A 288,358-nucleotide genomic window follows, 5' to 3' on the forward strand; every position below is an offset into this window, starting at 1 on the left:
GCGATCCTGCATGTGGATCTGAAGCCAGGTTCTCTGGGGGTCATATTCGGGGTGTCAGACCTGCCGGTGTTGCAGACGGTAGCGGGGGCAGATGTTTTATCCTTTGCCTCGTTGATCGCTCGCAGGCAGGTTCTGTTGGAGTGGAGGTCAGCTTCTTCACCCTCTGCTTCGGTGTAGTTGGGGGATCTAATGGTGTCCATACATCTTGAGTACGTGAAATTTGCTCTAAGGGGGGGGGGGGGGGGGGGGGGGGGGGTGGGGATGAGGAGTTCCACAAGAGATGGGGTTTGTTTGTACAGGTTTTATTTGGGAGTGTAAGTTTTTGTTTTGTTTTGTTTTGTAAAATGTTAAAATGCAAAAGATTTGACTAAAAATACTTTGTTTTAAAAGTTGCTCATTCGGATCAACCCACCTCTCTCTCCCCTGCCGCAACACCCAGCAGTCAACTTTCAACAGTGGAAAATAGCTTGGGGGTGCGTAACAAACACCAGAAAATCACACCAACACAAAGCACACCAGAAGAGAGAAAAAGCTCCCCTGCCGCTTCTCCAGCGCTGGCAGCAAGTCATCTTACATTGTCTCTTTCCTTACTCCAAGCCACAAAAGCAAAGAGGCGGCAGTAAACAAACACACATCCTTTATACATTAAACATTCAATGGTACAATAGAGTTACCAGCAATCTGCAAAAGCATTTCTTCAACACTTTCATCAAATTGTTAATTCGGATCAATCTGTCTCTTTCCCCAACTCACAGCTCCCAGCAGTAGACGCTCAACAGTCGGAAGTCGCTCAGGGATTGCGTAACGAACACTGGAAAGTCACACCAATGCAAAGTACAACAGAAGAGAGAAAGAGAGCACCCCTCTCTTTCTCCAGCACTTGGAGAAAGTCATTTGATACCATCCCGTTCCTTATTCCAGGCCACAAAAGCAATGGGGCAGGAGTAAACAAACACACATCCTCCAGGCATTAAACCTTAAACAGTCAATAGTACAATAAAGTCACCAGCAATATGCCAAAGCATTTCTTCAACACCTTCATTAAGTTGCTCAGTCGAATCGGTCTGCCTCTCTCTCCCCCTCCCACAGCTCCCAGCAGTATACTCTCAACAGTGGAAAGTCACGGCAGAAAGTCACATCGCTGCACATCTTTCCAGAAGAAAGAAAGCATCCCTCCCCTTCTCCAGCATTGGTAGCAAGTCATCTTACATCCTTCCTTTCCTTACTCCAGGCCACAGAAGCAAAAGAGGTGGCAACAAGCAAACACATGCCGTCCAGGCATTAAACATTGAATAGTCAACAGTACAATAAAGCCACCAGCAATCTGCAAAAACATTTCTTCAATGCCTCCATCAAGTCGCTCATTCAAATCTATCTGCCTCCTTCTCTCCCTCTTGCAGCCTCCAGCAGTAGAATAAGTCACAAATGCAGAACACACAAAGAGGGAGAAAGAGCTCCCTCTCCCATTCTCCGACACTGGCAGCAGGTCATCTTACATCCTCCCTTTCCTTATGCCAGGCCACAAAGTAAAGGGGCGGCAGCAAACAGACACACAGCCTCCAGGCTACAGCTGCATTTGGATCAATCTGCCTCTCTCTACTCCTCCTGCAGATCCCAGCAGTAGACTCTCAGCAGCGGAAGCCACATTGGAAAGTCACAGTGACACAGAACACGTCAGAAGGGAGAAAGAGCACCCCTTCTTACTCTCCAGCACTGGCATCAGGTCATCTTACATCCTCCCTTTCCTTACTCCAGGCCACGGAACATAAGAGGCAGCAGCAAACAAACACATGGCTTTCAGACATTTGCAGATACCAGCAGGAGCAATCAGTAAACACATCCTGCAGCACCACTTGAGAGCTGTGAAATGCTCTCACAACTAGCAAGGCCAATTACTTATTAGCAATAGCCTTCGGCTGTGAAGCTAGAGGCTGCTCACAGTCAAAGGAAGTTAACTGCCGTTCAGCAGAGAACCAAGAACAGGGCTTGTCCTGGAAGTGTTTGGTCGGACAAACAGACAGCAACTGTAGTTGCTCCTGTTATGAATATCCACAATATTTAGAGATGGCTTGAAGGCCTCACAGGCGAGAAGACCCTCGACTCACATCAACCCTGGATGACCCCTGACCTGGAATGCTTCAGCTCCCCGAAAAAGCCCAAACCCCCCTGAGCACCCTCCCTCCCACCAGCACTGGATACTCACCTCCTCCTCAGATCACCTCAGCAGCCATTGTGCCAGCTTATATTTTTTAAAACAACGCCTGCGTGATTTCTCATTGGGAGTTGGTTACTTCCCAGGAGGCTTGACTTCGACTTCAATCTTGCTAATGAGATGGAAATTAGTGCTAATTGGAGTCAATGATATGCACGCCATATTTGGGCATGATCCGGCCCTTGCCATGAGGAGTGCCTGTTAGATGGCAAACTGATTCGCGCCTGGGGCAAATCTCGATTTTGGCCTTTCCTGCTATTTAATCGATGTGCCCAGGTCCCACCGGGTGCAATGCGTTGGTTAAATCGTCTGCATAGGGGCTGGTTTAGCTCACTGGGCTAAATCGCTGGCTTTTAAAGCAGACCAAGCAGGCCAGCAGCACGGTTCGATTCCCGTACCAGCCTCCTCGGACAGGCGCCGGAATGTGGCGACTAGGGGCTTTTCACTGTAACTTCATTGAAGCCTACTCGTGACAATAAGCGATTTTCATTTTCATTTTTTTCATTGGGTCAGCTGTGCAGCGCATTCCCCCACCGTGCATTCTTGCTAGAGGTAGGCTGTTAGATGGCAAATTGATTCGCGCCTGGGGCAAATCTCGATTTTGGCCTTTCCTGCTATTTAATCGATGTGCCCAGGTCCCACCGGGTGCAATGCGTTGGTTAAATCGTGTGCATTGGGTCAGCTGTGCAGCGCATTCCCCCACCGTGCATTCTTGCTAGAGGTAGGCTCCAAGTGGCAGCAGCTATTCCATCACAGGCAGGCAAACCTGGGGAGCCAATTAAAGACTCACAGAGGGCCAAGGCACAGATGCTGTTGGTATTTTTCTGGCGTCACATCAACCTCTGTTGAGTTGGCAGTCTGCAGTGATTGGTGGGAGGACCATCAGTCCCTCATTTCAGTGGCTCCATTATTAAGCCGCCATTATCCAAAGACCCCAGTCTGGGCCATGACCATCCACGTGGGGGGTTTGAAAAGTACAGGTAATGAAACGTTTAATGTGTAGGCTGGTTCTCTGGTTTAAAACAAAATCCTGCTAAAATTAAAACAGTGCCGGGCAGCGTGGTGGCGCAGTAGGGTAGCATTGCTGCCTCACGGCGCCGAGGTCCCAGGTTCAATCCCGGCTCTGGGTCACTGTCCGTGTGGAGTTGGCACATTCTCTCTGTGTTTGCATGGGTTTCGCCCCCACAACTCAAAGATGTGCAGGGTAGGTGGATTGGCCACGCTAAATTGCCCCTTAATTAGAAAAGATGAATTGGATACTCGAAATTTAAAAAAAAGAAAAAAACGACAGTGCTAAAATGCCTCCTTCCAGTAACTAAGGTAATATACTTTTATGAACCCCCTTGGGCTGGTGCGCGGTCAATTCCAGCCCCACTTGGCCCAGTGTTGCAACACAATTGAAATTAATCAATAATTCTTAGAAAACTACCCAAAGTCTTTGGCCCTTGACTACCCAATAACTATAGTCACCAGGTTTGGAAATGTAAACACATTAATTTTATTAATAACAATAACAATGACGAATATGCAGCAAATACAGTTGGTTAGCTATTACCTAATTCCCAACACATCCTCTTTAACTCACCCCCCAACCTCTATACACCTTCCGCTAGAATGGCTCCTTGTACAATGGTCAGTTTGCTCATCCTCCCTGTAGTCCTTGCTCTCATCCACACAGGGAGCACGAATAATGAACCTGTTGGACAAGAACGAGGCCTGAGATTCCTGCAACGCTACCTCCTAGAACCCTCTACCTGCCTCACTCATAGTCACACCCTCCTGTCCCTGACCACTGGCCGAATTCAAGGTAGTTAATATAAAGAGTCTGACTGCCTCCTGAAAAACAGCATTCAGGTAACTCTCCCCTTCCCTGATGTGTCACAGTGTCTGCAACTCCAGATCTAAGCCAAAGTTCCTCAAGCAACCAACACTTGCTACAGGATGTATTCACTAGGAACCACAATGGGGTCCATCAGCTCCCACATCATGCAGGTACAACACATCACCTGGCCCTGCAACTCTATGTTTTTGAAATTTCTGACTGGTCTTTTGGTTTTTAATCTATAAAATATTTCTCTTATTTACCTTTAATCTGAAAGCAACTTAGAATAGGTAATACAATTTTGCAGTTACTTAGCGGCCAATGAACTTATCGTTTTCCTGTGATGTCACTTTGTGTGTTATTCTACTCTCTTCATGGCTTAACTAGCCTGGTCCGCCTCTCTCTGCGCTCTTTCTCGATCTGAAGCTGTTCTCCCTCCCCCATTGTTTTAACTCGCCTGGTCCACCTCTCTCTCAAAGAACAAAGAACAAAGAAAAGTACAGCACAGGAACAGGCCCTTCGGCCCTCCAAGCCTGTGCCGACCATGCTGCCCGTCTAAACCAAACTCTTCTATACTTCCGGGGTCCGTATCCCTCTATTCCCATTCTATTCATGTATTTGTCAAGATGCCCCTTAAATGTCACTATCGTCCCTGCTTCCACCGTCTCCTCCGGCAGTGAGTTCCAGGCACCCACTACCCTCTGTGTAAAAAAACTTGCCTCGTACATCTTCTCTAAACCTTGTCCCTCGCACCTTAAACCTATGCCCCCTAGTAATTGACCCCCCTACCCTGGGAAAAAGCCTCTGACTATCCACTCTGTCTATGCCCCTCATAATTTTGTGGACCTCTATCAGGTCGCCCCTCAACCTTCAATGTTCCAGTGAGAACAAACCAAGATTTATTCAACCGCTCCACATAGCTAATGCCCTCCATACCAGGCAACATCCTGGTAAATCTCTTCTGCACCCTCTCTAAAGCCTCCACATCCTTCTGGTAGTGTGGCGACCAGAATTGAACACTACACTCCAAGTGTGGCCTAACTAATGTTCTATACAGCTGCAACATGACTTGCCAGTTTTTATACTCAATGCCCCGGCCAATGAAGGCAAGCATGCCTTATGCCTTCTTGACTACCTTCTCCACCTGCCCCTTTCAGTGGCCTATGGACCGGTACACCTCGATCTCTCTGACTGTCAATACTCTTGAGGGTTCTACCATTCACTGTATATTCCCTACCTACATTAGACGTTCAAAAATGCATTACCTCACATTTGTCCGATTAAACTCCATCTGCCATCTCTCCGCACAAGTCTCCAAACGATCTAAATCCTGCTGTATCCTCTGACAGTCCTCATCACTATCCGCAATGCCACCAACCTTTGTGCCGTACGCAAACATACCAATCAGACCAGTTCCATTTTCCTCCAAATCATTTATATATACTACAAACAGCAAAGGTCCCAGCACTGATCCCTACGGAACACCACTAGTCACAGCCCTCCAATCAGAAAAGCACCCTTCCATTGCTACTCTCTACCTTCTGTGACCTAGCCAGTTCTGTATCCGATTTGCCAGCTCACCCCTGATCCCGTGTGACTTCACCTTTTGTACCAGTCTGCCATGAGGGACCTTGTCAAAGGCCTTACTGAAGTCCATTCAAAGGCCTCTCTGTGCTCTTTCTTGATTTGAAGCTGCTCCCCCTCCCCCATTGTTTTAACGCGCCGGGTCCGCCTCTCTCTGCTCTCTTTCTCGATTTGAAACTGTTCTCCCTTCTGCATTGTCTTAACTCGCCAGGTCCACCTCCCTCTGTGTTGTTTCTCCCTCTAAGTTTTGGCACATTAGATTGCCTTGTTCCTCATGTTACGTTAACCCTGGGGCTCTAGCACACACAGAGATGAGCAGCATTCCTTTCCATAGATGTGACATCTGGAGCCCTGTGGGCAGTGAGAACTTGTGAGTTTCATCATGTGTCTCTGAACTCCATTCACTGACTTGAGTTTTTGGTTACTCAGGGTGAATGAATAGAATCTGTTTTGCCATTGATGAATGGTATCAATTGTTAGCATGACTCCCCTTCAAAGATGGGATTGCAGGGTTGATGCAGCTGTGCCCAATTCACTAGAACCTCCACTCACCAAGACTGCATTCCTGTCTTCCACTATGTAGCTTTTCAAATTTGACTTGAGGCTATTGAGTTGTGCCTATCCCTTTAAAAGCACAAAATAGAAATCTGGCTTGCTGTTACATCCTGGGCAACAGGTTCTGAGTCTTGTATATTTGAACTGCACCGTGCCCACTGTGCCTGCACAAACAAGTCAGTATGTGTTCCAAGAAGGAACCGCAGAGTCCCGCTTAGTGTTCTCCTACACGCAATACCCCTCCTAGACAGAACCAATCTTACTATCGATTTTGGAAGACACCATTTTACCTGAGCGTTGAGATGGTGCTTCACCAGTATTACAGGACGGAGTTTGGTGCTCCTTTGCACCCTGTCCGTGTGCCTCCAATTTACCTGAAGCTTCACAATGTCCTGGGATAGGTCCCACCTGTTATTCCCCAGGCTCCCCGACTAATACTGGATCATTGTGGTGGTTGTAATTGACACACTCCCAACTCAGCCCATCATGAGGTGTCCATGCCTCACGTGGATTTGTACCCACTCCATCTAGAAGTTATGTGCACCGTCACTTTCAGGGGTTCCCCGCCCATACCATGAGAGCTTCATGTAGCCCCCCTCTGTGTTATGTATTCCTATCCACAGACTGCAGATGCCCCCTGTGACACCACCATGGTAATGAGTCTGCCACACCCAGGGACATCGACTGTAAGTGACAGCCCTGCACACCAAGCTGTGCATTTTTCCTGTGGAGCACAAACCCCTTATTCCTCCTTGCATCTGAGGTACACCATGATTCCAATGATTTCTCCTGCTGGATGCCCGCTGCTCTTCTGTAATATCTCTGATCTCTGTCTTTAGATTGTGACGTCCACATAGCGCCTGGACTGCCTGTCATCTGTGACTCCTTTCCATTTCACAGCCAGAATGTCTGCACTCCCTGACTGCCATCCTATGAACTTAACATAGTTACTGTTTCCAAAGAGGACTATGGTCAACAGTGATCTTCACAAAGCATTGTAGCCTCGGTGCTATGTCTTTTCGTCCGACGTCATTTCGTCCAACGACACTTCGTCCACGTCTTTTCGTCCAACGTCTTTTTGTCCGCCCGTCTTTTGGTCCAACGTCATTTCGTCCGGTGATTTTTTTCGTCAAAGATTTTTTGTGACTTTTTACGTGTTTTTGCTGGATGATTTTTTTTGTCAAAGACGTTTTGTAACTTGCCTTTTAGTAACTTGCTTAGTAGCACTCCACTCCACTTTAACTTTTGTACATGGAAATCTTCTCTAATGCACATAATATACAATAAAGGATCTTTATTACCGGCCTCTTTCCTTTAACGAGCCTCGTTAAAGGATAGTTATTATCGTTCTCTCCCCTTTAACGAGCCTCGTTAAAGGATAGATATTATCTGTCTCTTTCCTAATCCCGAATTCGCCCATCCCGAAATGGCAAAGTTCATTGTGTCAACGAAGAGTAAATGGAAGGTGGCTGATGGAAATAACTATATCTACGATTTTCATTCGAGCAGTGCAAACCTAGGAAAAGAATACTGGAGATGTGAGAAAAGAAGGCTATGTTCAGTGCGGATTCACACGGTCACGGAAAACAATGAGCCTAAAATTATTTATTTCTCTAATGAGCACCTTCATCCAGCTGATGTCGATTCGTTAAATGCTAGAAAAGCAGTTGCAGAAATAAAGCATGAAGCAGTGGAAAACATAGCAGCAAGTTCGCGTAGCATACTAGCGGCCAAGTTTACGCAGCTATCAGAAAATACCTGCTCTCAACTCCCAAGGCTGCCCGTCGTCTCAAGGACTATTCAAAGGTGCCGACAAAAAAATTCTGGATTTCCCGCTAATCCAGCGGCTAGACACGGTTTTGAAATACCTGACAAATATTGCAAGCTTGACAATGGCCAGCAGTTTCTGAGGTTCGATTCGGGCGTAGAGGATCAACAGCGCTTACTAGTATTCGCATCAGAAAGTGCTCTTCAGGATTTAGCATCATATCGTCATTGGGCATGTGATGGAACATTCAAGATTGTGCCACAACAGTGGTTTCAACTGTTCTGCATTCATGTACAAGTTAAAGGTAGCAGTCTACCACGGGTCTTTGCATTACTACCGAATAAAAGGAAGCAGACATACGAATTATTCTTTGACCAATTGAAAATTATGCAACCTGATGCAAATTCGATTGATATCATGGCAGATTTCGAAGCTGCAGTTCACAAGGCAATTAATTCATCATTCCTTAATGCATCTGTCGTGGCATGTTTGTTTCATTTGAGCCAATCTGTTTTTTGAAAAATTACCGATTTAGGCCTCAAAGAAAAATACAACACAGACTCTGAATTCTGTCTTAAAATTCGATGTTTTTCAGCATTAGCTTTCCTCCCCGTTGAAGATGTCGAAGAGGCTTATGAAGATTTGATAGACGATGAAGAAATACCTGCTGAATTCATCGTTTACTTCGACTTGACTTACATAGGCATTGTGAGAGGACGTGGTGCCAGACGAAGGAGAGAAACACCTACGTTCCCGACAGCTGTATGGAATGTTAATCAGCGTGTTCTACAAGATCTACCGAGAACAAATAATGCTGCTGAGGGGTTTCATTCTGCGATAAAGCGTTCGGCGGGTGGAGCTCATTTGAATATCTGGAGGTTAATCAAAACTCTGAAGGAAGAGGAAGGGTTAATAATAGGCAAAAAGGCTCAAATTCTTCGGGGGGATCAGGCGACTTCATGTACGCGATATAAGAAAATAACTGAACGCCTCAAAAGATTGGTCGTTGAATATGATCCCACAGCGAAAATTGATTTCTTGAGGAATGTTGCTCACAATTTACATCAATTTTAAATAATTTCGGGAATTCATCAGTAGTAAACTTTTAGATCTTTTTAACTGTATTTTTAGATTTTTTAACTTTTTAACTGCATTTTTAAGCTTGCATTTTACTTGAATTTCATCAATTACTTGCATTTTAGCAATTAAATTCACTTGCTGTCTTGTGCCTGCTTTCTATCAATTAAATGATTTTATACGGAGTTGATTTGCAATTGGTTAATTGGACGAAGTGACGTTGGACCAAAAGACGGGCGGACAAAAAGACGTTGGACCAAAAGACGTGGACGAAGTGTCGTTGGACGAAATGACGTCGGACGAAAAGACGCGACACGTGTAGCCTCAACCTCTAATGTGCCACACGGACAGATGCCACCCCATCATCTGTAGTCTGTGTGGACCCACTTTCAGTATTGCATGTGCTATCTGTTAGACCAGCTGGTTTGTCTGCATTTCATGCAGCCTTGTTGGGTTCCAGTTTCCTTCCCCTTGGTCTACCCACTGCTTACATTGATTGTGCTCTTCCTCCTTGCCCCTCTGCCTGCTACCATGAGTGCCTGCCCATTCTACCCCCCCCCCCTCATTCCTTGTACAGCCCACCTTTCACATTGTCCCCCCAGTGTTTGCCCTTCTCCATTGCCCCTCCTGAACAGCCCTCCTTCCAGATTACCCCCTTGTCTTCGGCATCTCAACCCACCCCCACCCTCCCGGCCCCACCTCATACCCCATCCCCAGTCAAACTCCGGATCTTTGTTGCAGAGGCTGCATGAGTCCCACAGCAGAGTGCTGTCCAGAGGCACCAGGGGAAAGGGGACCCCAATACTCCCCAATCCCAGGCACCATACTGATCGGACTCAGTGACACAGGAGGGTCCATGGGTCCAGCAGCATGGTGCTGTTCATAAAGTCCAGCTCGTCATGGCGATGGAGGGCAGGAACTGGTCTTCTCCGGCAGATTGGTGTACAGCGCATCATGAGCAGTGCAGCACGATTGCAGAAAGACTTTGGTGCATTCACCTCCAAGTCTCTGGTGAGTCGAGGGCCATCTTGTGCACACAACTCTATCAATCGGATTTTAGACCAACATAATTTCACGCTGGTGGGACACAAGATTTGAAGGCCTGGTGGGATGCAGGCCAGCAGCTGTTTTCGTGAACATTGTCATGAGAATGTCGCTTTAAGAAATGTTTGGCTGCTCATATTACTGCAGTGATGTCAGAGTGTGGGTGGAGCTGGGCTGTCTGTCAGCTTTTTACTTTCGTTTTAGGCTGTTTGCTGCAGGGTGTGTTTTAGTTTCGTTTTCAGTGTTGGAGCTGAAAAAACAGAGCAGGTGTCCTGTTGATCTCTTGATCATTTGGTGAATTCAGAATTAGAAATGTTCTCAGTAGTGAATGTAAACCTGATGTGCTTCTGTTCAAAGGTGTTTCTTTTGTCTTCTGGATGTTGTTTGGGAAGTTATTAAGGATTACTTGGTGTTGTATTCTTTGGGGGTTGTATTTGAATTAATGGTTGCTAAGATGTTCACTGTATGTTTTAAAAAGGTTAACTTGAGTTCATAGAATAAACATTGTTTTGCTTTAAAAAATACTTTTCCATTTCTGCTGTACCACACCTGTAGAGTGGGCCGTGTGCTCCCCATACCTCAATCTATTAAAAATTGTGGGTCAGGTGAACTCCATGATACACTTCTCTAAACCCTGGCCCATAACAACATTCATGAAATGCAAATTAATTCAAATAGTGTTGACGCCACCAGCCAGCGGACGACCGACCCGCCATCATTGAGAGAATTACAACATGGTTTTACCCTGACGGGTTTCCGCCTTTTTGCCTCCTGCTCGATTCTCCACACCCGGCCTCCACCAAACCCATTGTGGGAGGGATGGGAGAATGCCATCTGGGAAAACCAACAATCCTTGGTACATCGAAAATACACCTTGACCATGCATATTACCTTTATTCCAGTCTGCCTTGGAATTAATGTAATCTAATATTATTGCCCTATTGTTCTGATATTTCTCTCTGAAATTCAGATTTCCATCTCCATCTCATCTCCATTATTTGATATACCAAGAATTCTATCATTTCCCCACCCATTCCCTTCTCCCTCCCTCTGATCTTCAAAGCCACTGCCAATCCTGATGTCAGCATTTTGGAAAAAGTTGATCTGGTCCACCCATTATCAATATTGTGGCGACAACATCCTGATAACATTTTGTAAAAAATTGGACTAAAAGTAGAAAATCCACCAGGTCCATATTGTGGGGAATAGCATTTCTTAACAGAAGAGGAGGGGTCTGGGGGAAAAATGACCACCTCCATATTAAATCATGCAATGGTTGGTGCCACGTTGTAAAATAAAACCACAATGACACAGTAAATGATTTTATCTGCATCTGTCGTCAAATAATCTCCTTATCTTCTCATCTGTCTTTGCGGTAGCCCCAAGTGGCCCCATATGCTCGTTTTATTCTGATGATATGATTAGTGGAATTGAGAACTGTCACAGATGATATCATGAGCCTGGAAAACATTCCATTATTTTGTATTGATCTGAATCATTAATAAGAAATTCCTTCACATAAAAAAACTTTCTTTGCCAGATGAGTATATTGCAACAATTCTTCACCAATGTCTCTATTTCCTTCTCCTTTGAATTCTAAGCCACTTACACTTCCCATTTTTAATTGCATCACAGTTTACCCAGGAGTTTCCACTTTACAATAAATTGCGCTCTCTTCCTCATTGTTACCTTAGCATTAGTTTTACAGAATAATTGTCAAAATGGGAGGTCTTGCGGCACAGTGGTAGTGCCCCTATCTCTGAACTAGAAGCTCTGGGATCAAGTCCAACACCAGGATTTGTTGGTCATAGAAGGAGCGTTCATAACGCAGTTCAACGGGCTGTTAATCAGCTCGGGAATCCTTCTACACTTCCTCACTATTCCCCAAAGGGAAAACAGTGTGTGTGTGTGTGTGTGTGTGTGTGTGTGTGAAGACACACTAAAAGAAAATAGCCAAACTGGAGAACTATATTTTAATGGGGAACTTCAATAATTTAAAGGAGAGGAAAAATCCGAGAGTAGGTATCTTAGAAGAATAAAATAATCAAATTAACGGATTTTTTTGGCGTTCAAGTAAAAAGTAAGCAATTCGCCCTCCCTTGAACTTTATGGCCTTGCACTTTAGGGCTGGAGATGTGATCAAGTGATGGTCACACACCGGTTTTCCCCAAATCGTCCAATTAGTGACCCGAGGGCAGGATCACCATCCAATTGAGGATGGAGGGTGGGCTTTCAATGTTTTGGAGGCAATAGAAGCTCCTCCAGGACTGAGAAAGTAGCAGTTTGCAGTTCAGGTCGGAGACAGAAAGGCAACTTTCATTTTGAGGCACCATTTCTCCATATTTTTGCACTTTTAAAGTACAACATGTCTCCAGCAGTCCACCCACTTTTATGAAAGGGACACCCCTCACAGGAGAGCCTATGGCCACAGCTAAGCACCCGGCAAGTGTGGAGGGCAACAAATCCTGTCAGGAGACCACCCCTCCCCGCCCACCCCACCACTTTACGAGCTGTGCCGAGGGAGCAGCAAGCCGAATCCCCGATATCTCTAGAGGCCTAGAGATTGACTGGAACATTTTAGACTGCATCTGATAACAGTTCTTAATCTGCCTTTAACTAACTCAACTGCCGACTCGCTACATTTGCTGTAGGCCTTTTAATTCTTGATATTTAGGGGAAACAATGGGGACGATTTTGAGCCCGCATGAGTCATGCATGGACGCAGGCGGAATATCCCACGGGAATCAAGAAACATGATTCTCTCCGGAGAGATCACGTTTCCCAATTTTCCTCACCCCTTGTTGGCGATGTCATGAGGTGCATGTTTATTTAAATATCATCAACGAACACCCACCACACGATCCCCTCTGCGCTAATTGGTTGATTGACCCTATAATACATCCCCTCCGTGCTACATAGTCATACCTGGCCAATGTGACGTCACGTCGGCAAGGTTTACAACAGGTTTGGCCAAATGAGAGTCAGGCAAGGGGATCGCTCCAGGGGTGCAGAGGTAAGTACAGTCTTGGAGGGGGAGGGGGAGGGGGAGTGACATGACATGCCTGGGCAGTGCCTACCTGGTATTGCCAGCTTGTGCCATGGGGCAGTGCCGGGGCGGGCCTTAGTGGAAGGCCCATTGGGAGGGGGTACATATATTTGTGGTGGAGGTGGGCGATGGTGAGCAGGCATGTGGCAATGCTGGCGAGGATTTTCTGGGGTGGGGGAATGCTGGCCAGGATTGTAAGGTGGGGGGGAGAGAATGTCGGCGAGGATTGTTGGTGAGGCTGGAGAGCCCTCAATACCTCCATGATGAGGAACGGGGGGCCATTACGTTTCAAGGCTGATCTCTGTGGAGTCAGTTGGCTTCTTTTTTTTTCAAATGCATTTTATTCCAAATGTGTAAAACAAAGAGCAACATATACAAAAACACACTCCCCAAATTCACAATATACATTTTGTACAATTTGTCCCCTTTTTATCTCCCCCGTGATGAACAGTTCCTCAAACATCGTCATGGACCCCCCCCCCCCCCCCCACCATGTCTCGAAGCCCCCCGCTGACCTCAACTCAAATTGAATCTTTTCCAAAAGGAGAGAATCCCCCAGCTTGGCCGTCACCCCTGGCGGCGTATCCGACCTCCAATTTAGCAAGATCCTTCACCGGGCAATTAGAGAGGCAAAGGCCACAACATCGACCCCCTTCCCCTCCAACAGTCCCGGCACTTCTGATACCTCAAAGATCAACCACCATTGGTCCCGGGCTGATCTCCACCCCACAATTTTAGATAACATCCCAAACACTGCTTTTCGTGACCCCAGAACATATGCGCATGATTCACCAGCCCCCCCCCCCCCCCCCCCCCCCCCACACACTTCTCACACCATCGACCACAGCCTGGAAGAACTCATTCATCCTCGCCCGAGTAATATGTACCCTGCGCACCACCTTGAACTGAATCAAGCTCATTCTTGGGCAGGAGGGGGTTGAATTCAGTCTAGGCATCACGTCGTACCGCAGTCCCCAGCGTATTTCGCCCCCACCTCCTCATCTCATTTGTTCTTGACCCTCACCCTCCTGCTCCCCCAACCACTTGTATCTATCCCCTATCTTACCGTCTCCCAACTCATCTGGGACCAGCAGTTGCTCCAATAAGGTGTACTCCAGCAACCTGGGAAACGTCCTCCACTCTTTTTGTGCAAAGTCACTCACCTGCATATATGTAAATTCACTCCCTCTCAGCAACTCAAACCAGACTTGCAAACTGCCCTTCCATAAACAAGTCCCTCACCCTCACCAGCCCCGTCTCCCTCCACTTCCCGTACATCCCATCTAGCCCCATGGGCTTAAACCTCTAGTTCCCGTTCAGTGGTGTCAATACCGACATCCCCTCCAATTTAAAATGTCTCCGCAGCTGATTCCACACCCTGACTGTCGGCTGTACCACCGGGCTCCCCTTATACTTCCGGGGAGCTAGTGGAAGCGGAGCTGTCACCACAGCCCTCAGACTGGATCCCCTACAGAATTCCTCCTCCATCTTGACCCACTCTGCCCCCCCCCCCCAATCATTCCCTCGACGTCCCCACATTCGCCGCCCAATAAGAGTGCAGCAGGTTTGGGAGTGCCAATCCACCTTTCTGTCTCTGTAGCAGGGCCATCTTCAACCTCACTACCTTCCCTGCCCATATAAACTCCAAAATCACTGTCTCCAATATCCGGAGAAGGCCTTGGGGAGAAAGATCCGGAGGGTCTGGAAAACAAACAGAAACCTTGGCAGCACATTCATCTTTACCACCTGCACCCTCCCTGCCCGTATCAGGTAGGTGTATCTCTTAAAATCCCCTAATCTCCTCCACCAACGTAATCAAATTCCACCTGTGCATCTTAGCCCATTCCCACGTCACCCGAATCCCCAAATAACTGAACTTTCCTGAGCTACCTTAAAGGGCAACACCCCCAATTGGCCCCCGCCCCGCCACATTCACCGGAAGTACCTCACTCTTCCAATATTTAACTTGGGCCCAGAGAAGGCCGCAACCTCTCCAATATTTCCATAATCCTGCCCATACTCTCCAGCAGGTCTCACACAAACAACAACAGGTCTTCCAGGTACAATGACACCCGCTTCCTGCTCCCCCTCACACTCCCCTGCCACTCCACTGACCCCCCAAGGGCCTTCGCCAAGGGCTCTGTTGCCAGCGTGAATAACAATGGTGACAGTGGACACCCCTGTCTCATTCCCCTGGGCAGTCGAAAATTCCATGAACTCATTGTGGTTAACGTATTGTATTAAGCATTCACCACTGTATTACACTGTATCACGCTATTGTCCATGTGGGCTCCACCTATGGACCATTGTATGATATTACATCGAATGTATCATGTTGGTGCCCTTGTGGGCTCCGCCCCTGGCTCCGCCCCCTTGAGGGGAGGTATATAGAGCAGCTGTCCTGTAGGCGGCTCTCAGTGCAGAGCAGTCGCAGGCAGGCACGGTTCTAGTCGATTAAAGCCACTGTTCACTTTAACTCTCTGTCCTGCGTCAATTGATGGCCGCATCAATTTAATCGACTAAACACCACAATGGAATCGGCCCTCAAACCTTTTTTTTTATAAATGTTTTTTATTGAGTTTTCATATTTTATATATGACAAATTACAAATTATTAGAGAGAAAAAAAGAAAACACAAAAATTTAACATGAATATTTACAGGTAAGCATGTTCATAACAACAATTGTGGCCGCCCCCTTTAGCCAGCATACATATTTTACATTCCCCAATATGGCCGAGGCACATGTTTATAGGCATTTATTTATAGTTTGGTTTTGGGCCTTGGCTTGCCATCAAACCCCCATAACGAGCCCGTAACCCCCCCCCCCCCCCCCCCCCGGCTACTTTCCCCCGATTCACGTCCATTTCCCCCTGATTCTTGGCCACCCGTCTATTCTTCCTCTTGTACGTTGGCCACAAACAGGTCCCGGAACAATTGCATGAATGGCTCCCACGTTCTGTGGAAGCCGTCGTCTGACCCTCGGATGGCGAATTTGATTTTCTCCATTTGGAGAGATTCCAAGAGGTCGGACAGCCAGTCTGCAGCTCTGGGCGGTGTTGCTGACCGCCAGCCAAACAGGATTCTACGGCGGGCGATCAGGGAGGCAAAGGCAAGGGCGTCCGCCCTCCTCCCCAGGAATAGATCTGGCTGGTCTGAAACCCCGAAGACCGCCACTATCGGGCATGGCTCCACCCTCACCCCCACCACTTTGAACATAGCCTCGAAGAAGGCTGTCCAGTACTCCACAAGTCTGGGGCAAGACCAGAACATGTGGGCGTGGTTGGCCGGGCCTCTTTGGCACCGCTCACATCTGTCCTCCACCTCCGGGAAGAACCTACTCATACGGTTTCTCGTTAAGTGGGCTCTATGTACCACTTTTAGTTGCGTCAGGCTGAGCCTTGCGCACGTGGAGGTGGAGTTGACCCTATGCAGTGCTTCGCTCCAGAGTCCCCACCCTATCTCCATCCCCAGGTCGTCCTCCCATTTCCTTCTTGTTGCGTCCAGTACGGTGTCGTCCCTATCTACCAGTCGGTCATACATGTCACTACAGTTCCCTTTCTCTAGGATACTTGCGTCCAGTAGGTTTTCCAGTTGTGTCTGTCGTGGCGGTTGTGGGTACGTCCTTGTCTCCTTTCGTAGGAAGTTTTTGAGCTGCAGGTACCGTAGCTCGTTCCCCCCCAGCTAGCTGAAATTTCTCTGTCAGTTCGTCCAGTGTTGCGATCCTGTCGTCCGACTGTCAGTGTCCCCCCGTCCTGCCTCCACCTTTTGAAGGTGGCGTCAGTCAGTGCTGGTTTGAACCTATGGTTGTTGCAGATGGGAGCCTTGTCCGACATTTTGTACAGGCCAAATTGCTGCCGCAGTTGGTTCCAGGATTGGAGGGTGGCTGTCACCACTGGGCTGCTGGAGTGTTTTTTGGGTGGGGATGGGAGTGCTGCCGTGGCGAGGGCCCGGAGGGAGGTCCCCATGCAGGAGGCCTCCTCCGCACGCACCCACTCGGCTTCTGGCTCCTGGATCCATCCCCTTACTCGCTCGGCTGTTGCCGCCCAGTGGTAGAATTGTAGATTCGGGAGGGCTAGCCCCCCCCTGGATTTTGTTTTTTGTAGGACCTTCTTTGGGATCCTAGCATTTTTACCCCCCCATAGAACGGCATGATAAGTTTGTCCAGCGCTTTGAAAAAGGCCTTGGGGATGTAGATCGGGATGGATCTAAACAGGAAGAGGAACCTGGGCAGTACGTTCATTTTGATCGTCTGGACTCTCCCCGCGAGGGAGAGCGGGAGTGTGTTCCATCTTTGCAGGTCCTTTTTAACTTCCTCCGTCAGGCTGGTGAGGTTCCATTTGTGGATCCCTTTCCAGTCATGGGCTATTTGGATCCCCAGGTAGCGGAATTTATGTCGGGCTTGTTTGAACGGCAGCCCCTTTAGTGCTGCCCCCCCGCGATGATTCCGTCCATGCTGCTTTGTGGGTCCGAGATATAGAGGAGCAGATCATCCGCATAGAGTGAGACTCTGTGCTCCCTGCCTCCCCTTCGGATCCCCCTCCAATTTTTGGCTGCCCTGAGCGCGATTGCTAGCGGTTCGATTGCTAGTGCGAACAGCAGCGGGGACAGTGGGCATCCTTGTCTGGCGCCCCAGTGCAGCTGGAAGTATTGGGAGTTGGTATTGTTGGTCCGTACACTCGCCATGAGGCGTTGTGTAGGAGCTTTACCCACGCGGTGAACCCTGTTCCAAGCCCGAACCGCTCCAGTACCTCTATGAGGTATTTCCATTCGACTCTGTCGAAGGCCTTTTCTGCGTCCAGGGAGACGACCACCTCTTGTGTTCTCTCCCCGGAGGGGGTCATTATCACGTTCAGCAGGCGCCTGATGTTCGCGGTAAGCTGTCTACCTTTGACGAAGCCCGTCTGGTCCTCTGTGACCACCTCAGGTACACAGTCTTCTAGCCTTTTGGCTAGGATTTTGGCCAGTATTTTGGCGTCTGCGTTCAGCAGAGATATGGGTCTGTATGATCCACATTCTGTTGGATCTTTGTCTTTCTTAGGTATCAGCGAGATTGAGGCCTGTGCTAACGTGGGTGGCAGTGTGCCCCTAGCTAGCGAGTCTGTGAACATCTCCCGCAGGTGCGGGGCTAGCGCTGTCGCAAATTTTTTGTAGAAGTCCGCCGGGAATCCGTCCGGTCCCGGCGCCTTCCCCGTCTGCATGGAGCTAATGCTCTCCATGATCTCTCCCAGTGCTAGTGGTGCTTCCAGATCCCGTTTTCTGCCCTCTCCCACGACTGGTATGTCCAGTCCATCAAGAAACCGGTTCATCCCAGCTTTCCCCGTTGGGGGCTCTGAGGTATACAGCTCTTGGTAGAAGGCCTTGAAGGTTTTGTTAATCTTCTCTGGTTCTGTTTCCCACATGCCTCTGGTACCTCTGATTTGCGCAATTTCTCTGCTGGCTGCCTGCTTTCTCAGCTGGTGTGCCAACAGGCGGCTGGCTTTGTCTCCGTGTTCGTACAGGGCCCCGCGTGCCTGGCGGAGTTGGTGCATTGCTTTCCTGGTGGAGAGCAGGTCAAAGTTCCTTTGTAATTCTTTTCTCTCCGCCAGGAGCTCTACGGTCGGGGCCTCGGAGTATTTACGGTCTACCTCCAGTATGGAGTCGACCAGCTTCTGCCTAGCCACCCATTCCTCCCTATCTCTTTGCGCTTTGAAGGCAATGATTTCCCCTCTTAGTACGGCCTTAAGCGCTTCCCAGAACGTGGAGGATGAGACCTCCCCGTTTTGGTTGTTCTCCGTGTATTCCGCTATGGCCCGCGCTATCCTTTCGCTAAAGGCCTTGTCAGCTAGTAAGGCACCGTCCAACCTCCATGTGGGGCGCTGGGCCCTTCCCGTCTCCAGCCACACGTCCATGTAGTGTGGGGCGTGGTCTGATATCACAATTGCGGAGTATTCCACCTTGTCTATCCCTGGAAGCACCGTTTTCCCCACCACAAAGAAGTCAATTCTGGTGTACACGTTGTGTACTGGGGAGAAGAAGGAGAATTCTTTCTCCCCCGGGTGGGCGAATCTCCAGGGGTCCACAGCTCCCATCTGCTCCATATAGTGACTGAGTTCCCTTGCCATGTTTGAGGTTTTCCCTGTTTTGGGGTTTGATCTGTCCGTCTTTGGATCCTGTACACAGTTGAAGTCCCCCCCCCATGATTAGTCGGTGCGTCGCTATGTCCGGGATTTCTGCCATGGTCTTTTGGATGAAGCTCGTGTCGTCCCAGTTGGGATCGGCCCTCAAACCTGACCGACTGGAACTCAACCCACAGGCCACGGAAGCCAAAGGGATTTTTTTCGCACTGGATCCGCTGTTTCGAGGCCTATCCTGCCGCCTCCTCCTCGCCTTCCGACGATCAGAGGCTGAGCCTCCTCCACGCCCGGGTGAGCCATCGAATCTCTGTACAACTCGAAGGAAGCCTCCACATACGCGGACGCCCTCGTGATGCTGAAGCGCCTATACGTACGGCCGGTGAATGAGGTGTACGCGCAGCATCTCCTCACCACTCACCGCCAACGCCCCGGGGAATCGCTGGAGGAGTACCTACGCGACTTCAAAGTCCTCTCGCCAAGTAGCAACTACCAAGCCGTTATGGCCTCTCAACATATGGAACTCGCCGTCCGGGACGCCTACGTGGCTGGAGTCAGGTCCAACTACGTGAGACAGCGCCTGCTCGTGAAAAGTGCCCTCGACCTAGAAGAACCGGTAAAACTAGCCACCTCCCTAGAAGTAGCGTTCCAAAGCCTCAACGCGTTCCCGTCTGATCACGCGACCCCCTCGTGGACCCCTGACCAGAGAGTGCCCCAGGCCTGTGCCGTGCGGCTGCCCGCCCAACCCGGGGGGGGGGGGGCTACCCTGCTATTTCTGCGGCCAGCACCAGCACCCCAGGCAGCGCTGCCCGCTCAGAACGCGAACTGCAGCGACTGCGGCAAAAAGGGACACTTTGCCAAAGTTTGCCTGGCCAGGTCCAAATCCTCCAAGTCGCCGGCCCGATTCTCAGACTCACAGGCCCGCAGACCCAGCAGTGTGGCTGCGTGCCTGCCGGCTCTGCCCCCTTCGGACGCATCATCCGCCTTGTGTTGTCCGTGGGGGCAGCCATCTTCAAGCCTGCACAACATGTGCGACTCACGGGGGCAGCCATCTTGGTCACCGTCTCCCACGTGGCCCGCCACGTGCAACTCATGGGGGCCTCAATCTTGGATGCCATCTTCCTCGCTGCCCGACACGTGCGACAGACGGGGGCCACCATCTTGGCTGACATCTGCAATGCCGCCCAACACGTGCGACTGACGGGGGCAGCCATCTTGGGACCACCCCATCACTTCCGACTACGCTGGCTACCCGCAACTCGGCGCAGTCACCCTTGACCAGTCACGACCAAAAGACCTCCGGAGCTCCATGATGACCGTCCGGTTCAATGGACATTAAACGCCTTGCCTGTTTGACTCCGGGTGCACGGAGAGCTTCATTCACCCAGACACGGTAAGGCGCTGCTCGCTCCAAATCTTCCCTGCACTTCAAACAATCGCTTCTGGATCGCACTCCGTGCAGATCCGGGGGTACACTGCCGCAAACCTTGCAATACAGGGCGCCGAGTACGTCAATTTTAAACTATATGTACTCCCCAACCTCTGCGCTCTTCTCCTGTTGGGACTGGACTTCCAGTGTAACCTCAAGAGCCTAACCCTGAATTTCAGCAGGCCCCTACCCCGACTCACCTTATGTAGCCTCGTGACCCTGAAGGTCGACTCTCCCCCACTCTTCGCAAATCTCACCGCCGACTGTAAGCCAGTCGCCACCAGAAGCAGGCGGTACAGTATCCAGGACAGGACTTTTATCAGGTTTGGGTTCCAGCGACTCTTGCGGGAAGGGATCATCGAGGCCAGCAATAGCCCCTGGAGAGCTCAGGTGGTAGTTGTCAGGACCGGGGAAAAGAACCGGATGGTTGTAGACTACAGCCAGACCATAAACCGGTACACGCACCTCGATGCGTACCCCCTTCCCCGGATAGCGGACATGGTTAATCAGATCGCACACTACCGGGTGTTCTCCACGTTGAATCTGAAGTCCGCATACCACCAGCTCCCAATCCGCCTGGAGAACCGCCACTACACGGCCTTTGAGGCAGACGGTCCCCCACCCTTCCACCTCCTCTAACCTAAAGGGTTGAGTGAATATCAGGTAAGCTCTTCCTTTCTTTTTCTTGTTTTATCTAGAGGGGATGGCTCCCAGTAAACCCGTCACAAACCCCACATCATCCCAATTCAGCGTGTATATATTGACTAGCACCACCAGCATCCCCTCTAGCACCCCACTCACTATCACATATCTTCCCCCCCCCCCCCCCCCCCCCCCCCCCCCGGTTTCACACTTCCTTGGCCCTCACAGACCCCGTCTTTTTGTTCAACAAAATGGCCATCCTCCGCGACTTTGAGTCAAACCCTAAGTGAAATACTTGTCCCACCCATCCCTTCCTCAACCTAACCTGATCCTTCACCCAGAGGTGCGTCTCCGTAAAAAGATCACCTTGCCTTCAAACTTTTCAGGTGTACAAAAACCTGAGACCTCTTAATCGGCCTGTTTAACCCACGGACGTTTCACTTTACAATTCATACCGGTGGCTTACGCCTCTACTCCCCTCTACCGTCCATCATCATCCCCTTCTTGTTCTTCCTCCTCTAATACCACCCTAAACCGGGCCCATCCAAGGTGGCCCCTCCCTCTCTGCCCATGATCACGCTCCCCTCTCCCAAACCTGGACCAGTTACCTTCTTGAAGTAATATTGATTTTCCTCGAGTTTTTTTCATATTCCTTTTTTAAGCTCTATTTTTTTTTCTTTCTTGATTGATCATTATTAATTGCCAGATTTACACCATTCTTTATTTTGAATTCTCTTTCCTGTAGTTTTACGTTGTCTGTAACTCATTTGAATAGCAAGGCTAATTTTTCACTCAAACTCTTGCCTATAAGAGTATGTATTGCTCCTATACTAGGCAAAATCCGTTTTTTGGATACTTGTTACTGTTCATCTGTAGTTTTACCCACTAAGAATTGTGACCAGTTTGCCGTGGTCAGTCTTTGCCTTCTCTCTTTAAAATTTAGCCCTGCCCTACTCTAGAAATTTAGCAACTGTTAAGCTTCTCCTTTATAAACTGAATATTGTATGTAATTATATCATGATCATTATTAGATAAATGTTTCCTGATTGTTAGATTATTAACTATATCTGATATGGTGTGCACTGCTGTTCAACTTAGATTTTTGATCAAATCCAGATCATGGTGAAAATTCATTTGATTCTTCAGATTCCAGTGGCTATCAGAATCCAGGATGAATCCTTATTGTGCTGATCAGTTAGCACAGGGTGTGACAGGATAAGAACAGCTACGATACCTCCTCATGTGCCAGTTCCAAACCTTCACACAAGTTAGCAGAAACAATGTTTCACACATCCCACCTCCCAGCAATGGAACTCTTCCAGAAACAGTTCATTGAATAATACAAACTTGCAACACGGAAGAAAGATATTTGGCCTGTGGCACTCCCACTGAAAATGATTTATGTAATCAGCTTCACCACCTTTTCAGGTTGAGCATTCCAGATGCTGACACGTTTCTGAGTGAAGATATTTTTGCTCATCCGCCCTCTAAAGGATGAGAGGGTGGTAAAAGCGGATTGTCTCCCATCCTATGCTACTGTGCTGCAGACGGCACGGTAGCCTAGTGGTTAGCACAGTTGCTTCACAGCTCCAGGGTCCCAGGTTCGATTGCCGGCTTGGTTCACTGTCTGTGCGGAGTCCTGTGTGTGTGTGGGTTTCCTCCGGGTGCTCTGGTTTCCTCCCACAGTCCAAAGATGTGCAGGGTTAGGTGGATTGGCCATGCTAAATTGCCCTTGGGTTAGGTGGGGATGCTGGATTGCGGGGATAGGGTGGAGGTGTGAGCTTAAGTGGGGTGCTCTTTCCAAGAGCTGGTGCAGACTCGATGGGTCCTTCTGCACTGTAAATTCTATGATCTATGATCTAAATCTTTTGGCAATGATTTTAAGTCTGGTGGGTGGGATTCTCTGAAAATGGGGCTATGTCCCCACGCCGGCGGGATAACCGGAGCCAACGGCTCCGGCGTCAACAGCCCCCGAAGGTGAAGAATTCTCACCTTTCTAGAGGGCTAGGTGGCCGCTGGAGGGGTTGGCACCGCTCCAGCCAACAGCAAAGGGCTGGCCCTATTTTGCGCATGTGCGGAATGGCCGGCGTGATCTCGCGCATGTGCGGACCAGCCGGCGTATTTCCACACATGCATGGGGGTTCTCTTCTCCGCGCCGACCCCCGGGCAATATGGCGGAGCACTACAGGGATCCGGCGCAGAGGAAAGAACTCTCCCCATGGGACAAGCCTGCCCGCAGATCGGTAGGCCTCGATCGCGGGCCAGGCCACCGTGGGGGCCACCCCCAGGATCGGATCTCCCTGTGCCCCCTTGAGGACCGCCCCCGCACACTCACCTGCCAGGTCCCGCCGTGCGTGAGGTGAGTAATCCACACCGGCGGGACTGGCCAAAACTGGACGGCCACTCGGCCCAGTACTGGCAAATGGGATTAGGTAGGCAGGTCAGGTATCTTTCATGCGTTGGTACAGACACGATGGGCCAAAGTGCCTCTTCTGCATTGTATTATTCTGTGATTGTGTCAGCCCACCTTTAAAGATTTGTGTGTATGCACACCAAGGTCTCTCTACTCATCTACCTTTTCTGACATTGAACCCCATCTGCCTTGCTTCTGCCTATTTTTGATCCCATTTATAACATCCTCAAGCCTATGACTATGATCATTACTATGATCAATTTTTGTCAAGTTTTGTGTCAACTTCAAATTTTATATTGCTGCTGCCTTCTGGAATTCTTTTCTTTGCACATGGAATAAAGTAAAGATTTAACTATCACTTGCCTAACTAGGATTGGCATAATGGGAGGCTACACGGCAATCCAGTTCCAAGTCTTTTTCAACCCTCAGCCTCGATTGAAGGAAAATCCAAGAGCAGTTTTGCCCTTGTAACAGTCAGTTTCACCTTTTATCCTACCTAATAAAATTGCTTCCTGTTTCAACTGCCCTGTTAAATAACTAAATGACATAGGTGAAAACAAGAGTAATAACATTTTTTCCACTATCCCCATGAGCAAATTTTGATTTTCACAATTGGAATACGGTAGATAAGAACATAAGAACTAGGAGCAGAAGTAGACCGTCCGGCCCTTCGAGCCTGCTCCGCCATTCTATAAGATCATGGTTAATCTATTCGTGGTCTCAGAACCACTTACTCGCATTCTCGCCATATCCCGTAATTCCTTTATTTTTCAAAAAAACATCTACCCTATCTTTAAATATATTCAATGAAGTAGCGTCTACTACTCCTTTCGGTAGGGAATTCCATACTTTAACCACCCTCTGAGTGAAGACGTTCCTCCTTGATTCAGTCCTAAATCTGCCCCCCCTAATCTTGAGGCTATGCCCTTTTGTCCTACTTTCACCTACCAGTGGAAACATCCTTTCTACTTCTATCTTATCCATTCCCTTCAAAATTTTATATGTTTCTATTAGATCCCCCCTCAACCTTCTGAATTCCAGTGAATATAATCCCAATCTACTCAGCCTCTCCTCATACGATAACCCCCTCAACTCCGGAATCAGCCTAGTGAACCTCCTCTGCACCCCCTTTAGTGCTAGCACATCCTTTCTCAAGTGTGGAGACCAAAACTGCACACAGTACAGATGTTGGCATGTAAGCCAAACTGTGAAACCTCAAAAAATCCCTCAAAGAAATGGGGGTTGATTTAGATACCGAATATAAAACTGAATCCCTGGGATGGGTTCAGAGGTCACCATCTTTGCCTTTCACCATGTGGGATCTGCTCTATGTGGGTGTGTTTTATACTCACATGTATCGTAACAACATGGCCCATATTGCGTTCTTGATAACTTGCACCCAGTTATGAGGTACCCGTAAATAAAACATCCATTTATGTGGTGAAAAAATTGAAGCTGACTACTCACGTGAGTTATGTATAGCATTGCATGGCCGAATATATGCAAAATCATGGTTTTTGGGCCAATACAATGTGGTCTTATATGCCACATCAATTTAACCATGACAATGAATGTGACCATAATCTTTTATGGATAAATATCAAATGTAGGGCAAGTAGTCATTGTCAATCTGATCACAGAGGCTGAGGTTGTCCCTCGGCTACGTAGGTAGTAAATTATGTTACATGCAATGCATGTAGAAATATGTTCTCTTGCCATGGGATGTCAGGCCACACAAATCTCTTGCATGAAATAATGTGAACAGTTGCAACTAATTTTTCAATGAGTGAAACAATTACATCTAACATTTATTTAGTGTCACTAAAATAAGGAAGAAATCTGCACCAAAATTCTAAATTTCATGTAAAGGTGTATTTGTTCTTGCTAGTAGTCTGTGAGCAACAAGAATTTACAGAAATAGGGAAAGTCCATTAAACACCACAAAAGATTTAACAGCATAAGGAAACCAGGCATTGTTGACTAATACAAGAAAAACCACCGATGATCATCCGAAACTTGAATTATTTCACAATTTAGTCACAATGTATCATTTTTTCTCCAGACACCCCAAACTGTCAAAAAGATTCTACACAAAACTAATTCAGAAAGTTATTTATTGTATAAGGTACGCATATCTCGTACATTCCAACATTTTATATATAACTGGAAGAAATAAAGCCATCAGCAAAATCTACGTCTGAGCATTTGTAACACAACTGGGACACTATTTTAAATAGAGATGATTACACTACTTTGGTTACGTGCCTCAAAAACGACCTGAAATTTAAACTTAGCCAGTAGAGCTAGATCTGATATTTAAAGTTCACATTCATACTGATCGAAAGTACTCTGAATTTGCACATTATGTTGAAGTGTTGCTCGTTCTGGGTTAGTGTGCTTAACACTCGATTTGGCTCTGTTTCGTTACTTAGCTTTGGAGTCGCCAGGTATCGTTAAGATACCGCCACAAGTTTCAAGGTCAAGTTCAAAGCAATAAAACCATATACCAATTAGTAAGTTCAAACAAATGAGTTTATTATAATACAATTATAAACTACTCATGCACACGCTAAGATGACTAAACTATTCCAACCACTAAATAGACCAATACTTATCTGAATAAGGAACTGCCGGATCAGGGGACAAGGGCCTCTTGCTCTGCACTGGGTCCGCAGACTTCAGGTTGGTACGGGTTAAAAGGGGTCAGGAGTGTCTATCTCTGGTAGAGATCGTTGTGAGACACTTACTTGCTGGCGGCTGCTGTCCGAACCTCTCATCTCTCTCGGTCAAGGTCTTCTTCGGTAAAGACTGGTCGAGAGGGCTGGTCAAGAGAGGAGGGCTGATCAAGAAGAACAAACTGAGTTTGGGACCTGTCTTTTATAGGTCCCAGGGCTTCGCGCCCTTTTGGGCGGAACCTCTATCTGCTGGGGATCGATTGGGTCTCTTCCCAATCAATTTGTTTGAATCCCCCCAATACTGAGGCTGTCCCTCGGCTACTGGGCGGGCCTTCAGGTGCTTTGTCTTCGAACCCCGCTGGTGCCGGGGTGTCTGGTTTCCCATACACTGTTGCAATCATTTCCCTATTTGTGTCCATTGTCTCTGGGATCGTTCCATTACTATGCTAACTGTCCCGGAGATTGCCTCATTAGTATGTGGAATGTTCGTTTCGGTGCTGTCTGCTCTCTTAGCAGACAGAATACATAGTGGCTTGGTGCAGCCTGCTTGTGCTGCAAACTTTGTCCATTTTACCCTGCAAGCTTTGCGTTCCTCCATTTTGTATTGAGGGAATGGCCAACTTCGATGGCTACAGAAGTTCATTTCTGAAGGAGATATGGAACAAATAATATTTATAAAATAGTTTATATTCAGATAGTACTTACTGGAGGAAGCCATTTATTAGATCTTAAATTAACCATTTCCCTTAAAAATACATATTTGTTAATTGAAAGTAGCACATAATCTAAAATACCAGCATTTTGTATTTTAGAAGAGATGTTAAACAGAGGCCCCATCTGCTTTCTGAGGGGAACTTAAAGGATGTAATCTGCCAAGGGTGAAGTGGGCTCAGGTATGTGCAGGGGTTTAAAGCCCCCAAAATAATAATAATGATCTTTATTAGAACATAGAACATAGAACATAGAACACTACAGCGCAGTACGGGCCCTTCGGCCCTCGATGTTGCGCCGACCTGTGAAACCATCTGAAGCCTATCTGACCTACACTATTCCATTTTCATCCATATGTCTATCCAGTGACCACTTAAATGCCCTTAAAGTTGGCGAGTCTACTACTATTGCAGGCAGGGCGTTCCACACCCCTACTACTCTCTGAGTAAAGAAACTGCCTCTGACATCTGTCCTATATCTCTCACCCCTCAATTTAAAGCTATGTCCCCTCGTGTTGGTCATCACCATCCGAGGAAAAAGACTCTCACTGTCCACCCTATCTAACCCTCTGACTATCTTATATGTCTCTATTAAGTCACCTCTCAGCCTTCTCCTCTCTAACGAAAACAACCTCAATTCCCTGAGCCTTTCCTCGTAAGACCTTCCCTCCATACCAGGCAACATCCTAGTAAATCTCCTCTGAACCCTTTCCAAAGCTTCCACATCCTTCCTATAATGTGGTGACCAGAACTGCACGCAGTACTCCAGGTGTGGCCGCACCAGAGTTATGTACAGCTGCAGCATGACCTTGTGGTTCCGAAACTCAATCCCCCTGCTTATAAAGGCTAGCACACCATATGCCTTCTTAACAGCCCTATTAACCTGGGTGGCAACTTTCAGGGATTTATGTACCTGGATGCCGAGATCTCTCTGTTCATCTACACTACCAAGAATCTTGCCATTAGCCCAGTACTCTGCATTCCTGTTACTCCTTCCAAAGTGAACCACCTCACACTTTTCCGCATTAAACTCCATCTGCCACCTCTCAGCCCAGCTCTGCAGCTTATCTATGTCCCTCTGTATCCTATAACATCCTTCAGCACTATCCACAACTCCACCGACCTTCGTGTCATCTGCAAATTTACTAACCCATCCTTCTACACCCTCTTCCAGGTCATTTATAAAAATGACAAACAGCAGTGGCCCCAAAACAGATCCTTGCGGTACACCACTAGTAACTGAACTCCAGGATGAACATTTGCCATCAACCACCACCCTCTGTCTTCTTTCAGCTAGCCAATTACTGATCCAAACCGCTAAATCACCTTCAATTCCATACTTCCTTATTTTCTGCAATAGCCTACCGTGGGGAACCTTATCAAACGCCTTACTGAAATCCATGTACACCACATCAACAGCTTTACCCTGATCCACCTGTTTGGTCACCTTCTCAAAAAACTCAATAAGGTTTGTGAGACATGACCTACCCTTCACAAAACCGTGTTGAGTATCGCTAATCAACTTGTTCTTTTCAAGATGATTATAAACCCTATCTCTTATAACCTTTTCCAACATTTTACCCACAACCGAAGTAAGGCTCACAGGTCTATAATTACCAGGGTTGTCTCTACTCCCCTTCTTGAACAAGGGGACAACATTTGCTATCCTCCAGTCTTCCGGCACTATTCCTGTCGACAAAGACGACATAAAGATCAAGGACAAAGGCTCCGCAATCTCCTCCCTGGCTTCCCAGAGAATCCTAGGATAAATCCCATCTGGCCCAGGGGACTTATCTATTTTGACATTTTCTAAAATTGCTAACACCTCCTCCTTTTGAACCTCAATTCCATCTAGCCTGGTCGACTGAACCTGAGTGTTCTCCTCGACAACATTGTCTTTCTCCAGTGTAAACACTGACGAAAAATATCCATTTAATGCTTCCCCTATCTCCTCTGATTCCACACACAACTTTCCACTACTATCCTTGATTGGCCCTAATCTTACTCGAGTCATTCTTTTGTTCCTGATATACCTATAGAAAGCCTTAGGGTTTTCCTTGATCCTATCCGCCAACAACTTTTCGTGTCCTCTCCTCGCTCTTCTTAACTCTCCCTTTAGGTCCTTCCTGGCTAACTTGTAACTCTCAAGTGCCCTAACTGAGCCTTCATGTCTCATCCTAACATAAGCCTTCTTCTTCCTCTTGACAAGTGCTTCAACTTCCTTAGTAAACCACGGCTCCCTTGCTCGACAACTTCCTCCCTGCCTGACAGGTACATACTTTCAAGGACACGCAGTAGCTGTTCCTTGAAAAAGCTCCACATTTCGATTGTACCCATCCCCTGCAGTTTCCTTCCCCATCCTATACCTCCTAAATCTTGCCGAATAGCATCATAATTGCCTTTCCCCCAGCTATAATTCTTGCCTTGCGGTATATACCTATCCCTGCCCATTGCTAAAGTAAACATAACCGAGTTGTAATCACTATCACCAAAGTGCTCACCTACATCTAAATCTAACACCTGGCCGGGTTCATTACCCAGTACCAAATCCAATGTGGCCTCGCCCCTTGTTGGCCTGTCTACATACTGTGTCAGAAAACCCTCCTGCACACACTGCACAAAAACTGACCCATCTATAGTACTCGAACTATAGTATTTCCAGTCAATATTTGGAAAGTTAAAGTCCCCCATAACAACTACCCTGTTACTCTCGCTCCTGTCAAGAATCATCTTTGCAATCCTTTCCTCTACATCTCTGGGACTATTCGGAGGTCTATAGACAACTCCCAACAGGGTGACCTCTCCTCTACTGTTCCTAACCTCGGCCCATACTGCCTCAGTAGACGAGTCCTCAAGCGTCCTTTCTACCGCCGTAATACTTTCCTTGATTAACAATGCCACACCCCCCCCTCTTTTACCATCTTCTCTGTTCTTACAGAAACATCTAAATCCTGGAACCTGCAACAACCATTCCTGTCCCTGCTCTACCCATGTCTCCGAAATCGCCACAACATTGAGATCCCAGGTACCAACCCATGCTGCAAGCTCACCCGCCTTATTCCGGATGCTCCTGGCGTTGAAGTAGACACACTTCAAACCAGCGTCCTGCTTGCCGGTGCCCTCTTTCGAACTTTTAACCCTATCCCTGACCTCACTACTCTCAACATCCTGTACACTGGGACTACAATTTAGGTTCCCATCCCCCTGCTGAATTAGTTTAAACCCCCCCGAAGAGCACTAGCAAATCTCCCTCCCAGGATATTGGTACCCCTCTGGTTCAGGTGAAGACCATCCTGTTTGTAGAGGTTCCACCTACCCCAGAATGAGCCCCAATTATCCAGGAAACCAAAACCCTCCCTCCTGCACCATCCCTGTAGCCACGTGTTCAACTCCTCTCTCTCCTTATTTCTCACTTCGCTAGCACGTGGCACGGGTAACAACCCAGAGATAACAACTCTGTTTGTTCTAGCTCTCAGCTTCCACCCGAGCTCCCTGAATTTCTGTCTCAAATCCCCATCTCTCTTCCTACCTATGTCGTTGGTACCTATGTGGACCACGACTTGGGGCTGCTCCCCCTCCCCCTTAAGGATCCCAAAAACACGATCAGAGACATCACGAACCCTGGCACCTGGGAGGCAACACACCAACCGTGAGTCTCTTTCGTTCCCACAGAACCTCCTGTCTGTTCCTCTAACTATGGAGTCCCCAATGACAAGTGCTCTGTTCCTCTTCTCCCTTCCCTTCTGAGCAACAGGGACAGACTCTGTGCCAGAGACCTGTGCCCTATTGCTTACCCCTGGTAAGTCGTCCCCCGCAACAGTATCCAAAACGGTATACTTGTTATAGAGGGGAACGACCACAGGGGATCCCTGCACTGCCTGCCGGTTCCCTCTCCCTCCCCTGACGGTAACCCATCTACTTTCTTCTTTTACCTGAGGTGTGACTACCTCCCTATAACTCCTCTCAATAACCTCCTCCGCCTCCCGAATGATCCGAAGTTCATCCAGCTCCAGCTCCAGGTCCCTAATGCGGCTCTCGAGGAGCTGGAGTTGGGTGCACTTCCCGCAGATGTAGTCAGAAGGGACACTAGAGGTGACCCTTTCATCCCACATTCTGCAGGAGGAACATTCAACTGCCCTAGCCTCCATTCCCACTGAACTAACTTCCCAACTACTGAAAAATAAAAAAATAAAAAACTTGTTAGTTTAGCAATCCAACGGACAGAGCTTTTTTTTGGTTAGAGGAGGAGGATGGGTGGGAGACACTACATAAGTAGTGTTTCGGGTAAAGCTGTCACTCGAGTACAGCCCCTTCACAAACCACCTTCAACTTACGCTGACCGCACTGCACGTATGCAAATCTCCCCGGAACAGCCAATCAGAAGCTCTGCTCTGCTGCCCTCTGCTGGATGCTCACCTTCCGTCGAACTCCTCGGGTCACTGATGCAGGTGCACCTTCAACTTACGCTGACCGCACTGCACGTATGCAAATCTCCCCGGAACAGCCAATCAGAAGCTCTGCTCTGCTGCCCTCTGCTGGATTGTTACCAGTAGGCTTACATTAACACTGGAATGAAGTTACTGTGAAAAGCCCCTAGTCGCCACACTCCGGCACCTGTTCTGTTCACTGAGGGAGAATTCAGAATGTCAAAACTACCTACATAGAACATACAGTGCAAAAGGAGGCCATTCGGCCGATAGAGTCTGCACCAATCCACTTAAGCCCTCACTTCCACCCTATCCCAATAACCCAATAGCCCCTCCTAACCTTTTTGGACACTAAGGGCAATTTAGCACTAAGGGTCAATCCACCTAACCTGCACATCTTTGGACTGTGGGAGGAAACCGGAGCACCTGGAGGAAACCCACGCAGACACGGGGGGAACGTGCAGACTCCGTACAGACAGTGACTCAAGCCGGGAATCAAACCTGGGACCCTGGAGCTGTGAAGCAACAGAATTAACCACTGTGCTATTGTTTATGGGGATCCCGACATGTTCCCATTCTCTTCCTCATTTGGTAGCAAACAGGAAATTATATTCCAGCAAGGCCCTCCAATATGATGGCGGTGGTGCCCTGCCTTAACTTGGGCACCACAGAGAAGAATAGAATTGCAGGCCGAAGAAGCTTCAGACCACTTGTCATCGTCCTAGCAGAAGAAAGAGGAGCTGGATGAAGAGGATGAGGAGCCCAGGTGGTTGCAGCTGTACACCTGGATGTCCAGAGAATTCTGCATCGGCTTCATAGAGGAACAGTTTAGATAGTAAACAAACCTAAAGCTACATGGAGCTATAATCCTAAACACTGTAAGACCCTCATACCCCTGTACAAATCATTCCCATTGACATCAATTGTTCCACCACAAGTAGACAGTTGGCAAGTACTCCACTCTGGCTGTGCCATTCTGAATAAGCCTTTTGTTCATCGGGGAATTGGAATGCAGCAAAGGAAAGGGTAAGATACAATAAAAACTTCCCTCCTTTATTATTTCACAAGTGAAACAACATTTACAGAGTTACGAAGACACAATTGAATCCCTTGAGCAACTATGAAGACTTTCTTTTCCACTTCGTGTCATTTCTACGGACAGGGTGTTTGCTCCTTTTCTCAGACAAATAAGGTATCTGTGGTATGTATCTTCTTGGTTTTTGAGCCCATGAAAGCTGTGCCAAATACAGCCCATCTGCACTTATGGAGGGGCAGGCAGTCATCAGGCCAGGAAGCAGCATGTGCAACTCTAGCTTAGGTTGGGACAGTGGGTGAGTGGGTGAAAGGGATGAAAGATGGGAGTGCATGGAGGAGAGTCCCCACTTCCATTTATCCTTTCTCCCTCCCTCTCATGGCCTACCCTCAGATCGCTGCTAGCAGAGAGCTGAAGAGCATTTTACTGCTAGTGTGGCATTGAGTGCCACAGTCAGGTTTCCCTAGATCCTGTGTAAGGTCAGAAATGGAGTGCATCGTTCTGCATCAGCATGCTCTCAGGGGTCGACATATGTCTTATTCTCCATGTAGCTGGCCACTCTTTCCATGCGGGCGTATATTAGTGCAAATGCCCAAAACAACTTGTCACTGACTGATTCTCAACGTTCAGTATCTGGTTCCAGCTGAGCAAAGCTTGGAATATCCCGACCCTCTGACAGAAACTCTCTATTCCTGTTCCTGCTGCTGCTCACATGTGGTATGCCCCACCAATATGTGTGTCTGTGCTGGTGGAGGGCATGTGACAATGTACCCTCGGGGAGCTCACTCACCTCCAAGGTCTCCTCAGACTTGTCTTTCAGCTGCTCCTATGTCACCAGTGAAGGAACTGTGGGAGATCAAAGACTTGAATCAGTGCTGATGTTGGAAAAGGGTACAAACTCAGCAGAGTGTAGATTATGACAGTTCAGTTAATGATGAGATAAATTCAGCAGGCGGATTGGTTAACTTAACCATATTAAAAGAAAAAGAATAACTTTTTGGAATAACTTTGAGAGAGAATAGGACCCCTCAAGGACCAAAGTGGACACATATGTGTGGAACTGCAGGAGATGGTGAGGTTCTCAATGAATATTTCTCCTCTGTTTACCGTGGAGAAAGACATGGAGACTTGGGAACCTGGGAAGGTTAGTGGCGATACATTGGGGACAGTTTGCATTACAGTAGAGGTGGAGATGGACATATTAAAATGTATGAAGGTGGATAAATCTCCTGGCCCTGACCAGGTATATCCAAGAACACCGCGTGAGGCTAGAGACAAAATTGTGGGAGCCCTGGCTAAGATACTTGCATCACTGTTAGTCACGGATGAGGTACCAGAAAACGGGAGGGTAGCAAATGTTGTGCACTTATTCACGAAGTGCTGCAAACTAAAACCTGGGAATTATAGACCAGTAAGCGACATCTGTGGTGGGTAAGTTACTAGAGAGGATTCTTTTTTTTTTAAATAATTTTTATTAAGATTTTCACAAAATATAAACAACAAAACAATATTAACAAAACAACCGTGGTAAAAATATAAGAACAACACCCACCCAACTTCAAAAGCAACTGCAAACAAAAGAAAAAAACACCCAAAAAACACCCAAACATCAAAAGGGAAAGAGATAACACCCGCCACATCCCACAAACCCATGTACACAGTTCTCCCTCCCAGAGAACCAAACTCCCCCCCCCCCACCAAGTTGCTGCTGCTGCCGGCCTATTTCCCTACCGTTCCGCCAGGAAGTCCAGGAAAGGCTGCCACCGCCTAAAGAACCCTTGTACTGATCCCCTCAGGGCAAATTTCACCTTCTCCAATTTAATGAACCCCGCCATATCATTGATCCAGGCCTCCACGCTTGGGGGCCTCGCATCCTTCCATTGAAGCAAGATCCTCCACCGGGCTACGAGGGACGCAAAGGCCAGAACACCGGCCTCTTTCGCCTCCTGCACTCCCGGCTCCACTGCAACCCCAAAAATTGCGAGTCCCCAGCCTGGCTTGACCCTGGATCCCACGACCCTCGACACCGTCCAAAACTCCCCCAGTGCTGGGCACGCCCAAAATATATGGGCGTGATTCGCTGGGCTCCCTGAGCACCTAGCACACCTGTCTTCGCCCCCGAAAAACCCACTCATCCTCGTCCCAGTCATGTGGGCCCTATGCAGCACCTTGAACTGTATAAGGCTAAGCCTCGCACAGGAAGAGGAGGAATTCACTCTCTCCAGGGCATCCACCCACGTCCCCTCCTCAATCTCCTCGCCCAGCTCATCTTCCCATTTCCCTTTCAGTTCCTCCACTGAGGCCTCATCTACCTCCTGCATTACCCGGTATGTGTCCGAAATCCTCCCTCCTCCAACACACCCCCCCGAGAGCACCCTGTCCCATACCCCACGTGGGGGCAGCAAGGGGAACCCCTCCACCTGCCGCCTGGCAAACGCCCTAACCTGCATGTACCGAAACATGTTCCCGGGGGGAGCCCAAACTTCCCCTCTAACTCCCCCAAGCTCACGAACCTCCCCTCACAAACAGGTCCCTCAACCTCCTAACCCCTACCCTGTGCCTGCCCAGAAATCCGGCATCAATGCTCCCTGGGACAAACCGATGGTTCCCCCGTATCGGGGCCTCCATCGAGCCCCCCACTTCTCCCCTATGCCGTCTCCATTGCCCCCAAATTTTGAGGGTAGCCGCCACCACCGGGCTCGTGGTATACCTCGTTGGAGGGAGCGGCAAGGCCGCCGTTACCAGCGCCTCCAGGCTCGTGCCCACACAGGACGCCACCTCCATCCTCTTCCATGCTGCCCCTTCCCCGTCCATTACCCACTTACGCACCATCACTGCGTTGGCAGCCCAATAGTACCCACAGAGGTTGGGCAACGCCAGCCCCCCCATATCCCTGCCCCGTTCCAGGAACACTCTTCTCACCCTCGGAGTCCCATGCGCCCACACAAATCCCGTAATACTCCTGTTGACCCTCCTAAAAAAGTCCTTCGGGATAAGGATGGGGAGGCACTGGAACAGGAACAAAAACCTCGGCAGCACCGTTATCTTAACGGACTGCACCCTCCCCGCCAGTGACAGCGGTAACATATCCCACCTTTTGAACTCCTCCTCCATTTGCTCCACCAACCTTGTGAGGTTGAGCTTGTGCAGGGCCCCCCAGCTCCCAGCCACCTGGACTCCTAGGTACCTGAAGCTCTTCTCTGTCTGCTTCAGTGGGAGCCTACCAATCCCCTCCTCCTGATCCCCCGGGTGCACCACGAACAACTCACTCTTGCCCAGGTTCAGCTTATACCTAGAGAAGCCCCCGAATTCACTAAGAATCCTCATCATCTCCGGCATCCCTCCCACCGGGTCCGCCACATACAGCAACAGGTCGTCCGCATGAAGCGACACTCAATGCACCTCCCCACCCCGCACCAGGCCCCTCCAGTTCCCTGACTCCCTAAACACCATGGCCAGGGGCTCAATTGCCAACGCAAAGAGCAAGGGGGACAGGGGACACCCCTGTCTCGTCCCCCGGTACAGCCGAAAGTACTCCGACCTCCTCCTATTCGTGGCTACACTCTCCATCGGGGCCTCATAGAGCAACCTCACCCAACGGACAAACCCCTCCCCAAACCCAAACCTCTCCAACACCTCCCAAAGATACCCCCACTCAACCCTATCAAAGGTCTTCTCCGCATCTAATGCCACCACTATCTCCGCCTCCCCTTCCACAGCCGGCATCATAATAACGTTGAGGAGCCTTCGTACGTTTGTATTCAACTGCCTTCCCTTCACAAACCCCGTCTGCTCCTCATGAATGGCCCCCGGCACACAATCCTCTATTCTTGTGGCTAGGATCTTTGCCAGCAGCTTGGCGTCTACATTTAGCAGCGAGTTCGGCCTATATGAGCCACACTGCAGAGGGTCCTTGTCCCGCTTCAGGATCAAGGAAATCAGCGCCCGTGACATAGTTGGGGCAAAGGTCTCATTAAAGGTCCGGACCCAACAGGTCCGCATACCTTTTATAAAATTCCGCCGGAAACCCATCCGGCCCCGGCGCCTTCCCCGACTGCATGCTCCCTATCCCTTTAACCAACTCCTCCAGCTCGATCGGCGCCCCCAGTCCCTCTACCTGCCACTCCTCCACCCTCGGAAATCGCAGCTTGTCCAAGAAGCGCCCCATTCCACCCCCCTCCACCGGGGGTTCAGACCGGTACAGTTCCCCATAGAAGTACCTGAAGACCCCATTAACATCTAGCCCCCTCCGCACCACCTACCCAGCTCTATCAGTCACTCCCCCAATCTCCCTGGCCGCGTCCTGCTTTCAGAGCTGGTGTGCCAGCATCCTGCTCGCCTTCTCCACATATTCATACACTGCCCCCTGTGCTATCCTCCACTGAGCTTCCGCCTTTCTGGTAGTCAATAGGTCGAACCTGGCCTGAAGGCTACGCCTCTCCCCCAGCAATCCCTCCTCCGGAGCCTCCGCATATCTCCTATCCACCCTCACCATCTCCCCTATCAGTCTCTCCCTCTCCCTCTGCTCCCCCCTCTCCCTATGGGCTCGGATGGAAATCAACTCCCCTCTAGTCACCGCCTTCAATGCCTCCCAGACTGTCCCCACTCGGACCTCCCCGTTGTCGTTGGCCTCAAGGTACCTCTCAATACACCCCCGAACCCTCTCGGCCACCTCATCTGCCAGCAGCCCCACCTCCAAGCGCCAGAGCGGACGTTGGGCCATCTCCCCCCCCCCCCCCCCCCCCAGCCCGGGGTCCACCCAGTGCGGGGCATGATCTGAAATGGCAATGGCAATTCAACATCCTCCACCCTCGAAACCAGCCCTCTGCTCAGGACAAAAAAAAATCAACCCTCGAATAAGCCTTATGCACGTGGGAGAAAAACGAGTACTCCCTGGCCCTTGCAAACCTCCAGGGATCCACCCACCCCCCATCTGGTCCATACATCCCCTCAACAACTTAGCCGCCGCCGGCCTCCTACCCGTCCGGGACTTGGATCGATCCAATGGGGGATCCAGCACCGTGTTGAAGTCCCCCCCCCCATAATCAGGCCCCCCACCCTAGAGAGGATTCTAAGCGATATGATATATGCAGCATTTGAAAAGACAGGGCTTGATTAGGAGTCATCAGCACAGTTTTGTGCATGGGAGATCATGCCTTACAAATTTGTTAGAGTTCTTTATCAAAGTGACCAGGAAGGTTGATGAGGGCAGAGTGGTAGACGTAGTCGATATGAACTTCAGTAAGACCTCTGATAAAGTTCCACATGGTAGGCTGCTCTGGAAGGTTAGATCACATGGAATCCAGGGAGAGCTGGCAAATTGGATACACAATTAGCTTGATGCTCAGAAGCAGAGGGTAATGGTGGAAGGATGCTTGTCAGACTGGAGGCCTGTGACTAGTGGTGGGCCTCAGGGGTCAGTGCTGGGCCCATTGCTGTTTGTTATCTATATCAATGATTTGGATGAGAATGTACATGGTAGCACAGTGGTTGGCACTGTTGCTTCACAGCACCAGGGTCCCAGGTTCGATTCCTGGTGTGGGTCACTCTCTGTGTGAAGTCTGCATGTTCTCTCCATGTCTGCGTGGGTTTCCATCCACAAGTCCCGAAAGTGCTTGTTAGGTGAATTAGGCATTCTGAATTATCCCTCAATGTACCTGAGCAGGCACCAGAGTGTGGCAACTAGGGATTTTCACAGTAACTTTATTGCAGTGTTAATGTAAGCCTACTTGTGACACTAATAAAGATTATTATTATAATCTTTATATACTGATCAAGACATGATCAGTAAGTTTGCAGACACTAAAATAGGTGGTATTGTAGACAATGAGGAAGGTTATCAAAAATTGCAGCAGGATCTTGATGAGCTGGTTAAGTGGGCCGAGAAATGGCAAATGGAGTTCGATACAGACAAGTGTAAGGTGTTGCATTTTGGAAAGTCAAATCAAGGTAAGACTTTCACAGTGAATGGTAGGACCTTAGGGAGTAGCGTGGGGTTCAGGTGCAGTCTCTAAAGGTGGAGTCACAGGTAGATAGGGCAGTGAGGAAGGCTTTTTTTTAAGAACAGTGGATTGGCCATGCTAAATTGCCCGTAGTGTAAGGTTAATGGGGGGATTGTTGGGTTACGGGTTACGTGGGTTTAAGTAGGGTGATCATTGCTCGGCACATCGAGGGCCGAAGGGCCTGTTCTGTGCTGTACTGTTCTATTCTATTCTATACAGTGCAGGAGGCCATTAGGCCCATTGCATCTGCACCACCCCACTTAAGCCCTCACTTCCACCCTATCCAATAACCCCTCCTAACCTTTTTGGACACTAAGGGTAATTTATCATGGCCAATCCACCTAACCTGCATGTCTTTGGACTGTGGGAGGAAACCGGAGCATCTGGAGGAAACCCACGCAGACACGGGAAGAACGTGCAGACTCCGCACAGACAGTGACCCAGCAGGGAATCAACCCTGGTGCTGTGAAGCCACAGTGCTATCCATGATGCTACTGTGCTGCCCACAGCATGCTGGCCTTCATCAGTCAGGGCATTGAGTATAGAAGTTGGGAAGTTATGTTGCAGTTGTACAGGATGTTGGTGAGGCCGTACCTGGAGTATTGTATTCAGTTTTGGTTGCCTTGCTATAGGAAAGATGTTATTAAACTGGAAAGAGTGCAGAAAAGATTTCCAAGGATGTTGCCAGGACCCAAGGGACTGAGTTATAGGGAGAGATTAGACAGGCTAGGACTTTTTTCTTTGGAGTGTAGGAGACTGAGGGGTGATCTTCTAGAAGTATATAAAATCACAAGCGATATGAATAGGGTGAATGCACTCAGTCTTTTTCCCAGGGTTGGGGAATCGAGAATGAGAGGCCATAGGTTTCAGTTAAGAGGGAAAGAATTAATGGGAACCTGAGGAGCAACTTCTTTTTTTTTTACACAGAGGGTGGTATATGTGGAATGTGCTGCGGAGGAAGTGGTTGAGGCAGGGACATTGACAACATTTAAAAGGCATTTGGACAGATACATGGATAGGAAAGGTTTAGAGAGATGTGGGCCAAATGCAGGCAAATGGTGTTAGCTTAGATGGGCTTTTTGGTTGGCATGGACCAGTTTGGGCCAAAGAGCTTGTCTCCGTGATTCTATGAAGTGACAGGGTATTGTCGACGACTATCAGCAGTCCTCCTCTTTGTGGTTTATTTCAGGGCATAATTTGTTAAATACTCAAAATATTTTAAATGGCACTTCACACTGAAAATCAATTTATCCAATTAAAATTGTAATGGAGCAATACTATTTGCAGATAGACTGTTTCAACATTCTGGCACTTAGTCAGGTTCAAAGTTCCCCACGCCAAATGCGAAAACTCCAGCCACCCAACTTTATTATACGAGTATCGCTGGATCCAGATCAAATTCAGTACCCCTCCTTCCTCCTTCGAGATGCGCCTTAAAACTTACCTTGGTAACCAAACGTTTGGGTACCTGTCCCAATATCTCCTGGTATGTCTTGGTGGAAACATTTGCTTGAGAACTCTCCTGTGAAGTAGGTATGGATATTTTTGAAGGCACTTCAGGAGTAAGAGTTGTTGTTTACTCATTATAATCTATAATTTTTGCAATAAAATGTCACATCCAAAACAACCATGGAAACCACTAGTTCTCCCTGGATTTGTGGACCTGAAGTGTGATTTTGACACTTACTGCAGACTAAGTACAACAGTGATTCGTGTAACTCAATAGTGCAGCAAATTCAGAAGCCATATCAACATAACTGGAATTCAACAAATATACATTTTACTGAGATTTTGTAAATAGATTTATAATATTGATAACCTATTATATAACCAAATTCACTGTAAATACAAGTAACTTTGTTCTTCTCTTTGAAAGCCTAATTTTTCCTCCCCCTTTTATGGTGGTATTCATTTTACAAGTAAATACTTATACTTATCCACCTCCCTCCCAAAAAATATATATTCATCCATTTCCCCCTCCCAAAAATATATCCGTTGTGTTTCCCCTTTGTGTTTATGGTGAATGGGAAGTTCTTGTTGCAACTGTTAGTGGAGTGTTACTGGATGAGGAACTATTTGTCTAGTCTCCAACCACCAGTCATAAATTCAGGCATTTACCACTGTCTGGGCCTAGAAGATTTATTCAGTGTCTGAACTCAGCAGTAAAAACATTAATCCCCCCCCCCCCCCCTCAAAATATTCATCCTGGTTGTCAGCTGTGGTTTAGTTGGTCACAGTCAAAATAAAGGATTCAAGTCCAACTTCAGTTCAAAAATCAAGGTCGACACTCCACTGCAATTTTGAATGAGTGCTACACTCTGAGGTCTTACCTTTTGGATGTGACTTTAACCTGAGACCCAATTGCCCATTTAAAAGATCGTACTGCACTGTTTGAAGAGCAGGCTATCCCCAGTGTCCTGGTCTACATTTATTCCTCAATATCATTAAAAGATTATTTGGTCATTATCGCATTGTTGTAGATGCTGTGCATAAATTGGTATCATGATTCCTTCATTACAACAGTGACAACTCTTCCAAAGTACTTACTTGGTTGTGAATGTCTTTAGGACCACTAGTCATGAAAGGCACCATACAAATGAAATTCTTCCTTTTCTTTAATAAACCATAGTACAGAAAGCAATTTTCAGCTTTGCTTTCTTTCCCCGAACACATGCACCACATGTCATTTGTAAATTATTTTGTTTTCATAAAGGTTCTAGGAACTGCAGCACGATAGAAAGGCAGGAACAGAGACATTACTGCAGCACTGCAGAAAGGCAGGAACAGAGACATTTCACCGTTCAAGTCTATTTCACCATTCAATTAGATCACGCTGATCTGCACCTTATCTCCATTGGTTTCATATCTCGTGATAGCCTTACTTAACAAGAATCTATCAATCTCAGTTGTGAAATTTTCAATTGACCTCGCTCAACAGTTTTTCGGAGGAGAGTTCCAAATTTCCACTACCCTTTATGTGAAGAAACGCTTCCCGACTTCACTCGAGTGACCCACTTTGAATTTTAAGTTTATACCCACTTGTCAGCTTTCTCACACAGGGAAATAATTTGTCTCTAAAATCCTATCAAATCTTTTGATATCAAACACTTTTTTAAAAGTTAGTTTTTAAAATAAATTTGAGTACCCAATTATTTATTTCCAATTAAGGGGCAATTTAGCATGGCCAATCGATCTACCCTGCACATCTTTGGGTTGTGGGGGTGAGACTCACGCAGACAACGTGCAAACTCCACATCGAGTGACCCGGGGCCGGGATCGAACCTGGGTCCTTGGCACCAGTGCTAACCATTGCGCCATTGTACCACCCACTCCAAATGTATTACTTCCTAATCTTCCAAACTCCAAAGAATACAACCCTTAACTGTGTAACACGGGTTCATAGTTTAACCCGTTCAGCTCCAGTATTATTCTGGTAATATTGTGCTGGCCGATACAATAGAGGTAAGGTGCCCAGAACTGAAATCAGTAGTCCAGATAAGGTCTAACCACAGCTTTGAAGAACTGTAGCCTAAATTTCCAATACCCTTGAAATAAAAGCTAACATAACACTAGCCCTTTTAAATATATTTTTGTGTCTAACCACTAGTCTTGTGATATCTGTATACTGACCCTTAAATTTCTGCTCATCTAGTTTCTAGCTTCTCACCATTTTGAAAATACTCGGATCTCTCTTTCCCAACATTGAACTGCATCTACCAGTTTTGCCCACTCACTTAGGCCAAGATTTTCCAGTCCTACCTCAGCTAATATGTTGAGCCAGCTAAATACCCATGGTATTTGGCAGCACTGGTAAATCTTTCTGGCGGGCAGGATCACAAGATCCCTCTGTTAATCTTTCAGTGTCACAATTTTCTGCTCCCATCCACATAACTACAACTTTGATGATGCAGCCTTTTCTTGCGCATCTCATTTTTTACCAGCTGGTTGATTGGTGTCCTGCTGCATTCTAGATATCATAGATCCAATGACTGATAATTGCAATTCCTATGATGCATCATTTTCAGATACAGAATTTATCTTTAGCAACGATAAATTCCTAAATCAAATTGCCAGAGTTTCAGCATCAAGCAGTTTAAAATCATATATGTTATAACAACTCTTCCTCAACAATTTACTACCAATCTCCCCCTAGTGTTCCAACATGGTATAGTTTCCATTTCCAACACCTACCATCTGACGTGCATGGGGTGATATAATCATGCAATATTATAGTGATTATTTCAGCCACGTAACATGTTCTATTACAAACACAACGTTCAGGTGTTATGGATTTGAATGGCACTTTATTATAGATGAATGCTAGATACGAGACTCTATAAATAAATATATATATAGAAAAATAGGTGTGTGATCATTGATTACAAAGCTAGGCCACTAGATTTGGATCTGAAGTAGAGGCTCTCTTGCTGAACATTCCTTTTGGTTAAGTAAATCTAAATAATTTTTAAATATCTAATTCACCGTTTACTACACTAAATGACTGACAGCTGGCAGCTCCTGGAAACTCCCATTCTAGTGTTCTAAATTGCAATTTTTTTTCTTGTACACAATACATTTTAATCCAAATTATCTCTTGAAACCCAACTGTGTACATTTGTAAATGAAAATGTAATTACATAAACCATGTTGTGTATCACTCTCTAGCAAAGCTATAGTCAGGAAGTGTAACCAGAATATATTTTTCATCAACAAAAAGCATCATAGCAAACATTCCTCAGGCAAAACACACGTTCAAGTAGTGTATCACAAGTAGAAAGTACAAGAAGGAGATCAATTTGAAAAACACAGCACAAATCTTTGCTAATTCAGCAGTTTTTCCTCCAATTTGACTTTTCCCCCCTGTAAAACAGGGAAAGCCGCAGTTAGGGAGGCTTTGTAATTTTACAGAACGGCGTTCTGCTGTATTGCATAAACTTTACCCAATATGTTCTCTTATCTAATTGCAATATTCACATGATTCATTTCAGGGGAATCTTGTTTTAATTACTTGCAAAGTTTCAAAACAAATCTGCATAAATATGAAACTCCAAGGATTGTCACTTCTATGAAATGAGGGGCTGTTTATGAGGGGCTGTTTAGCTCACTGGGCTAAATCGCTGGCTTTGAAAGCAGACCAAGGCAGGCCAGCAGCACGGTTCAATTCCCGTAACAGCCTCCCTGAACAGGCGGCGGAATGTGGCGACTAGGGGCTTTTCACAGTAACTTCATTTGAAGCCTACTCGTGACAATAAGCGATTTTCATTTTCAAATTGACAGCTAATTTGCAAGTTTTTTGTGACTATCATTAGAATATCTATTTGAACCCATTATTAATCCATAAAGCCTCATCACATTAAAGTTCTGTTGTTCATCAGGATAAGGGCTGATTTTTAAAAAAGATTTAACATTATGTACAATGACCTTTCATTTGTAATACATTTGTGAACTTGGGTGAAATCACAATGCAGTATACAAACATAAGACAACATGGTCAATGATAGAAACAAATCAAACAATACCGTCACATGGTTAAAGTTACGCTTAGCGCCGACTATGTCATGTCAGAGAAAGTCATAACACTTCCAACACTGAAAATGTGGGGAACTTAATAGCAAAACACATTTCAAACTACAAATCTTATCTTTAACAGATAAATGAAATAATGAAATACAGCCTATAGGAATTTCTTTCCCACATCACGCAAATAAAATTGGCATCAAATAATAGCCAGTCTCTGAAGGGGTTCTTCGTAATAACTGATCAATGGTGAGATTACTTCCTATTGAAGGGGTCAGACCAGACTTTCATTCCTTAAATAAAAGAGACAAAAAGTCGTCAAGTGGGAATAATGACAAATTAGGTTATACTCTCAATGTATTCACATTCAGGAGGATAGGCACAAAATAATTAAACTCTTGCTGTCAAGTGATATCATTCCAAGAACAAATCACGGACACAGTAGCACTGTGTTAATGGACTAGTAACCCAGAGGTCTGAACTAATGATTCCAAGACAGGAGTTCATGTCCCACCACAGCAATGGGAGAATGTTAATTAAATAAATCTGGAATTAAAAAAAACTGAACATGAAACTTTTGGATTGTTGTAAAATCCTACTTGATTCACTAATGTCCATAATGGAAGGAAATCTGTCTTCCTTACCTGGTTTGACCTATATGTGACTACAGAACCACAGCAACATGCTTGATTCCTATCTGCCCTGTGAAATGGCTGAGCAAACCACTCAGTTGTATCATGCCACTATCAATAACTAATAAAACTGGATGGATCACCTATGTACCAAACAGAATAAAGACACATTCATCTCCTCACCAATGGGCTTGTGTCAAATTTCAGCTAGACTTGTCCTTCACAATCCCTGGAACTGTCTGTTCAAGAAACCTGCCAAAAGATAGGTCGGAATGTATGTAGTGAAGACAAGATACAGAATTTGCAGATGGAAGGTTGAGTGATGAGTATGCAAAAATCTAGCAGATGGAAGTATAATGTGAGAAAATGTGAAATTGTTCACTTTGGCAGGAAAAATAATAAGCAGAGTCTTATTTAAATGGAGAATGACTGCAGAATGCAGCCCGCTGCCCAGACGTGCCCCTCACAGCTTCCGTTTTGACTCTCAGCTCCCGCTCTTTTTAAATCTCTGCTCTGACTTTCAGCTCTTACAATAATAGAATTTACAGTGCAGAAGGAGGCCATCTGGCCCATCGAGTCTGCACCAGCCCCCGGAAATAGCATCCCACTTAAGTCCACACCTGTAGCCCAGTAACCCCATCTCACCTTTTTGGACACTAAGGGCAATTTAGCATGGCCAATCCACCTAACCTGCACATCTTTGGACTGCGGGAGGAAACCGGAGCACCCGGAGGAAACCCACACAGACATGGGGAGAATGTGTAGACTCCGCACAGACAATGACCCAAGCCGGGAATCGAACCTGGGACCATGGAGCTGTGAAGCAACTGTGCTAACCACTTGCTACCGTGCTGCCCTAAATGTTCCCGCTCTTTTAAAATCTCCGCTCTGACTCTCAGCTCCAGCTCTTTTTAAATGCCCAATCTGACTCTTTTTAAATCTCCGCTCTGACTCTCAGCTCCTGCTGTTTTTAAATCTCCGCGCTCTCAGCACCCGCTCATTTTGAATCTCCGCTCCCCCTCATCCCTAAACTCCCACTCTTACCTTAACTCCCAGCACTCAGAACAAAATAGCACTCCATGGAAGGCACGAAACAAGCTTGTTTTTATAGCTTCAGCTTCCCCCGCTTAAAGGAACCGGTCTGAACCAGTTTACTAACTGCCCTAATTTACTCCCTGGGCAATCCCACTATGTGACACTGTTTTTACCTTCTTTAAGTTGGAAGGATTTTCAAATTTCCCCCAGCAATTTGCTATCTTGTAAATTTACCAGCCATTTATGTTGATTTAAAAAGAATTAATTCTCCAAAACTCTCACTCTTGTCTTAACTCCAAGCACCGAGAACAAAACGGCACTCCAAATGATCTCCTTATTTAAGGTTGTAAATGCATTGGAGGTGGTTCAGAGGAGATTTACTAATCGATACCTGGAATGAGTGGCTTGTCTTATGGGGATAGGTTTGAAAGGCTGGGCTTGTTTCCACTGGACTTTAGAAAAATATGAGGGGACTAAATTGAAGTATAGAAGATCCAGAACGGTATTGACAAGGTGATCGTTGAAAGGGTGTTTCCTTGGGTATTTATATCGTTAAGTTGGGGAGACGGGACGGGGGGGAGCGGGTTGATTATGCGGGTCTTTCTCGGGGGTTTTAAGGGGATCTTTCACGGGCGCAGATGGGGTGAACCGGGAGGAGTCGGAATGTGGCAGGAGCAGCCGGGTCAGCGGAGACCAGCTGACTCTCGGGAGTACGATGTGGGGTACATCGCGGCTAGGAGGGGTCCTAGCCAGGGGGGGGGGGGGGGGGGGGGGGGGGGAAGGGGGGGGGACACCGGGTTGCTGCTGGAAAGACCAGGGGCGAGAAGGGGAGAGCCGGGGGGGGGGGGGCCATCGCTATGGGAAGCGGGTCAGAAAAGAAGGGATGACCCGGGGCGAGCAAGGGACAAGACATGGCTAATCGGCAGGGAGTAGGGACGGGTCGCTCTGCGACCCGATTGATCACGTGGAACGTAAGGGGGCTGAATGGGCCGGTCAAAAGATCAAGGGTCTTCTCACACCTGAAGGGACTGAAGGCTGATGTAGCAATGCTGCAGGAGACTCATTTGAGGGTAGCAGATCAGGTCCGCCTGAGAAGGGGGTGGGTGGGACAGGTGTTCCACTCAGGCTTGGATATCAAGAACCGGGGGGTGGCGATTTTGGTGGGAAAGAGGGTGTCGTTTGTGGCGGCAGAGGTGGTGGCAGACAAGGAGGGCAGGTACGTGATGGTGAGGGGTAGGCTGCAGGGAGAGAATGTGGTACTGGTAAATGTGTATGCCCCGAACTGGGACGACGCGGGTTTTATGAGGCGCCTGCTGGGCCTCATCCCGGGACTGGAGGCAGGGGGCCTGATCATGGGAGGGGACTTTAATACGGTGTTAGACCCTGGGCTGGATAGATCGAGTTCCAGGACGAATAGGAGGCCGGCAGCGGCAGAGGTGTTAAGGGGGTTCATGGAGCAGATGGGAGGGGTAGACCCATGGAGATTTGGTAGGCCTAGGGCGAGGGAGTATTCTTTTTTCTCCCACGTCCACAGAGTGTACTCTAGGATCGATTTTTTCGTATTGAACAGGGGGCTGATACCGAGAGTGCAGGACACGGAGTACTCGGCCATTGCGATATCGGACCATGCACCACATTGGGTGGACGTGGACATGGGGGAGGCGCGGGACCAACGCCCGTTGTGGCGCCTGGATGTAGGGCTGTTGGCGGACGAAGAGGTGTGCAGAAGGGTGAGAACGGGCATTGAGAACTATCTGGGTACGAATGACACAGGTGAGGTGCAGGTGGGGACGGTCTGGGAGGCCTTGAAAGCAGTGATTAGAGGAGAGCTGATCTCCATTAGGGCACACAGAGAGAGGAAGGAGAGGCAGGAAAGGGAGAGGCTGGTGGGGGAGCTCCTAGAAGTAGATAGGAAATATGCGGCGGCACCAGAGGAGGGGCTATTAAGGGAGCGGCGTAGCTTGCAGGCCAGGTTCGACCTACTGACCACTAGGAAGGCGGAAATGCAGTGGAGAAGGGCGCAGGGTGCGGCGTATGAGTACGGGGAAAAGGCGAGCAGGATGCTGGCACACCAGCTTCGTAAGCGAGATGCAGCCAGAGAGATTGGGGGAGTGAGAGAGAGGGGTGGGGATGTAGTGCAGAAGGGGCAAGAGGTGAATAGGGTCTTTAGGGACTTCTATAGGGAATTGTATAGGTCTGAACCGCCGAAGAGGAGAGGGGGAATGAAGAACTTTCTCGACAAATTGGGGTTCCCAAAGGTACAGGAGGAGCTGGTGGAAGGGCTGGGGGCGCCGATAGAGCTGCAGGAGCTAATTAAAGGGATAGGCCAGATGCAGGCGGGGAAGGCGCCGGGGCCGGATGGGTTCCCGGTGGAGTTTTACAGGAAATTTGTGGACTTGGTGGGTCCAGTGCTGGTGCGAGCCTTTAATGAGGCGCGCGAGGGGGGGGTTCTGCCCCCAACAATGTCGCAGGCCCTGATCTCCTTGATTTTGAAGCGGGACAAGGACCCGGTCCAGTGCGGGTCCTACAGGCCCATCTCCCTCCTGAATGTTGACGCCAAGCTGTTAGCAAAGGTCCTGGCAACCAGGATAGAGGACTGTGTGCCAGGGGTAGTCCATGAAGACCAGACGGGGTTCGTGAAGGGACGCCAACTTAACACAAATGTCCGGAGATTGTTAAATGTGATTATGATGCCAGCAGTGGAAGGGGAGGCGGAGATAGTGGTAGCGCTGGACGCGGAGAAGGCATTTGACAGGGTGGAGTGGGAATACTTGTGGGAGACGTTGGAAAGGTTTGGGTTTGGGGAGGGATTTATCAAGTGTGTAAAACTGCTCTATTCAGCTCCGATGGCAAGTGTGGTAACAAACGGGAGGAGGTCAGAATATTTTGGGCTCCATCGAGGTACTAGGCAGGGATGTCCCCTATCTCCCTTACTCTTTGCATTAGCGATTGAGCCGTTGGCGATGGCACTGAGGGGTTCAGGGGGGTGGAGAGGACTGACAAGGGGAGGGGAGGAACATCGGGTCTCGCTCTATGCGGATGATTTGTTGTTGTATGTGGCAGACCCGGAGGGGGGAATGCCGGAGGTAATGGGGATACTAGCGGAGTTCGGGGACTTTTCGGGATATAAATTAAATCTGGGGAAAAGTGAGGTCTTTGTAATACACCCGGGAGACCAAGGGGAGGGAATTGGGAGGCTCCCCTTCAAAAGAGCAGTTAAAAGTTTTAGGTATTTGGGGGTGCAGGTGGCAAAGAACTGGGGGACCCTCCACAAGTTGAACTTTTCCAGACTGGTGGAACAGATGGAGGAGGAGTTTAAGAGGTGGGACGTGGTGCCGCTGTCGCTGGCAGGGAGGGTGCAGTCAGTTAAAATGACGGTCCTCCCGAGGTTCTTGTTTTTGTTCCAGGGTCTGCCCATCTTCCTCCCCAGGGCCTTTTTCAAGAAGGTAACGAGTAGTATCATGGGGTATGTGTGGGCACATGGCACCCCGAGAGTTAGAAGGGTCTTTTTGGAGCGGAGTAGGGATAGTGGAGGGCTGGCGTTACCCAACCTTTCAGGATATTACTGGGCGGCAAATACATCGATGGTACGAAAGTGGATGATGGAAGGGGAGGGGGCAGCCTGGAAGCGCATGGAGAGGGCGTCCTGCGGCAACATAAGCTTAGGGGCACTGGTAACGGCACCATGGCCGCTCCCTCCCACGAGGTATACCACGAGCCCGGTGGTGGCGGCCACCCTCAAGATCTGGGGGCAGTGGAGGCGACACAGGGGGGAAGTGGGAGGTCTGATAGGGGCACCACTAAGAGGGAACCACATATTTGCGCCGGGAAACACAGGAGGGGGATTCCAGAGCTGGCAGAGGGCGGGTATTAGACAACTGAGGGACTTGTTTATAGAGGGGAGGTTTGCGAGCCTGGGAGAGCTGGAGGAGAAATTTGGGCTCCCCCCGGGGAACACGTTCAGGTACCTCCAAGTGAAGGCATTTGCCAGACGACAGGTAGTGGGGTTCCCCGCGCTCCCCGACAGGGGGGTGAGTGATAGGGTGCTATCAGGGGTCTGGGTCGGGGAGGGGAAGATCTCGGACATCTATAAGATTATGCAGGAGGTGGAGGAGGTACCAGTAGAGGAGCTGAAAGATAAGTGGGAGTTAGAGCTGGGGGAACAGATAGAGGACGGGACATGGGCAGACGCCCTGGAGAGGGTCAACTCGTCGTCGTCATGTGCGAGACTAAGTCTCATTCAATTTAAGGTACTGCATAGAGCCCACATGACGGGGACAAGGATGAGTCGGTTTTTCGGGGGTGAAGACAGGTGTATTAGATGTTCGGGAAGCCCTGCGAATCATGCGCATATGTTTTGGGCATGTCCGGCACTGGAGGAGTTCTGGAAGGGGGTGGCAGGGACGGTGTCGAGAGTGGTGGGGTCCAGGGTCAAGCCAGGATGGGGACTTGCGATCTTCGGGGTTGGGGTGGAACCGGGGGTACAGGAGGCGAGGGAGGCTGGAATATTAGCCTTTGCGTCCTTGGTGGCTCGGAGGAGGATCCTGATTCAGTGGAGGGACGAAAGGCCTCCGAGTGTTAACACCTGGTTAAACGACATGGCAAACTTCATCCAATTGGAAAGGATCAAATTCGCCCTGAGAGGGTCGGTGCAGGGGTTTTTCAGGCGGTGGCAACCCTTCCTAGACCTCTTGGATCAGAGATAGAAACTGAGGCCGTGACAGCAGCAACCCGGGAGGGGAGGGGAGGGCGGGAGGGAGGGGGGAGGAGGGGGGGGGGGGGAGGGGGGACAAAGACGAAGGAAGTACGGTAGCGGTGGTGGCACGGGCAAGGCCTGCCCGAGGACGCTGCTAGAAATGATAAGTTGGTCTGACTGTCGGTTCGCCGGCAGGGGGGGGGACGCGCGAGTAGGGGGGGGGGGGGGGACTTTTTTCTTTTTCTTGTTAAGTAGGGGGGTTTGACTTTGTTTTGTTATAATTTAAATGTAAATGTAGGGGGGGTTAAAATGTTTGTATTTTGAAAAATTTCTTCAATAAAAATTATTTAAAAAAAAAAGAAAGGGTGTTTCCTCTTGTGGGGGAGTCCAGACCTATTGGGCATGGTTTAAAAATTAAGGGTCAACCTCTCAGAGTTGTGTGACATTGGAACTCTCACTGCTTCAGAAGGCAGTGGAAACCGGGTCACTGAATATTTTTAAGGCAGAGGTAGATTGATTTGTTTGCCTATAATGAATCAAAGGTTATCAGGCGTAAATGGGAATGTACCCAACACAAACATATCAGCCATGATCTTATTCAATGGCAGAGCAGGCTTGAGGGGCCAAATAACCTACCTCTGCTCCTATTTTGTATGTTTTTATATCAAACATGCAAAAGGAAACCTCTTGCCGATTACATCCTATTGCCCTCTCTCAGCGAATAAATAAGTGTTCCTCGATGTTAAACAGCAGGTGGTTAAAAAGTATTGAGGGAAAGAAGGGTACAGAATGTACTCTGGGTGGGGCACTTTAATTCTATCACCAAGGCAGGCTCAATAACACCAGTACTGACTTAGCTGCCGAAGGCCCAAAGAACACAGCTGTCAGACTGGGCCTGCAGTAGCGAGGGAACAAGGAAAGCACAAGGGAAAACCTACTCAAGCTCACCAATCTAACTGATGTAGATACATTCGTCCGTGAAAGCACCGGTAGAAGATGGAGAAGCACCTTGAAATTGATGCCCATTGTGTGGCACTATCACTGTACTAAATGGGATAGTATTTAGAAACTAGCAGCTCAAAACTAAAATGTGGACCATCAGCAGTAGAACTGTATTCTTCCAATCTCTAGCTTCAGACCTGTACATGCCTCATGCTATCGTTACCATCAAGGCAGGGAGCCAAGCCTGGTTCAACGAGGAGTGGACAAGAGCATCCAGGAGCAGCAATAGGTGTGGCTTGAAATGAGATAGCAACCTGGCGAAGCTACAACACAGGACTACATCCCCTTGTTAAATAACAAAAAAACAAAATGCTATAAATAAAGCTAAGCGATTTCACAGCCAATGAATCAGATCAAAGTTCAGTGGCCCTGCCCCACCCATCCTGGAACTCCCTCTCTTGCAGCACTGTAGATGTACCTACACCATGATGATCTGAAGAATATTCTGGTCCAACATTAGGACTGCATAACCTACTAAATGATTTGTTTTAAACTGAAGTAAATAAATCCTTTTTTCTCATACAATGCATTCACTTAGAGGCTGGTTTAGCTCAATGGGCTAGATAGCTGGTTTGTAATGCAGAGCCAAGGCCAGCAGCGCGGGTTCAATTCCCATGCCAGCTTACCCGAACAGGCGCCAGAATGTGGTGACTAGGGGCTTTTCACGGTAACTTCATACTTGTGATAATAAAAGATTATTAATTATCAAGATGTTGGTGTATGCTATAACAGAGCACTTTAACTAAATCTATTATAAATACAATTCACTGATGTGTACCATTCACTGAACACTTCCATGTGAAAGTTATGCCTGTAGGCAATGCCATGGTAGGAATATCAATACTATGGTTATGTACCTAATCACCTGGACTGTAGGGACTCGAGTTCCACAAACTATTCAGAAATATAAACGTTTGCAGCCCAGAAACAGAAGACCAAATGGATTTCAGTTTACAGCAGGTATTGATGTCCCGTACTAAAACCTGGTGTATCTGCTGCTTGACGAGTCAAAAAGGTCACCAAATGTTTAAGAATAATTAACTAATTGGATATGGTTTGCAGCATTCTGTCAAAATAACAGAGTTAACTATATTTTTATCTGGCATTTTTTCCTTCTTTAGAAGAACGGACCAAAAAAAAACAAATTTAAGAAAAGCAACGCCACACACAGCAGCAAAAAAAGATTGATGTATCAAATAAAACAAAAATAATTTACTCAAATTTGCAGACTTCTGAAATTTTACTCAGTAAACACAATCATCTATTTTGACAAAGTAATTTTAAAGCAAACAAAAATTCCAAATTAGGTTTTATTCCTGGATTAATATAATAATTGACCGAACATCAACCTCTGAACACTCACCTCCTGGTTGAATTTCCTCCTGATTTATTCCAGTTCTGTTCAGCTTTTGCTCCTGCCCTGTTGAAAAGCAATTGCACAAAGTAATTATTATGTAATCACTCCAAAACAATAGTAGTCCACTCCTGTTTCGGTGTAACTGTAGGGCTTACTGTGAAGTAGAAATATTCAGGAACAACTAGTCTAAAAGACTTCGAACAAATGTCACCTGAACTGACTAAGATCATGTGGTTGATAGGATTAGCACAAAAGTCAGGACAATGACGTCACCCACATTGTACAGCCACCAAAATTGTCTTTGCTTTAGGAACCAGAGGGAAATGTATCTGCAGATTTGCTTTCATGTGAGATTTGTTGCAAGTGTTGGCCATAATCTTCCAATTCACCTTAGATACAGGGCTGATGCTAGAGGACTGGAGGATGGCAAAAAAATTGGGGGGGGGGGGGGGAAGGAAGGTTAAATCTGGCAACTGCAGGCCTGTCAGTTTAATATCAGTGGTGGGGAAGCATTTCAAAATAACTTAACAGCTATCTGGACAACCATGTACTAATAAAGAAAAGCTAACATGGGTTTGCTAAGGGAATATCATATTTGACTAACTTGATGATCCAGCTGGCATTGTGCTTATTCAATTTTGTTCTTGACGTGTGAACATCACTGGAAAGACTAGCAATTATTCCCTATCCCCAATGAAAGAACAGTTATGGTATCAGATTTGGTACTCCTACCCGTCAGTTGCCCTTATCCTTCTAGGTGGTACAGGTCGCAGGTTTGGAAGGTGCTGTTGAAGGAAGCTTGGCAAGTCACTGCATCACATCTTGTAGCTGGTACACACTATTGCCATCGTGCACATAGTGAATGTTTAAGTTGGTGAATGGGGTACCGACCAAGCAGGCTGTTTTGTCCTGGATGGTGTTGGGTTTCATGAGCATTGTTGGAGCTTCAATCATCCAAGCAGGTGTGAGCATTTCATCACAATCCAGACTGTGCTTGATGGATGAGGGGCATGTTTTGGGGGGAAAATCAGGTGGGCTACTCACCACAGAATTCCCAGCATCTGACCTAGTCTTGTAGCCACAGTATTTATACACCTCGTCTCCTGCCAATCCCAGGTAGCCACTAACACCTATCCACGCATGTGCACTGGTCCACACAGGCACAGAAAATTAATGATGCCACTACTAGAGTGTGAAGCCTGGAACTTGAGTGGAAGAATGAGGCAATGTAGTCTAATACTCTCAGCAACCTACAGTCCACTTACAGTACTGGAATAGTGAGACACTTTCAGAAATAATGACTAATATGACAATCGTAAAATATCCCACAAGGAAAATATTTTATTTCAGGCATCTGTAAAACCTTCCCTTCCAATCATCTGTAAAAGGAGTTCACAACATTTTATGCTCCGACTACCAGGGCCAGTGATAACTGTATAAATGTGCTGCTGCACATTGCCCCCTATGAATATGGTAACCGTTAACCTGGGCTTGACACCAGCAGAGAAACATAGAAAATAGGAGCACGAATAGGCCATGAGGCTCTTCAAGCCTGCTCCTCTATTCAATGTGATCATGGCTTATGCTCCATCTCAACACCATACTCCCACGCATACGCCTTGACACCTTTAGAGTCTATAAATCTATCTATTTCCTTCTTAAATATTTTCAACAATTTGGTCTCGAGAGCCTTTTGTGGTAGAGAATTCCACAGGTTCACAACCATCGGAATGAAGAAATATCTAATCTAAGTCCTAATTGGCCTACCCCGTATCCAGAGACTGTGACTTCTTGTTCTAGAACCCCAGCCAGAGGAAACTTCCCTGCATTGAGGCTGCCCAGCCCCCTCAGAACTTTACACATTCAATTAGATTCCCTCACAGTCTTCTAAATTCCAGTGACTACAGGCCCAGTTGACAGCTCCTCATGCAACAATCAAGCCATCTCAGGAATCATTCTCCATCCGAAGTGGATAACTTCTCATTTATCCATGTTATATTGCACATCAACTTTTCTAAATCACCTCGAAGCCTCTTAAGATCACTCACCTTCCCACCAAGTTTCAATTCGTCATCAAACTTGGAAAGATTACTTTTGGTTGCCTCATCCAAATAATTGATGCATATTGTGAATAGCTGGGGAGGACCCACTAGTTGCTCACTGCCTGCCACTTCGAAAAAGACCCATTTACTCCACTCTCCTTTTTCTATCTGCTAACCAGTTTGCAATACATACCAATATATTATCCCCAATCCCATGCACTTCAATTTTGCACACCAGCCTCGTATGTGGGACTTTACAAAAGCTTTCTGAAAATCCAAATACACCAAATCCATTGGTTTACCCATATCTATTCTACTAGTTGCATCTTCAACTCACAGTGGGTTTGGCAAACATCACTTCCCTTTCATAAATCCATGCTGACTTTGTCTAATCCCACTGATATTTTCTAAAGTGTCCTGTTATCTCATCCTTTATAATAGACAGCAGCATTTTCCCTACAATAGCATAGAGCGCATGGTGTTGGCAGCAAATGCAGCTAGAGGTTTCACATTACTTGCTCCAGCCATGAGAGTGAACACATCCATCCGTGTGATGTACCACTTGCCTTGTATGCCAATTGGAAAGCAAAAACTCTTAATTGGATGATGCCTGACTGTCAACCCCCCCCCCCCCCCCCAACATTTTCAATATATTTACAGCTGGTAAATAAAGTCTAAAAAATATATTTTAAAGTTTCCTATGATATTCTTCACAGTTGCACAAAGTAGTGTTCCTGGAGCAAGTTCGGTGATCCTACACTCCACTGATATGGGTGTGGGGTCTGAGGCTGAGCTCAGTATCAAGCAGGGCACTGCGGTTTCCCACTGTCTGGGCTGCTGGGAGGCGGCAAACATTGGACTTGTCCCGCTATCAAGTTACAGGCAACAGTGGTAAATCCAGGCACAGTGACACAAAAACAAAGCACTGCGGATGCTGGAACTAAAAACAAAACTCACGAAATGCTGGGAAAAACACGTGAGTAAGGGAAACGACGTCAACATTTCATGAGAACAACGTCTGACAGGTTGTGGCGAGGGTTGATTTGCGGGATACACTGTTAGGCGGTGCAGAGTTTGGATTCGTCACGGTCTGCCCAAACCCGGGAGATTGTCACGTGCCCAAAGACACGGCCTTGACCCTTCACCCGAAACATCCAGGCCTCGCACACCAGGCGGCCTGGCGGGCTCCGCGCCGCACGCAGGCTCACTGCCCCTCTCACTCACTGTATTCCTCGGTGTTGAGCAGCGGTCGGAAATAGATGGGGTAAAAGGCGGCTCCCAGAACAGCGGCGAAACCCCCGAACAACAACACCATCCGCGCGTTCCCGGACATGGCGCGTCCAGTGAGACAGGACCAGCAGTCAGAGCGCTCCATCCACCACTTCCGCTGTCCGGGGGTGGGGCGAACGCGTGCGCGCGCAATGGATTGTGATTGTTATGAAGCCGTGATACCATCTTGAGACAGTCAACTGCTGGTCACAGTGGAATCCCGGGGAACCAGTCGGTTCACAGCGCATGCGCTGAAGCTCACTTGCTAACCTTTCACCTGTTGCCTTTTGTTCACATGTTTCTGTTTCAAATACTTACCCAGCCCCATGTTGCCGAAGTAGCAACTTATAAAAAGGCATTTGATAAGGTTAAACATCAAGAACTCAGGAGCATGTTAGAGTCTCTTGACCTTGATGGCAGAGATCGTTGTGTGTTCAGAAATCTTTATCGGGAACGAATTGCACCGTAAAACTTGAGAATAATCTAAGCGAGTTTAAGAAGGTTAAAAGAGCGGTCAGACCAGGGTGACTAACTCATGGAGGAAATGGGGGTCTTGTGGGCAGGTGATGGGGAAGCTTCAGTGAGTGCTGTCGGGCTGTGACCGGAGAAGGGGCTTCTAGAGCTGTGTGAGTGAGCACTCAAACAGAAGATTACAAAATGTAAAGGTCCGAGTTTAAGGGACAACCAATGTCCTGGCAGCATGCAGCCCAGAACATGGGGCAGTGGGTTCAGATAAGGGACAATGTCATAAAATAAGGGATGTTAGGTCATCATTGGCCAGGAAAAGATATGTTTTCTCTCTAGTTTTATTCCATTTGTATAGCGAAAACATCCTTTGCGAGTTTGGATACTTCCCTGTGTTAGTAGTGGGAGGGTTATATATGCTGATAATACTTCTAATTGTACTAAAGAGAATTGTGGCGATATCATGGTTGTGTTGTAATTCACCGACTGACCACTAGGAGCTTCATTAGTATATAAGTGACTGTTAGAGTCAGGTGACCTCACTGACTAGGGAGCTTGTTGAGATGAAAATCGCTTATCGTTACAAGTAGGCTTCAAATTAAGTTACTGTGAAAAGCCTCTATCGCCATATTCCACGCCTGTTCAGGGAGGCTGGTACGGGAATTGAACCGTGCTGTTGGCCTGCCTTGGTCTGCTTTCAAAACCAGCTCTTTAGCCCTGTGCTAAACTAGCCCCTGTTTGTGCATGTTGATACTGTTTTTTATCTTGTTTTGTATACAGTTGACCCACAGTTAATGTTAATAAATAATTTATAGCTTTATCTGCAATATAAATCAGGTCATCCAACAAGAACATTACAAGAATCTGCAAAATATTTTGAATAGAATAATGAATGAAAGTGAGAAGGAAGGGCTGAACATAAATTGTAAGAAAACAAAAATGTCTAGAAGTGCCCCCAAAGAAAATCATACCAGAATATAAGATCAATGTGAAGAAAGTGAAGGGGCTGGGTTCCCCACTCTCCCTGCCGTGTGTTTCTCTGCGGCATGCTGTTTGCTGGTGGCGGGTTTCCACCGCTGTTCTATGGGATTTCCCATTGAAGCCATCCCACACTGCCGGGAAGCCCGCGGGCGGGTTTGCGCTGCCAGCGGGAACAGAAAATCCCAGTGGCCAGAGAATTCTGGCCAAGGTCTCACAGGTCGGCAAAACTACCGAGGAAGTATGACATCAGACAGAAAATGCAACCAAGAAATAATGTGGAAGAGTGGAAAGGCCAAAAATGCCTTTCAAAAAATGAAAACTATTATGATCAACTCAAAATTAGTTATATAAAGCTAAAATCCTGGAATGCTACATCATGCCAATTTTGACAAATAGAAGCAAGTGTTAGATAATCAGTGAAGCAATGCAGAGAAGAATTCAGGCTTCGGAGTGGTTTTCAGATGAACAATGAAGATATCTTGGTCAAGTCACACTATCAACGAAGAGGTGCTACTAAAATCTGAGACCAAAAGAACTCTGCTGACCAAGATCGAAAAGAGACAGTTGGGATTTATTAGGTAGGTAATAAGAAATCACAGTTTACAAAGTCTGATGCTGAAGGAATAGCTGATGAGTCTTTTAAAACTGGATGAATGTAACACCAATGAAGATATCCACACCTCCTGAGCAAGGTTAACATAGAGATCCATGGTCGCCAATGTCCTCTTCGGGCATGGTACCTGAAGAGAGAAACTATGTGTAATAAAGCATTCTGTGCAAGATATATTCCATATATACTCACTTCTCAGTCACTGAGTACAACAATATAATATGTACTTCTTGCCCCTCTCTCCTAATTGATCTGCACTTCAATATGATAGGCAGAGGCCCAGCAAGAAGAGAATTACTACCAACAGCAAACTAAGGCAGAGATCTTAAATCCTGTAGTGCCAGCACTCAGGGAATGTCAAGCTGCACTATCCCCTTGCAGCAAAATAACTAGTCAGATACTGGATGGTCCCAGTGTCATAATCTGCAGACCAAACAAAAGTGTCCCTTTTTAAAAAAAAAGAGCACAAGTAATAAACAACTTAACGATAAAAAACATAGGAACTTGCATAATTTTATTATGAGCATCTGTTAAACATCTCTACCCTGTTTCCTGCAATGCCCACAGATTGTGGAAGACTTCAAACATATCTTCATACACCTAATGCTTCTTCAGGGGTCACCTGGGCTGGACAAGACCGCAGAAGAAAGGTAGGCAGCCGGAATAATCGCCTACAGACTGCATCTACATTCCTACCTGCAGTTGGCCACTTATACGTTGCAGGGGAACCTTTCCCATATAGTACCCTTATTGAGGCCCCTTGCCTCCATGGGATGGCAAGAACGTGTCCAGATAGAAGACAGAGGAGAAGAGGTGGAGAGTATACAAATAAATCCCCCACATGAAATCCTACTCTGCAGCGTGAAATAGTGCTAAAAAGGGTGGCAGCACTCCAGGTGGAGAAGCTGCCAGGCCCAGATGGGATGCATCCGAGATTGCTGAGAGAGCTAAGGGAGCACATTGCTGAGCTGTTGACAGGTTTTCCAGGGCTCTCTGAACACAGGATTAGTCCCGGCGGACTGGAGGATTGCAAATGTGTTTAAGAAAGCGACAAAGGATAATCCAGGAAACTACAGACCTGTCAACTTGACATCAATAGTGGAAAAACTGATGGAGGCCATAATGTGAGATGAGATAAATATACATACACTGAGAGAAAAATAAGTTATTACTAGACAGTCAACATGGCTTTGTGAAGGGCAAGTCATTTCTGACAAATTTAATTGAGTTCTTTGACGAGGTGACACAGGTAGTGGATGAGGATAATGTCATGGATGTTATATATTTGGACTTTCAGAAAGCATTTGAAACAGTGCCACATGGCAGATAGGTTAGCAAATTAAAAATGTTTGGGATTGATGTCTTGGCAGCATGGATTAGAAGTTGCCTAAGAGATAGGTAGGGCATTTCTCAGACTGGAGACAAGTTGAAAGTGGTGTTCCCCAGGGCTCAGTGTTAGGACCCTTGCTTTTTCTGATTTATATAAACGATTTAGAGGTGGGTGTTGAGGGCAAAATCTCTAAATTTTCAGATGGATACTAAGCTAGAGAGAATAATGAGTGAATTGTGAGGATGACGCTGAGCGACTTCTGAGGGACATTGACAAGTTGGCTAAATGGGCAGTCACCTGGCAGATGAACTTCAATGCAGCGAAATGTGAGGTAATGCATTTTTGGTAGAAGAAACATGGGGAGACAACATAGGCTCAATTGTACAACTTTGAGGGGAGCACAGGAGCAGAGGGACCTCGGGGATCAAGTGCATGGTTCTCTGAAAGTGGCCAGGCAAGTTGAAACAGTTGTTAAGAACGCTTAAAGGATCCTTGGGTTTTTACATAGAGGCATAGAGTATAAAAGCAAGGAAGTGATGCTACACCTCGACAAATCATTGGTCAGACCACATTTGGAGTATTGTATTCAGTCTGGGCACCTTATTAAGGAAGGATGTTAAAACCCTAGAGGAGATTACCAGAATGATACCAGGAATGAGGAATTTTAGATACAGGAAAGATTAGAGAAATTGAACTTGTTCTCTTTAAAGCAGAGAAGATTAAGATGTGACCAAAATTCTGAACAATTTTGACAGGGTAAAGAAGGATATTCTGTTTCCACTAGTTGGTATGTCAGTGACTAGGGGCCACAATTTCAAGATGGTCAGCAAGAGAGCTAAGAGTGAGATGAGGAGAAACGTCTTTACTCAGAGATGTTGGGGTTGGAATGCGCTCCTGGGAGAGTGGCGGAGGTGGATTCCATTGGTTTCAAAATGTAGCTGGATACACATTTTGAAAGTGATTAATTTAGAGGGCTGCAGAGATAGGGCTGGAGAATAGGATTAGCTGGGTGGCTCTTTTGGGAGCCGTACGGACACAATGGGCTGAATAGTCTTCTTCTGTACCGTAAATAACAAAGAATAAATGGAGGGGAATTTCTGAAAGAGACCTCAAGCTGTGGGACACAAGTGCCTGAGAGAGATTTTAGGATCTCCCACTGATAGAAGTTCTGTACAAAAAGGGATATGTTCGGATAGAATTACCCACATGGTTGAATTTCCTTGACACATTTCATGGAGACAGGATAAAGTGTGACTTTTAACATCTTTGGCCGTCTTGGATGTCCTATCCAGACTGGCAATATCTCTAAACAAGGAGATATTAAGACTGATTAAAACTTGGTCAAACAAGTAGGATTGTAAAGAGCTGAAGAGGTTTAAGGTGAGCATTCCAAGCCTAGATTACTGAAGGCTGACTACCAATGGCAGGGCAAATGGATTGGGGACACACAAGAGATCAGAGTTGGAGGAACATATAGTAATCAGCAAGTTGTGGGACAGGAGTAGGTTACAGAGATAGGAAAGGGTGAAGTGATTTGAACATGAAGATGAGAATTTTACCTATGAGCAATGGTGCTCAGGAACCAAAAAGTCAGTAAGCATAGGGATGGTGGGTGAGGACATGGTGCATGATAAGATTCAGGCAGCTGATATTCGATGAGCTCAAGTCTATAGAACTTGGAGGCTATGAGGCTAGAAGAGGGAATATTGGGGATAGTTAAGTTTGGAGGTGACAAATCACGGATGAGGTTTCCATAGCACATGATGGAGGCAGAATTGGAATCGAGTGATCTTAGGGAGGCGGGAAGCAGGCAGTGTTTTGTGATGGATGGGGATTGGTTGATTGACCTTTACCACCCGACTGCTCAGGGCCCCAAACTTTCCTGGTAAAACAATTTACTTGTTCTTCTTTCCATTGAATATATGTCTTCACTGATCATGATGCAGTCTCTATAGAGGAGAGCCAACAAACATAGGTGAGGGGATCACTTGCACCACTGAACTAGCAGTTGAAGACTTTAAATGAACACAAAATCCATTGACAGGTTTAAAACAATAGGCTCAAATAATCCTAATCCGGGTTTTGCGACACACAAGAGATCAGAGTTGGAGGAACATATAGTAATCAGCAAGTTGTGGGACAGGAGTAGGTTACATGACTTTGAGCTGGTGCCTATCATTATAATTTTCCATCCCACTCTCCTGACTCCTCTGCTTCAGCCATCTACATTGTTCCAGCGAAACTCAAGTAAGCTCACGGAACAGCACTTCATCTTTTCAGAGGCACGTTTTATTTTTGGTTAAGGATTCAGTAGAACATAAATGTTCGCTTCCTGGATGCTAAACTCTTTAGGACCTGTAATTGCCTGGCACTAGTTTGACCGTTTGGTGAGTAGCAGATTTTGCTTATATCGTAATCCGTTTAAGTTTGCACTAAATTATTAAGTTTAATAATTTGCTCTAAAGAAGTCACCTTGGGTAGGAGCTCTTTCCAAGAGCCCGGTGCAGACTTGATGGGCCGAATGGCCTCCTTCTGCCACTGTAAATTCTATGAGAAGTCATGTGTAACTGGAATTTTATCTTTCTCACCCAAGATGCCAGACCTGCTCGAGTTTTTCCAGCATTTTCTGTTTTTATTTCAGATTTCAAGCATCTGCGGTATTTTGCTTTTATTTTAATAGTATTTTTAAAAAGTAGCACCTTAAGCTAAGACTTGTTGAGCAATATTGGATCAGGACGTTCTGTTTTTTTCCCATGCTTGCTCCAATACATTTGAAGAATGAACTTAAATAAAAGTATTTTGAGAACTTTGTGTTGGTTATTGAAAAAAGGGAAACAAAATAAAGTCTGCTTTGATAAATACAACAGTGGAGCAAAAAAAATGTTCTTTTCAATTTGATACTTTGAATAGATGATAATTCACTCGGGAAAGCTTGGCTTGAGGAATTGAGCTGCGGTGAGTTCCACGTGATTTGTCCAAATGGTGGGTGATGGCAGAGTTAAAATAAACATCCTGAACCAATCCTGTTTGGGAACTGGGTTTACAGCTACGTGGCAGAACTTAAATCAAAAACTATCTGGTGAAGAACTAAATATCTGGAGCAAGTGGCAAGCACAATAAAACCGACTCCTTAATCTTGGATATACCCATCCGCATTTTGCACTTGGGCATGGTGGAGATTTTGTTCTTGAAAGAGGGGGAAGTAGCTCAACACTGTTCAAGGACGTTATGAAACCGCGCACATACACATAATTAAAAGCACAAGGCTGTAATAAATCTGACCCATTTCAATGGCACTTGTCCAGTTCATCCGCGGGGCGCTTTTTGCTCCACCAGGATGCGGCTCGATCTTCCTGGGTTACGCCGTGACTGCCGCTCCATGGCGCCCGGGTTCCCGGAAGTATCTGCGGAGGCTCCACGTCCGTCAAACTTTCCCAACTCGGGCAGGATCGGATCAGTGGCGAAGCTGCCGGCAGGACACGCCACTGTTTTGCTCCCTTTTTTGGGATTGCAAGTAAGGAGAGTGGGCGTCTGGTTCGCAAACCCGATTAGGATTTATTTGAACCTATTGTTTTAAACCTGTCAATGGATTTTGTGTTCATTTTAAAGTCTTCAACTGCTAGTTCACTAACTCGCCCTCGCTCAGCATGATCAAGCCAGCGATTCGTTCGAGGACAAAAACAAAACAAATGGGGACTGCAAAGTGATGGAAGTGGAGTTGGTGACCAGACAGTTGTGAAGTCCACCTGCAGGAGGATGAGGATTTCCCATTGGCTACCATGCCTAGGGTGGTTAGTCTTGCTGGTAAGTGATTCTGAACAGGGATAGAGGGGCATGCTGGCGGCAAAAGTAAGGTACCGTTTGACAAATTGCAACAGTTGGCCTGGACTTTTCGGTAATTTGACCGCAAATAGCGGTTCATCGTTATTACTGTAAGTTACAGCAACTTCTGATGTCCGCACATGCACAGAAATGCAGAAGTTACTGTCGATGATGTTGCTTCTCCATTGGGTCACTGCTGGAATGCCCTAGACAGCTGACGAAAACTTGCTATTTTACACTACAGTATTAGCCTGGCTGTAAAAACGTTATGCCTTTTGCGCAATGCCAGAAGCCCATGTTGGAACCCCCACCAATAGCCTCTGGCCCACAGTTGTGACTGCTGGCTATGCCCAGGAAACTCCAGGAATCTTTGCACTCTTTCATGGGATGTGGTCATCCCTGGCAAAGCTAGCATTCGTTAGGGTGTTACTGTTAGGAAGGGAGTTCAAGGATTTTGGTTCAGTGACTGAAGGAATGGCAGTGTAGTTCCAAGGCAGGATGGTGAATGGCTTGGAGGGAATCTGTACCTGGTGGTGTTGCCATATGTCTGCTGCCCTCGTCTTTCTAGGTGGTGGAGGTCGAGGGTTCTGGAAGTAGGAGCCTTGGTAAGTTGCTTTGTAGTGCATTTTATATATGTACTGTCTCCGCGATGGTGGATGGAGTGCTGCTCAAATGGGCTGCTTTGTCCTGGATGGTGTCAAGTTTAATGTGGGAGCTGCATTCCTGCAGGCAAGTGGATAGCATTCCATTGCAGTGCTGATATCTATCATGCAGTGTAGATAGTGGATAGGCTGTGGAGACTGAGGAGGTGAGTTAGTTCTGAGTGTCCCAGTGTCTGAGCTGCTCTCAAGGATTTGGCCTCTTCAGTCACCAGAAAAGGTGTCATGGTAGCCCAGTGGTTAGCACTGTTGTTTCACAGCTCCAGGGTCCCATTCGATTCCCAGCTTGGGTCACTGTCTGTGCGGAGTCTGCACGTCCTCCCTGTGTCTGTGTGGGTTTCCTCCGGGTGCTCCGGTTTCCTCCTACAAGTCCCAAAAGACGTGCTTGTTAGGTGAATTGGACATTTTGAATTATCCCTCAGTGTACCTGAGCAGGTGCTGGAATGTGGTGACTAAGGGATTTTCACGGTAACTTCATTGTTCATGCAGTGTTAATGTAAGCCTACTTGTGACAATAATAGAGTATTATTATTATTTTTTTCTTTTCCTTGCTTTATTCTTTGTTTCTGTTTTTGTATCTAATTCGACTTTAATTTGCTCTTTTTCTCCTCATTCATTTCCTCTGTTTTGTTGTCTATCTGGAAATTAAGTGGTGAAGTAGACAATTGAACCCAATGTTTAGGATGTTCTACAGACAGTGAAGATAATCTTAATAATAATAATTTAAGAATAATAATGAATAATTCACAATAAATAATCATTATTGTCACAAGTAGGTTTACATTAACACTGCAATGAAGTTATTGTGAAAATCCCCTGGTCGCCACATTCTGGCGCCTGTACGGGTACACTGAGGGAGAATTCATAATGTCCAAATTACCTAACAGTACATTTTAGTTTTGCTATTTAGCATGTTTGACTTGGCATTCTTTTCCTGAAATGTATCAACTCAAATTAAATTCATCTGACATGTATTTGCTAAATCCATTATTAGAACTATTATTCTTAAATTTATGAATATACACACATACAAACATACAAATTAGGAGCAGGGATAGGCCATTCGGCCCCTCGGAGCTGCTCTGCCAATCCAATAAGATCACGATTGATATGATTGTGTCCTAAACCTCACATTCCTGCCGACCCCTGTAACCTTAGGTTCTTGATGAACAAGGGAATCAATTTACCTCTGCCTTAAAAATATTGAATGATCCTCCCTTCATTGTTCTCTGGGGAAGAGAGGTTCCAAAGATTCACGAACCTCTGAGAGGAAAAAAAATTCTTATCTCCACTTAAATGGGAGACCCCTTATTTTCAAACTGTGTCCCCTAAGTTCCTACCTTCTCCCTGCAGGGGGAGCATCCGTTCAGCGTCCACCCCGTCAAGTCCCCCAAGGATCTTTGTATGTTGTAATAAAATCACCTCAGTCTTCTAAATTCCAGTAGATACAGGCCTAGCCTGTTCAACCTGTCCTCTTCAGATAACGCCCCCCACCCCCCCACCCACACACACACACACACACACACACACACTATCAGGTATCAGTTGAGTGAACTTTCTTTGAACTGCTTTATATCCTTTCTTAAGCTAGAGATCACAACTAGTGACGGGTACTCTGATGTGGTCTCACCAACTCTCTGTACAACTGTAGCAAAACATTCCTACTTTTATATTCCATTGCCCTTTGCCATAAACAACAACATTCCATTTGCCTTCCTAATCACTGGCTGTACCTGCAAACTAATTTTTTGTGATTCATGTACCAGGACATCAGATCCCTCTGTACCTTTCGAATTCGGCTTTCTCTCTACATTTAAATAACATGCTGTCTTCCTGGCAGAGTGAAAAAGTTCACATTTTCTCCCATTATACTCTCATCTGATAATCTTTGGCCACTCACTTAACCTATCTATTTCCCTTTGCAGACTCCTTATATCCTCCTGAGCAACCATACATTCAGTCACTTCATCCAAATCATTGATGTAAATTCCAAATAGTTGAGGTCCCAGCACTGATCTTTGTAACACTCCTCTTGTCGCATTGTGCCAGCCCAAAAAAGATCAATTTATCCCTACTGTCTGCTTCTCTAACCAATCCTCTATCCATGCTAATATCTTACTCTTACACCATGAGCTCTTAGTTTGCATAATAACCTTTAATGTGGCACCTTGTCAATGCGTTCTGGAAATCTAAATACAGTACATCCTCGGGTTCTCCTGTATTCGCATTTCTTGTTACTTCCTCAAAGACCTCCAATAAATTAGTCAAATATGACTTTCCTCTCACAAAACCATGTTGACGCCACTTGATTGCATTGAGATTTTCTGAGTGCCAGCTATAACCGCCTCAATAATCGATTCCAGCAATTTTCCTGTGACAGATGTTAAGCTAACTGGCCTGTGGTTTCCAGCTTTCTGTTTTCTTCCTTTCATAATCTTTATTAGTGTCACAAGTAGGCTTACATTGCACAATTGCTTCACAGCTCCAGGGTCCCAGGTTTGATTCCGGCTTGGGTCACTGCCTGTGCGGAGTCTGCACATCCTCCCCGTGTGTGCGTGGGTTTCCTCCGGGTGCTCCGGTTTCCTCCCACAGTCCAAAGATGTGCAGGTTAGGTGGATTGGCCACGATAAATTGCCCTTAGTGTCCAAAATTGCCCTTGGTGTTGGGTGGGGTTACTGGGTTATGGGGATAGGGGTGGAGGTGTTGACCTTGGGTAGGTGCTCTTTCCAAGAGCCGGTGCAGGACTTTGATGGGCCGAATGGCCTCCTTCTGCACTGTAAATTCTATGAAAAGCCCCTCGTTGCCACACTCCCGGCGCCTGTTCGGGTACACTGAGGGAGAATTCAGAATGTCCAATTTAACCTAATAAGCACGTCTTTCCGGACTTGTGGGAGGAAACCGGAGCACCTGGAGGAAACCCACATCGGCACTGGGAGAACGTGCAAACTCCGCACAGACTAGATTATAGAATTATTTACAGCGCAGAAGGAGGCCATTCAGCCCATCAGTCTACAACCGGCCAATGAAAGAGCACCCTACCTAAGCCCACACCTCCACCCTATCCCCGTAACCCAATAATCCCCACCTAACCGTTGGACACTAAGGGGAAATTTAGAGTGACCAGTCCACCTAACCTGCACATCTTTGGACTGTGGGAGGAAACCGGAGCATCCGGAGGAAACCCATGCACACACGGGGAGGATGTGCAGATTCCACACAGACAGCGATCCAAGTTGGGAATCGAACCCGGGGGTCTACAATCTCAGCAGCCATTTCCTTTAGGAGTCTAGGGCGAAGTCCATCAGGACCTGGGGACTTGTCAGCTTTCAGTTCCAATAATTTTCTCATTACTCTTCCCCCTGGTGATTGCAGTTGTTTTTGGGTCCTCTCTGCCTTTCACCTACTCAGTCACAATTATTTCTGGAATTTACTTACAAACCTTTACAGTGAAGACACATCCAAAATATCTGTTCAATTAATCCGTCATTTTCTTATTTTCCATTATTAATTCCCATTTCCAACTTCAGAGGACCAACACTTGCCTTCCACTTTTCCTTTTTAAAGGCCTGTAGAATCTCTTGCTGTCTGTTTTGTATTTCTACTGTAGTTTCTCCCTCCTTTTAGTCATACGTTGCCATTCTTTAGATTCTGTCCAATCTTCTGATGTGCCACTCAACTTTGCGGAATTACATACTCTTTCTTTTAGTTGATACTATCTTGAACTTCTTTAGTTAGCCATGGATGGCCTGTCCTTCCCTTAAAGTATTTATTTCTCACTGAAATATATATATTTCTGAGTATTCTGTTGAATCTTTAGACTAATAGTACAAAAGAAATAGATTGCCGATGCACATAGGTCTAATACAAGACCATCAGAGGTTTATTGAATAGGTCTTCACTGTACAAGGTTTGGCACTAGTCTCTCCCAATTTGGGAAAGTAGTCTATGGTGTCACCTGACCATGTTCTGAAGGATATATTGCATGCAATTCCTGTAAAGTTCAAGGTGAGCGACCACTCGGAACCGAATGACTGTAAGAAGAAGCTCAAGTTTATTTTACCTACTATAATACACTTCTACATTTTGGGCTGGAGTATGTCTGTCCCGTGAAGCCCTTGGTGTAAGGGTGTAGCTCCGCCCTCTCATCTAGGGAGATCATAGTTGGGTGAGGGCACAGGGACTCTGAGGTTGCAGACGCCATGGCCTCTGGTCAGTTTATAACACCCGCCCCCTCCCTCCCCCAAGTCCAACCATATTCCATCTCAACGGCAGGAGGGGGAGATCCTTCGCCCGCTTTGCTTAGGGCTGTCTCTTGAATGTTGGCTATTCTGGGCACGGAGGGGTGTATCGAACTAGGGAGCGACTTTTGTGGGCCAAACGCCTGGGAGGTTCCACTGTGGAGGTTCCACTGTGCTTGGCCCAGCGGTTGCTACTGCATCCGTTTCAACCACAGTCGGTAAAGTCTCCATGTCTGATTCTAGGCCTGATGAGTCGATCTCCGAGTCGAGGGGTTCATCCACCTCATTGGTTATCACATGTGGCTGCTCTGGAGGAAAGGGTGCCACCTGTCATGGGGGCTTTAATCTGACCTCAAGGACCTGTAAGGCTCTGTTGCGGAGGTGGTCCACGTGCCTGTTCGATTCTTTTCCTTGTGCATTCCTTGTGGGCGGCACGGTAGCACAGTGGTTAGCACCGTTGCTTCACAGCTCCAGAGTCCCAGGTTCGATTCCTGGCTTGGGTCACTCTCTATGTGGAGGCTGTCCTGTTCTCCCTGAGCCTCTGTGTGTTTTTTCCGAGTGCTCCGGTTTCCTCTGGTTTCCTCCCATAAGACCCGAAAGATGTGCTGTTTGGTAATTTGGACATTCTGAATTTTCCCTCCATGTACCCGAACAGGCCGCCAGAATATGGTGGACTAGGGGCTTTCACAAATGACCTCACTGCAAGTGTTAATGTAAGCCTATTTGTGACAATAAAGATTATTATTATTATACTCGTATGAGAACATCCCGTATCGCTTTACTACTGTCCCTGGTATCTACAATGGTCATCGGTGAATTTTAAAACGCAGACAGCGTTGCCACTTAAAAAATCCCTGACAGGTGTGGATCTGTATGAGTTCTGGTGTATTCCTGCCGGTCATGGACTTTTTCCCAATGCCTGGCAGGACGAAGCTCACTGCGTGCACAGACAATGTTTCGTTAACAATTCCGAGGGGGTCGGTAATAGAAATGAAATGGGCTTGAATGGCCTCCGGGGAACCGGAGGGTCTGTTTTCGCATGACGAGCTTAAATTCCTGCACTGCCGTTTGGCCAATCTGTTGGATGCTGGTGGTAAGGTGCAGTCTTAAGTTGTAGACCCCATGGTCTCCGGTCAGGTTATAATGACCACAATAACCCACATATGTAAACCCCCCCCCCTTTACTTCTAAGGTCCAACACAACTAACAGCTAGTATTTCAACATAGTTATTTACATTGATATACAAGTGTAGGGTTCATATTATTAGTGTAACACAACAGTCAGTAAGGTTGGATGATAAGGTGGGTGTCTATTTCTTAGTGTGTTGCACACTTTTCAACTGAAGATAATTGAGAGAGGTTGAGGCGAAGAAGAGATTTGATAGAGGTGGTGTGGCGACTAGGGGCTTTTCACAGTAACTTCATTTGAAGCCTACTTGTGACAATGAGTGTTTTTCATTTCATTTCATGAGGAGGGCTGAACAGAGCAGATGGGGTAGAACTGTAGCTACTCATAAAATGTTCGAGAACGAGAGGACACCGTGTTAAAGGTGATTTGAAAAAAAAAAAAGCAAATGTGATGTGAGGAAAATAACTTTTTCACCCAGTGAGTGGTTTGGGTCTGGAATGCACTGCCTGAGGTGTGGTGGAGGCAGGTTCAATCGAGGCATTCAGGAGGGGCATTTGATATTTATATTCAAATCAATGTGCAGGGAAAAAGCAGGAGAATGGCACTAATAATGCTCCTTCAGAGATGCGGTGCAGACGTGATTAGCTGAATGGTCGTCTTCTGAACAGTAACAATTATATAATTCTGAAATAACTCCTTGAATGCCTGCCACTGCATCTCCTACTGACCTATCCCTTAACCTCCCGAGGGATGGGCGGGATCCTGGAAGGCTTCTGTATGATATTTTTGTGCTCCACCCTCAGAACCTGGGTGGTCGGGGGGGGGGGGGGGGGGGGACACGAAAACTTCTGGCATGAAGTCTGAGTTGCACTACCAACATGCACTTTTATGTGTATGTGTGGTCTGAAACTATGGATGAAATGAAAAAATGAAAATCGCTTATTGTCACAAGTAGGCTTCAATGAAGTTACTGTGAAAAGCCCCTAGTCGCCACATTCCGGCGCCTGTTCGGGGAGGCTGTTACGGGAATTGACCATGCTGCTGGCCTGCCTTGGTCTGCTTTCAAAGCCAGCGATTTAGCCCTGTGCTAAGCAGCCCCTGGATAGCGATGGTGGAAGCTCCAATGTTCTTTCTATCACTTGGCTGACCAGGATAATCTTCCGCTCTTACAGCTGCCGTTGCCGTATGTTGGAATGATTTGCCAGTTGGCACTCAGCCTGTTTGAAAATATCCCTTGCCCTTCTTCCATTATTTACACTTATTTCCTTAAAGAGCACGTTAGAATTTGTAGACTTGTCTTTTACTTTTCTCTGCTGGCTGATCTTAAAAAACTGGTGTCTTTTTAATAATTTCACCGCATAATGCAGCTTCTGAACTCTTACTGATGTCCGCTTTATCCCTTTCTCTAATTTTGCACCCAGCAGTTACATTAACTAGCCTGGCATGGGTAATATAGCTAAGGTCTTGAACACACTGATCCACAGTGACACGTCAGTAAGGAAGTAATGAATTTTCAGAGGTGTTGCCCATCAGATAAAATGTTGAACATCCTGTTCAGGTATACATTAAAAATATCCTCTGGCGTTATTCAATTAATATAGTTCAGTTAATTTCTAGTTGCCCTGACTCATGAGTGACATTCAGGGCAGAGGAAGCAGTGCAGAGAGGAGCTGCAACCACTGATTTCTAGCACAAAGTATTTAATGATGAGGGTGTTTCAGTCTTGAGGACATGTGAGGTGAATTTTCAGAGCTATGTAAAATAATAAATGGTGTTAAAAAGGGTAGATTCAATAGAAACTGTCCAACTGGAGAACTAAGCAATTGAACACATGTCCCCAAAAGGCTGACTCCTCCCTTTTACACTGCTGGCTATGAGATGTCTGAGAACAAGCAAGAGTGGTTTCTTTCTGCTTATTCCTCGATGAAACTACCCTGCATTTCTGCAGCCAGGAGTGGTCAATGCATGACAGATTGCTCCGGGGTAGAGGTTACAATTTTGAACAGAATCAACATTCCTTTTTCATGCTGCTGGGCAATTTCTATGTATTTGATGTGAAATTGGCCATTCATTGACCCAGCCAGCCAATGTTGGCATCCACCCATCACACAGTAAATGATCCTAATCGTTACCCACCCTATTGCCATATGCTTTCAGTCCTGTTTTCGTCATCTACCTAACCAATGTGCTTTTGAATGTTGACATGTTTCTGCCTCGACCAGTAACCCTGGACATGAATTCCGCAGCCTCCTAACTCTGAGTTGGATTATTGTCGAGCTCTGGAGACTCCATGGAGGGGTGTAAATGGTAGCCAGCATGTCGTTGTAGTGGGTGAATGGGCATGGAAGTCCATAGGTTGGCATGGTAGCATGAAGGGTCCATGGGGTTGGTTGGGAGTATACTTTGGTGTGGGGGTCCGTAAGGGTTGGTTGGTGAGGCGGCACAGATGTGGCAAAGGCTGGCAGGTTTTTTCTGGTATAACTGGGGCAAAGTCCCCAGCACTGAGGTGGGCCTCCTAAACAGCCCATCTCTTGCAGCCAGCAGCGCCTGTGGTGACCTTGGAAACTTTTCCTAGGTGAGGTGGGCCCAACTGTAACTTGCAGCCGTTCCCACAGAATGAAAATCCTGTCCTTCCTTGCACTTTCTCCTGAAGTGGGTGGGACGAACTGGGAATTTTACCGACTTGCGCAAACTCGCCTCGAGGATGAAAATCAACCCTTCTGTGTGCAAATAGATTTGTATTATTTTCTGTATTAATCTCTTGCATTTAATACAGAAAGTTTTGGGAATAGACCCAAAATCCCATGGCAAATGGGAACGCATATTACAGTGACATTTAAAGAGAAAAATAATATGTATTTTGTGCCCTGAGCAACACAGGATGCATATTGTTCCCAGGTCTTGGGGGTGGAGGTGAACCTGAAGCATAAAAGTCTGTTACTGTAATCCAATTGTTTGTAAAACTAGATTGTGCGAACTGGTGCAAGAAGGAAACAATGGACAGAATTCTGCCAAAAAATGATTCGGGGCGTGATTTTCCAGCTTTGCTATCACTGTGCGAAACGTGGCTGGTGAGTAGCGGGAGAGGTCAAAAATGAGAACCATGCCAGCTGCCAAACAGTTTGTGATGCAACCGGCCTGCATCCCGATCCTGAAATCGGGATTCCGCCATAGTGTGGCGAGAAGCCAATTATCACCACTTAAGCACCATTTCCATACAATTAATGGAAGTGACCCCGAGGAGGTAAACAGCCATCTTTGCTTGCAGGCAAAAAGCCCGGGGGTGGGGGCATGCTTGGCAGGGTGTGGGGCAACCTCAGCCGGTTGAGGAGGGGTGGTGGCGGCTCCACCATGCCAACCCCTGGATCGTATGTACCCGTTCCGAGGGCAGCCCTTGTCCCTACCCGTCTGCTCCACCGACCACCCATAACCCCGACCAACTGCTGAGGCCTCTGGCAGTGCGGCTGAAGGCAATTGCTAATAGGGAATTGGCAATTGTAGTTAAGTAAGCGTTTCACACAACCCAAGTCAATTCCCCTGAATGGATGGGCCATGTAGCACGTGGGGAGTCTTTGCCGAGCATCCCAATCAGCTGCCACACTGTGCCTGAACACTGAGGGAGGCAACACCACGGATGCATCAGCCAACATCCGAACACCCAGGAGATGTGAGACCGCTCCGGGGAAATGTCCATGGCCGGAAGATGGGTGATGTTCGGGGTCTGGGGTCCTGAGGGGGCCTGCTGCGGCCGGAGTGCATGGCCAAGGCATTTTGGGTGTGGGGGAGAGGAGGGATCAATGGGGGAATGGAGGATCCCGGGGTGTTAGCCACCGCTTTTGTCAGTCTAGCACCCTCCCAATTCCTTAGAGATGGTGAACTCTATGGACTGTATTTTGAACCCACCGTACAGGCCCTAGTTGTGCTGCTGGTAGGCTGGGCAGCCAGATGCCGGCGACGGCGGCATCAGCAGTGTCTCCAGAGGCCCAAGGCGGCGACCCATGTGCAGGGAACCCTCCCCCTGACACCCTGAGGACCCGGCCGACCATCAGGCCTGGGAGGGACACAGGGGGGGAGTCCCGTGATGGATCAGCGTGCACAGGTGTCACTGTTTTTTTGAACAGATGACTGACAGTGAGTGCCGCAGGAGCCTCCGCCTCAACATGGAGACGATGCGGCATCTGTGTCATGACGTCACGGACTTAGCACCACATGGAGGAGGAGGACACCCACTCTCTGTGGCCTTCAAGGTCACCACAGCCCTGAACGTTTACGTCTTGGGATCATTCCAGGTTTTGAGCAGGGATCTGTGTGGCACCTCGCAAGCCACAGCTCACTGGTGCATCCAACAGGTCAGGAATGCCCTGTATGACCAGGTGGAAGACTATATCAATTATGACATGGATCAAGCTCAAGATGCCTGGGCAGCAGGATTCTTGCCATCGTCAGGATGGCACAGGTCCAGGGGCTGAGAAACTGCACACATGTCGCCGTACATTCACTGAGCCTTCTGGGTGTGCCCTACGTTAACACGAAGGTGTTCCACTCCCTGAACATACAGCTCGTGTGACCGCCACATGAAGATCATGCACTTGTGTGTATGCTTCCCAGGGAGTGTGTATGACAGCTACATCATGGGCAGTCAGACATCCCTGACCTCTACGGGGAACAACCAAGAATGGGCTCTTGGGAATACCCGCTGAGGACCTGGCAGTACGAAGGCCGGTGATCGAAATGGACACCCGGTACAACAAAGTGCCCACCACGGAGGCCCTCCTACTCGCTCGCTTAACTTAGGACGTGGCCTGGTAATCGCTGCCTTCCCCCTCACCCATCCCCCAATTCTTGCTCACTACCCTGACTTGCATGTAGTGTGCTGGGGTTGGGAGGTGGGGAAATGCCCGCGGAGATGGGGCAAAGGTTCGGATGTCGGCCCACATTGCGGAAGAAAGTGACAGATCTACTGCCTGCGGGACATGGCCTCCTCAGAGGGGTGGAACTCGGAGCTGGTGGCCAATATCCCCATTCCATGGGACGGGTCTGGGTTGGCACCTAGCGCCCTCTCCTCCCGCTCGCTGCCCATAGGGCCCTAGGGCTCAACTTGGACGGAGGGCAGCTGATTCAAGCCCCGGCTGTCCCTGCGATTTGGCTCTGCCAGTCCTGGTGGTTCCTGATATCTGCACCATGGTGTCGAAGCCCTCGGCGATGGTCCTCCGTGATTAGGCCATGCTCTGTAGTGCCTCGGCCATGTCCATCTGAGAGTGGAACATGTCCTCTCCATCAAGATCAGCCTGGTACTGAGTCACTGATGCGACCATCAATTCACACAAGACAGAGAGTTGAAGTGAACTGTTGCTTTGATCAGCTCGAACTCTGCCTGACTGCTCTGCACTGAGAGCTGCCGACAGGGCAGCTGCTCTATATACCTCCCCTCAAGGGGGGGAGCCTACAAGGGCGCCAACATGATACATTTGTGTAATATCGTACAATGGTCCATAGGTGGAGCCCACATGGGCAACAGCGTGATACAGTGTAATACATGATGAATGGTCAGTATAGTACGTTCACCACAGTCCCGTCCCCCAGTGAGTTGGACATTCTGCCGAGACCCTCAGCCATGGCCGTCACCAACTGCGCGATGCCTTGGATACCATCACTAATGGTGCCGTGTCATGCATCAGGCTCTCCACTGCGGTCACCACCCTAGCAGTGTTGGTCTCCGTGCCACGCATTGCAGCCGACATCTCCTGTGTGCGTAGCCTCTCGGACCCCTTCAGTCGGCTATAGACCTGCTGGAGTGTTGCTGACATCTCCCACTGAATATCCCAGCTGCTCCCACATGTCTCCATCAGCTCCGGTATAGCATGTTCCATAGGCTTAGCATCTGCTGGAACCCAGCTAGATCCTGGGATCCAGCAGCCCTCCGACAGCTGTCTCGCCTGGGTGTTGCTGCCTCCACCTGATGTGCATCAACTGTGTGGTACTCACCAGATTGTGCCCCAGAAGCCTGACCATTAACGTTGCCCACCAAGATGCATGTCTCTACACTGGTGGAGGGTGGGGATGACGGCTGTGGCACATCAATTGTGGAATCCTCCAAACTCTCCTCTGAGGCGGTCTCATGGGAGGCAGGGGAGGGGGCTACCCCGGATGGGCCGGCAGCGTCGGCTGCGGGAGAATGGACATGTGGTCAGTAGGAGGGATGGGTCAGCAGTGTGTGCGGAATTAACAACTCACGTGTGACAGGTCCTCTGAGTGGAACCCGTTGGATCCCCGCTTCTGCAGCACCTTGCAGCCTCGGCCAGCCCAGTCTCCTCCAGGGCCCATTCCTCGAAGGCGAGAGGATTCTTATGTCCAGCGTCCCTCCACCAGTCTGGGCCCTCTCCCGGCGGTTGTGGGAGAGCTTCTCCTGTGGAGACACAGAGAGGGCAGTGTTAGCCGCATGCGTGGTTCACAGTGGTTAGGGGTGCTGATGAAGGAAGTGGGGGGAGGGGGGGGGGGGTCGATGGGAGAGAAGGCTGAAGGGAGGGTTTGAACAAAGAACAAAGAAAAGTACAGCACAGGAACAGGCTCTTCGGCCCTCCAAGCCTGTGCCGACCATGCTGCCCGTCTAAACTAAAATCTTCTACACTTCCTGGGTCCGTAGCCCTCTATTCCCATCCTATTCATGTATTTGTCAAAATGCCTCTTAAATGTCACTATCGTCCCTGCTTCCACCACCACCTCCTGCAGCAAGTTCCAGGCACCATCTATGTTTAAAAAAAAACTTGCCTCGTTCATCTCTAAACCTTGCCCCTCGCACCTTAAACCTATGCCCCCTAATAATTGACCATTCTACCCGAGGGAAAAAGGGGTGCATGCAAGGCTGGGAAGGGGTGGATGCTTGCATCGGGGCGGAAAGGTCTTGGGGGTGGGTCATTGGTATCAACTCACCACTGCTGCCCGTGTAGGTCGTTGACTTTCTTGCAGCACTGAGGCTAGTCCTCCTGGTCACGCTTCCTGAGATGACGACCACTGCCACCTAGTCCCAGGCGGCACTGGTTGTCCTGTGGCTCATCCTCCGGGACCCTCAGGGTCCCTTGGAGTATTGTGAGCAGTTCTGGGCCCCAAAACTAAGGAAGGATGTGCTGGCCTTGGAAAGGGTCCAGAGGAGGTTCACAAGAATGATCCCTGGAATTAAGAGCTTGTCGTATGAGGAACGGTTGAGGACTCTGTGTCTGTACTCATGTTGGAGTTTAGAAGGATGAGGGGGGACCTTATTGAAACGTACAGGAATATGCAAGGCCTGGATAGAGTGGACGTTTCCAGTAGTAGGAAAAATTAGAACCAAAGGACACAATCTCAGACTAAAGGGACGATTCTTTAAAACATAGATAGGGAGGCATTTCTTCAGCCAGAGGATGGTGAATCTGTGGAACGTTTTACTTCAGAAGGCTGTGGAGGCCAAATCACTGAGTGTCTTTCAGACCGACATAGATAGATTCTTGATTAATAAGGGGATCATGGGTTATGGGGAAAAGACAGGAAAATGGGGATGAGAAAAATATCAGCCATGATTAAATGGTGGGGCAGATTCGATGGGCCGAGTGGCCTAATTCTGCTCCTCTGTCTTATGGTTTTATCAGAACAGGACATCCCTCCTGGCCTTGACCATTTCTAGGAGCCTTCCCAGGTTCATGGGGCCTCGTTAAGTGGACATAACGTTGAATAGCATTCCCGGTTTTGCCCGGCCGAGCGTCGGGAAGCTCGCAGTAGTTCAAGCTCGCAACCGCACTTCAAAATCTTTCTGGAGAATCACGCCCCAGGTCTCATTTCCCCCCCACAATCGCTGGTACCAGCACCCTGCCATATCCCCGAACATCCAGGGGCTCCAATGGTCTCCGGTGGTGGAGACCAGTAGTGATTCCTGTCAGCTTCACACTGCGCTGGAGGGTGGGGTTGGTGCTGGGGAAACAGGAAGAATCCAGTTTGCAATTGACCAAGCATATTTAAATACTTATTTAAATATGTTAATCTGTTTCTCTCCCAATGAGGGCGTGAACCAGATTAAATCAGTTGCAGCAGACTGGAGCATCGCGCTCTGTTCAGCGCCCGGTCTGAACCACATTCTCCCTCTATTCTCTCTGCATAGCTGGATGTGTGGCCGGCACAAGGCGGCCAGAGAATCACTCCATCATTTATTTAAAGATATTGGACGGGATTCTGTGATCCTGAGGCCAAGTGTTGACGCCGTCGGAAACGCTGTCACGTTTCTCGAAGGTGTCAACATGGCCTGAGGATCAGCAATTCTGGCCCCTAAAGGGGGCCAGCACAGCGCTGGAGCGGTTCACGCCGCTCCAGCTGCTGATCCTAGTGTCAACTGGGTGCCACGGGATACGTGCATGCGCAGTGGCACCGGCGCCAATGCGCGCATGCGCAGTGGCTCCCTTCAACGCGTCAGCCCTGACCAATATGGCGCAGGGCTACAGGGGCTGGCGCGGAAGAAAGGAGGGCCCCAGCCAGAGAGGCCGGCCTGCTGATTTGTGAGCCCCGATCGCGGACCAGGCCACATCGGAGACCCCCCCCACAGGCCGCCACCCGACCCTTCCATGCCGAATTCCTGCCGGCTGAGAGAAGGCTTTTACGACAGCCGCTCGGCCCATCTCGGGCCGAGAATCGGCAAGTGGGGGCCACGTGGAGTGGCCCCCCGTCTGGCACTGCGCCAACCACACCGACGCCAATGCCGCTGATTCTCCGCTCTGCGGAGAATTGCGTGCCGGAGTCAGGGCGGCGTGGCAGTGACGTGCCAGTCGCGGGGATTCTCTGGCCTGGCCGGGTGGAGAATCCCGCGTGTTATGACCAGGTGAGAAGGAGTGAACTGGCACCCCTCTATTCAACCTCCTCCATTGTTTGCAACAAAGGTTGAAGTTTCTTTTCCAGAGGTTATGCCTTTTTCTAAATTAGAATGTATTGAACTATTTAAGCTGCGAGAAATATGACCCACTCAAAGAAGGTTTGCTTGGGTCAAAGAGGGAGCAAATTTATTGACCACTAAACCTGAGAAAAATAAGAAAATGTAATGTCAAGCTCTTTTGCATTCATTTGGACCCACGCTCTCTTTCTCACACACACGCACATACACACATCAGGAATAAGAGGAGTTGGAGTCCAAATAAAAATATCTAAAGAATACAGTTATGTGACCTTTGATTGGCCTGGAATTGTAGATCTTAAAACATTGCTGTCCATATGGGTTAGTTGGTTTCTTGGATGGGGTCAGATGTAGAAGATGTTGCAATTTTTGTGAGATCTTCATTTGCTGGTAGATGTCTGGTATAGTTGGCTTACTGAACCTAGCGACACACTTGTCCCATGAGAAAAAGCACAACATTCAGCCTGTTTCCTCTTTATACTACTGGTGTCACCTGCAATCTCACTCTCATGGCTCGGCAGTCTTGCTGTGAAATACTTCATCCATTGTGTATTCCCAAGAGATTTTGGGTATGTCTGTCTGTGGCAGCTGTTATTTCAACATCTGTTGCTTTACATTTTGCATGTCTCTTCCTTAGTCAGCTATGGGTTTTGATAGGTATCCTTAATATAAGAGGTGTTTCTCTTCATGCTCCCTTGACTGTTTTATTTGTTTCTCACCTTCACATTGGAATGTAGCCTTGCATTTTTAAGAAGTTTGCTCTATCTCAGTTCAAATTACTATATTTCCAGTTAATTAAAAGTTGAAAAATATATATGTTCAAAAAAATAAAGGGGCAAAGGCTTGTGACGGATATCATTTACAGTAGTTTTGCAACTCTATAATGGGGCAGATGCTGCTAAATGCAACAAGTGAACTGTTCCCCCCTGCTGGAATCAAGGGTTTCAAAGAAGTGCTGGAAATAGCTTGCTTCATCAGCATCAGTTGAAGCTGTGCCAATATCTGTGTCATCATAAACCAGAGCACCATAACTGGTGGCTCTGAAGCTCACAAAGAATCTGGAAATTTATATCAAGTAAAACGTGTAATTAAGTTACAGCTTTTCCAAAAACGTGACTCACCTGTTCAAGGAGCAAACGCTCTGAAAGCTAGTGATTGCAAACCAACCTGTTGGACTTTAACCTGGTGTTGTAAGACTTCTTACTGTGCCCACCCCAGTCCAACGCCGGCATCTCCACACCAAAAAAGTCTGATTGCTAAACTTCAGAATTTGTTAGTTACAGAAAAGCAACCATGACAGGATTAGCAAGCACTCATCTGATTAAGTTTTTCTTAGTATTTTTCTCAGTGTCATTTTATTGATGTATCTAGTTAGCTGATCAGAAAATACTAAAAGGCCATTTCAGATGATATACACATGAGATAATTAAATAGTCTAAAATTATTAATGTTTTTAATTTTAAAAATAAATGATATTCATGCTGTTCAGTTGCTGAATTTAATAGAAATTTGTATTTTATGAATTCTTTTCCAGATGCCAATACCTTTACTCAGTATAAGTACAACACAAACTACCTCTGTTTTGCAATCTTCAACAGACAGACAGCACAACGATTTCATCCGGTTTATTAATGCAGCTGACTTGGTAGTGGCTGACTACAAACTTTCCATTGAATATTTATGTTCTGAGCCCAGTACTGTTAGTGTGGAGGTGATAGTTTCAACCGATGTTAAAACTGGAATCACAGTTTACAAGAAAAGATGGAAATGTGAGAAATACCTGCATATCTTGAGAATTCGGACTCTGTGGGTGAGATTTCCCAGTATCATGTTGTACAGAGCCGATTATTTGATTCGACGTTCTGTTGTCATAAATAATGTAATTTTAAGAGCTTGGATTGTAAATACTGATTTTGAAGCTCACAAGAATCGCCATAAGGCTGTTTATGAACAAGCTACGGCTAGCACCTTCAAATTACTGAAGACGTTAAGCCCTTTTGAACGGCCTTACGAAGATCATCAATTATGCCTTCAGTGGGACAAAGAGAAGATGCAGGCAATAAAAGATAAGCAAATACACCAATGTTTGCTTGAAAACGGTACGTCTTTTATTTCCCTTAACTGAAGTCGAAATGTCAATATTTCCCATTTGTCCCACTGCAGCTCATGCTGCAGTGGGCTCTGCATAAACTTTGGCTGCTCTAGCCTCATTTCTTTGGGTTATTGTCCCTACCACACCTGTGTATTTCTTTTCCCAAGTGCTTTATTAAGTTCTCTCAGATTTTGAGATATGCTCGACCTCAATAACTTCTTGTGGTAATACCGTTAAATGAACAAATATAGAAATTGAATTATTCCCAGATAGTCCAATTTAATCAGTTATTTAAAAAAAATTACAAAATCATTAATACAACAGGAATGCCTCCAGATGTACTGACATTTTAGTGGGTTCACATCTTTGCTGGCTCTTCTGTTTATTTTAGCTCTCTGCTTTTCTTTATGCTGATTAAGAAAATAATGTATAAAATAAGCATGGAAAACTTTCATTTTATTGAAGACATCGATACATTGGGGGGGAGGAAGAGATTTTTGACTTTGCTTTCCAGGTGGTAATCTAATGGAACAGATCATCTGCCCATTGTGAAAGCTGCTGTTTCTCATTCCAACAGATATTGACAAGTTGACACAGATAAAAATCTGTCCCACACTTAAAATCATTACAAAGTCATAAAATACTGTATGAGACTAAGCCTTTTTATTCTAGTAATAATTTTGTACTATTCAAAAAATGCTTCGGCTTTGTTCCATTCAAAATATTCCAGAATGACAGATGGAGACTTCAACTTATTGCAGAAAGTTTTAAACTTATTTCTGCTGTTTTAAACACACTTGTTCCATGTTCTTTCTGTTGGCAAAGAACAGGGCCCTGTGTGAATATATGTGTAGGTGAGCCATACTGCGAGTCCAACTGGTGATCTTAAATCGGTTGTTAGTGTAATGTTTAGCACAATCGGGATTATTTAGTAAGTGTTGTTGCCAGTCGGCACCAGAGTAATGTTGCCAATTAATAATTATGCTCTTTAGAGTTGCCGGGTATCAAATGATATCACCGCAAGGCTTTACGGGATATCGATCAAAGGACCACACAACCAGTTAGTCAGTTCAAGTTCAAAGATGGTTTATTTACACACAAGGATTACTTTGGCATGCAACACAAAACACGACAAGTTAAACTACACCTAACAACTACAATACCCTATACTTAACTTCAGGGCAACCGGCTCTATGCAGATGGACAAAGCCTTTGTCCGGATCTTGCGTGGCTGGGTGGAACAAGTGGCTTCGTTTCTGCTGGGCTCATCCGTCTGGTAGCGATCTTTGGTCTTGAACTTGTCTGTCTGGTCGTTATGCTGCACTTGGGTTGGCATAGGCCGGATCCTTCTTTCGGAATAAACATTCTGGTCTGTGAAAATTCATTCAGTACACCCATTTCTGGACATTCACCAAATTTCTAAACAAGACCAAAACCTCATTCATCTCACAGAAAACCATTCAGACTGAAATAGTTATTAGCTAATCAATGAGATAATATGATCTATTATTAACAGGAGGCCGGAGGCAAGGGCAGAGGGGTGGCCCTCATCAGCCTGCAATCCCCCCCCCCCAACGCATGTACCCCACTCACCTCTCGATCAGACACCGTGCTTTTGAACAAGGAAGGCCATCTCCCCACCCCCTAGGATCCAAACGATATTGCTTTTCAGACATGCTGTGTGATTCCTCCCTTGCCTGCTGCTGGTTGAATATCAGCAAAAATGGGATGAGCCCTTTAAGTAGGCAGTAATTGCCCACTGAATGGCCTTGATTCATGTCGGGGTAAGCAGCTGTCCATAAGCCTTCCAGCCTGCTCTTGGGTGGAGTCAGGAAGGTAGCAGGGTCCCCATTGCAATATAAGGATCAGGCACTATAGGGTTAATGATGGACTGAGTACATTACCGCCCATACGGTAACGTAACAGAACACATAACCTCTCCAAGGGTTCAGCATTGGACAGAGCCATGTGCACAAGCCACATGGAGACAGCTCCTGGCTTGAACTCTTTATTTTTATGTACGTACATAGTTCTTAGAGTTAATTAATCCATACAGTTAACCTACTTAAGACTATGAAAACTTCATTAAGACTTAGCGAGCAGTATCCAATACCCTCCAACTGGTGGCGCACTTTGGAAAACCTCCGAGAAGCTGGTGCAGAAATTCAAAAGCTGAAAAACTAAAGGAGAACCAGCCTGAGCTCACTGAGTGAAATCACCTAACGTGAAGACCTGGGGAGATGACTTGAGAGAATCTCCTTAGCAGAATTAGAAACAAAGGGCAGAAGCAAAAAGCTCCACTGCACAGTTGATTTGAGGGTCAGAAATCCACTTTTCCAGATCAAGTTGAACTTATCCAAGGCCCACATCAATTAGATAATTGGGGACTTTAGATACATGATTGCTTCAGGTCTGGATAAAGTGACAAAGATCAACAAGTAAACACACTGTTTTACTTGGTAAGCCCAATAATGGATAATATTATTGTTGGACATGGAATCAACAAACCATCCACTAAATTTGAAAATGTCTGAAATGATTGATTCAATGTTTATTTTAACCTAAGAAGTCACAAATCCTCAAAAGGCGAAATTTACTAGGTGTGTCCAGCAGCCCAGAGAACCTGTTGATTAACTTGTTGATGATCTGTACAGGATGGCTGAAGGCTGAAACTATACTGACCTAAAATCAGGACTTGTCAGTCAGGGATAGAATAATTGTAGGAGTAGTATATCATCGAATCATAAAATTTACAGTGCAGAAGAAGGCCATTTGGCACCGGCCCTTGGAAAGAGCACCCCACCCAAGCCCCGGCCTCCACCATAACCCCGTAACCCCACCTAACATTTTTGGATGCTAAGGGCAATTTATCATGGCCAATCCACCTAATCCACACATCTTTGGGCTGTGGGAGGAAACTGGGCAAGCAGAGGAAACCCACGCAGACACAGGGAGAACATGCAGAGTCCACACAAACAGTGACCCAAACTGGGAATCGAACCTGGGACCCTGGAGCTGTGAAGCAACAGTGCTAACCATCGTGCTACCGTGCTGCCCTTGATGTGCTCTCAGACATACTACAAGCAAAAGAAGATCTAATCTTTGAGCAAGTTATCCACAGGTCCATTTTAAGAGAAGAAAGTAAACCATGGTATAAAGGAAACCCCACACTTCAGTTAGTTAAACAGCACAGGAATAGGGACACTCCAGATCAAGGGAATCAATACCCTAACTGACCACTAAAGCAATCACTTTTATTTTATTCACTCTTGGGATATGGGTATCGCTGGCTGGACTAACATTTATTGCCCATCCCTAATTGCCATTGAGCTGAGAGACTTGCATGGCCATTTCAGGGGGAAGTTAAGAGTCAACCACATTGCTGTGGATCTGATTCTGTGGTGACAGAAAAAGGCGTACCAGACCATGCTGAGTCTGGATGTTAAACCTGTGTGCCCATTCATGCCACAAAAAGATTCCCCAGCCACTCATGAAACAAGTGCAGCAGCACTGGGTAAGATGACAAATATGGGGTCATCTCCTCCGTCACACAACCAACTGCGTGGTGTTCCAAGACGTTGTCAGTCTCAAAATCAAAAGGGTCCATATTCACATTGTCCTGACAATTAAAACCATAGCCAGAAAAGTACACTCCCACGTCCTCCGTGGACGAAAGTCTAACTTAACTCTGGAAGAGCCTGGTATTTTTGAAGCGGGACACTAGCAGGGGATTTGGCAACTTTCCCTTGACAAAGAATCTGACCTGCGATGCATTCATTACCTCCTTTGGCAGATTCTGCTTTACCTGCTTGGCTTTTAGAATCACTTTGCCACCAGAAATATTTGAACGTATAATGCTGGCCATTTTTCAGGCCCTACAGGGGTTCATTTGCCACATGGATGGTGCATTGTATAACTTTGGAGGAAGCTGACAGCAGTCATAGAGTGCCTCGAGGAAGTAGGGCTGTTGCTGAATGAGCAATGTGAGTTCTCCAAAGCATTATTTTGGTTCCTGGGCCCCATTGTCAATAATAATGGCATTGTGGCAGACCCATAGATAACTAAAGCAATTTGCAAGTTCCCAACCACATCCTCTGCTCTCGACCTCAAACAATTCTGGGGTTGGTGAAACCGTTGGCAACATTTTAACCAAATTTTGCACAGGTCACCAAACCTTTCAGGCATCTGCTTAAGAAAGACCAGGCATGGTGCTGGGACTCGCATAAAGAGCAAGGGTTCATTCGCACCAAGATGCTGCTGCTCTCCATTGTCATTCTGGTCCAACAAGACCCATCCTTGTCCATCACCATTGCAGCAGTTGCTTTGTCCACAGATCTGGAAGAGATCCTATTCCAGGAACAACTCGATGGAAAGCACCAACTGATTTACGAAGCTTCCAGAAGGCTGTCCGACACCAAGACGAGATACACCATCATAGAAAATGAAGCCTTCACAGTCACCAAGGCATGCAAGATGTTTTCAGACTATATCTTTGGTCTCAATGTCACAATTGAAACAGGCAATAAGCCATGCGCCTCATTACTAGGAGTTTAAAAAGTTGCCTTCCAGAATCCAGAGGTACTGCCTACACCTCATAAGGTTCACCTACAAGACGGCGTATATCCAAGGTAAAAACCAAACAACAGCAGACACACTTTCCAGGGCCACAGTGCTTCTGACAAGGTCGTCAATTGAAAAGCTGAATGCCTACTCCCAATTGACAAGTTACCTGCCAGTGACCACAAGTAAACTCCCAACAGCTTCGCCAGAAAGAAATGCGTGAACGAGTATGTCTGCAGCTGCCTTTACTTCCAACAAAGGTGGTTACAAAAGAAACCAAGAAGTAGTAACTTGAAAGCTTGGTTCACACAACAAAAACACTTTATGGTCATTCATGATCTCCTGGCCGACAATGAACACCTGGCCACCTCAGTTTCCTTTCAGCCAGAGACCCTTTAAAAAATGTATCAGGGTTACCTGGGCATGATTAAGTGCAACACATGGGCCCAATCCGCTGTGTGGTGACCAGTGATTTGCAGGGTGATTCACAACAACATAGTAAACTGTCAGGTGTGTGCACTGCACAGGCAGGGCCAAAGAGAATCTCTCATCTCCACACAGTTCCACAGCAGGCCATGGGAGAGGCTGGGCATCAACCTGTTTTTCTTTAACAGCAATTTGTTCCTTTATAGTGGAGGATTATTTGGTTTGTATAGTGGTTTGGGATGAAGCAACTATATATGACTACCACAGAGACAGTAATTAAGGCACTCAAAGAGATATTCATGAGTCACGGTATTCTGGATGAGATCATGTCGGCAATGGCCCACAATTTTCAAATGAGTACTTCAGGCATTTCGCCACCACTTCCAGCTTCCGCCACAGTACCAGCTCCTTGAGATACCCACAATTAAATAGGGAGATGGAAAGAGGGGTCTGCACTGTAAAAGCTCTCCTTGAAACAAAGGTGTGGATTTTTCCACAGCATCGCCCTATTATAATGCAGCCTGGCTCCATCTGAATTCTTTTTTGAAAAATAATTTTTATTGAAATTTTTTACAGAAAATATAACAACAAACAATGAAAAGCAACAATAAAACACCATAATAACTGTAACACCCCCAAGACCGTATCAACGCATGTATCTCACCCCCCCCCCCCACCCCTCCAAACCCAGTAAACAACAAGGGAACTTAAAAATAAATTAAAATTAAATAAGCAAACATAGTCAACGTTCCCCCCCCCCCCCCCTTTTCCCCCCCAGGTTGCTGCTGCTGCTGACCTAGTTCCCTATCGCTGAGGCAGAAAGTAGAGGAAAGTTTGCCACCGCCTAAAGAACCCTTGTACCGACCCCCTCAGGGTGAATTTGACCTTCTCTAGCTTAATAAAACCTGCCATGTCATTGATCCAGGTCTCCACGCTTGGTGGTCTCGCATCCTTCCACTGTAGCAAGATCCTCCACCGGGCTACTAGGGACGCAAAGGCCAGCACACCGGCCTCTTTCGCCTCCTGCACTCCCGGCTCCACCCCAACCCCAAAAATCACGAGTCCCCAGCCTGGCTTGACCCTGGATCCTACCACCTACCATCCTACCATTGTCCTCGCCACCTCCTTCCAGAACTCCTCCAGTGCCGGGCATGCCCAGAACATATGGGCATGGTTCGCTGGACTCCCCGAACACCTGACACACCTGTCTTCGCCCCCAAAAACCCGGGCATGTGGGCCCAGTGCAGCACCTTGAATTGGATGAGGCTAAGCCGCGCACATGAGGAGGAAGAGTTAACCCTCTCCAGGGCATCAGCCCATGTCCCATCTTCGATCTGTTCCCCCAATTCCCCCTCCCACTTAGCCTTTAGCTCCTCTACTGACGCCTCCTCCACCTCCTGCATTACCTTGTAGATATCAGATATGTTCCCATCCCCGACCCAGACCCCCGAAAGCACCCTGTCACTCACCCCCCTCGCGGGAAGCAAAGGGAATCCCTCCACCTGCCGCCTAGCAAATGCCTTTACCTGCAGATACCTGAACATGTTCCCCAAGGGGAGCCCAAACTACTCCAACTCCCCCAGGCTCGCAAACCTCCCATCAATGAACAGGTCCCCCAGCTGTCTGATGCCCGCTCTGTGCCACCCCAGGAACCCCCCATCAATGTTCCCCGGGACAAACCGATGGTTTCCCCTTAACGGAGCCTCCATCGAGCCCTGCACTTTCCCCCTATGTCGCCTCCACTGCCCTCAAATCTTGAGGGTAGCCGCCACCACCGGACTCGTGGTATACCTCGTAGGAGGGAGCGGCTACGGCGCCGTTACCAGGACCCCCAGGCTTGTATCTCCACAGGAAGCCATCTCCAACCGTTTCCATGCTGCCCCCTCCCCCTCCATCACCCACTTGCATACCATCGACACATTGGCCGCCCAATAATACCCCGAGAGATTGGGTAACGCCAGCCCCCCACCATCTCTACCCCGCTCCAAGAAGACCCTCTTCACCCTCGGGGTCCCATGCGCCCAAACAAAGCTCATGATGCTGCTAGTCGCCCTCCTAAAAAAGGCCCTAGGGATAAAGATGGGCAAACACTGAAAAAGGAACAAGAACCTCGGAAGAACCGTCATTTTGACGGACTGCACTCTACCCGCCAGCGATAGCGGCACCATGTCCCACCTTTTGAATTCCTCCTCCATCTGCTCCACAAGCCTGGTAAAATTAAGCTTATGGAGAGTCCCCCAACTCCTGGCCACCTGCACCCCCAGGTATCTGAAACTCTTCACTGCCCTCTTAAACGGAAGCCTCCCAATTCCCTCCTCCTGATCACCCGGGTGTACTACAAATACCTCACTCTTGCCCAGATTTAACTTGTAGCCCGAGAAGCCCCCAAATTCCGCTAACAGCTCCATCACCCCCGGCATTCCCCCCTCTGGGTCCGCCACATACAACAGCAGGTCGTCCGCATACAACGATACCCGATGTTCCTCCCCACCCCGCACCAGGCCTCTCCACCTCCCCGACTCCCTCAGCGCCAAAGCCAGAGGTTCTATCGCCAGTGCAAAAAGCAAGGGGGACAGGGGGCACCCCTGCCTGGTCCCACGGTAGAACCTGAAGTACTCTGATCTCCTTCCATTGGTAACTACACTCACCATCGGGGACTCGTAGAGCAACCTCACCCATTTGATGAACCCCTCCCCGAATCCGAAATGCTCCAGCACCTCCCACAGGTACCCCCACTCAACTCTATCAAACGCCTTCTCTGCATCCAGCGCCACCACTATCTCCGCCACCCCCTCCACCGTCGGCATCATAATAACATTTAACAATCTCCGCACATTCGTGTTAAGCTGTCTTCCCTTGACAAATCCTGTCTGATCCTCGTATATCAACCCTGGCACACAGTCCTCTATCCTGGTGGCCAGGATCTGCACCAGCAACTTAGTGTCAACATTGAGGAGCGAGATTGGCCTTAATGATCCACACTGCAAGGGGTCCTTATCCCGCTTCAGGATCAGAGAGATCAGTGCCCGTGACATCGTCGGGGGCAAAGCCCTCCCCTCCCATGCCTCATTGAAGGCTCGCACCAACAGGGGGCCCACCAGATCCGCATACTTTTTATAAAATTCCATCGGGATGGCTGGTGGCTCCGACCGGTACAGTTCCTCGTAAAAGTCCCTAAAGACCCCGTTCACCTCTGCCCCCTTCTGCACCACATTCCCACCCTTATCCGCCACTCCACCAATTTCCCTAGCCGCATCTCGCCTGCGGAGCTGATGCGCCAACATCCTGCTCACCTTCTCCCCATACTCATATACCGCACCTTGCGCCCTCCTCTACTGTGTCTCCGCCTTTCTGATGGTCAACAAGTCGAACTTGGCCTGCAAACTACGCCGTTCCTCCAGCAACCCCTCTTACGGGGCCTCCGGGTACCTCCTATCCACGTCCAGGAGCTCCCCCGCCAGTCTCTCCCTCTCCCTCCTCTCCCTCCTTTCCCTATGGGCCCGGATCACTGCTTTCAGAGCCTCCCAGACCATCCCCACCCGGACCTCTCCCGTGTCGTTGGTCTCAAGATACCCCTCAATACTTCCCCGGACCCTCCTACACACCTCCTCATCAACCAGCATCCCCACATCCGGGCACCACAGCGAGCGCTGGTCCCGCACCTCCCCATCTCCAGATCGACCCAGTGCGGAGCATGGTCTGAAATTGCTATGGCCGAATACTCTGCATCCTGCACCTTCGGGATCAATCCCCTGCTCAGGACGAAAAGATCTTTCGGGAGTAAACCCAATGCACATGGGAGAAAAAGGAGTACTCCAGCGCCCTCGGCCTCCCAAACCTCCAGGGATCCACCCCTCCCATCTGGTCCATAAACCCCCTCAGCACCTTGGCTGCCGCTGGCCTCCTACCCGTCCTTGCACTGGACTGGTCCAGTGGGGGATCTAGCACCCTGTTAAAGTCTCCCCCCCATGATCAGGCCCCCTGCCTCCAGGTCCGGAATGCGGCCCAACAAGCGCCTCATGAAGCCAGCATCATCCCAATTCGGGGCATATTCATTAACCAGCACCACCTTCTCTCCCTGCAGCCTGCCCTTCACCATAATAAATCTACCCTCCTTGTCCGACACCACCTCAGACGCCTCGAACGCCACTCTCTTCCCCACCAGAATCGCCACCCCCCGGTTCTTCGCGTCTAATCCTGAGTGGAAAACCTGCCCCACCCACCCGTTCCTCAGACGAACCTGGTCCGCCACCTTCAAGTGGGTCTCCTGGAGCATAGCCACGTCCGCCTTCAGCCCCTTCAAATGAGAAAATACCCGAGCCCGCTTAACCGGCCCATTCAGCCCCCTCACGTTCCAGGTGATCAGCCGGATCAGAGGGCACCCCGCCCCCCTCCCCCGCCGACTAGCCATAGCTTATCAACTGCTCGCCCCAGGCCAGCACACCCTGCCCGACCCGTCCCCCATGACCAGAGGAAAGCCCGCGCTTTCACACTGCCCCACCCCACCCTTCTGACGCAGCTCCCCAAATTCCAGCTCCACCCCATCCCCCAGCCCCGTACAGAAGAGAAAATAAAAAAAAAACAAACCCCCAACAATCCCCACATAACCCAAAACTATACCCAACAGACCCACCCGGAAACAGAGCAAAAACCAGCATAGAAAACACATGTCAAAGTTACAAAACAGCAACAGCAAAAACAGCAACGACCATAGTGCACCGGACCCCGCAGCCCCCAGACCCTAGTTCGAGTCCAGCTTCTCCGCCTGTACAAAGGCCCACGCCTCCTCCGGGGACTCGAAGTAGTGGTGCCGGTCCTTATATATCACCCACAGACGCGCAGGCTGCAGCATTCCAAATTTGACCTGCTTGGCATGCAGCACCGCCTTCGTCCGGTTGAACCCGGCCCGCCGCTTAGCCACCTCCGCACTCCAGTCCTGGTAGATTCGCACTACCGAATTCTCCCACTTGCTGCTCCTCTCTTTCTTGGCCTAGCGCAGCACACACTTCCGGTCGCTGAATCGATGGAACCGCACCAGCACCGCCCTCGGGGGCTCATTTGCCTTAGGCCTCCTGGCCAGCACTCTGCGAGCTCCCTCAAGCTCCAGGGGCAAATGGAAGGACCCCACCCCCATCAACGAGCTCAGCATCGTGGTCACATAAGACGGAGGATCCGACCCCTCCAGCCCCTCCGCCAGGCCCAGGATCCTCAAATTCTTTCGCCTCGTGCGAAAGTCCAGCTCATCCAAGCGGTCTTGCCACTTTTTGTGAAGTACCTTGTGCAACTCCACCTTCCCCATGAGGACCACGGCCTCCTCCTCCCGCTCAGCGGCCTGCCGCTGCAACTCCTGAATGGCCATCCCCTGGGCTGTCTGGGTCTCAAGCAGCTTGTTGGTAGTCGCATTCAGGGAGTCCAGCAACTCAGCCTTCAGCTCCGCAAAACAGCGCAGAAGAGCAGCTTGCTGCTCCTGCGCCCACTGCCACCAATTCTCGGGTGCTCCGCTGGCCGCCATTTTATCCTCCTTCCCCCGCTTTTCCTGGGGAGCTGCTGCAGCCTTTTCCTTTGCCCCACTCCGGGTACGCACCATAAACTTCGGGGAATGTTCCTCCAAGCACCTTCCCCCACCGGGAATCGTCGAAACAGCGCCGTTTGGGGCCCTAAAATAGGCCCGAAAGTCCTTTAATAGTGGGAGCTGCCGAACGTGCGGCTTAGCTCCGCATCACCGCAACCGGAAGTCCCTCAATCTGAATTCTTGATGGACAAGAAACTCTGCATACAATGTCCAATCCTGTTGAGGAAACTAATACCAGGGTTGGTAACTAAAGATTCCCAAGACTTACAAGCAAGAAAGCAACCCTACAGGACGAAGCAGGCTTCCGCCTACAACAGAGGTACCAAAGTTGACACTTGCCACACCTATGAAAGGATGACAAGGTCTGGATTAAAGGCCTCGATAGAGAAGGGGAGAGCACTATCATCAGCGATCAACCTTTGTCCCAGCTTGACATCCCAGAGGGTACAAGTCAGGAGAAAGGGGAGTCTTCACCTCATTCTTAGATAGCCCATTCCCCCAGTACAGTGGCGAGACATTGATCAAGATACCCAGATGCCAGAACAGCCTCCAAATCAACAGATTTGGATAGAGCTCGTCCGTCTGTGGTGGAAACGAGTTGTGGAAAGGTTAGAAGGTCTCACGACTGCCTGAAATTATGAACTCAGAAATTTGAAGGAGGATGTTGGGTAGTAATAACAATGTAAATATATGGAGTGAACTAGAATAACTTGAAATACATTAGATAAGGAGGTGGGGAGCTACAAGCCGGGATTCTCCGACCCCCCGGCGGGTCGGAGAATCGCCGGGGGTCGGCGTGAATCCCGCCCCCGCCGTCTTCCGATTTCTCTGCCCACACCAAAGTCGGCGAGGCATGAATCGCGCCGCCCGCCTCGGAGAATGGCGGGGACCGGCGCGACGCTATGGACCCCGGGGCTGCCCGAATTCTCCCAGCCGGATGGGCCGGTGTCCCACCAACCTGACCATGGGTCACGCCGGCGTAAAGTAAACCACCTGATATAACGGCGTCAACCAGTGCTGATGGTTGATGCTGGACAGCGTGGAAGTCGGTTACGGCGTGGGGTGGCTGCAGGAGAAGTTACGGCGTGGCCGCAGTCTGTGTGTGTGGGGGAGGGGTGGTGAGAGGGGGGGATGAGAGGGGGCGGCGGAAGGGGAGGTGGGTGGGGGTGAGAGGGCGAATGCCGGGGAGGGGGGAAAGGGAGAGTGCCGGGGAGGGGGGGGCGAAGAGGGCAAGTGCCGGTGAGAGGGCGAGTGCCGGGGAGGGGCGAGAGGGTGAGTGCCGGGGAGGGGGGAGTGGGCGAGTGCCGGGGAGGGGGGGAGAGGGCGAGTGCCGGGGAGGGGGGGAGAGGGCGAGTGCCTGGGAGGGGGGAGAGGGCGAGTGCCGGGGAGGGGGGAGTGGGCGAGTGCCGGGGAGGGGGGAGTGGGCGAGTGCCGGGGAGGGGGGGAGAGGGCGAGTGCCGGGGAGGGGGGGAGAGGGCGAGTGCCGGGGAGGGGGGAGAGGGCGAGTGCCGGGGAGGGGGGAGAGGGCGAGTGCCAGGGATGGGGGGGGGGGGGGGGGAGAGGGCGAGTGCCGAGGAGGGGGGAGAGGGCGAGTGCCGGGGGAGGGGGGAGAGGGCGAGTGCCGGGGAGGGGGGAGAGGGCGAGTGCCGGTGAGGGGGGGTGAGTGCCGGGGAGGGCGGAGAGGGCGAGTGCCGGGGAGGGGGGAGAGGGCGAGTGCCAGGGAGGGGGGAGAGGGCGAGTGCCGGGGAGGGGGGGAAGGGCAAGTGCCGGGGAGGGGGAGAGGGCCAGGGAGGGGGGAGAGAGCCGGGGAGGGGGGAGAGGGCGAGTGCCGGGGAGAGGGCGAGTGCCGGGGAGGGGGGGTGAGAGCGAGTGCCGGGGAGGGGGGAGAGGGACGAGTGCCGGGGAAGGGCGGAGAGGGCGAGTGCCGGGGAGAGGGGAAAGGGCGAGTGCCGGGGAGGGGAGGGCGATTGCCGGGGAGAGGGCGAGTGCCGGGGAGGGGGGAGAGCACGAGTGCCGGGGAGGGGGGAAAGGGCGAGTGCCGGGGAGGGGGGAAAGGGCGAGTGCCGGGGAGGGGGAGTGGGCGAGTGCCGGGGAGGGGGGGAGAGGGCGAGTGCCGGGGAGGGGGGGAAGGGCAAGTGCCGGGGAGGGGGGAGAGGGCCAGGGAGGGGGGGCGAGAGCCGGGGAGGGGGGAGAGGGCGAGTGCCGGGGAGGGGGGGTGAGAGCGAGTGCCGGGGAGGGGGGAGAGGACGAGTGCCGGGGAAGGGCGGAGAGGGCGAGTGCCGGGGAGAGGGGAAAGGGCGAGTGCCGGGGAGGGGAGGGCGATTGCCGGGGAGAGGGCGAGTGCCGGGGAGGGGGGAGAGCACGAGTGCCGGGGAGGGGGGAAAGGGCGAGTGCCGGGGAGGGGGGAAAGGGCGAGTGCCGGGGAGGGGGGAGAGGGCGAGTGCCGGGGAGGGGAGGGCGATTGCCGGGGAGAGGGCGAGTGCCGGGGAGGGGGGAAAGGGCGAGTGCCGGGGAGGGGGGAGAGGGCGAGTGCCGGGGAGGGGAGGGCGATTGCCGGGGAGAGGGCGAGTGCCGGGGAGGGGGGAAAGGGCGAGTGCCGGGGAGGGGGGGAGAGGGCGAGTGCCGGGGAGGGGAGGGCGATTGCCGGGGAGAGGGCGAGTGCTGGGGAGGGGGGGGAGAGGGCGAGTGCCGGGGAGGGGGGGAGAGGGCGAGTGCCGGGGAGGGGGGGAGAGGGCGAGTGCCGGGGAGGGGGGAAGGGGCGAGTGCCGGGGAGGAGGGCGAGCGCCGGGGAGGGGGGTGAGTGTGAGGGAGATCGTCCGCCTGGCCAGGCGTCAGCCTCCAACAGTCGTGCCCATGCAGCCCATAGCACCTGGCTGCCCGGTGGGGGGGGGGGGGGGGGGGGGGGGCGTCAGTACGGGCTACTGTGACGTTGTTGTCCCCCCCCCCCCCCCGCAGGCTGTTATGTTCGGCAGCCACACTTCTACATGTTGCCCTGGGGGAGGAGGTGGAGTGTGCCAGGGAAGCTGCCGCAGAGGGGCAGGTGGCAGCCGCCCAGACTGGAGGGCCGCCCACCCGACAGGATGAGGAGGAGGAGATGGTTGCGCCATGGGGACGGAGGCGCCCGAGGAGCCCTGTGTGTACCGGCCCCGCACGTCGTATCAGGACCTCACGGGCCGGGCATGCAGGAGGAGACTCCGGATGAGCCGGGAAACCGTGGCACACATCTGCCACCTGCTGGCATACTTGGCACCGCGTGGCACTGGGGGAAGTCACCCTCTCCCTTGTCCGTCAAGGTTATGGTGGCCCTGAATTTTTATGCCATGGGGTCGTTCCAGGCGCCGAGTGGGGATCTGTCCGGCATCTCGCAGACATCGGTACACCGGTGCACCCGGGCAGTGGCAGACGCCCTTTATGCCATTGCGGACCGCTACATCCGCTTCCCTGTGGACCGGACGAGCCAGGATGCCCGGGCAGTGGGCTTCGCTGCCGTGGCCGGGTTTCCCATGGTCCAGGGGGCGATCGATGGGATGCACGTCGCCGTGCGGCCACCTGCAGATAACAGGGCCGTGTTCACCAATAGGAAGGGGACCTATTCCATGAACATTCAGGTGGTCTGTGGATGATCCTGCACATCTGCGCCTAGTACCCGGGAAGTGTACATGACTCACATGTATTGGCCCAGTCTTACATCGCTGGGATGTTCGAGGGACGCCAACCCCGGCTGAGTTCCTGGGTGACAGGGGTTACCCGTTGCGGTCGTGGCTGATGACGCCTATACGGAGGCCACAGACTGACGCAGAGAACAGCTACAATGATGCCCATGCAGCGACCAGGGGTGTGATAGAGAGGTGCTTTGGCCTGCAAAAAATGCGTTTCAGGTGCCTGGACCGCTCTAGAGGGGCCCTCCAGTACCCGCCAGATAGGGTTGGCAGCATCATTGTGGTGCGCTGCGTCCTGCACAACATCGCCCAGCAGAGGGGGGATGTGCTGCAGGCAGAGGAGGGGGGAGCGAAGGAGCAGCAGGAAGAGGCACAGACCTCCCCAGATGAGGAGGATGGGGGGCAATGGTCAGGACAGACGGGCTGGACATGGGATGGAGGCTGCCCACCATTACCGTCTGGGCCAGCGGGCACGAGATAGGCTGATAGCCGCCTGGTTCACTGACTAGGGGGGCGTGGGAATCGCTCTGAGTATGTGCACAGACCGCACGGCACCAGCCGACCGCCCTCATCCCCCCCCCCCCGCCCACCCAGCACCAACACACTCACCCTCCCACCCACCCACCACCAACACCCTCACCCCCCCCCGCCACTCATCCACCACCAACCACCCCCACCCACCCGCATGCATACCACCCCTCCATTGCACATCCACCTGCGGCACAACGGGTCGGGCTCACACGGTTGCCGGTGGAAGTGTGTCTATTGCAGACCATGGAGGATGATGACGACCCGCTCTGCGATGAGCTCCTGGCTCCACATCGTTGGACAATGTCTGATCCATGGCCACGGTACCACCCTCCACCGGACCATCCCTGCATGCGGCCGTGACACTGCAGCGCACGGTCCCGTCCTCTGCCCGGGGGGAATGCGAGGGTGGCCCGGGGGAGGGGGGGCACACTCACCTGGGGCCGACGTAATACCACCCTTCACACACACACTGACGCTCACCTCACACCACATCCCTGCACGCTTCGCACAGAGCACAAAGGCAGATTAGTATGTGTGAAAGTGATTATAATGACAAACAGTCCATACACGTGCCCTAGCCCCTATAACTCGTCTGTGCCTTGCACCGTGCCAATTTACTCAGTATCTAATTGTTTGGCCTTACAGGCCCTTTGACTACGTCTAGGTGGTTCCCCAGACGGCACAGCTGAACTGGAGGTGGACTCCTGTGATTCCTGCCCTGTGACTCGGTATCCCTTTGGCGGCCGTTTCCTGAGGCGGCCGGTCCTAGATGGGCCAGGCTGCAGCTCGGGCGACTGGGATGGTGAACTGCCAGCCTGTCCTGCCTGTTGCCCACCAGATGCACCTGGGATGGAAAGGAGGGGAGTCCGAGGTGCCACGGTGTTTCGGGACCTCCCCTACAGGGGGACCCGGGACAGTCCCCAGCACCTCCTCCTCCCTTGGGGTGCCTGATGGCCCTTGGGCCTCTACATGGGTCGGGGGTGTTGCTCGTTCTGGGTGAGTGTGCTTAACACTCAATTTGGCTCTATTTCGTTCCTTAGCTTTCGTTGGAGTCGCCAGGTATCGTTAAGATACCGCCACAAGTTTCAAGGTCAAGTTCAAAGCAATAAATCCATACACCAATTAGTAAGTTCAAACAAGACACGTTTATTATATTACAGTAATCTACTAATCATGCATATAAAACTAAGACTAGGCTAATCCTACCACTAATAGGCCAAATACTTATCTGGATAAGGGGACTGCCGGATCAGGGAACAACGGCTTCTAGCTTTGTCCTGGGTCCGCAGGCTTCCAGTAGTTATGGACTAAAGGGGGTCAGGAGTGTCTACTCTTGTAGCGTGCGTTGTATGACACTTACTTATTGGTGGCTGCTGTCCAGACCTCTCCTCCTCAAGGTTCTTCTGCTGCAACCGTGTTCTGCTGGGAGGGCTCGCTGGTCAAGGAGAGGCTGGCAGAGAGAGCGAGCTGGGGTCACGGTCTCTGTCTTATACTCCTCTCAGGGTCTTGCGCCCACCTGGGTGGACCCTCTATACTCTCGCAATCGATTGGGTCTCTTCCCAATCGATTGATTTGAATTCCCCAATAACGGGGCAGTATCTCGATCACTGGGGCAGTTCTTGGGGCTTATTGTTTTGGGCTTCTTTGGCGGCGAAAGGTCTGGCCTTCCATTGAATGTATCGATTAGTGTTAACTTGTTTCTTTTGTGCCTGGGGATCGCCCGGTATCGCCCCATTACTATGTTAACTGTTTTCTTTTCATAGTGCTGTCTGGTTTCTGCAACAGCCAAAACTGGTTTCTGCAGCAGTCCACCTTTGCAAGCTGCTTGCTTTTTACAACATGTCCATTTTCCCTGCACTGCCTGCTGAGACTGGGCCACTGCCTGCTGAGACTGGGCCACTGCCTGCAGAGACTGGGCCACTGCCTGCAGAGACTGGGCCACTGCCTGCAGAGACTGGGCCACTGCCTGCTGAGACTGGGCCACTGCCTGCTGAGACTGGGCCACTGCCTGTTGAGACTGGGCCACTGCCTGCTGAGACTGGGCCACTGCCTGCTGAGACTGGGCCATGGCCTGCTGAGACTGGGCCACTGCCTGCTGAGACTGGGCCACTGCCTGCTGAGACTGGGCCACTGCCTGTTGAGACTGGGCCACTGCCTGTTGAGACTGGGCCACTGCCTGCTGAGACTGGGCCACTACCTGCAGAGACTGGGCCACTGCCTGCTGGTACTGGGCCACTGCCTGCTGAGACTGGGCCACTGCCTGCTGGTACTGGGCCACTGCCTGCTGAGACTGGGCCATTGCCTGTTGAGACTGGGCCACTGCCTGCTGAGACTGGGCCACTGCCTGCAGAGACTGGGCCACTGCCTGCTGAGACTGGGCCACTGCCTGCTGAGACTGGGCCATGGCATTGAGCGCCTCTGCCATCTGCCACTGGCTCTGGCTAATGGTTTCCTGTGAGAGGGCAGTCCTGTGTCTTGGGCCACAGACGCCGCCTGCATGGAAAGCCCCAGGCCTCGCATCCTGCTCCCCATGTCTGACACCGTCGCACCCATTGCCTCCCCCGCGGACGCCACCTGTGCGGTTTCGGCCTGGGTGGCACGCATGACCGGCTCTACTTCCAGCTTCTGGAAGCGGGTGGACTCCTCCACCTGCGTCTGCAGCCGCTGCTATCCAGCCGTCACCCCCTTCGATCATCCCTGGTTCAGTGACTGCATCTGGTCTATGGGTGGGTGTGGTAACTCCAGGAACCCGGGACCCGTCTGGGCGGCAGATGTTTGCTTGTGCCAGGCTGCCCTCCGACCTCCCAGCCCCTCTGCTGCTCCTACCTCCACCTGCTGTCCCGGTACGGCAGTGTTGTGCGCATCAGTGAGTGTACCAGAAGCCTCATCACTAAAGTGCCCAACCGAGGTGAGTGTCTCTGCGATGGTGGAGGGTTTGGAGAAAGCAGTGGCGTTGCGTCGTGATCATCGTCCGACCCAGAGTCCATGGTCCCCTGGGGTGGCGGTTCGTGTCCACCCGTCCGCTGTGTGTCACTGTCTTGTCTTTCGGTGTCATGTGTGTCAGTGTCCCGGGTAGGGGTGTCCCGGGTAGGGGTGTCCCGGGTAGGGCTGTCCTGGGTAGGGCTGTCCTGGGTAGTGGTGTCCTGGGTAGTGGTGTCCCGGGTAGGGGTGTCCTGGGTAGGGGTGTCCTGGGTAGTGGTGTCCTGGGTAGGGCTGTCCTGGGTAGTGGTGTCCTGGGTAGTGGTGTCCTGGGTAGGGGGCGTCCTGGGTAGGGCTGTCCTGGGTAGTGGTGTCCTGGGTAGGGCTGTCCTGGGTAGTGGTGTCCTGGGTAGTGGTGTCCTGGGTAGTGGTGTCCTGGGTAGGGGGCATCCTGGGTAGGGCTGTCCTGGGTAGTGGTGTCCTGGGTAGTGGTGTCCCGGGTAGGGCTGTCCTGGGTAGGGCTGTCCCGGGTAGGGCTGTCCTGGGTAGGGGGTGTCCTGGGTAGGGGTGTCCTGGGTAGTGGTGTCCTGGGTAGGGCTGTCCTGGGTAGGGCTGTCCTGGGTAGGGCTGTCCTGGGTAGGGCTGTCCTGGGTAGGGCTGTCCTGGGTAGTGATGTCCTGGGTAGTGGTGTCCCGGGTAGGGCTGTCCTGGGTAGGGCTGTCCTGGGTAGTGGTGTCCTGGGTAGTGGTGTCCTGGGTAGTGGTGTCCTGGGTAGTGGTGTCCTGGGTAGGCCTGTCCTGGGTAGTGGTGTCCCGGGTAGTGGTGTCCCGGGTAGGGCTGTCCCGGGTAGGGCTGTCCTGGGTAGTGGTGTCCTGGGTAGTGGTGTCCTGGGCAGAGCTGTCCTGGGTAGTGGTGTCCCGGGTAGTGGTGTCCCGGGTAGGGGTGTCCCGGGTAGTGGTGTCCCGGGTAGGGCTGTCCCGGGTAGTGGTGTCCCGGGTAGTGGTGTCCCAGGTAGTGGTGTCCCGGGTAGGGCTGTCCCGGGTAGGGGTGTCCTGGGTAGTGGTGTCTTGGGTAGTGGTGTCCCGGGTAGGGCTGTCCTGGGTAGGGGAGCCCCGGGTAGGGCTGTCCTGGGTAGGGCTGTCTTGGGTAGTGGTGTCCTGGATCGGCTGCGATGTCGCTGGGTGTCAGACGCCTGCGTCGCCGCACTCGCACGAGGCGGGGACGTCGTCTCCGTGTTGCTCCGGGTCTGTCCCTGTCTCGTGGCCGCCCTGCTGCGTCCTGCGGGTATTGCATGCCGGAGGGGCCGGGCCTGTCCCTGTCTTGTTGCCGCCCTGGGGCATCCTGCGGGGACGTGTGGTCCTGCAATACGCAATACAACATACATGGTTAGACACGCAGGCGGTGATCGGGGAAATGGGGTCGGGGAGGATATAGGGAAGGAGGGATATGGGGGAGGGGGGATATGGGGAGGGGGATATGGGGGATATTGGGGAGGAGGGATGTGGGGGAGGGGGATATGGGGGAGGGGGATATGGTGGAGGGAGGATATTGAGGGATATGGGGAGGAGGGATGTGGGGGAGGGGGGATATGGGGGAGGAGGGATGTGGGGAGGGGGATATGGCGGAGGGAGGATATTGAGGGATATGGGGGAGGGGGGATATGGGGAGGGGGATATGGGGGAAGGGGATATGGGTTATATGGGGGAGGGGGGATATTGGGGGTTATGGGGGAGTGGGGATATGGGAAGGGGGATATGGATTATGTGGGGAGGGGGGATTATTGGGGGTTATAGGGGAGTGGGGATATGGGGAAGGGGATATGGGGATATAGGGGAGGGGGATATGAGCGAGTGGGGATATGGGGAGGGGGTATATGGGGAGGGGGGATATGGGGGGTTATGGGGAAGTGGGGATATGGGGGAAGGGGATATGGGGGATATAGGGGAGGGGGATATGGGGGAGGGGGGATATTGGGGGTATGGGGGAGTGGGGATACGATGGGGGATATGGGGGAGGGGGATATGGGGAGGGGGATATTGGGGGTTATGGGAGAGGGGATATGGGGAGGGGGATATGGATTATATGGGAGGGGGGATATTGGGGGTTATAGGGGAGTGGGGATATGGGGGAAGGGGATCTGGGGGATATAGGGGAGGGGGATATGGGGGAAGGGGATATGGGGAATATAGGGGAGGGGGATATGGGGTATATGGGGAGGGGGATATTGGGGGTTATGGGGGAGTGGGGATATGATGGGGATATGGGGAGGGAGGATATTGGGGGTTATGGGGGAGTGGGGATATTGAGGGTTATGGGGGAGTGGGGATATGATGGGGATATGGGGAGGGGGATATGGGGAGGGGGGATATTGGGGGTTATGGGGGAGTGGGGATATGATGGGGGATGTGGGGAGGGGGATATGGGGGAGGGAGATATGGGGAGGGGGATATTGGGGGTTATGGGGGAGTGGGGATATGGGGGAGGGGGATATGGATTATATGGGGAGGAGGATATTGGGGGATATGGGGGATATAGGGGAGGGGGATATGGGCGAGTGGGGATATGGGGAGGGGTATATGGGGGAGGGGGGATATTGGGGGTTTTGGGGGAGTGGGGATATGGGGGAGGGGGATATGGGGAGGGGGGATATTGGGGGTTGTGGGGGAGTGGGGATATTGGGGGTTATGGGGGAGTGGGGATATGATGGGGATATGGGGAGGGGGATATGGGGAGGGGGGATATTGGGGGTTATGGGGGAGGGGGGATATGGGGGTTATGGGGGAGTGGGGATATGGGGGAATGGGGACGGTCTCACTTGTTGGTGTTGTCAACATTCTTGGAATTTGTCAACATTCTCTGTTGATTATTCTTTTGTCTACTATGGACGTACTGTGTACGTTCCCTCGGCCGCAGAAAAATACTTTTCACTATACTTCGGTACATGTGGCAATAAATCAAATCAAAATCAAATCACGTGCCGTAACCTGCAGGGCTACGGACCAAATGCTGGAAAGTGCGGTTAGGCTGTGTGGCTCTTTTTTCAGCAGACCCAGACATGATGGGCCGAGTGGCCTCTTTCTGTGCTGTAAACATCCTATGATTGTACCACTCGTTCTTTTCCCTTGGTTTGACTTATTTGATCAGGTCAGATTTTTCTCTGGCAAATAGATTTAGATTTAATGGAGCCCTTCTAAAATAAAATTCTGATGTGGTTGATCTATGTAAGATTATTAACTTTCTTTTCTTCTAGATGTTGTGGATCTGCTCCGTTTTCCATTTGCATCATCTGGTTTGAATTTCGGAATAACGAGGAAACTGAAAAAATTTAATAACCTGGAAATGGAAGTGGCAAGCAAACAACTTGTCAATAATCCAAGGTATGCCCAGAATATTCCATATGGTATCCTTGTTGACATTCATATTTGTTATTTATTGTTCTAATACCCTGCTTACCCACATCAGAATGCAATACAATAGGCGGAATTCAACCAAAAATGTTCTAAATGTCATTTTGCACAATTTGGCACGGCGTTTCCTGCTGGCTTTTTGGATGAGATCTATACCGGTATTCACCCACGCTCAGGGCGCAATTTAAGTGAAAAATAAAAGAACCCGTTTGAAACTACTGAACGGCACGGCTCCCCTCTGAAGCCACACTTAGCCACATGTCCTGCATTGAGGAGCTCTGGCAAGAGGAGCTCCTCAGCGCAAGAACAGATTGAGACACCATTTGATAATGCCGCCCCGATCTCGTGACCCCCAGACTCCCCCAATGCCCCAACCTACCTGCTGGAGGAGACCTTGAGCCCCCCCTGCACCTCACCACGTACCGACAGGGCACCCCATAGCCTGATCCTTGACGTGGGCAAAATGGCAACTTGGCATCTGGCGCTGCCAGCATGGCACCCTGGAAGTGCCACCTGGAATCCTAGCAATCCCACCTGAGCACCCTGGAAGTGCCAGGACTGCACCTGGGTGGCACAGCCAGGCGGTTCCCAGATGGCACTCCCAGGCTGTCAATGCCAAGGTGCCCAGGTTGCACCAGTAGTGCCAAGGTTCCAGCCTGGACCGAAGCTGAGCGCCATGGGCTTCCAATCACCTGTGAGCCCCCCCTCCCCCAAATGCTGGTATTCCTGGTCCCCATTTGTGGGGACCAGTACTAATCCGCGCTTGGTTTGGGTTTCCTCGGCAAGGCCGCTAAATGCTGGGTGGCGTTCGATTCGACGTCAGCATGGCTAATTGGGTTTTAAACTCACTTACTCATGCAAAGCTGGGTCCCGCCCATTGTGGGCATTGTCCAGATCATAATGTCTCACGATATCTGGCTAGATCTCGCGAGGCTTAATAGCCATTGGGAATCCTGGTGGAGGCCTCTTCCGTGATCTACCGGCTGCTTCCCATCCCAATTCCGGTGGGGTGCAGCTGGTAAATCGTGCCCCTCATCATATTTTACTTGGAAATGTTTCAGCAATGGGGATTTAAACTCGCCAGTGAGGCCTGCTTCTCAGACATCGTGCCATCATTTTGAAAGGATGCCCCTATCTCTAAGTGAGCTTGAGGGCAATTTAACCCCCCCCCCCCCCCCCCCCCCCCCAGCAGACATGGGAAGTAAGCACCCTCCTCTCCCAAGAGAGGACACCCCGCAATGGAGTCGCTGAGACTCCCACCTTTTTCAGGCCTCCCGACGCCCCCTTTCAGGCCCCCCCCCTTTTAGGACCCCCACCCTTCACACCCTGACCTTTTATGAGGCCCTTCATGCCTGCCCTTCAACCCCCACCCTTCATACCCCACATCCCACCCCCCTTCATACCCCACATCCCCTCCACCCTTCATGGGCCTTGCCACCCAGGCACCCTGGCAGTGCCCTATAGCCTTGGCAGTGCCACACTGGTGTTTCCCAGCTGTGAGATTTTGGACTGGGGTCGCCATTTACTCTGACGGCTATCGCGGATTCAAATTGTCCCCGAGATATGAAGAAAAGAAACAACTTGATGAGCGAAAAGAAATGAATAGTTAAAACGAAAGAACACCATGAAACTGAGAGGAAGATGGTCTGTTTGCCGAGTTTACTCCTATTCTCGAGACGCTCACCCACTCACACCCTCACCAACTGTGTGAGTGAGTACGATTGTGTGTTGGTATGTGTGGGGCGAAAGGCTTAGTGGGAATCCTGAGTCTGTGAGTGAACCTGACACACACACACACACACACACACACATTCCCTCATTCTGTCCCACATCACTTTATCTCTCACTCTCTCACCCACTCACTGTCTCTCCTCCACTCTCTCACTCTCCCTCTCCTAAACTCTCTCTCACTCTCTCTCATTCTCTTTCTCACTCTCACTCTCTCTCCTACATTCATTTTCTCTCTCCCTCTCTCCCTCCCACACTTAACCTTCTATCTCCCACATTTGCTCATTCTCTCTCTTCACACTCACTAAGTGTTACTCTCTCACACTATCTCGCGCTCACTTTTTCTCTCCCTCTGTCCCAGAATGATTCTCTCCCTCTTTCATACGCACACTCTCTCTCTCTCTCCACACTCACTCACTCTATCTCCCACACTCACTCACTCTATCTCCCACTCTATTTTCCATACTCTGTGTCATGGTTACTCTCTCTCCCAAGCTCACCCTTGCCCCCCATCCCCCCACCCACCCAAACCATCGCATTCAATCTCTCTCAACCTGGTATGGAAACCTTCCATCCCCACCTGGGCCAGTCCAGTGGCCTCCCCTCCTCCCTTCCCTGTCTGCCCTGGCAGCCAGCCTCTCTCTCACCCTGCTTATACCTTTTTATGAAGTGTATTCACTGCCACCAGAGTTGCCCTTTCTTCAGTCACAGATTGCTTCTTTCCCACATCAGCAACAAAGGTGGGAGAGGAATGACTTACGATTGGACTAGCAGTTTCTTTCAGAATCTTCCATTCCCGTTGCTGATATTCTGAAAATCACCTCCGAGGGCCATATTGGGGGTCTTTGCGGGCCACATCTGGCCCACGGACTGCAGGTTGGACAAAGTGATGCACCATCGATTGCACGCGAGGCGAGTGATTTACCAATGTCAGGCTTTAATTAACTAGAACACAGCCTGGCGATCGTCTACAGTGGAAAGGAACGATCGTCAGGCTTCTGAGCATTTATACCTCGTTGATAGAGGCGTGGTTAACTCAGCCTCTCGGCCAATCGGTCGAGAGGCACATGACCGACCAGGGCCAATGGTAAGCCGACGTTCTGGCCCAATGGCAGACGAGTATGCAGATCATATCATCACACAAAGCACCGCATGTACATATTAACTTGTTGCTTCTAATGTCTTTTTTCATAGATTAGGCAATGTATTTCTCAAAATTATTTGTGGAATTTTCTTGGCCTGTAATATAATTAGAATATTTCTTCAAAATTGTCTGATAGGTTTACTGTGTCAATCTGGATTTATCTGCTCCATCGATGTAAATGGCCCCTCTGTGGGATTTTCCATCACATCAATGAAAAACGATTGTGGCACTCCTTGCTGTTTCTGACTCAAGATGGTAAGCCTTGCTTCTGTAAGATTCTGAAATTGGCAGATACACATAATCTCAGCATTCATAGTGCTGTGTTGGAACTGAATTGGTGCTTTCAGTTTTCCTTTGGAAGGAGGTGACTGTGTGCACGTGGGAGAAGTTGTTGAGAGGGATGACTGCCTTTTTGGGGACAGGTCGGAATAGAACAAGCAGAAGTTGCAGAAGATGAGTAGAGAGGTGGTAAAGGAGGTGGAGAAAGGAATACAGTAGCTAACTGTCATTAACTGGAGAAGGTGAGAAGTTGTGGTCCATTCCCGATCTCAGGAATTTTGGAAAATCATAGCTAGTGCATCTACTATCTCTTCAACGATCCCATTTAGAGCCTTAGGGTTAAGGATATCAGATCCCAGGGATTTTAGTATCGTAGGCTCCTCTGCACTCCACCACGTAAGGACAGGGCATGCCTGGGCCTGAACCCTGGCACAGGCAGCAACAGGGAAGATGCAGTCAGGTAAGGCACCGGGGCTGGATGGGTGCCTAGGGGAGTTCTATAACAAGTTTAAGGACAAGTTTGCCGCTGATGGTGGAAATGTTTGAGGATGCAATGGTAAAGGGAGGGTTGCCAGCAACAATGAGGCAAGCATCCATTTCATTGGTACTCCAGACGTACTCACTATTCTGGAGAACGAGGGGTACCCCATGTTCCCTCTTTTGTTTGCGTTGGTGACTGAGCACTTGCCGATTGCACCGAAGGATTCCTGCTTATGGAGGGGGAAGTGGAGCATAGGATAACTCTATGCGCAGATAATTTGCTGCTGTACATTTTGGACCCGGGAGAAGATGAGAAGTTGTGGTGCAAGGGCAGGAGTGGAAGGGTTGCCATTTAAGGTGGCAACAACTCACTTCAGGTACTTAGGGGTGCAGGTAACCCAGGACTGGGCACGACTCCGTAAACTAAATTTTACCAGCTTGGTGGAGAAGGTGAGGGAAGATTTGGGTATAGGGATAGTCTCCCGTTGTCATTGGCTAGCCAGGGGCAGGCAGTCAAAATTAATATTTTGCCACTGTTCCTGTTTTGTCCAGTGTGTTGTTCCAATGCCTTTTGTGGCTAGACTGGTCTCGTTGTGTGCGACAGGGAAGGTAGAGAGGGTAAGAGGGGTTCCAAAGGAGGCAGAAGTGGGGCTTGGCTTTTCCGAACCTGTTGCATTATTACTGGGTAGCAAATGCAGAGAAGTTGTGGCGCTGGAGTAAGGAGACGGAAGCTCTGTGGGTGCTGATGGAGGCGGGTTCTTGTGAAGGGTCGGGGTTGCGGACGCCCCCTAAGTGCCGGTGTGCCTGGTCCACGTTGGTGGAGATCAGTCCGAGAAGGCACTTGCTCAGGGTCTCCGAGGCGTGGGGGTTAAATCCCGCACCTTGGATTACTCCAGCATGAACATATTCAAGTGAGCTTGACTGCACATTTGAATATGCAAATTTAGGTCCAACCCATTGTGGGCAGGCTCCAGATTCCGACCTTTCGCAAGATCTCATTAGACCTTGTGAGATCTCGTTAGATCTCGCGAGGCATAACAAACTGGCTAAATCTCGTGAGAGACTTCACGTGAGATCCGTGAGATTTATCGGCCGAGTTGCGTCCCAAGTTGGGCATGGCGCAGCTATTAGATCAGGCCCTTAGTCTATATTATTATGTAGGCAAATAGAACACCAAATTCTCCTCGCAGGATGGTGCTAGGCCCATCCCACCTGGTTTACTGCCGGGAGGCGGCCCATCCTTGGCTGTGTTTTGGTTGCAGCAGGAGGCCTGTATGCCAAATGGAAAATTCCAGTCAGCAGTGCAGAGTGCTTTCATAGTTTCTTCAATTGACTTGATTGGAACCCGCAAACGGTGGGCAAGTAGCTATCAGCTGACCCCCAGTCTTTCCGATCCAAAATGGTCCACAGGTGGGAATATGCTGGCAAGCTGGCCGGCAGTGGGAAATTGCTGACCGACCGCATCCTGTCCCGCCCTGAACTCTAATGAAAATTTGAACAAAACACCTGAACAGGCAACAGTAGCCACAGTTTGATGTTCCACCAGAGGTGCAGTCTTTCAGATAAGATAGCAGTCCCTCAGTACTGTGTTTAATTCAAACACAACTTGATGGCTCAGAGATGAGAACAGGGGAGATCTTGCAGTTATATAACACCTTTCATATCAGGATGCCCCATATCGCTTCAGAACCACTGAATTGCTGTTAACACTATTGCTAGCTTGCCAAACACTATGGCTGTTTTGCACACTGCAAGGGCTTGCAAACAATTCAAATAATTTTGGACAGAGCACGAGTGCATTGAATGTGCCATAGGGAATGTGGATTACGAGAGAGATGGGAAAGTGGGCAGAAATGGCACAGTTATGACCTTACAGCAGAGATACCCCATGTGCAAAGAGATAAACGGAGTGTACACGGTTGTAGATAAAAAATACTAAAAATCTTTGAGTGTGGGTTATCTTCTTGTTCAGTAGATTCCTAAGTTGACAAGGGTAGATAAACATGGGCCGGGAGGGCAGCACGGTGGCCTAGTGGTTAGCACAACCGCCTCACGGCGCTGAGGTCCCAGGTTCGATCCCGGCTCTGGGTCACTGTCCGTGTGGCGTTTGCACATTCTCCCCGTGTCTGCGTGGGTTTCGCCCCCACAACCCAAAAATGTGCAGAGTAGGTGGATTGGCCACGCTAAATTGCCCTTTAATTGGAAAAAATAACTGGCTAATCTAAATTTAAAAAAAAAATATGGGCCGGAATTCTCCAAAATCCCGGGCAGGATTCTCCCAGCCCTGGGCCGGGCCAGAGAATGCCCGCGAACAGGCCACACCGGCACACGATTTCCTCACAGCCGAGAATCAGCGCCATTGGCGGGTGTGGATGGCGCCGCGCAGGTCGAGGACCGCTCTCCGCGGCCGGCCTGCCGATTCTCTGGCCCGGATGGGCCGAGCGGCCATAAAAGAGCCGAGTCCTGCCAGTGCCGTTCTAACCTGCTCTGAGCGGCGGGATCTCAGCGTTGAAGGGTCGGGTGGCGGCCTGTGGGGCAGGGGACGGGGTGTCCGGCACTTGGGGGGGGGGGGGGGCCTCCGATGTGGCCTGTCCCGCGGTCGGGGCCCACCAATCAGCGGGCCAGCCTCTGTGGCTCGGAGCCTCCTTTCCTACGCGCCACCTGTAGTCTTGCGCCATATTGCGTAGGGGCTGGCGCGTTGAAGGAGGCCACTGCGCATGCGCATATTGGTGCCGACGCCACTGCGCATGTCCTCATTGGCACCGGCGCAACTGCGCATGCGCGGAATCCGCTGCGCACAGTTTGCACCGGGATCGGAAGCTGGAGCAGCGCGAACCACTCCAGCGCCGTGCTGGCCCCCTGTAGGGGCCAGAATTAGCCCTGTGAGCTGCCCATTCACACCGTCGCGTTTTATGATGGCGTGGACACTACCGCGGGATGGGGCATCCGCCCCTTGACCAAGTGTTGACGGTGTCAAAACCGGGTGTGAGCGACGGAGGCGTCAATGGGTCTCCAGACCCAGTCATTCTCCCCTTCGCCAGGGGCTAGCAACATGGCGGAGCCCTACAGGGCCCGGCCCCGGAGGATCAGAGCTCCACCCCCCGGAATGAGCGCACCCGCCGATCGGTTGCCCCAATCGCGGGCCAGGCCACCGTGGAGGCCCCCCCGGAGTCGGCTTTCCCCCGCCACCCCCACCAGGACGGCCCCGCAGCCAGAACGCTGGGTAGGACCATACGCGAACGACGCTGGTGGGACTCAGCAGAACTCGGAGAATCGCCGTGCGGACCGCTTTCAACGGAGCGGCGTGGCGGGATTCTCGCGCCCTCCCCGGCACTTATCCAACCTGGCACGGGCTCGGAGAATCCCGCCCATGATATTTAAGCTCCAGGATGATGGTAACTCTGTGATTTTCTTTTAGGTAACATTCACTTTCAGATGATGATGGCCTCTGGAAAACACGTTGCTGGAAGGTCCCATTTCAAACTCTCTTTGAGGCAATGGTGTCGATTGGATTTAACGTTACAAGATAGAAGGGTATCAATGTACCATTTTTAATATAAAACGCATTCACTCTCATAAGATCACTTCTGTCAATATTTATCTTGTTTCCAAATCTCTTGGAAGAGTAAATAACATTTCTGCTCAGCAAAGCAACTGCCCAAGCTATTCTATTCAATTACCTAATTAACAATTCATTCTGCCTGAAAATGTTTGTGAATTTTAATTTCCAAGACATTATTTGATTGTTCACCTTTTTATTAGATGACTTTGTCAGTCAGCTATGGAGAAAAACTGCAAGCCAGAGAAGATGCATTTTATAAGTAAGTTTAAAAAATATTGTTAGAAAATATTTTAAGACTGAATTTGCGATCGTCTTTAGTTTCTATCACAATTCAATATAGTGAAAATTTCCATTGTTATGGATAGGAGGGGGCACTGATTTCTCCCCTCACTTCCTGTCCGAAAGCAGCAAGGTGATTTGGGTTTTTGATTTCCCCTTTTATAAGTGGTGGTGTATTTTCCCAACCTCTCAGTTTTGGTGTGATCCAATTTCGATTAGCTCCACAGGAAATGTGAGATAAGTTAAAATCGGAGGGATAGCTTATTTGACATATACTCAAGACGCATGAAGAGAGTTCGCAACATTCCCCCCCCCCCCCCCCCCCCCCCCCCCCCCCCTTTGCATTCATCCTGTAAAAGGGGGTAAAGAAAATAAAGGTACAGGGAAAAAGGCGACAGAGAAAATAAGTGTTGTTTCATGTGACCCCAGAATCAAAGTCCAATGGTGTATTCTTTCATCGGGTCAGCAGGTTGAAGACTGATGCTGGATAATTCACTTTTCCAGTAGCGATGATGAGATGAGCACAGTGAGGTGAATTAGTCTTGTAGACGCCGGTATGAAAGTTCAGGTAGAAACAGTAGATATGGGGGCCAGGCATTCACGTCGACCGAGTCCTTATTCTGAGATGCTGCTTGCCAGATGGAAGATGGCATTCTGCTTTGCAGCTTCACAAGGCAGGGGTAATTGGTTCTCTCAGCCCAAAAGGGGAGGGGGGGGGGAGAGTCATGTGATATGTCTCCCACTTTTCCACTTTGGTTTGGACAAAGGATGTATATTCCTTTGTCTGGATTCTTCAGATGGTTAATGTTTAAATCATTAATAATTTCAAAAGAGCTTTTGGGATCCTTTGAGTGTGTTCTGCAGTGGCGGAGGGCAGTGTGCCAGTGTTGCGATTGTCTGGTCCCACAGGTGTCAACAGGGTTTCCCATTGAACGCACCCCCTTGCTACCATGAAACGCGCAGTGGGGGTGTGCCATCGGTGGGACCGTCAGTGTGAACGACCGGAAAATCCCACTCATCATCTGTTGGCCAAGGCTTTTCCTTAGAAATGTAAATGACGTTTGTGCTATTTCCTTGGACTTGATCTCTGTGATCACAGGAGTCAATAGATTCTATTCAGAGATAACGAAGTAGCAGCTGTTCTGAAAGCCAGGAAGTTCCTTTAGTTTGAGTCATAGCCAGCAATCGGTTCAGAAATTTTAAAGCCTTTGTCCAGTTACAAAAATTTAAATTAGCCCGATATGCAACGATGCTGATTCCTTTGACTCTGACAGATATTTAAAGGCCGGGATTTACCGACCAAGCTGTCATGTGTTTTTTGGAGGCGGAGGTGGCCGACCAGTTGGAGTTTCTGCTCCTGCTGTTGACCATGGGTATTTCCTGTTGACTGCATCCTTTGTCGCCGGGAAACCTGTGCGCCGTCGGTGGGACCGAAATATCGCACCGCCATGACCAGCCGGTACATTTTGCCCATAGCTCAACTGTGACTCAATGGTAGCTATCTTGCCTTTGAGTCTGTGGGTATGGCCTTAAGATCCCCATCCTACATTTGAGCCTGTCATCTTGAGAAACCCCCTTCCTGAACTCCTCCATCTTGTGCTGATAGTTCACCCGGAAAGATGTGATGTACCGAATTCCATCATTTAGACCCAGTGATACTGATGGAATGGAACATATGTTCAGTGTGATGTGTGATTTGGAGGGAAACCTGGAGGTGATGGAACCCGTGTGACATTTCTACTGTTCAAAGCCACATAGAAGATGGAGAAATTGGATGGGGCGGGGCATGGGGAGTGCAATTTTTGCCAAAGTAATTTTGCAAAGTTGCTGCATTGCATCCTATATATTGCTCAAAATATCTAACTTTAAAAAAAGAACTTGTGCTTGGAAATGTTTTGTAATCACCAAATGTTGTAAACAGTGCAAATAATGTACTATGTCTTTATTTATAAAATTTTAACAATTATGCCATGAACCTTGTAAACATTGAAGTTACTGTGAAGACAGTCACATTGGTGGGGACATATTGTGTTCCAGAAGCATTGATGAGTCCAAAGATCGAAAAAAAAAAGACAGTTCTTTGCTGGATTCCGAGAGATGTAGATCAGATTCTAAGGCTGATTGTCCAACTCTAAACCAGTAAGAGTCGAATAAAATGCGGTAAAAGGAAGGGAAAGCTAGCCTGAGGTGGAAGAAAAACAGGGAAATCCCTGAAGTCTGGTCCACATCCGGATGAAGCGAAGCATAGAACTCACACATCCTGAACCCATCATTCCACCTAGAAAAATTCTTAATTGATTTGTGGTCCTGGGGCGCGATTCTCTGCACACCACGCCGGGTGGGAGAATCGCGGGAGGGCCGGGCGAATCACGCCACGCCGCCCTAGCACCCCCCGTGATTCTCCCATCCCCCAAAATTGGCGTGTCGTGTTTTTCAACAGGCCGGTCGGAGACTCGCCGCTTGCCGTTTCTCACGGCGACCGGCGATTCTCTGGCCCGGATGGGGCGAGCGGCCTGCCGAACCCGGTTCACGCTGGCGCCAACCACACCTGGTTGCTGCCGGCGTGAACAGCGCGCGACAGGTGAGTGTGGGGCCTGTGGGGGGCGGAGGGAGGATCGAGCACCATGGGCGTGCTCAGCAGATGTCTGGCCCGCGATCGGTGCCCACCGATCGTCGGGCCAGCGTCTGTAAACGACGCACTCTTTTCCCTCCGCCGCCCGCAAGATCAAGCCACCATGTCTTGTGGGGCAGCGGAGGGGAAGACGGCAACCGCGCATGCGCGGGTTGGAGCCAGCCAACCTGCGCATGCGCGGCTGACGTCACTTTGGCGCCGTCAGTCTCCCGTTGGGAGAATTGCACCCCCTATGTATGAGTAACTTTAAACACACAGTGGTGAGTGTAACATGCTTGGGATGAAAACGGTAACTTTAAACCAGTGATTTCCACCCAACTGGGGTTGGTCATATGTCAGGTCTGGGTCTATTGTAGACTAATTGATCGAAATTGATCTCTGTCATTAATTAACAGTTCCATTATCATTGCATCTGGATGATAGAAGGCTTAATAGATCTTAGTTTTTTTTTTGTTGTCCATAGATTTCTCTGAGGGGTCTTGTGGCACAGTGGATGGCATCCTTAGCCCCTGAGGCAGAAGCTTTTATTTCAGGTCCCATTCTGGGACTTAATGGCCAAGGAATGTGCATTCATAACATGGCCAAACAGCTTGATCATCAACTACTAAATCCTTCCAGACATGTCAATGGCAGGTGGTTAGAGCGGGCAAGATTCCTAGTTGGACAAGGAAAACCAATGCTGTACCTTGCTGAGCATACCTGTAACCCAATCACAAAAGTCCATCGTTATCGGGGAGGAGGGAAGAGTATGGGCAGTTGTTGGACGAGATAGTCGAAGGGGACAGGAAATATTGGAGTGCCCTCACCAAGGAGGGGTTGGCAAAGAGAAAGAGATTCCAGGGACAATTTGAAAGGCTGATGACGCGGAAGGCAGTGGGACAGCTACGGAGGGCAAGAGGGGTGCAATATGAATATAGAGAGAAGGCGAGCCGTATGCTAGCCCATCAGCCTTGGAGGGAGGCCCGTCGAAGGAAACCCTCGGGGTGCGGACAGGGAAGGGGGAGGTAGTATCAAAGCCGGGGAAGATGAACAAGGCTTTCAGGGAGTATTATGAGAAGTTATTTAAGGCTGATCCGGGGGTAGAGGAAGGGTGTTATGGGTCAGGGTTTAGAGATTCCCAAAGTGTAACATGGAGTTCACCTGACCCACAACTTTAATAGATTGTGGTATGGGGAGCACATGGCTCACTCTACTGGTAAGGTACAGCAGAAAATGGACCAGTGTTTTTTAAAGCAAAACAATCTTTATTCTATGAGCTCAAGTTAACCTTTTTAAAACAAACAGTGAATGTCTTAGCAACCAGTAAATCAAATACACCCCCCAAAGAATACAACACTAAGTAACTTGTATGCTGTCCTTTTACAGCCAAAAGACTTAACAAGCCTTCAAACAGGAACACATTAGGTTTACATTCAATCCAGAGACCTTTTTACAATTCTGAGTTCGTCAAATGATCCATAGATAGTCTTTGGATGGCAGAGATCAACAACAGTGCAGCTCACAGACACACCCAAGCTTTTTCTCAACTTAAAACTAAAAAGCAGAAGTAGAGCTCAGCTCCACCCACACTCTGACATCATTCCAGTAACATGAGCAACTAAACATTTCTTAAAGGTACATTTTTTGAACACCCATTTCTTAAAGCATACTCTCACATGAAAAGGGGATATAGGGCAGTTTTCCGGTGAGCTGGAATTCCCAAGGCTGGAGGAGGAGAGGGGGCAGGAGCTGGAGAAGCTGCTAGGTCTGAGAGAGGTGATGGATAGCTATAAAAGGGATGAAGTCAGGGAAGGCCCTGGGGCCGGACGGTTATCGGCAGAGTTCTATAAGGAGTTCGCAACAGTGTTCTAACCGCATTTACTGGGGATGTTTAGTGAAGTGCTGGAGGAGGAGCTACCGGAGACACTGACCCAGGCGTTGATGATGCTAATCCCAAAGATGGGGAGAACCGATTAGAGTGTGAGTCATGCAAGCCCATACGCTGTTGAACACAGATGTGAAAGTTTTGGCTAGGTTGGCTAATGGGGGGAAGATGGAAGGATGCATTCCGGGGGTGCTTATAGAGGATGTAACGGGTTTTGTAAATGGCGGTTATTAAACATGATCTTGACCCCATCGAAGGAACGGGTACCAGAGTTAGTGGTCTCCATGGACGTGGAGAAAGCTTTCGACTGGGTGGAGAGCCGGTACCTGTTCAACGATCCAGGAAAGTTTGGGTTTGGGCCGAAGTTTGTGGTGTCCGTGCATCTGTTGTACATTCCCTGGTGGAAAGTGTACGGAAAACAAGATGAGTTCATGGAGTTTCAGGTTGAACAGGGGATTGAGACAGGGGTGTCCGCTGTCACTGCTGCTATTCGCGCTGGCGATAGAGCCCTTGGCGATGGCCCTTAGGTGGTCAGTAGAATAGCAGGGGATTACGAAGGGGAGCAGGGAAAACCAGGTGTATCTGGAGGAAAGGTGTTGAAGTCTGGAAGAGCTGCGGGAGAGTGTGGAGCTGCGAAAAGGATGCAAGTTCAGCTGTGTGCAAGTGAGGGACTTCGCGTAGAAAGAATGGAGAACGTTCCCTAAGCTGCCGGAGTGTACCCAAATGGAGCGGTTGCTACTCCCAGATGTGGAAGAGGAGGGTACGGTTGGGATATGTACGGGTAGCTGGGGGAGCAGAAGGGGAGCGCAAGTAGTGAGGATTAAGAAGAAATGGTAGGAGGAGCTGGGGGGAAATAGGATGTGGAGTGAAGAGTGAGGCCATGTGCAGGGTGAATTCGACCTCATGTGCGAGGATGAGTTTGATTCAATATAAGGTGGTGCATAGGGTACATATGACTCGGGCGACAATGAGTGGGTTCTTCCAGGGGGTGGCAGATGAGTGTGAGAAGTATGGGCGAGGACCAGCAAATCACGCGCATATATTCTGGGGCAGTGAGAGGTTGGAGGGATACTGAGCGGAGGCGTTTGGCACATTATCAAAGATTGTGGGGGTAGAGGCCGGGCCGGACCTTATGGTGGCGATTTTGGGGTGTCGGAAATGCCGGAGCTGATGGAGGGAAGGAAGGCCGACGTTGTGGCCTCCGCCTTTCTTGTTGTCCGGCGAAGGATTCTGTTGGAATGGCGATCGACAACGCCACCGGGGGTGGCGGTCTGGCTGGACATGACTTTTTCCGGCTGGAAAAGACCAAGTTCAAATTGAGGGGATCAAAGGAAGGCTTTAAGACAAGGTGGGGATTGTTCATGACCATGTTTGAGGAATTATTGGTCGCGGGTAGTGGGTGTGGTGGAGGAGGAGGAGGAGGGAGGGAGGGGAGGAGTGGAAAGGGGAGGAAACATACACAAACTGTGAGGTGTAGAGAATGTCTTCTGATTTATTCATGTTTTTGTACTTTTGAAAATGTTTGCAATAAAATACATTTAAAAACAAAAGTCTGTGGCACCAATTCCACTTAGGGGCATGGTACCTGAAGAGAGAGAGTAATTTGTGTGTTCTACAATGAAAACTCAGGGAGACCACCAGGGAGTCGATCATTTCAGATAACCTTAAACAGTAATTTGCTGGAGATTTTGTATTCTATTAATTCTGAGTCAGGGACATCTTTATCATATATCTAGCCAACACGATTTTGAATTGTGATAAGATTAGTCCCTGTTTGTGCAGAATGATGCAAAGATTACTAGTTTCTAAATGGTGTTACTTTCCAGCTATCGCGAAGATGTTCATCACAATGATTCAGCTGGGTACTTTGTACTTGGAGGCAGCAATCACGTGCGTGCTTTTGAGGGATTCATTGGTCCTGTGAAGTTATATCGGCTCCTCGCCCGAACGGGCCAAGAGGTAACCTTTGGATTCAAATCATGTGAATGTACGCACAAAAATGTTCATTGTTTACTGCCTCCACCAGAATGTTTGGACCTGTTTGTTTATTGTCAATCACCTTAGTTTTGAATGTTCTGATGTTTGATAAATGACTAACCTTTCTGTGCTACAAAACTCTGCTTCAAGAGTATGATTAAAGTGAAACACATAAAGCCAGAGCATTCAAAGCAATATATTTCAGATACTGGAAATCTGAAATAAAACAGGAAATGTTAGAAATACTCAGCAGGTCAGGCAGCATTATTGGAGACAAAAAAGAGAGTTAATGGCATGAATTTTCATCCTCCGGTGTGTGTAGCGAGAGCCTGGTAAATTCCTGCTTCGCCCACCTTCCTCAGGAGAATGTGCCCACAAAGGGGGAATCTTCATTGACTGTGGTGGTGGAGTCCGAGCCAACCAACCCGAGGAGAAAGTCGGAGGCAGGTTGTTGAAAAGACTCACCTCGATTACTCCCCCCACCCCCCACCCCCTCACACCACACAGACCCCATGCACTATCCATGCCACCACAAATCCCCCATCCACCATGACCCCTCATGACTTCTATGCCAAGGCTATGGAACTCCATGAACTGGTAATGGCCTTATGATGCTCCTTAAAACTTATCTCTTTGAGCACACATTGGCCATCTACCCTAAGATTGAACTGGCTCAATGTCTAATTTTGCTTTACAACACTCCTGTGAAGCACCTTGGCACATTTTGGTCATTGAATGCGCTTTGTAAATATAAGTAGCTAATATTTCAGGAAACTTACAAATATTCATTATTGTGTTCTACCCAAAGATACCGGGTGGGATTCTCTGACCCTGCGCCGGGTCGGGAGAATCGCTGACGGGCTGCGCGAATCGCGTCACGCCGCCCCGACGCTGGGATGTGCGAATCGGCGCCATTGTGGGCCGCATGGTCAGCGCGCGCTGGTCAGGGGCCGCTCTACACAGCCCCCCCCCCGGTGAGCGGGGCGTAAAAAAAAACGAGTCCCGCTGGCCTGCCGTTCTAACCTGCTCTGAGCCAGCGGGACCTCGGCATTGAAGGTGTCCGTGGGCAGCCTGTGGGGGGGGTGTGGGCACCTCCGATGTGGCCTGGCCCGCGATCGGGACCCAACCTCGCTGTCTCTTTGCCGCCTTCTTCTGCGGCGATGCCATGTTGGGTCGGGGGCCGGCGCGGACAAGGGAGACACCATGCATGTGTGGAAATTGCGGCGGTGGGACTGCGCACATGCGGGTTCGCACCGCACCACTGCGCATGCACGCATTCCCCCGGCGCCCATTCCAACGGCCGGATCAGCAGCTGGAGCGGTGTGAACCTCTCCAGCGTCCTGCCTGGCCCCCTGTAGGGCCAGATTGCTAGATCCTGTGGCCGTTGTACGACGTTTCCGACGGCATCAACACTTAGCCTCAGGATTAGCAAATCCCGCCCACCACCTTCATTACTGTCAGAAAGTGGTGCTACATTTCCTGTGTTAGATGTACATTTTGATGGCAAGTTAGTTTCTGGTCAAAAACGTAATGAGGTTAGTTGAAGGAGCTTGGTGGGATGGGAGGTGGGAGTGGGGTGGTGGGACGGGGTTAGTTGGGCAACAGAAATAAAGAGGAGTCTTAGACCGCTAGAGAAATCAGTGTCTCAGATGTATTACACTCCTCTCTACCATGAAACCAGAAAATCTAGAGTGATGGAACAAGAAGCCCAAGGGCTGCACATTATTCAGTCAAAAGGATGTACTTTATTAGTTGAGAACATGACAAAATAAATTGGGAGTCATTTAAAAAAAAATTCTGATTGGTTTATGAAATATATTAATCTTGATAATCTCATAGAGTAAATGTTTCTATTTTCTTCCCACCCCCATCACCTTCATTACTACATGAAATAATACAAAATTATCTTTCAATAAACATGCACAGTGGCGAGTGGGTAAGGGGATCTATCCACCATCATTATGTTGTGTTAACACAAGTTCAATTGCATTTACGATAATTTCCTCCTCTTATGTTTGCAGATTTCAAACCCTCTTGTAACTGATCATAATTTCCATAAACATGTTGACAGCACATAGAAAGTGCAAATATCTCACAACACATACCATGAAGTGTTTTCAGTCCTTCGGATTACACAAGAAGATGCAACAGATGTGTAAGTAAAGTTTATGGAACTTATGAGATAATTAAATGATACTGCCTTATATGGGTATGTGAAAGAATATTAATTGTTCTATAATATTTGAATGTAGAGGAAATCTTGAGCTAATTAAAGGTTGTGATGAGAAGCTTTTGGATTTACTCAGTGATTGTGCTGGGTAAGCTGGGTCTGCGAGGACTGCGTTTACTGTAGCAATGAGAGAGATAGGCTTCCAACACTTGGGAGAAATGCAACTCTATTTTATTGAACTAACAACTGTTAAACATACTTAAACTGTGGTTGACACTATGCTGAGTGACTGGAGACCTGAGGCTAACCTGACCAGACTATCTTACTACCACATGGTGATGTTCTAGTTGCTGGCTCGTGGGCTCTGGCTGTCTCAGAGGCTGAATCCCAAGAGCGTGGAAAACTAGTGCCCTCTGGCTTTATAGTGGCCGTGTCATGTCTGGTGATTGGCTGCTGTGTTCTGTGTGTTCATTGGTCATCCTGTGTGTCAATCAATGTTTGTCTGTGCACCATCATATCTTGTGTGTATACTATGACACTCAGTTTGCACATCTTAATTCTAATAAGTGCTAATCATCACAAGGAACCCAATACAGAATAGACTGGTGTAAAAGTAAATGTTTAGTGAACTTGGTTTTGGATGTTACGCACTTCAGGATTGCCTATATTAGCAGAACTACACAAACCTAAGGCAGTTCAAGTTTTCTGGGCTGGATAAAGCAGATGATTCATAGTGATTCACTCAGCATGGGTTTTACTAAAGGTGTTGCAACTGCATTGTTGCATCGTCTCTTGCCTTTCCTACTGAATGTACTTGACATTCTGTTTTAGATGTGGTCTGGTTTTGAGAGTACCATCACTGGTCCTGATATACGAGCAAGCTTTTGAAAGCTATTCAGAGTTCTTGGCAAATAATGACGGGACATCAGACTAAAAATCTTTGTTACTTTAGCTATTGGATGGATTCAGTGCCTCCCCGGGGATTATTTTCCATTGTGAGAAAGTAGCAGTGTATTCAACATCTGAACTGGTTTTAGATTTTTAACTATCAGGTTAAATGATGAAGCTAAAAGGTGAGCAAGCAAATTATAACAGATCAGAAATTCTGTGTTATGTTTCCTTTGTAATTGAGGCCCAATGTAGATAGCTGCTTGGTTCATTGCCATCCAATGTTTTTAATTCACTTCTGTTATAGGGATTTGCCAGTCTTTGTGTGACATTCAAGTATATGTAAATATATAAGCTTGAGTTTATTTTCTGGAGTTCTGTCACCTAGAAAGTTAGAAGGATGAGTCTCCATAACTCCATTATTCTGTGAATTGGCCATCCAGGTATCAGTGGCAGACTTATTTGAAATACTGTATGTTGACATGGTACATAAGATGAAGACATGTCTGTGAGTTTTTTGAAGGTGGTGCACGGATTCCTTTTGGATTGTATACATTTTGATTCTTGTGGCGCATCTTTAATTTGTAGGTAGCAAAATGGTAGATGCAAAATGTGGAACTTGTCACCATCCTGCAAGGTTACAATCCAATCTTGGTGGAAGAACTGACTTATCTTGGTTGAAGTCCTTCTCGTGATAGATTCCCAACCTATTCCTGTTGAATGTTTATGGCATTTCTTTACCCTACAGCATAGAGCAGTGTATACTAATGTACTCATATCAATGTTATGAAGATTGCTTACACTATGTAGTCCCCTTTCATTTCTCTGGTGTCACTCCTGAAATTGCTATTGTGATTCAAATTTCCTATTGCTTTCCCTTGGGAGGATTCATATAAAGAAGGAATTAACTTACAAATCAAAAGACAGCTGAGCACAATAAGTGATAGAGATCCACTTTACATTTTTCATCAGCAGACAGCCATTCTTCACAGTTTAGCAATGATTATAATCTGATTTATTTACAGATAGATGCAACAGTTATTATTCAGAGTTGGTCACTAAATATGGACCAGTAGATTACGACAAAGAAAAATGTGCAGCACATCCCTGGGGGAAAAGAACTGAGAAGAAATATAAGGCTTTCTTTGATCTAGTTCACACAATGGCCTTGCAGCCAATTTCAGGTAATTACAAAGTGTTTTGTTATGATCCCTGTAGAAACAGATGATTTTTAAAAAGAGATTTGTATTCTTAGCGACCAACCTAAAGGAATTGGATGACAAAAATTAAAAATGTTAAGACTTTTACAGTAACAAACTAAAATGAACATTGGCTTAAGATTGCTTAGTAGGTGACTGATGCACTAAGCACTTTAGTGTTTTAACAGATTTGAAACACCATTTATGTGTTACCACACACCCTCTACAGAATTGCAGTCTTTAAAGAAACCTGTCCAACGTTACTCCCAGCTACCAACAAGCTAACTTCTCCCCGTTTCAGAGTCGTAATGCCTAGTGATAGCAAAAATGCCGAACCAACCTCTAACAGCTACCTCTGATGATTCCTTCCCTGGCCATGGCAGGATGAAGCAAGTTCCATCAGCGCCACCTCTTTGGCTAGAGAACATCTTCCACACGCATTCTGTCTGGTAGCTAACGGAGGAATCCTTTTTCCCTCTGCTGACAGCAGCAGCTGCTGTCCTTGTCTCTCTCTGTCCGAGCCACTAAGCCTGCCCAAAGCCAGGGCAGCTTCTTCTACCTTTGCGTTCAGGTGTGAAATTGACATTTAAATTTTAACAGAACTGACCAGGTAACCAGGTCACCTTGGTTTATCGCCAACAAAACTAGTAGAAGAACACATGCTTCCTTTTTACTTTGAATTAAAAGAGACAGTTTAAAACATAACCAACTTATGACACTTAAATTCTTAACAGTTTACATAAACATAAAAATTGGCCATAACTTTGACTCCCATTGTATCTGTTCTATTAGTTTTTGCCTTTATGCTCAATACTCCCTCTTTTTTAAAATCTCACTTTCATCTGTTTTACGGACAGAGGAATTAGGAGCAGGAGTGGGCCACTTGGCCCCTCGAACCTTCTCTGCCATTCAATAAAATCATGTCTGACCTGATTGTAACTTCAACCTCATGTTCCTGCCTACCCCAGATCAACTTTCATCCCCGTTTTAATCAAGAATCTATCCAGTTCTGCCTTTAAAATACTCATAGACTCTTCTTCCACTGCCTTTTGAGGAAGAGCGTTCAAGAGAATCTCAACCCCCTGAAAGAGAAAAATGATCCTCATCTCTGTCTTAAATAATCAACTATTTTTTTTAAAGACTGACAAGGCCGGCTTGCATCTCATCTCATTTCTGTCCTTGTTGCTCTATAGCTGATCACTATGGTATAAAACTTGTGAATTAATAAGATAATAAGATAAAGCTTTTAGCTTCTGCCTTCCCTGTGTGGAAATATAGCTTCCTGGCAGTGTCTCACCTTGATGAAACAGATCCGGAACTCATCTTGTGGGAATCATGGAAGCTGGTCTGCACCCTTCCATACCATGGAGTATGACTTTGCCTCCCATACCTTTTCCAGAAATACAGAGGTAAATTTCCCCACAATGAAAATGAAGAATGCTTGTTCTTCACTGGCCAGGATTTTCTGATCCCACTCTTCTCAGGTGGGTTTAGTAACTGGAGCGGAAAATCTCGTGAGAGGCCAAATGGTGTTTTACGTCAGTGGAAGGACCCACCGGGATTATCCAAACCCACTGCCAGTGACGTAACAAGAATTCCATTTTAATAAATTTGAATGTCATTATCAGGCCTCTACACCTGATCATCAGATCCTCCCCCCCGCCGTTCAATAATCTATGCTGACCTGGTTTCCCAGGAGCTCAGGTGAGTGCATCGCTCAGGAAGGAGACGGTCATGACTAGGCACTGGCCCCTGGCACTACAGTGCCAGGGGCGCCATGGGATAGCGCCACGGGGGAGGTGTAGTTCCATCTTAACCATTGTGCCTTTAGAAATGGTGCCAGATCTTTAAAAAAACAAATTTGCTGGTGGGGCAACTCAATCTTTTATGTTAAAACAAACTTTAATTTAAACACCGAATTAACCACCTTTAGAACAGAGAAATAGCTTTAGTTAACTGTTACAACAGTTATTAAGTAAAATGAGAAACTTTAACTTATTTCCTAAACTTGCCTCCATTTCTAATTAAGCAAACCAATACAGTCCAAATACCACTTAGTTAATAACCAGGTTTCCACTTTTCTCTGTGCAGAATTTTTGGAGAGAGAACCTTTCAGGAGCAAAACTGAAACACCTCTTTTCAGATTAAATTTTAGGAAGAACTAACTTTTCAGACAGACCTGGTCCTCTCCTTAATTACATCATCTGTACACAAAGCATAAGGTATTCTTCTGTCTCGTCCCTTAAGATGTCCCATGATCTGTTTAGTCAGGCCCAACGCCATGGGCGCGATTCTCCGCACTCCCGACGGTGCGGAGAATAGCGTGGCTCGTAAAATTTTATGGCCACGCTGTTCCGACGCCCTCCCGCTATTCTCCCCCCCCCCCCCACGCCCGACTCCCGATACGAATCGCTGCCGCCGTTTTTTTTAACGGCCGGCAGCGATTCTCAGCTGATGGACTCGGCCGAGTTCCCAGCCCTTTACGGCTGTTTTACGAACGGCAAACACACCTGGTCTGGCCGTTCGTAAAAACGGCCGTAAACTGTCGATTTTTAAAACCATGGCACCGATTGGCACGGCAGTACCACGGCCGTGCCAAGGGTGCCATGGGCCCGCGATCGGTGGCCACCGATCGCGGGCCCGATGCCCGCGCACTCTTTGTCCTTCCGCCGCCCCGCAGTATCCATTCGCGGGGCGGCTGAGGGGCATCCCGGCACGCGCATGCGCGGGTTTCGCGCAAATGCGCGATGACGTCATCCGCGCATGCGCGGGTTGGAGTCTTCCAATCCGCGCATGCGCGGCTGACGTCATATGACGCGTCAGCCGGCGCTAACTCTGGCAAGCGGGCTTAATGAAATTCGTTAAGCCCGCGATACCCGAGTTTACGGCGTCGGGATGCTAGCCCCGACCGGGGACCAGAATCGGTTCCCGGTCGGGAAGGGGGGGGGGGGGGGGTGCTGTCGTCAAACCCGCCCGGATTTGACGCCAGCCTTACGATTTATCCCCATATGGGAGAATCGCGCCCCATACCCCTCATAAATTATCTACACCCCAATTGTCCTTTAAACGCTAATAATATTCCATTACCACAACATTACACCTGCAAAATCAATCGTTACCAGACTTTTATAACCCCTCAATGACAGCTTTAGTAGACTTTAGTGTCTGTATGCATCTTAACCCAGGTTTAATAGCGTTATTGCAAGAGTAAAATAAAATATGACGATTTCTTGCTTTTATCACAGTTCCTGACAATACATAAGAACATAAGAACTAGGAGCAGGAGTAGGCCATCTGGCCCCTCGAGCCTGCTCCGCCATTCAATTAGATCATGGCTGATCTTTTGTGGACTCAGCTCCACTTTCCGGCCCGAACACCATAACCCTTAATCCCTTTATTCTTCAAAAAACTATCTATCTTTACCTTAAAAACATGTAATGAAGGAGCCTCAACTGCTTCACTGAAGAAAGCGGCGTTGGTGCCAACGGCTTCAGCACCACGTTTCCCGCCCACTGCCACATTCGCCGAAAAATGGTAAAATTCAGCCCACTGTATTTAATTTGCAAATTAAAATATACGATACAAGGTTACACAGTTTCATTCTGTGACATGCAAATTATTGAGAAAGCCTGCAATTTTCCGGTCTTTTATTATGAGAAATATACCTACCTCATAATGTATTTTGAAACACAGAAAAAATAGGACCATTTGGCCATCAAGCCCGCTCCGCCATTCATTATGATCATTGCTAATCATCCAACTCAATAGCCTAATTCCGCTTTCCCCCATATTCTTTGATCCCTTTTACCCTAAGTGCTTTATGTAACTGCTTCTTGAAACGATACAATATTTTTCAACTACTTCATGTGGTAACAAATTCCACAGGCACACCACTGTCTGGGTGAAGAAATTTCTCCTCATCTCTGTCCTAAATGGTCTACCCCATATACTCAGACAGTGACCCCTGGTTCTTGACACACCCATCATTGGGAACATCCTTCGTGCATCTACCCTGTCTAGTCTTGTTATAGGTTTCTAGGAGATCGTCCTCGTTCTCCTGAACTCCAGCGAATACAATCCTAACCAATTCAATCTCTTCTCGACATCAGTCCTGCCAACCCAGGAAGTCTGGTAAAACGTCACTGCACTCCCTCTTTGCCAGAGTATCCTTCCTCAGATAAGGAGACCAGAACTGCACATAGTTTTCCAGGTGTGGCCTCACCAAAGGCACGGTTGCACAGTTGCTTCACAGCGGCAGGGATCCGGGTTCGATTCCCTGCTTGGGTAACTGTCTGTGCGGAGTCTGCACGCTCTCTCTTGTCTTAGTGGGTTTCCTCCGGGTGCCCTGATTTCCTCCCACAAGTCCCGAAAGACGTGCTTGTTAGGTGAATTGGACAGTCAGAATTCTCCCTCCGCGTACCCGAACAGGTGCCGTAGTGTGGTGACTAGGGGATTTTCACAGTAACTTCATTACAGTGTTAATGTAAGCCTACTTGTGACACTAATAAAGATTATCATTATTATTAATTGCAAGAAGACATCCCTGCTCCTGTACTCAAATCCTCTCACAATGAAGGCCAGCATAGCATTTGCCTTCTTTCCCGCCTGTTGCACCTTCATGCTTACCTTCAGTGACTGGTGTACGGGGACATCTAGGTGTCTTTGCATGTTCCCCTCTCCTAATTTCTGGCCATTCAGATAATAGTCTGCTTTTTTGTTTTTGCTGCCAAAGTGGATAACCTCGCATTTCTCCAGATTATACTGCATCTGCCATTGATTTGCCCACTCACTCAACTTGTGCAAATCACAGTGAAGGATCTCACAGCTCACCCTCCCACCCAACTTGGTGTCTGCTGCAAATTTGGAGATATGACATTTTGTGCCCTCATCAAAATAGCTGGGGTCCGAGCACCGATCCCTGCGGTACCCACTAGTCACTGCAAATTTGAAAAAGACCTGTAATTCCTACTCTTTGGTTCCTGTCGGCCAAACGGTTTTCTATCCATCTCAATACACTATCTCCAATCCCATGAGCTTTAATTTTACACGCCAATCTTTTATGCGGGACTTTGGCAAAAGCTTTCTGAAAGTCCAAATATGCCACATCCACTGGCTCCCCTTCATCAATTCTGCCAGTTAGATCCTCGAAGAATTTCAGTAGAATTGTCAAGCACGATTTCCCCTTCATAAATCCATGCTGACTCTGTCTGATCCTTATAATCTATATTCACTAACAAAATGACATCAATAAGCGAATGCATTTAAAATAATCTAGTCACTAAGTTAAATAAATCCTTGGCATCCTTCAGTAAGGATCCTCTTCCAAATTAAAATGGAAAACTATAATTCAGAGATTACTTACGCTAAATGTAACTACATTCAGACTAAACTACGGAAAATACATCCCTTATTAGTGTTTTAACATGCTTGAAACTCCAACACCACATTTATATGTTACAATATTCTAATTTATGTCAGGAAAAATTTTAAATAGTTCTAAGATACTGTACATTTTCCACATTACCCTTGAAATTCTTGTATGGGATGATCACTCATTTATTTTTGAGTTAATGCCTCTTCTAAATTCATGAAGAAATTGATTTCAGATGATCAAGTTGAGTATTTTACTTTTGTATCCCACTGTCCATTGATCTATAAGAAAATCTGTCAAAAACATTGGAGTTGTTCAGGAGTTTATAGGGGAAGCAGAACAGGGGTAGATGTCATTGGATAATAAAATCGCAAAATGTGCATTTCCTATTTTTATATAGCTTTCAGCATTTTTACAAATCTTTTGTTGTGATCTTGTACCTAGACTTCACCCATTCACCAAACCTCCGATCTGCGCTTATTAAAGTTGGCGAAAAGCTTTTCCAGAAGACCGTAGAGATGCTTGTTCGTCCAAACAGTACCCAGCAGATTGACCGCCTGACCATTCCATTAATGGAAGCTAGCTGCTGTGGTTACTACAGAGCAGCCTACTTCCTGGCAGTTATTTTTGAGACTGGTCTAGGTGTGGAAATACAACCTTTACAGGTAATGCAATCAATGGGATTCAACATTTATTTAAACTTTGTTGCCTTGTTAAACTGAAAAGTCCTTTCATGTGTTTCATTTTTAAAATTTAAAAATGGCAGATGTGCATCACAGGTAGAGGTCAACAGATCATATTGGAGGTGTCAGCTAATCGTGGAGGGTCCAATGGGAGCAATTAACTCGTTGAACCTTGAATATACACTCCTGGTGCTTCCATCCCATCAGCAGGGTAATAAAGACACAGACCTCAAGGATACTTAGCTTTTCACCTCCTTTACCTCCTGGGATTCCTGAGGCCAGGGAATCCCAGCCTGCATGAGTTAAAAATGAAAATAATCCTTTTCAAAATGGAGGCATGTAGCTTTTTGTAATAAATATTTTAATTTGAATTTTCATTTTAAAAACATGTAAAATATTCAACCAGATTCATACTATATACAAAACATATCCCCAGCCTCCCAACCCGTCCCTCAAATAACAAAAGAAATTTGTGAATAATTTTCCAGAATAACAGCAATGCAGCCATTTATGTACAACAGTTACCAGTATTCCATCCTTTCCATCCACCCCCCACAAACCCAAAAGTAGCAAAAACCAATCCCCACCAACAACCAGGGCTAAATCGCTGGCTTTGAAAGCAGGCCAGCAGCACGGTTCGATTCCCATAACAGCCTCCCCGAACAGGTGCCGGAATGTGGCGACTAGGGGCTTTTCACAGTAACTTCATTGAAGCCTACTTGCGACAATAAGCGATTTTCATTTCATTTCATTTCAAGATCCCCTGATTGACTATTCCTTTGTAAAACCCCTCTACGGATCCGCAGGGTCCTACCGGCAAAATAAAAGACAAGATCATCTTATAAACTCCTGTAGAAAAAGACTTCGAAAGGAAAACTGGAAGGCACCAAAACAAAAACCGAAATCTTGGAAAGATATTCATTTTAATCGATTGGATCCTTCCAGCCAAGGTCAGCGGGAGACTATCCCATCTTTTCAGGTCGTCCTCCTCCACCCTAACCAGGATCCCAAAATGTAGCTTCTGTAGTGAGGCCCAGTCTGGGCCACTCAACCTCTCAAATAATGAAAGTTAGACCTGGTCAGGCGAAAAGGCAACTTTCTCAGGTTAGCTCCCTTTCCTGGGAGATTCACCAGAAAACATTCGCTTTTACCCAGGTTCAATCTGTATTCCGAAAAGGAGCCAAAACTGTTGAGCAGTTTCATTATCACCTCTGCACTGGAGAGAGGGTCCGCCACATACAGCAACTGGACGTTTGCATAGAAGGTCACCCGATACTCCCTGTCCCTTCTGTCTATTCCCCTCCACTTTGTGGATGACCTCCATGCGATAGCCAGGGCAAACAGTAAAGGAGACAATGGGCATCCTTGTCTCATGCCTCTTCCCAGTGAGATGTATTTTGAGTTTAAATCATTTGTATGGACACTGGCAGTGGGGTTCTATACAAAAGCCAGATCTAAGATATAAAACTGAGCCAAACCTGCTGAAGACCCCAAATAAAGTAGTTCAATTCTACCCTATTGAATGTCTTCTCTGCATCCAGAGAAATAATCACCTTTGTTTCAGGGGATGGAGAGGGGGACAGAACCACGTTGAACTGTCTCCGGACATTGGCCAACTTGTCTCCCCTTGATAAATCCTGTCTGTTCTTCTGAAATCATCTCTGTGAGGCAGGACTCCATGTACCTCGCCAATACCTTTGCTAGCAACTTTTCATCTGCATTCAACAAAGAGATGGGTAGTACGACCCACATTCCACCGGGTCTTTATCCTTCTTCTATATCAAGGAGATCATTGCCTACACCAAAGAGGTTGGCAACATCCCACGAGTCTGAAACGCCTCAAACGTCTCAAGCAGCACTGGGGTCAGCAACCTGGCAACCATTTTGTAAAATTCAATCGGGAACCCATCTGGTCACGACGCCTTCCCTGACTGCATCAATCCCATACCATCCTTAATCTTCTCTAGAGCCAGAGAAGCTTCCAATTCCTCCCTTTCCGCCTCCACTACTAGGAAGTCCAGACCGTCTAAAAACATGTACATTAAGGACTCATCCTCCGTGGGTTCCGATTCGTACAGGTTCTGAAAGAAATCTTTGAATGCCCCATTAACCTTGTTTGGGTGGAGATCAATCACCCCCATCCCTATCTTGCACAATTTCCTGAGAGGCCGCCTGCCATCTCAGCTGGTGACTAGCCTTCTCCCCATGTTCTTAGAGAGCACCCCCCCCCCCCCCCCCCCCGCCCCAGACGTTGCAGCAAGTGCACTGTCCTGTGGAGAGAAACCCAAACTCCACCTGTAGCTTCTTCCTGCTGCCCAGCAATTCTGCTGTCTCATTGATCGAGTATTGACGCCAACTTCTGCCTCTCTGACCTTTCATCTTTTGGTTGTGTGCTTTAACGGAGATAATCTCCCCTCTAATGACCACCTTCAGCGCCTCCCATTGTGTTGAAGGAGAAATATCCTCAAAGCTCAAATATTTCTCGATGATAAAGGAGGTCTTGGCGCAAAAACTTTTATCCGCCAACAGAAAAGTATCAAACCTCTAAAGGGGTTGCTGAGCAGGACCTGGATCAACCATCATGTCTACATCGTGTGGGGCTTGATCAGAGATCATCATTGCTGAGTATCCTGACTCCACCACCCCAGCAGCAAGGACTATCAGCAGACAATACAGGCTCTGATTGGTGGACTCGCCTTTAGAGCAGGACAACAGTTTGCCAGATGTTGGGAGGTGGTGCAGACTTACAGCGGTTCAGACACGGATCTCCTGAATTGGTGGGAAGTTTCTGAACTTTCATTGAGTAAAGGTGCAAAGCAGCAGCGAGGTTTCAGCCATTGGGTCAGGTGGACTGCCTGAGGCAAAAGTGAGGTCACTGACCAACATCAGGGTGTGAGAGCCTGCGATGACTTCAACGAGGCGAGGAGATGGGTGTTGGTCAACGGCCATCAGGGGGAACTTTCGACCTCCAGGCCAAGGCTTAAGAGAGCGGGCAGCCAACCAAACTAAGAACAGAGGCCACCAGGCCAGATAGGCAGCAGCAGCAGCTGCCAGGCAGCCAACCTGGTCGTCAAGGCCCAGCCACAGCTGAGTGAGAGCCGAGAGGTGAGCAGTGCAGCAGTCGGGAGATGCGAAGAAAGCCAGGTAAGCGTTAGCGTTGATGTTTTTGAGTAATTGGGGCGCAGTGGCCAGCGAGAGCTGGGCGACTCAACCAGAGCCAGAGGTCAGCCAGGGCTGAGAGTGAGAGGACTGGGCTGGGCAGCAACCAGATTGGGGGGGAAAAAGAGCAGTGGCCAGGTCAGATAACGAGCTCACAGCAGCCAGGCAGCCAGCCAGGAGCACACTGGGTTGTCGAGGCTCGAGGCCCGGCCACCTGAACGAGAGGTGAGCCGAGCAGCAGTCAAGAGGTGCGAAGCTACCAGGCAAGCGCCAGCGTCGTGGTTTTCAGGGAATCTGGGAGGAGCGAGGCGACTTAACTAAAGCCAGAGGCCAGCCAGGGCTGAGTGTGAAAGGGCTGGGCAGCAACCAACATCTTCCTTCTTGGATTTACATGTTGAATTTACTGCCTTTTTTGGGGTCATTCTTCTCTCTAATCGATGCCGCCATCTGTTATGATACCCTTGACCACTGGCATCACAGCTTCCCCCAAAATTCTTGGCAGTGGCCAGTTACTCTGGCAGTGAACTCCTGCTCATCCTCACATGAAAATTTTGGAAGACTCCCCACCCCCACCACCAGCACCACCACCATCACCAGTCTCTCATGAGCTTTGTTTAGTTTGTCACTGCTTTTGAGCAGCTTAGACAAATGGGTGATTTTTTTTCAAGGAGGTTACACTCAACAGAAGACTTTAAAGATTCATATTTGTGAATCCTTGAAATCAAGACTGATCATCCCCAGTCAATATGAAGAGATACCAGGAATCTGGATGTCAAGAATGCAGGAAGTTGAAGGCAAGGCATAGGGAAGAAGCTCGGCTAAAAGACAGTTTGGCACGTTACTTCAAAAGATTCAAAATATTGAAGTGCCCAAACTGCACATTCATCCTCAACAACAGCCACAAAATGCTTTGGTGACCTGTCTGATGACTTTGACCTGTCAAATTCTGGAGACAGCACATCTGCTGAAAACCTTGAACAAGGTGTGGACTATGAAATGGGGATGGAACTATAAGGTACTGTTCAAACTCTGTTCTTCTGCTGCTGAAGTGAGAGAAGAAACCTACCCTGAAGATATTGCCTTGTATCCTAAATCTGATCCACTGGGTATGATTGAATATTTCCTAAAAATAGAACAGAGAGCATGGGTAATATGGAAAATTTGAAAAAAGAATGAGGTCGAGACCGAAAGTAGTTTAGATGTATTCATGAGTCCCGTTTTTTGGAGGGTGAAGAGTAATGGCAGGACGGAAAAGAGAAATTAGTTGATTTTTTTCAGAAGCCTTTAAGGCAGTTGACTGTTATGCTTGGAAGTTATTCCCTGATTGTCGTAAAGGGAAACAATCATTTGTTGGTGGGTACTCTAACTGGAGAAATGTTGGAAAATATATTGCTGATCATGAAACTTCTAAAAGTCACATGAAGGCTATCTGTATATTCGTTCAAAGATGTAAATTATCTGGAAGAATTGTTTCTGCATTATCGGCTCAGTTTGAAAAGGTGTGTTCTTACTGGAGGAAATTGCTGAGATGTGTTATTGCCACAGTCAAACTGCCGTCTTCCTTGGGACTACCTCTAGGAGGACATGATGTGTCATCAGTGTCAACTTGAAGAGGTAATCTTTCGGCCTGCCTTGAATATCTCCGTGAATTTGACAAACTTCTCAAAGAGGATTTGAAAAGTCATCAATATTGTGTCTCCAGGAAGACCAACTATTTGATGCACAGAACCTACGATGACATCACTATGCTGGCAGAGCGGCTCAGACACCAATTCACTAATGAAACCAAAGGTGCCAAATACTATTCCAGCTACAATCCCACACTTGAGTGCCTGGAGACAACAGTTTTGGAAATCCTTTCAAATTTAGGTTTGTACATCAGATATTGTTGTGGGCACAGCTTTGATAATGCCGCAAATATGGCAGGAAAATATTCAGGTCTACAAGCAAGACTGAACAATGCAAGCACCTGTGCATTATTAATCTCATGTTCTTTGAATTTAATCTGCAACGCAGCAGCTGAATCGTGTGGAGCAGCCGTACATTTTTTGACTTTGTTCAAGACTTGTATGCCTTATTTTGGTTTCTATGCATCACTGGGATATGCTGCAATCACTTGGAACAGGCACATGGAAAAGATTTAACGGTCAAAAGAATTTGTGATACTAGGTGGTCCGCTCGTGCAGATGTTCTGGCTTTGAGACTGAACTTTGTTGATATATAGGAATGCTTCTCAGACAAAGCCACGTCAAAATCTGAGAAACCATCTGTGACAGCTGAAGTAAAATTAGCAGCGAAGTTTTAAAAAGTACAAAATTGTTTTTTCTGACTTGTGGAAAGGTTTAATTCAACACATTAATGCTATCAGCAAATCGCTGCAAAATATTGACATTGAATACTTCACAATTGTTAGCCGTGGTTAAACGTTTTGTCATGGAAGCTGAAAATGACTGTACCTTGGTGGGAGCAGAGGCACTAACATGAACAAAGAATACAGGTCCCTCTGATGATAATAAGTATACAAGACACAGGAAATTATTAGAGACAATGAAATCACTTTAAAATGGAAATAGCAGATCATATTGTGACTGCCAGTGTTATTTGTAACACAATAATGGTGCAATTGCAGAGTAGATGTGAATCTCTGAAGAAGACTGGCGAATTATTTTGCAGGCTTTCGACAAAACTTTGGATGTGGTAAGAGATTAATTGGATTCTACCGAGAGGACATAGACACAGATCTTTTTGTTAGAGTAAGTGAAACAATTCATACATTTCATCGATAATGATGATCTCAGCTTCGAGGTCACCAGCTGATTTGCACAGACTTGCACGTGATGGTTTGCAGGCAACCTTTCCAAATGTGCAAATCATTCTGAAGACCTTTTTAACAATACCTGCCACAAATGCTTCCGATGAACGTTCTTTCTCTGTATTGAAGAGAATGAAAAATTATTTGGGAAGAACATTTGACAAGTTCAGCAATAGTGTCAATTGAAAGTGCATTCTTACAAGATTTTACCTGTGATGCTGTGATTGATGATTTTGTGAAGAGAAAGTGCAGAAGAAAAGCCACCTACGTTGCCATGGATTGCAAACCACTGATGAAGCAAGAAAATCTTAAAAAATCTGTTCCTCTACCATGTTCTCCAGTCTAAACTCTGTTCTTCAAGAGAGAACATATGCTGGTCTGATATAATGGCTGGTGGTCAGCTATAGGCAGCTATAACTGGTGAGTAACTGTCATCGCCCATCGCTCTTACTGGCCTTCAGAAAGACTCTCCTTACTCTTCTGGACAATTAAAGAACTGAGTCCCTGCCAGACAGTTGCCAGCAAAGCCACTGATATTAGACTTGGACTGCACATTACACTTCATTGAAGTAATTGCTCCTGCAATGGACTTTTTCTGGCTCATTCTGTCCTTCATTGGTCTGCTGTGCTGCAGTCACGCATCAGCTGATTTCTCCATTCCATTATCCATCAGCCAGTTCATGTTTGCTCGCCTCAAGACACACAGATCGCAATATTGACCATCTCTATGGTCGTGATAATGGGTAGGCCTGGATTACAATTTATTAATTACAGTACAGGACTGTTTATGTTCAAGAGCACTACAGCATCCTGTGTGTGAGCAGTGAATTTGGGTTACTGTGTCTTGCATTGTGTGAGCTGAGGGTGGGCGGGGTCAAGAGGACATGATGCATCGGGGCGGAGCACTTTGAGGGCAGACTGCCACGTCACCACGGGAAGGGGGGGGCATAATGTGGGGCCCCGTAAGGCTGGAGAGCGCAGAGCCTGCAAAATTGTAGGTTCACCTCTGCCAAGAAGGCAGGATTTCCGTGCAGGCTTCAGAACCCTGCCACCATAGTCAAATGTGGGTCAGAAGCTTGCACTGTGTGAGAAATAGTCACCCAGCTGTGACTTTCCCCAAATTCTCAGTTGATAGCACACCCTCCAATTGATGTGGGCTTTTCAAACTGGAGGACTATTCGGGAGCCCCCAGCACATTGAAACAACAGGATGCTTTTTCATTTACAAAATTGCCTCACCAACTGGCTACCATTGGGGTGGGGGAACCCATCCACAGGGTGACCTAAAGTGGCAGCTGAAGCCAAGCTCATGTGGAGGGCCCGTAACTCTCCCAGGAGATATTGAACCTTGGGAGTCCCACTTGAAGGCTGCCTCTGCCAGATGTACTGTTCACTGATGCCTCTGGGGAACAGGAGGTCCAATAGAAACTTCTGAGGAGAGGCCTTAATTGAGTACAGGAGTGAAGTCAGAAATCATTTCCCTAATTTAAGCAAGTCCGCCACTCAAAAGGAAAATGTTGTGCGTTCTTTGCTTTCATTTATTGAGTAAGATAGATTGTATTATAGAATTCCCTGCCCAGTGAAGCAGTTGAGGCTACCTCATTAAATGTTTTTAAGGCAAAGGTAGATCGAGTTTTGAACAGTAAAGGAATAAAAGGTCAAGATGAACGGGCAGGTAAGTGGAACTGAGTCCACAAAAAGATCAACTATGACTTTATTGAATGGCGGAGCAGGCTCGAGGGCCCAGATGACCTACTCCAGCTCCTAGTTCTTATGTTCTTATTATAGAATCCCTACAATGCAGAAAGAAGCCATTCAGCCCATTAAGTCTGTACCGACACTCCGAAAGAGCAGCCTACCTAGACCCACTCCCCTATCCACCCCGCCCAACCTGAATATCCCTGATCTTTAAATTGGCAATTTAGCATGGCTAATCCACCTAACCTGCACATCTTTGGACTGTGGGAGGAAACCGGAGCGCCCGGAGGAAACCCACACAGACATGGAGAGAACGTGCAAACTCCACACAGACAGACACCCGAGGTTGGAATTGAACCCGAGTCCCTGGTGCTGTGAGACAGCAGTGCTAACCACTGTGCACCATGCTGCCCATTGAGTGACTTAAGTGTGATGATGGCTTTTGATTTGTATGTTCATATTCCTCTAAAAGAAAGAAGTTTACCGATTTCAATTTACATTCTTTGCCTCGCCCTACACATGAAATGAAATGAGCCCGATCTATCACATTGTTATTTGGCAAGAGTTCAGTTTATGTACACAGGCTTTTTAAAGTTACATGCATATTTTTGTGTTTATCCAATGGAGTTAGTTGTTTTGTCAGTCATTAAAATCTCAGCAACAAAGCCTAGTGATCAATTTTATAGTTTGTTGCTTTCTTTGTTTAAACTTACAACTAAAAAAGGCAACTACAAAATATAACTTTTTGCAGTAAATCTTTGTATTCAGCCTTCTTTTCTAAAAAATAGAATCTCATTGATATTTCATCAGGGTTTGTTGTACAGTCTGGTTGCTGCGCAAGGAAATGACAGACTTGCTTTACTGCATCTTGGATATAAGCATGATCAAGGTATTGATGGGTACCCCCTGGACTACGAAATGTCATACAGTTACTACTTAAACATTGCACAACAGACTATTAATGATCGGCATGTATTTGATGGAGAACAGGTAAGTGTTATGGACTCGAGGGCGTGGTTTATGTTGCCTGTCTGGTGGGGGAGGCTGAACCTGATAGAGCCAAGGGACCATCTTTAAAGGGCGTACATAGTTGAAAATAGTTTAATGACTGTAGTATGCTATTTAATTTGAGGGGACAGAATCAAATAATCAGTTATGAATAATTATGAATCGTTATAAGAATTATGTTTTATTTTGATTTTTAAACTGCAAGAATATTTTTAAGGGTACTGATGTATCAACCCTGTCTTTTAAGATCTGGTTAAGTCATGGCCTGCCTGCTATCAGTTGTACTTCTGTTATTGATATAGTTCATGATTAATTACCTCTCTTAACTGGATTCATCAGTGACACTAAAGATCAGTGTGTAACACATTTTTCAAAAACAAAATCAAAAGTAATCGTTATACTCTAGAAATTTTTTTAGAAGGTGACTAATGCTCAATTTTTGATTTATAATTCAAATAATTGGGTGCAAGACATGCTAAACAGTAAAGTTCTGATGCTATGAATCTGTGATCTACGAAAGAATATGAAGAACTATTGAAGGTGGACCCTGTCTGTGTGGAGTTTGAACATTCTCCCTGTGTCTGCGTGGGTCTCACCCCACAACTCAAAGATGTGTCTAGTAGGTGAATTGGCCAGGCTAACTTGCCCCTTAATTAGGGGAAAAAGAAATTGGATACTTAAAAAATTTATTTTAAGAAACTATTGGAAGGTAGACCACGTTCGGGCATTTGTGGGTTATTTTTGAAAACTTAAATTTGAAACATCAGTGGTAGGTAATTGTCGAGAATCAATGTCCACCTGAATTTGAGACAATGAGCAGAATTTTCCCATAACCAGTCAGAGTGTCAGACCATGGGCGAAATTCTCCGACCCCCAGCAGGGTCGGAGAATCGCCTGGGGCCACCGAAAATCCTGCCCCCGCCGTGGCAGAGATTCCCCGCCACCCGGGAAATGGCGGGGGCGGGAATCTCGCCACTCCGATCGGAGAGCCCCCTGCGGTGATTCTCCGGCCCGGATGGGCCGAAGTTCCGCTGCTGGGAGGCCTCTCCCGCCGCCGAGGTTTGAACCACCTTTGGAACGACGGGATCAGCAGCGCGAGCGGGCCCCGGGGTCCTGGGGGGGGGGGGGGGGGGCAGGGGGCGATCGAACCCCGGGGGGTGCCCCCACGGTGGCCTGGCCCGCGATCGGGGCCCCCCGCTCAGATTCCGGGCCAGTGCCCTGGGTGCACTATTTCTCCTCCGCAGCCGCCACTGCCTTCGCCATGGCGGAAGCGGAAGTGAACCCCACATCGCGCATGCGCCGGCAGTGACGTCAGCGGCCAGCTGCCGCTGACGTCACTGCTGGCGCATGCGCCGACCGGCGAAAGCCTTTCGGCCAGCCCCGCTGCCGGGGGCGCCGGTTTTTTGCGCCAGTCTTCTGGTGCCAAACGCTCCGGCGCTAGGCTGGCCCCCAAAGGTGGGGAGAATTCCCACCTTTGGGGAGGCCCGACCCCTGAGTGGTTGGCGCCACTCCCCTACGCCGGGACCCTCCGTCACGCCGGGTAGGGGAGAATCCTGCCCCATGACTGAAAACTGGCTTGTATTTTTCCCGATGCACTGCCACGTTTTCAGACCAGATCTTGCACCACCCTGATAAACCAAAAATCACGGGGTGTGGTTTATGTTGCCCATCTGGTGGGGCTGAGCGTGATAGAGCCGGGGGCCCATCTTTAAAGGGCGCCTCGAAAGAGCTAAAACTTCTCCCATTACATCTGTAATCAGGGCTCTCCGACACCCCTTCCCATGGATCAAGCATTAGGGTGCTTCTTCTCTTTCATAAGAACATAAGAACTAGGAGCAGGAGTAGGCTATCTGGCCCCTCGAGCCTGCTCCGCCATTCAATGAGATCATGGCTGATCTTTTGTGGACTCAGCTCCACTTTCCGGCCCGAACACCCTAACCCTTAATCCCTTTATTCTTCAAAAAACTATCTATCTTTACCTTAAACACATTTAATGAAGGAGCCTCAACTGCTTCACTGGGCAAGGAATTCCATAGATTCACAACCCTTTGGGTGAAGAAGTTCCTCCTAAACAGTCCTAAATCTACTTCCCCTTATTTTGAGGCTATGTCCCCTCGTTCTGCTTTCACTCGCCAGTGGAAACAACCTGCCCGCATCTATCCTATCTATTCCCTTCATAATTTTAAATGTTTGTATAAGATCCCCCTCATCCTTCTAAATTCCAATGAGTACAGTCCCAGTCTACTCAACCTCTCCTCATAATCCAACCCCTTCAGGTCTGGGATTAACCTAGTGAATCTCCTCTGCACATCCTCCAGTGCCAGTATGTCCTTTCTCAAGTAAGGAGACCAAAACTGAACACAATACTCCAGGTGTGGCCTCGCTAACACCTTATACAATTGCAACATAACCTCCCTAGTCTTAAACTCCATCCCTCTAGCAATGAAGGACAAAATTCCATTTGCCTTCTTAATCACCTGTTGCACCTGTAAACCAATTTTCTGTGACTCATGCACTAGCACACCCAGGTCTCTCTGCACAGCGGCATGCTTTAATATTTTATCGTTTAAATAATAATCCCATTTGCTGTTATTCCTACCAAAATGGATTACCTCACATTTGTCAACATTGTATTCCATCTGCCAGACCCTAGCCCATTCACTTAACCTATCCCAATCCCTCTGCAGACTTCCAGTATCCTCTGCACTTTTCGCTTTACCACTCATCTTAGTGTTATCTGCAAACTTGGACACATTGCCCTTGGTCCCCAACTCCAAATCATCTATGTAAATGTCATCTTTACCAGTGGCCAACAACCAAACAACTGTCACACAATCGCCAGGCTATCCGTCCCCCCCCGTCCCCCCCGGTAATATGCTTGATACCCCCTTGATGCTCTACTCCTCGTTGTAACTGCAAGTTCCCCCCCACAATCGCCACTCCCCCATTTGTGGTTTGAAAAGAGGAAGTGAAAGGAAACGTAGCCATTTTAAAATAGCCAGCAGGTGTCAATCAGAACAAGGTTGTTTATCACACATTGTGTTTAGGATCAATGGCGGGTTCTTCAGATGCATTCAAGCATGAAGAGAAAGATAAATAAACAATTACCTACATCTCATGCCAACTGTGTTTAAACCATTAAGCTGTCAATCAAAAGCTAGTTAAAGGTACTGCCCTGTAAAATTGAATGAATCATAGAATTTACAGTGCAGAAGGAGGCCATTCAGCCCATCAAGTCTACACCGATCCCTGAAAGAGCACCCTAACTAAGCCCACACCTCCACCCTATCCCCATAACCCAGCAACCCCACCTAACGTTTGGACACTACAGGGCAATTTAGCTTGACTAATCCACTTAACCTGCACATCTTTGGACTGTGGGAGGAAACCGGAGCACCCGGAGGAGACTCAGACAGACAAGGGGAGCACATGCAGACTCCGAACAGACAGTGACCCAAGCTCAGAATCGAAACCGGGTCCCTGGTGCTGTGAAGCAACAGTGCTAAGTGCCGCCCCAAATGCTAAGTATTTCAAAGGATCTTCTAGGATTTCAAGGCTTTTCCAATGCTGTGGGCTTTCTAGGAAGGCTCAAGCACTTCAAAAAAACAGCAGGTCTAAAAGTTAGGGCTGAGGAAACAGATGCGAGGAACAGGAAAGTCTTCCTGGCTTGAATCATGCCGACAGTAATATTCAGGTTGCTCAGAGCTGGTAGGGGCAGTCCAGTCACTGGACCCCATCCCAGGGGTTTGGGTGGCTGAAGGGGAGACTGAGGGGCTGTGAGTGGGGTAGAGCTGGGTGACCCTCATGCCCGTGTGGTGTGGGGGGTGTGACCCATTTATTCCCATGGTGGGGGAGAGGAAGCCCCTCCTTGATAAGGGGTTGGAGGTGCATCCTTTGTCAGCATTTGTGTTGTGGGGAGAGGGGGCCTGGTATCGGGGTGCCCTTTCAAAATAGCGGCTTGACACAAGTAAGTGTGTTCACTGCTTTGCAAAGGCCTGTGAATACCACCCCGGCGACGCTCCTAGCACCAGCAGGACATAGTCCCAATTCTCCACTGGTGAATTCACATAGTCTTTGAAGCAGACAAACCTGCCACAGGGGTTGGATCTGGGATGAGTTTGGTCTATATGGTACAGCTACTCATCGGACAAACAAACTCAATCTTCAGCAGAGTGCAAATGTTTCTCCAATTGCATGAATTTTGTTTTGCGACTTTACATAATATTCCTCTTCTATAATTTTACTTTGCTGAAATATGAGCTTTTGGTCGCATTTTACAAATTCTCCCAACATGTTCTTTTGCCATAACTGCCTTTAGCAATCATGTAACAATAATTTCCTACTTTTTCAGGCCTTTGTTGAATCAGTGAGGCTAATGGATGATTCCGCTTTGCAGAGTCAAACTAAAGAAAACGATGACATCTTTTTGTGGCTCAGGTATCAGGCAAATCATGGGGATGCATTTGCTCAGGTATATATTGCATGCACTGTAATATTTTGCTTTATTCTATTCATTCACACCTCCTAGCAAATCACTCCTTGCCAATATATCTTTTGCTGCTATTCTCATAAAAACATTGGATTCTTCGATCAGAATTTTCCAGCCCCTTCTCCCCACTTCCCCCATGGCAGGGACGGTGAGCCATTGAAATCTCCATTCACGTCACTAGAACCAGAAGACCCTGCCGGCATCAAGGGCTGGAAAAGTCCGGGCTGGAAAATGAGTCTATGGATTACCCATTCCGACCGGCATATGGTCCAAAGGAAGTTTGCAATTTGCCACCATGGGGATTGGATGGGGAGAGGTAGGGAGAGGAATGATACATCTTCTCTGGTGGATGCATGTCTACAATGTCATCTACCTCCCCCGTTACCATATCTCATCCAATGCTGAAATCTTCAACTTGTTTTTTGGAATATTTTGGACATTTTAATGCCCTCTTGCTGTCTTTCCATCTTCCACGCTTTGTAAACATCAGCCCATCCAAAACTCTGTTGTGAATATCCTGTCCGCCACCAAACCCCATTCATCCATGAAATGTCTCCTCACTGCCAGTATCGCACGTTCAAAATTCCATTCTTCATGGTTAGATTTCTGCATGGCCTTGCATTTCTTCTCTGTAACCATCTCTTATTATGCAATATCTCCTAAGCTCTCTATTCCTCAGATTTTAGAGCAGGTTTGTCCAACCTTTCCAAGTGGGGGGGGGGGGGGGGGGGGGGGTGGGGGGGGGTGCATGTTTCATTTTTTTTCCTCAATCTTGCAGGCCTACCCAACCTCGAGTTGTTCCCTGACCTACCTGACCTCCAGCCATTCCTGGGCCATCCTGACCTCCAGTTGTTCCTGGGCTTTCCGAACCTCCAGCCATTCCCGGGCTTCATGACCTCTAGTTGTTCCCCGGTCTTCGTGACCTCCAGTTGTTCCCTGGCCTTCGTGACCGCCAGTTGTTCCCCGGTCTTCATGACCTCCAGTTGTTCCCGAGCCCTACTCATCTCCAGCCATTCCAGGGCCTTCATGACCTCCAGTTGTTCCCCGGTCTTCCATGATCTCCAGTTGGTCCCTTACCTTCCTGACCCCAGCCATTCCCAGGCCTTCATGATCTCCAGTTGTTCCCCGTCGTCCTGACCTCCAGTTGTCCCCAGGCCTTCCGGACCTCCAGTTGTTCCTAGGCCTATCCAACCTTCAGTTGTTCCCGAACGAATAAGTATTCTTATTTCCCCGTTTTATTGGTGTTCCATTTTTAAATATGCAAAGCCAGTTCAGACCAATATTCTTATCCCTGCTTTACTGTTTTTTTTTTCCTTCTGGGGGGCCCACCTGACCTACAGCCACTTGGCGGACCTTCCTGGCCTCCTTCCAATTTCTGGACGCTTGTTGCTTCCTGTTTGCCACCCTGCTTGTCGTTCATTTCCTGAGCCCTTGCTTGCTTTCCTTCACCCCACTTTTCCTTGTGGCCTCCCCACGTGTTCCGCCATGTTGGCTCTGTGCTCCTTCAGGAACCAGTGTCTGCGTAGTCGGGTGAGAGCGAGTGCTCTGAAAACAAGAGAGCAGTCAATCACCTTCACAATACTCGCTATTTGTCCAATCAGAAACTGATTCTCTCCCGAATGTGCTTTCGATAGTTTCTTCAACCCGGAAATTTGAGAGAATCGGGGTGCGATTTACCGGCCATGTCATGCGAAGCCTTTTCCGGGATCTACCCGGCTTTTCACGCCTCACGAGATCTAACGAGATCTTGCGAAACATCATGATCTGGGTCCTGCCCATTGTGGACAGGATCAGTATTTGGCAAATCTGCATATTAGAGTGAGTAGGTCATCTCACTCTAGCGCCCCTGATCTACCCGAGGCATTGGGATCTAACCCCTTCACCTCGGAGACCTTAGGCCAGCGCCATTCAGTACTGGTCCCCATAAACAGGGTCTAGGCAGAATGGCACGGTGGTAGGGGTGGTGGGGTCTCCCAGAGGATCGGAGGCCCCTGGGTGGTTGTCCTACGGGCGGGGTGGCCACCTGGGCACCTTGGCAGTGCCACCTGGGTGGCAGCAGCACTGTCAGGGTGCCAGGATGGCAGTGTCAAGGTGCCAGGCAGGCATTGTGCCCATGCCAGGGATCAGGACCAGAAGTGCCCTGTCCTTGTGACGTGGGGTGCGGGCAGGTGGTCGAACGACCCGCTTGTAAGTGACTTGGGGCATCAGGGCATCTTAAGGATTGCATTGTGGGGGTTGAGAAATCAGGGGCACCATTTAAAAATGGCACCCCGACCTCTTCCTACACTGAGGAGTTCTGGCGAGCGGAGCTCCTTAGTGCAGGACTAAGCTCAGCCTCGGCGGGGTGTTCAATAGCGTGGTCGTCCTTGGCACTGTGAATCTGGGAAACACCCGACTAAACGTGCTTGACGCAGTACTCTTGCAATTCGGTTAGGTCGCGCCCTCGGTCTCTAATTTCACACACAGATCATACTCTTCAAATTAACTGTAATTAAATGTATGTCTGGATATGGAGGTTCTGGGGACCAGGTTGTGCATGCAGGAAAGTAGTGGACAAGCATGTTCTCGAGCATCTTCCCTCATTTTCCCTATTATTGGCAATGATGGTTTCAGTCACCTCGACCCCACACTGTAGAATTCCCTCCATAAACCACATCTTCCTCTCCACTATTTAAGTCCTCACTCAAAATTTACCTTCTTTGATTAGGCTTTTGATTATCTCTTCTACTATTCCACCCCCCCCCCCCCATTATTTTTTGTCCATGTATTTTGGATTATATCTCTTTAAATTGCCCTGGTTATTTTTCTATGTTAACCATGCTTCATGAATGCAAGTTATTGATGATGAATATAAAGAGTGTGATATTAATTCAAATAATGAAATACTTTCCAAAATGAAATATATTGTGAATAAATTCAGTACAGGAAGCAAGTCTGAGTGTCAGTGATGCTCAAATACAGCAAAAATATTGGGCCAGGTCTTCTGGCCTCTGGAACATTGGAAGACCTGACGTATGACCCAAGATGCAAGTCGAACCTCACAGGTGCCGACGTGCTCATTTTGTGGGAATTTCTCAGAAAATTTCATGTTTTAACTATACAACTGACCCCCCCCCCCCCCCTCCCCCAGTCACTCAAACTGATCCTGCCTTTCTCCCCCTCAACCCCTCCCCCTGACTACTCCACCTGTTGGATGCCTGGCTGCTTTTCTCTGACCCCAGTGTTCCCAAGATGCCTTCTGTGCTGATTCTCTCTGCTGCTTTCACTGAGGATTCCTGTGCTGAGCGAGTTCTTACGCATTGTGGATTTGAAGGCTGGCCTTTTAAAATCATATCCAGGTAGCTTTCACTCTGATCAGTGTCGGTGCAATGGTTCTGACTCTGATTTGGGCCACTGTCGTTTAATTCATTAAATACTAGTGGGAAAAAATGTAATCATATTTTCATAACATTTAAAGTAATTGAAGGTTTATTCTGATTTAGTAATTCTATTCTAGCCAAACCTAAAAAGTTTATTAACACTTGCAGCAAAAACTTGCAAGAATGCTTTATTGGGGACAACATGGTGTCACACGAGATGTGAACGCTGCTATGGAATGGTATTCGAGAAGCGCAGAAGAAACAGGAGACCCACTAGCGCTGTATGAGTATGGACTTTTTCTTTTCAAGGTAGGTGTTATAAATTTTGACGACTGTACATATCTTCTCGGCACTTTGGATTTCATTGCTACGATAAATTATTTCAACTGTTTTTCTTTCAAAGTTGAGGCAGACTGCGACCTGGTGAAAGGTCACATATCTGAAACTCTGTTTTTCCCTCCACAGGAGCTGCCTGACCTTCTGAATATTTCCAGCATTTTTTGATTTCATAACACTGAGTTCATCCTTTAAATGATATATTAACTCTGTTGAATTGAAATTACTTTTAGGGCCGTGGAGTGGAAAAAAATACTGAATTAGGTTTAAAACTGATCCATGAAGCAGCTTCCAAGGTAAGATCTTTGCACAATGCAAACATGCGTTGTTTAACCGTTTTGTTTATCTTTTGAATTTTACATTGGAATACTTGAGAATCCTGCAGTATTTAACAATCCTAGCATTCATCGTACATCCCCAGTCTTCCGCTGAAAGAGTGCAATATAATCCAAAATAGTCGATCGGGAGTACAGAATTTGAGTATTGCTGAACAAAGAGAGGAAGTTTAGCTGAGTTCAAAATTAGTGCTGAGCTATGTTTTAAAATCAGTATGAGAGCATTGCTGGTTAGACGAGCATTTATTGTCCATCCTAATGGCGCCTGTTTCAGCTAAACAGGACAAGTGATAGCCATTTGCTGATATATTCCCCAGGGCAGTTACTTGACGAATTAGGGTCAAGTTGCTTAGTTTAAATTTCAAACAATGCTTGGCAGTTATCTGTTAGCCACCATCAACTGGTGCATTTTCCATGGCAACTCCTCTACCAATCAGAGTCCACTTGCCAACCAACCAGCATTCTCTTCTCATAGAGTATAAATTGTTGTTTTCCCCTTAGGTTGGTATTCTTGAGAATTGTCCTGATAAATTCAAGATGAAAAGCTTCAACATGTGTCTTTTTTCAGCAATAATCTCCAATGTTGAAAAACGATGGGTATTGCATTGAATTGCATAAAATCAAGAACATAGAATCAGCCGATTCATTCCAACTAGTTTTCCTAGTATTTATACATCATAGAAGTATCTCCCAACTCTAATAATCCTGCCCCCATATTCTTCTTTTCCCTCCTCCCTCATTTAGGCTCATGGGTCAAGGCTGTTTGCTTCAACCACTCCATACGAGTTCCAGATTCTCCCCAGAGCTGTGTCATTGTTCATATTTGATCCAGTCTCCCCTTATGCTATGTCTGAGTGAGGGTTCCAAATTATTGCTGAGCTATTTGTTTTACAGGATGAGAGCACTGCAGGCTAGTCTAACATTTATTGTCCATGTTTAATTGCCCTTGGGAAGGCGGTGGTGGTCCACCTTGTTGAACAACTGTAGTCCTAAGTGGTGTAGGTACACCCATGGTGCTGTTAGGGAGGGAATTCCAGGAGCTTGACCCAGCGACAATGAAGGATTGGCAATATATTCCCAAGTCAGGATGGTGTGTCACTTGGAGGGGAACTTGCAGGTGTGGTGTTCCCATGTGAGGTGGTTAATGCAGGACTGAGGGTGTTGTACCTTAATGCGCACAGTATACGGAACAAGGTAAATGAGCTTGTTGCGCACATTGAAATCGGCCGGTATGATGTTATGGGCTCACAGAGATAAGGCTGCAAAGGGATCAGGGCTGGGATAGAAATATACTTGGCTATGTGTCCTATAGAAAGGACAGGCAGATGGGAAAAGAGGGCGGGGTTGCATTGTTAGTAAGGAATAAAGTTAAAGTGATAGCAAGGGGCGATATAGAATCAGAAGGCATAGAATCTGTGTGGGTAGAGTTGAGGAATCGCAAAGGTAAAAAGACCCTGATGGGAGTTATGTACAGGCCCCCTGCAGTAGTCAGGATGTGGGGCAGAAAATACATCAGGAGATAGAGAAAGCATGTAAAAAAGGCAATATCACAATAATCATGGGCGACTTCAATACGCACATGGACTGGGAAAATCAGGTTGGTAGTGGATCCCAAGAAAAGGAATTTTTGGAATGTTTAAGAGATGGTTTTTTGGAGCAGCTTGTGGTAGAACCCACGAGGGAACAGACAGTTCTGGATTTGGTGATATGTAATGAGGCAGACTTGATTAGGGATCTTAAGTTGAAGAAACCCTTAGGGAGTAGTGACCACAATATGATGGAATTTACCCTGCAGTTTGAGAGGGAGAAGCTGGAGTCAGATGTAATGATACTACGATTAAATAAGGGTAACTACAAAGACATGAGGGAAGAGCTGGCTAGAGTTGATTGGAAAAGGAGCCTAGCAGGGAAGACAGTGGAACAGCAAAGGCAGGCATTATTTGGGAGGCACAGCAGAAATTCATCTCAAGGAGGAGGAAACATGTTAAGGGCAGGACAAGGCATCCATGGTTGACGAGGGAAATCAAGGACAGCATAAAAGCTAATGAAAAAGCATACAAAGCGTCAAGATTTAATGGGAAGCCAGAGGATTGGGAATCATTTAAAAACGAGCAGAGGACAACTAAAAAAGCAATAAGGGGAGAGAAGATGAAATATGAGTGCAAGTTAGCTAGTAATATAAAAGAAGATAGGAAGAGTTTCTTTCAATATTTAAAAGGTAAGAGAGAGGCAAAAATAGACATTGGACCACTAGAAAATGCAGATGGAGAAGTAATAATAGGAAACAAAGAAATGGCAGACAAACTGAATCGTTACTTTGCATCAGTCTTCACGGTGGAAGACACCAGTGGGACGCCAGAGCTCCAGAAGAATCAGGAGTCAGAGGTGAGTGCAGTGACCATCACTAAGGAGAAGGTTCGGGTGGAAATGAAAGGTCTGAAGGTAGATAAGTCACCAGGACCGGATGGGCTTACACCCCAGGGTCCTAAGAGATAGCTGAGGAGATTGTGGAGGCATTAGTGATGATCTTTCAGGAATCACTGGAGGCAGGAAGGGTCCCAGAGGACTGAAAGTGGCTAATGTAACACCACTGTTTAAGAAGGGCGGGAGGCAGAAGATGAGAAATTATAGGCCGATTAGCCTGACTTGGATCATTGGTAAGATTTTAGAGTCTGTTATTAAAGATGAGATCCAAAGTACTTGGAAGTTCATGGTAAAATAGGACTGAGTCAGCACGGCTTTGTCAAGCGAAGGTCATGTCTGACAAATCTGTTGGAGTTCTTTAAGCAGGTAACAAGGAAGTTAGACAAAGGAGAACCAGTGGACGTGATTTATTTAGATTTCTAGAAGGCCTTTGACAAGTTGCTACATCGGAAACTTAAATAATTTAGAGCCCAAGGTGTTACGGGTAAGATCCTGGCATAGATAGAGGATTGGCTGACTGGCAGAAGACAGAAAGTGGGGATAAAAGGGTATTTTCCAGGATGGCAGCCGGTGACTAGTGGTGTGCCTCAGGGGTCTGTGCTGGGACCACAACATTTCACAATAAACATTAATGATCTGGTAGAACGAACTGAAGGTTCTAAGAAACTGTTGCTAAGTTTGCAGATGACACAAAGATCTGCAGAGGGACAGGTAGTATTGAGGAAGCAAGGTGGCTGCAGAAGGATTTGGACAAGCTAGGTGGGCAGTGAAGTGGCAAATGAAATACAAAGTGGAAAAGTGTGAGGTTATGCACTTTGGAGGGAGGAATGTAGGCATAGACTGTTTTCTAAATGAAGAAATGCTTATGAAATCAGAAGCACAAAGGGACTTGGGTGTCCTTGTTCACGATTCTCTTAAGGTTAATGTGCAGGTTCAGGCGGCAGTTAAGAAGGCAAATGCAATGTTAGCATTCATGTCAAGAGGGCTAGAATACAAGAGCAGGGATGTACTTCTGAGGGTGTATAGGGCTCTGGTCAGACCCCATTTGGAGTATTGTGAGCAGTTTTGGGCCCTGTATCTAAGGAAGGATGTGCTGGCCTTGGAAAGGGTCCAGAGGAGGTTCACAAGAATGATCCCTGGAATGAAGAACTTGTCGTATATGGAACTTTTGAGGACTCTGGGTCTGTACTCATTGAAGTTTAGAAGAATGAGAGGGGATCTTATTGAAACTTACAGGATACTGCGAGGCCTGGATAGAGTGGACGTGGAGAGGATGTTTCCACTTGTAGGAAAAACTAGAACCAGAGGACACCATCTCAGACTAAAGGGACGATCCTTTAAACAGACATGAGGAGGAATTACTTCAGCCAGAGGGTGGTGAATCTGTGGCATTCTTTGCCACTGAAGGCTGTGGAGGCCAAATCACTGAGTGTCTTTAAGCAGAGATAGATAGGTCCTTGATTAATAAGGGGATCAGGGGTTAAAATAAGAATATGGGTAGAAGGCAGGAGAATGGATATGAGAAAATATCAGCCACGATTGAATGGCGGAGCAAATTCGATGGGCCGAGTGACCTAATTCTGCTCCTATGTCTTATTGTCTGCTGCCTTTCTCCTAGGTGGTAGAGGTCAAAGGAACCTTGGTAAATTGTTCTAGTGCACTTTGTAGATGGTACACACTGCTGCAACTGTGCATTGGTGACATGCTGGGAGTAATTTTGTATGGTGGTGGGTTGCTAATCAAGTGGCTACTTTGTCCAGGATGGTGCCTAGTTTCTTGAGTGTTGTTGGAGGTGCACCCATCCAGGCAAGTGTTTCATTATGTTCCTGAAAAGCTTACATAGAACATAGAACAGTACAGCACAGAACAGGCCCTTCGGCCCTCAATGTTGTGCCGAGCCATGATCACCCTACTCAAACCCACGTATCCACCCTATACCCGTAACCCAACAACCCCCCCCCCCCTTAACCTTACTTTTATTAGGACACTACGGGCAATTTAGCATGGCCAATCCACCTAACCCGCACATCTTTGGACTGTGGGAGGAAACCGGAGCACCCGGAGGAAACCCACGCACACACAGGGAGGACGTGCAGACTCCACACAGACAGTGACCCAGCCGGGAATCGAACCTGGGACCCTGGAGCTGTGAAGCATTTATGCTAACCACCATGCTACCCTGCTGCCTGACTTGTTCCTGACTTGTGCCTAGTAGATCATGGGCAGGCTTTGGGAGTCAGGAGGTGAGTTGCTCTCTGTAGAATTCTCCGCCTCTCACCTGCTCTTGTAGCGACAGGATTTATTTGTCTGGGCCAGTTCCGTTTCTGGTCAATGGTAACCTCCAGGATGTTGATGGTGGTCAATTCAGTGATGGTAATGTCATTGAACGTCAAGGGCGATGGTTAGATTCTCACTTGTTGGAAATGGTCATTGCCTGGCACTTGCGTGGGGCTAAAGTTACTTGCCACTTAGCAGCCCTGGTCTGAGTGTTGTCCAGATCTTCCTGCATATGGCACGGACTGCTTCAGTATCTGAGGGGTCGCGAATGGTGCTGAACATTGGGCAGTCATCAGTGAACATCCCCACTACAATGGAGGAAAGATCAATGATGATGTAGCTGAAGATCTTTTGGACCATTAATACAATTGATATACTCCAGGATTAGCTGGATTAATTCAATTTTAGATCTACCCTGGACATAGAAAAGAAGTCTTTTATCTCATTTATTTTATTTGAAGCCGTGTTCTGAAGAGTAAAGGGCTGTATTTCAAGCTGACTGTTTCTATCCAGAAAACCTTTAAACAGGTATAATTAGCTAATTATAAGGCTTACGTTAATTTATTATTGATACAGGGATCGCATGAAGCACTGAATGGTTTGGGATGGTATTATGAAACCTTTGAGAAGGACTTTGTGAAAGCTGTGGAATACTGGGAAAAAGCAATGCAAATGGGAAATCTGGATGCGTCCCATAATCTTGGAGTGATGTATGCAGCTGGACTGTACCCAGGCAAACCTGTAAAAAATGAGGTAAATGCCTGCAAATTCTGTACACTAATATTTTGTTCATCAGGAAAAACAAATGTAGTTTTGAGGTTTTATTAAATCTTGCATTCCTACTCGTTTCTTTATGAAAAGGGCACAACGTATTCACCCTGATTTTGCCTATTCCACAGGACCTTCTCCTGTATGAAATCACAGAACTATCTGGCGCATTATGCCTCGGTAGCCTCTTTGAAGGAGCTATTCTGTTATCCCACTCACTCTCTTGCTCGTTCTCCATAGCCCTGCAAGTTATTCCTTTGCCAATGTATATCCAATTTCTTTTTAAATGTTGTTATTTGTGTTTTTCCCCCATCATCTTTTCAGGCAATGGGTTCCACATCATAACAACTTGCTGCAGTTTTTATAAGATCCTCATTTGTCCCCTGAATTTCTAGTCAATTATCTTAAATCTTTGCCCCGTTACCAACTCTCCATATCTATTCTAGTTGGAAGTTCCAGTTTAAAACTCATTTGGAGCAAGGCAGACTCTAAATAGCACTCTAACCAAGTAAAGTGCTGGTGTCTACATGCCTTTTATAATGTTAGTTATAATGCAATTGTTTCAAAATCAAAGCACCTTGAGGTGTTTGGTCACATTTTCTTAAAAGTGCCATGGAGAAGTTTATGACAGCTTCAGCAATGTAAGTGGTATAACTGGCATAACAGTACGCGAAAATGGGACCAGGAGTGGGTCATAGGGCCCCACAACACTGCCGCACCATTTAATAAAGTTATGCCTGAAATTCTACCAATAGTAAAATCATACATATCATTGCTGGGCACGATTTCCCCACCACTTTGTGTCCGGCGCCAATCCTGCTATTCCCAGTGAATAGCAGGAGAGGCCAAAACCGGGCTTGCACACTGGGCACAGAGCCGAGCGCAATGCACCCAGCCCGCTACACCTTAACTAATCTGGATCACGCCCTTTCTGGGTGTGATCCAGATCAGCATATTTAAATGTGTTATTTAACTCATTTAAATATGCGCAGTCTGTTCGAGGCTGGAATCTCCCGGCTCCGGCTATTCACCGGCCCCACCAGTGAAGCCGGAGGCTGGCGCAAATTAATACTTATCTCCAAAACAGAAACTAGCCGGGATGACCCTACTGTGGTGGCTCGGAGCCACTGGAGCCCCTGGGGTGGTCAGTGACTTGGCAGGGCGCTGCCAACCTGGGACCTCAGCTGTTCCAGGTTGGCAATGCCAGGGTGTCAGGTTGGCACTGTCAGGGCTAGTGCCTGAGTGCCAGGTTTGCACTGCCCAAGTGCCAAATAGCAGTGCCAGGGTGCCAAGAGGCACCGCCAAGGGGTGAGGCTTGATGGGACCATACCCATGAAAGGGGGGGCCTAGGTGAGGGCTGAAGGCAGGAATGAGGTGTGGGGATGAATGGGGGGGAGGCTGAATCGAGCGCATGAAGTGGACTGGAAAGGGGTGTGGCCTCAGGTGGGGATGTGGTTTTATAGATGTTGACACTCGGTGACCCCATAGTGGGTTATGCTCATTTGCGGGGTGGGCTGATGCCCCAATGCCAATGAGGATGAATGGGGTGGGGCCGGGTCACTGTCCTGCCTGGATGATGTGGGTGGTAGGAGGCACGTGACATTTAGTGGTGGGGGGGGGGGGGGGGGGGGGGGGGGGGGGGGGGGGGCGGAGGCGGAGGTTGCCCCTCCGGGGTCGAGGGTGTTGCCCATGTTTCCGGGGAGTTATGAAATCTTTGGGTTGGGATGTGGGGGGATCCTCAACCTCACTTTGAGATCTGGCTCCCTTTCAAAATGGCATCTGATCTCTTAGGAGCTGATCTTGCCGCCGACTTTAGTTCCCTGCTGCAGAAAAAATTCCAAGTGCGTATAAGAACATAAGAACTAGGAGCAGGAGTAGGCTATCTGGCCCCTCGAGCCTGCTCCGCCATTCAATAAGATCATGGCTGATCTTATTGTGGACTCAGCCCCACTTACCCGCCCACTCACCATAACCCTTAATCCCTTTACTATTCAAAAATCTATCTTTTCCTTAAAAATATTTAACGAGGTAGCCTCAACTGCTTCACTAGACAGGGAATTCCATAGATTCACAACCCTTTGGGTGAAGAAGTCCCTCCTCAACTCAGTCCTAAATCTGCTCCCCCTTATTTTGAGGCTAAACTCGCTAGTTCTAGTTTCACCCGCCAGTGGAAACAACCTTATTTATTCTCATCATAATTTTATATGTTTCTATAAGATCCCCCTTCATTATTCTAAATTCCAATCAGTATAGTCCCAGTCTACTCGGTTCCTCCTCATAAGCTAATCCTCTCAACTTTGGAATCAACCTTGTGAATCTCCCCTGCAGCCCCTCCAGTGCCAGTACATCCTTTTTCAAAAGTGTACACAGTACTCCAGGTGTGGCCTCACCAGCACCCTACACAGCTTCAACATAACCTCCCTGTTTTTAAACTCCATCCCTCCAGCAATGAAGGACAAAATTCCATTTGCCTCTTAACTGCTTGCTACATCTGCAAACCAACTTTTTCTGATTCATGCACAAGGACACCCAGGTCCATCTGCATGGCAGCATGCTGCAATTTTTTACCATTTAAATAAGAGTCCATTTTGCTGTTGTTCCTACCAAAATGGATGACGTCACATTTACCAACATTGTACTCCATCTACCAGACCCTTGCCCACTCACTTAAACTAATCTGTATCCCTTTGCAGACATTCAGGCCGGGATTCTCTGATCCCGCGCCAGGTCGGAGAATCGGCGAGGGTGCGTGTGAATCGCGCCATGCCAGGCCGCCGATTCTCTGGTCACTGGAGAATCAGTGCCAATCACGCCGATGCGGTCGTCGGGGAGCCGGTTGGGGGCTGTTTAAAGCAGCCCCCCCCCCTCCCCCGGCGTTCGACGGGCTGAGTGCCCGCCGGCGTCGTTTACGGATGGTCCTACCCGGCGGGACCGTGGCATTCTAGCTGCGGGGACCGTCCTGGTGGGGGGGCGAGGGGAGCCGACTCCAGAGGGGGCCCCCACGGTGGTCAGGCCCGCGATCGGGGCAACCGATCGGCGGGCGGGCTCATTCGGGGTGGTCCTATGTTCCTCCACGCCGGGCCCCTGTAGGGCTCCACCATGTTGCTCACGGGCCGGCACGGAGATGGCTGTGGCACACATGCTCGAACCCCCACCAGCCGTGGCGTGCGCATGTGCGGACACGCGCTGTCTGTGGCATGCATGCGCGGGCCCACGCTGGCCATGGCGCCCGCATGTGCGGACATGCGCCGTCTGTGGCGCGCGCGTGCGGACCCATGCCTGCCATGGTGCGCACATGTGCGGACACGTGCCGCCCGTAGCTCGTATGCGTGGACCCGCGGTGGCTGGCTTTCGGCACTGGAGCAGCGTACAGCACACTGGCACTGTTCTAGCCCCCTGGGAAGGGGTGAATAACTGGGCCTGGAGGCCCGTTCACGCCGGCGTCGCTCGCACCGGTTTTGATGCCGGCGTCAACACTTGGCCTGGATTTCGGAGAATCCGGCCTCAGAGTCCTCTGTACACTTTACTCTACCACTCATTTTAGTGTCATCTGCGAACTTTGACACATTACACTTGGTCTCCAACTCCAAATCATCTATGTAAATTGTAAACAATTGCGGTCCCAACACTGATCCCTGAGGCACACCACTAGCCACTGATCGCCAACCAGATAAACACACATTTAACTCCACTCTTTGCTTTCTGTTAGTTAACCAATCCTCTATCCATGCTAATACATCACCCGTAACACCGTGCACCTTTTTGTGGCACCTTGTCAAATGCCTTCTGGAAATCCAGATATACCACATGCACCGGTTCCCCATCATCCACTGCGCTCTTAATGTTCTCAAAGAATTCCAATAAATTAGTTAAACCTGACCTGCCTTTCATGAACCCATGCTGCGCCTGCCCAATGGGAAAATTTCTATCCAGTTGTCTCACTATTTTTTCCTGGATGATAGAGTCAAGCATTTTCCCCATTAGAGAAGTTAAGCTAACCAGCCTATAGTTACCGGCGTTTTGTCTACCTCCTTTCTGAAACAGTGGCGTCACATTTGCTGTTTTCCAATCTGCCGGAACCGCCCCAGAGGCCAGTGAATTTTGGTGTATTTTGATTCAGTGAGAATCTCCCAAGCTCAAAAAAAGGTTGGGTGAATACCAATCTGGGATCGCGACCAAACAGCCAGCGAGAATCACCTTGTGAAACCTCCCCAAAATGACACTTAAGCCCCAAGTGTCATTTCAGGTGAGTTTGGCTGGGAGTTTCTCCCCGGCTCTTGTCGGCAAGTTCCCCACCACTCTCTAACCACACTTAGGGTGGGATTTAGTGGCTATTCACGCCGGCAGACAGGTTCCCCGTTACAAGGGTGGAGCTGGTAGATCTCGGTGGTGGGCCGCCTCCACTGCCCCAAAACACTAGGTGGGGTGGTCGATAAATCCGGTTCTTAGTCATTTTTTTGGGGCCCTGGGAAGTTTCTCTCCAATTTTTTTCATCACTGGGGAGCTGATCCTGCTGGCCAGAATGGCTCCTCAGAGATTGGGCACCATTCTGAAAGGGTGGCCCGACCTGTGAGTGAGCTTGAGGGTCCCGCATATCCCCCCAGCCACAGGCAATGTCACTCCCGACATATATGGGCATTACCCCACATCCTGCCCCAAGTGAGGACACACCACTATGAGGTCGCTGAGGGCCCCCCCTCCACTTCTCAGGCCTCCACATGCCCCTTTACAGTCCCCGCCCCCTTTCAGGACCTCCACCGTTCACCCTCCCCCCAAATCTCCAGGGTCATCTTCATACCCGACCTTCACCCCCCCTCCTCATCCCTCCTTTCATGGGCATGGCCCCACTCAGGTGCTGACCATTGGCAGTGGCCCCTAGGCCCCTGGCACTCGCATCTGGCACCCTGGCAGTACTCCTGAAAAGTTGTAACCTGGCAGCGCTAAGGTGCCTAAATGCCGGAGAGTGCCAGGATGTCACTCTGTCCTGTCCCAGATGGCCAAGGACCTCCAATGGCTTGTGAGACCCCTCCCCCTCTCCCCCCCGAGGTGCCATTCAGCCTGTTCCACATTTGTGTGGACCAATACTAGCCTGTGGCTGGCCGGGGACTCCGGAAGGCCGGGCCGGTTAGATCTAGCGTCAGTACAGCTGAGTGGGTTTCAATTAACCGTGCAAGCCTGCCTCCCACCCCTCCATTGTCTAACCAGATCTCGCAAGGCGTTACGGCATTCGGGGATTCAGGGGACGCCTCTCCCGGGATTTACTGGCCGCAGCCCGCTCTGATTCTGGTGGGACTCCCTTGCCGCCCTCGCTCTGATTCTGGTGGGACTCCCTTGCCGCCCTCGCTCTGATTCTGGTGGGACGCCCTCGCTCTGATTCTGGTGTGACGCCCTCGCTCTGATTCTGGTGGGACGCCCTCGCTCTGATTCTGGTGGGACTCCCTTGCCGCCCTCGCTCTGATTCTGGTGGGACGCCCTCGCTCTGATTCTGGTGGGACTCCCTTGCCGCCCTCGCTCTGATTCTGGTGGGACGTCCTCGCTCTGATTCTGGTGGGACGCCCTCGCTCTGATTCTGGTGGGACGCCCTCGCTCTGATTCTGGTGGGACGCCCTCGCTCTGATTCTGGTGGGACTCCCTCGCCGCCCTCGCTCTGATTCTGGTGGGACGCCCTCGCTCTGATTCTGGTGGGACGCCCTCGCTCTGATTCTGGTGGGACGCCCTCGCTCTGATGCTGGTGGGACGCTCTCGCCGCCCTCGCTCTGATGCTGGTGGGACGCCCTCGCCGCCCTCGCTCTGATTCTGGTGGGACGCCCTCGCCGCCCTCGCTCTGATTCTGGTGGGACGCCCTCGCCGCCCTCGCTCTGATTCTGGTGGGACTCCCTCGCTCTGATGCTGGTGGGACGCCCTCGCCGCCCTCGCTCTGATTCTGGTGGGACGCCCTCGCCGCCCTCGCTCTGATTCTGGTGGGACTCCCTCGCTCTGATTCTGGTGGGACGCCCTCGCTCTGATTCTGGTGGGACGCCCTCGCTCTGATTCTGGTGGGACTCCCTCGCTCTGATTCTGGTGGGACGTCCTCGCCGCCCTCGCCCTGATTCTGGTGGGACGCCCTCGCTCTGATTCTGGTGGGACTCCCTCGCTCTGATTCTGGTGGGACGCCCTCGCCGCCCTCGCTCTGATTCTGGTGGGACGCCCTCGCCGCCCTCGCTCTGATTCTGGTGGGACGCCCTCGCTCTGATTCTGGTGGGACGCCCTCGCTCTGATTCTGGTGGGACGCACTCGCCGCCCTCGCTCTGATTCTGGTGGGACGCCCTCGCTCTGATTCTGGTGGGACGCACTCGCCGCCCTCGCTCTGATTCTGGTGGGACGCCCTCGCTCTGATTCTGGTGGGACGCCCTCGCCGCCCTCGCTCTGATTCTGGTGGGACGCCCTCGCTCTGATTCTGGTGGGACGCCCTCGCTCTGATTCTGGTGGGACGCCCTCGCTCTGATTCTGGTGGGACGCCCTCGCTCTGATTCTGGTGGGACGCACTCGCTCTGATTCTGGTGGGACTCCCTCGCCGCCCTCGCTCTGATTCTGGTGGGACGCCCTCGCTCTGATTCTGGTGGGACGCACTCGCTCTGATTCTGGTGGGACGCACTCGCTCTGATTCTGGTGGGACGCCCTCGCCGCCCTCGCTCTGATTCTGGTGGGACGCCCTCGCCGCCCTCGCTCTGATTCTGGTGGGACGCCCTCGCCGCCCTCGCTCTGATTCTGGTGGGACGCCCTCGCCGCCCTCGCTCTGATTCTGGTGGGACGCACTCGCCGCCCTCGCCGCCCTCGCTCTGATTCTGGTGGGACGCCCTCGCTCTGATTCTGGTGGGACGCCCTCGCTCTGATACTGATGGGACGCCCTCGCCGCCCTCGCTCTGATTCTGGTGGGACGCCCTCGCTCTGATTCTGGTGGGACGCCCTCGCTCTGATTCTGGTGGGACGCCCTCGCTCTGATTCTGGTGGGACGCACTCGCCGCCCTCGCTCTGATTCTGGTGGGACGCCCTCGCTCTGATTCTGGTGGGACGCCCTCGCCGCCCTCGCTCTGATTCTGGTGGGACGCCCTCGCTCTGATTCTGGTGGGACGCACTCGCCGCCCTCGCTCTGATTCTGGTGGGACGCCCTCGCTCTGATTCTGGTGGGACGCCCTCGCCGCCCTCGCTCTGATTCTGGTGGGACTCCCTCGCCGCCCTCGCTCTGATTCTGGTGGGACGCCCTCGCTCTGATTCTGGTGGGACGCCCTCGCTCTGATTCTGGTGGGACTTCCTCGCCGCCCTCGCTCTGATTCTGGTTGGACGTCCCTCGCTCTGATTCTGGTGGGACTCCCTCGCTCTGATTCTGGTGGGACGCCCTCGCCGCCCTCGCTCTGATTCTGGTGGGACGCCCTCGCCGCCCTCGCTCTGATTCTGGTTGGACGTCCTCGCTCTGATTCTGGTGGGACTCCCTCGCTCTGATTCTGGTGGGACGCCCTCGCTCTGATTCTGGTGGGACTCCCTCGCTCTGATTCTGGTGGGACTCCCTCGCCGCCCTCGCTCTGATTCTGGCGGGACGCCCTCGCTCTGATTCTGGTGGGACGCCCTCGCTCTGATTCTGGTGGGACCGCCCTCGCTCTGATTCTGGTGGGACGCCCTCGCTCTGATTCACACACACTCACCCACGCAGTCACTCCCCATTCAAGGACTGACCCATTCTGTCACTCACCAATTCAGGGGCTGTTTAGCACAGGGCTAAATCGCTGGCTTTAAAGCAGACCAAGCAGGCCAGCAGCACGGTTCGATTCCCCTACCAGCCTCCCCGAACAGGCGCCTTAATGTGGCGACTAGGGGCTTTTCACAGTAACTTCATTTGAAACCTACTTGTGTCAATAAGCGATTTTCATATCATTTTCATTTTTCAATTTACACACTCACCTGCCTACCCACACACTCGGCCACACATACACACGCACTCATCCACCCACTGACACACCTACTCACCCACCTATTCACTCACACACCCATCTAGTTAGTCACCAACTCACACTCACAATCCAGTTACCCACCTACCCACGCACTCGCTCACCCCTCGCACTCGCCCACCCACTCACATACTCAGCCACCCACTGACACACCTACTCACCCACCTAATTTCTCACCCATACACCCACATACTCAACCATCGAGCCACGCCCAATTCACACACTCAACCACAGCTCATCCACGAAAAGACTTGGGACATTCACAAACTAGCTGAATATGGCAACTATTAATAATGTAAGAACAGGGAATGTCCTCTCGTCATCAGTCTTCCCATGCGTTTGTTGATCATGCTGATCCATTGAAAGTGTGCAGTACGATCAGGTTGCAGAAATTTTGACAGGCAGCAGCAATCCATGCAGCATCAACATTAACTGGGAGATCTGGGCCATGCTGTGCATCTGCCTCATGATTGTTTTGCAACATGCTTAAGTTTAATATCCCTTTGTCATTTGACCTGACCGCTTCAAAATCGTGGACCCTTAAGTGATATGGAATGATTAAACGTCTATGAACAAAATTGCACATTTGCCACATTAATACCCTGCACCACTTTTTGAGCCACTTCCTTAATTCACCAAAACCTTTTGATGATTATCAATGTCTTTGAAGGTCTTTAGATATCTATGAGATATCATGAATATATCTTGCATTACAGAAAGTACCTTGTTCCCTTTTATCAAATAATTCTGAGTACAACAGGAAACTCTCAGCATGCACCAGTAGATCCATGCTTACAGCTGGATTACAACTCTCCAGTTAGAAACATTTTTATTTCAACATGTTTTGCATGAAACTTGTGCAGGAGCAGTTTAGTTCACAAACCCCCTAGAAAGTCTCCCTGTATCCCCAGGAGTATGTGGACCCCAGTTTGAGAACTCCAGCTGTAAGATATGAATCTTGATTGTAATTAAGAAAGAATTGTGACTATTTGTCTGCCATTCTGACATCCAGTACTGGATGAGCAGAAGCAGCCTCCAACAAAATATTGGGAAGACAGAAACCATGGCCTTCAATCCCCTTCTTAAAATCTGTTCCAAGCTGTTGACTCCTTTCCTCTCCCTTGCAACGGTGTCAGGCTAACTCCAACCATTCTCAACCATTTACGTTATATTTGAAGTCAAGTTCAGCTTTTGATTATATACGTATCTGCTTGATCACCAGTACTGCTGACTGCAGTGCGCTCCTGACTGTCTCCCATCTTAAGCCCTATATAAATTTGAGCTTATCCAAAACTCTGCTGCCCGTATCCGAACTTTACCCACCAGCTCTGTCCTCACTGACTTAAATTGGTTCCTGTTTCAATCACGCCTTTGTTTTTAAAGTCCCCCTCTTTGTTCTCAAATCACTCTGTGACTTTTCCCCTCCCGATCTTGGCAACCTTCCCAGGCCTGCTACATTCTGAGCTCTCTGTGCTCTTCTAATTCTGACCTCTTCCGCTCCCTGATTTTTAATGGCTCCATTGTGGTGCTTTTGTTTTCAGCTATCTGTCCTTTAAATCTCTTCACCACTCTATGCTGCTCCCTCCCTCTCTCACTCCCCCTCTCCCCACCACCCACCTGTTAACATGTTCTTTAAGACCTACCCCTGTAACTAAACCTCTGGTCACCTGTCCCAATATCTCTTCAGGTGGCTGAGTCAAGTTTTGTTTGCAGAAACTCCGAAGCTGTGTTGAAAGGCATTATATAGATGCAAGTGTGTGTATTCTACAACATGGGAGTTATCTAGTACTTTAGTGCGCTAAAATATAATCATTTGAAACTGGTTACTTTTTTCATGCCTTTGGTTTACTTGTGCAGAGAATTATGTGAGAACATCTTTTCACAGTACGGACCTTGTACAGGAATTTCCTCAGAGCTTCTCTCTTTCCACTGCCTTAACTTATCTAGAATTGTCATTCAAGCCCTGTTCTTGCACATCCAATGGGTTTCTGTTGGAATCCTGGCAATATTACAGGGCTCCAAGGAAAGTCCCTGCCACCATCTAATCAAATTGTTCAATGTGAATTATGTTTATCAAAATTACATTTATTTTATGTTCTTGTGTTCTAGACTGAAGCATTTCAATATTACTATAAAGCTGGATCTGGAGGACACTTTGAAAGCGTAATTCGGTGCTCCTTTTATTGGAGTACAGGAAACTTTGAATCTATTCCACACAACCCCAGAAAGGCTGTCCTGTAAGATGTTTATTTCATATTCCCTCTTGGCAATCTGCAATTGTCAACGTTAACATATCCAAAAGTCACTTTTTTTTCTCTTTTCCCTTGACAGTTGGGCCAAATTTGTTGCTGAACAAAATGGGTTTTTGGGTTACATCATGCGAAAAGCTATGCATGCCTATCTTCAGAAATCCTGGTAAGATTAAGACTTGTGTCCTTCGATCCCAGTGATCACAAACATTGCACTGTTCCAGAATTGCAATTCAATTTTGTCCCCTTTTTTTATGTCTAATTTAGGAAGTAAGTGTAATTCAATAATTCAGAGAATATGCTGTTTTGTGACAACAAGGCAGTTGTCAACAGTGTGACATAAAGAAATTGACACTTACAGGCCATGTGCAAGACTATTTAGATACACTATTTACAAAAATTTATATATTGGAGATAGAGATTGCCGAAATAAACTTAAAAATTGAAACAGTATTGCATTACATTCATAATTGCTGACACTACAGAAACTGAGAACCAAGAATTAAAGATTTAATTTGTTTCTTTGGATGCCCCATGTTATCTACACGTTTGTAATGACTGTATTGCCACCCACAATAAAACTCTAAAATTTGGTAACTTTGCCTACTCAACTGTTAATAGATTGTATGAAGATAAAAGTGAATGACTGATCATACTATATCTAATGGATTTTCAATCTTTTTTGTGTCACATTTTCACACCCACGCTTTATTTTGTCATTGAATTTTTAAACTGAATCAGGAAACAGGCAGATTTGTGCCAATATTTTCTCAAAACTATACGGCATACTTCTCACGTCTCGTTTTGCCCGGTGCATTGTTGCAAATGAAGAAAGTCAGTTGATGAATTTGCATACTTGTTCACATTGAAAGTATTTTGAATTTCTACATTTAGTGTCTGATTTCAAGTAGATCAGATAGTTACTATCGATGGTTACTATCGATGCAATGTTTTGTTTTTCTAAATTATAATCTCATCTGCCCAGGAATGAAGCCCTGCTGTATTACCTTGTTACCGCAGAAACAGGAATTGAAACATCACAGACAAACGTTGCCTATCTCTGTGAAGAACACCCAGTGAGTAACTGTTAACTGGTACCTGATAACTTCTGTTGAAAATATGAGAAGTCTCAGGGATGGCCTGGAGGGAGCACGTGATGTGGGCCGGGAGCTGGCTTAAAAAGGGATATGTCTGACCACTAGTGGAGGGGGGTGGGGAGCGCCGCCGCCCCCCCTCCAAGACTGGTCACGTGTAATGTGCAAGAGTTGATTGGGCCGGTTAAACGTTCACGTGTTTTTGCGCTTCTGAGGAGCCCGAAGGCGGATGTGGCGTTCTTGCAGGAGATGCACCTGAAGTTGAGGGATCAGAAGTGGCTGAGGAAGGGATGGGTGGGGCAGGTGTTCCTCTCGGGTTTAAACATGAAGACAAAGGGGATGGCGATGGTTGGTTAATAAGAGAGCGGCTTTTGAGGTGGCTGATCCGAGGGGGGGGGGGGGAGGGGGGTAGGTAGCTATGTGATGGTCAGTAGGTAGTTGGAGGAGATGCCAGTCGGCCTGGTGATTGTTTATGCCCCGAATTGGGACAATGTGGACTTTATGAAGCGGGTGTTAGGGAGGATTCCAGACCCAGACACGCATCGGCTGATTGTATGTCTCTCGTGTACACCAGGTGCATTTCAGGATCTACTTTTTTATTATGGACAAGACATTGCTGGCCAACTCGATGGACCCGGCGATTGTTGTTTCCGACCATGCGCCACACTGGGTGAATTTGCGGGTGGGGCAGCGGTCGGCTAAATGGCCGCAGTGGAGGTTGGATGTGGGGCTGCTGGCGGATGAGGGGGTTGTGAGCGAGTGAAAACTGCCATTCAGGGTAGGTGGAGTTGAATGGTACGGGGAGGTCACAGCTGCCATGCTGTGGGAGGCAACTAAGGCGGTTGTTGGGGGGGGGGGGGATTTTATTTTGATCCGGGCTCATGGGGAGAGGGTGGAGTGTGAGGGGAGGGAGAGGCTGTTGGAGGAGATTCTGGGGTGCATCAGAGGTACTCAGTGGCACTGGAGGAGGGGGTGTTAGGGGAGAGGCAGAGGCTCCTGATGGATTTTGGGTTAGTGTCCACAGGGAAGGCAGTGGGGCAATTACAAAGGGCCAGAGGGGCAGTGTACGAGTACAGGGAAAAGGAGCAGGATGCTGGCCCAACAGCTGAGGAAGCAGGCAGCGGTGAGGGAGATTGGCAGGGTGAGGGACGAGATGGGTAAGGCGGTGACAGATCCGGAGCAGTGAATGGACCATTTGAGGCCTTCTATTGAAGGCTGTATGAGTTGGAGCCCCCGACCGAGGAGATGCGGCGGTTCCTGGGTGGGTTGGAGTCCCCAAAGATGGAGGGGGAGAGGGTGTAGGGGTGGGGGCTCTGATTGGGTCAAGGGAGGTGATGGACGACATGGGTGTGATGTAAGTGGGGAAGGCCCCAGGGCAGGACGGGTTCCCCGTAGAGTTTTACAAGAGGTTTGGTGCTGAGCTGAGGCTGTTGTTGCTGAGGGCGTACAATGAGGCGAGGGATAGGGAGGAGCTCCCCCTCACATTGTCGCAGGCATCCATCTCCCTGACCTTAAAGAACGATAGGAACTGGGAGCAGAGTGGGTTGTACCGCTTGACATTGCTGCTGAATGTTGATGCAAAGTTGTTGGCGACGGTGCTCGCATAGCGAATTGAGGACAGTGTGCTGGGGGTGATAGTGGAAGATCAGACGGGAATTGTGAAGGGAAGGCAGTTGCTGGCGAATGTGCGTCGGCTGCTTAATAAAAATTATGATGCCCTCGGAGGGGCATGAGGTAGAAGTAGTGGTGGCAATGGGCGCGGAGAAGGCCTTTGATTGGGTGGAGTGGGCTTATTTGTTGGGAGGTGCTGGGGCAGTTCTGGTTTGGGCAGTGGTTGGTGGATTGGGTTCCGCTGTTATACAGGGCGGCGATACGGGCCGTATCAACGGTGGCGAGTATCAGGATGAACCGGATGACTTTGGGGTACCTTGGATTACATTGCTCTCCCTGTTGCTTTTCGCCTTGGTGATAGAACTGTTGTCAATGACATTTTGGGTGTTGAGGCGTTGGGAAGGGATTGAGTGGGGCTGCCAAGCAGAGAGTTTTGCTACATGCGGTGATCTAGGACCGGTGGACAGCATTGAAGGGATTATGAAGATTTTGAGGGAATTTGGCGGGTTTTGGGGTACAAATTGAACATGGGAAAGAGCGATGTATTCCGGATCGGTTAGGGGCGTTGCCGTTCAGGGCGGTGGGTTCAAGTTTTAGGTATTTAGGAAGCCAGGTTGCGCAGAGCTGGGCCCAGCTACACAAAGTGAACTTGGCACGATTGGTAGAGGGAATTAAGGCAGATTTCAAGAGCTGGGATGTGTTGCTGCTGTCACTGGCTGGGCGGGTCCAGGCAGTGAAAATGGTGATGCTGCCGAAGTTCCTGTTCATGGTCCAGAACCTCCCTTCCTTTGTCCCCACATCCTTTCTCAGGAAGGTTAGCGGGATAATTTCCCAGTTTGGTGGAGGTGAGGGAGCCCGTGGATGAGGCGGGTGTTCCTAGAGAGTGGTGAGGGGCTGCCGGCGTTGCCAAATCTGATAAATTATTATTGGGCGGCGAACAATGCAATGGTGAGGAAATGGGCTGTGGAGGGGGATTTGGTTTGGGAGAAAAGGCTGGGAGAGACAGGAAAGGGGACAAAGTGGGAAGGAGAGGGCAACCCCCCCACAATCACAGGGGAAACACAGCCGAAGTTGATGGGGAAGAAAAGAAAGGGTGGGGGAAGAAGAGAGAAAGGAGGGGGAACCCCTCCCAAAAAAAAACTGACCAGGGGGGTCACAAGGTGGGGGGGAAGGGAGGCAGAGAGGGGCGGGCTGGGGGGACGGTGCAGGAGGGACCACACGCCAAGCCACAGGGCGACAGAATGGAAATAGGGGCAGTTAAGGGAAGGACAAGAGAAACCTTTCTGTATAATACAGTAAATAAACATGGCCAACAACCTACATAACTGTTTATAAATTTTGAAAATGCCAACAAAAAGATTTTAAAAAAGAAAGAAAATATGAGCAGCCATTAAAAACTTACCCTCATACTTCTTTTGACCAGGAGCTCACAAACAACAGTGTTGACTATGCCTGGAGATATTATAATTTATCAGCTTTTCAGCTGACTACGCATCCTTTTGGTAAGTATACTGTGCAGATCTGACCAGAAATCACACTTCTGGTAAGTAGCCATGCACTAACCCATTTTTTAATTCTGTGTAATTTTTAGTTTTAATAAAAATGGGAGATTACTACTATTATGGTCACAAGAACCATAAAAGAGATATCACACAATCAATTGAGATGTACACCTCTGCTGCTTTATTGAATGATTCTCAAGTGAGTATTGGTGTTGTTCAAGTTGTTGGACCAGTTTATCACAATCCAGCAATCTCTCTGGCTTAATGTGTTATTTATGCATTATGATTCTCATTTGCCTTTCAACAGGCATTTTACAACTTGGCCTCACTGATAGAGGAGGGTGTCCACATACCGGAAAGAATTTTAGACCTTCTAAACGTGAGCACAGCAAAGAATTTCAACAATTTCCCAGTCCTGCTGGAGCTATACGAGAGGTAAAGCAAAACTGCAATCCATCCTGATTTCTAATTTGATTATTAATCAAACTGTTTAGTGTTATGTTACCTTCAGTAGTGTAAATAGTAATCTGAAAAACTGTGCAGCGATTTCATTTTCATCTTCGTCTTCATGGGTAATTGCAACATTATCAATCCGATCCAGCAAATAATTGTGATATTTACATAAATAAATACCATGAGCTCAAGAAATCTCAACTGAAAATATTTTGCATCCGATTTTTAGTAATTCATGGGATATTAGCACGGCGAGCCAGCATTTATTATATTACGGTCCTCATGGGACAAGTCAGATCCCAGAATGAAACGAGGCTCGAAAGATCCTAACATTTTTATTTTGCTACTATGGAGAGAAGTTACTGAACAAATTCACAACAGTCTGCTGATGAACTTTTAACATAAAGAATAAAACAGTTATTAAACAGGAAAATAAATTAACAATATTACACTAGATGAAAAGGTTCGAAAGATCCCCCTGTACAAAGACAAGATTATGATTTGAATGTTTACTGTTCCTTTGCCCCAACTTCATCTTCTCAGAAATTTACAAATTAGGAAAGGTGAAACAATTGACCATATCTATCTTGTACTGTAATATTCAGGGTAAGTTTTCTGTTCTTGTGAACCAACGGGTGAACCATGGACAGACACACCACACTCCAAAGTAGATTCTATGGATTTTGCAACTACCTACCCAGATGCTTGTCACACCGTGAGCCAGTCAGCCTCACTAAAACTCTGTCTTTCTCACAAGGGTTTCCAATCTCCATATTCTAAAAACTCGACCTGGAATTCCATCCAAACTTCACTCCCATCGGTTGCCTTCAACAAGGATCCACCTCCGGAGTTTCAGTTTTGCCTCCACAGTTTCCTGTCCCCTAGATCCCCGCGCACACACAAGCTTCACCTTCCAAGCACATTTTAGATCTTCAGCTAAGCCAAGCAGAACAGCACTGCTCCAAAAGTGTACCATTGCCCCTATGGTCGGCAGCAATGAGTCAACAACTTTTGGCTGCCTCCTGGAACCTTCATGACCTCTCTCAACTGCTTTGCTTCAAGTCTCCTTGCAGCTCGGTCTTTAATTCGGAGCCTCTCCATTCAACTGTATTCAACAGGACCTGTTTCTGATCATCTGATCTCCAATGATGCGGCTACCAGAAATAAGCAAGAAATAGCGTCACAGGAAACTGCGACTCTCCAGGGAGATGGTCAAAAATGTTTGTGCCTTTGCCGCAGAAGCATTGGTCAACATGCCCTGCCTGTAGCTATCAAAATCAATGTAGCTTTAAACCTTTTTGCTTTTTCGTCTTCTCAGCTGAGGGCTTGGTGGCATCTCACAAATGGCTGCACCTCGGATCACTGCCCCCTTTGCCATAGTTGGGCAATATATTCAATTCCAGATAGACACTGTCTTGGAGGCACAAAGGGCAGGGGGTTTTGTCACCCTCACTGGATTCCCCCAGGACATCATCAGTTGCACCCATATGGCCATAACATGGCCCTGCAGAGGAAGAAGAGGAGCAGGAAATGGAAGAGGAGATAGAGGGTGAAAATGCTGAACACAGGTGCCTCTGCTGCACCAGTTTGTGGTTAGGCCTAGTACAGGGTTTGAGCATCTTATCAGGATGCCATCAATGACAGGGAGTATTCAATCCATCAACATTTTGACTGAGCTGCCCTGTACCAGGATGAACGGTATTGTGTGGAGGTCACTCTGAACTGGCTAGGCTAACACTTCCATTGAAAACACAGCTTATAACATGTAACCGTTTCCCCTGGTAGCTCGGTCCAGGATGGTTGGCCTTCAGATCCGGGGTGTTTGGTTGCCAGGTCTGAGTGTTCAGTCATCAGTTTCAGGCTGGTTGGTCGTTGGGTCTGGGTTGGTCGGTCATGTGATCCAGGGAGGTCAGTCGTCATCTTGAATGAAGGGTGCACATCTTCCCAGAGGTTTTAACGTCACCGTTGATGAATCCTTGCTCTCCTTCACCAGGATGTGGAGATGCTGGCGCTGGACTGGGGTGGGCACAGTAAGATTAGGGGCTGGTTTAGCTCACTCAGCTAAATCGCTGGCTTTTAAAGCAGACCAAGCAGGCCAGCAGCACGGTTCATTTCCAGTACCAGCCTCCCCGGACAGACGCCGGAATGTGGCGACTAGGGGATTTTCACAGTAACTTCATTGAAGCCTACTCGTGACAATAAGCGATTTTTATTTCATTTTCAAGTGGACTTCTGCTGATGGAGCCTCACTCTGAAAGCTTGTGATTTCAAATAAACCTGTTGGACTTTAACGTGGTGTCGTGAGACTTCTCACTGTACTCCTTCACCAGCTCTTGTCCTGGCCCATCATTAATAAAATGAGGCTCACACAGCATTTTCTGTACTTATTGAATAAAGTTGTTATATGTACTTTGTTGAAGCAAATTAGACTTCTGTTTTAGATTTCTTTTTTTTAATACACATTGTCATTAGCTGCATTTGGAACAAGTATGTGCAGCTGTAACCCAACAGATATTATTGGTGGTTTTCTATAAATCCCTCTGGGATGAATGACTGGAATCTAGGCTTGTTCGATATTTCAATAATGTGAATAGTTGCACCGGAACAATGCAGTAATTCAAATCCAGTTGTGCAGTTTTGGTAGTGTATTAACACATGTTTTCATTTTTACCTTTTTTCTAGGTGTATACTTGTTGATATGCAAGAGGGTTTCATCCCATGTTCTATAGCTTTGCTTCATGTTCACCTGAAAACAATATGGATTAATATCGGCTCTGCTGCTTTGGTACGTATTCCATCAAACACTATTTTATTCTTTGAGATTACACTTTATGTTGCTCTCAGTACACATTTTAAGAGCAGGTTTTTCAACAGTTAAAAAATCACTTTAAAATGTTCTCCTAACCGTGTTTCAGAGAATCCATACAGTGCAGAAGGAGGACATTCAGCCCATCTGGTCTGCACCAACTCTCTGAAAGAGCATCCTACCTAGGCCCATTCTCCCGCCCAATCCCTGCAAACCAGTAATCCCACCTAACCTGCTCATCTTTGGGCACCAAGGGGCAATTTAGCATGGCCAATACACCTAACCTGCACATCTTTGGGCACCAAGGGGCAATTTAGCATGGCCAATACACCTAACCTGCATATCTTTGGACACCAAGGGGCAATTTAGCATGGCCAATACACCTAACCTGCTCATCTTTGGGCACCAAGGGGCAATTTAGCATGGCCAATACACCTAACCTGCTCATCTTTGGGCACCAAGGGGCAATTTAGCATGGCCAATACACCTAACCTGCTCATCTTTGGGCACCAAGGGGCAATTTAGCATGGCCAATACACCTAACCTGCTCATCTTTGGGCACCAAGGGCAATTTAGCATGGCCAATACACCTAACCTGCACATCTTTGGACTGTGGCAGGAAACTGGAGCACCCGGAGGAAACCCACACACACTTGGCAAAAGTGCAAACTCCACACAGTCGCTCAAGGTTGGTATTTAACCCTGGCACTGTGAGGCATAAATGCTAACCACTATGCCACCGTGCCGCCCTTTTCTCCAATTATTTTGAATTTTAATAGCCACCATATTCATGAAAGTATTTGGGAAACTTTTTTGCTTATGGATGTAAAAAGCCATATGACATTGAATGAAAATTAAATGAAAGTCGCCATAATCCCAGAGGACCAGAGGCTTCTCTCCCTGATTGAGAGAGAGCTGACAGGTGGTGATTCAATCTGAGGATCACCACCCCTCAGGTGAGGGACAAGATTGAGAAGGCAGGGCCTTCATGGATTTTATACGGCCATGAAGGGGTCCATACCGAGTAGCTCAAAGAAACGTTGTTTTTTTACATAAACTATTGTGTACATCACATGGTAGATCTCAACTTGGTCTGCCTTGATGGTGCCTAACTTGCCTGCTTTATATACCGTAGAGCCATACATTGTTTAGAGGTCCCCGCCCCTTAACGGGATAGCTCTTATAAGCAAGGTTCACAGGGAAGTTAATTATTCCCACTCTGTGAGATGCTTGCGGGTTACAACATCCCTCTCGTACAAAGTCCGAAGAATCCTCTGACGTCTGTGGGGAAGGAGGGCACCAGATTCTCTTTGTGCCTAGTTGAATGTCACGGACCCGAGGTGCTGGATTGGGCGGCATGAATCTTGAAGGTGAGGCTGCATCCAGTGTGAACATCGCAGTTGTTGCTCCGCTGGTGGCGTCTGAGCTATTGACTCCCTATCGGAGATTTCTGATGCTTGAGTTTCCATTTCTGAATTGGTGTTCACGACCTCAGTTATCTTGGGGTCCCGTTCGGGGATTTGGCATCGGAAGCAGCTGGCTGAAGATGTTGCGTTCACGAGGAAGCTGACGAAGAATTGGTCATCTGGACCGAATATGATCAAGGTACTTTCGCATAATCTGGCCTTGTACTTGATAGGAAACTGGCCCAGAAAGGCGGTGGATAGTTCCTGAGATCCACTGGGCGCCGTCTGCAAAGTTTTGAATATAGACCGAATGACTTTGTACAAAACATCAAAGTGGTTGATGCCTAACAGGGCAACGCCCTTGCAACTCCTGGTTGTGGCGCGCTTTCTCACCAATGTCCGGGAAAATCATATTAAGGTGGGTTCGAAGCCTATGCTCCATCTACATTTCAGCCAGGGCCACCCCAGTCACAGCTTGAAGAGTGGTCCTGTAACAAAATAATAAGCAAGCCAGCCTAGTGTCCATTAAACCTGAAGATTGCCTCCTGAGACCTCTTTTGCATGTCTGTATCATCCGCTCAGCTAAACCATTAGAAGCCGGGTGGTACGGGGCGGTTTGGATGTGCTGTACTCCATTCACCTTCAAAAACCCCAAGAATTTCTCCCTCATGAAAGATTGTCTGTAATGCGCACTTCAGGGATGCCATGCGTGCCAAACGACAATCACACCTTCTCGATGGTTGCCCAAGAGGTGGTTGCTACCATCTTGTGGACCTTTTTTGAATGGGGATCAATTAAGAGGAGGAACATTGAACCCTGAAATGGGCTGGCAAAGTCAGCATGTAATCGTGCCCACTGTCATCCTGGCCAACACCCAAGGGTGAAGGGGCACAGCCCGTGGGACCTTGTGATGCTCATGACAGACGGAGCATTGCTGTGTCATCTTCTTAATGTCCGCATCCAGGCCCGGCCACCAGACGTGGTTCCATACCAGCATCTTTGTTTCAGATACCGCTGGATGTCCATTGTGGAGGTTCTTCAATATCAACTCCTGACCCATAGCAGTAAACCTCCTTCGTAAATACGGACAGTTTGAACGAAAACGCCCCTAACTCGCCTGGTAGCTATCGATGTGTTATATGGAGGTCAGCAATGTGCCAAGCGTTTGTGAAAACCGAATCTGTCTGAGTCCATTCATGTATCCGAGACGCCGTAACAGACAAAGAATCCATGAAGTTTAGAGTGGCGACCACTTTGTCCGCCCTCGAGGTGAGGGGGGGGGGGTGATGTGGGACTAGTTGGCAAAGGCAAACTGCTCAGTTCATCGGCATTCGCTGTCTGGGTCCCTGGCCGATACTCTAAAGAATATTTGTAAGCGGCCAACAGAAGGGCCCAGAGTTGAATCCTTGCGGAGGCAATGGACGGGATCACCTTGTCCTCCTTAAAAAGACTGAATAAAAACGTATGGTCAATAATAATAGTAAAACGGTAGCCATGGGTGAAGTTTTTTCGCTGTGTAGACCATGGCCAGACCCTCCTTTGCGATCTGTGCATATTTTAGTTCTGTCACAGCCAGCGTCCGAGAGGCGAAAGCAATCGGCCGTTTTCTGCCACTCTCCATCCGATGTGACTGGACAGCCCAATACCGTAAGGCAATGTGTCCCATGATACGAGTGAGGGTTTGGCGGAATCATAGTGGCTCAGTAATCCAGAAGATGATAACTGTCTCTCGACCAGAAGAAAAGCCATTTTTCCTTCACGCCCACTCTTGATTCTTCTTCAAGGGCAGGTATAATGGTGCCAACGTGGTCGCTTGGTTCAAAAGGAACTTGCCATAATAGTTACCAAATTCTAAAAATGAATGAAGCTCTGAAGCATCCGTCGGATTAGGGGTCTGCTGGATGGTATGCACCTTGTCTGTGAACCTTGTCTGTGACCGGATGTAAGCCTTCACAGTCCACCCTGTAACCGAGGTAGACTATCTCCCTCGCATTGAAGACACGTTTCACCTGCTGTAAGCGGACATCAGACTCCGAGAAATGCTTCAGTACTGCCTCAAAGTTCTCCAGGCACTGTTGTTCGGTCGCTCCCATGACCAACACATCATCTAAATAGACGGCCATCTCAGGAATAAATAACTCTCTCGGGATATTCTCCATTACTCATTGAAGTATAGCACAGGCAGAGGATACCCCCATAGGCAACCGGGTGTATTTGTAAAGTCCTCTGTGCATACTTACTGGAACATATTTTCACGAGCATGCATCCAACTGTCAATACGCGTGGCTCATATCGAGTTTAATGAATGAACATACTTTGCGTAAAAGATCCTCCATGCGTGGCATGGGATAGCGGCCCAACCCTGAAGTCGTATTCACGGTGTGTTTAGTGTTACACCACCCTGGGCGAGTGTGCAGTCACATTCCAGCCCCACGGATCCCAGTATCCCAACGCAAGTGAATTAACCAATAATGTGTGTACTTTACTGAGATATTTAACCCGTGGCTGCTCCAATGAGGCACAGGCACCAGATTTATAAGTAAAACATTAAAAAACTGATAATAAATAACAAGGAAGAAGATGAATATTAATGGTAAGAATTAAACAATAGTCTGCTAATCTAACTATTCCCAAACCCCATCCCACCCACCACCCAGACACACACAGGATAGACACACGGTGCAGCTGTTTATCTCTTTTCATGTTATAAATAAACAGTTATTAAGTTTTACTTACAAATCTGGTGCCTGTAAGTTATTGGAGTAGTCGAGGGTCAAAGATCTCAGAAAATATAAACAAATTATTGTTTAATTCACTTATGTTGGGTCTCCAGGGCCTACGTGGCTGGAATTCAACAGTGTGTCACAACATTCCCACACCATAAGATACTTGAGGGTTATGCCAATGGATAATCTCAGCAGGTATGGGAATTGAACCCGTACTGCTAGCATCGCTCTGCATCACAAACCAGCCGTCCAGAATGTGACATTACCATCATGACGATACACATCAGTATCATGTATAAAAAAGTAACAAGTGTTAGCAGACAAAAATACTTGCCAAATAGGTTTTCACATGCATGGCGTCTGTCAATTCCCTGGAATCTCAATGGCGTTCAGAAGATTAAACCTTCCGTGCTTCGTGTAAAATGATAAATATGCTTCATTAGCTCAGCTTCTGAGAGCTGGAGACCAAGAATGGTCACTGTGTTCAAGACCTAATCAGGTCAACATCGGCCAATAATATGTTGAGCTACAGATTTAAAAGAGTTTCCACATAAAAATTCCAGGTATTTGTCACTGAGCCTAGAATATGTACATACTTTTACCATCCAGAATGTCCACCCATCAGTTTGTGTCTTGTGAAACAGTTGTACCCATTGAAGCAATTGGAAATTAGCCATTAAATCATTTTTGTGTTTGTTTTCAGTTATATACTGCAGGCTCAGTACTCCTGTCAACGTTAATTATTTATGCTGTTAAGCACTACTGGGACTCCACAGGTAAGTTACAGTGATATCTTGGAGAAATTCTACAATCTCTTAATTATTAGATATTTTCTAGAAAAGTGGGAACATACAATTTCTGGTGGGATTCTCCGTCCGTTCACGGCAGCGGGATTCTCCAGTTCCGTAACAGTGAATGGGAGATTTGGTTGAGTGCCAAATTCTCCATCCTTGCTAGCCGCACTATTGTTTCACAGCGCCAGAGTCCCAGGTTCGATTCCCGGCTTGCGTACCTGTCTGTGCGGAGTCTGCACGTTCTCCCCGTATCTGTGTGGGTTTCCTCTGGGTGCTCCGGTTTCCTCCCACAAGTCCCGAAAAATGTACTGTTAGGTGAATTGGATATTCTGAATCCTCCCTTGGTGTACCCGAACAGGCACCAGAGTGTGGCAACTAGGGGATTGTTACAGTAACTTCATTGCAATGTTAATGTAAGCTTACTTGTGGCAATAATAAAGATTATTAGAATCCCGGCCGACATGATTAGAATGTTTTTACTAGGTAATAGTTCAAAATACAGCCACAGTTATACAATAAAAGGCTGATGTAAAATCTAACCAATTGTATAATTGAAACTTCAGACGACTTAACATGAATCTTCATAAAATTTTATGTTTTCACTTACAACTTTTCCACTTTCAGTAATACCAACAATTGCCCTATTACCTATATCTTCATACATGCCATCATTCCACCAAACTAATTGAACACAATATTATATTATGCATAAAGAAAAGCTTTAAGGGAGATAAAATTGTGGTTAAGTGCATGTATAAAATAAATTATGTATTTCTTTGTCAAATATGGGAGCTTAATTTCTTTTAGAATTAGATATATTTTCCCTGATCTTGATATATATATATTTTTTTTAAATTTAGATTACCCAATTATTTTTTCCCATTAAGGGGCAATTTAGCGTGGCCAATCCACCTACTCTGCACATTTTTGGGTTGTGGGGGCGAAACCCACGCAGACATAGGGAGAATGTGCAAACTCCACATGGACAGTGACCGAGAGCCGGGATCGAACCTGGGACCTCAGCGCCGTGAGGCGGTTGTGCTAACCACTAGGCCACCGTGCTGCCCCTGATCTTGATATTTTTAAAGTTAGCCTGTCATGTTCTGTATGCTGAAATTGTGAATGTGCAATTTTTCTGAAATTGCCAGTTGATCTAAAGGCATAATGGGATTAGAAATGCTGTTCTGTTAGTTTATGCGAGTAAGATTGAGAAATATTTGCCTTGGTAGTCCTTTTAGGACCATATTGCTGCAGGAAACCAGTGGCATTGACTGAATACAAAAGATGTAGAACCTGTCTGGTCAGTATGACTGAACTGCTTGCAGACCAATCCAGAAACTAGCAACTATTTTATTTCTTTGAGGGGAAGAATAATCAGAATAAGTGTTTTTATGTTCACTATATAACTCTGATGTTTGGAGAATTTGTTTAGCAAAAGGTTTTTCATAAATACTTTGGCTCTTTTTGATGAGGAACACCATTGATTGTGCTTAACATACCGGGCGAGGGATTCGTTGTCTGGCGATGGTGGAATCGTGATCGGGCGCAGAATCGATCGTCAGCCGAAAATTGAGGCTGACGCTGGGAGCCCAACAGAACGCCATACCCCGGCGCCTCAATAGTGGCATGAATGCGTTCCATTGCCTGCTCGGTATTGGCATGCCTATTGCACAGTAACGGCCATTAGCCTATGATTAACGGGCTCGACAAGGTAGTCTCCGGCCTCCCGTAATGCTCCGTCTCCGCCAGGCAGAAGTGGCGCGGGCGTGGTTCACTTCTGGAATTAAAACGGGAACCGGTGCCGTGACTCTGAGGGAGAGAGGAGGTGAGAAATGCTTCCAAAGGCACAACTGTGGGCTAACAGTTGTGCCGCTGGCTGAGGGACGTCTGCCAGGGCCGTGGACTAAGTAGCAGGGGGCGACCAGAAGATGGGCCGAGGGCCCGGGCTGACACCCCCCCCCGGGACAGGGGTTGCCGGGCATGGGCTGCCATTGCCGTGGCCTACTCCACTCGTCGCCCATGGTGACCCGTAAATGTGCAGAGCCACCGGTAGTTTGGGGGATTTTCCCATCCCCCCCCAAACCACCAGGCCAGGCCACCCCTCAGACCCAGCCAACCCAGTAACGGGACCTATGTGGTCTGGCACAGCCAATGGCCAACCAGGTGTTGGCACCCCCGCAGTGCCAACACCCATCCGAGGTGCTGTCCCACTGCAGGGGGAGAAGGGTGCAGAGTGCACCGAAAGAGTGGACAGATACACACTGGCCTGCCACCCTCCCTGGCACACCGCCACGCCCTCTCCCCCAGGGTGGATGCCCCACTAGTGGCACCATCAGATAGCCCACCCCGCAAGAACACCGGCCATCACCAAGCCCCGCCTGCCCTCTGCGCCCCTTCCCCCATTCATCCTGCCCCCGGACAGGTAGGTGCAACCCGTGTGTCGCACACAGGATCCATGGCACACAACAGCAAGGTTCCCAACAGGTACTCACCCCCTTTGTGCAGCCCCCTCCGCAGTCCCTGCCCACACACATGCTACCAAGCGTGGCTCCGGTTGGTGACGTACGCCGCTGCCCTCCACAACCAGATGGCACCCTGCTGCCGGGATATCATCCAGCCCATCCAAAGATGGCACCCACGTTAGACTCCACAGGAGGGTGCGGAACAGAGCGAAATGCTGGCATGGGTATGTGGTGGGGCAGGAGGCCCCCAGTGACGGGCATTGACCGGGCGAGGGGCGTGGTACGGAGGGAAGAGCGTCGGGGGCAGGGGCTAAGATCGGGAGGGGGAAGGGGACACCCGGGGGCGGGGCTGCAGTGCATATCCCGTTGGACTTGGTTGGCATGGGGGTCCTCACCTCTGCAGAAAATTGATTTCAGTGCACTGCCAGGTGTGGTTTGCATCTGCCTGGCCGCTACAGCCGGGGTGGATGCACTGAGGCTGCAAGACCAGGGGCTGCTTGGGAAGGATTCTGCAAAACAGGGACGTGCCCCAGAGGAGCAGGAGCCAGCTGGTTGAGGATGGAAAGCAGGCCGGCCAAAAGGCCGAGGTGAAGGTGAGAAGGAGGCATTGCATGAGGCTCATGTATACCGGCGGTGGCTGTCGATCCGAGCGTGTCGCCAACTACTACGGCTGAGCAGAGAGACAGTGCATCATCTGTGCCGGATCATGGTGCAGCTGGAACCGTGATGGTATGAAGGAGGACACCTGCTCATGGTGGCAGTCAAGATGACAGTCGCCTGAACATTTTACCACAGAATCCTTCCAGGCGCCAAGCAGTGACCTGTCTGGGATCTCCTAGACCTCCCTTCACAGTGGCATCCGCGCTGTAACAGATGCCCTATAACGGATGCCCTGTATGCCCAGGCAGCACAATACATTACCTTCGGTGTCGACCGAGCCCACCAGGTTGCCGGGCAATGGGATTTGCCACCATCGCTGGCACGTCCCGGGTCCGTGGGTTGATTTACACGGCACATAACCCCCACGGGCACCGGCACATGAGGGGATACCCGTCGTCAATCGGAAGTGATTCCAGTCACTCAAATGTGCAGCTGGTGCATTACCACCGGCTGCATATTGTGAACATCTGCACCTGGTATCCGGGCAGTAAGTATGGCGCCTTTGTCCTGGCACATTCAATGGTGCCTGACACCTTTGAGGTGCTCCCCTGGGTGAGGGGCGACTGCTGGGCGACAAGGATTATCTGCTGCAGTCATGGCTGAGGACACCTATCCAGCGGCTTCAATCCAACACAAGGACCCCTATAACGACGCCCATGCAGCGGCCAGGGTCGTCATCGAGTGGTGCATCAGCGTGCTGAAGGCATGGTTCAGGTGCCTGTACTGCTCTGGAAGGGCCTCCAGTACAGCCCTGGGAGGGTCTCCCGTATCATGGTGGCCTGCTGTGTCCTCCACAACATCGCGCAGCAGAGGGGTGACATGCTGGAGGCGGAGGTGGAGGACTGTCTTGCCCGACAAGGACGATGTGGAGGAGGGCCACGATGTACAGGATATGGGACCCTGGCAGGCACAGGAGGCTGTACGACATGTGGGCCAGGGCCGTCGCACACAGGACAATCAAATTGCCTCCCGGTTTGCCGACCAGGGGGCCTGGCCACCAACAGTCCCATCCCACCCCTACATACCCCGCTCTGTTCAGACCTCCCTCCCCTCCCTGCACCCCCACCACCTCTCCGAGCTCCCCCCCCCCCCCCCCCCCCCCCCCCCCCCCCGCTCCAAGCTGGACCACAGGGTGTTCGCCCTGAGTCAGCAATATCAGCGGGTCTGGTCCATGGGGCAGAGGATGATGATGACCTGCTCCGTGATGAGCTCTTGTGCTCTGCAACGTCTGACTCCCGCCCTGGTGTCACATTCAACTGTCCGCCCGGGTGATCCCTGCATGCGTGCTAGCCATTCCATCACATGGACTCATAGTCCTTCTAGAGGGGGCGGGGACTGAGGTCCGGAGTGGTGGGGTGGCTATGTTGATGAGCGGTGATGGGTCACACACCGGTAGGCCCTGCCACACGGTGTCCTTGCTTTGCTGGCCCAGGTTCCTGCTGCCACAAAGGAGAGCACCACTAACTGCCCTGGAAATGCTGGCCAGTGCCATCATCCAACACCTGCACCCCACATCACCAGCCTACCACACCGCACTGCCCAAACCACACTCACACCCAACCGGTACACCCTCTGCATCCATCCCATCCCATCCCATCCCATCCTACGCTAGGACATTGAGAAAGTCTAAGCGATATCCATCAGAGTCAGCATAGTTTTATGAAGGGCAAATCATGTTTGACTAATTTGCAAGAGCTCTTCTAAGGTCAAACAAACAGAGTGGATAATGGGGATCCTGTAGACGTAGTATATCTGGAGTTCCGGAAGGGGTTTGATAAGGTGCCTCACAGAACGTTAATTACAAAGTGAGATCACATGGGGTTAGGGGTAATTTATGAGCTTGGATAGAAGACTGGCTGATGGACAGAAGACAGAGAGGTGGGAGAAATGGTCTTTTTCTGGATGGCAAGATATAACTAGTAGGTTTGGTCCTTGAGCCTCAACTATTTTCAATCTATATTAATGACTTGAATATAGGGATCGAAGGTTCTATCGCCAAATTTGGAGACGCCACAATAACAGGTGGAACAGTAAGTTGCAATGTGGAAACTAGGAGCCTTGCATATGGATAGGTTAGGAGAGTGGCCCAAAATATGGCAGATGGAGTTTATCGTGGATAAGTGTGAGGTCATGCATTTTGGTCGGGAAAATGGCGGCAACTTATTATCTAAATGGGGAGAGACTTTGAAGGTGGTCCGATGCAGAGGGATCCGGGTGTCCTCGTTCATGAGTAACAGAAAACCAGCATGCAGGTGCAGCAGATAATAAAGAAAGCAATGAAATGTTGGTATTTGCAGCAAAAAGAATTGAGTATAAAGGTAAGGAAGTGTTGTTGCCACTGTACGAGGCATTGGTGAGACCACACCTGGAGTATTGTGAACAGTTTTGATCCCCTTATTTAAGGAAAGATGTAGTGACAAAGGAGGCAGTTCAGAGGAGGTTCAAAAGGTTGATTCCAGAAATATGGGCCGGGATCCTCCCATCTGGGAACTAAGTCCCCACGCCGGTGGGGAAATCGGCGCCAACAACTCCAGCGTCAACGGCCCCACAAGGTGAGAAATTCTCACCTTTCTAGGGGGCTAGGTTGACGCTGGAGGGGTTGGCGCCGCTCCAACCGCTACCGAAGGGATGACGTGAGTTTGCGCATGTGCGGAGCGGCCAGCGGCCGCGTGGGAGGGGTTCTCTTCTCCACACCAGCCCCCGGGCAATATGGCGGAGCCCTACAGGGGCCCGCGCGGAAGGAAGAGGTGCCCCCACGGATAAAGCCCGCCGGCAAATCGGTGGGCCCCGATCGTGGGTCAGGCCACCGTGGGGGTCCCTCCCCGGGGTCGGATCCCTCCGCGCCCCCCTGAGGACCGCCCACGCACACACACCTGCCAGGTCCCGCCAGTGCGCGAATGGAGTGATTCACCCTGGTGGAACTGGCCAAAAATGGGCGGCTGCTCGGCCCATCGGGGCCTGGAGAATTGCCGGGGGGGGGGAGCCGCTGCCAACGGCCCCCGTCCCCAGTGTGGCGTCAATCCCGCCGCCGCCCAAAAAATGTCGTCGGAGAATATGGCAGGAGGCGGCAGGACGGGATTTGCGCTGCCCCCCCCCCCAAAAATCCCGCCCATGGGGTTTGTTGTATGAAGAGAGTTTAAAAAAATGAGGGGAGATAAAATTGAGATATACAAGATCATAAAAGGTATGGATAAAGTCGACATGGAGCGGATGTTTCCCCTTGTGGGGCATTCTAGAATGAGGGGTCATAGTCATAGGATAAGAGGTAGCAAATTTAAAACAGATTTGAGGAGAAACTACTTCTCCCAAAGGGTTGTGAATCTGTGGAATTCGCTACCCCAGAGTGTGGTGGATGCAGGGACAGTGAGTAAATTTGCGGAGTTAGACAGATTTTGAATTGGTAATGGGTTGCAAGGTTACGGGCAGGACTATAGAGTTAAGGCCAGGATGAGATCAGCCATTATCGAATGGTGGAGCAGACTTCCCGTAACAGCCTCCCCGAACAGGCGCCGGAATGTGGCGACTAGGGACTTTTCACAGTAACTTCATTTGAAGCCTACTTGTGACAATAGGCGATATTCATGGGCCAGAAAGCCTAATTCAGCTCCTATATCTTATGAACGATCCCTCACATCCTGTGGACAGAGGGCCGAGGCAGTTTGGAATGTCGGGGAACATGCCTTTATTGGTGACAGTGCTATGTACATCAACTGTGCTCTAGCCCCTAACACTATCCTATGTGCTGTATCCGTGCCAACTTAACTGGTGACTAACTTTCTAACCTTACATGCCCTAACACTCTTTCTAGGTGGTCCCGCAGGCAGTACATCAGAAGTGGAGGTGGCCTTGCGTACCCCTCCCCCGTGACCTGGTCCCCTCTGGCGGCCGACCTTTGGGACAACCGGGGCCGGACGGGCCCGGCTGTCTTCTGGGTGTCACAGGTGGTGTGGTGCCACTCTGATCTGGCCGCTGCCCATTCGGAGGTACTGCAGTGTTCCGGCACCCTTCCCTGCAGGTGTCACGGGCCCCATCACCTTCTCGTCCCTGAAGGTGCCCGATGGCCTGCAGGATACTCCTTGGGATGGGGGTGCGGCCAGGGTAAGCTCTGGCAGCTCTGCTTTACCTGGCACTCATGGTCCTGGAGGCCCACTCTCGTCTTGACCAGGGTCTCCATGCTCGCGTCCATGGAGCACAGGGACTGTGCCACGTCCCTCTGGGACTATGCCAAGTCCCTGTGTGTCTGGCTTAGGTCAGCCAATGCCAGGCCAATGCTCTCTACGCCCGCAGCCATAGCCCATTGTGATTGGGAGATGCTCAGGGGCACCGCAACAGCGTTCATGTGGCCCTGTGACATGGCTGCTCTGTCTTGTGCCTCAGCTACTGGCCGCACAGAGTGCCCTAGACCTTGGCCATCCTGACCCATGGCCGATACCTTCTCACCTAAGGCCTCCACCACGGACGTTACCCATGTGGTGTGGGCCTGGATGGCACGCATGTTTGGCACCTCCTGCTCCTACAGGCAGTAGGACCCCTCCAATTGCACCTGCAGGTGCTGGATGGTTGCTGACACCCCTCATGTAGTCCTGGCTCTGCGCATGCATCTCCAACATTGATGGGACCGCCCTTTCCAGAAGTGCTAGACCCATCTAGACGGCAGCTAGTCCCTGGGACCAGGCCACGTTCCGACTGTCCACTCTTCGGGGGGGGGGGGGGTTCCTACCTCCACCTCCACCTGATGTACTGCAACATATGTATGGAGTGCACCAGATAGTGCCCCAGGAGCTACTTCACTGAAATGCCCAACCGAGGTGAGTGTCTCTGGGATGGTGGAGGGTGTTGGTGACAGCAGTGATGAGAAGCCACTGTCATCCGTGGAGTGTTGCGGGTGTGATGAACCCTGGACGGTCCCGCATCGTCACCCCGTGAGTGGCGAGTTTGCGCCTGGAGACAAAGGACACCATCCTCATCGTCTGATGGTGACCCTGCAAGACACAAGACAAGACGTATGGTGAGATCGTCGGTAGGCATGGTGTGGCGACTCACGTGACATGGGAATGTCACAACGCACTGGGGTCTCACTTGGTTGTCCAATCCGACTTCTGCCTCTGCAACTTCCTGCTCTCCCACCCCACTGACCAGGTCCAAAACCGTGGCTCTATGATGGAGAGGGATTGCAGATCCGCCGGTTGCAGGTCGCCTTCTCCTGGGGGGACAGATAATCCACAGTGTGAGACACTCTGATGTGGGCAGCGCCGGCGGTCCACAGCTACTGGCCTGGTTATGCCGGGCACCCAGCCATGGCAGGCGGTACGGATGTTGGCATGTGGTGCAGGGTGGGGTGCGGTTGCCCTTTGCGGGGCGTTGCGGAGTGTGGGCTGTGGTTGGGGGTGGTGGCAGGGGCACAGAGGTGGGGGGTTACTCACTTAGGCCGCCCTGAGGAGACCATGCAGCTTTTTCTGGCATTGCTGTCTGGTCCTTGAGGTGGGACCCATGGTGCTCACGGCCTCTGCCACCTGCACTCAGGCCCGGTTGACATCGGCGGGTGGGCAGCCACCTTTGCCCCCTGAGGAACAGAATGTCCCACCTCTCCTCCATGGCATCCAGCAATGACTCCAGCTCTGCATCTGTGAATCTAGAGGCCGCTCTCTCGGATGGCACCTTCTCGGCTGCAATGAGAGGGTGTGATGTGCTTTTATGCAGATCCAGCTTGTCAGACTCTCCAGTGCCAATCCTGACTGCAGCGAATCCGACAGCAGCGTGAGTTGGAGTTGCACTCGTTCCACATGATGTGAGCTCTGGTCCATTAGCATCTCCTGAATTGTTCCGGGACCGCCCTGCCATCGGGACCGTGGAACACCCCGTTTCAGTCCCGGTCAGCAATTAGCCTCTCAATCAGAGAATCCTGCCGCCATCCTTTGTAGGCAGCATGCACTTGTGTAGGTGGAAAATTCTATTCACTTATGGGCCTTTAGCTTAGTGTTGTAACAGCATCAACTCTGTTTTAGAAAAGCAATTCTTCTCCAACGCACTTTACATAATTTGAATAATCAAACACTAGAAGGCACTCTTGCTCTTTTGCACTCCCCTCCGTATTGAGCTGAAATTTAATAATCTGTGAAATTCTTCCCCGTGCAGCTATTTTAAAGGCCATTAAACACATTAGCCCAGTAGGATTGTGATTATCACAGCTATTGTACATATTAATGTTGACATTCCAATGACTTATGCTAAAATATTGTTGTGGTTGGCTGAATGCAGTGCCAACAATTTATCTCACCTTCTCCTGAAGCAGCTGGTTCACGCTATGATAAGATTATTGGGTAACATGCCTCTCCCCTATTTACCCCCCCCATCCCAAGTCAATACCTCGCGCACACAGCTGGTGGTTAATCATGAGTCCAAACAGTACGTGTTTGCATATGGGTGATATCAGAGTCTAACCAGATCCTGTCCCCCCCCACCTATATGCCAGCAATTTTCAGCAGTACTGCCATAATTGTAAGCTCTGGCTGCCGTTTTATTGTTTCCTTCTCCAACATATGGTTTGAATTCAACTTCCTATAGATATGAAGAACATTTTCTGGCGTAGAAGGAGATGCGGGACTGTCTGGACTATGAAATGGGATACAAGAAGTGAAACCGGGCTTGTAGTCAGAGAGTCATAGAGTTTTGCAGCACAGAAAGAGGCCCTTCAGCCCATCGTGTCTGTGCTGGCCATCAAGCACCTATTTATTCTAATCCCATTTTCCAGCAGTTGGTCTGTAGCCTTGTTTGCTGCAGCATTTCAAGTGCTCATCTAAATGCTTCTTCATGTGAGGGCTTCCACCTCTACCCCCCTTTCAGGCAATGAGTTCCAAAATTCCCACCACCCTCTGGGTGAAAATGTTTTTCCTCAAATCCCCTCTAAATCACCTGCCCCCTAAATCCTTAAATCTATGCCCCCCCCCCCCTGGTTATTGACCGCTCTATTATGAGGAAAGGTTTCTTCCTATCTACCCTATCTATATCTCTCATAATATTTTACACTTCGATGAGGCTCCTCCTCGGCCTTCTCTGCTCAAATGGAAATAATCCTTTTTTACATTGAATCGCGGATTCCAGGAAGCCTCATGGCATCAGATCTAAACAGAGGCAAGGAAACCGCCTGCTGATTACCACCTACCGTCCTCGCTCAGCTGATGAATCAGTTTTCCTCCATATTGAACACCACTTGAGTGGCAAGCCACAAAATATACTCTGGAGTGGGTCATAGCACCAATACTGTCCAAGTTGGCTGAGTTTGTGAAGGACATATCTGTCAGACAGGGCCTGTCGCAGGTGGTGAGGCAACCAACAAAAAGGGCAACCTATTTGATCTTATCCTCTCATGGTCAAATGTACAGGGCCCCGCTGCTCCTCTCTCGCTGTGAATTGCCCCACTGCTCCTCCCTCACTCTTCTAGGTGGTGGTTACTGCCTCTGGGTGGATTGGTGATCAATGCGTGGGATGTGGGCGAGATTGGGGGATTGGGCCTATGAAGAGTGCCCTTTTGGAGGGTCAGTACAGACTTGATGGGTCAAATAGCCTCATTCTGCATTGTAGGGATTCTATGGATTCCATGGAAGAGGACAGCATTTGTTGCCATATTCTGGTAAGTACTTAAAGGTCCAGACTTTTCATGATGAAAGGGCAAAATCTAACGACTCAGCAGATTTACCAGCTCGCCAGGCCTCGCAAGGATCTTACAAGATGTTACGATCTGGGAAGTGGGATCTTAATTTGCATATTAAAGTGTGCAGTTAGGCACAATTGAATATGCGCTCGCTGGACCTAACAGCGCGCGGGATCGAATCCCCTTGTCAAGGTTGAACACTGGTCTCCACAAATAGGGACCAGGCGGAATGGCAGTTGGGGGGGGGGGGGGGGGGGGGGGGGGGGGTGCGCGCTAAACACGCTCGACACGGAACTCTGTTTCATTTCCATTAAATCACGCCCAAAGTGTGGGATGCACAAACATAGGAAGGAAGGAAAGTAAGTTGTGAAGAAGATATAAGGAGGCAGCAAAAAGAATCACAAAATGCAGCATGTAGACACATCAGGTAATCAGGAAAGCTAAAAGAAGAATATTGTTTATCTTGAATTGAATTGAAGTAGGAGGTTATTCTTCAGTTGTACAGGACACTGATCAGACCACATGTGGAATACTGTGTACAATATTGTCTTTTTTATTTAAGGAAATATGTAAATACATTGGAAGCAGTTTAGAGAAGGTTTACTAGACTAATACCAAGATTAAGTGGATTGTATCCAGTGGAGTTTAGAAGAGTAAGAGGCAACTTCATTGACACCTTTAAGATCCTCAGGAATCTTAACCTGGTGAATGTGGAGAAGGTGTTTCCTCTTGAGTGATAATCTAGAAATAGGCGTCGCTATTTAAACATGAGGGGATAGCACATTTAAGACAGAGATGGGGAGAAATATTTTCTCTGAAGATCGTGAGTCTGTGTAACTCCATTCCTCAAAAGACAGTGGGAGCAGAGATTTTGAGTGAATTTAGGCAGTGGTCAATAGATTTTTTTTTTAAATAATTTTTATTAAGATTTTCAAAACCATAAAATAACAGCAAGAAAACTGTAATAACAACAACAAAAAGAAATAACACAATAACCCCCAAGACCCCCCCCCCCCAGTAACTACAAAAAGAAGAAATAGATAAGCACCCAGCATATTCAATAAACACATATACACATTTCTCCCTTCCCCCGCAACAACTCCCCCCCCCCCCCCCCCCCCCCCCCCCGGGCTGCTGCTGCCGGCCTATTTTCCTACTGTTCTGCCAGGAAGTCAAGGAAAGGCTGCCACCGCCTAAAGAACCCTTGTACTGATCCCCTCAGGGCAAATTTCACCTTCTCCAATTTAATGAACCCTGCCATATCAGAGATCCAGGCCTCCACGCTTGGGGGCCTCACATCCTTCCATTGAAGCAAAATCCTCCGCCGGGCTACTAGGGACGCAAAGGCCAGAACACCGGCCACTCCCGGCTCCACTGCAACCCCAAAAATTGCGAGTCCCCAGCCTGGCTTGACCCTGGATCCCACCACCCTCGACACCGTCCTTGCTACCCCCTTCCAAAACTCCCCCAGCGCTGGGCATGACCAAAACATATGGGCGTGGTTCGCTGGGCTCCCCGAGCACCTAGCACACCTGTCTTTGCCCCCGAAAAACCTACTCATCCTCGTCCCAGTCATGTGGGCCCTATGCAGCACCTTGAACTGTATGAGGCTAAGCCTCGCACAGGAAGAGGGGGAATTCACTCTCTCCAGGGCATCCGCCCACGTCCCCTCCTCAATCTCCTCACCCAGCTCCTCTTCCCATTTACCCTTCAGCACCCCCACCGAGGCCTCATCCACCTCCTGCATGACGTGGTACACGTCCGAAATCCTCCCCCCTCCAACCCACACCCCCGAGAGCACCCTGTCCCGTACCCCATGTGGGGGCAGCAGAGGGATCCCGTCCACCTGCCGCCTGGCAAACGCCCTAACCTGCATGTACCTAAACATGTTCCCCGGGGGGAGCCCAAACTTCCCCTCTAACTCACCCAGGCTCGCAAACCTCCCATCCACACACAGGTCCCTCAACCGCCTAATACCTACCCTATGCCAGCCAAGAAACCCACCATCGATGCTCCCTGGAACAAACCGGTGGTTCCCCCTTATCGGGGACTCCATTGAGCGCCCCCACCTCCCCCCTATGCTGTCTCCATTGCCCCCAAATTTTGAGGTTAGCCGCCACCACCGGGATCGTGGTATACCTCGTTGGAGGGAGCGGCAAAGGCACCGTTACCAGCTTCTCCAGACTCGTGTCCACGCAGGACGCCATCTCCATCCTCTACCATGCTGCCCCTGCCCCGTCCATTACCCACTTACGCACCATCGCTGCGTTGGCAGCCCAATAGTACCCACAGAGGTTGGGCAACGCCAGCCCCCCCCCCCCCTATCCCTGCCCCGCTCCAAAAACACCCTTCTCACCCTCTGAGTCCCATGCGCCCATATAAATCCCGTAATACTCCTATTGACCCTCCTAAAAAAGGCCTTCGGGATAAGGATGGGGAGGCACTGGAACAGGAACAAAAACCTCGGGAGCACCGTCATCTTGACGGACTGCACCCTGCCCACCAGCGACAGCGGCAACATGTCCCATCTTTTAAACTCCTCCTCCATTTGCTCCACCAGCCTAGTGAGGTTACGTTTGTGAAGGGCCCCCCAGCTCCTAGCCACCTGGACTCCCAGGTACCGAAAGCTCTTCCCTGCCCTTTTCCGTGGGAGCCTACCAGTCCCCTCCTCTTGATCCCCCGGGTGCACGGCGAACAGCTCACTCTTACCCAGGTTGAGCTTGTACCCAGAAAAGCCCCCAAATTCCCTAAGGATCGTCATCACCTCCGGCATTCCCCCCACTGGGTCCGCCACATATAGCAACAAGTCATCTGTGTATAATGACACTCGGTGCTCCTCCCCACCCCGCACCAGACCCCTCCAATTCCTCGACTCCCTCAGCGCCATGGCCAGGGGTTCAATTGCCAACGCAAAGAGCAAGGGGGACAGGGGACACCCCTGTCTCGTTCCCCGGTACAACCAAAAGTACTCCGATCTCCTCCTATTCGTGGCTATGCTCGCCATCGGGGCCTCATATAACAGTCTCACCCAACTGACAACCCCCCCCCCCCCGAACCCAAACCTTTCCAGCACCTCCCACAAGTACCCCCACTCAACCCTATCAAAGGCCTTCTCCGCGTCTAATGCTACCTCTATCTCTGCTTCCCCCTCTACCGCTGGCATCATGATAACATTCAGATGCCTACGTATATTGGTGTTCAGCTGCCTTCCCTTCACAAACCCTGTCTGGTCCTCATGAATGACCCCCGGCACACAGTCCTCTATCCTGGTGGCCAAGATCTTCGCCAACAGCTTGGCATCCACATTTAACAACGCGATCGGCCTATACAATCCACACTGCAGGGGGTCCTTGTCCCGTTAAAGGATCAAGGAAATCAGCGCCCGTGACATAGTCGGGGGGCAAAGCCCCCCCCCCCCCCCCCCCTTGCCTCGTTAAAGGTCCTAACCAACAGGGGGCCCAGCAGGTCTGCACACATTTTGTAACATTCGACCGGAAACCCATCCGGCCCCGGCGCCTTCCCCGACTGCATGCTGCCTGTCCCTTTGACCAGCTCCTCCAGCTCAATCGGTGCCCCCAGCCCCTCCACCTGTCCCTCCTCCACCTTTGGAAATCTCAGCCTATCCAAAAAGCGCTCCATTCCCCCCCCCCCCCCCCCCCCCCCCCCCCCCCCGCCTCCACCGGGGGCTCGGACCGGTACAATTCCCCATAAAAGTTACTGAAGACCCCATTAATGTCCACCCCCCTTCGCACTATCATTGGCCTCTAAGTACCTCTTGATACACCCCCGAACCCGCCCGCCCACCTTATCATCCGCCAGCAGTCCCACCTCCAGGCACCAGAGCGGGCACTTGTCCCTCTCTTCCCCCAGCCTAAGGTCTACCCAGTGCGGGGCGTGGTCTAAAATGACTATGGCCGAATACTCGGCATCCTCCACCCTCTAAATCAGCGCCCTACTGAGTACAAAAAAATCGATCCGGCTTTATGCACGTGGGGAAAAAATGAATACTCCCTGGCCCTTGGCCTCGCGAACCACCACGGATCCACCCCTCCCATCTGGTCCATAAACCCCCTCAACACCTTAGCCGCCACGGGCCTCCTGCCCGTCCTGGACATGGATCGATCCAATGGGGAATCCAGCACTGTGTTAAAGTCCCCGCCCAGTATCAAGCCTCCCATCTCTAGATCCGGTATGCGGCCCAACATGCGCCGCATAAAACCCGCATCGTCCCAATTTAGGGCATAGACATTCACCAGCACCACCCGCTCCCCTTGCAACTTGCCGCTCACCATCACACACCTCCCTCCACTGTCAGCCCCCACGTTTGACGCCTCAAACAACACCCTTTTTCCAACCAGAATCGCCACCCCCCGGTTTTTTGCATCCAGCCCCGAATGAAACACCTGGCCTACCCAGCCCTTCCTCAGTCTAACCTGGTCCACCACCTTCAGGTGCGTCTCCTGGAGCACAGCCACGTCCGCCTTCAGCTCCTTCAGGTGCGTAAACATCCGGGTCCGTTTGACCGGCCCTTTCAGCCCCCTCACATTCCAAGTTATCAGCCGGATCAGAGGGCTCCCTGCCCCCCTCCCCTGCCGACTAGCCATAACCCGTCCCCTGCCTGCGCCAGGCCAGCGCCCCCCGCTCGGCCTGTTCCCCACGGCGGCAAACTCCCACCACGGCCCCCCTGCAGACTCCAGCTCCTTCCTGGCCATTTCAGCAGCAATCTGGTACCCCCCCACCCCTCCAAGGCTACTCCCACCATAGCACTCCCGTGAGCCAGCTAACTTCTGGTGACCCCGGCAGCTCCCGCCACACCTCCGACCCCTCCCAACGTGGGGCTACTCCTCCTCCCCAGACCCATCAGCAGACCCTCCTCCTCCCCGTCCCGCTCTTGCGCGGGAAAAAATGCCCGCGCTTCTCAGCTCCGCTCCTGCCCCCATCCACCCTCAGCGCGGGAAACAGAAGAAAAGCCCGCGCTTTCCCTCTGCCTGACCCCGCCCCCGGAAAAAATGACAGCACCCCCCCCCCCCACCCTAGAAACAACACACAACCAGCTTAAAACAGCATAAAACAGAGACCCTTCCCACCAAAAGTTAACACAGTTCTTTACAAACCCCCGACCCTCAGTCAGAGTCCAACTTCTCGGCCTGCACAAAGACCCACGCCTCCTCCGGGGACTCAAAATAAAAGTGCTGGTCCTTGTAGGTGACCCACAGGCGTGCCGGCTGTAACATGCCAAACTTCACACTCTTTCTGTGGAGCACCGCCTTCGTCCAGTTGTACCCGGCCCTCCGCTTGGCCACCTCCGCACTCCAGTCCTGGTAGATCCGCACTACCGTGTTCTCCCTCTTGCTGCTCCGCTCCTTCTTGGCCCACCTAAGCATGCACTCTCGGTCAACGAACCGGTGGAACCGCACCAGCATCGCCCGTGGTGGCTCATTCGGTTTGGGCCTCCTGGCCAGTATTCTGTGGGCCCCCTCCAGCTCCAGGGGCCCCTGGAAGGACCCAGCTCCCATCAGCAAGTTCAACAAAACGACCACATAGGCCCCCAGGTCTGACCCTTTCAGCCCCTCCGTGAGGCCCAGGATCCGCAAGTTTTTCCGCCTCGACCGGTTCTCCATCTCCTCGAACCGCTCCTGCCACTTCTTGTGGAGCGCCTCGTGCATCTCCACCTTTACCGCGAGGGCCGCGGCCTCATCCTCTCTTTCGGAGGCTTGTTGTCGAAGCTCCCGGATCTCCACCCCCTGGGCTGTCTGCGTCGCCAGCAGCTTGTCAGTATTCGCCTTCAGTGAGTCCAGCAGCTCCACTTTCAGCTCCTGAAAACAGCGCTGGAGAGTCTCCTGCTGCACCTGCGCCCACTGCCTCCATTCCTCGAGGCCTCCGCCGGCCGCCATCTTGATTCTCTTCCCCCGCTTTTTCTTAGGCGCTGCCACCGCTATTCTGCTGGCCCCACTCCTGGTCACGACCATAGACCACTGGGGATCCGCTGCAGACACCTTCCCACGTCGGGAACCGTCGAGCAAGTACCGCTGGGGGCCCTTAAAAGAGCCCAAAAGTCCGTTCCTGGCGGGAGCGGCCGAACGTGCAGCTTAGCCCCGCATAGCCGTAACCGGAAGTAGTCAATAGATTCTTGATAAACAAAGGAATGAAAGGTTATCGGTGGTAATCAGGAGGTTGCAATCAGATCAACCATGATCCTATTGACTAGCAGAGCAGGCTTAAGGGGCTGAACAGCCTTCTCCTAATTCATATGTTAGTGAATAGGCTAATGGATGAATGGGTGAGGTGAGTAGATGGATTTTGATTTGATTTGATTTCTTGTCACATGTACCGAAGTATAGTGAAAAGTATTTTTCTGCGGCCGAGGGAACGTACACAGTACGTCCATATTAGACACAAGAATAATCAACAGAGAACATTGACAAATGGTACATCGACAAACTGTGATTGGTTACAGTGCGGAACAAGGGACTAAGCAAAGCAAGAGCAGCATAGGGCAAAGTGAATAGTGTTCTTCCACTGAACAGATCAGTCCAAGGGGGAGTCGATGAGGAGTCTTGTAGCTGTGGGGAAGAAGCTGTTCCTATGAGTGGGTGAGTAGATAGGTAAATAGGCGGGTGAGCTGGGTCATGAGTAGGTGAATGGAGAGGTTGGTTGTTGGGTGACAAAATATAAAATAACTATGCTGTTTCCTGTATTTTTAGCAGTTGTTACCACCACAAGAGAAAATGAACATGGCCCAACTATGAGTTCTTCTAGTCAAGACATTCAATCAGATGAGAGAATACCAGAAGAAACATCACTGCCTTCAACTGCATCAGAATATCCAGAACCGAATGAGGAGAGGTCTGTGGAGTAACAGCATTGTAGCCAGATTGATCTGTCCATGTTGAAAAGTGTAATCACTTACATCATGCCTGATTCTAAATATTTCTATATATTTCATGGAATCACATAGGTCTACAGCCCAGAACCATGCTATTCAGTCCAACTGATCAATGCCAACGTTTATGCTTCACAAACTATTCTCCTCCCTCTTCATCCAATTTATTAGCAAATCCTTCATTGTTCCCTCATTTACTGATGAAGGTTCCTCTTAAATGCATCTGTGCTATTTGCCTCAACTGCCACATGCTCCTCATTCTAACCACTCTCTGGGGAAATACATTTCATTTGAATTCTTTTTGGATGCATTGACGCCTATCTTCTCTTTATGATTTCAAGATTTGGACTGTCACGCTGGTGGAAACATATTCTCTACATTGTTAAAGACCTATATTAGGTCACTCCTCAGCCTTAAGAGCCCCAGTCTGTTCAGTCTTTCCTGATAATTACAATCTCCGTTCTGGTAACATCGGTAGCAAAAAGTACTTATTTTTTTAATACGGAGACCAGAATTATGCACAGTATTCCAAGTGTGGCCCAACCAAGGTCCTGTATAAGTTTAACAGAACTTCTCTGCTTTTCAATTATATTCCTACAGAGGCTTATCCAAATACTTTCTTGTTTTTTCAATGGATTTGTTTAACCTCCAATGCTATTTTAAATGATTTGTGAATCTGTACTCCTGGATTCTTTTTATTCCATTTAAATTCTAATATGAATACAGATTGTTTATGGATGTGACATTTTTTGAAATTATCCATACTTATCATAGAAACGTTTTGTTTCTGGAGCTCAATAACCTAAAACTAGATGCTACAATAAGATGTAGGAGCAGAATTAGGCCATTCGGCCCATCAAGACTGCAACACCAGTCAATCATGGCTGATATGTACTGCATCAGCCTGTGTGAACATTAATTTTTTTTACTGTTCCAATTGAAATAAATCATGTGGCCAGATTAGTAAATGCAAAAGATTACAAAATTGTTTGAGCCTGAGTGAGGTACATGGTAGCTGTAATCTAAATCAAAGATCAGTTATAATTAACTCCTCTTAGAATTACTTTGAGTCAGCCATTGTCAGAAATCCAATGTTGCCCATAAAAGAAAAAAATGATTCCATATTATTTTTTTTCCATTCGAGTTGCACTCATTAAGGATAAAAATTGTGTTGATTATAGATGCTGTCATAAATTTCAGAAACAATTCGCCACAACCAGCTGAGGTGGTATTGCATTGTAATCATCCTCATTCTCTCTCATCCAGGATTTGAACCAAAAACTATTTTCTGAGAATTTCCTGTTTCTGTGAGACTTTATCTAGTTATGGAGATGGCATGAGATTGGCTTGGTGGAACTAAGCATTTGGGGCGCTATAGAAATTATTTAAAATGTTTCTATAAATGCATTCTGTTGTACACCAGCTATATACTGCACATTGTATTTTGGTATGGGGTGGTCTAGGCCACAAATTGACACAAGTTATGTTGTAGAATATATTTCAAGTGAAGTCACTGATGTTAAATTCTGGGATTGTTTGAGATCCCATCACAACGTTCTCATCAGTATGGCGATAAGCAGTGTAAAGCACTCATCTTGCACTTTTAAACTTTTTTAATAGGGCATAGAACCAACTGTTCTGTTACCGTTGGCTTTATATTAAAAAATGTAATATGTCTTTAGAGGTTGTTAAGGAAAGCTCTGCATACATGTACAGTCACTCAGGCATTTAATAAGGCTATCGTTTAATTTAGGATGAGATGCTCAATCCGGCACACTATTCTCTTGATACTTTGACTCTGGTCTTAAACACCTGAAAATTGTATTCAGGCTTTGAGGGCTAGATTTCCATCCTCAAGGCAGGTAGTGGGAGTCGGGAAAATTTTCGACATGACCCACCCACGTCAGGTGCAAGGAAGAGCGGATTTTTCATTGTGGGGGGGATGGTGTGACCTGCAGTCAGGCCAACTGACCCGGGAAAAGTTCAGACGCAGCCACAGGGGCTGCCGGGTGCAGAGGCGGGTTGTTTAAAAGGATCGCCTCAGTGCTGTGGGACTTTTTGTCCCAGTTATAATAAAATCAGAAAGTCCCTCCAGCCCTCACGTGCTCTCACACCCCATGCACAACCATGCCCCATCCATGCCACCTCATGCCCCTACCATTTTCATGGTAATCTGGGCTCTCAGCTAGTAATGCAGAATGGTCTTGGCTGAGAGTCCAGGAATTCATTGACCTTTTGAAATACCTGGGCCCAGGGAGACATTACTTGATTGACAGCTCTGGCTCTTTGATCCATCAATTTCACAATGTTAATTTTCACAAGAGAAAGAAGCTTCAAGTGCTTACAGTTCCGACTTTTGCTACTTTAAAGGGTCTGGATAATTGATGCTTTTGTTGGGCTGTAGAAAATGTTTGTTTAAGAAAGTGTCAACGAAACACCTTTTTTAAAGCTTTTGTGCACACCCTACTCTGACTATAGGGTTCATTGCTTCTATTTAGCCTATAGCAGGAGAATTGTCATGGAAGTGTCATGTCTTGGCATGAAGAGCACAAGGACCAAAGGGGTTGTTTGGGGGGCATATCTTGGCATAAGGGCATGAGAGGATTTTAGGGTAGGTGCAGGGCATATCTTGGTATGGGGCATATGAGGAGCAATAGGGGTTATTTGGGATGGCATACCTTGACATGGGGGAGACCCAAAGGAGCGGGTGGAGTACATACCTTGGCATGGGGTGCATGAGGCGCCATAGAGGTTTTTTGGGGGTATACCTTGGCATGGAGAAAAGTGGGGCTATAGGGGAACGTGCCTTGGCATGCTGGGCATGGGGAGAACGGAAAGGATCTTTTGAACTTACTATTTTTTCATGTGGGTGGGAGGAGGTGGTACATGCTACCACCTGCCAGGTGACCCGTGAATGGTTCGGAGGCAGCCACAGGAGCTGCCAGGTGCGGAGGCCAGTTGTTTAAAAGGCTCATCTCAGTGCTGTGCATGCTATAGTTTATATTTATTTTGTGCAACAATAAATTAAAGACCAGTTCATCAATCAATCCAATCAAAACCTATTTATAAAAATGTAATATTTCTAATTCAGTTTGTTGCTGATTATTCTGCAGGCAGAGGTACTTTGCTTTTTCTGCCTTTGTTAATTTCAAGCATTCCTCAAGTTTAGTTTGATAGTAATTTCAAAAATTAAGTTTGTATCAAATGTTGTTTTAATAAGAAATTACAGTAATTACTTTTAATCATTTTTTTCTTGTATGTGACTCAAATAGAAATCTGGTCAATGGTAAAGTTTGTGCAATATTTTCTAGATGTAACACAAGATCATTGTCTTATCACTGTCATTCCAACAGAATAAATTTATGTCAAATTAATTCGTTTTGTGCTCCGTTTTCTCCCCTTCTCTTTTGAGGTGACTCAAGCTGGGATACAGATCAATCATGCAGCCATGTATCATGTAGACATTCTCATGTAGCTCCGTTTCTTACCAGGCACCCGGTCAAATGAGCTGTAGTATGATCCCTGCCATTTGGAAGGGAGAACCCAAGGCCAAGAAGGGAAAAGGAAGTTGTGATCAGGATAGAAGGAGAGAATCTCCAATTGAGAAGGAGAAAATAGGACAGCAATCACAAAGGGGATGAAAACGTTTGGCGATCAGGAGGGGAGGCGAAAGAGGCCACAGTCAGGAAGGGAAGGAGAGATCTTGATTGGTGGGAGTTGCAGCAATTTAAATTGAGCTCCCCAGTACACTCAGGTAGCCTGATTCAATTATGTTCATGAATTGATGGGCCTCCCTACAGAGGGCCATAATGATACCCAATGACCGCTAAGGTGACGTTTTGTTCACTAGATTTAACAACTTAACCCTCCGACCCTGACCTCCTCTCAACCAGTCAGTGGGGGAGGTGGTGGGGTGGCAGCATTAGCCTGGTGACTAAAAGTGATCATGAGCGAGGATGTAAGTTTAGTTTCTGTTCCTCGTAGTCCAAGACACTTCAGGCAAATTCCAGTACCCTGGCAGAGGTCAGATAACTTGGCACAGATAAAGAGACAACCTTAGGATCTTTCTGCTCAGTAGAAGTCAGCAACATAACAGTTGCTGCATTTACTTATAAACTATCAGAATTGTCTACTTATACTCAAAAAGGGATGTGAACGCCAGTTAAAGACCTTCCATTTGAAAAAGACTATTTTTCAATACTGATAGTCGAGTCTATATCAGAGAATTTAAGAACTGTATCCATGTCGTCACTGGCAGAAGGAGAATGTATAATTTATCTACATTACACTGGAATAAAAGCATGTTTCTTGGAAAGATTGTATTTCAGAAGGGTAGGCAAGATCTAAATTTTGTATAATGTTTTGATTTACCATTGCATTACATGTGATATAAATGCTTTATTAAAAATGTGTAAAACTTAACAAAAACTAAAACCATATTGCACCTAAGTAAATTTAGAGATACTGATACCAAAGAGCCTAGTCATTGTGTTGACGCTAATTGTTTAACACTGAAACCAGTACATTAAACTAAGTAATTCTATCCACCTTGAAGAGTGTTTGTACGACAGTAATTATTATTCCTTAAATCCGGCATTTTCAAAGTCGGGGTCACGACACGCGGGTGGGTCGTGGGTGTGTGTCGGGAGGGCTGCGAAGCCGTCCGTTGTGGCACTCCCAATTGCGCAAATTCGCGTGCAACAGCCGAAGGGAGGCAGAGAGCAGGTCATGTTTCCCCCCCCCCCCCCCCCCCCCGGGAACGTCAACATCACGTGCTTTCGGTGCGATTATGATTCCTCCATTTTGCAGCAGCAGACAAGGTAAGAGAAAATGGTGGGTCGCGAAAGTCGGCAGACGTGGGTCGCAAAGGTCGGCCGGTGTGGGTCCCGAAGGTTGGCCGGTTGGTAACAATGGGTCCTCGGGGAAATAAAGTTTGAAAAACACTGCCTTAAATCTGATTGTATTGAGTATCTGGGAATCATGTGCCTCTTGTATTACAAACGTATTCTTTCTGAACCCCATAATTTAACCCATTAGTGATGGTATGACTGTAACCTGATGGATGGATATTTGAAGGACTTCAATGAGCAATTTCCGAATGCACTTTATCTTCTGATTAATATATTGCTTACAAGCACTGAAATGTATTTGGGATTTAGTGCTGCATCTATGTTGGAAAACCCATGGGCAGAATCTCCCACTGTGGCTGGTAGGTCTCGCGAAATGTCTCTTGTGAGATTTGCTCACCTCGCCACGCCTCGTGAGATCTCACGGGATCTCATGAGACATCACGCACCAGATCCCACCCACAATGGGTGGGATCTGTAATTTGCATATTAAAGTGAGCAATTAGTCTCACTTTAATGTGCCCTCGTCAGATCTACGCAAAGCATTGGGATCTAATAACTTTCCCTCGGAGATCCCAGGCGAGTGCCGTTTAGCAGTGATCTCCACAAACAGGGAGCAGAAGGAGCAACATTTGGCTGGGTGTCCCAGGGGCCCCTGGGTGGCTGGATTATGGGTAGGGTGGTATCCTGGGACCCTCAATGCCACCTGGGCACCTTGGCAATGCCAGATGGCACTGGCAAGGTCACTGTCAGGCTGGTGGTGCCTGAGTTTGTGCCCATGCTGGGGATCAGGCCTGGGGTTGCCCTGTCCTTATCAGGTGGTATGTGGGGGGGGGGGGGAACGATAGGTGAGTTATGGGGTCCAGGGGCCACATTGGGAGAGTCCTGAGATCTTTTCCTGCACTGGTGAGCAGAGCTCCTCAGTGCAGGAAATGAGACGAAGTGTGGTGTCGGCGGGGTGTTCCCCGCTTAGGCCCTGAAATAAAGCAGAGTCCTGTTAGATAGCGAGGTCTTTCTCGGCACTGCGAGTACCGGGAAACACCCTGCTAAACACTCTTGATGCTGGATACTGTTTCATTTTCCTTAGATCACACCCTATATCTCCCCATTCAATCAACTTTCATATGGAATTACATTTTAAGTCCTTCTCTCAATGGTGACATAGTGGTAGTTTCAGTGGTCTAATAATCCAGAGGTCCAGGCTAGTGCCCTTAGGGCATGGGTATAAACCTCACCAGTTGATGTGGTGGGATTGGTGAAATTTGATTTCACTTAATAAATCTTTGGGGCCCACAGATGGGGCTGGGTGAGGTGGGTTGGCTACTTGTTGGGATTGTAGCTGTGGGTCCTGGGTGTGGCACACGAGCTGTGGCAACGAGTCTAGGGGCAGGGTGGATGGGAGCAGCAGTGCGGTGGGCTGGAGACAGCCGGTGGTCCTGTAGTGTGGGCTTGCTGATCATGTCACTCGTGAGGCCTCTGTCCTGAGAGGGGTTGTGTGCCAGGGAGGGTGCCAAAGGCCACAGTGCATGTGACCCCGCCGACACCACACTTCTCTGACTTTGTCTATATAAATGTTTCTGGAACAGACCTCGCCATTCACCTGAGGAAGGAGCTGCGCTCCGAAAGCTCGTGTTTGAATCAAACCTGTTAGACTTTAACCTGGTGTTGTAAGACTTCTTACAGCAGCCACGGCATCTGGTCCCCATTTGCAAATACTTATAGTACACTGCACCCAAGTCACTACCACCTGGCAGGGGCAGAGCATCGCGGAGGCCCAAAGAATACCGGACCGAACCCAGTAATGATATATTAACGCATGTTAATGCCTGTTTTGTATGCTGACGCTTGGGCGGGGTGTGGAGCGCGTTGCCGTCACCAGCAAGCCCTGGAGCATAGCATATGCTCCAATGGCTACCGCCACATTGATTTTCGCGGATGCCGGATTTCCGGTGTCACGGGGTGGAGAATCCATCCCAACATCTTTGCAACCTGGCTGCCACATTACAAAGATTAAATGATTATGGATTAGGAGTCCAAAAGGACAAATTCAAATTTTTCCAATCTTCAATCAAATATTTGGGACATGGAAATGATGTCAAGGAATTTCATAAGTCTCCTCCGAAGGTCAAAGCTATTACCAAGGCACCTGCACCTCAGAATGTTAACCAACTTCGATCCTTCTTAGGCTTACTAGATTACAATGTAAGGCTTGTCCACAATTTGGGGACCATTTTGAAACTCTTATTGTGTCAAATAAAAAGTGGAAGTGGATGGAACAATGTGAGAAAACTTTTGTGCTGCTCAAGTCAGAAATTCTGACACATTTTGATCCAAACCTACCTCTACGGTTAACATGTGACGCATCATCCAATGGTGGTACCCCACATCATAGCTTCAGGTGATGATAAACCTACAGCCTTTGCCTCCAGAACATTGAATAAAGCTTAAATCAATTATGCACATATTGAGAAAAAAGTCTTCGGAATTTCTTTGGGATAAAAAGCTTCCATCAATTCCTATACGGGAGGAAATTCACATTATTGATGGACCGTTGTCCATTAACAACAATTTTTGTATTACATACAGAGACTCCATCACTGGTAGCGAGCAGAATTCAGAGATGGATATTTCTGTTGTCAGCATGTACGTATACTATCAAGTATCGTCAGTCAAGCCTTCACGGTAATGAAGATGGATTTTCTCGACTACCCTTACCAACTAGTTTGTCAACAAGAAGTTCGAGCAGAAACATCTACCTCAAACATATAGACAATCCTCCTGTTACCTCAGGACAAGTGAAGAGGTACACCCAAAGTGATCCAATACTCGCTAAGGTAATGGACATGGTGCTTCAAGGCAGACCTGAGAAGTATAGCCTGATTTGAGGCCGTTTTACACTTGAAGATTTGAGTTATCTGTACAGGCAGAATGTCTCCTTTGGGAGATGAGAATGATCATTCCATCACCATTAAGAAGATGAGTGTCGAACCAATTACATGGGAACAATTGTAGAATTGTTAGAATGAAGGAGATGGCAAGGAACTATTTCTGATGGCCTGGATTAGATTCTGAAATAGAGGGGAACGTTTTCCGTGTTGTGCGAAGTTGCAAAACCTGCCATCGTTAGCACTGCTGCATCCATGGCAATGACCAGAAGAGGCTTGGCAATGGTACACATTGGTTACACAGGACCATTTGAATGATCCATGTTTCTAATTACAGTCGATGACCATTCAAAATGGCCAGTAGTTGCCAAGATGAGGTGAATGTCATCAGGGAAGGCAATTGAGAGATTGGGAGAAATCTTTAGCAAATTTGGTTTCCTTGAGTAATTGGTGAGAGATAACGGACCCCACAGTTCATATCTCAAGAATTTGAAAGCTTCTTGAAGGAGAACGGAATACAACATATTAAGTCTGCACCATACCATCCTGCTACAAATTGACTAGCAGAACATTCCGAACACGCATTATAGGCAACCAGGGACAAGGTTCATTGGCCAAATTTCTGAGTCAATTCTTGCTCATGTACAGGAACGCTGCTCAATCAAAATTAAAAGTTTCTCCAGCATTACTGATGATTAAACGACAATTGCGTACAGCGTTAAACTTATGAAAACCACCCAAGATGAACTATGAGGACAGTGGCTAGCACTGTGGCTTTACAGCGCCAGGGTCCCAGGTTTGATTCCCCACTCGGTCACTGTCTGTGCGGAGTCTGCACGTTCTCCCCATGTCTGTGTTGGTTTCCTCCGGGTGCTCCGGTTTCCTCCCATTGTCCAAAGATTAGATGGATTGCCCATGCTAAATTGCCCTTAGTGTCCAAAAAGGCTACGAGGGGTTATTGGGTTACGGGGAATAGTTTGGAAGTGGGAGCTTAAGTGGGTTGGTGCAGACTGAATGGGCTGAATGGCCTCCTCTTGCACTGTATGTTCTATGTAAATCATCCAGAAAAAAACAACAGGATCAGATTATATGGCGGGAAAACAAAGCAAAAAGTTGTGTCTTTCACCAGGAACAAGAAGTTCTTGCAAGAAACTACACTACATGAGAAAAATGGGTTCCTACCATGATCACAGCACAGACCGGACCTGTCTCCTACATTGTCCAAACCCACGATGACATCAACTGGAGGAGGCATGCCGATCCACTGTTGGTGGGGAGAACCAATCTGTCAGGAGCGGAACCTGCAGAAAGTATGAATCCGACTGTGCCGAGAGATGATCTGGACTTTCCCCGAAGACCTGACACTAACAGAACCGATTGGGGGAAACAGCCAAGTTCCGGTCAACCTCAAATCATAATGTCGACACCAGTTAAAACAACCACTGACTATGTTCACATATAGTCAAAGATACCAGAGGTTGCAGCAAGTGTTAAGAAGCAGCCGTCTGAGGTTCACCAACAACCAGACAGAGAATAACATTCTTCAACGAGGAGCCAAGTCCTAGGTTTTGGAGCTTTGATATGAGTTTGGCTGGGATTATGGCATTGAAGGAGGAGCTGTAGTCAATAAATAGGAGTCTGATGTAGGAGTCCTTGTTGTCAAGATGCTCTAGGGATGAGTGTAGGGAGATGGCGTCTGTTGTGGACCGGTTGCAGTGGTATGTGAATTGCAGTGGATCAATGTGTTCTGGGAGTATGGAGTTAATGTGCTTCATAACCAACCTCTCGAAGCACTTTATTATGACTGACGTCAGGGTCAGCGGACGGTAGTCATTGAGGCAAGTTGGCTGGTTCTTCTTTGGCACCAGTATGATGGTGGCCTTCTTGAAGCATGTGGGGACCTCTGGGTGGAGTAGGCACAGATTGAAGATGTTCACGAACACATCTACCAGCTGGTCCGCGCAGGCTCTGAGTGCATGACCAGGGACCTGTCCGGGCCAGTTGCCTTCCGAGGATTCACTTTCAGGAAAGCCGATCTGACTTTGGAAGCTGTGATGGTGGGTATGGGTGTGTTATGGGCTGCTGGGACACTCGACAGCGGATTTATGGTTACCTGCTCAAACCGAGCATAGACTGCATTGAGTTCATCGGGGAGGGGTGCGCTGCTGCCGGAGATACTGCTCAGCTTCACTTTGTAGCCTATTATGTTGTTTAGGCCCTGCCACAACCGCGAGAGTCAGTAACACTAGTCTGTGCCTCTACCTTGGTCTGATAGTGTCTCTTTTTGTGCAAGACTTTGCAATTTTGGTTGTTTGAGTCCTCAATGTTCAACAAATATAGATTAGCAAACTCAGCCAAAGTCATAATTAAACTGTGTTGTGCTCATACAACACTTGGGATATTAATTCTAATTCTGACACAAGGGAAACACCCAAGCCATGGATGCAACTCTTTGAAGCTGAAACATAAAGGCTTGCGTAATGAGGAAAAACTGGAGAAACTTGCATTTCAATTATGTTGAATTCAAAATAATGATAGTGGCCACAATATTAAACTATCACTCATGGGTGCAATGAATTCCATTTCTGAATTTTGACTAGATTACTTACCAGAATCAAGTTGCAATGAGAATTTGTGGTCTCCTTAAGTCGCAGAGTCCCTAGCAAATGCTATATGAAATCCCTGGGCAGCATGGTAGCAGAAGTGATTAGCACTGTGGCTTCACAGCGCCAGGGTCCCAGGTTCGATTCCCCGCTGGGTCACTGTCTGTGCGGAGTCTGCACATTCTACTCATGTCAGCGTGGGTTTCCTCTGGGTGCTCCGGTTTCCTCCCACAGTCCAAAGATGTGCAGGTTAGGTGGATTGGCCATGATAAATTGCCCTTAGTGACCAAAAAAGGTTAGGAGAGGTTATTGGGTTATGGGGATAGGGTGGAAGTGAGTGCTTAAGTGGGTCGGTGCAGACTCGACGGGCCGAATGGCCTCCTTCTGCACTGTATGTTCTATGCTCCCAGTTCAGACTCAAGGTCAGTTGGTTAATATAATCCTACTTTAATGTAGCCTTCCTGTTTTCATACAACCTCTTTATCTCTAGTATTATTTTACTTCTTTGTGTCCTAGGCCCATCTTCGAGTGCTTCAATTGGTGGAATTTTCCAATTTGCGCACTAAATGCCGTGGCGAGTGTGGAAAATGGAGGTTTTCCCACTGCATTGTCCGCTGCAAAGCTCATTGACTGTTCACTCATGGGAAACAGGCCTGAATGCTGGAGGGCAGCCTCTGATTATCCCGCCACACCTTGACCTCACCACTGTCTCGTCATGGGCACCAATTTTATAGCACACCTGCACACACCTACATCACTTTCTGAAGCCCAGGACTGCTGCATAGCAATGACATGGCCCTAACAGCCAAAGGAACTGCTGCCCCAAAGTTCAGCTATTTCTCCCTGGACCACCTGCTGGATGCAGTTGAGACCTGGCGCCATGTCCTCTACCCCCTCTCCAACCTCACGTCCACCAACCTCACCACTCTAGCTTGGGGGCGGTGGCAATGGTGGTCAGTGCCAATTCAGTGCACATTAGACCGGCTCCCCAGTGCAGGGAAAGGATGATTGATCTCATCTATGCTGCCGGGGTAAGTCCATCAGTTTATTACTCTTAACTCTCAGACTCACCAACCCATCACCCATTTATATTCATCTCATGCACTACCAGCTCAAGGCACATCACTACTCAGTCTCACGCACACCTTCACACCTCCATCAGGCCTCTTTCTATCTCACGTCCTCATCCTAACCATCACTCCACTTACCACACACACACATGCCAGGCATCCTTATCATCTGCCTTGGCATGTGTCCTGCTCATACTATCTCCATTTGTCTTTATACAGGCCAAGTTCACACACGACAACAGGAAGAGGTCCCAAACATGGGGGTGGAGTTGCCGACATTATGATCCTTACTCTCCTTGAGGAGTGTGTCATCTGGTGAGGATATGGACCATGGGTGGCACGCACCCAAGTGAGGATCCTGCAGCAGCACATCCCACAGGTACAGTGAGTATAGTGTCCTCTTTTCAAGCCCTTGTCCGTGCACTAATTTTCTTTACTCTCTTTCGTACCTCTGGAAAGCTCTCGAGGACACCCACATGCCATGACCTCAGCTCTAGCTCTAAGGACAACTCGGGTGAAGAACCTGTGAACAACACCTTTGAAGACCCATGACAGCGTGCACCAAACCCTCCACCGGCTCAGAGGCACACACCTTGGTGGGATCTAATTCTAGAGCAGGCCCGAGGTCACAATCCTGTGAGCATAGCACAAAATCTAGTCCACAGCTAGACAGGTCGCGACAGGGACATCCGAGGTTCCCACCCACAGTCCAAAGATATGCAGGTTAGGTGGCTTGACCATGTGAATTGCCCCTTAGTGTCCAGGGATGTGAAAGTTAGGTGGGGTTATGGGGATAGAACGCAGTAGTGGGCCTAGTAGTGCGCTCTTTTGGAGGATCGTGCAAACACGATGGGTCGAATGGCCTCCTTCTGCAATGTAGGGATGCTATGGATTCTGTAGAAATGGGATTACTTGCTGATGATTTCATGATGTTCAGCACCATTTGATTAAAAAATTTTTTTTTTTTATTGTTTTCCACATTTTTATGCTACACAGTTCGTAAGTTAAATTACAAGTATCATAACCACACATAATATCAAACAAAAGCCACCAAGGTGGAATTACAATTATAAGCGAGAGACAGACCAAAGAGTGAGAAAAAGCCACAAACAAACCAGGAACACGATGTATATTTATTTTTTCTTCAATGTATTTTATTCCAAACTTATCTAATAGGTTACAAAGCATAAACCGTGCAGGGAGCAAACCCCCCAATAGACAGATATACAGTTTGTCCAAATCTTTTCCCCTTTTTCACCCCGCACTCTCTCTGCGCTCCCCCCCCCCCCCCCCCGCGACGAACAACTCTTCAAACACGGGGCCACGAAAATCCCCCAACTTGTCTCAAAGCCCTCCACTAAGCCCCTTAATTCATATTTGATAGTTGTTATGAATAAACAATATTAATGTTTACATTTACAAACCGGGTGACTGTGATTATTGGGCAGCCTAGGGCCAAAGACTTTGGGTATTTTTCTAAGAATTATTGTTTAATTCACTTGTGTTGCGACTCCGGGGCATGTGGGGCTGGAATTGACTGCGTACTAGCCCAGGGTGTCAGAACAACATACATGGCAAACACAAAGCTTGAAAAAAACAATTTTCTTGCGCACAACAGTACCTCAGTAACAAACAGGGAAAGGCTCCCAGCTTAAAACTCTGCCCTGTTCAGGTTTTCCAATAGGGTCTGCATCAATAAATACATTGGATAACATTCTAAGAGCCAACCCAATGCCCAAAACCTTTTTCTCTTACTAGAAAATGCTTTTTTTTTAATGCATTGGAGATTTCTAATTGCAGAACAATGGCTTTGTTTAAAATGACATATAATACAAAAATAACGCACAACTCAGGAATGCACAGCAAAGTGCACCAAGATAGGGCTGCTTACATAAATGGATGTAAAATGCTCCCCACTGTTGTGAACTGGCATGGAAATTTCCTCCTTCTACATGTAGATAACGTGTACTGACAGTCTGTGAACGAAGTCTGTTAAATAATGCCACCTTTGTTCCTGATGCAATACATACTAAAAAAAAGAAATATTAATCAGAATTATAGGAAATCACAACAAAATAATCAGAGATAATGGTTGGGTGGTATGACCTCATTGAAGGCTCAACTTTCAAATAAAAATCTCAAAATTTATTCCACAAGTATTTTAGATTGTAGCCATTTATTAAGATGACTAAGTATCTGCACAGTCAAAACTGGCAAACTGTGTTTCAGCTACAATAAATACCCAATCCTATTTCATTACTTTTCCTTTAAAGAACACTACAGCACAGTAACAGGCCTTCAGCCTGAGAGAAATGGATGAAAAGAATATCAAGAAATGAACAAAGTAGGAAGAGATTAATTGTACTTAGGAACTTTGCAGATGACACCAAGGTTGATGGAGTGACAGATAGTGTTGAGGATTGTCAGAGGATGCAGCAGGTCCTTCAGCCCTCCAAGCATGTGGGGTGGTGTGGGGGTGGGTGGCGTGGGGGTGCTAGGGTGTGTTGGGATGGTGTGCGGGAGGGGTGCGTGGTGGTGTGGGGCTGGTGTGGGGGTGGGTGGCATGGGGGTGCTGGGGTGTGTTGGGTGGTGTGCGGGAGGGGTGTGGGGGTGGGTGGTGTGGGGGTGCTGGGGTGTGTTGGGGTGGCGTGCGGGAGGGGTGCGTGGTGTGGGGGTGGGTGGTGTGGTGGTGCTGGGGTGTGTTGGGGTGGTGTGCGGGAGGGGTGTGGGTGGTGTGGGAGTGCTGGGGTGTGTTGGGGTGGTGTGCGGGAGGGGTATGTGGTGGTGTGGGGGTGCTGGGGTGGTGTGCGGGAGGGGTGTGTGGTGGTGTGGGGGTGGGGGTGGGTGGTGTGGGAGTGCTGGGGTGTGTTGGGGTGGTGTGCGGGAGGGGTATGTGGTGGTGTGGGGGTGCTGGGGTGGTGTGCGGGAGGGGTGTGTGGTGGTGTGAGGGTGCTGGGGTGTGTGGTGGTGTGGGGGTGCTGGGGTGTGTGCGGAGGGGTGTGTGGTGGTGTGGGGCTGGTGTGGGGGTGGGCGGTGTGGGAGTGCTGGGGTGTGTTGGGGTGGTGTGCGGGAGGGGTATGTGGTGGTGTGAGGGGGTGCTGGGGTGTGTGCGGGAGGGGTGTGTGGTGGTGTGGGGGTGGGGGTGGGCAGTGTGGGAGTGCTGGGGTGTGTTGGGGTGGTGTGTGGGAGGGGTGTGTGGTGGTGTGGGGCTGGTGTGGGGGAGGAGGGGTGGTTACACGGTGCCATTGGGACACCGCAACACAGTTGGGGCTCACTCGGCCACTGCCAACCCCCGCCCCAGTGACTGCCTTCTCCGGGACTACCGACTAGGTCCAGGGCCCACCGTTCTGCGATGATGGAGGGGCTGCAGGTCTGGTGGACCCTCAAGCTATCTCTCCCTCCGTGCCTTCTTCTGTGGGGGTGGGGGAAGGGTTGGGTGAGGGGAAGAGACAGAGTGTGAGGCCATAGGATATGGGCAGCACATGGGGTGAGCAGCTGGTGGCCATTCTGGCGTGGGCACCCAGCCATGGCGGATGGTATGGGTGCTGGATTGGTGCAGGGTGACTGCAAACAGATTGCCAATGGGTACGGTTCAGACACTCTCTGGGTGGCAGGAGGGGTTGCTGGTACAGGTGTGTGGGATAGGGGTGTGTGGGATAGGAGTTGGTGCCAAGGCATTGTGCTGGATACTCACCCTGAGGAGGTCAGGCAGCTCCTTCCGGCACTGCTGATCAGTCCTGGCAGTGGGGTCCACGATGCTCCCAACCTCTGCCACCTGTGCCCAGGCCCGCTGTGTAACAACATCCTTCCCACCCTGGGGAACAGGTGGCCCACCTCTCCTCCACGGCGCCCAGCAGGGTCTCGAGCTCTGCATCGGGGTGCTGTTCTTCGTGTTGCCATCTTGTTGGCTGGATTGAGTGTGTGTGGGCAGTAGTGTGCTGATATGCAGCTGCAGCTTGTCAGCCTCTCGAGTATCAATCGCAACCCCATCGAATCGGACACCCTTTTCAATTGGGATTGCACTAATTCCACTTGGCGTCAGTGCTAGGCCAGTAACGGATGCTGCATTGCTCCGGGAACAGCACCACTTCCGTGGTTGTAGAACTCCACTGATTCAGTCCCGGCATCAGCACTTAGGGCTGGATTCTCCAATTTTGAGGCTATGTCCGGAGCATGTGTCTAGTCTTATGACCAAAACATCGGTGGCGCCCCTGCACCGATGCTCCGCCCGGTGGGGGGCTAGCAGCCGTGCCATGTAAATCCCTATCTGCAGATACGGGTGGAGAATTGCCAGGTCCGTGGCCGCGCCTGCACACGACCTGCGGCGGACGCGCCGTACAACATGGCGCCGGCCGCTCACGGACCCGGCCTGCCAGTTAGTGCCCCCTGTAACCCCACTCACCAGCCCCGGACCACCTACCACCAGTCCCCTCCCTCCCAGCCCCCACTGAAGCCCCCGGCCAGTGGAAGGCCTCCCCCCCCTCCCCCCCCCCCCCCCCCCAGCCCCCATTGAAGCCCCCGGCCAGTGGAAGGCCTCCCCCCTCCCCCCCCCCCCCCCCCCCCACTCTCCTGACTGTGGCGGCTCTGGATACAGTCCACAACCGTCACGCGAGGTTGACAAAACCTCAGACCACAAGTGATCCATGCCGTCGGAAAGTTGGCCCATCGGGGGTGGAGCATCGGGGGGGAGAGCCTTCAGGTGATGTCCTGAGGCCGTCCCAATGGCGTGCGCTGTACTCAGCGATGACGACGTTTTGGAGGGGGCGGAGCATCCGCACAAAGGCGATGCCCTCGATTTGGATGTCAAAACAGATTCTCCAGCCAATCATCGAATGCGATTGCAGTGTCGGCAATAGGAGAATCCAGCCCTTAGTCTCTGAAATGGAGAATCTGGCCCATTGTCTGCATTTGTAGATCACACAAAGTCGGGTTGGAGAGGGAGATGTGAGGTGGATGCAGAGATGCCTCATGGGATTTGGACAGGCTGAGTGAGTGGGCATGTGCACGGCAGATGCAGTGTTGTGTGGATAAATGTGAGGTTATCGACTTTGGTATAAAAAATTTGAATGGGTGTAAATTGAGATACTCAGCGAAACATTGGTGTCCTTGTGCATCAGTCACTGAAAGTAAGTGCACGGGTACAGCAGGCAGTAAACAAGGCAAATGCTATGTTGCGAGAAGATTTGAGTATAGGAATAAGGATGGTTTGCTGCAATTGTCTAGGCTGAGGCCACATCTCCAGTAATGTGTATGGTTTTGGTGTCCTTACCTGAGGAAGGATGCTCTTTTTAAAAAAAATAGTTTTTATTCAAATTTTTCAACAAGAAGTTTTCTCCCAACAATAAAGTAAACAAGGTGCAGAAATAAACAGAAAGAGAAATCCCCCCCAGTACAAAGCAATAAATTAATAACTTAATAACAATACAGAAAAGAAGAAAAAAGCAAACACGCCGTCGCAAAAACAAACCCCCTTAACAGACCCCGAAACCCCCCCCCCGCGGGGGTTGCTGCTGAGATTGACCACCCTCTAACCCTCCGCCAGAAAATCGAGAAAGGGCTGCCACCGCCGGAAGAACCTTTGTACCGACCCCCTCAGGGCAAACCTAACCATCTCCAGCCTGATGAACCCAGCCATGTCATTGATCCAGGCCTCCGGGCTCGGGGGCTTCGCGTCCCTCCACTGTAAGAGAATCCTACGCCGGGCTACTAGAGACGCAAAGGCCAGGGTACTGGCCTCTCTCGCCTCCTGCACTCCCGGCTCCGATGCTACCCCAAAGATAGGAAGGATGTTCTTGCTGTGGAGAGAGTGCAGCAAAGATTTACCAGGCCGTTTCCAGGGATGGCGGGACTGTCATATGAGGAGAGATCAAATCGGTTAGGATTAAATTCATTGGACTTTAGAAGAATGAGAGAGGATCCCATAGAAACTTACAAAATTCTAACAGGATGAGACAGGTTAGATTCAGAAAGAATGTTCTCAATGGTGGGAGAGTCCAGAACGAGGGGTCATAGTTTGAGGATAAAGGGTAAACCCTTAAGGATTGAGGTGAGGAGAAATTTCTTCACCCAGAGAGTGGTGAATCTGTGGAATTCGCTACCTCAAAAATTAGTTGAGGCCAAAAGGTAGTTGTGTAATTTCAAGAGGAATTAGACGTAGCTCTTGGGACTAAAGGGATATGAGGGAAAGCGGGATCAGAGTATTGTACTTGATGATCAGCCATGATCATAATAAATGGTGGAGCAGGCTCGAAGAGCTAAATGGCCTCGACTTGCTTCTATTTTCTACGTTTCTATGTTACCACCCTGCCATTTTTTAGATGCCAATTGAAGTCTTTTGTATTTATTTGCATGCTAACTGGCAGTCTCCACCCACAGTACTTTGACCTCAGAGAAGGCAGTGCTGTGAGCAGAATGATCTCTGAGACCAAGGCAGTGGTTGGTGTGGTCACAGAGGCCCCAAACAGTGTAGTGACAGAGGCCGAAGCCGTGAGCAGCTCAATGGCGGGATAGGGGGATGGGTGCTGTGCGTAACAGAGGCCGTGGTCCTGAGCTGAGTGGTGACAGAGGTGGAGGCAGTGAGCAAAGCATTCACAAAGTCTGAGTCTGTGAGTGGAGTGGTGACAGTGGGTGAGACTTTGAGCGGAGCGGGCACTGAAACAGAGGCCGCGAGGGAGCGAACACTGGTTTACACTGAGAAGAGTGTTCTATTCACAGGGCCAGTGGCCTTGAGTCTTTCTCCCACACTCTCACTCTCTCTCCCTCTCTTTCTCACTCTCTTTCTCATTTTACTCTCTCTGTGAGCGCGTGATTGGAGCTGGAAGAAACATACACATCAATCATCACAACACAAGGAGGCGTGTAGGGTTAAATCTGTAAATATTGAATTTATTATCAACACCTCTAATACAAGCTAGATGAATTAATTCTGAACAAAAAAGTAAACCTCATTAAAAAGTAAACTTAAATACATAACATTAAGATCTCTTATTTTACACATTGTGTATCTATGAACAAAGGCAAATTATATCAGTAAACATTTTAAGTTGATCTATAAACAATTCCATCTAGATCAAGAAATTTGATTAAACACAAGTTTAATTTGAGCAAGTAATCCGTTTCGGTGGAGCATATATCCACGCTGCTGGTCTCACGCTCGCTGCCGTCACCGCCCATATATCCGCGCTGCCGTCACCGCCCATATATCCACGCTGCCGTCACCGCCCATATATCCACGCTGCTGGTCTCACGCTCGCTGCCGTCACCGCCCATATATCCGCGCTGCCGTCACCGCCCATATATCCACGCTGCCGTCACCGCCCATATATCCACGCTGCCGTCACCGCCCATATATCCACGCTGCCGTCACCGCCCATATATCCGCGCTGCCGTCACCGCCCATATATCCACGCTGCCGTCACCGCCCATATATCCGCGCTGCCGTCACCGCCCATATATCCACGCTGCCGTCACCGCCCATATATCCACGCTGCTGGTCTCACGCTCGCTGCCGTCACCGCCCATATATCCACGCTGCTGGTCTCCCACTCGCTGCCGTCACCGCCCTATATCCACGCTGCTGGTCTCACGCTCGCTGCCGTCACCGCCCATATATCCACGCTGCTGGTCTCCCACTCGCTGCCGTCACCGCCCATATATCCACGCTGCTGGTCTCACGCTCGCTGCCGTCACCGCCCATATATCCGCGCTACTGGTCTCCCACTCGCTGTCATCACCGCCCATATATCCACGCTGCTGGTCTCCCGCTCGCTGTCATCACCGCCCATATATCCACGCTGCTGGTCTCGCGCTCGCTGCCCTCACCGCCCATATATCCATGCTGCTGGTCTCCCGCTCGCTGCCGTCACCGCCCATATATCCGCGCTGCCGTCACCGCCCATATATCCACGCTGCTGGTCTCACGCTCGCTGCCGTCACCGCCCATATATCCACGCTGCTGGTCTCCCACTCGCTGCCGTCACCGCCCATATATCCACGCTGCTGGTCTCACGCTCGCTGCCGTCACCGTCCATATATCCACGCTGCTGGTCTCCCACTCGCTGCCGTCACCGTCCATATATCCACGCTGCTGGTCTCACGCTCGCTGCCGTCACCGCCCATATATCCACGCTGCTGGTCTCACGCTCGCTGCCATCACCGCCCATATATCCACGCTGCTGGTCTCCCACTCGCTGCCGTCACCGCCCATATATCCGCGCTGCTGTCACCGCCCATATATCCACGCTGCTGGTCTCACGCTCGCTGCCGTCACCGCCCATATATCCACGCTGCTGGTCTCACGCTCGCTGCCGTCACCACCCATATATCCACGCTGCTGGTCTCACGCTCGCTGCCGTCACCGCCCATATATCCACGCTGCTGGTCTCACGCTCGCTGCTGTCACCGCCCATATATCCACGCTGCTGTCACCGCCCATATATCCACGCTGCTGTCACCGCCCATATATCCACGCTGCTGGTCTCACGCTCGCGGCCATCACCGCCTATATATCCGCGCTGCTGGTCTCCCACTCGCTGCCGTCACCGCCCATATATCCACGCTGCTGGTCTCACACTCGCTGCTGTCACTGCCCATATATCCACGCTGCTGGTCTCACGCTCGCTGCCGTCACCGCCCATATATCCACGCTGCTGGTCTCACGCTCGCTGCCGTCACCGCCCATATATCCACGCTGCTGGTCTCACGCTCGCTGCCGTCACCGCCCATATATCCACGCTGCTGGTCTCACGCTTGCTGCCGTCACCGCCCATATATCCACGCTGCTGGTCTCACGCTCGCTGCCGTCACCGCCCATATATCCACGCTGCTGGTCTCACGCTCGCTGCCGTCACCGTCCATATATCCACGCTGCTGGTCTCCCACTCGCTGCCGTCACTGCCCATATATCCACGCTGCTGGTCTCCCACTCGCTGCCATCACCGCCCTATATCCACGCTGCTGCTCTCACGCTTGCTGTCATCACCGCCCATATATCCACGCTGCTGGTCTCATGCTCGCTGTCGTCACCGCCCATATATCCACGCTGCTGGTCTCACGCTCGCTGCCGTCACTGCCCATATATCCACGCTGCCGTCACCGTCCATATATCCACGCTGCTGGTCTCACGCTCGCTGCCGTCACCGCCCATATATCCACGCTGCTGGTCTCCCACTCGCTGCCGTCACCGCCCATATATCCACGCTGCTGGTCTCACGCTCGCTGCCGTCACCGCCCATATATCCGCGCTGCTGGTCTCCCACTCGCTGCCGTCACCGCCCATATATCCACGCTGCTGGTCTCCCACTCGCTGCCGTCACTGCCCATATATCCACGCTGCTGGTCTCATGCTCGCTGTCGTCACTGCCCATATATCCACGCTGCTGGTCTCCCGCTCGCTGCCGTCACCGCCCATATATCCACGCTGCTGGTCTCACGCTCGCTGCCGTCACCGTCCATATATCCACGCTGCTGGTCTCTCGCTCGCTGCCGTCACCGCCCATATATCCACGCTGCTGGTCTCCCACTCGCTGCCGTCACCGCCCATATATCCACGCTGCTGGTCTCCCACTCGCTGCCGTCACCGCCCATATATCCACGCTGCTGGTCTCACGCCGTCACCGCCCATATATCCACGCTGCCGTCACCGCCCATATATCCACGCTGCTGGTCTCACGCTCGCTGCCGTCACCGCCCATATATCCGCGCTTCTGGTCTCCCACTCGCTGTCGTCACCGCCCTATATCCACGCTGCCGTCACCGCCCATATATCCACGCTGCTGGTCTCACGCTCGCTGCCGTCACCGCCCATATATCCACGCTGCTGGTCTCACGCTCGCTGCCGTCACCGCCCATATATCCACGCTGCCGTCACCGCCCATATATCCACGCTGCTGGTCTCACGCTCGCTGCCGTCACCGCCCATATATCCGCGCTTCTGGTCTCCCACTCGCTGTCGTCACCGCCCTATATCCACGCTGCTGGTCTCCCACTCGCTGCCGTCACCGCCCATATATCCACGCTGCTGGTCTCACGCTCGCTGCCGTCACCGCCCATATATCCACGCTGCTGGTCTCACGCTCGCTGCCGTCACCGCCCATATATCCACGCTGCCGTCACCGCCCATATATCCACGCTGCTGGTCTCACGCTCGCTGCCGTCACCGCCCATATATCCGCGCTGCTGGTCTCACGCTCGCTGTTGTCACCGCCCATATATCCACGCTGCTGGTCTCACGCTCGCTGCCGTCACCGCCCATATATCCACGCTGCTGGTCTCTCGCTCGCTGCCGTCACCACCCATATATCCACGCTGCTGGTCTCCCACTCGCTGTCGTCACCGCCCATATATCCACGCTGCTGGTCTCCCGCTCGCTGCCATCACCGCCCATATATCCACGCTGCTGGTCTCACGCTCGCTGCCGTCACCGCCCATATATCCACGCTGCTGGTCTCACGCTCGCTGCTGTCACCGCCCATATATCCACGCTGCTGGTCTCACGCTCGCTGCCGTCACCGCCCATATATCCACGCTGCTGGTCTCCCACTCGCTGCCGTCACCGCCCATATATCCGCGCTTCTGGTCTCCCACTCGCTGTCGTCACCGCCCTATATCCACGCTGCTGGTCTCACGCTCGCTGCCGTCACCGCCCATATATCCACGCTGCTGGTCTCCCGCTCGCTGTCATCACCGCCCATATATCCACGCTGCTGGTCTCACGCTCGCTGCCGTCACCGCCCATATATCCACGCTGCTGGTCTCCCACTCGCTGTCGTCACCGCCCATATATCCACGCTGCTGGTCTCACGCTCGCTGCCGTCACCGCCCATATATCCACGCTGCTGGTCTCACGCTCGCTGCCGTCACCGCCCATATATCCACGCTGCTGGTCTCACGCTCGCTGCCGTCACCGTCCATATATCCACGCTGCTGGTCTCACGCTCGCTGTATACACCGCCCATATATCCGCGCTGCTGGTCTCACGCTCGCTGCCGTCACCGCCCATATATCCACGCTGCTGGTCTCTCGCTCGCTGCCGTCACCGCCCATATATCCACGCTGCTGGTCTCCCACTCGCTGCCGTCACCGTCCATATATCCACGCTGCTGGTCTCCCACTCGCTGCCGTCACCGTCCATATATCCATGCTGCTGGTCTCACGCTCGCTGCCGTCACCGCCCATATATCCACGCTGCTGGTCTCCCACTCGCTGCCGTAACCGTCCATATATCCACGCTGCTGGTCTCACGCTCGCTGCCGTCACCGCCCATATATCCACGCTGCTGGTCTCACGCTCGCTGCCGTCACCGCCCATATATCCACGCTGCTGGTCTCCCACTCGCTGCCGTCACCGCCCATATATCCACGCTGCTGGTCTCACGCTCGCTGTCGACACCGCCCATATATCCACGCTGCTGGTCTCCCGCTCGCTGCCGTCACCGCCCATATATCCACGCTGCTGGTCTCCCACTCGCTGCCGTCACCGCCCATATATCCACGCTGCTGGTCTCGCGCTCGCTGCCGTCACCGCCCTATATCCACGCTGCTGGTCTCACGCTCGCTGCCGTCACCGCCCATATATCCACGCTGCTGGTCTCCCACTCGCTTCTGTCACCGCCCATATATCCACGCTGCTGGTCTCACGCTCGCTGCCGTCACCGCCCATATATCCACGCTGCTGGTCTCACGCTCGCTGCCGTCACCGCCCATATATCCACGCTGCTGGTCTCCCACTCGCTGCTGTCACCGCCCATATATCCACGCTGCTGGTCTCACGCTCGCTGCCGTCACCGCCCATATATCCGCGCTGCTGGTCTCACGCTCGCTGCCGTCACCGCCCATATATCCACGCTGCTGGTCTCACGCTCGCTGCCGTCACCGCCCTATATCCACGCTGCTGGTCTCACGCTCGCTGCCGTCACCGCCCATATATCCACGCTGCTGGTCTCACGCTCGCTGCCATCACCGCCCATATATCCACGCTGCTGGTCTCACGCTCGCTGCTGTCACCGCCCATATATCCACGCTGCTGGTCTCATGCTCGCTGTCGTCACTGCCCATATATCCACGCTGCTGGTCTCACGCTCGCTGCCGTCACCGCCCATATATCCACGCTGCTGGTCTCACGCTCGCTGTCATCACCGCCCATATATCCACGCTGCCGTCACCGCCCATATATCCACGCTGCTGGTCTCACGCTCGCTGTCATCACCGCCCATATATCCACGCTGCTGGTCTCATGCTCGCTGTCGTCACTGCCCATATATCCACGCTGCTGTCACCGCCCATATATCCACGCTGCTGGTCTCACGCCCGCTGCCGTCACCGCCCATATATCCACGCTGCTGGTCTCACGCTCGCTGTCGTCACCGCCCATATATCCACGCTGCTGGTCTCACGCTCGCTGCTGTCACCGCCCATATATCCACGCTGCTGGTCTCCCACTCGCTGCCGTCACCGCCCATATATCCACGCTGCTGGTCTCACGCTCGCTGTCGTCACCGCCCTATATCCACGCTGCTGGTCTCCCACTCGCTGCTGTCACCGCCCATATACCCACGCTGCTGGTCTCACGCTCGCTGCCGTCACCGCCCATATATCCACGCTGCTGGTCTCACGCTCGCTGCCGTCACCGCCCATATATCCACGCTGCTGGTCTCCCACTCGCTGCCGTCACCGCCCATATATCCACGCTGCTGGTCTCACGCTCGCTGCCGTCACCGCCCATATATCGACGCTGCTGTCACCGCCCATATATCCACGCTGCTGGTCTCACGCTCGCTGTCGTCACCGCCCATATATCCATGCTGCTGGTCTCACGCTCGCTGCCGTCACCGCCCATATATCCACGCTGCTGGTCTCCCACTCGCTGCCGTCACCGCCCTATATCCACGCTGCTGGTCTCCCACTCGCTGCCGTCACCGCCCTATATCCACGCTGCTGGTCTCACGCTCGCTGCCGTCACCGTCCATATATCCACGCTGCTGGTCTCCCACTCGCTGCCGTCACCGCCCTATATCCACGCTGCTGGTCTCACGCTCGCTGCCGTCACCGCCCATATATCCACGCTGCTGGTCTCACGCTCGCTGCCGTCACCGCCCATATATCCACGCTGCTGGTCTCCCACTCGCTGCCGTCACCGCCCATATATCCACGCTGCTGGTCTCACGCTCGCTGCTGTCACCGCCCATATATCCACGCTGCTGGTCTCCCACTCGCTGCCGTCACCGCCCTATATCCACGCTGCTGGTCTCACGCTCGCTGCCGTCACCGCCCATATATCCACGCTGCTGGTCTCCCACTCGCTGCCGTCACCGCCCATATATCCACGCTGCTGGTCTCACGCTCGCTGCCGTCACCGCCCATATATCCGCGCTACTGGTCTCACGCTCGCTGCCGTCACCGCCCATATATCCGCGCTGCTGGTCTCACGCTCGCTGCCGTCACCGCCCATATATCCACGCTGCTGGTCTCACGCTCGCTGCCGTCACCGCCCATATATCCGCGCTGCTGGTCTCACGCTCGCTGCCGTCACCGCCCATATATCCACGCTGCTGGTCTCACGCTCGCTGCCGTCACCGCCCTATATCCACGCTGCTGGTCTCACGCTCGCTGCCGTCACCGCCCATATATCCACGCTGCTGGTCTCACGCTCGCTGCCATCACCGCCCATATATCCACGCTGCTGGTCTCACGCTCGCTGCCGTCACCGCCCATATATCCACGCTGCTGGTCTCATGCTCGCTGTCGTCACTGCCCATATATCCACGCTGCTGGTCTCACGCTCGCTGCCGTCACCGCCCATATATCCACGCTGCTGGTCTCACGCTCGCTGTCATCACCGCCCATATATCCACGCTGCTGGTCTCATGCTCGCTGTCGTCACTGCCCATATATCCACGCTGCTGTCACCGCCCATATATCCACGCTGCTGGTCTCACGCCCGCTGCCGTCACCGCCCATATATCCACGCTGCTGGTCTCACGCTCGCTGTCGTCACCGCCCATATATCCACGCTGCTGGTCTCACGCTCGCTGCTGTCACCGCCCATATATCCACGCTGCTGGTCTCCCACTCGCTGCCGTCACCGCCCATATATCCACGCTGCTGGTCTCACGCTCGCTGTCGTCACCGCCCTATATCCACGCTGCTGGTCTCCCACTCGCTGCTGTCACCGCCCATATACCCACGCTGCTGGTCTCACGCTCGCTGCCGTCACCGCCCATATATCCACGCTGCTGGTCTCACGCTCGCTGCCGTCACCGCCCATATATCCACGCTGCTGGTCTCCCACTCGCTGCCGTCACCGCCCATATATCCACGCTGCTGGTCTCACGCTCGCTGCCGTCACCGCCCATATATCGACGCTGCTGTCACCGCCCATATATCCACGCTGCTGGTCTCCCACTCGCTGCCGTCACCGCCCTATATCCACGCTGCTGGTCTCACGCTCGCTGCCGTCACCGCCCATATATCCACGCTGCTGGTCTCCCACTCGCTGCCGTCACCGCCCATATATCCGCGCTGCTGTCACCGCCCATATATCCACGCTGCTGGTCTCCCACTCGCTGCCGTCACCGCCCTATATCCACGCTGCTGGTCTCCCACTCGCTGCCGTCACCGCCCATATATCCACGCTGCTGGTCTCACGCTCGCTGCCGTCACCGCCCATATATCCACGCTGCTGGTCTCACGCTCGCTGCCGTCACCGCCCTATATCCACGCTGCTGGTCTCCCACTCGCTGCCGTCACCGCCCATATATCCACGCTGCTGGTCTCCCACTCGCTGCCGTCACTGCCCATATATCCACGCTGCTGGTCTCACGCTCGCTGCCGTCACCGCCCATATATCCACGCTGCTGGTCTCACGCTCGCTGCCGTCACCGCCCATATATCCACGCTGCTGGTCTCACGCTCGCTGCCGTCACCGCCCTATATCCACGCTGCTGGTCTCCCACTCGCTGCCGTCACCGCCCATATATCCACGCTGCTGGTCTCCCACTCGCTGCCGTCACCGCCCATATATCCACGCTGCTGGTCTCCCACTCGCTACCGTCACCGCCCATATATCCACGCTGCTGGTCTCACGCTCGCTGCCGTCACCGCCCATATATCCACGCTGCTGGTCTCCCACTCGCTGCCGTCACCGCCCTATATCCACGCTGCTGGTCTCACGCTCGCTGCCGTCACCGCCCATATATCCACGCTGCTGGTCTCACGCTCGCTGCCGTCACCGCCCATATATCCACGCTGCTGGTCTCACGCTCGCTGCTCTCACTGCTCCGTTATCCTCTCCGTTCTTTTAGCGATCGCTGCTCTCGCCGTTCTTTTCTGCTTCCTGCTGGTCTCCGCAACATTTCGGGACTATGGAAAATAAGAACATATAAGAAAAGTACAGGAAACAATCTAAAATAAAAACACTTGGGGCCAATTTCAAGGGATTTAGAACCTATTCCGGATTAATGAAAACCAACGATTGGCAGCAAAACTGTAAACAGAAGAGTGGTCCCCTTTAGACATTAAATATTTCAGGGACCGTTGGTGTTTATTGGGACAAGAAGGAAAAGCAGGACAACTCGTTGAGCTCCCAGGATGGTAAAGGAACTGAAGTGTAAGATGAAGCAGAAACAGGGTGGCTAACATCAGCTTAATAATCAGGTGAAAAGCAAGATCAGGGCTGATCTGATTGTAACCTCAACACCACATTTCCAGCTGCCCCCAACAACCATTCACATTCCTACTTGTCAAGAATCTGTCCAGTTGCTGTAAATATATTCAGACTCTGCTTCCCCTGCCTTTTGAGGAAGAGTGTTCCAATGACACATCACGCTCTGAGAGAAAATACTTCTTCTCAAATCTGCCTTAAATGGGCCACCCCTAAAGTTACTTGTATCCTTTACAATAAACAATGATACAATTCTGTTCAATTCATCAGCCAGTTCCTTATTTTCCATGATTAATTCTTCACTCATTTTCAAAAGCTCACGTTGTTCACACATTTCACAGAGCAAACCGAAGACAGCACACAGCCATGCAGCCAAGGAGACCTGCACAGCGATTCGAGGATGCCGACCTCACCAGACTATTGGACACAGCGGAGTCCACATGGGATAAACTGTTCCTCCAAGGGGGCTAGAGGGTCAGACACAGGTCAGCCATCACCGCCTGGGAGCCAGTGGCAGCGGCCATCAGCTCAGGGAGTGTCACCAGGAGGACCGACACTCAGTGCCGCAAGAAGATTGACGACCTCCATCGGGCAGCAGGGGTGAGTTAGCATCTGCCACCTAGCCCCAGTCTCACACACCACCACGGTTGCCCTCCTTCCCCCACGGCCCTGTGGTTGGCACCGCACCCCTACCCCATCACACCCTGGCACTGACCTGCGCACCCCACCCATCACCAGCAGTGGTGCACACGCCTGTCATCCGCCACAGCACCCTCTTCCACCGCCACTGAAGCTTGTATGTGGCTCATATTGCCCTCTCTGTCCTCGCAGGAGAAGTTGGCCCATAACTGGCGAGAAAGGGCCCAGATGTTCAACGATCTTGTGGATTTAGTAAAGAAACATTACGACGCTAAACTGTCCGTAAACCTGCAGCGTTACCGATTCGACGCTGCTGGGAGAACCCCTGGGAAACCATGACAGAATTCCCAACGAAAGCTTTCATGTGCCTCACTCACCATCAACTCGACATTCAGCAAGGACATTCTGGCGTCTCAAAAGACTGACACAAAACCCTAGAAGTACTGGGCAAACCTTCCGGGAGGATGACAAATGTCAGCCGCAAGATTGCTGTAAATATGGCTGTGGTAGTCACCACTGATGTATTATAATGTATAAAAATGGGTTTTATGGTAAGGCCCCTGTACTACAGGTACGGGGGTAGATCCCTGCCTGCTGGCTCCACCCAGTAGGCGGAGTATAAATGTGTGTGCTCCCCGTACAGGAGCCATTTCATCAGCTGCTGTAGGAGGCCACACATCTTTGTGTAATAAAGCCTCGATTACATTCTACTCTCGTCTTGTTGTAATTGATAATGCATCAATTTATTACACAGAGATTTTTCAGAGATGGACCTCCGCATCAAGCCGGATCGCCTGCAGCTGCATCCTTAAGCAGCCAATGCCAAAAAGGACTTTGAACATTGGCTAGCCTGTTTTGAAGCATACATCGGGTCTGCGCCAGACCCAATCCCAGAAGCACAGAAACTCCAGATTCTGTACGTGCGGCTGAGCTCCAACGTTTTTCCCCTCGTCTAGGACACACTGACCTACGCAGAGGCCATGGCGCTACTGAAGGAAAACTACGCTCAGCGAACTTACAAAATCTACGCCAGGCAACTACTCTCCACGTGACGCCTACTTCCCAGTGAATCTGTGGAAGATTTCTGGCGTGCCCTGCTGACCCTAGTGAGAGACTGTGACTACCAGGCCGTTTCAGCCACTGAACACTCGAACCTGCTGATGAGAGACATGTTCGTTACGGGTATAGGGTCTGACTACATTCGCCAGCGCTTCTTAGAAGGGGCCACGCTTGACCTCGCGGCGACCAAAATACTAGCGTTCTTGCTTACGGTCGCCTCACGCAACGTTCAAGCCTATGCCCCCGACCGCGCGGCCCACCCTCCCTGTGCATTGTGGATCCCATCGACGGCCACCCCATCATGGATCCCATCAGCGACCGCCCCCAGCCAACCCCACGCCTGCGCTGCGCGGCAGCCAACCAACCCCGGGGGATCCAAATGCTATTCTGTGGACAGTCAAAACACCCCCTGCAGTGCTGCCCAGCGCGGAGTGCCCTCTGCAAGGCCTGTGGCAAGAAGGGACATTTCGCTGCTGTGTGCCAGGCCCGCTCAATCCCCGCTATTGTCCCGGCCACCCCCCATGTGCGGTCAGTGGACGCCGCCATTGTCCCCTCCTCAGACCACGTGCAGCCTGTGGGCGCCGCCATCTTGCCTGCCTCAGACCAATGGGCACCGCCATCTTGCCTCCCCAGGACACGTGCGGCCCGTGGGCGCCGCTGTCTTACCCGCCTCAGGACCCCTGCCCGTCGGGCACCTCATCAGGCCACTCATCGCCTGTAACCGCCGACGACCAGCAGCGTCTGGCCTCGGTCACGATTGACCAGTCTCGACCACACAACCTCGCGACCGCTTCGACAAAGGTGAAGGTCGATGGCACGAGATCTCCTGCCTTCTGGACTCCGGGAGCACTGAGAGCTTCATCCACCCCGATTCGGTAAGGTGCTGCTCCGTCGTGGTACACCCCGCTAACCAGAGAATCCTCCTGCCTCCGGATCCCACTCAGTGGGGGTACTGCATCGCCACCCTCACCGTCCAGGGCGTGGAGTTCAGCGGCTTCTGCCTCTACGTCCTCCCCAACCTCTGCGCTGCCTTGCTACCCGGTCTGGACCTCCTGTGCAACCTCCAGAGCCTAACTTGAAATTTGGCGGGCCCTTACCACCCCTTACCATTTTCGGACTCGCGACCCTTAAGGTCGACCCGCCTTCCCTTTTTGCAAACCTAACTCCGGATTGCAAACCCGTTGCCACCAGGAGCAGACGGCACAGCGCCCAGGACAGGACCTTCATCACGTCTGAGGTCCAGCGGCTACTGCGGGAAGGCATCATCGAGGCCAACAACAGCCCCTGGAGAGCCCAAGTGGTAGTGGTGAAAACCAGGGAGAAAAATAGGATGGCCGTTGACTACAGTCAGACCATCAATCGGTACACGCAGCTCGACGCATACCCCCTCCCACACATATCTGATATGGTCAATCAAATTGCACAGTACCGGGTTTCTCGACAGTGGACATGAAATCTGCCTACAACCAGCACCCCATCCATAAGGCGAACCGCCCATACACTGCGTTCGAATCAGACGGGTGCATTTACCACTTTCTTAGGGTACCCTTCGGCGTCACCAACGGGGTCTCGATCTTCCAACGGGAGATGGACCGAATGGTTGACCGGTACGGACTGCAAGCCACTTTCCCGTGCCTGGACAACGTTACCGTCTGCGGCCACAACCAGCAGGACCACGACACTAACCTTTCCAAATTTCTCCCCACCGCCCCTCTCCTCAACTTCACGTATAGCAAGGAAATATGTGTGTTCAGCGCGAAACGATTAGCCATCCTCGGCTATGTGGTCCAGAACGGAGTTCTGGGGCCTGACCCCGATCGCATGCGCCCCCTCATGAAACTCTCACTCCCCACTGCACCAAGGTCCTTAAACGATGCCTGGGATTCTTTTCATATTATGCCCAGTGGCTCCCAAACTATGCGGACAAGGCCCACCCACTCATTCAATCCACCGTTTTCCCACTGACGGCTGAGGCTCACCAGGCCTTCAACCGTATCAAGGCCAACATCGCCAAAGCCGCGATGCACGCGGTCGATGAGACGCTCCTCTTCCAAGTCGAGAGCGATGCATCAGACATCGCTCTGGCCGCCACCCTCAATCAAGCAGGCAGGCCTGTGGCATTCTTTACCCGCACCCTCCATGCCTCCGAAATTCGGCACTCCTCCGTCGAAAAGGAGGCCCAAGCCATCATTGAAGCTGTGTGGCATTGGAGGCATTACCTGGCCGGCAGGAGATTCACTCTTCTCACTGACCAACGGTCGGTTGCCTTCATGTTCAATAACACACAGCGGGGCAAGATCAAAAATGATAAAATCTTGAGGTGGAGGATCGAGCTCTCCACCTACAACTACGAGATTTTGTATCGCCCCGGTAAGCTCAACGAGCCCCCCGATGCCCTATCCCGAGGTACGTGTGCCAGCGCACAAGTGGACCGACTCCGGACCCTGCACGACAATCAGTCACCCAGGAGTCACCCGTTTTTACCACTTCATTAGGGCCCGCAATCTGCCCTACTCCATCGAGGAAGTCAGGGCTATCACCAGAGACTGCCAGGTCTGCGCGGAGTGGAAACCACATTTCTACCGGCCAGCACTCCCTTTACAGCCAGCCCATCCCTCACACCTTTCTGATAGAGCATCAAATCAGGATGTAATGTTGTAAACAAGTGTTTATTGGGAACATATACATACAGGATAGTGCCTGGGCCCATAGGGCTATCTTATGCGTTGCACCCATGCCAACTTAACTGGTGTCTAACTTTCCGGCCGTACGGGCCTTTTCACCACATCTAGGTGGATTCCCAAGTGGTGTATAGGAGTGGAGGCGGCCTGCTGTGATTCCCGCTCTGATTGGTCCCCTTTGGCGGTCATCTTCTAGGGCGACCGGTCCTGGATGGACTCGGCTGCTGCTCGGGTGTCCCAGGTGGTGTGGTGCCGTCCTGTTCTGCCTACTGCCCATGTGATGCACCAGGGGCGGGGGAGCCCGAGGCCTTGTGGTGTTCCAGCACCTCCCCTGCGGGAGTCAGTGGCACCTCTCCTCTCTCGGGATGCCCGTGGCCTCCAGGCTACGCCATGGGACAGGGGTGTGAGCGGAGCTAACCCCTAATGCTCCCCCGCCATCTGCTGCTACCAGTCCTGGAGGCTGACTGCTGTCTCCACCAGGATCCGCACGCCCATGGCCATGGAGCACAGGGAGTGAACCACCTCCGTCTGGGACTGTGTCACATCACCCAGTGACTGTAGCACCACCTTCTGGGTCTGTGCCACATCAGCAGGTAGTGCGCCATCTCCCTCTGGGATTGGGCCACCTCCCTCTGTTTCTACGCCATATCGGCTAATGCTTGGGCAAGGCCCCAATGCTCTCAGTGATGACATGCGGTGACTGGGCCACACTCTGGAGTGCCGCTGCAATGTCCAGGTGGCTTTTGTACATGGCTGTCTGTGACACGGCAGCCCTCCTGGGCCTTCGCCACCACCTGCAAAGATAGCCCCAGGCCTTGGAGATCTTGACCCACAACCAAAACCGTCACTCCCTGATGCACTAACAGTTGCACACAAAGACACAAATCGGTACAAGAGAGGCTTTATTACCATGAGATGTTATTCCTTCGACTGCAGCTGTAGAATGGCAGCTCAGGAGAACTCATGAATATTTATACTGCTCCCTGTGGGCGGAGCTAGACGGCAGGGGCATACCGGCAAACCTGTAATAGCAGGTACTGCTGTACATCCCCTAATACAGGCACACACATATATATATACAGTGGTGGATCACCACATTCACCCCCTGTTAAGAATGAGTCCGGCGGGGGTGACGTGAAACTATTATACATAATCCGTGATTTATTTACAGAGGGGGAGGGGAAAAAAATCAAGTGTCCATCTTCCAACCCGGTGCAGGTCATAGGTTGAGTCTGACCGGCGGTCTGACGGTTCATTGAGAGCGACGCAGTGGTGGCGACATCTGCACAGGTGGTGTCGGCGTCGACGGCATCGGTGGTGGCGGTGTTGGTGCTGGCCAGTGGCTGGACGACTCCGGGAGCCTGCCGAAATCTTCCATGTCCTCTAGTGTGGGCAGGGGAATGAGGGATGGACCTGGTGGGGCTGATGTTGGGGGCGCCGGGGAAAGGGAGGGTGGCGCGTGGGTGGGGAGGTGTGTGGGCGTGGGATCAGCACCCGAGGGAGCCAGGTCCCTGAGCGAGACTGTATCCTGGCGGCCGTCGGGGAACTCCACGTAGGCATACTGGGGGTTCGCGTGGAGCAGGCGTACCCTGCCCACCAGAGGGTCTGCCTTGTGGAGTCTGACATGCCTACACAGTAGGTCCGGTCCTGGAGCTGCGAGCCAAGTCGGGAGCGACACCCCGGATGTAGACTTCCTAGGGAAGGCAAAAACACGTTCATGGGGTGTACTGTTAGTCGCGGTGCACAGTAGTGACCGAATGGAGTGGAGCGCGTCAGGGAGGACCTCCTGCCAGCGAGTGGCTGGGAGGTTCCTGGACTGTAGGGCCAGCTGGACGGCCCTCCATACCGTCCCATTCTCCCTCTCTACCTGCCCGTTTCCCCGGGGGTTGTAGCTGGTCGTCCTGCTGGAGGCGATACCCCTGCTGAGCAGGAACTGACGCAGCTCATCACTCATGAACGAGGATCCCCTGTCACTGTGGATATAGTCAGGGAAACCGAACAGAGCGAATATGGAATCAAGGGCCTTGATGACAGTGGCAGACGCCATATCCGGGCATGGGATGGTGAAGGGGAACCTAGAGAATTCATCGACCACACTAAGGATGTAGGTGTTGCGGTCGGTGGAGGGGAGGGGCCCTTTGAAATCCACGCTGAAGCGTTCAAAGGGGCGGGCCGCTTTCACCAGGCGCACGCGGTCTGGCCGGTAGAAGTGCGGCTTGCACTCCGCACACACCTGGCAGTCTCTGGTGACTGTCCGTACTTCCTCGATGGAGTCGGACAGGTTGCGGGCTTTGATTAGATGGTACAGTCGTGTGACCCCCGGGTGACAAAGGCTCTCGTGCAAGGCACGGAGTTGGTTCACTTGTGCGCTGGCACATGTACCTCGGGAGAGGGCGTCTGGGGGCTCGTTGAGCTTGCCGGGGCGATACAAGATCTCGTAATTATAGGTGAAGAGCTCGATTCTCCACCGCAAGATTTTGTCGTTTTTGATCTTGCCCTGCTGCGTGTTGTTGAACATGAAGGCTACCGACCATTGGTCAGTGAGGAGGGTGAACCTCCCGCCGGCCAGGTAATGCCTCCAATGCCGCACCGCCTCAATGATAGCCTGGGCCTCTTTTTCAACAGAGGAATGTTGAATTTCGGAGGCATGGAGGGTGCGGGAAAAGAATGCCACGGGTCTGCCTGCCTGGTTGAGAGTGGCGGCAAGGGCGACATCTGAAGCGCCGCTCTCTACTTGGAAGGGCAGTGTCTCGTCTACTGCGTGTATCCCAGCCTTGGCTATGTCAGATCGAATGCGGGCGAAGGCCTGTTGTGCCTCGGCCGTGAGGGGAAAATGTGTGGACGGGATCAGTGGGCGGGTCTTGTCCGCGTATTGTGGAACCCACTGGGCGTAGTAAGAAAAGAACTCCAGGCATCGTTTGCGAGCCTTGGAGCAGTGGGGGTGGGGAAGCTCCATGAGGGGGAGCATGCGGTCGGGATCGGGCCCCAGTAGTCCGTTTTGGACTATGTAGCCGAGGATGGCTAAGCGGTCTGTGCGGAACACACACTTCTCCTTGTTATAAGTGAGGTTGAGGAGAGATGCGGTGTGGAGAAGTTTGGCAAAGTTGGCGTCATGGTCCTGCTGGTCGTGGCCACAGATGGTGACATTGTCTAAGTACGGAAACGTGGCCTGCAATCCGTACTGGTCGACCATTCGGTCCATTTCTCGTTAAAATACCAAGACCCCGTTAGTGACGCCGAAGGGAACCCTAAGAAATTGATACAGTCGACCGTCCGCCTCAAAGGCAGTGTAGGGATGGTCCGATTTACGGATGGGGAGCTGGTGGTAGTCGGATTTCAGGTCAATTGTTGAGAAGACCCGGTACTGTGCAATCTGATTGACCATATCAGATATGCGAGGGAGGGGGTACGCGTCGAGCTCCGTGTACCGGTTGATGGTCTGGCTGTAGTCCACGACCATCCTGTGTTTCTCCCCAGTTTTAACCATCACCACTTGGGCTCTCCAGGGCCTGTTGCTGGCCTCGGTGATACCCTCCCGAAGCAGCCGCTGGACTTCGGACCTGATGAAGGTCTTGTCCTGGGTGCTGTACCGTCTGCTCCTGGTGGCGATGGGCTTGCAATCTGCAGTCAGATTGGGAAAGAGGGAGGGAGGGTCAATCTTGAGGGTCGTGAGGCCGCAAACGGTGAGTGGGGTAGGGTCCGCCGAATTTGAGGGTGAGGCTCTGGAGGTTACATTGGAAGACCAGGCCCAGTAAAAGTGTCGCACAGAGGTTGGGGAGAATGTACAGGCGGAAACGGCTGAATTCAACGCCTTGTCCGGTGAGTATGACCAACCAGAAACCCCGTATCGGGACAGAGTGAGATCCGGAGGCCAGGGAGATCCGCTGGTTGGCGGCATGGACCGCGAGGGAGCAGCACCTTACCGTCTCCGGATGGATGAAGCCATCAGTGCTCCCGGAGTCAAGTAGGCAGGAGGTCGCGTGGCCGTTGATGAGCACCATCGTTGAAGCTGTAGCCAGGTGGCCACAGAAGTAGCAGCGGGGACCCCCAGGGTGTGCGGTGTGGCGAGCAGTGCAGGCATACAGCGCGGGAGCGGCCCCAGTCGGGGGGGTCGGTTGCGGGGTCCACGAGGGATAGGATGGGTGGGCCGCGCGGCGGGCGGGGTAGGATTGTACATTACGGGAAGCGACCGTCATAGAGAGTGATAAAGTCTTTGTCGCTGCAAGATCGAGCGCGGCCCCTTCCAGCAGTCGTTGCCAGATGGGGTCCAATGCAATATCCGTCACAAAGGCATCTCGCATGAGGAGATTGGAATGTTCCATGGCCGTGACGGCCTGGCACTCGCAGTCCCGTATTAGAGGGATAAGGGCCCGCCAGAAGTCCTCAATCGACTCACCCGGTTGCTGGACGCGAGTGGCGAGTACATGCCTCGCAAACAGAGTGTTCGTCGACTGGACGTAATTTTCTTTGAGAAGGTCCATGGCGCGGGTGTAGTTCGGCACGTCCTGTATCAGCGGGAACCCGCTGGAGCTCAATCTTGAGTAGAGGAGTTGAATTTTCTGACCTTCCGATGGTGTAGGGTCCACTGAGGTGATGTAGGCCTCGAAGACAGCCAGCCAGTGGTTAAAGTCTTTTCTGGCATTCAGCGATTGCGGATCCAGCTGCAGGCGGTCGAGTTTAATTCTGATGTCCATGATGCGGAAAATCTCACGGTGATAAATTGATGCGCTAACAATTGCACACAAAGACACAAATCGGTACAAGAGAGGCTTTATTACCATGAGATGTTATTCCTTTGACTGCAGCTGTAGAATGGCAGCTCAAGAGAACTCATGAATATTTATACTGCTCCCTGTGGGCGGAGCTAGGCGGCAGGGGCTTACCGACAAACCTGTAATAGCAGGTACTGCTGTCCATCCCCTAATACAGGCACACACATATATATACAGTGGTGGATCACCACACTCCCAAGGCTTCCAATGCAGACGCCACTCGTGTGGTGTTAGTCTGGGTGACACGTATGGCCGGCACCACCTCCTGCTGCTGCACATGGTTGGAATCCTCCAACTGCATCAGCAGGTGCTGGATGCTCGTCGACAACCCCTCATGCAGTCTTTGGCTTTGCTGCTCAATCTCCGTAATCGACGGGACTGTCCGTTCCAGAAGCCCGAAGCATGTCTGGACGGCAGCTAGTCCTTGGGTTTGGCCCGTCCTCCGACCGTCCGGCCCCTCGGGGGTTCCTACCTACACCTGTTGTACCACACCATGTGTGGTGTGCATCAGTTAGCGCCCCAGGAGCCTCTTCACTGAAGTGTCCAACCGAGGTGAGTGGCCCTGCGATGGTGGAGACAGCCATGACGGCCGGTCAGTGCCTTCCCTGGACTTGAGCTGCAGGGTGTCACGAGATGCAGTTCGGGGTCTCTTGTCACTGTCCATGTCCTCCTCGGCTGCTCTCCACTTGTGGGTGTGGTTGAGGTCGGGGGACACCAGAAGGCTCCGCCTCATAGCCAGGAGCTCCTGCAAGACAAAGGACCAGAGGCATGACTGCATCGCGGGCTGGGGAAGTGGGGGTGGTGGGAGTGTATGGGGGCAGGGGGGTGTAGCGAGAGGTTGGAGAAGGGGGTGGTGGTGGAGAGGGGGTGTGGGGTGGTGGTAGTGGAGCAGTGGTGTTGGGGTGATGGTAGTGGAGCAGTGGTGTGGATGTGGGTGGAAGGGGGGGTGACAAACGTGCCATGGGGAACCGCAACTCAGTGGGGTCTCACTTCTACACACGATGCCGGCATGTGATACGGGTTGGGGGTGTGGACACCCTCCGGGTGGGCGAATATGGGTGTGTGGGGGTGGGGGTTAGTGCTGCTTACTCACCCTGGCTGCCCTGAGGATGTTGTGCAGTTTTTTTCGGCACTACTGGCCCGTCCAGCTGGTGTTGCTCATGGCGCTGACCGCCTCTGCCACCTGCACCCGGCATGGCAAATGGCAGTGGCTGGAGCCTTCTTCCTGCCCCAGGGTACAGGGTCACCCGCCTCTCCTCCACTCCGTTCAGCAGAGTCTCGAGTTCAGTGTCCGTGGAATCCCTCCTCAACCTTCTGAACTCCAACGAGTACAGACCCAGAGTCCTCAACCATTCCTCATACGACAAGTTCTTCATTCCAGGGATCAAAACTAAAACCAAAGGGCACAATCTCAGACTAAAGGGACAATCCTTTAAAACAGATATGAGGACGAATTTCTTCAGCCAGAGGGTGGTGAATCTCTGGAACTCTTTGCCACAGAAGGCTGTGGAGGCCAAATCACTGAGTGTCTTTAAGACAGAAAGAGATAGGTTCTTGATTAATAAGGGGATCAGGGGTTATGGGGAGAAGGCAGAAGAATAGGGATGAGAAAAATATCAGCCATGATTGAATATCAGAGCAGACTCGATGGGCCGAGTGTCCTAATTCTGCTCCTATGTCTTAGTCTTATGGTCTAGCCTCCTGAGTGTCAATCCTCAACCCGGCAAATCCGGCACCATCTCTCATTAGGGGCTGGTTTAGCACAGGGCTAAATCGCTGGCTTTGAAAGCAGACCAAGGCAGGCCAGCAGCACGGTTCAATTCCCGTACCAGCCTCCCCAAACAGGCGCCGGAATGTGGCGACTAGGGGCTTTTCACAGTAACTTCATTGAAGCCTACTCGGGACAATAAGCGATTTTCATTTTTTTTTCATTTCATTGGAATCAATCTTGTTCCATGTGGAGCCAGTGCTCGCCCCTTAACGGTTGGTAAATTGGTCCAGGTGCGCCGCCAATTTCGCTATCGTAGAAATCCCCGAATCCTGCCCCACTGTCAATACTGAGTCTCAGGAATGGAGAATCTGGCCAAAGGTTTTTCAAATTCAGTGCCGACCTGTGGGTTTGAGGAGGGTCGCAGAGTGATCAGTCGGGTCGTTCCTGATCACGGTAAGTAGTGTAAATTGGCTGTGAACGACTTTTAAGATTGACATCCGAGGGCAATCCCCGATTTGCTGCAGCATCTGAGGGGGCGGAGTGGCCCAAGGCTGGGCTGTGTGCTGCTCACCACATGGGGTGGGGGACACAGGGACCGACAAGTGGGCAGGTGGGCACTTGATGCTAACAGTGGTAGCCCCAGTTTGGAGATCCGCTCTGGTGCTTTCCATCTGCTTGGCTCGCCCCCCACTACCAATTGGCAGAATGTGACGTGCTGCTCCGTGGTCGAGCTGCTCAACTTCCGGCATAACGTCCGCTTGCACTCCCACGGTCGGGAAGCGGTCAGCACTCTGTGATGGATGCAGCTACTGGACACTGAGAGGGAAGCCAGGCCACGTTTGTCTGCCAGGAACACCGATCAAATGAGGCCAGTCGACAGGGCTGGCACATGTCAACACTGGAAGATGCCGACAGTCATCACTTTTTGTGCCCACTCTCTGGAAACGATGAAGTAAGTGCTTTTGGTCGGAATGGAGAAGGAGATGACTTGGATATTTGGATAGTGCAATGCAGTGGAACCAATAAGAAATATTGTGACGCTGTATGTTTTTGAGAAGTTACTTCATTTTGTCCAAAGTCATAGTTTGTAAAGTAAAACAAGATTGTACCTTTTTTCTAAACTAGCTTAAATTTCTAAAGAAATGGGAATATATTTAAATCAAAGTGTGTGTGTTAATGTAAGAAAGTGCAAGTTCAACTCAAAATGCTTTAATTTTCAGTCTTAATAAAGTCATAAACTTGGAAAAAACAGGTTTTAGAAATAAAGTTTCAAATTTTAAAGAAAGAATGTCGACCACGACCGGCCTTCAAATACGAACAATGGAGGCCCAGTACGTCTGTGCTTTGGGCGCAACGTCACGGAGAAGAGATTCCTCCATTTTGTAGCTGCCAGCAAGCAAGCAACAGGGCAGTGTGAAGAATTGAAAATATTCAGTTTTAATAAGGGAGGTCCAGAGACACAAACAGGCCAGGATCTCACAACCAGATGTGCAGGAGAGAGATGCTCAAGGGAGTTCATGGCAGGACAAAGCAGTACTAGTGTTAGCTCTGTACAAAGTTCCAGGGCCTCTGCTGAACAACCCATTAAGAAGAAACTGAAATTGGGAATAAAGCAGTTCAAAGATGATTTCTTGATAATGGCATTAAGTGTGCCAATGCAAATCAGAATGCAAAACTCATGTGTGTTATATGCAGGGAAGTACTGGCAAAACGTCAAAGGCACTCAACGACTAAGCATGGCGAGTTTGAGGACAAACCTCTTGATTTTTTTCAAAAGATGCAAAACTTAAGTCGTCAGCTAAAGTCCTTAGCAGAAATGTAACATTTAATGGCAAAGCAAGTGAGATCCTAAGGACCAAGCAGGCTCATGTGTCGCATTAAAGGTAAGCAATAATGGTGTGTCACAAAGGTCAGCCGGGTGGGTCCCGAAAGTCAGCCAGTTGGTAAAAGAGGGTCCCGGGAGAAAAGGTCTTAAAAACACTGAACTAGAACACTGGTTTGATCTCAGCTGGAGTTGTGCATTCAGTTATGGAGGTCACACATTAACAAAAACATTAAGATACCAAAGTGCAGGAAAGATTCACAAGAATGGTTCCAGGAATGAGGGACTTCAGTTGCGCAGATAGATTGGAGACGTTGGGACTGTTTTTCTTGGAGGAAAGAAGGTTGAGAGGAAGTTTGATAGAGGAATTCAAAGTCATGAAGGCTCTGGTAAGATTTGATAGGCAAAAAACTGTTCCCATTTGTTGAAGGATCGAGAAAAAGAAGGGACAGATTGAAGGTAATTGGCAAAATAATTAATGGTGACATGAGGAAAATCTTTTTCATGTAACAGGTGGTTAGGCTCTGGAATGTGCTGCCAGAGAGTGAAATGGAAGCAGGTTCAACCGAGGCATTGGATTGGTACCTAAAAAGGAAAAATGTGGAATGTTACAAGAAGGCAGGGGAGTGGCACTAGGTGCATTGCTGCAACAAGCCAAATGGCTTCCTTCTGTGCTGTAACAATTCTGTGATTCTATCAGTAGTGTTCTCTAGAAGATGCACTGTTGAGTTAGTCCAGAATGCAATCAATGAGAAATCAATTGAAGTGACCAAAACTTCCACTCTAATGTCCCATTCACCAATTGGAAGGTTGAGAGCGACCCCATGTGGCCACTTTTGGATGCCGCAACGGGATTGAATGTCAATCAAGAAGCTAACTGCTGCCATTGGGGTTTGCGTTCCTTTAAGGGTGAAGAACCTGCCTCCAAGAGCTAACAAACAATTGGAGAGATAGCATCTCTTCAGTCCCAACATCGCCACTGGGAGATGTGGTGGTCACTTCTGGTCCTGCAGCAGGCCCTGGAATGGCAAAGGTAGAGTTGGCCGTGAAGTGCAGGTAAGTTGGAGGGACTCACCAGGGGCAGTCAGGCAGACCCCACCAAGATGGGGTGGGGTAGTCGTGGAGAACAGCAGAGAGCTCGTTCAGCAGAGGCGGTCCTTTGTGAGCCAAAGGGTGACCAATCAGGAGAGTCCTCACTAAGCCTGCAAGGAGCCCATGGAGTTTTAATGTGTGGCCTCCCCATGTGACGCACAGCCATGCCTCTTCTCCAGCTTCCCCGCCCTGACTTCATGAGGGGGAGTCAGGTAGCGCGCCACTGCACAGCTCTCCTAATTCTGCAACCTCCCCCACCTCCAGCCCACACATGGCAGAGGGGAGGGTGGCACAGGGGCAAGCAATTAAATTCCATCTTAGTCTCACCGATTAAAAACCTTTGAAAAAGCTACACCTGGTTGAATGAGCTGTAACTGAGTTTTAAAGCGCATACTTTTAAATTATTTTTTCCCAATTAAGGAGCAATTTAGCGTGGCAAAGCCACCTCGCCTACACATCTTTGGGTTGTGGGGGTGAGACCCAGGCAGACACGGGGAGAATGTGCAAACTCCACATGGACAGTGACGTGGGGCCGGGATCGAACCCGGGTCTTCGGCGGCGGGAGGCAGCAGTGCTAACCACCGCGCCACCGTGCTGCCATTTAAACCGCATACTGCGGTATTATTGCTCTACTCCCTCCCCAGCCCTGAGAGTAATTTCACATTTATTGAATGTCAAATTTCCCCAACATGGCAAGGAATACATTTCTAAGAAATAAAAGTGAAGGAATTTGTTTTTATTATACTTTGAATTGCTGTGCAAGAATATTTCAATGTGATTGTCTATTTACACTGCTTGATGGTATCATTGTTGTCAGAAACCCGGAGATCACCTTGACCTAACACCAGATTTAAACTGATGTTAGGAAAGGGGAAATCCATGCCACACAGATCGCTAGATTCTTGTTGGCATTTTGTGTTGAAGGTAGCAGTAAGTACCATTGCTTCACTGATGATTGTAAAATCTAGGCTAATCGGTGATTGGTGAGAGGCGGACTCCAGGCCAGGCAGTCAGCAGCACCGAGAGGAGAGTTTGAGAGGAAGACAGGCTGCCAGCTGCACCCAGAAGGAGAGAGAAGAACCCAGGCAGGCAGCCAGCAGAATCGGGAGGTGTGGGAGGATAAAAAAAAAGTTGCATGCAAGGGATGATTTTTGACAACATCCAAGAGTGACATCAAGGGGGAGTACAAGCAAATTACTGCGGATGCTGGAATCTGAAACAAAAGAGAAAATGCTGGAAAATCTCAGCAGATCTGTAAGCATCTGCAGGGAGAGAAAAGAGCTAACGATTCGAGTCCAGATGACTCTTTGTCAAAGCTTCATCAAGGGGGAGTATAAGCTCATCAAATGGGAGCTGGAGCCAGTGCGAAAGGAGTAGCAGTCTTGGTAAGAAGGATCGGGTGAGTATTTCTACTGTACATCTTTGAGATAGAAATGGCTGTAGTGATCTCTGAATGCGTTAATACACGTTTAGTTAATGTGAAGTCAGTACAGACAGATGATCACTAGATGGCAATACTAACAGGAACTATTGGAGGCATAAGCGTCCGGTATAGTTGGTAACGTGGAATGTCCGGGGACCGAATGGGCCGGTTAAAAGGTCGCTGGTGTTTGCGCACGTCAGGAGCTTGAAAGCGGGGATGGACTTTCTGCAGGAGACGTACCTCCATGTGAAGGGCCAGGTTAGGTTAAGCAAGGGGTGGGTCGGGCAAGTTTTTAACTCGGGGTTTGATTCAAAATCGAGGGGAGTGGTGATTATAATGAGCAAAAAAATGGGATTTGTGAGGGCGAAGGAGGTGAGTGATCCAGGTGGGAAATACGTGATTGTGAGTGGGGTATTGGAAGGGGCACCGGTAGTGTTGGTAAATGTGTACGCCCCAAATTGGGATGATGTGGGTTTTATGAGAGGGTTGCTGGCAGCAATCCCGGATTTGGCCACGCACCAGTTGATCATGGGAGCAGATTTTAACTGTGTCCTGGAGCCGAGGGTGAATAGGTCGAGCCCCAGGTCAATGGGTAGGGTACGAATGGCAAGGGAGCTGGGCGGTGTCTGGAGAGGATGGGTATGGTGGATCCATGGCGCTTTCAGACCCAAGGGGAAAGGATTATTCCTTCTTTTCACACGTCTATAAACTGTATTCGAGGATTGATTACTTTATAATGAGTCGGGAGATTTTGGTTGGGGTGGAGGAGGCAGAGTATGAGGGGATATTTATCTCGGACCATGCGCCCCACTGGCTGGAGATTCAGTTTAAATTGGGACGAGAGCAGAGGCCGGGGTGGTGGTTTGACTCGGGGTTGTTGGCGGATGGAGGTTTTGTGATAAGGTGCGGTCGGCTATTAAGGATTTATGTGGAGTTGAATCAGAATGGGGAGGTATCGGCGGCCATTTTTGGGAAGCACTGAAGGCAGTGTCCATGGGGGAAATTATTTTGTTTAAGGCCATGGCGGAAAGGGAAAGGAGGGAGGAACATGACCATCTAGTGAGCGAGATAGTGGAGATGGACAGGGAATATTCGAGGGTGCCCACCGTGGAGGGATTGGCAAGGAGGAAAAAGGTACAGGAGCAGTTTGACAGGCTGACAACAGGGAGGGCAGTAGGGCAACTGTGTAGGGCAAGAAGGGTGCAATATGAGTATGGGGAGAAGGCGAGCCGCATGCTGGCGCACCAGCTGCGGAGGCAGGCTGCGTCCAGGGAAATATTGAAGATACGGACTGGGGCTGGGGATGTGGTGTCAGAGCCAGGGAAGATAAAGTAGGCATTTAGGGAGCACTACCAGGGATTTTATGAGGCGGACCTGGGAGGAGAGGAGGGGGACATGGGCGGATTCTGGACAAGCTGGAATTACCCCAAGAGGAGGAAGCAAAGAGGCAGGCGTTGGAGGAGCCCCTGGGGCTGAGGGAGGTGCTGGATAGTATCAGGGGTATGAAGTCGGGGATGGCCCCAGGGCTAGATGGGTACCCGGCAGAATTCTATAAGGAATTTGCGACGGACCTGGAACCACATCTATTGGGGACATTTAATGAAGCACTGGGGAAGGGGGAGTTGCCGGAGACGATGACACAGGCAGTAATCACACTAATCCCAAAAAAAGGGAAGGACCTGGTGGAATGTGGGTCGTATAGGCCCATATCACTATTGAACACGGATGTGAAAGTATTGGCTAAGTTGTTGGTGGGGAGGATGGAGGTGTGTGCCCCTGGGGTGGTGGCAGAAGATAAAACAGACTTTGTGAAGGGAAGGCAGCTTGCGAATAATATAAGACGGCTGTTGAATGTGGTGAATCCGTCGGGGGATCTGGTATCGGGTGGAGTGGCGGTACTTGTTCGAGGTTTTGGGAAGGTTTGGGTTTGGGCCGAGATTTGTGGCAGGGGTGTGGTTGCTGTATGTGGCACCCAGGGCAAGGGTGAAGATGATATGAGCTCACAGAGTTTTGACTTACACAGGGATACGAGGCAGGGGTGCCCGCTGTCACTGCTGCTGTTTGCGCTGGCCATAGAGCCATTGGTGATGGCTCTCAGGGGACCGGCAGAGTGGTAGGGGATAATGAGTGGACAGAGGGAGCATCGGGTGTCGCTCTATGCTGATGACCTCTTGCTGTATGTTTCAGATCCGTTGAAGAGTATGGGAAGGATTATGGGCCGGCTGGGGAGGTTTGGAGAGTTCTCGGGGTACAAACTGAATGTAGGGAAAAGCGAGGTATTCTAGGTGAATGAGGTGGCACAACGTGCTAATTTAGGGTGGATGCCATTTACGGTAGCAAGGGATAGATTTAGGTATTTGCGGATTCAGGAAGCAAGGGTATGGACAGGGCTCCACAAGTGTGGAACTTAATGAAGCTGGTGGAGGAGGCTGGGAAGGATCTTAGGAGGTGGGATACACTGCACTTAACGCTTGCAGGGCGGGTCCAAGTGGTGAAAATGAATATTCAGCCGAGGTTCCTGTTTATCTTTCAAGCTCTCTCGATCTTTATACCAAAGGCCTTTTTTCGGAAAGTGGACACGATCATCTCGGACTTTGTATGGGTGGGGAAGGTGCCGAGGACCCTGCTACAGAGGCAGCAGGGGTGGGGGATTGACGTTGCCGAACTTGCTTCATTATTATTGGGTGGCGAATATGGACAAAGTGCGGCGGTGGTGGGAAGGAGAAGGGGTGGAGTGGGTTAGGATGGAGGAGGAAACTTGTAAGGGGTCTAGTTTGAGGGCTATGGTACAGCAGCATTGCCAATGGCTCCGAGTAGGTATTCAAGGAGCCTGTTGATGCAGTCCACGGTGAAGATATGGAATCAGTTGAGGAGGCATTTTAGGGTGGAAGGGATGTCGGTGCTAACGCCGCTGTGCGAGAATCATGAATTTGAGCCGGGGGGGGGGGGGGGGGGGGGGGGGGGGGGTGTTGGATAGTGTATATATGAGGTGGAGGGAAGTGGGGCTGGTCAAGGTGAGGGGTTTGGAGGAAGGGTTTGCCAGTCTGGAGGAGCTAAGGGAGAGGATAGAGCTGCCGAGGGGGAGTGAGTTCAGGTATCTGCAGGTTAGCGACTTTGCACGGAAAGTCTGGAGGGGGTTCCCTAGGTTGCCGGGATGCACCCTGCTGGAGGGGCTGCTGCTCCCAGATGTGGAAGGGGAGGGAGGAATTGGGGATTGTAGCCATCTGGGGTGGCCACTTACAACTAGGGACGGAGAAGCTCGCAAAGCCGAGCGGGTAAAACGAACAATGCGAGATTCAGGCAGGCTCAGAGCCGGAAATGTATATTTTCAAGCAAGAAGTCCAGACGGTATCGAAACTCCGACCAATTAGCATTTTGATGGGCCGATTAGCATTTGATGGCCCATCTTCACCAAAACAAAGGACTGGTACTTGAGCGACCGGTACAGTCCCAGACATTTCGGCGCCACTCCCTGTACTAAGGAAGTGTAAACAACGGGGTCAATGACCACTTAGGACACACCCAGCCATCCAGGCACCCGCCCATTTATTGGTTCGAAATCGAACGTAGTGATCAGGGATCACCCAATTAGTGAGGTCCAAACTGAAGGACCGCCCAAAAGAACGCAAAAACCCGCAAGCATAAAAAGAGAGTCCACCATGCGTTTGTCCTCTCTTGGACCTGGCTCCCTGGCTACGTCTGTTTCCAAGTGCAGCACCACCAGAAGCAAGTTCAAGTTCAATGCTTGCTACCAGACGAATGAGCCCAGCTGAGCAGCAGTTACTTCTCCAGACTCGATAGATCCAGAATCGGACAGCGGCCACTGTCCCTCTGACCTAAGCCGGGCGCCTGAAGTTAAGTACAGGTTGTCTTTGTCTATAGGTGTAGTTAACTAGTAGTTTATGTTGCATGATTAATTGTGTGTAAATAAAGTACCCTTGACCATGAACTAACTAACTGGTGTTTGGCTCTTTGATCGATAACCGCATGAACCTTGTGGTGGTATCATTTGATACCTGGCGACTCTGAGCATTAGAATGTAGATACCAAAAGAAAGGAGGGCAAACTCACTGATTGCCGTAGTTAGAGCAGAGCCACAGAAAAGGCAACAGGATATATACAAGTGACTGGGGGAACAGGGAGGCGAGCGGGTGGTGAAGATCAAAGAAATGAAATGAAATGAAAATCGCTTATTGTCACGAGTAGGCTTCAATGAAGTTACTGTGAAAAGCCCCTAGTCGCCACATTCCGGCACCTGTCCGGGGAGGCTGGTAAGAGAAATGGGAAGCGGAGTTGGGAGGGGAGATCAATTGGGGAACATGGAGTGAGGCACTGCGTAGGATAAATGGGACCTCCTCAAGTGAAAGGATGAGTCTGATATAGTTTAAGGTGGTGCACAGGATACATATGACTCATGCGAGAATGAGTGAGTTCTTTCAGGGGGTAGCAGATGAGTGTGAGAGGTGTGGGCGGGGGCCAGCGAATCATGCGTACATTTAAAAAAAAACACAAACAGGAACTATAGAAGGAGTTTCCCGTGTATTTGGGCAGCACTGGGCAGCATGGTAGCATAGTGGTTAGCACAATTGCTTCACAGCTCCAGTGTCCCAGGTTCGATTCCCGGCTTGGGTCACTGTCTGTGCGGAGTTTGCACGTCCTCCCCGTGTGTGCGTGGGTTTCCTCCGGGTGCTCCGGTTTCCTTCCACAGTCCAAAGATGTGCGGGTTAGGTGGATTGGCCATGATAAATTGCCCTTAGTGTCCAAAATTGCCCTTAGTGTTGGGTGGGGTTACTGGGTTATGGGGATAGGGTGGAGGTGTGGGCTTGGGTAGGGTGCTCTTTCAAAGAGCCGGTGCAGACTCGATGGGCCGAATGGCCTCCTTCTGCACTGTAAGTTCTATGATAATTTATAGGACAGCTAGAATGAAGACCTGAGCAGATCAGAGTGTAGTGTATTATATTAATTGTTAGTTTAATCTAATCTTACTTATTTGTTTTACTAGTCAAAGTTTTAAAGTGAAAGAACTCACAAGTATATTATTTTATTACTCAATAAATAATTTGCCATCATCTGGAAGACTTCGACTATTTCTCATCAGAATTCAATACAACTCGACAAGACAAATGAGTAATATTTATTACAATTCAGTAATACAACAGTGGCCTTCAGTTAAGTCTGAATGGTGTTTAAAGTAGAAGAAGTAACGTAAGGCCCCTAGCATATTTAATATATAGTATATAATATATAATAATTTAATATATAATAAAGTAGAGGAAGGAAATGTAATGGGAATAATTTCAGGGTACGTCATGGTAAGCCACTTGACTACTTGGAATGCTGCTCCAATGCAATGTGGGAAATCAGGGAGACTTCTAGTGTCAAGGGTGACCAGATGTGCCGGACCTGACTCCAGCTGCAACTACTTGAAATCCATATTTTGGATCCGGGCAGGGCTGGAGTCTCTGTCGAGGATCTACAAGGCTGCGACTTTGTGGATAGTGAATACAGTCAGGTGGTCACACTACAGGTAGAAAGTGCTAAGGCAGAAAGAGAATGGGTGACCACCAGGCAGAGTAAAAACAGAAGGCAGGTAGTGCAGATGTCCCCTGGGTCCATCGTCCTCTCTAACAGATTTTCCATTTTGGATAGGGCTGAGAGATGGAATGCATTAACAGCCAAGTCCATGGCACCAAAAGCAGCTCAGCTAAATACAGGGGGAGAAGCGTGGGAGAGCAATAGTGATAGGAGATTCTATTATAAGGGGAAGAGGTAGATGTTTCTGCAGCCACAGAGATGACACCAGGATGGGATGTTGCCTCTCTGGTGCCTGGGTCAAGGATGTCACTGAGCGGCTACAGGACGTTCTGAAGGGGGAGGGGGAGCAGCCAACAGTCATGGTCCATATGACATAGGTAAAAAGAAGGATGAGGTCCTTCAAGCAAAATAGAGTCATAGATGTTTATAGCATGGAAATAGGCCCTTTGGCCTAGCTTAGCCATGCCGCCCATTAAGCTGTCATTAAGCTGGTCCCATTTGCCCACATTTGGCCCATATCGTTCTATACCCACCCTGCCCATGTAACTGTCCAACTGTTTTAAAGGACAAAATTGTACCCGCCTCTACCACTGCTGGCGTGGCGCAAACCACTCCGGCGCCGGCCGAGCCCCTGAAGGTGCGTAATTCTCCACACCTTTTGGGACAGCCTGACGCCGACGTGGTTCACGCCACTCCTCGGCGCCGGGACCCCCTGCCACGCCGGGTAGGGGAGAATCCCGCCATGTTCACACAGCACTGAAGTGAACAGGCGCCAGAATGTGGCGACTAGGGGCTTTTCACAGTAACTTCATTTGAAGCCTACTCCTGACAATAAGTGATTTTCATTTCATTTCGTTGAGTTTCTCAATAGTTTGTTCTGCCATGGTTGACTTCCTTACAACACCTCAGGCCACTTTGAGTGGGCGTCCTTCGTGTAACAGCTCCAAATGTTTTGTTGTAATTTTGATGGACTAATTACTCTCAGCCCTCACAACAGACATCTGTCCTGTGCAGTTAATTTGAGCCTTCTGGAAATGTATGGTTTAACTCAGGATGTTTTCCTGCTAACCTCCCTTTTAATACCAATTCCAATACTTTCCCCATCCCAGGATAATTTCTGGTTTGTCTTTGGACTTGAGCTGTTGTCACTGGAACAACTGTAAGTGTGAAAATGCATCCACATTGGCATGATTTTTGGATTGCCGGTGCATGATTTCATACGAATGTGGCGATAGGACTAACGACCATCATTGGAGCCTACTTGCAGTCAGTGAAGGGATCTCTTTGTGTGGCCCAAAGATAGCTGTTTCGGGCCTGTAGTCCATCAGCAATATGATGTGACCACCATACAGGAGTTGATGGAATTTGTGCACACCAAATATGATAGTCAGTGCCTCCATCTCCAACTGAATGGAATTAGATTCTGCACTTGTTAACTCAAGATTGAAACACTATTGGTCTCTCTTCCCCTGCAGATAGTATATGTGACACCACTTCTTCAACACCATACGGTGAAGCATCACAGGCAAGTTATAATGATAACAGGGCAGCATGGTGGCGCAGTGGGTTAGCACTGCTGCCTCATGGCGCCAAGGTCCCAGGTTCGATCCCGGCTCTGGGTCACTGTCCATGTGGAGTTTTCACATTCTTCCCGTGTTTGCGTGGGTTTCGCCCCCACAATTGATTTACTCTTGCTAGAAGAGATATCTGACACAGTAGAGCGAAACTAACAGTTTCAGATCTTGAGACGAGAAATTAACTTAAGGAAGTGCTTGTTTCAATAAGAATAACAAGTGTTAGTGTGCAACGACATCCATAGTGAGAAGTGGTATTGGCTCAGACTTGTCCAATATGCTATATAGTCCAAATGATGTGCAGGGTAGGCGGATTGGCCATATTAAATTGCCCATAAATTGGAAAAAATGAATTGGGTAATCTAAATTTAAAAAAAAGTTATAATAACTTTGGGTTGAAATTTACCAACACTTCCAACTTTTTCAGGGCTTCTTTTGCAGATTGATATGCTTTCGCATTCTGGTGGCCATTGCCATGGCAATTTTGCACACAACAATGTCTGTAATGATTTCAATAGGGTTTCCAGATTCTGGACAAATTTTGCAGAGTAGTTGATTAACCCTCGGAATGATCTAAGTTGAGTGGCATTCATTGGGCTTGGAACCTCTATAATGGCTTCCTCTTTTTAGGTGCTTTATGCAGACTACCAATTACATCAGGGTTTTTCAAAGTGCAGGCATGAGCGGATGTTGGGTAGGTTGTGGAGTGATCGGTCCTGCAACCCCGTGGTAGTCCCGATTGCAGGAGAAGCACCCAACGGCCGTTACTGGCTTTTAAATAGAGAATGGCGGATGCCATGAAAAGAAATGAAGCTGTGTGGAGTCTTCCGACCAGAAGTGGCAACAGAGAGCAGGTCACACACGCTGAACGTACACTTGACATCAAGAACCCTCAATCTACATGCTTTTGGCACCAAATCACAGAACAGAGTTGCTTCCATTTTCTAACTGCTGGCAAGCAAGGCAAGAGGACTATGATGACCGATTGTTTTCTTATAAGAGATGACCAGAAACTCAAATAGGCAGTGTACCTACTAGACAGTGTTATGGGCCAGGGTTTAGAGAATCCCAAATTGTATCATGGAGTTCACCTAACCCACAACTTTTAGTACATTGTAGTATGGGGAGCACATGGCCCACTCTACAGGTGTGGTACAGCAGAAATGGAAAAGTATTTTTCAAAGCAAAACAATGTTTATTCTATGAATTCAAGTTAACCTTTTTAAAACATACAGTGAACATATTAGCCACCATTAATTCAAATACAACCCCCAAAGAATACAACACTAAGTAATACTTAAACTTTCCTTTTAACATCCATAAGACTTAAAAACAAAACCTTTTAACAGAAGCACAACAGGTTTAAATCACTACTGAGAACAGTTATAACTCTGAATTCACCAAATAATCAAGAGATAGTTTTTACATGGCAGAGAGAACAACATTAGACATTCTGTGGCTGGCTGGAGCTCCAACACTGAAACAAAACCAAAAAAACATTGATTTCTTAAAGGTACTCTCACACGACAACAGCATCTCAAAACAGAATCTGCTGGATAGAATTGCTCAGGAGAGTCAATGGCAGGACAGAGCAGTGCTAGTGTCATCTTGGTACAGAGCTCCAGGACCTATGATTAACAGTCTACAAAGAAGAAACTTAACTCAGGAACAAAGCAGTATAAAGATGATTTCTTCAGGTATGGTTTTGTCTATTGTGCCAATGCAAATAAGCGTGCAAAGCCCATGTGTGCTATGTGCAGGAAAGTACTGGCAAATGTGAGAAGTTTAAGATTTTGAAGCAAAGTGGTGTTAAAAATTCCTTTTGAGGTTGTGACCCCAGAGTCAGTTATTAATTTTGAGCGGACTCCAAATTAAAAGACTACGCTTCTGTACCTGACCTGTGATACCGCATTAAAAACATGCCAAACGTCCATGAGGCTGTCAACATTCTGGAGCAGCATCTTCTCAGAGTATCAAGTGCTGTGTGAAAATAACATTTTGTTGCTATTGCCCTTCACGAAGACCTACATGTGCGAGGTTGGGTTTTCTGTTTTCACAAAGATGAAGATGGCACAAAGGAATTGGCTGATGTCTTGCACCTGATATGTGCATTTCCCTCTCCACCTTTGAACCTGATTCAAGTCAGATTGTAAGGACCAAGCATGCTCCACTTTTGCATTAAAGGTAAGTGAACATGGCATGTGTTGCAAAGGTCAGCTGGTGTGGTCCCGAAGGTCGGCAGATTAGCAAAAGTGGATGCCGGGAAAAAAAGTTTGAACAACACTGAATTGTACGGCCAAGATAATGTATAGATGTCTGGAGCAAATCACATTTATCTTTCCTCACACGAAGCCCATGCATAAGAAATTATTTTAGTGTGGCTTCTAAGTGTTGCAAATGTTCTTGCTCGTTTATGCGGGTGATCAATATTTCACCTTGGTAACTCTGTACGCCATGTAAGGTATTATGGATCTGGCCCCTTGAGCACTGAAATAAAGCTGGTGTTGATGTTATTCCAAAAGATAATCTCCTGTAGCAGAATAGGCCTTTGTGAATGATGATGATGAGCAGGTGTTGAGGTTCAGCAGCCATATTCATTTGCAAGGAGGCCGGTGATAGGGAAATCTTGCTAAATTTCTGTCCGCCTGCTGGGCCTACGAACAAATCTTTAATCAGTGGTGGTTGGTGCAGATCCGCGTGCAGGACCAAATTGATTGATGTCTTAATCTCTGCAGATATGAACTGTACCATGCTACTTCATGACAGGTACATTAAGGGTTGCCAGTCACTAGTAGTGATGAATTCAAAGGCTCCTGTTTCCACAAGTCACAGTAATTCTGCTTACATAGGGTACAAGTTCTCATCTTGAGACATTTTGGCTGGCTATTTTCCTTCATCTTCAGGGACACTTGTACACATTTCATGGACCTCAGTGTGTCTTCGAAAACACTGCTGTATTTTTCCATTATGGTCTGAAAATCCGACTTTGAACCAACTAAGTTGTTGGCAGCAGCCCTCGACAAAAGATCCAAGGCACACCGGAGTTGGGGTCTGGAGATGACACAGATTTTCCGTTACAGCTGCCTCCAACACACTCCACCATCCCAGAGACACTCACCTCGATTGGGCACTTGAGTGAAGAGGCTCCTGGGACACTATCTGGTGTTCACCACACAGCTGATCCGGTACAGGAGGTGGAACACCCAAGGGGTTGGACGGTCAGATTGCGGGTCGACCCCAGGTTGTAGCTGCTGTCCAGACGGGTTTCGGGCTTCTGGAACGGATAATCCCATCGATTGTGGAGATACAGTCACAGAGCCAGGGACTACATGAGGGGTTGTCGGCAGGCATTCAGCACCTGCAGGATGGAGGTGGAGAAGTCCAACATCATGCAGGAGCAGGAGGTGGTGTCGACCATGCATGCCACCCAGGCCAACACTGCATGGATGGCGCCTACGGTGGATGCATTGAGGGGAAAGGCTTTGGTTAGGGATCAACATGCCCAAGGCCGGGGGCATTCTGTGCAGGTGCTGGCCGAGGTCCAAGACAGGGTTGCCACCTCACAGGCGGCCATGTGCGAGAGTCACCTGGAAATTGCAGCAACGCGTCTGAGTGGGGCCCAATCACAGCAGGCCATGGATGAGAGCTTCAGAGGCATTGCCCAGGCGCTGGCCTACGTGGCACAGACACAGAGGGAGGTGACCCAGTCCCAGAGGGAAATGGCGCAGTCACCAGCTGATGTAACAGACACCCAGAAGGTGGTGCCACAGGCAATGGATGATGTGGCGCAGACCCAGACGGCGATGGTCAACTCCCTGAGCCCCATGACAGGACCTCGAATGACAGGCGCTGCCGCTACACACGAGGCCTCATGCGGCGCCTCCTATGCACTCCTCCTCCTCGGCTTGTTAGATGGCTGTCTCTCCATCTTGGGCCTCTTGTTCCTCTGGGGAATGCTCCACTGCTGCAGCTCCCTCCTCCTCGAGCAGCTCGAGATCGTACAACCGCAGGGCAACCCCCAGGGCTGCAGTGACTAGCGGGAAGGCCACCATTTGTGGTTGAATTCCAATTTGCATTGTCTGCAGGGGTGAAAGGACGACATGTTAGCATGGTGCGTATCTCCGTGCCCAACTCGATCCAATGGGCTACATGGAGGCCCTGGATGGCCCTGCGAGCTCTGCCCCCGCATGTCCACCCCCATCTCCGCATCCCTAGCTCGATGGTGCTCGGCACCTTGGGGATTCTGGTTCTGGCACCGGTCCCTGCGCTGCCCGGTGTCCCTGTGGGGGCTACAGTGGGCGCAGCCCTCTGTGGGCCGCCTGATGCCCCGGCGGCCGGTTCGGTGGTGGGGCGTTTGGCGGAGGTTGGGGTGCAGGGGTGGGGACACTCGTACAGCCAGTGTTGCTCTGCAAAGCCAGGGACTAAGATGGGTGGTCAAAGGGGTATGCAGCAAGATGGCTGCCTTGCAGGCTGCGGTATGGCGGTCTGTGCCTGGGCACCGTCCTGGGCCGGCAAGGGGGGGGGGGTGCTGGCCTCTTGTCCCTTTCCCGTGTTTACTGTAGGTGTGTTCCTGAATGCAATGAAACCAGCTGATGCGGGAGAGAGAAAAGTCCTACATCGCCATAGTTTGCTGACAGTTGTTTTCACTGGCTGTGGGCCTTCTGCCATGGCTGGGGGAAGTAGTGGGAGTTGGCCAGGAGGTGGGGTCAAGAGGGACGGGCATGGAGCACCATTTCCGTGGCCTGGAAGGCAGCCATGCAGCAATGCACGCCGCTGACTTCCCTCTGTGAACTTCCGGCCACAGGTCACATAGGTTTCACCCCAGGGCACTCCCCAAGGGCCATCGGTGGAATGGGTGAGCTCCAGTGCAACCAGTGCCATCTTGTTAGCTGGGATGAGTTTGTGTGGAGATTGTAATGTGTATGTGCGGCTGCGGCTTGTCAGCCTCCCGAGTGTTGGTCACAGACCTGCTGAATCCCGCACCGTTTTTCACTGGAATCGATTGTGTTCCACATGGCGCTGGTGCTAGCCTCTCCATGGTCGCTGAATGGTTCGGGATTGGCACTAGTTTTGCTGTTCTGAAAATTCACAAATCCTGTCCCGGAATCAACACTTATGGGAAGCTTCCCCGGAAAATGTTTTAAGTTAACTTGTGGTGGGCTTTTCAGGGAATTTCCCGCTGCCTCTGCTCTATTCAATGACACCTAGTCATATTTTGGGCCCTGGGGAGTTTCGCACCGGCTTTGTCCATGCTTAGATTTTTTTTTAGCACTGGGGAGCTGAAGTCCGAGATGGGGCCTCCATTTTGAAAGGGTGCCCCGATCTCTAAGTGAACCTGTGGGTCCCCCACACCCCACACCCATGGGAAATGTCACCTTCCACACACATGGGCACTACCCACCCCCCACCCCAAGTGAAGGCACCCGCTATGGGTCCCTGGTGTTGTCCCCTCTTCAGGCGCCCCCAAGTCCTCTTACAGCACCCCTTCTCTTCCAGGACCCCCAACCATTCCCCCACCCTTCAGGCACCCCTCCATCCTCCTTTTATGGGCATGGTCCCCCCTTGACCCCTGATCTTGGCAGTGCCACCCTGGCATCTGGACACACATGCACTGCCACGCCGGTACACAAACAGTGCTCCTGCTGGATTGACAGTGCCATCCAGGTACCTGGCAGTGTCAAGATGCCCGCGTTCCATGAGGAGGGCCAGCGAGCCACCTTGCACTTACCCTGACCATCCAGGGGTATGGGATGGATCAGGAGACTTCCATGGTACAGTTACGTCTGGATGTTTGTGAGGACCAGTGCTGAATGGTGCCCGACTGCAGCCTCCCTGCGGAGGCTGGAGAATCGATGGAGGCCAGTGGATCCCGGTTTACGACCTACCTCCACCTGCGCCTTTCAGTCCCGCCCATTTTGGGCGGAGTTCTGACTCCGACGTCTCGCAGGACCTGCCGTGGAGGCTGTTGCGTTGTCTGCTCGAGGGGTGGGCCGCTATAAGAGTGGGGGGGGGGGGGGGTGCTGTGAGGGCAACCAGCTGGCAACTGTTCGCGGCACCACCCTGCAAACCATTCAATTGTTTACCCATTCTGGGGGCACCTCCTGTCCCTGTCTGTATGCCCCACCGACCACTCTTAACCCCCAAGGACTGCCGAGGCCTCTGGCCATGCGGCTGAAGGCTATTGCTGATATGGAATTGGTAATCGTCTTTAAGTAAGCACTTCACACAACCCAAGTGCAGTCCCGTGGGTAGGCGGGCCATATAGCATGTGGGAGTCATTCCTTCGCATCCCAATCACACTTTTATGCCTGGACACTGCGAGGGGCAACACCACACACACAGCTGCCAAAATCCGAACACCCAGAGGGTGGGACACAGCTCCAGGGACATGTCCATGGTCGGAGGGTGGGTGAATGCCACGGGGAGGGGAAGATGCCTGGAGAGATGGGCCAAGGGATCCAAGGTCGGCCCGCATTATGGAAGAAATCATACTGATTGCGCACAAGGATGTTTCATGTGTTTTACAATCCCCCACTCCCCCGATCGTGTCGCCCTTCCCCCTCCCCCAGTGCCCTCAGTGATCCTCGATGTGCCTGGCCCTCCGGGCTCTACCATTACGTCGAGGTGTGTCCCCAGGATGCACATCTGAGGTGGAGGCAGCCAGCTGCCTATCTTGTCCCATGGCCATCGATGCCTCTGGCCATGCTCTGCAGTGATTCAGCAATGCCCACCTGCGACTGGGACAAGCGCCGCAGCGCCTCGGCCATTCCCATCTGGGAGCAGGGACGTGTCCCGCAGAACCTCATCAAGGTCAGCCTGGTACTGGGTCACATCCCTCAGGGAGGCTGACACTCTGTTGAGACCCTCAGCCATGGCTGTCATCGACTGCATGACGCCTTGGACTCCGTCACTAATGTTGCCAACCTCATGCACCAGGCTTTCCACTGTGGTCACCACCCTAGCAGTGTTGGCCTTGGTGCCACGCATTGCCGACGTCATCTCCCGCGCCCGTAACCGCTGGGACTCCTCCAAGTGGCTATGGATCTGCTGGAGTGTTGCTGACATCGCCCTCTGATTGTCCCAGCTGCTCCCTGATGGGAATGGTTGAGGCATTGCTCAGCTTGTTCCAGTCACAGGTGGGCATTGCCAAGGTGCTGCAGAGCTTGGCCCAGTCACTGAGGATCATCGGCAAGGGCGTCAAAGTAATGGTGCCGACCATGGGGAACCGCCTCGGTTGGCAGAGCCAGATGTTGCAGGAGCAGCTTGAGCTCGAACGAGCTGCCCCTTCGTCGCAAGGTGAGCCCCATGACTCTATGGTCACTGGGAGGGAGGAGGGGGTACTGAGTGCCAACTCGGACACATCCCATGGAGTGGCGATGGTGCCACCAGATCCCCCAAGTTCCACCCCCCCGATGAGGACTCATTGCACAGCCAGACCAAGGGACAGGGTGGTACAACTGTGCCCCAGAGCCCCTAGAGGACACCCGCCAGGGGCTACAGGACTTGGTAAGCCGCTGGCTCTCTCCACCTCAGATGTGCATCCTGGGGACACAACCACTTGTAGCGGTAGAGCTAGGAAGGCAGGATCACTGAGGGCACTGGGGGAGGGGGGATGGAGTGGGGCAAAGGTAGGGGGTGAGGGGGCTGGAGATGGGGGAGGGGTCAGAACTATCAGGAGGGTGGTGAATTCTAAAACACAATAAACACCCTTATGCACAACCAGTATGACGCCTCTGTCACTTTCTTCCCCAATGGGCACCGACATCCTAACCCTTTGCCCATCTCTCCAGTCATCCCTCCCTTTCCCATGATACTCATGCACCCTCCGACCGTGGACATGTCCCTGGAGCTGTGTCCCATCCCTAGGGTATTCAGATGTTAGCTGCTGCTTGTGTGGTGTTGCATCCCAGTGTTCAGGCACAGTTTCCTTCATCAAGGCATGATTGGGATGCTAGGTAATAAGCTGCACATGCTACATGGCCCTCCCACCCACAGGAATCCACTTGGGTTGTGTGAAGTGCTCACTTAAAGACGATTGCCAATTCCCGCTTAGCAATCACCTTCAGCCGCACAGCCCGAGGCTTTGGCAATCGATGGGTGTTATGGGTGTTTGGTGGGGCAGACGACAGGGACAGGAGTTGCCCCCGGAAAGGGTACACATGATTCAGGGGTTGGCATGGTTGTGCTGCGCACGGTTGCCCCCCCAGCACCTCTGACCCCACCCTCCCATGGCAGTCCACACTACAGACAACCCCTTACCCTGAGGGTCCTCCCCCCCCTGCCACCGAGCACTGGGGTGGCAAGCCCAGCACCCTTGTTCACTTTTTTCAAAAGGAGTATTAATTGGCACAAGGGTAGTATCATGATCGGATCAGGCTTGGAGGGCCGAAGGGCCTGTTCCTGTGCTATATTGTTCCTTGTTCTTTGTTCACTTGCTGGGGAGACTACTGAATCACGGGAGGCCACTGGATATGGGGTGGCTCCCATTAATTGTATGGAACTAGGGCTCAACTGGTGATAATTAGGGACGGCATGTTGGTGCAGTGGCTAGCACTGCCGCCGCACAGTGCCCAGGATCCGGGTTCGATCCCAGCCCCTGGTCACTGTCCATGTGCAATTTGTATTTTCTCCCTGTGTCTGAGTGAGTCTCATCCCCACAACCCAAAGATGTGCAGGGTGGGTGAACTGGCCACACTAAATTGCCCCTTCATTGGAAAAAAAGGAATTGGGTACCCTAAATTTATTGAAAAAGAAATATATGGTGATATTTAGTTTCTCGCCATGCTCCGGTGAGATTTCACCTACGGGAGCAGGCCAGTTGTATCGCAAACAGTTTGGCGCCCGGTGCGGTTCTCGTTTTCCGCCTCTCCCGCTATTCACCGGTCTCATTTCGCTCCAACGAGAGCACAATGAGTCGGAGAATCACGCCCATAATTTCAGAAAGCTAGTAAAATAAACCACAAGACATGTTGTTCGCTCAAGGTATATTTTTAAATCACACATTAAATGTAGTTAAAAAATGACAAAAACAATAGAAAAATAAGTAACACAAAATATCTACTAAGGTCCATTATTCAAATTGACATGACAGTATATATTTAGGCAACTATTCATTCAATACATAAATTATTTATTTGTAAAAAAAAACCTAAATGTATATTTAATATATAAGGACTGGATTTTTGCAGTCGCTTTAATTTCCTAACAAATTTACAGTTTTATTTTCATTGTACTTGTTTATACACTTGCCTCCTCTCTTGGATCTATCCCTGCAACATCTTGCTTTCAGGGACGAAAAGTCAATCTGAACCACCAATCTCTCCAAGGCTGACGAGATTGTTTTCGTGCGGCTATTCTTTATGGCCTGAACTTCTGCTGGACAGGACTGGCCTTGCTAGTTATGTCTCTGCCCCAGAGGGTAATTCAATTAAGAACTGCCGAAATGTGCAGTGCTCGGAGTCAGGTCAATGCTGGGTGTACAAACTTGAAACTCCGAGTTCAAGCATCCACTTGTACTTATTTGGCAAAGAGTCAGCCAGGCTCGAAACGTTAGCCCCCTCCTCTCTCTACGGATGCTGTCAGACTTGCTGCGATTGTCCTGTTTTGGTTTCTGAGTCCAGCATCTGCAGTAATTTGCCTTTATCAAGCATCCACTGGCATTAAAGCTACAAGGTCTTCTTAAGCTTGCATCAAAACTTCGCACTCTAGCTTTCTTCATTATACTTCTATAAATATCAACTGAAAATGGCACACGACAAATAGATGTTCAACTAATTGATCATTCCCAAAGGCTTACTTACTGGCTGGAGCAGTGACGGAACAGTTTCAGGAAGATTCATCACTGCAGCAACCCAGTTTATGAAACATTTGGAAATGAATAAAACAGCGCATTGTGAAGCCTGCAAGTCAGGGTTATTATTTTAGCACCATCCAACAGAATTGATGCACTCATAAACAGTGTTGGATCTTGACCTCAGGTAATTTACAAATGAAACCCTGAACTTGTCACTGTGTTCCACTCAGTGTTTTTATCCAGTATCATGTACAAAATGGAGACTGGATTGGCAACATTATATTATGAATCATCTTGGTTTGTGTGAAATAACTATCCACAAGGTCTCAGCTCATGACACCTTCCTTCCATTAAGTCCGCCAAGTATTGGAAATGTTTGGTCCACCTGCTCACCAACCTCACTTCACAGTTCAGTGTTCTATTTATTGCAGGCGCATTCTTAATATTGTTTCTCCCAATAAGATGCAATTCCCTGCACTATTCAATGAACTATTAATTTTCATGATATTGTCAACATTTCAAAACGATGAGTCCCTACGAAGTACAATAAGCAAAGAAGCACCAGCGAAATTGACTTTTGACATCATTGTCTGTTAAGACTACTTTTAAGAACAAACAGGGTAAAGATACACATTAAATAAAGATACACATTACTGTGCTAATTTTTAAATATATGCTGCATTTTAAAGTAGTAAATAAAATTTACACATTGGCTCACATATTATAACACAGGCTTGCACTTGAGGGCAACAATTGAATACAAATTTCATGAATGCAATACAATATAAACTGGTGAAGGAATCACTTCTGGCAGATATTGTATCAACAACACTAACCATTCATGATACCAGAAACGATAGAAACTGATACAGGTTCATCCTTAAAAAAATACTGCACTATTTTGAAAGGCATATTTTAGGTGCTCTCTCCCAATAGTTCTGTTTCTACATAATTGTTGAATTAACTTTGGATTCATTTTCTATAATAGGAAATATATTGACATCTTCTTTTTCGTTCTCTAAGATTACCGGATGTTCATAAACCTCAAGTGATTTGGTTTGTTTTCCCATTCTGTCACTACATTCATCATCAGCCTTGCAACACTTACACTTTCCAAAGTGCCGAGTGGAACAACATCGTGTGGCATACCGAATTATTCTGTCCCAGGGTGCCAGGGAATGCATCCAGATGGGAAGGCAGTCCCAAGTTTGTAGAATCTTTGGCAAGAATCTTGGACACTTTGTTTGCATAATGTTGATAACAATTATGGTGACTATAATAATCACGATAGGAACACCTACTCCAGTCAGAACCTGCCAACCAGCAACTGATAGCCCAAACACAAATAAAGGGAGAAGTACAAAGCACAGAATCAGGTAGGCGACTGCAAACCACCTGTACTTGGAAGTGTGAGTTCCCAATGCTTTAGCTAGACGAATTGGAATCCGCATGAATGGGATGGGGTACCAAATGAGGATTCCAGAAATATTGAAAAAGAAATGGCACAAAGCGATCTGCAAAGATACAAAATATAATGTCAATGTACGATTCTGAAACCTGAAAACTAAAACATTTAAAATAGACATTTATTTATCATTAATGATTCTTGTGCTTTTAGATTGGTAATTAATGTCAAAGATACTGCCGCCAACGTATTCAAAACCAAAGCGTGATCATGTGAAATGATGTTATTCCTCATTTTCTTTGATTTAAAAGTGGCATGTTATATCAAGGTGCTCCAAACCTTGGGTTTTCAAACAATTTATTGTGTTACAGAGTTCTAGGGAATGGAAAGATGGTTGGTTTGATGACTTATTTAGATAGAATCATAGAACTCTATGGCACAGAGGGGATTCATTTGTCTTATCATGCCTGTACTGGCTTTTTGATAAAATTAGGCCCACTTCCCTGCTCTGCTAACATATTCATCTTCATGGATTTCATTTTTGAAAGTTATTATTGAATCTGCTTCTACCACCATCTTAGGCTCACCCCCTGGTATAAACAGTTCATCCCTCTATCCAGACCCTTCATTACTTTCGAACATGGATAGCCAACCTCAGAGGAATGACAACTGAGGCTGCTACAGGTGATCTCAGAAACCCTAGAGGGGAGGAGCCCTGATTATCCCTATTACAAAACTGTCAAATGAAATAATGAACACTTGAATGTGAGACTACAATTGTTCCTCACTAATAGTGACCATGGGGGAGATTCTCCGTTTGGGCGACTGGAGTTCAATTGCAACTGATTTGACTGGGAGTGCAAATCAAGAAGCAATTCCAAATCCTTTGCCATGCAAAGTTATGCATTGCGAGAATTCTTCACAGCGCCAGGGTCCCAGGTTTGATTCCCCGGCCTGGGTCGCTGTCTGTGCGGAGTCTGCATGTTCTCCCCGTGTCTGTTTGGATTTCCTCCGGTGCTCCGTTTCCTCCCACAAGTCCCGAAGGACATGCTGTTAGGTAATTTGGACATTCTGAATTCTCCCTCTGTGTATCCGAACAGACGATGGAATGTGGCCACTTAGGGCTTTTCACAGTAACTTCATTGCAGTGTTAATGTAAGCCTACTTGTGACAATAAATACTATTATTATTATAAAATTGCGAGGATTCCCAAGGGAATCCCGCTATTGAGACGCCATTTTGAGTGGAGGGCCTGATAGCGAGGTCCTGCGGCTGGCCACCCAACTTCCCCCAGGTACGGGGGAGGCCCGGCCCGCAACCCCACAGCAACCCCCTGAATAAAGAGGGGTGCGGTACGTTTCAGTGCCGCCGTTTCAGCGCCGCCGTTTCAGCGCCGCCGTTTCAGCGCCGCCGTTTCAGCGCCGCCGTTTCAGTGCCGCCGTTTCAGCGCAGCCGTTTCAGCGCAGCCGTTTCAGCGCCAGGACTTTTCAGCGCCAGAAAAAAAAAATTCTCCAATGTTGTCATATAGTTATGACAAAATTTTTTTTGGCACTAAGCAATTTACAAATCTGTAAGTTCATAAAATGAAATAAAACTCAAGTGTTAACTAAATGTTTTTATTGTAAAAGATCCACTTATAAATATCCAAAAACAGTACATTTGTTTCTTGCTTTCTTTGTCAAAACGATATATAAAACCTTCATGACAGAACTTCTCTCTGCCTCGCTTGCTTTTCACTGATTCAGCCATTATTTACCAAATTTACCAAAAGAAATTTACCAAATAACTAAGTATAAAAACTTGTTAACAAAACTCTAACTTTATCTAAACAGTAATCATAATAAAACTCCAACAAAATCTAAAGACAGTTAGAACGATGAAACGACCAAATAACTAAGTGTAAAAGCTGGTATACCTGTGTCATACCTGTGACCATACTCAAGAATGATTTCTGAATGAATGAGCGCTGAAACGTCCTGGCGCTGAAATATTTGGCGCTGAAATATTTGGCGCTGAAACGTCCTGGCGCTGAAACAGCGGCGCTGAACTGTCCCATTCCCAATAAAGGGACCCCCAGAGACCCCCAAAATAAAGGGATTCCCTCGGAGACATCCTAAGCAAAGAGACCTCCACAGAACCTTCCAGAAAAGAGACCCTTGTCATGCAAAATAAATTACCGTTGTAATTACTGTCCAGACAGGGGTCTCTTTTCTGGTGGTTTGGTGGGGAGTCTCTTTATTTAGGTGGTCTCTGGGGGGGGGTCCCTTTATCTAGGGGTCTCTGGGGAGGGGTCCCTTTATCTAGCGGCTCTCGGGGGGGCACGTCGGGTGGGGATGGGTAGGTCTTGCATTGTGGGGGGGGGGGGAAAGTGGCCCTTGAATGGACATAGGGGCCACCCCCTTTAGGAGTTACCCCTTTAGCCCACTGCAAGGTCCACCACATCAGGGCCACGCTTGTCCATACCTGTAGTGATTCCCGCCCACATGATTCCTGGCCTAGAGGGCCGGAGAATCACATGGGCCCAGAGAATATGGTGCCTGGCCCACTAAGCGGATGCAAATGGGTCATTGAGACCTATTTACATCCTTCCGCTGGTGCGCGGCACGAACCTCGACCCTGATGCCAGCAGGGGGCTGGAGCATTGGAAACACATCAGTGCCAATGCTGGATTATCTGCCACATTTGTAACACGGCTACTGACGGTGGGAAGCAGAGAATACAGCCCTATATTTAGAAAGGGAAGTATACAGGAGGAAATTAGTGATGCAAAAATATGATCACCTTTTTAAAAAGTAAAGAAACAAGCAAATTTGACGATGACCTTTTAAATTAATTCTCAGAACATTGACTAGCATTAATCTCAGACCTTGATTGCCTTGAGAATATGGTGGTGGATTGTCTTCCGGAATAACTCTGTGGCTTGCTGGGCTGTTTCACAGAACAGTTAAAAATGTCTCCCTCGAATAACATCTAGAGGTCAGACCAGGGGCGGGATTCTCCGACCCCCCACCGGGCCGGAGAATCGCCAGGGGGCGGCGTGAATCCTGCCCCTCCGTCCCGTCGCTGGTTGCCGTATTCTCCGGCGCCGGTTTTTCAGCAGGGGTGGGAATCACACCATGGCAGTCGGGGGCCGTTGGCAGCGCCCCCCCCCCCCCCCCCCCCGGCGATTCTCAGGCCCGCGATGGGCCGAGCGGCCATCCGTTTTCGGCCTGTCCCACCGGCGTAGATTACACCAGGTCCGTGCCGGCGGGACCTGGCTCTGCAGGTAGCCTGCAGAGTCCTCGGGGGGGGGGGCAGGGGGATCTGGCTGGCCTCCACCGTGGCCTAGCCCGCGATCGGGGCCCACCGATCCGCGGGCGAGACTGTGCCGTGGGGGCACTCTTTCACTCCGCGCCGGTCGCTGTAATGGTCCGCATTGGCCGGCGCGGAGAAGAACTCCCCTGCGCCTGCGTTGGGATGACGCCAGTACATGCTGCCGCTCCCGCGCATGCGCCAACTCGCACATGCTGACGGAGGCCCTTCGGTGCCGGTTGGCACGGCAGCAATCCCGCCAGCGCCAGATTCCGCACCTTCCGGACTGCCCAACGCCAGAGTGGTTCACGCCACTCCTCGGCGTCGGTACGGCCCGCCCCGCCGGATAGCGGCGAATCCCGTCCCAGATGAGGAAAGCATGTTTCCTTTCTTACAAGGTTTGGAAAGCTTAATTTGTCACCTGTGCTGATACCAGGGGTGGAATTCAACCAAAGAATTTCTATGGCTGGATTCTTCCACCCCGCCCGCATCAAGATCGCCACGGGCGGGACACGTACCATGTAAAGGTCCATTGACCTTGAGTGGAAATTTCCGGTCGCCGGCGGACGCGGCCAGAGAATCCCGCCTTAAGTGTCATTTAGGGTCAGTTTGACAGAGTGTTTCTCACCGGCTTTTTGGGTGAGATCCATACCGTTTTTCAAATACACATAATCATTTTTCTGGGCCTTGGGGAGTTTCTCCCTGATCAAACCCACAGAAATTCTATCACCCCTGGGGAGCTGAGCCCATCAGGCAAACTGACTCCTCAGAGATCAGGCTGCCATTTTGAAAGGCTACCCTGATCGATAAGCGGGTTTGAAGGCCTCCCACAACCCCCACCATTGGGCAGTGTCACCCCCTGCACACATGAACATACCTCCCCCCCTTAGTGGGGGCAAGCCGCTATAGCGTCGCTGAGGGACCGTCTTTTCAAGCCTCCCCACCCCATCATTTGGGCCCCCTGCTTTCAGGATCCTCACCCCAACTCCCCCAAACTTTATGAGGCCCCTTCATAGCCTTCCTTCACCCTCCCACCCTTCAGAATCCCCCTCCCCCCCCCCCCCCTTTCATGGACATGGCCTTCCTCATGGCGACCCTTGGCACCCCACACTGCCACTCCAGCCTCCTGGCAGTGCCAGGGTGGCAGTGCGAAGGTGTCCAGGTGCTAGAGGGAGAGCCAGGGTGCCACGCTGCCTTGCCCCCGACGTCCAGGGGTTTCCAATGGCCTGGGAAAGCCCCCAAGTGCTGTTACACCTGGCCCCTGTCTGTGTGGGCCAGTACAAAATGGCGCCTGGCCCAGGCCTCGCTGGGAAGGCCGTTAGTTCCCGGACTTTGGGAGAATCCGCTGCAGGTATATTTAAAAGAACCATACGGCTGATTTAAATATGCTGATCCGCAACATCGCGCTGGATTCGGCTGATTCTCGTGAGCCGACTAAAGGGTCGCGAAGCCTCTCGCGAGATCAACTGCCTCATCGTGTCATCAGGTCTGGTGTGATGACTCTGGCAAATCGCACCCAAGATCTTTTAAAAACTGAACTCAATTTTTTAAAATTCAAATCCCACCATGGTAGCTATGTTCCCTGGATTATTCATTAAATCCCTGGATTACCAGTTCAATAACTGCTACACTCCTATTTTGAAATAAAATTAAACCAAATCAAATGAACAGAGGGACAAATTTTAAGATGCAGCCTCTTAAACGGAATACTGCATTAAGCAAACAAAAATGAATCACCAAGGAAACTTAAAACATCAAACCAAGATGTGATTAAGTGGCTCGTTAAGGCTGCACCATTGCACCAAATGTAAAATTATACATAATCGATATGTTTAATTACTCACCTGTAAAGAGTTAGCTAAAGTTTCTCCTGGACTGGCAAGAGCAGCGATAATAGCTGTTGTGGTTGTACCTATATTGGAACCCAGCGTGAGAGGGTACACTCGCTCGATACTTATCACACCAATTCCTGCCAGACAGCCAAAAAAAATAGTTAAATACTTTTTGCATTATAATGACTATATTTACATATAAAAAGGCATTCCTCAAACTTACCGACTAATGGAGTAAGAGCTGAGGTGAAAATAGAGCTGCTTTGGACAATAAAAGTCATCCCAGCACCTACTGCAATGGCTATATATCCAGTTACCCAACCAAATGGATATTGGAAATCTGTAAAAGGATTGGAGTTTAAATAAGCAAGAACTCTTCAAACGTGTGGCTTAAGTGATTCTTAAGTAACAAATATACCACAAACTATTGATATTGTTACATGTAAATTGAACTTGACTATTAATATTCAGACGCTTAAATGTCAAATTCACAAAGCAATTAAATTGTATAATATTAAACAACAGTTTGCTGCATTAGTAATCTTGTTTTCATAACTTGTATGCTTTTTAATATCTGCAGTCAAATTATATTTTTATTACTACAGTAGCCTCTGATGAAGATAATTTTTCCTATTTATGGCACATTTTCTTTAATTAGTCTAAAAATTGTGTACTGAAACCATGGAAATATTTTGATCCAAATTGTTAAATAAAAAGGGTAGCACAGTGGTTAGAACAGTTGCTTTACAGCTCCAGGGTCCCAGATTCGATTCCCAGCTTGGGTCACTGTCTGTGCGGAGTCTGCACATTCTCCCCGTGTCTGCGAGGGTTTCCTCCGGGTGCTCCGGTTTCCTCCCACAGTCAAAAGATGTGCTGGTTAGGTGGATTGGCTAAATTGCCCTTAGTGTCCAAAAAAGGATAAGTGGAGTTGCCGGGTTACAGGGATAGGGATAGGTGTGGGCTTGAGGAGGGTGCTCTTTCCAAGGGCCGGTGCAGACTTGATGGGCCAAATGGCCTCCTTGTGCACTGTAAATTCTATTAAATTTATAACCTTCCTGTTAAAGAAGGAACAGATTTATCTAAATGACTGCAGAATTCTAACTGCTCTATCGAGGAATATTGGCAAAATTACTAGGGTCTCTGTTCAATGTTTCTTTACTCTCTAATGATTCAGAGAATCACTATTTATATTTGAGCACTATGATGAGCACAAATTAATATATATTAGAAAATAATTACCAAACCAAATTGGGGCAGTTTTCAATAATGCTTTCTGAGCAGATGGCTGACAGAGCCCATCCTGGTTTTCAATCTGCTGATATTAATGGAATCCAAACCAGACAGGATCGCTAAATGGCAGGAACTTATTTCACCAGATTACAGTCCAGGTAAAATTGTTGAAAATGATCCCAATTGTTTTGCCAATTTTGTTTATAAATACAAGTTTGTACTTAATGGTAACACTAATAAATTACCCAGTCTATTTTAATAATTAGACACAAATGTTAGCTCCATTATTCAGAACTATCACAAAATTATTCAAAACTATCGCAAAGTAAATGATTGGGTTGTCATGCATTAATACTGAGGAATTTGCCTCTTCTACCCATAATCTGCCACATCAGAGAGGCACCTTTTACCAAATACCCCACAATGTTCAAATGTGCTTTGATCTCAGAATATTTACTGTCTCGGTGTGCCTCACAGTGAGAACATGTCGCAAATTATTTAAATTTAGCGTGTTTGGAACTGCGGGCGGCAGCAAATGGAGGAGGAGAGAAATCCACATATTATGCAAATGCAAAGTGTGGATTAATATTAATTTATCCCACACAATGCATATCTGCATCTGTGATTTGAAATAAGATTTTTTACTTACCAGTGTTAATAATTTTTTTGATAACTGTAGCAACCTGTCCTCTTAACATGGAGTTGAGTAGTTTGACAATAAGTATCAGACATGTACACAGGGTAATCAACGAGGCTGCAAGCAGGATGAGGCCAATTCCTAAATCAGATATGGCAGCGTTCACAAATAAATGATTGCCTAAAACAAAAGAAGTGAAGTGGAAACATTATTTGCAATTCCCGAGTTAATATGTCATGAATAATCAAATATCTCATGTTCCCAAATGACCTAATGTCTAACATTATAACATTGCGTGAATTCCATAATTTGATATTTCATTAATTATATGACAAATATGGTACATCCATGATGCGCTAACAATTGCACACAGAAACACAAAACGGTACAAAAGAGGCTTTATTACCGTGAGATGTTATTCCCTCAAGTGGAGCTGTAAAATGGCAGCTCAGGAGACCTCATGGATATTTATACTGCTCCCTGTGGGCGGAGCTAGCCGGCAGGGGCTTACCGACAAACTATGCAGGGGCTTACCGATAAACCTGTAATAGCAGGTACTATTGTACATCACCTAATAGAAGCACACACACATATATATATATATACAGTGGTATTACCACATTCCATCAGGAATTTGCATATACATATATCCTTTCATGTATCACAATATTCCAATTATTTTACAGGAGTCTAATCAGATGAAAATTGACACTGAGACATGAGATCATGTAATCATGAGATCATGTTTGGTTAAAGAAGTAGACATTAAAGAGCATCTTAATATGCAGAGCAGACGTTAATATTCCCAACTCGGGTGCCACCTATCAATTGGACCACCGATTGGAAACCTGCATCACTTCTAAAGACCTACGGGCTAAATTGCCCATAGTGTCCTAAAAAAACAGTAAGGTTAAGGGGGGGGGGGGGGGGGGGGGGGGTTGTTGGGTTACGGGTATAGGGTGGATACGTGGGTTTGAGTAGGGTGATCATTGCTCGGCACAACATCGAGGGCCGAAGGGCCTGTTCTGTGCTGTACTGTTCTATGTTCTATGTTCTGTTGGGCAGGCCTGGTGGGAAGTTGTCAGAGGCAAGGGTTGGTTTTTAGAGGCTTCCCATTTCCAGATGCTGGGCCCACTGAGTGTCTGACAATGAGGGAACCCACCACCCCCACAGGTATGCCGCTGACAAACCAGACAGGGTTGCTGGGCAACCTTCAAGAAGCATGGGAAATCCGGATGACTCCCATTTAATCTCTGAGCCACCACTAAATTCTGGTGGGTTCAGAAATAGGTGTCAGTTGATTCTTTCATGAGGCTAATTGACATTCTACCATGAGCAAACCAGTTTTCTGCATTGGGCCCTTCTCGCCTCCCGCGTAATCATGGGAGATTTTCCTGTTGCTGGGAGACTGACACGTGGCTCTCCCGAGATTAAGTGGGCTTGGCTGCCATTTCCTGCTGTGACAGGCTGGATTAAATTCTGCCAGTATTTCTCCCTAGCCCAGTGTTCCTATACCATACTGAATCAATATGTTTAATCAGTCCTTGTTGGAAACACAAGCCAGAGGTTATGATACCCTGGGCGAGGGTGCGGTCAATTCCAAGTCTACCCCCTTGACTTGGGGTCCCAACAAAAATGAATTAACGAATAATTCTTCGAAAAATACCCAAATTCTTTACCCCTTGTCTGCCCAATAATTAGTCAGCAAGTTTGTAAATTCAAACACAATTACTTTTTATTTCTAACAAGAACTATAATGAAATATGCAGCAAATAGAACTAGTTAACTATTATCTAATTCCTAATTCTCCCACTTTAACTTGCCCCCCCACCCTCTACACACACACAACAGACAAACACAGAGGGTGGGAGAGGGGTTAAATAAAAGGGAAAAGATTCTTTGTTTCGGATTATTGTCTTTAAGCAGATCTTCCTTCAAAATAAACTTTCAGATCCTTGGGAGGGATTCTCCGACCCCCCGCCTGGCCGGAGAGTTCGTGAATCCCGCCCCCGCCGGCTGCTGAATTCTCCGGCGCTGGGGTTTTGGCGGAGGCAGGAATCGCACCGCGCTGGTCGGCGGAGCCTGGCAGCGTCCCCCCCCCCCCGGTGATTCTCCGGCCCACGATGGACCGAGTGGCCGCCCCTTTAGGCCGGACCCGCCGGCGTAAATTAGGCCTGGTACTTATCGTGGGACCTGGCTCTGCGGGCGGCATCTGGGGCCTCTGGGGGGGGGGGGGGAGCGGGGGAATCTGGCCCCAGGGGGTGCCCCCATGGTGGCCTGGCTCACGATCGGAGCCCACCGATCTGCGAGCGGGCCTGTGCCGTGAGGGCACTCTTTCCCTCTGCACTGGCTGTTGTGGGCCTCCACTATGGCCGGTGCGGAGACGAACCCCCCTGCGCATGCGCTGGGATGACGACAGCACATGCTGGCGCTCCCCTGCATGCGCCAACTTGCGCCGGCCGGCGGAGGCCCCTTCGCCGCCGGTTGGCACGGTGCCAAGCCCCTTCCATGCCGGTTGGCACAGCACCAACCCTGCTGGCGCTGCCCTAGCCCCTGAAGATGCGCAGGATTCCGCACCTTCCAGGCGGCCTGACGCTGGAGTGGTTCACGCCACTCCTCGACACCAGGACCGCCCGCCTCACCGGGTAGGGGAGAATCCCACCCTAGGTCTCTGTTTGCAGTCTGTAATGGTTTCACGGTAGATTCATTCATTCAAATTCTCTGTAGGTTCAGAAATTCATCAACTCACAGCCTTTCTGGAGTGAGAGAGAGAGAAAATAGAGGGAGCAGGTCCTTGTCCCTCTGTGTCCAGTTCTCAACTCTGCTTTCCTTAGGTCTCTGGAAATCATCCCACTCCGGCACAATCCAGTCTGTTACCAGGAAGAGTACAGCCTTTTGGCTAATTTATTGGCCACCAGCCAATCAATCGTGCCAAGTCCCACCCAATCTCTCGGGTGCCAAGAAGTCTGGGTCTTGCTGACCAAAGCTAGCAGCACCATACACTGTGTTGCAACTTATTGAATTCCTCCATCTCTCTGCTGCTTAACTTAAAGATATACGTCCATTAAATATCCATGAATCAAAAATAACAGCAACAAAAAAGGGGGAAATAATGGAATCATCAAGAAGAACCCTTACACAGTTTGGTGGCTCTTTCCTTTCAGATGATCAAGTTGCATTCAACAGGTTTGTTGATAATGGTACATGCTTTCTTAAATGATATAAAAGCAATTGATTACTGGACTTACATTTTTCAAGGTTTATTGTTTCTGATATATTTTTTACAGTCCAAGTGCTGTTGCCTTCAGTCCAGCACAATTCGGGTGATGTGCAATTCAGTTCACTGGGGACGGTCACATTTTGCTCCACCTGTAAGACAAAAGAATTATGTAAAATAAGTAATGTTCTTTGCAAACAAACATATTTGAAACTGAACACAATCCACATCATCATTGGCAAATGCTAAGGAGCCATACATTCTGCAAAAGAAACTCTGTCAACTAAACTAATAACCTTATACTACCTATTCCATGTGTACTCTGATCAGGTCCCTGGCTCATTGCCTTTTGTGGCTTCATCTTGCACTGCGTTCCTTGCCAACCAGTTTGTGTGTTTATATGATTGTGTCATTTTATGGTTTACTTCACAGCCAACTATCATTCATCATTATTAAATCTGCTGCATTGGATGTCTTAATGCTGGTGTTGAGTGCTTTTGTGACTGTACCACACTTGCAACAAAAACCATGGTCAGCACTGTTGCTTCACAGCGCCAGGGTCCCAGTTTCGATTCCCGCTTGGGTCACTGTCTATGTGGAGTCTGCTCTGTTGAAGAGCCTGTTCAAAGTCCCAGGGACAAGTTATTTGAATAAAATTGGCAGCACCCACACCAATAATCATACAACAGACCACCAACCCTGCACAAGCACAAGGATTACAGAGCAGCAACTGGCTGAGTAAAAGGAGACTTAGGCTGTGCTGGCACAAGTCACCAAAGACTGCTGCATCCCTTAGAGCAACTGGTCATTACAATCAGTTGCTGTTAGATATTGGATATGTTGGCCCCAAAACACCCATAGTATGTCAAGTGCACCTCCTTCATGAAAGCGTACTTTCCATCATTTGACGTAAATTGGCCAACAATGGTAAGATTCCCAGGGAAGAGGTCTGGTACCTCACCAGCCTCATCACCAAATGGCCCCCTCACAACCCCATTCCTCACTCTGCTCAGAATCTCTCAGAGCAGCCAGAACGGTTTAGTAACAGGTTATGTCCCAAATTCCTCTCCTACATCCAAATTCCACTGACTCGAGGCTGAAGTAACTGTGGTTGCAGCTTCTTTTAAGCTGCCCCCATGATCTGCTGCATCATTTCACCAGCTCCTCCTGCTTGTAAACGGTCACTAAATGCAATCAACTGAATCAAATCGGTAATCTTTTCACCTTTGTTGTCCATGAATTATATTCGACACTGGTTGATCTACATTTCTTGTGTCACTTACCATACTAAATGCAGTCTTGCACCATTCCTTAACAAGGCTTTTGTTTGTTGCTGTTGGATCTCCTGTTGCTATATCGTTTATTACAGATTTATCCAGCTGAAATGAAATTATTTTTAATAATTTAAGCATCTAATCAAGACAAAGGTATTGTATAACTTTTTGCATGAATGTTAATGTCGATGAATTCAATTGGATTTTTAAGGAATCTGTCTTAGCAGAAGAGCATCAGTAGCAAGGTCGACTGTTATTGGCCATGTCCAGCTGCCCTTGAGAAGTGCAGTTTTTGTACAACTGCATGTTTTGTTTGGGCAGTTAAGACCCAACCAGGCTGGCGTGGGACTGGTGTCACATACAGGCCAGATTGGATAACACCGAGATTGCTAGCTGAAAGGACATTCGAAAGCCTGCGACATGGTCACCGGTACTGGGTTTTTTTAATATACAGAATTTTTTTGAAATTTGAATTTAAATTCTCAAACTGCCAAATAAAATATCCCAAGGGCTTCACACATGTGTTAACGATCAAAATTTGACACTGAGCCACATAAAATAGATATTAGATCAGATCAAAATTTGGCCCAAAGGGGTAGCTTTAAAAGACCATCTTAAAGGAGGAGGAAGAGACTAGGAGAGGGACGTCCGATGGTGCGATTTTCCGGTTCTGCTTGCCCTGAGACCGGAAATTCCCGCCTGAGATCAACGGACCTTATAACGGTCGGTCAAATTTTCCATCCCAGCTGTGGCGATTCCTGCAGTGGGCGGGTTCGGTTAATTTACCCCCATGCCTTAGTCTTAGTACAATAATCACTTTAACTACTGGGCCTAACCTTTGCCAATAAATTCTGCTGTGCTCCACACAGAACATAGAACAGTACAGGGTAGAATTACAGAATAACTACAGCACGGCAAGAGGCTAGTAAACCTTCACATCCTTCCAAATGTATGGTGCCCAGAACTAGACATAATACCACAATTGAGGCTGAACCAATATTTTATATAGGTTTATCATAACCTCCTTGCTTTAGTTCTCTGTGCCTCTATTTAAAAAGCCTTGTATTCATTATTAACTGCTCTCTCAACCTACGTGCCACTTTTAATGATTTTTCACACATTTTCCCCTCCGGTTCCTCTGCTCCTGTATTTCATTTAGATTGTACCTTTCATTTTATATTATTCCTCCATAGTCTTCCTAACAAAATGAATTATTTTACACTTCCTTGCATTACATTTCATTTACTACTTGTCTATATTCTTGCATGCTTATCCATGCCTTTTTGAAGTTTAACACTCCTCCTCACAGCTCACAATATTTCCATGTTTTGTGTCATTTAAAAATTTGAAAATAAACTCCATAGACCCATATTTAGGTAACTAATAAGTATCAAGTGTGGTAAACACTACTGTTAACACACTACATGTATTACGGTACTGCCCATGTATTACAGGCACTACGGTAAATCCCAGCCCAGCAGGCGGCGTATAAAAGTGTGTGCTCTCCTGCGCTGCTCCCATTCTGGTTCCAGCTGCAGGAGACACAACACCTTGTGCAATAAAGCCTCAATTGTTTCACCATTCTCGTCTCGTGGTAATTGACTGTACATCATCAAGAAAAGAAGGAGTTCACACACTGACACCTAGGAAATCCCACTGGGAAATGTCTTCCAGTCCCGTTCGCTACTCTCTGTTTCCTGTCATTCAACCAATTTCATATCCATGCTGCTACTGTCCCTTTTGTTTCATGAACTCTAACTTTGGTGACAAAAACCACTGTCCCCTAAATCATCCCCAACTGATTCCTCAGGACCAAATGCAGCAATGCCTCTTTCTTTATTGGACTGGAAACATACTGATATAGAAAATTCTGCTCAACACATTCTTGAAACTCTTGCCCCCCCTCTGCCTTTTACACCATTACTATCTCATTACTAATTACTATCAAATTCATCCATTGTAACTATTCTATCATTTTTGTACCTCCCTGTATTTTCCTGCTAAACGTGACCCACTAGTTTGTGACCTATAGAATGCACCCAACAATATAAAGGTATCTCTATTGCTTCTTTGCTCCAATTAAATAGATTCTGTCCTATATATGATCTATCTGGGACAGCCTCCCTCGCCAGCACTGTCTTGCTCTCCTCATTCAGTACTTTCTTTCCTTCCTGAACATCTTGGATTCTGGAATAACTAGTACTCATTCCGGCCTTTCTTTGAGCTAAGCTTAAGATAGCACCACAACATCATGGGCTAGATTCTCCGGTCCGCTAGCCATGTGCTCCTTAGCCATGCGCCGTTCGTTGGCTGTGGGATTCTTTTCACTGATTGTCAATGGGATTTCCCATTGTAACCACCATGCGCTGACGGGGCTTTGCAGCCAGTGGGAAAATTGAATCATGGCTACCGGAGAACTCTGGCCCATATTTCCGCATGGTTATCTGTACCAGCCACTCACCAACCTTATTTGCCACATTTTATACATTCATATATATGAATAGAAATCCTAATGTATACTATCTTCCGGCCTCATTACGCTTTCGCTCAAATGAAACGAGGCTGGTGAATAGCAGGAGAGGTCACAAACGAGATTCGTGCCAGGCGGCAAACAGTTTGCGATGCAACCGGCCTGTTTCCTTCGGCAAAATCGGGATCTCACCACAGCGAGGAGCGAAACCATTTCCATACAATTGATGGGAGCCATCCGTCATCTAATGGCCTCCTGTCACTCAGCAGCCTCCCCAGCAAGTGCTCACGCTGGCGCCGATTAGTACTCCTCTTGAAAGACATGAACTTGGTGGAAGGGCTTCTGTGGGGAGCTGAGGATGTGAGTCGTCATCCTTGCTAGCAGGTGACGAGCCCGGGGCGGGCGGGGAATGGGGGACCTCGGCTGGGGGTGGGGGCCCTCCACAGGGCTGGGCCACCATAGGAGGGTAGGGGAAGCACTTGGGATGTGAAAACGGGGGGGGGTGGGACACTGCTCTGGCCTTCACGGCTGGAGGGTGGGTGAGTGTCACGGGGAGGGGGACCAATGCCCTGTCCGGTTGACATAGTGAGCTGGTGTCTGGGGTATAGGGTCTGGGGCCCGATGAGGGGGGGGGGGGGGGGTGGACGGGTGTGCATGGGCAGGGCGTTCCGGATAGGGACAAGGGGGGAGATCATTGGGGGAATGGAGGGTCTCAGGGTGGGAGCCACCACTGTTTGTCAGTTTAAGACCCTTTCCCACTTCATTACAGATATTGAACTCTATGGCAGGGATGTTGGACGCAGAGGCTGTCTGCTGGTGCTACGCGATGCGACCGGATGCCAGAAAGGGCGACAGTTGCAGCGTCTGCAGCTGTCCACGGCGGCAGCTAATGTGCCGTACCCCGCCCCACACCATAAAGACCCGGCCGCCCATCAGGCCACGGAGGGACCCAGAGGGGGAGTCCCACGACGGCCCAGGGTTTACAGGTCTGCTGGTCCTTTGAACAAATGACAGACAGTGCGTGCCGCAAGGAGATGGTGCGGCACCTGTGCCACATCCTCGCAAACTTGGCACCATGTGGAGGAGGAGGATACCCGCTCCTGGTGGCCTCAAGGCCACTGCTGCTCTGAACTTTTACGCCTCGGGATCATTCGAGGGCTCAAGCGGGGAACTGTGTGGCATCTCGCGGGCTACAGCGCACAGGTGCATCCGGCAGGTCACGGATGCCCTGTATGCCCAGGCGGAAGACTACGTTGTGTTTGACATGGACCAAGCCCAGCAAGATGCTCAGCAGCAGGCTTCTTCGCTATCGCCAGAATGCCCCACGTCCAGGGGGTATTAGTAAGGCAATCACTATTCACGTGTGACAGGACCGCTGGCTGGAGCCCGTTGGTTCCTCACCCCTGCGGCATCCGCCAACCTCTGCGTTGCTGACCGCCCTGTCCTCGGCCACACCAGTCACCTCCAGGGCCCACTCCTCAAAGGAGTCAGGGATTCTCAAGTCCGGCACCCCACTGCCAGTCTGGGCCCTTTCCCGGTAATTATGGGAGAGCTTTCCCTGAGGGGACACAGAGAGGGCATCGTTAGCCATACACATGGTTCAGGCGCCTCCCCAGGCCAGCATTCCCGAATCTTGGAGTCGGTCTCCTCGGTACCATTGTTGCGAGCTGGCTGGGGTTGGCTGAGCAAGTGCAGCCTATGTGCTGCTCAACCTTGTTATCAGGGGGCTGGCGAGCGTGGTCGCGGTGAATCAGCTGGCGAGTCGGCATTGGGGGCGAGAAGCCTGTGAGGCCTCTTTAAGTGGACAAGCATTGCCGGCCTCTCTGAGCCTAGTGCCGGGAAGATCACGGCAATTCCCGCTTGCTAGCACACCTAGAAATGTTTCCGGAGAATCGTGCCCTTTGTTACATTCCCTCTAAACCCACCAAATAGTTTAATATTCCCTACTTTGGTGCTGTTTGTGCCTCCCAGTTCTTGGTGCAATTTGGTGTTCATCTCTAATGTTACCTCTCAGCTTCTATACCACAGTTTGCTTTTGGCCGAAAGGTAGGAATTAAGGAAGTATAACTTTAAAATAATTCTACAGCATTCCTGGTATTCCATATGTCACCATGGAGAATCATGGTTAGCAGGAGTGAGTTCAGTGCAGGAGGGAATAACATCATCAGCAAAGAAAAGGAAGTTTTGATTGAGGAAATTACAATAAACTAGAGCACGAATTTTGAGGCTTAACTTTGTGGAATGATTGAAGCATTAGTGGCGTTTACTACACCCCTAAGTGATATATGCGACGCAATCTCCTTAAATATTTGAAACAAAGAGTCACAATCAAGCAGCCCAGAAAGCTGACTGCAAACCCGATATGTATAACCTGTTTGCTAATGTTGAAATAGTTTCAACTGCATGTGGAATTGTCTACTTTAATTTCGGAGCAATCATTTTGCCAGTAATTAGTATATAATTCAATTCATTCTGCTAAATCAAAAAGAGTCTCTCTGCCTCCCACAATGTACAATATAGGGTGCGTTTTAGTGGACAAAAGTTTAAGTTGGCTTTGGGGCACATTTAGCGGGTGCTTCTCAGCAGCCACAGCGCCGAGAATTACCCCGATATTCAAAGGCACTTTGTCATTTGCTTTGACCTCGGGGAGTTTCTCCCTGCTGAGCCCACAAGAGTGATTTCCTTCTGGCGACCGATCTCACCAACAGGAATTGCTGCTCGCAGATCGGCTGCCATTTTGAGGTTCCCCCTGCTATATTGACCCCCCTTTCACCTCCCCACAACCTTATCGAGGGCCCTGGGAAACCCCAATGCCCACCCTCGCTCCCTCTCCAGTTGGCAAGGCCACCCCGTTTGAATCTTGGCAGTGCCAAACTGGGTGACTCGCAATCAGCCCGGAGCCTGGCAGAGAGCCCAATTTGGGGTTTAACGCAATTCATCTGTTGCACCTAGATCCGCACTGGGCACAATGTGGTCGCTGAATCACGTCCATAATTTTTCACAAAACCATTCTTTTATATAACTCTCTTCATTTGAATCATCAATTTTATGAGCAGAGTTGGTGGCATGGTGGCGCAGTGGTTAGCACTGCTGCCTCATGGCGCCGAGGACACGTGTTCAATCCCGGCCCCGGGTCACTGTCATTCTCCTCGTGTTTGCGTGTCACCCCCACAACCATATGTGCAGGGTAGGTGTATTGGCCATGCTAAATTGCCTCTTAATTGGAAAAAAAATAATTGGGGTACTCTAAAATATTTTAAAATGAGTAGAGCGATGTGTGGAAAACAAAGTTTCCCGAGTTTTTTTTAACTGATTTCATGATTAAATGCAAACTGCTAATAAGAAGTGTAATGTCAAACAGAATTTAAATATTAGTCACAAAGAAAAATATGAAAAAAGAATCAGTGAAACATTGAAACATCTCAACCAAAAGAGATGTTACAATAGGCTGCACCTTCAGTACTGCACTGCAATCTCAGCTGAGCTTATGTCATCATGTTTCTGCAATGAGGCTTGAATACGGACCCCTGACCCGTATCCTGATTAAAATTATCTTCACTTGATATAAGATATAATAAATTTGCTCGCTCCTATGTTTTACTTAAACTCACTGATACAGCAATAGACTTAATTAGGCTCAACTGCACGACTATCAAATCTATTTTTTACAGTTGCTTACTTACTGGGAGTTAGAGGAACTTGATGCAAAAGTGAAACAATTTAATAATGCCATCTTCTAATGCACATTAGGGTGATTTTCTTCATCAGAGTGCTTCATAAACAGTTTCTGGGCACTACAGAAAATAAAAGAGGCTGAGTCTGATATATCAGCTTGTCATCGCTTCTCCGCTGTCAAGGCTCCAGGCCGTTCCTCTGTGAGTGGACCTGGGCCTGAAATAGGTACAGGACCAGGATTGTGAAGGAAATTAGGTGGGAGGATATTTCTGGCCTTTCCATCTCCACTTCCATCCATGTGATCTCAAAAATATACTATTGGGGTTTGCACTGTGCTCTCCTCAGTCTGACAGCGCAAAGGAACAGCCTGGAGAAGAATTACTCATCAGGCTAGATAACCTTTAACCTTTTCTCAACAGGATGCTTGGGTCTTGAATCTTTCTAACTATGGCTGTCCAGCAGCCAAAAGAATGTTGCTCAAGGTTGGTTGCCATGGCAATAGCTGCAGAAAGGAGGGCCAATAGCAGATAGATAGATAGAGAATAGATAGAGAAATACAGCACAGAACAGGCCCTTCGGCCCACGATGTTGCGCCGAACTTTTGTCCTAGGTTAATCATAGAATTTTGGACAATTTTTCATGGCCAATCCACCCAACCTGCACATCTTTGGACTGTGGGAGGAAACCGGAGTACCCGGAGGAAACCCACGCAGTCACGGGGAGGATGTGCAGACTCCACACAGACAGTGACCCAAGTCGAAATCGAACTTGGGACCCTGGAGCTGTGAAGCAATTGTGCTATCCACAATGCTACCGTGCTGCCCTTAAGAAGTTAACCTACACTCCATTATTCTACCCTAATCCAAGTACCTATCCAATAGCCGCTTGAAGGTCCCTAACTTTTCCGACTCAACTACTACCACAGGCAGTGCATTCCATGCCCCCACTACTCTCTGGGTAAAGAACCTACCTCTGACATCCCCTCTATATCTTCCACCATTTATCTTAAATTTATGTCCCCTTGAAATGGTATGTTCCACCCGGGGAAAAAGTCTCTGACTGTCTACTCTATCTATTCCCCTGATCATCTTATAAACCTCTATCAAGTCGCCCCTCATCCTTCTCCGTTCTAATGAGAAAAGGCCTAGCACCCTCAACCTTTCCTCGTATGACCTACTCTCCATTCCAGGCAACATCCTGGTAAATCTCCTTTGCACCTTTTCCAAAGCTTCCACATCCTTCCTAAAATGAGGTGACCAGAACTGCATACAGTACTCCAAATGTGGCCTGACCAAGGTTTTGTACAGCTGCATCATCACCTCACGGCTCTTAAATTCAATCCCTCTGCTAATGAACGCTAGCACACCTGCTTGCAAGCACTGTTCCACTGCAATGCATAATCCAGTGCCATCAGGCAGATTGAGAGTTTCATAGGCACTGAATATCTTGGGTGCACTGCATCAGTCTAGCACCAGCATAGAAGAATGGAAGGAAAGGAAAATCATCTATTATTTGGGTGGGTTGGGTTAATGGTTGAATAATGATTCCATGATCACTGTGTTGTAATGGCTTACCTGTATAATAAGGTCTGTGAGGGGGTCAGTAATGACGTTTAGCATTTCTGGAGCATCTTCACCACTCTTGATATCAAATGTTTTCACAATAACGTGGGTGAGATGGTATAGATAGCCACTGGCTGCTTCAATTGGTAACAGGATGATCACTGAAAGCCAATTAAAGAAATCGTGCACAGTTGCACCTGCAAAGGCTCTAGAAGGGAAATAAGCATTGTTATTACATTCATAATCCTAATTATCCTACTAATCCAGCCAACAAATCAGCATTAGTAGTATTTAAAATTCTTACTGTGGTGAATGTGATTCACACTATATATAGTTGCCAATATCACTCCGTGTATATATGTTCGTTATCTACCCGTTGTAAGATCAATGCTGTATATAGTTGCCAATATAACTCTGTGTATATGGTCACTATCCACCATTGTAAGTGCAGTTGCACTATCCAACCACCAGGGGGAGTCGCTCTGGGAGTACGTGAGAGTTTGTACTGGGCTCCTCCCTTGGCTCCGCCCAGGACTCCTCTCCCTGAGACCAATGTATAAAGATCAGTGCCTTAGAGCCAGCCTGCCAGTTCATCTGAAGTTCAACGACTAATAGGCTGGCTCTGTTGTAAGTGTATTAAAGCCTCTGTTCAGATCCAACTACACGTGTTCGCTGAATTGATGGTTCCATCAATTTACTACACTTAAGAAGCTGCCGAAGTAACAATGGAATCCGCTTTAAAACCAGGACGTCTAGAACTCGATCCGCAGGATGCAGAGGCGAAAGAAAACTTCTGCCACTGGCTGAAATGTTTTACGGCCTACCTGGCCAAAGTCAGCACCGCTGAAACTACGGAGGAACAAAAGCTCAGCCTACTGAGGGTAAGCCACAGAATTTCTACACAGCTAAATCCAGCCGGTTCCTACACCGCAGCGCTGGCGATTTTGGACAAAATGTATATTAGGCTCATGAACGAGGTCTTTGCCCGCCATATGTTCACGACTCGCCGACAACGGTCTACTGAAACTTGCACGCGAGTTGAACAATCTCTCAAATGACTGCAATTACCAGGCCGTAACCGCGGCCGAACAGAGGGAGCTTGCTGTGCGGGATGTTTTTGTAGCGGGCCTTCGATCTAGCGATGTACGCCAGAGACTATTAGAAAATGGGGCCCAGGGCTTAGAGACTACCGTAGAGGCTGCTATCACAATGGAAGTTTCCTTCCGCAGCCTCCACTCGTTTCCCGCGGACCCCGCTAACCCCGCATGGGCCCCCGACCTGAGGACCCCCCAAGCCTGTGACTCAAGGCCCCCCAGCTATCGCACTGCCACAGCCGGTCGCCCTACTGTCCCAGTCAACTACTCAAGCTATCCAGCTGCTCCAGCTAATTACTCAGCTTCCCCAGCCAGCAACTCAGCTTGCCAAACCAGTTATTCAACTGCTCCAGCCTGCCACTATTCAGCTCCCCAAACCAGTTATTCAACTGCTCCAGCCTGCCACTTCTGTGGACAAAGCCAGCACCCGCGGCAGCACTGCTCAGCCCGATCCGCAACCTGCAGCAGCTGCGGGAAGAAAGGCCACTATGCTAGAGTGTGCCTTGGCAGAAGGGCCCCAGCCCTCAACACCCCAACAGTCCAAAAACATCGCCCCCAGCACCAGCAGGTCCGCGGGGCCTGAAACGCTGCGGCCTACGCTCAGGCTCCGCTCCCTCCCGCCACGTGCGATCCATGGGGGCCGCCATCTTGGCAAACCTCCACCATGCGGCCGGCCACGTGCGATTCATGGGGGCCGCCATCTTGGACGCCATCTTCATCACCACCCTCCACGTGCGATCCACAGGCCCTAGCTGCATCCCCAGACTCAAACAGCTCATCTGAGGAGTACGACCTCCCCGGGCAGTCACCACATGGCCCGCAACTCAGCGCAGTGTTCCTGCATCAAGCTCGCCAGAACACAGCGGCATCTACTTGACAGGACGCCCGATCGGAAGAATTCGACTCCCCCGGGCACCCACCACGCGGCCCGCAACTCAACGCGGTCACCCTCAACCAATCTCGCCCCCAGCATCTGAGAAATTCGATGACGAAGGTCCAGATCAACGGGTAAAACACGTCGTGCCTCTTCGACTCCGGGAGCACAGAGAGCTTCATAAACCCAGAGCTGGTAAGACGCTGTTCCCTCCCTATTTATCCCGTCAACCAAACTATCGCCCTCGCTTCAGGCTCCCATTCCATCCAAATCCAAGACCGCACTACAGCAACGCTAACGATTCGAGGTGCTAGCTATTCCAAATTTAAACTGTATGTCTTGCCCGGCCTCTGCGCGCCACTCCTCTTAGGCTTGGATTTCCAATGTAACCTCAAGAGTCTCACCCTCAGCTTCGGCGGGCCCCTGCCCCCACTCACTATCTGCAGCCTCGCCACGCTGCACATCGCCCCCCCTCCTCTCTTCGCCAACCTCTCCCCGGATTGCAAACCGGTAGCCACCCGCAGCAGGGGTACAGCCTGCAGGATAGGGTATTTATCAGAACGGAGGTCCGAAGGCTGCTCAGTGAGGGGATCATAGAGGCCAGTAACAGTCCCTGGAGAGCTCAGGTGGTGGTCATCAAGACCAGGGGAAAATTCCGCATGGTCGTCAATTATAGCCAGACCATCAATCGCTTTACGCTCCTAGACGCGTAACCCCTCCCCAGTATTGCAGACATGATAAACCAGATCGCCCAATATCGGGTATTTTCCACGGTGGATCTGAAGTCTGCATACCACCAGCTCCCAATCCGCCCGGAGGACCGCCACTACATGGCGTTCGAGGCCGGTGGCCGCCTCTTCCATTTCCTCCGGGTTCCCTTCGGCATCACCAACGGGGTTTCGGTGTTCCAACGAGCAATGAACCGAATTGTAGACCAGTACGGGCTGCGGGCACGTTTCCGTATCTGGATAATGTTACCATCTGCGTCCATGACCAGCAGGACCACGACGCCAACCTCCACCGTTTTTTCCAGACGGCCCAAAAATTAAACCTTACATATAACAAGGAGAAATGCGTGTTCCGCACAAACAGACTAGCCATCCTCGGCTACATCGTGGAGAACGGAGTCCTGGGCCCAGACCCGGACCGCATGCGCCCCCTCTTAGAACTCCCCCTCCCCCATGGCCCCAAGGCCCTCAAACGGTGCTTGGGGCTCTTTTCGTACTACGCCCAGTGGGTCCCCCAATATGTGGACAAAGCCCGCCCACTCTTCAAGGCCACACGATTTCCCCTGTCAGCTGAGGCGCGCCAGGCCTTCAGCTGCATCAGGGTCGACATTGCCAAAGCAGCTATGCGGGCGGTGGATGAATCCACTCCCTTTCAGGTTGAGAACGACGCCTCAGAGGTAGCGCTAGCAGCCACTTTAAACCAAGCAGGGCGGCCCGTTGCATTTTTCTCCCGTACCCTATCCGCTTCAGAACTCCGACACTCCTCAGTCGAGAAGGAAGCACAAGCCATCGTGGAGGCTATCCGACACTGGAGGCACTACCTCGCAGGTAGGAGGTTCACCCTCATTACCGACCAACGGTCGGTCGCCTTCATGTTCGACAACTCGCAAAGGGGCAAAATTAAAAATGACAAAATTCTTTGGTGGAGGATTGAACTCTCCACCTACAATTACGATATCAAATATTGACCGGGGAAGCTCAACGAGCCCTCGGATGCCCTATCCCGCAGGACATGTGCCAGCGTGCAAATCAGCCGCCTAAAAGCCATCCACGATGACCTCTGCCACCCAGGGGTCACCTGGCTCGCCCACTACATCAGAGCCCGAAACCTGCCTTTCTCCAACGAGGAGGTAAAAGCGGTCACCAGGGACTGCCCGAACTGTGTGGAGTGTAAACCACACTTCTATAGACCAGACAGGGCCCACTTGGTCAAGGCTTCTAGGCCCTTTGAACGCCTTGCGATCGATTTCAAAGGGCCACTCCCCTCCACTAACAAAAACATTTACTTCCTTAACATTATTGACGAGGTCTTCCGATAAGGGGCAGCACGGTAGCATGGTGGTTAGCATAAATGCTTCACAGCTCCAGGGTCCCAGGTTCGATTCCCGGCTGGGTCACTGTCTGTGCGGAGTCTGCACGTCCTCCCCGTGTGTGCGTGAGTTTCCTCCGGGTGCTCCGGTTTCCTCCCACAGTCCAAAGATGTGCGGGTTAGGTTGATTGGCCTTCCGATTCCCCTTCGCCATCCTATGCCCCGATATGACCTCCCACACAGTCATTAGGGCCCTGCATAGTGTCTTAGAATCATAGAATTTACAGTGCAGAAGGAGGCCATTCAGCCCATCGGGTCTGCACCGGCTCTTGGAAAGAGCACCCTACCCAAGGTCAACAACTCCACCCTATCCCCAGAACCCCATAACCCAGTAACCCCACCCAACACTAAGGGCAATTTTGGACTCTAAGGGCAATTTATCATGGCCAATCCACCTAACCTGCACACCTTTGGACTGTGGGAGGAAACCGGAGCACCCGGAAGAAACCCACGCACACACGGGGAGGATGTGCAGACTTCACACAGACAGTGACCCAAGCTGGAATCGAACCTGGGACCCTGGAGCTGTGAAGCGATTGTGCTCTCCACAATGCTACCGTGCTGCCCCTACTGGCTTCACCCTATTCGGTTTCCCCAGCTACGTGCACAGCGACCGGGATGCGTCCTTTATGAGTGATGAGCTGCGTCAGTACCTGCTCGACAAGGGCATCGCCTCGAGCAGGACTACCAGCTACAACCCCAGGGGGAACGGACAGGTGGAGAGGGAGAATGTGACGGTCTGGAAGACCGTCCTACTGACCCTCAGTTCCAGGAAGCTCCAAGTTTCCCAATGGCAGGAAGTCCTTCCTGACGCGCTCCACGAAATTAGATCCCTCCTGTGTACAGCTCCCAACCAAACCCCCCACGAGCGGCTCTTCATTTTTTCAAGGGCACTACCACAGGGGTCTCACTTCCGGCGTGGCTGAGGACGCCAGGCCCGGTTCTCCTAAGGAAGCACGTCAGGGCGAACAAAACCGACCCCATTGTTGAAAAGGTGCGCCAGCTTCATTCCAACCCACAGTACGCATTTGTTGAGTTCCCTGATGGTCTCCAGGACACAGTATCCCTCCGGGACCTGGCACCCGCTGGATCCAGCCCCCCATCTACCCCCACTGAGGAACTCCTTTCCCCGTTCCCTATGCGGCCGCCCCCTTGCGCCCCCGATTCTGCGAGCTCACCCCACCAGTCCCGAGCACCAGCACCAGCCCGCCCCCCGCGCCCCCAGTCTCCATTCGACCAGGAGGTGTATGAGGCTCGGACAAGACTCGCCCCGGAGCCGGCAATTGTACCCCAGACCTCGACGCCCGCCCAGCCACCACAAGAGGCTGCAACCTCGGTGCTCCGCAGATCAAAACGGACAATACGTCCACTGGACAGACTGACTCTTTGAGCCATCACCCCCGCCAGACTTGATTTTTTTAACAGGGGGTTAATGTGGTGAATGTGATTCACACTATATATAGTTGCCAATATCACTCCATGTATATATGTTCGTTATCTACCCGTTGTAAGATCAATGCTGTATATAGTTGCCAATATAAACTCCGTGTATATATGTTCACTATCCACCATTGTAAGTGCAGTTGCACTATCCGACAACCAGGGGGAGTCACTCTGGGAGTACGCGAGAGTTTGTACTGGGCTCCTCCCTTGGCTCCGCCCAGGACTCCTCCCCCTGAGACCGATGTATAAAGATCAGTGCCTTAGAGCCAGCCTGCCAGTTCATCTGAAGTTCAACGACAAATAGGCTAGCTCTGTTGTAAGTGTATTAAAGCCTCTGTTCAGATCCAACTACACGTGTTTGCTGAATTGATGGTTCCATCACTTACTTATTAGTTTGTCCTGTTAGAATTGCCTGGGGCTGAGGTTTGCGAAAGGAGATTTTAGGCATCATTTCCACATCGATCAATAAATGTTAAATCAGCATACTGTTAGTAGCTGCAGTTTAGGATATATGGGAAAGTGAAATTAAATATTATGGGATTAACTTTTCTCACCTCTCTGCCTGGGGAAACCTGAGTTCATAGGCACATAGGAAAGGGAAAAGGAACAAAGACATATGAGGCCATATTTCCACCCCTTTACAATATCCAAATACTCTTGGAGTGCTTTTCCAGGGGATAGCTGGACAAGGACAAAAAGGTGAGAATCTCTGTACAGCCAGCTTCAAGGTTGTTGATTATTAACACTGTCCAAGGCCTCCAAAGTTGCATCTTTGCACTGATTTCTAGAAACAACTACTTTGCAGTCACATAAACAACTGTCATTGAAATTGCATCATAAAGGGGCTGAGGTGTCTTATTGCTAATTATGATTATTATTGCTAATAATGCACATTATAGAAAGGAAAGAGTTGGACTTTCAAAGACAGTTTTGATTTATCTGGATTTATATTTCATTTCCCTGTTATACTACCAACATTGTTTTCTTTTTTAGCAGTGAACTGCTCACTAAAACGAAAGTTTCTTTCCTCTTGTGATATTTCATGTACATTTCTAGTTAACGCATGATCCCAATCAGCCATTTCTCCAACAAATTGTAGAACCTTACAATCCCCTATATGATTTGCATCGTCCATTTCTCTGCTCACTAACTAAACTTGTTAATGTCTTTCTGACTTTGACATGCAGCATTTGCCATTACTCCCAGTTTGGTTTCAGCTGTAAATTTGGACACTTGGAAAACAGTTACTTCTTACAAATTATTTACCCTGAATGGTAATGAATCGTTTTTATGGGTTTGTAAAGTGCCTATAATTACATGGAATTTACCACACAGAAATAGTCCATTCAGCCTAAATGGTCCGTGGTGATGTTTATATTTCACTATATTTCATCAAATCCTCTCAGGATAACCTACTATTCACTTCTGGCAGCTCAGAGGTGGGATTTACTGCTCAGATTGGGGTAGAAGTGCCACCGTAACCTAATAATTCATCTCAGAGTGTTAAATGTCTGCACGGCAATCTGCCGGGGCGGGGGGGGGTAAACTCCACCCCCCCCCCCCCCCCCCCCACCCTGACTGATTTTTCTCCGTGGGCTGCACAGGCCCTGACACCCATTAAATCCAACTCCACGTGTTAATCAAGGCGACATTTAAAGTAATTTTTGCCTTAATCATTCCAAATTCCTTATTCTAACCACTTTCTTTTTGTCTGATACATGATAAAAAAATGTGAAATCAAATTATGTACCAGCAACATTGTTCCTTTTACCCTCTGTTTGAAGGAGAACCCAGTCTCCCGCCCCCACCTCCCCCCCCCACCCACACCCCCTCCCCCCCCCCCCCCCCCCGGATTTCCACATTACAGAAGTCTTGAATCTCTGTACAATTCCAGTAAATCTCTTCTTTTTCCATGTATCATTCGCAAGGCCAGTATTTGTTGCCATCCTGAATTGCCCTTGAACTAGGCTTGCTCAGCCATTTCAGAGGGCAGTTAAGGGTCAACCTCGCTGCAGTTGGTCTGGAGTCACATGTAGGTGGGAAGACTTCCTTCCCACTTGGTGAACTAGATGGGGTTTTACAACAATCAATGATAGTTTGATTATCACATTATTGTGGCTATCTTTCAATTCCAGATTTTTATCAATTGAATTTAAATTCTACCAGCTGACAAAGTGGATTCAAATCCATGTCCCCAGAGCATAAACCTGGACCTCTGGATTACTAATGCAGTCACAATACCACAACACCAACCATCCCCTCATCCTGCCTCCTCGAATACTCTAGCTGGAGCCTTAACTCTGACAAGGTTTAGTAATAACTTCTGACAAAGGGTCATCATCAACATGAAACATCTCTTCACAAATACTGCCTGACCTCCTGATATTTCCAGCATTTTCTGTTTCTTTACTTCAGATTTGCAGCATCTGCAGTATCAGCAATAACTTCCTTACTTTTGTAGTCCTTTACCTCTATTTACAATGCCAAATAATCTGAATGTTTTTTTAAAACTGCCTTCTCAACATGTCCTACCACCAACAAAACTTTGTTTCAGATCTCACTGCTCCTCAACCTCCTTTTAAATCATACCATTTAGTTTGTATTGCCTGTCATAGAATCCCTGCATTGCAAAAGGTGGCCATTCGGCCCATCGAGTCTACACCGACTCTTGGAAAGAGCACCTTACTTATGCTTATTCCCACACCTCCACCCTATCCCTGTAACTCTGTGGCCCCCACCTAACCTTTTTTGACATTAAGGGTCAATTTTCCATGGCCAATCCACCCTAACCTGCACATCTTTGGACTGTCGAAGGAAACCGGGGCACCCGGAGGAAACCCACGCAGACATGGGGAGAAAGTTCCAACTCCATACAGACAGTTACCCAAGGTCGGAATTGAACCCGGGTCCTTGGAGCTGTGAGGCAGCAGTGCTAACCAGTGTGCCACCCTGCTGTCCTTATTCTCCTTACCAAAATGAATTACTTCACACTTCTCTGTGGTAATGTACTTCAGCCAGGTGTCTGACCATTTCTCTAGTGTGTGTCCTGCAGTTCCTATCATTGGAATTATCCTTCCCCATCCTACCCCTCCAGTTTGCCTCTTTTAACCAATTAGTTTACTATCAGATCATTTAACTCTTGCCAGCTTGCCCTTCTTCCCCTGCCAGTCTGCTCTGCCCAGTCCCTGTGTTTGGGATTTTTACTGCTACAAAAAAAAGAGTTCAGAGAGGGATGGACGGCGTTTCAACCCACCTCCTAAATTCATTTCGGTCTCCGGATTGCATCAGGGCCACGATGGTGTTGGTGACTGAGGTGCCGATGTTGGTTCCCATGATGACGGGAATGGCGGATCGCACTCCCAACACTGGAAAGAAACAGCGGGACCAAGATAAGAGAGAGAGAGAGAGACAAGCAGCAAGATATCGAATCATTGCAACAAAAAATGACCTTGTGGTGGTGGCAGCCTGGCTGGGTGGCTGATGTTTGGAGGGGGTGGGGGGCAGTGTGTACTTACAGTTGGAGGACACCATGCTGACAACGATGGAAGATGAGGTGCTGGAACTTTGCACCAGGACCGTGACCAGGATTCCGATCACCAGCCCAGCCACAGGGTTCGCCAGCACCGCGTTATCTTTGAAAATATCGCCGGCAGCTTTACCTGCAGAACAACAGGGGCCACAAAACAAGAAAGGACAAGGAGAATGAGGTCGGCTCTGCTGCAAAGTTGCCTCCCCGCGCTCGTCCTCCTTTGCAAGTGCCCAAAACCCCAGATGCACAAAAAGTTGCCAAAAGATCTCACCTCCCACCAGCTGGAATGCGGAACCCAGGATGTCCAGGGAACAAATAAACAGGTAGAGGAATCCAAGCAGTAAAGCGATTTTCACCACCGCTTCCACCACACGAAAGATTTTCCTCTGAATATTCAGGTCTGCCAACAGGAACATTTATTCGCATCATTATTGTTGCTAAAGTTATTTATCACCACATTGTGGGAAATGTGTCTCCAGGCGGAGGTAGGGAGGGGGTTACGTACCTCTCCACTTGATGCCAGTAGCCTCGAGTTTGGGCAATGCCCACGGATCTTCCGGCTCGTCCTTCACCAGGGTGATGGTCGAATAAGCGGAGAACAACTCTGGTTCACCAGCGGGTCCTGGCACAGAGAGAGAGAGACAGATAGGGGGAAAGGTGAATGACACCAGGAGCAGAGACAGCAAGCAAGGTGAACTGGGCTCTCCCGCAGGGAGCTGGCATCCCAGCTGGTGGTGGTGGCAAGGAAGGGAGGGAGGGGGACATCACTTACCATTCACTGATGGCTTGGAGTTACTCCCCAGTTCCTCAGTCCCAGAGCTGCTCCGTGAACCCTCCAACTCAGCACGAGGAGGAGCCATGGTGTCTGCAAGGTGCAATGTTCAAAGATTTAGAGTTCCCAACACCGATTCCTCCACACCTGACTCGCCACTGGCAACAGGCGCGAATAACCAACAGAAACACTGCCTGGACCTGCTTCCCGCATCCTCTTCTCATCCCACACGCCAGCGGTGGCGCCCAGATGCAAACCAGAGGTTTTTTTTTAAAAAGTCAGTTTTGTTCCCCCCAACCGCAGGAGCAAGGCTTAAAATGTTCCCCAAAGGGAAGACTATCAATAAGGAATGCTTTTCTAAGCCCCAGTAACAAGTGGACCAATTTGATGCTACGACTGAGCACAAAGACAAAAGTAATGAATAACAATTGAAGCAGGAAATCAGAAAATGCTGGAAAATCTCAGCAGGTCTGGTAGCATCTGTGGAGAGAGAGACAGAGTTAAAGCTTCGAATCCAATATGACTCTTCTCCCTATTAATAACCTACATAATTTAGAAGCAAAATTCTAAAGCAACTTAAATGTTAATGTTAACTTGCAATAGATAATTAAATGATTGAATGCTCATTCACTAGTTTCTACCAGTTTACTCTTATGCTCACCGGATCTTTCCTGGTAGAAGACAGAATGCTGAGTGAAGAAGACTTTCTTTACATTCCCACTGTGTGTGGGTTATATAGAGCATTGGCAGGGGCAAAGTCTAAAATCAATGACGGTGAATCACGTACTACACCACAAAGCCCCTGCCTGACAAATTACCTAACCTTTGTAATATTTAACTATAGCAAGAATCTATTCAGAATAGCAACTATATTGCTTTAGAGATATAGTTACATAAGCTATGGTTAAATTCCATCAGCATTTCAAGATAAAGTTATGAAATGTAACTTTTGACTAAACGACTGATTTAGAACAAAGAACAAGGAACAAAGAGAAGTACAGGACAGGCCCTTCGGTCCTCCAAGCCTGGGTCAATCATGATGCCTGAACTAAATTTGTCCTTATCCATGATTACCTGAAATCTTATGGAATAATGGTCGCTAAGCCCAAAATGCTCCCCACTGAAACATCAGTCACCTGGCCCGGCTCATTTCCCAATACCAAGTCTAGTATAGCCCCCACCCTGGTTGGATTGTCAACATACTGTACCAAAAAGCCTTCCTGGACACATCTAACAAATTGTTCTCCATCCAAGCCCCTGGCTGTAAGGGGTTCCCAGTCAATATGGGGGAAGCTAAAGTCATCCATCACAACGGCCCTGCTTTTATCACATCTTTTCTGTATCTGACGACACAACTGCTCCTTTTCTCTGTGTGCTGTTGGGAGGTCAATAGTACACTCCTAACATTGTGATTTCACCCTTCTTATTCCTGAGCTCCACCCATAATGCCTCACAACAAGATCCCCCCAATGTGTCCTCCCTCAACACACAGCTGATCAGCAATGCAACTCCCTCACCACTTTTGTTTCCCCTTCTGTCCTGTCTAAAATAATGATATCCCAGAATGTTAAACTGCCAATCCTGTCCCTCCTTTAACCATGTCTCCGTAATTGCAATTACATCATAGTTCCATGCAGTAATCCAGGCTTTCAGTTCATCTGTTTTACCTGTTATACTTCTTGCGTTGAAGCAAGTGCACACCAGACCTACAGTCCTGCTGAGCTCTGCGGCTGCTTCTGCCTGCTCTTATTCTGTGCTATGTTTATCTCAGGCTCACTTTTTTCCCCAGTCTCTACACTTATTGGCTTCCTGTTCCGGTTCCCACCCCCCACAACACTTGTTTAAACCCTCCCGAATAGCACTAGCAAATCTCCCGCCCAAGATATTGGTGCCCCTCCATTCAGGTGCAACCCATCCTTCTTGTACAATTCCCACCTTTCCCAGAAGACAGCCCAGTGATCCATATATCTAAAGCCCTCCCTCCTACACCAGCTCTTTAGCCACATGTTCAAATGTCCGCTCTCCCTGTTCCAAGCCTCACTAGCATGTGGCATGGGTAGTAATCCCAAGATTACTACCCTCGAGGTCCTGCTGTTTAGCTCCTGACCTAACTCTCTGAATTGTCTTAGCTAGACCTCTTTCCTCTTCCTGCCTATGCCATTAGTACCTGTGGTAGTAACCACTGCTGTATATATTAGGGTATGTATGGTAAGGCTCTGTACGATAGGTACAGGGGTAGTTCCTGCCTGCTGGCTCCACCCAGTAGGCAGAATATAAATATGTGTGCTGCCCATACAGCAGCCATTTCGCCAGCTGCTGTAGGAGGCCACACATCTTAGTGTAATAAAGCCTCAGTTGTATTCAACTCTCGTCTTTGTGCAATTGATCATGCATCAATATATTACACTAAGGTTTTCAGAAGATGGACCTCCGCATCAAGCCGGATCGCCTGCAGCTGGATCCGCAATCAAGCAACGCCAAAAAGGACTTTGAACACTGGCTAGCTTGTTTCGAAGCTTACATCAGGTCTGCACCAGACCCAATTCCGGAAGCTCAGAAGATCCAGATCCTCTACACGCGGCTGAGCTCCAGCGTTTTTCTGCTTATCCAGGATGCACCGACCTACGATGAAGCCATGGCACTACTAAAAGACAATTACGCCCATCGGACTAACACGCTTTATGCCAGTCCTCTCAACTCGTAGTCACGGCCCTGGTGAGTCAATAGAAGATTTCTGGCTTACCCTTATTCCCCTGGTCAGAGGCTGTGACTGTCAGGCCGTGACGGCCACGGAACACTCAAATTTGCTCATGCGTGACGCTTTCGTTATGGGGATTGCGTCAGATCACATCTGCCAGCGACTTTTAGAGGGGGCTACGCTCGACCTCGTGGCAACCGAAATGCTGGTGCTATCGATGATGGTCGCCTCATGCAATATCCAGGCTTACACCCCCGGCTGCGTGGCCCACCCCTCCTACGCATCGTGGACCCTGCAAATGGCCGCCCCATCAGGGACCCCACTCAGCCAACCCTACGCCTGTGCCACGCGCCAACCAGCCAACCCCGGGGACACAGATGTTACCTCTGTGGGCAGCCAAAACACCCCTGCCAACGCTGCTGGCCTGGAGCGCCCTTTGCAAGGCCTGCGGCAAAAAGGGGCACTTCACTCTGGTGTACCAGGCTCGCTCAGTCGCCGCTGTCGCTTCGCCCCTCCCCCTGCGTACAAACAATGGGCGCAGACATCTTCCCCCCGCGGACCACGCACGGCCAGTGGGCGCCGCCATCTTCCCCTCCCCAGACCACATGCGGCCCATGGACGCCGCCATCTTGTTCAACCCCCGCCACGTGCGGCCCGTGGGTGCCGCCATCTTGTCCTCCTCCTGATCGTCAGGCGCCGCCATCTTGTCTCCCCCACAGAACGTGGGTGCCACCATCATTCCAGGACCCGTGCCCCCTGGGCACCCCATTGTCTGACACCAGCGATGACCAGCCGCGGCTCGCCTCGGTCATGATCGACCAGTCTCGCCCGCACAATCTTAATCACTCGTATTGATCTTGACCAATAAAGGGGTGGCTGCCCTGATGGCTGGGCATGCCCCAGGTGGCCATTGGCCTGGCTTTGTTTACGCTTTCGGTTTGGGGAACTGACGCCGGGATGTCTGGAGCCAGATCGGTTGCTTGAGTGTCTTTCCTTTGTTCCCGGAGATGGGCCATCAATATGTTAATTGACCTACAGTTTCAGTCTCGTCTGGGGGTTGCCTTCTCCAATATGCATACAGGCTCTGTGCCTTCTTGCTTTCTTAACATTGTCCATATTTCCCTACAGTCATTGCGACCATCCATATTGTATTCTGGAAGTGGCCATTCCAGATGGCTACACTCTCTCCTTGTGATCCTCAATACGAAGCGCGAAGGATCAAATTACTGCATCTTCTTTGTTCTCCTCCTAAGTCGGGCACCCATAAGTAAGGACAGGTCCTACACTACTCTGTCCCATTAATTGACACTTTTACCTAAATTACTTTATGTACATACATCATTATAAAATTCTACAAGGCGCTATAACATTCAGGCATGCATTACAAATTTTAAAAATTTGGAACCTCTAACTGTCCTTAACTAAACTATCCTCAACCACTCAAAATAACTTACAACATTTTAAACTGTACAATAGCAGCAACACAGGTCTCTCTGGCTTGGCAGTCAAGCACAGAGTTTCACATTTCTTTTATTAGAACGAACAAACACACAAAAAGGTGATGTACTTTAATTGACTTAAAGGGGTTAGGGGCTTTGTTGAAGTCCGAAAATAGGGGATCCGAATGTGTATATCGGAGTGCGGGAGGCTTTACTCTGCCATCTCCTGAGTCTTAGGGTCTGAAAGACACTGCAGAGTATCGCAAGTACTAATAGTGATTGCACAACGTAGGATAGGGAATACCAAGTCATGAACTTGTCACACCAGGTCGGTGTATTGGTTACTGTCTCAGGGTACAGTGTAGGGCAGGGATGGAAAACATTCACGGCCTGTGGGGTAGGGGTCAGGGGTGTAGCGTCTGTGCGCAACTGGGGGGATCCCGCTAAGATCTAACTGTAGAGCATGATGGTTGTCTTCATCTTTTCTTCTTTCACCTTCTTGAGGCTTCTGTGGTTCCGGAGTTCTATGTACACAAGCATAATTTCTGTTATTATCTTGTTTAAGATCTCGTACGTCTGTCTGTCTGTCCATTTATCCGTTATAATTGATCACCATCTGTGACTCCCTCATTTCTTTTTAAACAAAATCTTTGGGACAAGACATCCTAGAAAAAAAACTGACACAGTGCGAGCCGCCTCACATCCTGTGCGATCTACCATGCCAGTGTTTGAGGACGTAAATAGCATTTGGAAGCAACCTAAGGGTCGCCATAAACAAACAGAAGAGTTATGAACTAAAAGTGCCAAAATGGTAGGTAAGAATGGCTGGAATCCCCGGCTAGGACGGTGACCAGTGCCGTATGTGCTCTACCCGGGCGCAGCTGACTCGGGGGTCCTCAGGTAGGGTGGGGACCAGTGCCGTTACTCCACTGCCTGAGTGACCAGACAAGAACGGTTAGAGTGTGTGGTCGTTGTGGGGACTGCATTTGCTAACTTCTTTCTTCAAAGCAGAAGAGCAGTTATGAATGGTTGTCTGTGGACAAAATTGTCCCTTTAACTGCCAGTGGGCGTTAAAAGAATTGTGGTGTGGGGTCATAAAAACTTTAAATGAACAAACAACATTCAACATTGACAGTAACAAACATTTGAAGCAACCAGCTAACATAACAAAATCGTGCAGACTCCATCAGAAAGGACACCGTAAATCTCCATCGGTTCCTTTCTACCATCGTCTGGACACCTCAGTGCTCTAAAGTGAACAGAATCGCAAAGGGATTCGTTTGGTGGAAGTCAGACTCTAAGTCATTATCTTCTCCCCGTTGCCATATTCTTAACTTGAGTAGTCATGCTAAAGCTACTTGGGGCGAATTGAGGCCCATCTCGTCATTCCGGACGACCCTGAACAAATTGTCTTGGTGCCAGTATTTTGTATCGAGGTTGGTGCGGCTAGGGGACAATCCGTAATTGTCGGGCAGTGGGTCTGGATCAGGGGCTTTAATATACGTTATTTCAAAGGGGTCGCTGGAATCATGTTCGGAGTCGCTGGGAGTGGGGCCTGGTGCAGGGGTGTGTTGTGGCGTGCTGGGGCTGTCGCTATCGCTGTTGCTGTTGCTGCTGGTTCGAGGAAGGGAGAGGCGGAGTCGTGCCTCTGGAAGTGGAGTCGAAGTCGTGTCTGAGGATGGGCTGGAAAGGTTGGGGGAGGGTAGGAAAACGTTGTTCGTGGGCGGGGCGTGTTCATCTGCTGCTACGAGCGAGATCTGGTGTGAATGGTTATTCTGCGAGCCATAAGCCTTAAGCTAGTTTATGTGGAACCACGCAGACTTGCCATTGGGATATGTGATTTTATATACAGAGGGGCTGTATATCAGAGATGGAGTACGGTCCGGCAAATTTGGGGGAAAGGAATGAACTGGGGCTGTATAGGGCTGGCATGACTTGCTGCCCTACTGCAAGTTCTATGGCGTGTACTGTCTTACCAAAGCAAACTTTGCTTTGCTTCTTGTGTGTCCCAAGTCTAACTGCTGCTGCAAGCTGGGCTGCCTTTACATTTTCTATAATATGTTGAACTGCTTTCTCATGGGTGAGGGCGGTGACTGGAGGGCTGGCCAAATCCAGTCCTAATAAATATTCTGTCCCTTTCATGGGGCGTCCGGTCATGAGGGTGTGGGGGGTGTATCCTGTGGACGTGGATACCGTGTCTCGTATTCATTAATGCAAATGGGAGAACTGCGTCCCAGGTGATGTTGTGCTGTTGCACCATTTTTCTGAGGGTCGCTTTTAAGGTTCTGTTCATTCTTTCTAGTATGCCGCTTGATTGGGGGTGGTATGCAATATGGAATTTTTGTTTTATGCCGAAAATTGTAAGGACGTTTTTCATCACTCGTCCTGTAAAATAGGGGCCTTGATTGGACTCTATATTGTGTGGAAGTCCCCACCTTGTAAAGATGTGCTGAGTGAGGATTTTGGACATCATTTTGGCTGTGTTTGTTCTGGATGGAAAGGCTTCCACCCATTTTGTGAAGGTGTCGATGACCACCAACACATACTTGAAACCATTTCTGCAGGGGGGTAGGGGTCCTATATAATCAATTTGAAAGTTCGTCCAGAGCCATTAATGGGGCGGGTGTGACCTTTTCTTGCGTATCTGTCCGGATTGTTCTGGGCACAGATTAAACAATTCTCAATGTAGCGATATCAGTTTTTAAATCAGGCCACCAGCAGAGATGTCTGAGGTGGGCTAGGGTGGCTTCTATGCCTTGATGTCCATGGTTGTCATGGAATTGGCAAATAAACTGATTCCTGTCCTGGCTGGGGATTACATAAATTCCGTCTTTTAAAATCACACCGTCATGTATGGTTAACGTGTTTTTATACTTATCATAGGGGGCTGGGAAGTTGCCTTTTAAAACTTCCCTGAGCTTCTCATCTTTTTGGGCCTTTGCTAAATCCTGAATGTTGGTCTGTGAGACCTGCACCGCGTGTACTGGGGCGCACTCAGGGGGTTCCAAAAGTGACCTTATCTGGATCCTGCCTTTGCTAGGGCGTCTGCCTTAACGTTACTGGGGAGGAAGAACGATGATGGCTACGGACTTTAATAATTCCATATTTTCTATCTTTGGCTGTCCTGAGAATATGCTGGAGTAATGGGGCTGAGGGTAGGGGTTTTCCGTCTGCGGAAACGAATCCTCTAGTTTGCCACAGGGGCAGGAATTCTGTTAAACTATTACAGACATATAAACTGTCAGAATATATGTCGGCTGGGGTCAGGAACGAGTTGGGGTGTTCTACAATGTACGCTATGGCTGCCAGTTCTTCTGCCTGCAAGCCTAAATGTCCTGGCAATTTTAAAGAAATTTTTATTGAAATTTTTACAAAATATAAACATCTCAACTCTATTAACAAAACAACCGCGGTAACACCCCAAGAACAATACCCACCCAACTTCAAAAACAACTACAAACAAAAGAAAAAAAAAACAAAAGAACACCCAAACAACAAAAGGGAAAGATATAACACCCGCCACATCCCACAAACCCATGTACACAGTTCTCCCTCCCACCGATCCAAACCCCCCCCCCCCCCCCCCCCCCCCCCCGGGTTGCTGCTGCTGCCGGCCTATTTCCCTACCGTTCCGCCAGGAAGTCCAGGAAAGGCTGCCACCGCCTAAAGAACTCCTGTACTGATCCCCTCAGGGCAAATTTCACCTTCTCCAATTTAATGAACCCCGCCATATCATTGATCCAGGCCTCCACGCTTGGGGGCCTCGCATCCTTCCATTGGAGCACGATCCTCCGCCGGGTTACTAGGGACGCAAAGGCCAGAACACCGGCCACTCCCGGCTCCACTGCAACCCCAAAAATTGCGAGTCCCCAGCCTGGCTCGACCCTTGATCCCACCATCCTCGACACCGTCCTTTCTACCCCCTTCCAAAACTCCCCCGGCGCTGGGCACGCCCAAAACATATGGGCGTGGTTCGCTGGGCTCCCCGAGCACCTAGCACACTTGTCCTCGTCCCCGAAAAACCTACTCATCCTCATCCCAGTCATGTGGGCCCTATGCAGCACCTTGAACTGTATGAGGCTAAGCCTCGCACAGGAAGAGGAGGAATTCACTCTCTCCAGGGACGCCCACGTCCCCTCCTCAATCTCCTCACCCAGCTCCTCTTCCCATTTACCCGTCAGTTCCTCCACCGAGGCCTCGTCTACCTCCTGCATTACCCGGTATGTGTCCGAAATCCTCCCTCCTCCAACCCACACCCCCGAGAGCTCCCTGTCCCGCACCCCCCGTGGAGGCAGCAAGGGGAACCCCTCCACCTGCTGCCTGGCAAACGCCCTCACCTGCATGTACCTAAACATGTTCCCCGGGGGGAGCCCAAACTTCCCCTCTAACTCCCCCAAGCTCGCGAACCTCCCCTCCACAAACAGGTCCCTCAACCTCCTAACCCCTACCCTGTGCCAGCCCAGAGATCCGTCATCAATGCTCCCTGGGACAAACCGATGGTTCCCCCGTATCGGGGCCTCCATCGAGCCCCCCACTTCTCCCCTATGTCGTCTCCATTGCCCCCAAATTTTGAGGGTAGCCGCCACCACCGGGCTCGTGGTATACCTCGTTGGAGGGAGCGGCAGCGGCGCCGTTACCAGCGCTTCCAGGCTCGTGCCCACACAGGACACCACCTCCATCCTCTTCCATGCTGCCCCTTCCCCGTCCATTACCCACTTACGCACCATCGCTGCGTTGGCAGCCCAATAGTACCCACAGAGGTTGGGCAATGCCAGCCCCCCCATCCCTGCCCCGTTCCAGGAACACCCTTCTCACCCTCGGAGTCCCATGCGCCCACACAAATCCCGTAATACTCCTGTTGACCCTCCTAAAAAAGGCCTTCGGGATAAGGATGGGGAGGCACTGGAACAGGAACAAAAACCTCGGGAGCACCGTCATCTTAACGGACTGCACCCTCCCCGCCAGTGACAGCGGTAACATATCCCACCTCTTAAACTCCTCCTCCATCTGCTCCACCAACCTTGTGAGGTTGAGCTTGTGCAGGGCCCCCCAACTCCCAGCCAGCTGGACCCCTAGGTACCTGAAGCTCTTCCCTGCCTGCTTCAGTGGGAGCCTACCAATCCCCTCCTCTTGATCCCCCGGATGCACCACAAACAACTCACTCTTGCCCAGGTTCAACTTATACCAAGAGAAACCCCCGAATTCACTAAGAATCCTCATCACCTCCGGCATCCCCCCCACCGGGTCCGCCGCATACAGCAACAGGTCGTCTGCACACAGCAACACTCGATGCTCCTCCCCACCCCGCACCAGGCCCCTTCAGTTCCCTGACTCCCTCAATGCCATGGCCAGGGGCTCAATCGCCAACGCGAAGAGCAAGGGGGACAGGTCTCGTCCCCCAGTACAGCCGAAAGTACTCCGACCTCCTCCTATTTGTGGCTACACTCGCCATCGGGGCCTCGTAGAGCAGCCTCACCCACCGGATAAACCCCTCCCCAAACCCAAACTTCTCCGGCACCTCCCACAAATACTCCCACTCAACCCTACCAAAGGCCTTCTCCGCATCCAATGACACCACTATCTCCGCCTCCCCTTCCATGGCTGGCATCATAGTGACATTGAGGAGCCTTTGCATGTTCGCATTCAACTGCCTTCCCTTCACAAACCCCATCTGGTCCTCATAAATGACCTCGGGCACGTAATCCTCTATTCTAGTGGCCAGGATCTTTGCCAGCAGCTTAGCGTCGGCGTTTAGCAGCGAAATCGGCCTATATGACCCGCACTGCAGAGGGTCCTTGTCCCGCTTCAGGATCAAGGAAATCAGCGCCCGTGACATAGTTGGGGGGCAAAGCCCCCCCCCCCCCCCCCCCCCCCCCCCCGCCTTGCCTCGTTAAAGGTACGGACCAACAGGGGGCCCAACAGGTCCAAATACCTTTTATAAAATTCCGCCGGAAACCCATCCGGCCCCGGCGCCTTCCCCGACTGCATGCTCCCTATCCCTTTGACCACCTCCTCCAGTTCGATCGGCGCCCCCAGTCCCTCCACCTGC

At 49.3% G+C, this 288,358-nt stretch overlaps 3 protein-coding genes and 1 long non-coding RNA gene across 8 annotated transcripts; 1 reads left to right on the plus strand and 3 right to left on the minus strand.

Moving 5' to 3' along the window:
- Positions 1-26,810: 26,810 nt before the first annotated feature.
- smim20 (small integral membrane protein 20) lies at positions 26,811-56,252 on the minus strand. Of its 4 annotated transcripts, none has more exons than XM_038791455.1 (5): positions 56,056-56,252; positions 52,796-52,852; positions 39,995-40,072; positions 33,339-33,394; positions 26,811-27,023 (listed from the first exon to the last, which is right to left on the minus strand). In XM_038791455.1, exons 1-4 carry the CDS (start codon positions 56,204-56,206, stop codon positions 33,375-33,377), a joined length of 306 nt encoding a protein of 101 aa, XP_038647383.1. In that variant the 5' UTR covers positions 56,207-56,252; the 3' UTR covers positions 26,811-27,023; positions 33,339-33,374. The 4 variants fall into 4 exon arrangements, 3 of the variants coding, with proteins under 3 accessions (XP_038647383.1, XP_038647386.1, XP_038647385.1); XR_005460001.1 differs by lacking the exon at positions 26,811-27,023 and adding an exon at positions 44,883-44,951 and having other exon boundaries at positions 33,361-33,394; XM_038791458.1 differs by lacking the exons at positions 26,811-27,023; positions 33,339-33,394; positions 39,995-40,072 and adding exons at positions 41,148-44,360; positions 44,883-44,951.
- A 1,846-nt stretch (positions 56,253-58,098) lies between these two features.
- Positions 58,099-62,949, minus strand: LOC119963008. Its single transcript, XR_005460002.1, has 2 exons — positions 62,769-62,949; positions 58,099-58,286 (listed from the first exon to the last, which is right to left on the minus strand). It is a non-coding gene; the product is annotated as an uncharacterized LOC119963008 (long non-coding RNA).
- A 138-nt stretch (positions 62,950-63,087) lies between these two features.
- On the plus strand, positions 63,088-193,041 carry LOC119963007 (protein sel-1 homolog 3-like). Its single transcript, XM_038791459.1, is given in 25 exon segments — positions 63,088-63,290; positions 79,777-80,341; positions 101,252-101,378; positions 104,417-104,535; positions 108,458-108,573; positions 108,802-108,860; positions 115,203-115,335; positions 117,375-117,424; positions 117,426-117,508; positions 119,437-119,595; positions 125,426-125,646; positions 134,143-134,322; positions 138,692-138,811; positions 142,357-142,497; positions 142,758-142,820; positions 148,137-148,313; positions 158,420-158,547; positions 158,642-158,725; positions 159,545-159,635; positions 162,688-162,766; positions 162,856-162,965; positions 163,074-163,201; positions 165,902-166,004; positions 170,861-170,933; positions 188,429-193,041. Coding segments are annotated over 25 exon segments (3,312 nt in total). The 5' UTR covers positions 63,088-63,242; the 3' UTR covers positions 188,584-193,041.
- Positions 193,042-246,946: 53,905 nt separating this feature from the next.
- Positions 246,947-278,435, minus strand: LOC119963010 (sodium-dependent phosphate transport protein 2B-like). 2 transcript variants are annotated; one of them, XM_038791461.1, is made up of 12 exons: positions 278,173-278,435; positions 277,906-278,022; positions 277,672-277,800; positions 277,387-277,530; positions 277,125-277,236; positions 268,376-268,571; positions 260,666-260,761; positions 259,414-259,534; positions 256,178-256,345; positions 254,522-254,638; positions 254,311-254,435; positions 246,947-249,284 (listed from the first exon to the last, which is right to left on the minus strand). In XM_038791461.1, the coding sequence occupies exons 1-12, from the start codon at positions 278,258-278,260 to the stop codon at positions 248,715-248,717; spliced, it is 1,983 nt and encodes a 660-aa protein (XP_038647389.1). In that variant the 5' UTR covers positions 278,261-278,435; the 3' UTR covers positions 246,947-248,714. The 2 variants fall into 2 exon arrangements, with proteins under 2 accessions (XP_038647389.1, XP_038647388.1); XM_038791460.1 differs by having other exon boundaries at positions 277,387-277,800.
- Between the last annotated feature and the right edge of the window lie 9,923 nt (positions 278,436-288,358).

Source organism: Scyliorhinus canicula, chromosome 3 (assembly GCF_902713615.1).
Source record: "Scyliorhinus canicula chromosome 3, sScyCan1.1, whole genome shotgun sequence".
Taxonomy (NCBI): Eukaryota; Metazoa; Chordata; class Chondrichthyes; order Carcharhiniformes; family Scyliorhinidae; genus Scyliorhinus; species Scyliorhinus canicula.

What these genes read in the sequence shown, in the direction of transcription:
- smim20 (XM_038791455.1), bottom strand. Translation starts at nt 56,206, where the DNA reads ATGGAGCGCTCTGACTGCTGGTCCTGTCTCACTGGACGCGCCATGTCC. An exon ending in GCTCAACACCGAGGAATACA is followed by an intron (nt 52,853 to 56,055) that starts GTGAGTGAGAGG and finishes GCTTTTCAACAG; the next exon opens with GGCAGGAGCAAAAGCTGAAC. An exon ending in CCAAACGTTTGGTTACCAAG is followed by an intron (nt 33,395 to 39,994) that starts GTAAGTTTTAAG and finishes GATCTCCCACAG; the next exon opens with TTCCTTCACTGGTGACATAG.
- LOC119963010 (XM_038791460.1), bottom strand. Translation starts at nt 278,260, where the DNA reads ATGGCTCCTCCTCGTGCTGAGTTGGAGGGTTCACGGAGCAGCTCTGGG. An exon ending in CTCCAAGCCATCAGTGAATG is followed by an intron (nt 278,023 to 278,172) that starts GTAAGTGATGTC and finishes TCTCTGTGCCAG; the next exon opens with GACCCGCTGGTGAACCAGAG. An exon ending in TCACAGACCTTATTATACAG is followed by an intron (nt 260,762 to 268,375) that starts GTAAGCCATTAC and finishes ATTTCATTTCAG; the next exon opens with CTGGATAAATCTGTAATAAA.